We start from the raw sequence: 288,358 nt of genomic DNA, 5'->3' as shown, positions 1-288,358 counted from the left end.
TTGGTGATGCTAGCACATAAGGATGGGGAGGGGAACGAAACCAGTGTTTCTAGGTGAGGAAACTGCAAAGTAGCCAGTGGGATATGGGGGGCAATTTTATAAAATCCTTTTTTGCAGTCTCCAAGATCGACTGGAATCCTTTGGTTATAATGATAGTGCACATTCACAGCTCTCTTACTGGTTTCAAACACAGACACACATTAACAGGAACGCAGCTAGCTAGAGAGATATAGAGACAGCATCGTCAGCCATTGGTGAGTGCTTTATGGCTTACAAAGCACCTCCAGATATACAGGCTCATTTCATGTTGGCATTGCGACCAATTTGGTGCTTCAGCAGTGTCAGTTAAATGAATAAACAAACATCATTGGCTGAAAAGTAGGTATCTTTATTCATATTTTACAAATGAGGAAATTGAGATATTAGGTGATGTGCCTGCAGTCATGCAGATGCAATAAGGTCATCTGACTCTGAATCTGGTGACCTTTCCATTACATCAATGCATGCTCTCATTGACACCTTTGTCACTGCATCACAGAAGCAGACTTGTTATGCTACAAAGAGGCTTAGGCCTCCTGTCTATTCCATGCTCTTCTTTGTCTATAAAGGAAAAGGGGCCCAAAGGAGTTTAGAGTAAAATTCTATGTGGAAACACGATCTCTTCCTCTAAAGAGACTTGGATTTTATCTTCTTATCTCTTCTCCAGAGATCATACAATTTATGATGTTCAAAAGATCAGAGATGTACAAAAAGTTCCTAGGAAGATGCAAAGGTATTCAAGAAATGGAAATGTGAGGTGGCTGTAACAGAGAAAGAGATCTTTGTTGGTTATGTTTGTAACAGCTGCCGTAACAAATTCTAAAATGTTAGAGGTTTAACATCATCAAATGTCCTCATTCGCGGGACAGTCCTGCGCAGATGTTCCTCATTAGTTAGGGTGGGTGGATGCTCTGTGCCATCACTCAGGTGTCCAGGTGAATGCAGGGGCTGCCATCCTCGACATGTGGTTTCTCAGCGCAGGTCATGCTGGGCAAGCAAAAGGGAGAAGAGAATGGGATTGAATAGCAGAGTTCTTTATGGGCCAGGCCTGCGGCACATCATTACTTTCCACAGGTCATTGTTAGAATGCAGCCATGTGGCTTATCTGATGCAAAGGAGCCTGGGAAACGTAGCTGTGTTTACGAGGAGAAGAGGAAACGCTGGCGACCAGCCAGCAATCTCAGCCACAGGATCCAAAGGCAGGATGGTCATTACGGGGAAGTGACAACCTCCTCAGGTTGAAAAAATTCCCATAGGTCTGTCCTTTAGATGGAGTTCTCAGAAGATCTTGATTCCAAACTATAGCTTTGACAGGAAGGGTGAGTGCATGGAGAAAGGAACGTCCAAATTATGTTCACCTTTACTACCAAAATGATGAAGATTTTCCTGGTCAGCTAAGCTAGAAGTCATTGTTTTCTCCCCTGGACTCCCACATTACTCCATTTCTTCACCTCCCATGCACTCTTCAGCCTTGATAATCAGGCTCCCACCTTTTCTTTTCTTCCCTCCGTAACCTCTGAAGTAGAGAGTGATTTCTGGGGCTGTACAATTTGGTTCCACATCATTCCACCTTTACTTACGTGTGGCTGTGGGCAGGTGACCTAGCTTCTCCCTATCTCAATTTCTTCAACTACAAAACAGAACCCACTTGCTAGGACTGTTGTGAGTGTAAATTGAGAGGGTATGTGTGGAGGACTTAGAACAATGGTTGGTATCTAGTAAGCATTAGATATTAGCATTAGTTATTAGCATTTTGATGTTGTAGACATGTTTCTGAAAACTCTTCCCTTGCTTTCCATGACATGGCCCTCTCATACGGCTTTTTCTTCTTCTTCTCAATCTCTCGTAGGCTCTCATTTCACCACTGATAACTCAATTTAGAGTTCTAAGAATGTACTTTTCTAAGTCTTCATCTCTTCCTCGTACACCCTGGGAGAGCTCATCCACTCACATGGCTCCATCCGCAATCCGCACGGAGACGACTCTAGAACTATATCTCAGCACAGTTATTGTCTCTCAAATCCAAGTTTGAAACCAGGTGCCAAACAGGTGTTCCTATTCAGAGATTTCACAGCCATGAATAACTCAACATGTTCAGAATGGAATCCATAATCTTTGTCTTCATCACTGGGCTCCTCTGCCTAAACTTCTGGGCTGGAGTGGTGGCATCACGATGTGCTCTACTCCCCAAACTAGAAACATGGGCCTCCAGTCTTTCATTCCTAATATTCACATTGTAACTGTAGAGGACAGCAGAATTACTTTTTCTTTTCCAAAATATTTCCTACCTTTTTTACTGCTCCCATCTCTGTAGAACCTCTTCCTCTACAGGACCTCCCCCTCCATGGCAGGAACATATTCCAACTTCACTGGCTGCAGCCTTTGCCATGTGAATTGCTTTGGCCAGTGGAACGTGAGAACCAGGGTAATATTCGCAATGTCTGAGTAGAAGCTTGAAGAACCACTGTTTTGTTTTCCTTCTGCCATGAGAATGAAATGTCCCAAATAGGGGCTGATCCCTGAGCCTGGGTGCTTGAATAGAGAAGACTCATAGAGCAGAGCTGCAGCTGTCCTGCAGCTGACATGTAATATGAATGAGAAATAAACCTTTATCATCATAAGCCATGAGAATGTTATGGTCATTTCTTATTGAAGTATAGCCAAACTACGTGCTGTTTGGGGTTGGGTAATGAGCAACTAATTATTACTGGAGGACGGAAAGATGGCAACCCATGTTATATGAAGGTAAAATAATACAATACTCAGGGGTAAAAAATGTCATCTGTGATTACTTGGAAGTATGGGAGTTTGGGAAACGGAGTAATGCTGCTATGCCTTGGTTCTACTGGCTGCATTTGACAAGAACGAGCAGAGCTTGAAAATGAACTAGCAGGTTGACAAGCAAAATCAAAAGGGCATATTTAAGCCTCCAAATTGCAGGACTTAGGGAAAATGAAAGCATTTGTCACCTACGCTGATAAAACACAAAACCGGGAAGGCAAACCTGAGTGACAAAATCGAACTGAAACTTCCTTTCTTACAACACTACAACTTGTATGATTACTGAATGGTTATTTTGTAGCCATGCTTACTGGGCAATTGCTTTCTTTTAAATTTTAAAATTAAATAATTAAAAAAATTTTATTGCAGTATAATTGAAGGGCGGTTGCTTTTGACCAACCATCTCCTTTCTCTTTTATTTCTTTTTTATTTCTTTATAAATTTTTATTTGAAAATAGAATTCTGCCCTTAGATATTCTTGATAATCTGTTTTATTCATAAATGGTAGGGATTCTAACATGACTTACTTATTTATCCAACACATGTTAATTAAGCACTTGCTATGAGTGAGGCATTGTGTTAGGGAATCAGGATGCATTAATGAACAAAATACAAAAACTTCTGTTGTTATAAAGCTTGCAACCTGGGGTAGGTGAAAGGCTAATGAAATTTAGCAAAAAGAAAATAGACTTTGGGAATTGGTGGACGAGTAGGAGGGGTGGTTAGATTGGAGCTGACTAAAGAGGCAACAGCATCTGCTGACACTTTTCAAGAAATTTAAAACATGGGAGTAGAAAGGTATTAACATTATGAAGGTGTTGGGGTACTGGGTGATTGAGGCTTTTTGTTTCTTGATTGTTTGGTTCATTTGTTTTAAAGATGGGAGATAATAAAACATATATATATATATTTATTTATTTATTTATTTTAGTGCTCAAGGAATAATCTACAGAGGAGGAGAGATGGGAGATGCAAGAAAAAAAGGGGTAACTGAGGAAGCTTTGCCATTTACTTCACAGTATGTCGTTGGGCAAACCATTTCCATTCTGAGTCTTGGCTTCCCTATTTTTAAAATAAGGAGGTTGGACTAGCTCAGTGGTTTTCAAACCATATTCAGGGTTTTGCAACCATTTAATTTGAGTTTTATTTTAAAGTACATTTCTATTCAATTTTAAGAATTGCAATAACAAAAAATTATATTCCCCCAAATTCTGTATGTTAAAGTCTGTCAATCCTTCTACATATGTGGCCAGGTTACCTTTTTTTGTGAAGATCTTGGAATACAGTGTCTTCTGACATTTGAAATTGTAAAATTAAGTTTCCTGATTCCATAAAAAAAACCCACAAAAAACTGTTACACTACTTATTTCTGTGAGAAATGATGTTCTCAACAGCAGCAAACCAGATGCTGAGGCAGGTATAAGACTCTTAACTATCATTCATAATCCCAAATTTCAATATTTTGGATTTATCAAATCAGTCTTTTCATTCTAACTTGTTGACTTTATAAACGATAAATGTTAAAATTAGGACTATTTCTTGCTTGCTGTTTAAATAAATTTATACTAGTGAAATACTGTTAAAACCTAATTTATATGCTGGAGTTCTACGTATGATTTCATTAACAAAATATTTAAAGTTTGAAAGCTGTGGAATAGGATAATCTCTAAAATTCCTTTAAGCTCCATCAAATCTACAATTTTGTTGACCTAACAACATAACCCGGATTTATAGGATAACTGCCAACTTCCCACTTTACTTTGTACTTGGAGCAAGTTTTTGAAGCAAGAAGAAGATGGAAAAAAATGGCTGAGTGTGGAGGAGGGAAAATTCGGCTGCACTTACTTGAAACCAACACAGCCCTTCTAGAGAATACACTAAAGAACCAGTGGCCAGCTTTAATTACCATTTCCTATAGTGAATTAGGAAATGGATTCCTCTTAGTGGGCCGTATCTGTCTCTTGTAAAGAACTCTAATTCAGATGGTCACATGGAAATAAAATGGCATCCAGGGGCTGTTTTGAACTGTACCAAACTAAATTCTACCGTTATCAAACCCAAGCCCTAAATTTCAAACTGTCAGTGTATAAATATATGCTTTTTGTTTCCTTTGAATTTGCATAAACTCTAGTAATTTTTTTTTTTTTGGTTGATAACAGTGTTTGTGTTAAAATCACACCTTCTTTTGATTTCTTGCATGCATATAGGCTTTCTCCTGCTTGTGGACATAAGTGCTTTTATCTCACTCTGCAATCAGTCACAAGCCAGGGTGGAGGCAGGGAATGTTTGGTACAATATTTCCTATATAAACAGTTTCGCTGTAAAAGGAACAATATGGCTCTAATTTTGATGTATGATCAGTTTAGAAATGTGCAAACGCATTTGAATATACATCCTGTACATGACAACAGCAATGTGAAATTGATACACAAAAAGATTTTTTTTTGGCTCTAGTGATTTCCCTAGCCCTCCCCCAACCAGATAATATCAGCTTCATTTGTAAGCTTTTAAGTGAAAATGCCTGCTTTGATAGCTTTCCCAAATTGATAAAAATATATGCAGTCAAATAGAATTTCTTTTAATGGTCAAGTTGTCCCCTGGCATACACACTCTATCTTAGTCTGAATACAAATAAAAGCAGCCCAAATTGAAGAGGATTTAAAATTTTCCAATGTAGCTCGAAGTAAAATTGGAAGTGGCAGTGGTAGAGACACAGCTCAGGGATATTCCAGATGTATTTGTTCTGTGTGAGAAAAAAGCACTGGGTTATTAGGTCCTATTTGACTGGGCCAGGTGGGAGGAGCAGCTTTTTCCCTCTGGCTGGTCACAAGCGGCCCAGGTGCGGGTTAGCCTTGACCCGGCAGCCCAGTGGTGGTAGTGGTGCCTTGGCTCTTCGCTCTCTTTCCCACAGTACAACTCTGGGGTTGAACAATAGCAACTCAGTGAATGCAGTTGTAACTTGGCCACTGGAAGTTTCTATTATTGAACAGTGATCCTTTCTTAAAAGGTACAAGTATCACCATAATCCTACCACCTAATTACAGTACTATTTACTGTGAATTTACTAAAGACCAGAATTTACGGATACCAGCTAAACCAACCTCTGAAGTTGATACTATTATTAATATCCCTATTTTTCTGAAACGGAAACTAAGGCTTAGAGACACTATGTAATTTAGCTAAGACAATATATTTAGGAAGTGGCCTAGCTGGGATTAAAGCCCAGTTTAAGAGCTAATGTTCTTAATTTCAAACTGTATCTCAGCCCTAATGCATGAAAATTATTTTTCCATGTTTTTGTCTTTGTACATACATATGCATAAATTTTCTTATGTGAAATTAGAGGGAACACACACACAGACACTGTAATACAGCAAATTGAAATATTGGAATATTTGAAATATTTTAAAATTATCTTAAGAATTTTTTGCTATTGCTTGTATAGTCTCCATTACTATGATTTTGTCATTTCTAATGGCTGCAAAGTTCATATTAAAAGTGTATTTACTGTGTGATTTCAAACTCTATGGCAGGCATTTCGTTACTACGTACACTAGGTATTTTGTTCTTCCCCCACCAAAAAAGGAAATTATTAGATGTATGCATCATCATCTCCATTTTACAGATATGGAAGTTGAGGGTCATCGGATTTGAGTAACTTACCCAAGATCACGCATCTGGTCAGGGTCTGGGCTGACTCCATAACCTGGCTCTTTTCACGATCCCATAGTTGACTTCAGAAACTAGCTAATCAGAAATCAGAAGTTAACAGATCAAAATGTCCAACACTTGGGGCATGGATAGGTATCATATCCTTTGTGGGCAAGAAATTTACTATGTTGATAGCAGCTGAATGTAAAAATGAGCACTGATTTTCTTCCCGATGAAAGAAAGCTTATCCTGTGGACTACAATGATAGGATCTGTGCTTGGGTGGGTGATCTAGTGGATCACAATGGATTTGGGCAGATCTATCCAGGCCCAGCAATCTGTCAAGCAGTATAAGTTTACAGGGTCTGGGTGTCAGGTCTCCTGGGGTCTGCTCTGGGGAGAGAAGGCCATGAGACGGGGAAGGAGGCCGCTTCATTTGCAGTGTGTGTGTGCGTGTGTGCGCACGCACACACGGATGGGAAGTCCCCATCGCCACCAGACACAACTTGGAGATTCTTTTTCTACAAATGCCAAGTACTAGCCATCTTTTTCTCATCCCTTCCCCTTTCCAGTTTCTTCTCTATCTTAAGGCAGGCGTCTTCATCAGGGCAGGCTATTAGAAGAAAAATACCACAGATTGGGCAGTTTAAATAGCAAAAATTTATTTCTCACAGTTCTGGAGGCTGAGAAGTTCAAGATCAAGGGGCTGGTAGATTCGGTGTCTGGTGGGAGCCTGCTACCTGCTTCATAGACAGACAGCTGGTCCTCATCTGGCAGAGAGCAGAAAGCCAGAGCAAGCTCTCCTGTCTCTTCTTCCAAGGGCACTAATCTCATCCATGAGAGCTCCACACTCACGACCCAATTATCTCCCAAAGGCTCCACCTCCTACACCATCACATGGGGCATTAGGATTTCAACATGTGGCTCTGGGGAGGGGGAACACATTTAGTCCACAACAGCAGGGTTTCCCACCATGTGCTGCGGCAATGACTGATGGTATACCTGAGGTAATTTTTAGGGATGCCCAGGTGAAACATTGAAAAAATTTTAATCGTCATGTACTTAATTTATATATATTTGAAAATATATATAGAAGCACATTAAACAGTGACTTCAACCAGTATTATTGCTGAGGATGAATCTAAATTAAAATAAAAAAGTGAATCATTTAAAGAAAAATGTTAGAAAAAAAAATATGGGTGGTACTAGGATGTGCAAGAATCCTGAAGGTGGTTGATGAGGGAGGGAAGTTTGGGGCAATACTGCTTAAAACATGTTACCTCCTTCCCTCTCTTCTCATGCTGCACTGCGGGCCTAGTCTGTTACTCCAGCACTATGCTTTCGTGATCTTTCTGGCTGGAACCCCGTCTCTCTTGCCCTTTGAATCCACCACTCCTCTGCCTCAGCACCTGGCGCAGTGCTCAGCACAGAGTAGGAAGTTCAGCTGGGACCCTCAGTCTCTCTGCTTGTCACATGTCTGTCCAGCAGCTCAACCTCTGGCCAGCCCCTGGGCTCTATCTTCCAGCAGCAAGTTCTGAGATTCAGGGCTCTCGAAGTCTGATCTTCTGCTAAGAGAAGGGAACAAGGGACAGAAATAGAACAAGATATCTTGAACACAGATAAAAGGCTTTTTGATATTTGCATGAGATATGCTTCTTAAAGAGGAACTATTTTTATAGTATTATCTATAAGACATTATAGGCAAAAATTAATTTTCTAAGTCTTTATAGTTAAAACAGTCTGTGCACAGAAGGAATTTAAATTCCTCTTTTAATAAAAAACCATGCATTGTCCTGCAGGCAAGGGGCTAGGCTGTTTTTTTTTTTAAATGTGATTATTTTGTGATTTCTGATACCAGGAGAAATTTGTAAAATGCTATAAAGACTGCTGCGCTTACCTCACTGCATTCCACACTGTGTCCATGCTTCTTCATAAAGGATTATTTGGGGGGCGGGGAAAATGGCAGAAATATTACAATATAGCAATTCAATAAAGCATTGTAAAACCATAAACTACAGCAAGGATAGGAACTAAAGCTTTTTAGGTGGAGGAATTAAAAATAGGCAAGGCAGGATGAACTGCCTGAGCTAAATGAACAGGAGGCCAATAATTGAGCTTAGAACTAAGGGTTGAACCAAAGGCATTTGAAGTGTTAATTTATTAAATAACCCTTTGCTTTCATGGCTTACAATAAAAAATATTTGTGGTCAGGAAAGTTAGGAGACAGGAAGTTGAAGTCTTCTAAACCCATTTCTATGCTTGGAATGAAACCAAACCTTTATCCAATCATAAACCTTACATGTTTATGTGCCCGGGAATGGAGAGGGGGAGAGAGGGGAGCAGCATTTGATTTAAGGAACCTCTTTTCGCCCTGGGTTTCGGTCCTAGCGGGGTGTCCTCACGCAGCTTGGAGGAGACGGCTGTCTCCCCTGCCTCTCCCCTGCCTCGGTCCACAGCACCCACCCCCTGAGCTGGTGGGCACGTACTGGCTCAGTTTCCCCGCTTTGGTGAAAACTGACAGGGAAGTAGGGAACGGCTTAATGATCACAGCTGAACTGGATCTTTATGAAAAGGATCCTTTCCATCCTAGAAATCTGAGCCACTGAAAATAGTTTCGATCCAAGAGGGTGACTACCCAACTGTCCACACAGGCCGGCTCGAAAGGAGACTGGGTCAGACGACTTAACATTACCTGTCTTGCACACGATGCCTTGAAAACAGAGGGCTTGAGAGCAAGCCATTGCCCTCAGGCTCTTTTTACCGGTGCGGCATCCTGGTCTAGTCTCCGTGAAAAATATGATGGGAGATACCCTTGAGGGCCAGGACAAAAATATGAATTTCTTACACGGCTGGATATTTCTAATATCTTTATTTGATGGATGAAGAAACCGAGACCTTAGGTAGTAAAATGATTTGCTGCGGTGTGTATCCACTGAGGAAGGAGACTCTCTGAGTCCTCGTTGAGAGCAGAGTGATTTTGAGAAAGTGATTTAACCTCTCGAAACCTCAGTTTCCCCATCCTTAAAGTGGGGTTAACGATAGTTTGCACTTCCATGGATTGTTTATAAATATCTGAGTTTTCAATTCCCAGTCCAGGGCTGAATGTGGTATAATTCTGCCTTCTTCACAAGGTGCTACCTCTTTTTCCAAAGCTTAGAAAAGGAGTGTTTATAGGTTTGGCATGATCTGCTCACTCTTCACCCAGTGGCCTGGGGCCAGGTTGGCCAGAGGTGATACAGGAATAAAAGGGGAGAGTTAAGGAACTTAAATCTGCAAAGTGAGTAGTCTGTATCAGGTACGTTACATGCATCATCTTATTTATTTTCTGAAAAAACAAAAAGAACATTTAGGAGATGGGGCTTATGATTCTCATTCTCAGTTAGAGATACTGAACTTCCAATAGGTTATGTGATATAACTGAGGCGGCATAGTCGGGGCACACCAGGTCCCAAACCAGGCTGCTCTTGTCTCCAAGGTCTAGGCTTTTCCACCTGTAGTGCATCACCTTTGGTGGCAGAATGGAGGTGCTGGTGGTGGAGGGAGAGAAGGTGCAAGAGGGGACCAGGAGGGAGTACCCGTGGGCATCAGGCACTGCCCCAGTGGCCTGAGACTTCGTCTCCATTAGCTACCAAGAAAGGTACCTTGTGAGTCAGATCTCCTGACATACACGGATCATTTGGATTCCACGTTCAGGTCCTGGGGGCGACGCCCTGGAGGCTACAGGGAGTCTATACACATGTGGGGATTTACGGAGCACCACTTGGAGGCCTGGGTTAGATGTTTTATGAACACGGCTCTATTTAGCTCTCACACTGGCCCAGTGAGGTAGGCATATGGCAAATTGACATTTAGACGTTAAGTGGCTTGCAGTGCCAAGATTCAAGGTGGTGCTTCAGTTAATTCATCCCATTACCTCCAGACAGTGTGAGGGAAGAGCTCGTGGTGGGAATGATACAGCACAGTGCTCAGGAGGTCATGTTGCGAGTTTGGTCTTTTGGGCGAACTGGACTGGCCTAGAGGGAAACTCCTTTTAATGCTTATAGGCGTCTTCTCCCTTTTGCTGGAACACAGCACATCAGCCATGGACCAGGGGACATTTAAGAGACTGGGGAGGTTTGGGCAGGACTTGGTGACAGTCGCCATGGCTGTGTAGCGAGGGGGCTTTGGAATCAGTCATTCCTGGCTTGAGTCCTGACCTCTGCCTAAATCTGCATGCTGGGTGTGATTTACTTAGTGGTTCTAAGCCTGTATCCTCTATGGTAAACGGTAATCATGATAATACTCATTTACCTCATGGGGTTGTTTTAAAGATTAAATGAGAACTTGTTCGTAAGGAAGTAGCAAACTAGGGGCAGGATGTAGCCCATGGGTGGAACACCTTGCCAGGTGTTCAAAAATGTTTTAAGTCATTGCCAACTGAAAAAAATTTTGAGATATCACCAAAATATCTATCTATGTATCTATCTATCATCTATGTTCATCATTTCCTTCCCCAAATATGAAATTCATGATGCAAAGATTTCTATGGAAATTCAGAAGATCTGGCAGCAAAGGACCCTTGTTCCCACGAGGTAACAATGAAATCGAGGTGAACAGCAGCCACTACCTTAGAAAGAACAGGTATTTTCTGGTTTTCCTCAACGGACTGCACGCCCTACAGTCTGCTTTGCTCATCTGGTCCCTGCGGACTTCACAGTATAGAAGCTGGCAGATAGCAGCAGTGTTGTGCCTGGTGGAGAGGGACATACAGAAAGCAGCAGAGTCAGGATTTGAACCCTGGCAGTCTGACCCCAGGGCCAGCAGGATCACTCACTTTGTGCTACGGCCTCACTATTCAAATGTGGTCCACAGACCAGAGTCCAGCATCACCTGGAGCTGTGAGGCAGGCAGTGTCTTGCCACCGCACCCCCACCCCCCACCCCGCCCCGCCCCGCCCCACCGCTAAAGCTACTGAATCCGAATCTGCATTTTAATGAGCTCCCTGTGTGACTCATATGCACGTGCAAGTTTGAGAAACGCTGCTCTGTAGTTCTTATTATTGACTGAACATTCGGACATTCAGCTTTATAGGTAAAGGCCACTATGTAGTAAATGGAACACGGGCCTGGGAATTGAGAATGGAATTCAGGTATATTTGCCTTGTGACTTTGATCAAGTCTACTCTGGGCCTCATCATCTTTCTCTGTAAAATGAAAGGACGGAGCAATATTTATATTCTGCATTTCACAGAAACGCTTCTGAACGGTATGGCTTCTGGTCAAGTGCCTCCAATACAGTGCTGGATGCTGAGGCTACACAGTCCGATGAGGTCTAGGCAGCTCAGGCCTGCCCTCTGGGGCCCCTCTGTTCGGTCCACCAGAGAGACAAACAAATTAACAATTAAAGCACAAGCCCAGGTCGTACCTGATGCTAATACTCTGTGATACCCAAACAGCATCTAAGATGCACTAAATGGTCCCCAGCGTCATGACCCAGGTAAAAGAGTCTGCACGTGTGTCAGAGCAACTCCCCAGCACAAGACACACACTCAGTGAAGAAATGGGCCAGCCGTGTTTATAGCTCGGTGGCTGGGTGCAGCTCCCGGGGGAAAAACGTATGTTGGACCAACACTCAGTAAAGAATGTAGATCCTACAGACCTTTATTTATTAACATTTCTCCTGAGGGGAGAATGCTTTTTAATTTCATTAAAAAAAAAAAAAAGACCTCTGAGCTAGCACTGAATTATAGATACTGCTAATTTGGTTCAATTATTTTGCTCATTATGGGCAAAAACACAAGTGACATTACAGACCCAGGACTGAGGAATCAGGTCCCAGATTACTCTTGTGAAAATACAAGTGGGATTTAAAAATGTATCAAATAACTAGCTGTCACACCTGATTAATACCACCCAATCTAAGAGAAGCGGCTGTTCTATCTTCTAAAACGTCATTAAAATATCAAAAATAAAGAGTTCACGTAATTAAAGAAACATTATTTTGTTCACACAGCCTGAAAAAATGTGATTAGGCAGCAGTTCTGAAATGGAGATACGCAATCAGGTAGGCGTGTGTATACCAACTCAGAGCTGATACTGCTGGTTGTGTAAAATGTTGCCTCGTGATGGGCTGCGTTAGGGCAGACGCTGGGGAAAGAAAGAGATGGAGGTGGGGACGCATGGTTCATTTGCTCTGAAGTCGCAAGGGTGGAGTTTTTTGTTTCAAAGCCAAAATAGCCCTGTTTTATCAAATAAGCTATCTGGGTTACATTTCCTGTCAGCAAAGCGACAGGATCTGCATTGACGCTTGGGTTCCAAATAAGACTGATTTAGTTATTCTGTCACTAAACACAAGCTAAATTTCCATTCAACAAAAACAAGAATAATTGGTTTGGTTTCAGAAAGACAAGCAATCATTTTTCATTAGCATGTGCGGGAATGAAGCATGCTGTTGGTCGCTAATGCATGTGCACAATGATGCCAGGGGATGGACACGCAAACAACACTTAGCAATCATTTTCTGGGAAATACTTTTCTTAAAGTTAGGGGCTCTGTATATAACTCTGTATATAACTCTCTTAACCCACATATCTCTGTTGGTTTAGGTCACTGGGCAAAAATAAGTTCCTATTTGTTGTGTCTTGTTCAAGGTAGGCACTCAATAAATGCTGGCTGAATTAATTTGCAGGCGTATGAGTAGAAACTGGTGTGAGGAAACACCGTTTTCTTGGAGTTCATGGGCTGTACAATTTAGCCTTGAAATAGAGGGTGACAAGATATACTGATGCTTCATAATTGAAGGCCTGGTTGGAGTGTGCAGCCAGCCTTGTCCAGGTAATGAATTTCTGGAGAGAAGGCACTGAGATTTTTCTTGGTCCTTGAGTTTTCTGGCACTGGTCAATAAGCAGCTATTTTTGGTATGTGAGTGAGACATTTCATGAGGAATATTCACTCAAGCAGTGTGTCTACCCAATGCCAAAGCAAATGGTTGAAAAGTGAAAACTCAGTCAGTCACATGACTGATTTGATCCTGGTTGCACTGATTTCACAAGTGGTTTGTAGGAGTCTGCAAATCCCAGACAGGATCTGTGATGGTGGCCAGGCATTGATTGGTGGCTCCCTAAACAGGAATAAGAAATATTCCACCCAGCCCTAGCTCCAGAGGGAAGGTCAAATCTTGACAGTGCCTAAAGGGAGCTGGAACTCAAGTTAGGGCAGTACTTGGACAATGGAAACCCAGCCCACTGGACTAGTGGTCTCCAAAGAGGGATGTGGGAAGGAAATATTAGAACTCTTCATATTAAGTTTTGGTCTCATTCTTTTTGCTTTCTGGTTGTATATATGTGTGTGTGTGTGTCTGTGTGTACTTTCAACTACACATATCTGAAAGTGCAGCAAGTATAAAATTTACAAACAAGTAAATATACATTTATTAGGGACGCATCAAGAGTTTTTCTAATAATGGAGTGAAACAACAGAAACAGTTTAGAGGTACTGTACTTGGTCAAGCCCCGTGAGGGCAGGGGTGATTACAGTTTTATTTATCTCTGTATACTCTGTTTCCAGCACCACACACAGAAGGCATTTTTTACACCATAAGCTCCCTGAAAGCAGGCTCTCTCGTTGTTGCTTTATATCATTCCCCAAGAACCTGAGTCCTCAGAATTTAATAGGTGGTCAAAAAAAAAATTTTTTAAGTGAATACCTGCAAGATAAGTCAATTGTCCCCATAGAAGATTTTATCAAGTTTTTCTTAAACAGTTGAGGATCTCTACCCTGTGAGATCTTTGGAGGCATTTTGCATATTTTGAATGATCTATTTGTCCAAACACCTGAAACAGAGAGTAAAAAAATGCTGTTGTTTTTTTTTACATATGATCTGCATGTTGTCAGCATTCCCTTTCTCTTTAAACTGTAAACCAGATTTATTTTTAGGCAATCCTGATTGATCGATGCCCAGATTTAAATTATGGCACTAATTTACTTTTGACATTAAGATTCTTCACTTTGAAGAAGAAGGAGCACCATAAAATCCCTTTGAATAAAGAATATATATCTATACAATAAAGTCTGACTAATAAAAAGTAAATAAGTACTCACATTTTCAGGAATATTCTTCTGTATTGTGTGAGGCAGACCTTCAGAGTTCTCTAGTGTAATAGTATACCTTGATTGGAGAGAGAAGCAGAAAGACTCACAGAGATCACTTAAAATCTCATGGTACGGTTTAGAGACTTGTGCATGCGTGTGTTGGTGTGTATTTCCCCTTATCCACATTGTTAACAGGTTTTAATCTCATGACTACTGAGAACAGCAAAGTATAGAGTTAGGAAATCCCAAATTCTAATCTTAGCTGTGCTGTTTATTAGCTATAATTTGCCTAAAGTAATATTATGGAGTCTTAATTTACAGTAATTATTTCCAATAATACCTCCTTAATAGGCATATGGATTAAGACTCTCTTAGTTTGTAAAAAAAAGGAGTTGATTTGCTCATGTGAGTGACAAGTCCAGATCAGTGGCTTCAAGCCCAGGTGTGTCTGCAGCTTCTCCAACGTCACGACGCATGTCTCCCCTCTCTTAGCTCTGCCTTCCTCTTCCTTGGCATCGTTGGGAGGCTCAGGTGGGCAAATGGTTGTAGTGGTTCTGGCAGTACATTTCCTGGGGAAGAGAATGTACATCTATCTTAGCATCCCAGCTACGTTTTTCTTTGCCTCTCATTGGCTCATTTGGCCATGTGCTCATCTCTGAAGCAACTGCTGTGTCTTGGGCAATGTGAGATGGCTTCAGTCTTGGTGAGATGCCCATTCACTGCTATGTGCTATTAGCAGCCCTTACTCCACCCAAATCACTTGGTCTTGGTGTAAGGGGTGGGTGGCTCTACAAAGAATAACTGGAGTAAGGTTATGAGATGAAAGAAGAATGAATGCTAGTAGGAGGCAAAATACCGACTGTCTACCATGGCCAGTTTGTGGGAAGGTCAAATGAGGTCACATATGTAAAATGCATAGCATGTAGACAATCAGTAAATGATCACAAGTGGATGATCAGATGAAGTCAATCTCAAGAAATGAGACTCCGAAGCAGGACAGGTTTGAGATCAAGCACACAAGGAACCTTACTCACCTGGAATAAATTAGTTGAGTGCACTAAACAGGGGGGAGAGGTGGGAGGGCCTGACCTGGAGGGGGAGAAGACAGAGGGCAAGAAGGAAGGAGTTAAGGCAGCAAGACTAAGGGACTGCTCAGATGTATGGAATTAGGGATAGGGAAACAAGTCAAGTGTATGACAAATATTGGGGTGCACGTGAACCTGTTCCTTTAGCAACAAAGTTAAGAGGAAAAGAAAACAAGTGAAACTGGCTAGTGCCATCAAAAAGGGAATGGCTGACTATACAATGTTGCTTCCATATGGCAGGCTAAACTTACTCTGAAGAAGCAAACATAATATTTTGATAAATATTTAATGGTTGGGAACACGCTCCTGATATAGGAAGTGAAAAAAGCAGGCTATAAGACAGAAGAGCATTATTGATCCCCATGTATGTAGAGTTAGTTATGGAAACATTTGTATTATATAGTTCCAGATGACTTATCGCACAGTGTTAACCATGTTTATCTTTGAACTGAGGGAGTGTTTTCCATTTTTAAAAACAACAAATTTGTAATACTTTTCAAAATTAGAGGGAAATAAATGGTACATTATAAAAGAAAACCAAAACATCTGTTTCTGATAGACATTGACCTTCTGGGGAAGACGTTCCCAGTGAAGATGAGCAACTGGGCTGGGGGCTTGGATCAGAGCGTCAGGAAGGAGCGTCCACTTCTGGTCTAAGACACTGGTGGGTGAGAACGGTCATTCATACCACGGCTTTTGAAGACGGGCCACTGGGAAAGACTAATGCCTGACGTATCTAGCCCACTGAAGCCTGATGTCCGCCACTTGCTTTTGGTTAAGCAAGAAGCTCCCAAATACTCAAAGGCCCCGAAGTCAAAGGACGTGGATGTGAAGCTTCGTTCACTCTGTGGTTTACAAGCAGTGGGACTGCGGGAAAATCACTTATCTTCTCCAAACCTCAGTTTCCTCATTTCTAGAACGGGGTGAATACCACCTGCCCTGCCTAACTCATGAGGTTGCTGCAGGATTCAGGAGATGATGTGAAAGGGCTTCCTTAAGGGTAAAATGTTGTCCACCTCTGAGCTACCTTTACCTCTGTCTTGTGACATTTTACATAGCTCAGTACCACTTTCTCTCCCCAAGATGGTCTCCTACCCATGGTGGGTACTCGTAAGCTCATTTCATGTAAATAAGTTTACAAATAAATCTATGAATGCACTCACCCACATCCCTCACTCACTCCCCACACCAATATTGACAGAGTGTATCACATATTCCTACTGAGAAGCATGGAAAACTGTGTTTTTCTTCTTTCCCCCAGTGATACCTGCTGGCCTACAACTCACATTTGGTTTAATGCACCAGAGATTATAAAATTCAAAAGGTCACGTGACGGCAAACAAAAAGAGGCACCTTTAGATGAGCTTTGTTTCTCCTCAAGTTCTCCCCATCTCAGTAAATGTCACCATCACCCACTCAGTTTCTCAGAACCTTGAGGTCTTTCTTGTCTCTTCAATCTTCCTTCACACTTTACATCCAACCCATCAGCATTGGCTCTCCATCCTGAATCTGACCACTTTTTCTCATCTCCGCTAGTTCTGCCCAAGTTCAAACCATTATCGTCTCTTTCCTAGAACACTGGGTTAACCTCCTAAGAGTTTTCTCAATTCTATTTTTAATCCCTGACAGTCTGCTATCACACAGCAGCCAGAGTGATGTTTAGAAAAACATTCCCCTCTCAGAACCCTCTACTGACTGTACCTCAGGATAACCAAGTATGGATGAGAAAGTTTCTCTTTATAAAAGTATTTCTTTTACTAAATAAAGAAGCAATGATAGGATTAGAAAAGTACCACTTAAAAACTCTTTAGTGAAAAAACATATCTAGGTAACAATCATCAATGGCTGCTAAGATCAGACAAAAAAGAGACAACCTTACATCATGTGTGGATGTACATACTACCACCTATGAAGTTTTCCTCCCAAAATATTAAACCTGAATCAAATTTAGCTTCTACAGCTCACTGCCAATTTATAAGAAATACAAGGGATAGAGGTACACGTTACATGACACAACGAGAAAGCGTTTAGCAGACAATGGGAAATGCTACAGGACAAATAACGTGGCTACTTCAGTAAATAAATAAGCAAGGGTGGAAGAAAGAGGGGGACAAACTTGCACCTGTTTGTCCAGGACTTTCCTGGTTTTAGTACTCAAAGTCTAGCATCCTGGAAACCCCCCCAGTCCTACGCAAACTGGGATGTTTGCTCACCCTCTGCACTGGTGGAGGGAGTGGGGGTGAAGGACCCTAGAGATTAAGAGTCTTATGAGACAGATATATGGACTTTATATGGATCTTACTTAAATGAAAATCGTGGAGGGAGAAACTTGATGAATATTTGATGATATTAAGGAATTATTTTTGTGTTTTAGGTATGATTATGATATTATGATCATGCTTTGTTTTTTTAAAAAAGAGCTATCTTTTAGAGATATATGCTGAAACATTTATATATAAAATGACATGATACCTAGGATTTCTTTTTGTATAATATCGGGGTTTGGGACATAGGTTTATATGGAATTAGGCCATCTGAGTTCACGATTGTTACAGCTGGGTAATGAGAATATGGGGATTTTTTAGGCTCTTTTCTCTAGTTTTGTAAATGTTTGAAATTTTTTATAATGAGACATCAACATGCAAACCAGCAAACCCAAAATCCCCTCCAATGGCTTCCCTCCACATTCAGAAGACAGGTCGCACTCTCTCGCGTGACGGTCAGAGCTCTGAGTGGTCCGACTCCTTCATCCTCTCCCTCACACACTCCCCTCCCCCTCACACACTCCCCTCCCCCAACACTGGCCCTCCAGACTTGTTCCCTGTAGCCTTTGGTGTTGGCTCTTCTCTTTGTCTACGGCTCCTCCCCAGAGTTCACCTCCTACATGCCTTTGCTCAATTCCTACTTCTTCCCTGGGCAGTCGACAGAGGAAAGGAAATTGCCTTTCCCTAATTGTATTAATCATGCCTTTTATTTTCTGTATTTTAAAATGCCTTTGATATGCCGGCCAACCAACCCGAGTCAGATCCCCACCCACCTCCTTTTTGTCAAGTTCCTATCCTCTCAGACACTATCCCCTGCCCTAAGTCACCCAGGGCCAGGTAGTAGAGCACCCCTATAGGCCAGAGCCCACCAAAATTATTCAAACTATGCAACCCCAAAACTGCTCAGTTGCTTATCCTGCCTCACACGTTCCTTCCCGCTAAAATCACAAAGAAGTCTTTTGCCACTTTTTCCCCTTGCTGCGTCTGCCTCCTGACTGAGGCTGGAGCTTCTCTGCGTGGCCTTCCATGGCGTGGTGTGCCCCTTCCTCTTGGAAACTGTGAGTGGCAAACTACCTTTTCAATGACAACCATATCCTGATTTGTTGGCCTCACCATACCTGAATAATAACAAAATCCTGGGTACATCGCAAATACCAACCCCTGTCCTCTTTCTCCTTACTCTGCTTTACTCTTCTCTAGAGCATGTATCACTTCCCAAAAGCATTACTAGATGTTTATTTATTTATTATTTATCTCTGTAGGTACTTGAGAGTAGAAACCTAGGCTGTTCTGTTAATCCCTTGATCCCCAGAACCTAGAATGGTACCTGTTCCATAGTATTTACTCAGTAAATATTTGTGAGGCAAATAAGTAAGAGAAGAAACCCCATTTGCTGCTTAAGTAAATGGAGGTTTGGGAAGGGGGAGAATGCTTTGCAGGGAGTTTGAGGCACTTCCCCCTTAATGAATATCATGGATGTTTTTCTTTTTCCAAGTGTCAGGACAGAGAAGGTATGATCTCTGATTGACGGCACTTGACGCAGAGCAGACCTTGACCTCGGGAGATAGCAAACCTTTAAGTTTTTAAGTTCTGAATCCCAGTTTCAGTACTTACTAGCTATATAACTACTTTTCTCATATTGAAAGTGGAAATATAATTGAGAATGAGGGAGTTAAGGCCAGGAAAGTTCTTGACAGAGGGCCTCGCACATGGTAGGTGCTTAATGGGTGGTAGTTTTTATTACTAGGAATGTTATCTGCTACCCTGCTTGTTCTCTTCTTTTTTTGTTTTGTTTTTTTTTTAGTTTTTTTTGTTTTGTTTTGTTTTTTGTTGTTTTGTGTTTTTTTTTTGTTTTGTTTTTTGTTTTTGTTTTTTGTTCTCTTCTTGGGTCATAAAAAAAAAAAAAGTAGGAAAACGACTTCAGGAAAAGGCAGGCCTAGCAATTCTCTTTATTGGTCAGAACACAATTGGAATATGGTCTCCTTAATCTATTTGTTGACGTGGATCCAGGGCAGGGCCTTCTGGATGGCAGGCAGTCTAGAAACCGTATCACGTGAGAGAGATGGTGGACATATTGGGAGGGCTCAGCCCCCCCAAAATAAGACCTCAAGGAGATATTACAGATGACTTTTAGCAGATGATATATGATCGTGTAGAAGAGATATATTTTGGGGAGATCCTCCAAGGGGAGGCCAGGGCTCATAACTTACCTGAGCTCACACCTGGAGCTGCCCTGTTACAGAAGGGGCAGCCTCCAGCAGACTGCAGCTCTCTGAGGCAGGGTCACGTCTGTCTGAACCTCTACTGCACCCCCAGGGTCCAACATTGATCCCTGTTATAATGGCACTGAATGAGTATTTGTCTCATAAAGGAGTGAAGCAGACACTGGACAACCACTTAATGATTCCAAGGTCTTTTGCAACCCAGCCGTAACTTTCTGTGGTTCTACCCCAACCCAGCCAGCTTTAGATTATGTTCAACTCTCTAGCTCTCAGTTAATGTCCTGTTTTAGCTCATCATATTTTTTTGTTAAAAGAATCCGATAAATATGGGTTTCTCTTAGATAAACATCACTAACAATGTACTCCTATGCATTGTCTTCAAACTACAAACACAGAGATACCTCTTAAATTGTCTACTGATATTTGGGATTCATGAGGCTTTGTCTCACATAAGTAATTGTCAAGGAACAAATGGAAATACAAGCCTGTCAGAACTGCAAGGGATTTATATGGTCATTAGTTTAGCTTCATATGATACTTGAATCCCTTCTATAATATCCCTGCCAAGTGGGTGTTCAGTCTGTGTTTGAACATCTTTAGTGATGGGAAATGCACCTCCCTTGAAAAGAGGTATAGCACTGGGTTTGAGGCCATGGACTTTGAGGTAATCCAGACCCTAGGTTCAAATCCCAGTGCCATACTTACTAGCTCTGTGTCCTTTGGAAGTTATTTGGGCCTTTGTTTTCTCATTTGTGAAGCATGAAAATAATGTTGCCTATGTCACAGAGTGATTGTGAACTTTAAGTGAGATATAAAATGGTTGCGACGTTGCTTGGCACATGGCAAACACCCAATAAATGGTAGTTCTTTTGTTTTTTGAGGCAGAACTATTTATTAGATTGACTATACGAAAAATTTCCCTTCTATAGGTGAAGTTTGTCTTCCTTCTTCTGGAAGGTCAAATAGGTGTACAGTCTAACGCCATCTTTAACTGACTGATAGTGGCTTTCTGGAGACCAATGCTTAAAATACTGTAAGGCTTTCTCCAATAGGAAAGAAAGACAAGATGACTTAGTGATGCCAGCCACGGTGCAAGAATTGGGAAATGTTGGAGGGGGAGAGGTAGAGATTTTGTGAGTGAAAACATTTGGGCAGTTCACGGGACAGGTCTGTCTTTCTTCCCCCTTGGAATCCTACAGAATGTTTCTGTTCTCTCACGTCCCAACTCTTCTCATCCCATGAGCCCTGCACCCAATACTTACATTTTTCCTGTTCTGTTGCTGACTGGCTGTTCTCACATAAGTGATGCCCTTCTTACTTAGAGAGCAGAAACAAGTGCCAAGAAGCTGTCAGAAAGCCCTTGCTTTTTAACCAGTTCATCAAAGTCAACAATGACTTACTGAAAGCACAATATGAATAAGGAGAGGCCTGGTCTCACTTTTTGATGTAACAGAGTGACAATTAAACTTTGAATAAGGAAACATAAAGCTCTAGAACAAGACTCAAGCACTGAAACACAGAAACCTGCAGGCCTTCTGGTGTGGAGGCCAACAGCTCTACTTGCTTCAATGGCCCTCAAGGGCTTCATTATGTGATATCAGAGAACAATAACTGACACACAGAAGGTTGCCTAAGTCATCAGGAAAACAATACATTATAATCATTGTACTCTGTTTGAGGAAGCAGGGAAGTCTACAATGCTCTTTACAAAGGTTATCAACAATTAATTAAAATAAGGAAATACTATTGCTGAAAAGAAGCTTCTGAAAATTTTATTATGTGAAATACCCCATTCTCTGAAGATACTGCATAATTATACGTGTTTTAACACCAACCACATTTAGATGGCATGTAGCATTTAAAAGCAGAAACTATTCAGTGCTGTAGAGATATTATAAATTAGACAGGAAATAAATATTGGGGGAAATAAAAAGTTCATTAGGAGAGATAGTAGATATTGATTTTATTTTCTTTCTACAAGCATTTACCAAGTGCTTTTCATAAGCCAAACGCTGTACTGGGTCCCAGGGGTGCTAATGGAATGAGATGTGGTCACTTGCTCAGAGAGTTCTTAGTCTAGCAGGAGAGACCAACATGTTAAAAATAACTGTAGCACAAATGAAGGAAAATAACTCTGCCCAGCAAAGGATGACAGGTATGGCAGGGAAAGCTAAAAGGAGACATAATACTTGAGTAGCGTATTGAAGGATAAGCAGGAATTTGCTATTTTCCAGATGTGCAAAGGGGAAGGCATCCCCAGAAATCACAGTTTTTTCTGTTGTTTAGCATCACCCTCAGCCATATCATCATAAAAGGAATAAAGACCCTGAAGAGTTTTGCTGGGAAAAAAATGGTATTGGGGAATGCTTATAGGAAGGAAGGAAATATTGGAAGTGAGTCTGAACCAAAAGGACAGAGAAAACCTAAAAATGTTTAAATACAAGAAAAGGCTAGAGAGGAAGCTGAATTTACATGGTGGAGTAAAGTATGTGTGTAGACCAAGTCAGGAGAACCACATTTTAGTGTGGTTCTAGCCCTGACCACTACGCTCTGATCTTGGATATGAGCTTTACAATATGCTGCAAGTCAGGGCCACCTAACTGCTTCTTCAGGCTTTTCATAAGGGGCTGAACCAGCTTGCAATTGAGTTCCTTCCACATCCCAAATGCCCCAATGACCTATAAGACTCGAGAGCTTGGACAGAGACAGCACCTGGAACACAGTAGGTGCTCCAGTAAATTCAAAGGAATGACTTACACGGCCTTTAAGAGTTGGAGGCAACTTGTGCAGTCTTGTGAAAAGAATTGGAATGGCATTAGACAAATGTCTGATTTTGCGAGTGGCTGGTATTCTATAAACGGACTGGGGTTTGGAACTCAGAGGTGACTGGCAATGAGATGATGACACTAATGATAAGGCAAAAGGGAAATATCTGAGGATTTACTGACCTAGGAATGGCAATAAGGAAGAGATCAAATATCGGTAGGAATGTCAACATTTGCGAACGTAAGGGGACTTAAGGAAGCGGCTTAACCTGCAGTACAGTGTTTAATTCTCTGTACTGACACTGTGGTCCTCATCCATGTCCTTGGGGGGTTGGGCTAGATTGGCCTCATATGGGACGATCAAGGGCTCTGTACACATTCAAGGAGGATGAGGAACCACATATCCACCTTGTCCTGCAGAAAATTTACAGGACTTAGAGGGGAAGCGGGAGGCAGGCTATCATGCGCCTAATGGAGAGCATTAAACTTAACGCCAGCCACTAGCCCTTCCTACGCTTCTGATTATGTTTTACATTCTTCTTAACAATTTCTGCAACACCTTGGTAAGAACCTCATTTGACTGGTCCATGGGGATCGGCGGCAATGTGTCACGGGGAGAGTCCCAGGAAACCAGCAACGATTTACGGATTTACAGTTTCGCAACACCACGCAGCACCCCATCCTCGGAAGCTCCCGCAGTTTTGAGAGGCAACAATTTTGTCAGGAATGGGTTCCCAGAGACCTGAGCAGAAAGAAGCCGTGGTACAGAAAGGTACCTCAGTGCAAGGAAAGGGGTGCCTTGAGGAACTGCTCATCTTACTATCATCACAGAGGCTGTGAGGGCATAGAAGTTAAATAAGGGTGCAAATACCAAGGTGAAAGTGAGTAACAATTACCCTCGAGCGTGACGCTTTCCCATAAGTACCTGTAATGAGTTTATGAAGAAGGAATTTGATTAATTCATGTCAAGCTCTTTGATAAACGATATTGTCTCAACTGGTGCTAATAACGTAGGGTTTTTTTTTGCGGGGGGTGTTATATTGAAAACCAAAAAAGAGTTAAAACTACTCATATTGTCACCACTTTCTATTGTCACCACTTTCTATTAACAATAATATGAAATTAAAAATGATGTTTCCATTCCACTTACCAAAAATAACGTCTCCACATTTTGCAGTGCATCTTTTCTGAGCTGTCCCTCTTCTCTCTCTCTCATTTCAACCAGTGCCTTACTCGTGGACATGTGTTTATTTATAAAAATTCTGTTGTAAACATTGCTGCAACAAAAATCCATGTGTATGATATGTATGCTTTCATTTCTGTGGGCTGGTTCCTAAAAAAGGAATTATGAAGTCAAAGGCTATGCACATTAAAAACTTTACTTTCCAAAAGGAGCTGGGTCAGTTAAATGCTCAATACCAGTATGTGAGAGCATCTATTTTTGCTACCTCTGGCACCACTTAAACAGTAACTCTCAAATTTTTCCATTTTTGCTGAATTGAAGGCTGAAAACCAGTACCTCGTTAGCGATTCAGTTTGTAATTCTCTGACAGCTAGAAGGTTGAACACTTTTCTGTGTTTATTGTACATCTGTATTTTCTTTTCTTCTAATTGCCTATTCAAATATTTTGCTCATATTTCTAGTATTTGTATTTTGAATTACTTTTTAGGAACTCATTCTATGTTCCATATTAACCCTTTATGAATTTTTTCTTCCAAAGACAAGTGACTTTCAAAGAAATGTTTAAGTAGCAAAACCTCTTATTCAAAGGAACTCTCATGCCAAAGCTCAATAAAAGCAATGAAGTGGGGCTGCAGAAAGTGGTCTTTGAATACTATTGCTCACCAAAAATAAACGAGAGTTCTCTGGAAAACCGGTTAGTTCCAGATCTGGGGCAGAAAAGAAGCACCTAGGACATCTTGACATACTAGAGAAAATTTATCAAAGACTACAAATGTCCAAGAGCCAATCTGAGTCAGCTCCCACTGGACAAAGATGTGAAAATGTGAGAATCAAGAAGGACATTAACTGCAATGAATTAAAACGCATCAAATTGTTCGAATCCACGGGTTTATAAATATACTTTAAAAAGTTTTGATTGGGGCTTCCCTGGTGGCGCAGTGGTTGAGAGTCCGCCTGCTGGTGCAGGGGATGAGGGTTTGTGCCCCGGTCCGGGAGGATCCCGCGTGCCGTGGAGCGGCTGGGCCCGTGAGCCGTGGTCGCTGGGCCTGCGCGTCCGGAGCCTGTGCTCTGCAACGGGAGAGCCCACAACAGTGAGAGGCCCGCGTACCGCAAAAAAAAAAAAAAAAAGTTTTGATTGGGGGGCTTCCCTAGTGGCTCAGTGGTTGAGAATCTGCCTGTCAATGCAGGGGACACGGGTTCAGGCCCTGGTCTGGGAAGCTCCCACATGACGTGGAGCAACTAGGCCCGCTCGCCACAACTACTGAGCCTGCGCGTCTGCAGCCTGTGCTCCACAACGAGAGGCCGCAACAGTGAGAGGCCCGCGCACCGCGATGAAGAGCAGCCCCCGCTCGCCACAACTAGAGAAAGCCCTCGCACAGAAACGAAGACCCAACACAGCCAAAAATAAATAAATAAATAAATAAATAAATATTAAAGGCAAAGAAAGGGAAATTGTAGATAGAGTAAGGATCTAGTTTTTGTTAAAAAAAAAAGTTTTGATTGGTGCAAAGAAACCAACTAATTTTGAAAACTGATAAAGAAATCAATCATTCATCCTGCCTCTCCTGTACCTCAGGGTAACCAGAAAACTGATGACAAGGGTTCAGCTGACAAAGTTATCAAGATTAGAATATTACCAACTGAATAAGGAATCTAACGCAATGATTCTGATGAATTCTCTTAGCGGTTCACAAATCTTTCATGAACCCCTAATGAAATAGTGATCGAGGCAATGACCATGCATGGCCGCTAACATCACAGAGAGCTCAATATCAACCAGATATTAAACACCTCCCGATAAACCTCTGAAATACTCTTGCCAAAAAAATCAAAACTAACTCTGAACAAAACTCTCACTATAATGACCACATTACAGGAAACACAGGGGACAGAGGAGGAACATGTAAAATGATACCGTGGGGAATGCAATCAGCAAAATCCAGACTGTATAGAATAAAAGCCATGGTCACTGCAGCAAATTTCAAGACCAAAAGGAGATGAAGAGGGAGAGGGAGAAAGGAAATGATGCTTTAGAGCAAAAGACACTGAAGCGACATATCAACTAATTTCAATATATGGACCTTATTTTGATCCTGATTTGAATGAATACACTTAAAAATATGAGACAGTTGGGGGAATGCCAACACTGACTGTAAATTTAATGATATTACAAAATTAATGGTAGCTTTTTAGGTAGGATCATGGTATGTTGTTATTTTTTAAAAAGACTATCTGCATCTTAGAGATACCCACTGACAATATTTACCCATGAAATGATATGTTGTCTGGGATTTGCTTCAAAATTATCTGGGCGATGAGGGTGAAAGTGAGTATGAAAGAAAACTGGCCATGAATTGACAATTGTTGAAGCAAGGTGAGAGGTATATGGGGGTTCATTATACTACTCTCTCCACTTTCACATGTGCTTTAACATTTCTATAATAATAGCATGGCTGTGCTGTTAAAAGAGAGCTGGGGTGTGCAAGGCTCCCCTGTCTCAGTCCTCACCCTCGCACGCACTGAGACACCTGGAAAATCTCTGAGGCGCCACTAGGACAGAGCTCCCAGAGAGCAGGGAATTTCGTTCCTTTTCATCCCTGAAGAATCCTCAGTGTTTACAACAGTGCCTGGCACACAGTAGGTCCTCTGCATTTTGTGGCATGGAAGAACACTTCTAATGTGACGGATACTAGGCTAGTTTCATCAGACTCTCTGGGGGCACATGTTACATCCCAGAGGCCTGGCCAGAAGCCTCCGAGACTTTGTGCACCTCGGGCCCATTTGCCGTCTAGAGACTATGGTTGCAAAGGAATAAGCTCGTGGCTTAGCTACAAAACTAGAATGCCAGAGAGCTGTTTCACATCGCGAGCTCAGGGCCTCAGCAGCCCCGTGGCCCACGTGGCAAGGCTAGCCTAGCCCACCAGGTCCGCAGGGGTCTCCACATCGGCAGCCACCTGGGGGGTACGTTAAAAATACAGGTACCTGAGCCTCACCTTCAGAAATGCAGATTCCTCTGTGCAGGCATAGGACGCAGGCAGGCGATTACAAAACAAGACCCCGCAGGTGATTCTCAGGACTATAAGTACCGTCATCCACATAATCTCCTCCGCCCCTTCTCGGCCACGGCCCTCGGAGCCATGGTCCAATAACAACACTCCTACAGGGTCTCCCTCTTGGCAGGAGGCTGAGTGGCCTCGTCCCCTGGACACTGAGAAGTGTACTGTGCACACACGGATGGCGTCGCAGGCCCCTCACCATCCTCCTCCTGGCTTCTCAGCTCAGCTCAGTATTTGTTTTCTGAAGTTGAAACATTTTGCTTTTATGGGGCCGTCACTCCATATTCTCAGTAGGCAGCCCTCCGGCCCTAGAGCCGAATTGTCCCGCTTCTTTGTTTTTAACTAGCATTTTAAACTAGTTTCTGGAAGTGGGGCTCCCTGCGGCTGCAGTTCCTCTCTGGCCTAGTGCTGCCAACTGATACTCTCCCTGCAAGTTGCCGCGGAGATAAAGAGTCCTCCTTGGCTGCGAAGTCTGGCTGATGCTTTCCCGGCCTCAACCGACTTTTGCTTTCCTATTCTATAACCTTATTGATTAATCAAAACTATTGCTCACAGCTGCTGCTTAATGGATGATGGCTCTGAAGTTTTTCTGAATACAATTATTTATTGCTTTATTGATGTGCTACTTATTACTCTGTTAAGTACCATAGGGTGTTTAATTATGTGAAAGGGAAGTGCAAAGGCAGCTGCTGAAAGCTGGAGTTAAAGAAGCCCGATACCTGAGTTTCTGACAATGTGTCATAAAACAGCTTTAAAACACATGCACACACAAAGGACAAACCCCATTCCAAAGTTTAATGAGCTTGGAAGCAGAATGGGCTTGGGGAACTGCCCTGCCACTTTGTGGTCTGATATTAGCCACAGCACAAAGCAATGAAATCTCGACGCTTAAAATGAAAAGACGACTTTTTTTGGTGGGGGGAGGCTTTCATGCCTTTTCTATTTACTGCTGGTGATTGAAGTGGAACCTGTGCTAAAGGACACAGCGAGAAGGGTAGCCGAGAGAACTGAAAGACGGCTTCTGTTAAAATGGGGTAGGGGCCCTACATGCCCACAGGTTCCATGAAATGGAACCTTTTTGGTCTGTAGTCAACTCCTGCCATTCCCCTGGCAGCCCTATCACCCCAGGAGAAGTTTTTGAAAGAAATGCAAGGAGTGGACTGTTGGAACACGTACGGCATTTTGCATCTTGTCCTGTCCCTGACAACAGGGTGAATTCCCTGGCATGGTGTCAATGAGTTTAATGCCTCAGAGACCTTGGTGAAGCGGGATTTGTGCCATGTTTGAGTAAACTGCTTACTGCTAAGTCTGAGCCCTGACCTCACAAATAAGGAGAAAGTTCAATAATTTAATTCTTTAGGTTGGAGGTTTTCAAGTTATACTCTGAGTCATCCTAGGATTCCTTATTTCAAAGACGGGCAACCTCACTTACCATGTGCTAAGCTGAGGCAGCAAGACCTTTGGGCATAACATCTGGGTTGGGGACCTGGTGGACAGCCTCTCTGGATCCCAGCACCTCTTCCCTCCTCCTGCAAGCCCAGGTCTTCCCCACTTACAGATACCTCTGCCCTAGGAATGTCGCCCATTGTGGGAAGGCTCCACAGTTTTGATTTAGGGAGGGGAAAATACCTTTCTTCTTCTAGTCCCCTGGAAAATCAGGAACATACCATAAATTAATATCTCGGGAAACGATTGTGTCACAGAGACATGTATGGATGCCAAATAAATAATTTGTACGATGGGTTGCGCTGTGTCACAAAGAGCTCTCAGCCCGGAGCAAGAAAGTGTTGAAATCATACTTCTGCCACTTTTCAGCTGAATAACTGTGGAACAGCCACTTAATTTCTCTGAAACTTGCTTCCTTATTAACAAAATGGAAAAAACGAAAGGTACACACAAGCTTGTGGTAGGTATTAGTTGAGACGTAATAGATGTAAAAAACCCAGTCTCGTCCCTGATACATGGTGAAATGAGCAAATATTAATGTTCATTTTTTCCTGATAATACATGTAACATTTGTTTTTAGATAAGAAAAAATAGAGACCACATTTTGGCTTTTAATGTATTCCTTCTTAGAATTTTTTCCTATGTTGAATATCATAGAGATTGTATACTCCTAAAGTAAGGTTAAGTAACAGTTCAGGATTATAACCTTGTGTATAAAATACAATGTTTTTTGAAAGTATTATAAACATGTATTTACTAAAAGTTTTAAAAAATATTTATGAAATTGGGATCATATATTGTATGCAATTGTATATCCTACTTTTTAAATACAATTACATCATGACAGGCTCATTTGGGGAAGATATGTCTTGTTTTGGAACTTAAACTCTGTTCTCAAGAATTCCCAGGAACTAAGTTTGCTCAAGTACATTTAGAAAAAAAAGTTGTTTACAATACTTAAAAGCCCATATCTGTCCTATGTAATAGAGAATGTCTAAATGAAAAAGGATACTTTTTCATCACCAGGATCCAAGACTCCAGAGATAGCACAGCACTGGGGATGAATGTATCAGTCCTAGAATCAGGCAGTCAGGATTTGAATCGTTCTTCCACTTACTAGGTTTCACTTGACCTTGGAAAAGCTCTTCAACCTCTCTGAGCTTCAGTTTTCACATCTGTAAAAGGGGAAGCTAATGGCACATAACCTAGAAGGATGCTGAGGAACAGAGGATATGACCTAGATGAGGCATTTAGCCCAGTGCCTGGCACAGAGTAAGTGCTCAGTAAATGAACAGTATGCTAGCAATTATTATTTTAGTCTTAGATTCTCTTCAGGTGAGCTCACTGAGATGCAATGAAGGGAACTAATCACAAATAGGACTAACTACTTAAACTTATTCTTGTTGATTTGGCCGAATTCTTGTGGAAGGCTTAGCAATACCACAAGGTAAGAGAGCAGTGGAGAGTGGTAGTCATGACCTGGTCTTCTCTTGTAAAGTATGTTCATGATTCAGATGCTCAGTCCAGTGACTGTCAATGCTTTGTTGTAAAATATTTCTCCTCAGGATACTAAAAGTTAAAAAATACATATTACCAATTGGATTTTATTTTGCTTTTCTCTATTATAGTTATATTTTGAATGGTATCAAAATATTATGATGTCACAGAAAGTCAGTTTTATACAGCGGTTTAAAACCCTCTCTTTGGCACCAGGAGACCCGGGCTACAGTTTTCCATAACATGGGCACATATCAAAGTCTCAGTTTCATCAACTGTGAAGCAGGGATAATAAAAGGGCACTCATCTTTGTATCTGCTATCATCCCTGGCACATAATTAGTGCTCAGACATGCTGACGGAGTCATCCCCAGGCTAAGTTTTAGGCACCTGTCTCCTGGTGTGGTGTGCAGGAGACTCACCTTGCCTGCTCTTTCTAGACAGGCCCACTCTGATCCCTGGCTACATGACTTCATTGGTTCAACGGTTCCAGGATAAATTCTACTCTTGGTTCATCTAGAATCTTTATAAACACGCCACCCTGAACATGAGTCTACAAGATGCACTTGGGCATGTCTCTGCTGGACACTCTCATGCCCACCCTGACTGCTCGGCCAAGCACTGATGAGTCAAACCCAATTTCCTCTACGTGTAGCTCCTATAAGTCTCCAGACCATTTCATAATCTACAACCTAATCCAAACATAAATCAGATTTGGGGGCATTTGGAGAAATGGAGAGGCACTCCCCTGAACTAGAAGGATGATTTGTAATTTCAAAATCCTTTCCTGCTCAGAAATGAGATGACATACATAAAAAGGCTGTGTAAACAGTAAAGGGCTCAGTAAGTAAGACAGTCCTCTTATGATATCCTCTTAGGACCTCACTCTCTGGGGAATGAGCAGCAGGAAATTTTTGTCTCCACTTTCAAGATGGGGAAGTGCTGCACCAGGGAGGCTAAATGACTTGCTTGAAGGTCTATGAATAGTTGGTGGCACAAGTGGGATTTGCAGTCAGAGAACTGACTCATTATAGTAGCACTGAGTACTTACCATGTGTCAATTACTGTACCCAGCCTTCTATCACTTACTTCTCCAGTTTTATATCATTTAATACTATGAAATAGGCATTTTATAAATGGAGCAATGGAGACTCAGAGAAGTAATTTGCTCAAGCTTTTACAATTAGAAAGTGATAGAAGTGATATTTAAACTTTTGTCTGTCTGATACCAAGCCTGAGCCCATATTGTATAGCTTCCAAAGAAAAGTTTAAACTCTTCAGTGTTAAATAGTGCAAAAACCATATATGTGGAGCTTTAAAAAAAATTCACTAACTGATGTCTTACTCTGTCCTTCCTTTCTTCATTCAACAAATACTAATTAAGCCCCTATGATGATAGCCACTATACTGGACACAACAAAGAACTGCAGTTAAACTTCTCAGACGTTATTGCTGAATATTTAGACACTCCACCAAAGGGCCTCTTAGGGTCCTGTCCATAGTCCCTCACTCTGATGACATTAGAGCATGTCGGCCTGCTTTCCAATTCCCAGCTTCTGCATTTTTTTTTTTTGCTTGAGAGCTTCCTTTGGCCACCAAAACCTGCTTTGCCTGCCTACGTAGTCAGCTGCAAGTGCCCTGGAATTAATGCCTCTCAGGAACAACCTCATCCAAAGACTGATGGCAGATGGTGTATAAATACCCCAGCTCCATCTCTCCGGTGGGATAATTCTGAGATGGGTGTTCTACACTGGCAGAACTCCCAGAGTTTTTTCCATGGAGATTAAACTCCAGGTGCCGACTTGTAGCTGCCGTGTTAATACATCTCGCATCAGCTGGCCTCCCCATCCTGTCTTGTTTTCCTTCTCCCTATTTGGTGTTTCTTTTGCCTCCCAAATCAGCTTCTTGCATTCAAATCCTTGTCTCAGGGTCTACTTTTGAGGCAACCCAAAAGAAGACAGGGCTTCTAAGGGTTCTTGTGTTCGTTCTATCATGACTGGATGTTTTGAAGATAGGCAGCCACATTTAAATTGTCTTAAGAGTTAACTCTTGATCTAGTAGTGGTTTAACTCATTTTTACCACTCAGCCTCCCCATAACTTACATGGGATTATTGAGAGCTGTCACCTACGATATCCTAGACACTTAGTAGATATTAAAAAGAAAAGCAAAGTACCAAACTTTCTCCTGAGAGAAAACATTCTTACCTTGAAGGAATTTACTTTGTGAACCCCCCTGGGGCAAAGGATACTTAGAGAACAAGTACTTGAATACGGTATTATTTTCCTTTCCCTGAATCTTACTGTTTCAAAGGAAGGGTTTATTGCTCTTGTTGAGAAGGGAGTACGTCCACACTCATGCTGGGTTTTAGTAAGCTTTACCCGACAAATCTGAATGCGTAAACCTGGGAGCCATCCTTATCTCCTTAGAGGGCATTTTCATTTTGTGGCCCAACAAAAATTTATTGAACCTTTATGGGGTTGAGCCTCAGGCTAAGCAAAATGGAATATACACAAACACACAAAATGGATAAAAGGCACAGTTCCATCTAAGGATCATAGGTCTGGGAACAGCAATGGAAATGCCCCACCCCCGCCCTTCAGGGCTCATTTGGGTGGTAATACATTGCATCCTGGAGAACAATCAGAAAATCAAATTGCCTTGGTAAATTTGCTTGATTTAAAAAATATAATCTCAGGGGGGGAAATAGCCTGTCTACGGAGACAAATGGTTACCAATCTTAAAATAGTTTTTCCTTTATTTTTACCCAGCCAACAAACATTCTCTTTTAGAGTCTTAACCTAATTTCCCAGAGTTGCCTGGCCTATCTTTCTCCTTTAATTTTAATGTTCTACTCAAGTCTTCAAGGTCTCAGTTAGTTAATGTTTAATGCGCTCCACGACCGGTGTTTGATGTTTACACTTTATTGTAAACTAAATTTGTACAGCAAATTAAAAGTGTGCGGGTCGTTGGCAAGCCGCGTTGAGGTATGTGTTGCTCAGAAGCCATCCCCCCTTGTTCAATACTGCATGCCCCAAATAGTTTCAATTAACCATTCTCCTTTCCTGGCAATATCTGCAGTTCTCTGCATTGCTTTGGGGGAGCTATTACTTCCTAGATTTACAAATGTCACAGCCTCATACCCTTCTACTTCCAGAAAGCAAGTCACAGCAGACAGCTCCACTTCCACGTGAAGTGAGAGTGTCAGCAACAGGTAACCTATTAAACCAGATTGACCAAAGACCATAAAAACGTGCACATGACAGGGAGCAGGGCAAGCTGGGAGGGGAGGATTCATGGCGGGGGCGGGGAGGGGGTGGAGGGAGTTAGAATTGAAGAGTTGGTATTTTTGTTAAAACAAAAACACACGTATTCAAAGAAGTCATACAAGTGTGATAACACACAGATTAGGTGAAGACCCATTACTACAATCACCTGAAGAAATGTTATTATTTCTCTTACCCATGGGTTTAATTTCAGTCTCTTTTTTGAACAAACTGAATGAGCAGTGTGGTATCGCACGATGGACAGGGTTGGGGAAACCAAAGCTTGGGTTCTGCATCCAGCTAGCTCAGGTCTCCTGTTGTGATGTTGTCTTTAACTTTGCTGGCATCGTCCACACCAGAACAGAGTTGGTTATGACGGCTGGAGTGTCTTCCAGTTCAGGTATTTTGGGATATGATCCCATCTTTAGTCCCATTTTGGCTCATAAAATGCCTGGGGAGTGGGACCAGGGGCTTACACCACCAATCTTCTTAAAGGACACAAGTTTCACAAATAACTGTCCAATAGACAACAACTTTAATTTTCTTCAAAGAGTGCCTTGATGGTGGCTGGCTATTAGCAATTTTTTTCTCCATCTTGTTAAGCCAATATTGTCTTTCAGCTTTGCTGAGAGACGCCAGTTTTGACACAGTGTGAGAAGATGTTAAGACAGTTCTGGGATATAATCAGTAGATGAAAATGAGGAATCTCCAAAATGCAGGGTCATTGATGGACTTGGGGGCTCAGGTTTCCCAGGGGGTCAGATTTCCTCTGTCCCCTCAAGGCTACAGAGAGAGTCAGGCCAGGTCCAGAGTGATAGCTGCTTTCCTGGTGCGTCAGCAGTGACTGAACACTAATGTGTTTAACAGTGGGACTTATTTTTAATCTACTGTATTAGGAGCACAAATTTAATCAAGAACAAAATGTTACCAATGTTGGTTTTTTGTTCCTGCTTTTGCATATATCCTTAACACTGTTTTGCATTCCCTTGTGCTACAAAGCTCTCCATCTGACATCTGACTTATTTCATAACATTAGTTTTTTTTTTTTTTAAGTGCAAATATATGTGGAGAAAAAAGAGAAACAAGGAGCTGAATTTCCACTCATGCAGCCCCCCTGCTTAAAGAAATCACTGCAGTACAGATTTTAACAATTAACATTCCTGCAGTGGATGTCGTTATGGATGGAGCTAATAAATGTTTTCAAACACTCCTCGGCTCAAATACACGTTCAGCTTATTTTCTGTCATTTGATGGCATGGGTGGGTTGAGACATTCCTCTAAGCATTTTTTTTTTTTTCCTCCAAGTCAGAGAAAGAGATCTTATCTCCCTACGCACCTTAACTCACCCCCTTCCTCTGCCCTCCCTGCTCAGTGCCTACTTTACTGAAACCTGACTTGCAGGTCAGCAGGCTGGTAACAGATTATTTTACTCTGTGAGGGGCACCAAGCATTTTGGCCAGGAAACATGAGAACCCTGTTATAATATTACCGTTTTTCTAAATTAAATATTAGGAAAAATTAAACCAAATTGTGGCACAAAGTGCAATGGAAAATATTTCTCTTCCAAACACTCCTCTGTGATAAATGCCTGTGTAAGTGAAAGCACAATAAATATGCACTACATTAAAAACCTAGATTATTCAGGTTTTAAGACTTATAGCTAAAAGCGGTTTAATGTTTCATGCCTAATAATAGATTACTCCTATCACATTTCTAACCTTTATTTCTCCTAGCTTTGAAGTCCAGCCATATAAAGGTTGTTTGTAGAACCACACGAAAGTTAAAGCAAATATTACTTAGAATGATTCATACCAGCAAGAATTTGCAATGAAGGCAGAGACTTTTTTTTTTTTTTTGGTGTGTATGTGTGCCTGAATCAAAGGAAATGAAATGTTTGTAATATTTTTTGGTTGATAAATTTATTAAAACATTTTAGAGGCTTGTAGTAGAGACACAGCTGACATAAACAGACTGACTGGAAACAGATTATATTCTGCTCTGTGGGGGAGGTGGAATTTAAAGGGGGAAAAATTCCCTGGATTTCAAAAATTGCCACCAGGTCACGGCAATACTTAATTAACTGAAGACATTAAGGGAAGGCTATAACATAGATGCTAAAAAAAAAAGGGGGTGGGGGGAGCAGTCAAGTTCATTTAATCCTCTGTTCTTGCTTACAGATTAGCCTTTCAGAAGGAGCAATCTGATTTTTTTTTTTGAAGGATCCATTTACCTTCCAGAGCTTTTCATAGCAAAACATTTTGCATGGTTGCAAAAGAAATTAATTTGTTGCCAGTTGCTCCATACTGGCAGGAATTCTGAATAAAGAATGTAAGCAATCTATCTTTGTTTGCAAGATATAATTAATCTGGCAGTTAAAATTCTTTGGAAACATTCTGATGACTTATGTGGAAAAGTAGCACAGCATTTTCAAAGAAAACTCAGAACTGTATGCAAGGGAAGATAAAAGATATATGAAGTGTTTGTTCTAAGCGATACTATTCATTTAAAGATCATAATGTAACCCCACCCTAGCAATTATTGTGAAAAACAAGACAAATCTCTGTCTATAGCTTTCTGACACAGTCTTGATTTGAGAAACAAAATAAGCACATTACTGTTATAGCCTAATAGACTGCAAGCTGTTTTATTAGAGTCAGCTGAATCCTGTTTTGCATAAAGAAGAACTCTGTTTGCTATCAAGAACACATTTACATTAATATGACTTTGACAAAGTAAAATAAAATCGCATTAAGATGATGTAAGTAGATAAGACAATGAAATCTCTGTGAGAGAGTTTTGGCATACACTAATTACAGTCAAGTCCCTGCAGGAAAAGAACATATTTTTACACCAACTATCCATGTGTTTGAAAATGTAGAGAGCCCAAAATGCAATCCTTGGTTTAGGTATTTCCTGAATACATTGTGTTTCTGAGGTAGATTTTTTTTTTTTTTTTTTAAAGGAGACTGCCTGATAAATAACACTTTCATTTACTATAATACAAGCAAGTTTCTTTCTGAATACCAGCCTGTAATCATCCTGATTATTTTAAGGGACTTTCCAATATAGGGCAGCTGAAAACAAGGTTTTAGATTACATGGTAATTTAGGAATGCATGAAAAGCTAAGCAGTTACCATAATAGGGTTCTGGATAAACTTCATGGTTTTTAGAGCAAAACATAACATATGTTTTGTGATTTGTTTCAATGATTTTTCTATATATATATATTTTTTTTTGTTCAGGTTCTATCAAAATATTTGGAGGCCTCATCTTGCGTACAGCATTTTTATAACCTTATTTTGAAAACTTTGATGTCTCTCTTTTTAGTTCAGTCATGAAAAGAAAGGCAATGATGGATGATGATAATGCTGTGGATTTTATGACTAATCAGCTCTTGGCAGCGGCCATATTTCTTCCGTAGCGGAACTTTAATATTCCTTTGGCCTTGTTATAGGCTTAAAAAAATCTTTTTGGAACTGTGCTACACCAGCTACTTATTAAGTATTACCAAACAGTTACTGCACAAAAGTTAGCACTCCGATTTAAAACCTGACAAAATGAAGCAATCGGGAAAGAGTACTTCTTCCGGGCTCCTCACAAATTGTGGGTGCCTTGCCATTGTGTTTTGCTCCAAGTTTTAAAGGCAAGAATGTGGAGAAAAACTACCCACATGGTAGAAAATTTGAGAGGGAAGAAAGTCTCACAGGGGTGAGATGGGCTACCATCTGCATTTCCTCTCCTCAAAGTGTCTTTGTGACTATGCAATTTTTATGAGGAGCCTGACTTTCTGCCTGGAATCTTTGATGTATTGTTCTTGAAGTTGCAACAACAAACACCAGGTGTCTCCACTTAGCTGAGCTAAATGTTCTGCAAAGGAAGGCCGCTTTGCCAGGAAAAGTTGAAGCAGCCTTCCTTTCCCTAGTGCTCTCAGCTGCTGCCTGATGAGCCCAGAGGGGCTGGCTAGGGGTTGGGGGGTGGGGGGAGTTCGTTTTTGGCTGAGGGTGCAGGTAGAGCCTACTTACTCAGGTCACGTCTGTAAGGGAGCCAGAATTTTGTGTGGAAGTCACGAAGACCAGCACCCCTGGTACGAGGGGCAGGGAGTCCAGTGAACCAGGTGGCGGTGGCCCAGGGCGCATTCTTGGTCTACTTTGACAGGGACTCGCCACCCTGGAAGGCAAGAGACCAGTACTAGGTGGATGGGAGCCTTCTTCTTGTGGCAGGGCCTGCTCCATGGGGACTTTTTCTTTGGAGACAACTAGACTGAAGACCCAGCAGCTGATGTGTTGGCTTCTTCTACCAATGGATGGTGCTTCGATCACAACTTCCAAGTTGTTATTTCCATAAACATATATTCATTTCTTCAACAAATAACCGTTTAATCTCTAGTGTGTGCCAGGTACTGTCTGAGCAGTGAAAAAAACTAGACAAAACCTGCTCTCTCATAGAGCTTGAATGAAGATATGACCCTTCCATTTGATGCCAAGGGTAACAATTGAGGCCAGCGTTTTCCAAAATGTGTTTCATGACATTCCAAATATGGTTATTGTGCTGAGAAAAGATTTCGTATCTCATTACACTGCTGGGCAAGCAGGTGTCTAGATGAAAACTTCTTAGTAGCCTTTATATACTAATTTGCATCGTCTCTTTAGAATTTATTTTTATTTTTGGCTGCGTTGGGTCTGTTGCTGCGTGCAGGCTTTCTCTAGTTGCGGCGAGCAAGGCCTACTCTTCTTTGCGGTGCATGGGCTTCTCTTTGAGGTGGCTTCTCTTGTTGTGGAGCACGAGCTCTAGGCGCACGGGCTCAGCAGTTGTGGCTCACAGGCACTAGAGCGCAGGCTCAGTAGTTGTGGCACATGGGCTTAGTTGCTCCATGGCTTGTGGGATCTTCCCGGACCAGGGATTGAACCTGTGTGCCCTGCATTGGCAGGCCGATTCTTAACCACTGTGCCACCAGGGAAGCCCTGCATTGTTTCTTTCCAAGAGATGTCCTATTTCTTAAATGTATTTGGCTAAGGAATCTTCTTTTTTTTCCAACCTAGATATTACCCTAGATAGAAGTGAATATTCTGAGGAACATACTTCAGGGAAAATTGTTTTGAGTGGTGGACACTCAGAATCTTTCTCCTTCCTGAGGCAGACATGAGGTTAGACTGGAATGTGGAAGGAGGCACAAAACCCAGAACTTGAAGGCCACCTGTCTGAGGAAGGAGAGCTCTGCCCCAGAGAATGTGACTGCAGAAGAAGTACTGATCTCATTACAGAGGAAAGGTCTGTTCCCCATCTGGTTCTGAGTAGCCTTCAAATGACATGGGGAGAAGGGGAAGCTAAGCTGTGGGTTCTGGTCCCAGCTCTGCCTCTAAGCTGCTGTGTAATCTTGAGTATTTTGCCCACCCTTTTTGATCTTAATTTCTCATTCCTAATAATCAGCCCTGAAGCTGTATTAAGTCATTTAAACATCAAAACAACTTTATGAGGTAGGTCATGTTACTACCTCTATTTTATAGGTAAGGAATCTGATTAACAGATACTTTAAGAAACTCATCCAAGGTCACACAGCTAGAAGGTGATGGTGCCAAGAATATTAAATGACAGTCTTGGAGCAGATGGTCCCTTCTTCAAGATCTAACATTCTGATTTTACAAGAGTAATTTTTGCTTTGTCTTGTATCTATTGTGACTGGGCAGTCAATCCTCTAAGTGAAAATCATTCATCTGTCAACAGATTTATTGAGTATATACTCTGTGCCAGAATTAGCCAAGGGCCTGGGGAACCCACAGGGAACAAGGCAAAGTCCCTGCCCTCAGGACCTTACAGTCTAGTGGGGATGGGGGTGGGCACAAGTAAATAGGCAGTCCATCTATGTAACAAAAATATTAATTATCACTAACGCTTCTATATTGAGTCTTATTATTAAAATATTATGGCAGACTGTTCAAAAAAGACAAAAGGTAGAAGCAACCCAAATGCCCATCAACTGATGAATGAAATAAACAAAATGTGGTATATTCACACAATGGAATAATATGCAGCCATAAAAAGAAATGAAAAATTGATATATGCTACAACATGGATGAACCCCAAAACATCATGTTACGTGAAAGAAGCCAGATACCAAGGCCACATATTATATGATTCAATTTATACAAAATGCCCAGAAGAGGCAAACCCATAGAGAGAGAAAACAGATTAAGTGCTTGCCAGGACCTAAAGGAAGGGGAGAATGGGGAGTGACTACTTGATGGGGACAGAGTTTCTTTTTGTAGTGATGAAATATTCCGTGATGTTGCACAGCAGTGTAAATGTAATAAACGTCACTAATGGTAAATTTTATGCTACGTGCATTTTACCGCAATAAAAAAATAGTGATGATAGATAAGGCCAGACTTATTGTTCCCATTTCAAGTTAATAAATTCCTATTCATCACCTGCGCTAAGACAAAATGGGCTCAGCACCGTTGTGGATGTAAAGGCGAATAAGATGTAGTCCATGTCCTGACAGATTTTAGGACCTACTTACTGGAATGACAGAAGATCAACAATGAATTGTAATGAGGCACAATTACATCAGCATCACAGTGGCAGAACAGGCAAAATGATGACGAATACTTGGGAGAAGGAAACAATTCATCACCAAGGCACCGAAGACACCATCAACGTAAGCCTGTCACAAAACCAAAAGAACCTTCTGTGTCACAATGGTGACATAAAACAGTGGTTGGCACACAGCCACACAGCTGTCATAGGCCACGATGGCCAAGAAGTAGCAGGCAATGGAACCAAAGAAGGTGAAGAGCAAGAAACAAGCAACACAGTGAGAGCAGGATAACGCTTCCCTGTGCTCCAGCAACACGGCCACCATCTGAGGCACAGTGACTGACAGGTGGCAGGTGTCCATGAAAGAGAGGTGACTCGGGGAGGGAAAAAAAGAAACAATTCATTTTCAACTGAGGTCACTGGAAAATCCTCATGGAGGAAGTGGTGGTTCATGTGTCTTGAAGGTTGAACAGCAATTCAGCAGATGGAGAGGAGGAAGCCAACGGAGAGGATAAGTAACTTGCTGGATGTCACACAGCAGTGATGGAGCAAAAACTGCATCATAGGCTCCTCACCCTAGTTGAATATACTGTACATTCGGTCTTCCTTATTTGTGGATTGTGAATTTGCAAATTTTCCTACTCATTAAGATTTATTTGTAACTCCAGACCAAAAGTTGGGGCATTTTCGCAGGCTTTCGTGGACCTGTGCAGGGTGGTGAAAAATTCGAGTCACTGGACAGGCATGTGCCCAGCTGAGGTCAAACAAGGTGGTGCTCTGCCTTCCTGTTTCCTCTCATGCTGTAAACAAGTGTCCTTTTCACAGTGTGTTAAGTGCCATGTTTTCACATTTTGGTGCTTTTTGGTGGATGATTTCACTGTGTAAAAATGTCCCCAAGCATTGTGCTAAGGTGCTCACTAGACAAGTGTTCCTAAGTGCAAAAAGGCTGTCATGTGCCTTTATGTGCCTTGTGTTAGATAAGCTTTGTTCAGCCTTGAGTTTCAGTGCTGTTGCCTGTGAGTTTGATGTTAATGAATCAACAACATATATTAAATAAGGTGTCTTCAGACAAACCTATAAAAGTAGGTTGTAGGGACTTCCCTGGCGGTCCAATGGTTAAGACTTCGCCTTCCAATGCAGGGGGTGTGGGTTCGATCCCTGGTCATGGAGCTAAGATCCCACATGCCTCGGGGCCAAAACCCAAAACATAAAACAGAAGCAGTATTGTAACAAATTCAATAAAGGCTTTAAAAATGGTCCATGAAAAAATAAACTTTAATTTTTAAAAAATTAAAAATAAGTAGGCTGTATATTGATAAGTAGAAGAAAATGTTGTGATCAGAGGCTCACAGAAACCTAACCCCTAAGAGCAATGGCTCAGTATTCACTAATTCAGTGTTGGCGGCAACTTTATTGAACACAAGACTGCAAAAAACGAGAACTGATGGTACTTATTATTGTCTATTCCCAGGTTTCAAATTGGACCATTCCTGCTCTACTCATCACTCACCATCAACTGCCTCCCCCTGGCTAAACACACACACATACACAGGTGTGCATGTAGGCAGGCATGTGCACACACACAGCAACACACTCACATGTGTGCGTGCACACACACACACACACACACACACACACACAGGCTTCTCCCCAGAGCTGCTTACATCATTTTTAGAATTCAGAGCAATACGAAAATGCAAGGTCTCTTGTTCAATCATTATGAAGAACTGAAAGCGGCAGGAACAGAGCACTGAACCAACTGCTGGGGTCTGAGCACACACTGCACACCTGCGAGGGTGGCCCTCCTTCTCCCTCCACCTAATCCTCACTTCCATGTGTGTTTCTTTTTTCTCTGGGACAAAAAAAATCTGATCACTGTTCACCCTACATCACTTGAGATAAGTTTACCAAGCCATTTGCGCTTACCAAATGTCTGCAGGGAAGAGGGTAATAGTCTCTGAGACACACAGTCTGTGATGACTTGATGGCTGAAGGGCTGGCTTGGGCTTTGGCCTCCTGGAGTCGAGGGACTTGCAGAGGATTTCATTTTCTCACCGACAACCAGCCAAAGCCACGTGGGCTTGCGTGTCAGAGCATAACAGAGCTGCAGGGCTCCACCTGGCCTCTCACCCATCCCCTGGGCCACGTTCCCTGCAAGAAGTCTCCTTAATGAGTTGATACATCCCAGTTTAGCCTGCCTGAGGTTCCTGGACATTGCTTGGGTCTTGGCAGCCTCTCTCAGGCGGCCTCCGTTCAAGGACTGCGGACTCTCCAGTTAGATGTCCAGACTTCCAGGACAGAAGCAGGGGGAGGGTGGCCGCTGCACTCCTGAAGTGGATTTGCTTGGCTCCGAGCTTGCTCTTTACAAAAGCTGTGGCTTAAGTCTTCAGTGAGGAAAGAAAGGGACAGGGAGAGGAGACATTCCAAAGCAACTCAGCGAAGGCAGATCCCTGGGCTGCAAAACTTCATCTGGGCTTTCCTCAACCCTGCTCTCCCACTGACCCGGCGGGAGTGAGGTGAAGTCCGGAGAGCCTCCTTGCAGGCTGGTGAGGAAGGGGGCTGGGCTTCCTTCTGGAGGGGGCGGACCCAGCCAGGTGAGCCGGGCTCACTGATCGCGACCTGCCGTCCGCAGCTGTCTTCGCTTCTCTCGCTGTGCGGCCACACATCACAGGGCCTTCAGAATCATTTTCTTCCAGAAAACCTTCTGAGCCTCAGGCAGGGAGGAGCCTGTATTAGTTTGCTAGGGCTGCCCTAACAAAGTGGCAGAGACTGGGTGGCTTAAGCAATAGAAATTTATTGTTCCACAGTCCTGGAGTCCGGAAGTCCAAGATCAGGTTGTTGGCAGATGTGATTCCTGCTGAGGGCTTTGAGCGAGAACCTGTTCCACGCCTCTCTCTTTGCTTCTAGTAGTTTTCTGGCCACTTCTGGTGTCCCTTGGCTTGTGGATGCATCTATGCCTTCATCTTCACATGGTGTTTTTTCCCTGTGTCTCTGGTTCCAAATTTGCCCCTTTTTATAAAAGTACTTATAAGGCCCACCCTTCTCCAGTGTGATCTCCTCCTAACTAATTACATCTGCAATGACCCTGTTTCTAAATAAGGTCATATAAGGTATTGGGGGTCCAGACTCCAATGTATGAATTTTGGGGGACTCAATTCAATCCAGAGCAGAGGCTTGGTGGGAGTGTAGAACAGAGGTGGGATTTAGCAAGGTGATGCTAGCAGAGATGGGCCAGACCAGTGGAGAAGGGGAAAAGGTGGGGCTTGAAGTTTCACAGGTACTGTGGAGCCAGACTGTGGGCTGTTTTAAAAGCCAGGCAGAGTGAATTGAGACTTGGTGTAGATGGCAAGTGGGAGCCACCTTAGACTCTTTGAGCTGGGCTGTAATACTGTTAAAATGGCATTTTAGGACAATGGCTCAGGCAGTGGTGTAGAGGATGGACTGCAGAGTACGTCAGAGGCAGGGGGACTAACTGGCGTCAAGGATAACAGTGGGAGAGGAGTGGAAAGGCTGTGAGAGTTTTTAAAGGAAAGGAAGATGGTAGGCTTTGATTAATTAACTGGGTTCAGAAGATGGGAGCGTTGATGATAGGGACCTGAGAGGATGGTGAAGTTGAGAAGGGAAAGGTGTGCACACAGGTGTGCATGAAAGCAGCGGTCCCCAACCTTTCTGGCACCAGGGACCGGTTTCGTGGAAGACAATTTTTCCACAGCCAGGGTTGGGGGATTGTTCAGGCAGTAATGTGAGCGATGAGGAGCCAAAGATGAAGCTTCGCTGGCTCACCTCCTGCTGTGCGGCTCAGTTCCTAACAGGCCATGGACGGGTACTGGTCTGTGGACCAGGGGTTGGGGACCCCTGCATGAAAGCAAATGCTTAGATGAAAATCTTAGCTTGGGATGTCTTGCATTTGAAATGATGTTTAGTATCTGAGAGGACATGTGCTCTATTCAGAGGTCAGCAAACTTTTCCTGTAAAGGGCCAGAAGTAAATATTTTAGTCTTTGTGGGCCAACTGCTCTGTTGTAACTACTCAAGTCTGCTGTTTTATCAGGAGAGCAGCCGTAGGCAATATGTAAATGATGGGTGTGGCTTTACTCCAATAAACCTTTACAAAAAGAACGAGCAGCAAGCTGGATTTGGTTTAAGAGCTGTAGTTTGCCAACTTCTGCTCTAGATAATTGGATATGTGATACAACCATTTGTTAAAAGGAGAGAGAGCATATATGCCCTTTAAAGGCTGATTTTGTTTTGTCTTTCGGAATGATGAATGTTCAATATTCAGTGGAAATTTATGCTATCAACTGAAACCTATTTATTTATTCACGCATGCAACATTTTATCGAGAACCAGCGAGGTGCAAAGTATGTTCACATATTATTATGACAATCTCTCTCCACTGGCAACTTTGTGAGCTGGGCGACTCTTATTCCCATTTTACAAATGAGGAAACTGAGGAACCCCTCATAGGGCAATTTGGAGCTGTTAAACTTTCTTTCTTACAAGGAAGTTTAATCAATCTCTGGGTGGAGGCCTTCTACTCAAGGCAAGAATATTGCCTAGGCCTGCGAGTTTGCACGAGACAATGACAAATTTAACATTTGCTTACATGTTGTCGAAGTTTTAGATTTGCTTTCAATTAACAGTCTTCAGGATACTTGGACTCCGTGTTCTTGCTACAGAGGAAGGTCTGGAAATTGAGTGTTATCTACAACCTGTCAAGATCCTGGAAGGGAAAAAGACTGAGGGAAGATAATTTAAGGCTCGTGTGATTTGCCTTTTTCTCTAGATTACCTACTTTTTTTCCTTTGATCAAGTTGACTGCTGAGTCACTCACAGAATCTACCTCGTATAATTCCAGACATCATCTGGATCTCTTTGCTAGATGTGCTACAAAAAAATTGCGTAAATTTTGCTCCTGACTTAGCTGAGAATTGTTATTGAAAATATTGTTTATTACATTCCTCCATCTATTGCTTCCTACGAGAAAATTACCTCAGAATCTGACATAAGAAAAATCGTCTTCTGAGAAAATATGATTCTGCTCCTCAGCTAAAGAGAACCCTGCAACTAACTGTGCTTCCCTTTATGACTGGGTTTCCAGGAAGCTCAGAGTGCGTTTAAAATGCAAAGACAACAACTATTGTCACTTACTTCCAAACGTTTTCAAGGCTGTATCTCCTTTTGCTACTATTTTATTAACTTTATTTTTCCTCCCATAAGCTGTTTCAAATACTCCTTGGAGTGAGGTAAGTGTTAAAAAAAATTTTTTTAATTGAATTGATTCAGAATCAAAGTAGAGTCTTTCAGCCACTCAAAATAATAACCTAAGTTCCATTAGACTCAGGAAAAAATGTTGAAAAAGACTTTATGATTAAGGACAGATATTTGCTTTGGTAACTCTTCGAGGATGCATGTGTTTGCTCTATGATGACCAGTGACTGCACGTCTGCTAAGTGACTTACTGCTCCTCAATAAGTCTCACTCTTCTAGCAAGACTCTAAGCATCTGGGTGTCAGGAGCTATATGCAGGCTTGGTCCTGTGTCTGTGCCGAGTATATCAGTATCTATGCATAGATATATTCATTGAGTTATACAAACTACATTATTTCAAATGTATTTAAGGTAGTTACAAAGATGAATACAAGAAAAAGATGAAATAAATTTAAACTAAATAAAAAACAGTTGTACACAGAGGGGAAAAAATAATTAAGACTAGAAACATGAGAAGGTGCACAGATAGGCAGGTAGGTAGGTAGAAGGTAGGCACCTGTTTAATGAAACCCCAGCATCCATCTGCCTGCAGGGAGCACATTTGGTTTTTGCACAAACACAAATTGCCTTGGAAACTGAAGCAAATGGAATAAAAGTGCGAAGAAATCTCTTTGTCTTAAATTTAACCCATGCATAATGGAAACAAAGCACGTACTGATTGGGTGTTAAAAGTCAGTTGCTGAGTCACTGATCTATAAAGGTGCTTACTGGATGTGGTAAATGGAAATTCCTCCAGTCCAAAAGGGCAGTATGGAAGTTCAGTAGATTTGCCACAATGGAACAAGAAGAAGAGAGATCTCCTTTCAGAAGGATCGTGTTTCACTGGGAAAAAGTTTTGGCTCCTGATGGCTGACCGTGGCTCCCACAGAATGGGGAGCCTCTCCGACAGCAAAGCAGAGAGTAGCAGGGAAAGTAAAAAACAAGAACGAAGCAGGTTGACACTGTTGGTGGGAATGTAAATTGATACAGCCACTAGGGAGAACAGTATGGAGGTTCCTTAAAAAACTAAAAATAGAACTACCATACGATGCAGCAATCCCACTACTGGGCATACACCCTGGGAAAACCATAATCAGAAAGAGTCATGTACCACAATGTTCACTGCAGCTCTACTTAACAATAGCCAGGTCATGGAAGCAACCTAAGTGTCTATCGACAGATGAATGGATAAAGAAGACGTGGCACAAATATACAATAGAATATTAGCCATAAAAAGAAATGAAATTGAGTTATTTGTAGTGAGATGGATGGACCTAGAGTCTGTCATACAGAGTGAAGTATGTCAGAAAGAGAAAAACAAATACCGTATGCTAACACATATATATGGAATCTAAAAAAAAAAAAAAAAAAAGGTCCTGAAGAACCTAGGGGCAGGACAGGAATAAAGACACAGATGTAGAGAATGGACTTGAGTACACAGGGAGGGGGAAGGGTAAGCTGGGACGAAGTGAGAGAGTAGCACTGACATATATGTTACCAAATGTAAAACAGATAGCTAGTGGGAAGCAGCTACATCGCACAGGGAGATCAGCTCGGTGCTCTGTGACCACCTAGAGGGGTGGGATAGGGAGGGTGGGAGGGAGACACAAGAGGGAAGAGATATGGGGATATACGTACGCATATAGCTGATTTACTTTGTTATACAGCAGAAACTAACACAACATTGTAAAGCAATTATACTCCAGTAAAGATGTTAAAAAAAAAAAAATGAAGCAGATTGAGGGAATTCAGCAAACAGCACTTCTTATGAAATTAGTGAGTAATAAGACAACAGAGGACCCATTCCTCTTTATGGGAAATATTCTCTGGTGAGCTCTTCAAATGGAAAATTCTCAAATACTGTAAAGCACTGATATGAAAGATTTATGTTGCGAGAAGCCAGAACAGATAGCAGAAGAAATTTGAAACTATGAAGGCTGGCAGTCCTGCCATTAATACTTCATTCATTTAACAAATATTTATAGAGTCATTACCATGTACCAGATACTATGCCAATCACTTGAGGGAATGGGGGCAAGGGAGAAAATAATGAGTAATTCATCTTATCTGTCTTTCAGAAGCATACGTCCTAATGGGGGAGCTGGCATAAAAGAAATCTTATTAATGCATTAAAGGTATTTATTGAGCACTTACTATGTTCCAAGTCTAGTGCCAGGTGAGGTATACAGTGCAATGAACTAAAATGAACACAATCTGTTGTGAAATATTAAGTTAGAAATCTGTAACTCAGAAGGTTTTTGTTGTTGTTGTTGTTTTGTCTCAACAGAGGATTAACACAAAGACCACAGAGAACCGAAGGGATTAAATGGAATTAGACAGGGTCCAAGTAAATATGTAATAAAGCAATAGGAAGAGAAACAGGCCAGAACTTAGAGATTTGTTTTCTTTCTTGAGCTATTTCTTGGTATACTTATTACGAATAACTATTCAATTTTCCATAAAGGATAAGGTTTTCTTAGTTCTGAAGACTGAGATTGTTGGCTACCTAAAATAGTGATCTCACACCTTATCTATTGGCAGAGCCTGGATGAATGATATGAATCTCCAGGAGAAGAGAATCTAGAGATAGAAGATATATAGAGTATGTTGCCAAACCTTCTGTCCCATGTCCAAGGCAGACATTACTAATAGATCACAGCACTTTTCCCTGCTATGCCAGGTGATCAGGGGTCGTCTTGGCACATAAGGATGAAGTTTTTTTGCCCTCTGAATGCCCTTGGCCCTTGGGATCTGCCCCAACCCTTCACACTATGAGAAACAACTGAATACTTCGACTTTCTTTTGCGCTCGCGCTCGCGCGCTCTCTCTCTCTCTCCCCCCTCCCTCCCTCCCTCCCTCCCTCTCTCTCTCTCTCTCTCTCTCACACCCACACACTATACTATGTGCTTACATACATATTTTATTTAATCCTCACAGTAATCCATTAGGTAGGTGCTATTATTGTCTCCTGAATCTAACTTGCCTGAGGTCCCACCAGTAGTAAGTAGTGGAAACTGGATTCAAATACTCCCAGGAAGTAGGGCTGTTCTTCTCAATGGAAACTTCACTCTCTTATATCTAAACCTGAAGGCATCATCTGTATTTCCAAGAGAAAGGATAGATTTGGATGACTCCTCAAGCTCACATTCCATCTTCTTAATCAGACAGAGGAAGAAACAAGATGTGGCAGTCCAAGTGTCTGTACCTGCATCCAACCCCCAACCCAACCTCCAATGTCTGTGACCATGACACGGAGGCATGATATAGAATAGCTGGCCTGGAGGAAAGGGATTAAGTGCTTGGAACACTAATTTCTTTTTCTTTTTCCAGGGATGTTAATTAGCTGATCTGAATTCCATTTCTCATTCTGCCCTGTACTCATTTTTTTGGTAAAACAGACAAGAGGACAAGGTAGGCACTAGAAAAGAGAAGCAAGAGACATGGACTTAGAGTATCCCCAAATCAGGAGTTGACTCTTAAGGGAAAAACCTCATTTTCTGAGCAAATATTCACAGAACTAAGGTGCAGATTGAATGAGAAGAATAGGAAATAAAACAATAATACTATTTATTGAGCTCTCACTATGTGGTAGATACTTTAAGTGCTTTTCATGGGTTAAAAACTTTGTATAACCTATAAGGTTGATATTATTTTTTTCTCTTTTATAGTGGGGGAAAGTGAGGATCAGAGAACTTAAGACACTTGCCTAAGATGCCACAGCTATAAATGGTCAACCCAGGAGCCAAACCATGGTTTCTTAACCCCTAAGGCTCTTAATTTAGTACATCTGACCTACGTGAAAATGGTTTAAACCATCAAGCACCAAACCCCAAATTTACCATGAAGCTAATGAAGCTTAAGCTTCAGGGGTCCTTTCTAAGACCCTGGGAAAGGCCCCAGGAGTTTTTAATTCATAATTTTATATTCACTTACTTAAAGAGGCTGCCCTCAAATACATAAGCTTTGGGCCCCACAAAACCTGAATCTGCATGGAAAGCACCATATCATTCTAGACTAGATCATCACATCATCCTTCCATTCTTATCTCCCACCAGCCCACAGAAAATCTAGTAGAGCCTTATCTTCTTTTGGGTATTATTCATCATCCAATTCCCAGTGTTTTCTTTTTCTGAAATCTCATTTTTTTAGACATCAAGTTGTGTTGGGTGCCGACAGCTTCCAGCCACTCAATAAAAAGTATTAATCTTTTCTCTAGCATCTCACATATGACATTGCCAATGGTGTGTGTGGAACTCCTTGTGAGAACAAGGGCCAGTCTTCTAATTATAGTAAATGTAGTCAAGGAAAAGGGCCCAGATTTTAAACAAACATCCATGAATTCAGCATTTGCATGTCACGCTCTGAAATCACCTTTTTCTGAGTCACGGATTATCTATTTAGATCAAGCCACGAAAAGCACCGTGTTTTGTTCGTTTGGGGCCTTAGGGAAGGGTAAAAGAATTCTAGTTAACTAGCTTAAGACATGCTGTACTCTTCAAAGTAAAACATCTTGGTAAATCATTGATAGTTCTTGAGTGACTACACGTTTAGGACAAGAATATATTCCTGCTGAGTGAACTACATTTCCAGAACTGCGACTATGCAGAATGTACAATTACTGGAAGATTCAGTGAGCACTGGAGAACACTGAACTACTGTAAAACTTAATTTGGAAGCTAATTTGGACCATGTGCTTCTTGGGACAAGACTTATAAAAATATTTATTTCTTACTATGCATGATAACAAACCCAGGTATGTGTAAGGGAGAATTAGTTTAGACAAGAGCAATGTTACTAACAACCTGTGTGACCTCACACAGTGGTGGTGGTGATGATGACAACGATAAAAGTTAGCATGACTGATTATTCACTATGTCAGGTATTGTGCTGAGCGCCTAACATCCTTTATCCCATTTAATCCCCACATCTCTATCGCTGTCATCATTTTCCAGATGAGGACACTGAGACCCAGAAAGGTCAAGTGGCTTGTCAAGGTCATTTGGTAAGTTGTGGACCTGGGATTTGAGCAAGGTCTGTCTTATAGCAGAACCCAAGCTCTTATCTGCTCTTCATGCTACTTTGCCTTTTGGGGTTCAGTTTTCCAATGTGCAAAATGAGGGGCTTGGCCTCCCTAATCTCTGCTGTTTCTTCTAGCTCTAAAGCTCGAGGATGCTATGATTTCAAGCTGTAATCCTCTGGCAGCAAAAGAGTACTTGTTTTTTTTTTACTAATATGTTTGTTTTTCAAATTGATCTCTACCAGCTCAGGGTAATTAAAACCCCACAGCTCTTACATTCGCCAAATAAACACAGGCGTGCACATTCAGCAACCCTCATAGCACCGCACATGGCACCTAAGATAAAAACCAGGTGTATGCTGGAAAGTAGCAAGCTGTGCGAACGGAGGAATAAATGTGTACGCACCCCAGCCCAATGTACTGGAAGTTTCTGCTTACTACTGACAGCACCAAGTGCTGACCTGATCCAGGACTCCCAGCCAGCTCAGAACTTCTGTTGGTAAAGAGCACTTTATATTCATGTTAACTCTGCAGGGGAGTGGTGGGTTTAGAAATGCAGAATATCATTCAGCAGCTTGCAATCCAGGTAACCATTTATTATGACCAGAGTAACAGAATTAACAATATGAGAAAATGCTCGGCTTTTCCACATTAAGATACTATCATGGCAGAGCTCTTGGTGCACAACCTTAGTTACCATGGGAATCGTGATGTAGATTCTGAGTTCCTGTCATCTCTGGATTGAGAGTGTTTATTTACCTTTTGTGTGAGGTTATGTTCCTGAATGGAGGCAGGAACAGAACAGGATTTCCTGTAAGGAGCGTGGAGGATGGTTCTCTTAGTACAGTCTATTAGGACAAGGGAGAGGACCCTCTGTCCATTTCATAAGGAGTTACTAAGTACTTCCTTTTCTGGCTTACCCCTTGGCACTATTAAGATAAAGTATGTTAAGCCTTGCCCTCAGGAGCTCGAGGCATGGGTGAGAAGATGTGCATAAAAATCTCTTTGTATGCTTACACGGTACACACTTCTTTCTCTATCTTGTCTTACATTCACAAAGAAGATGGCATTGAATCTAGGACTTAAAGGAGAATAATTTGAACATATAGACGTTGGGATGAGAGTGGAGCAAATGAAAAGGTAGGGGGAGGGGTTAGGTGAGGCAAGATAAGGAACAGACTGGGCCTAGGACAAGCCTGTCTGTACCTTTCTACTGTAGCATCATTATAGCCGTCATCGTGTTATTACTTGCTGACTGTCTCCCCCAACTGGAGTGTAAGCTCCTTGAAAGCAGGGGCCAGGAACGAGGTCTGTTTTATTCACTGACACATATTTAGTGCCTTTGACCCTGTATGATAATTAGAAGGGGCTCAGTAGATATGTGTCCCAGATAGAGAGGAAGGCAAGTTTGTAATGGGACTGGCCCAGAGTGGAGGCATATGCAGAACCTTGGGATCAAAGACATGTAGTAATTCAGTTGTCCAGACCACCAGACAAGCCTTTTTAAAAAGTCAGAGCCTTGCTTTGGCATGGTCATAATGCTGGCTAGGCAGAGAGCAAGAATTAAGAAAAAAAAGAAAACAAGCAGACATTAAGACTAGGAACAGGGATCAGAATGGGGGGCAACTGAATTCAAATATGTGCCAACCATGAGCCAAGTATTATGGAGGTCAAGATGAACTTCAACAGTGTTTCAAAGGAAGGAAGATTATGTCTTTTAGGTAAATAATAGCTTCACAGAACAGGCAATGTTTCAAGTAGAACTTGAATAATGGGTGGGATTTTTTTCTAGAATGGAAATGGAGAGAAGGGCATTCCAAAAAAGTAAAAATTAGAGCTGAGGAGATACCATTTATGAAGAATCAAACTGTGCGTCAAGTGTTTAATATGTGCTTTACTTAAATCATCTTATTTATTCTTTGCAGAACCAAATAGGATAAGATTAAAGCTGAGGAAACTGATGTTCTCAGTAGAGCTGTGACTTGAATGTCTTTCTGACTTAAATCTGGTAAATGATAATCATAATAGGTAACATTTAGTGAGCTATCTTCTTCCTTACCCTTTTGGGAAACCCCATCTTTGATAAGTCAGGCCAAGCATCACTTCCCTGATAATTTTACCTGCAAACCTCTGCACTGAGTGCTCTGTAGATATCTGAATTATAGTAGTTATCTCACTGTATTGCAACTGTCCAATGACATCTAATTAAAACACAGGAGATCAAGAACTTGATGAGGAGAGGGCCTGGATGTATCAATATCTGCCACCGGGTATAGACAAGCTCCAGGTGGCACTTCTTTGTGTAACCAAATTTTGAATTCATCATCAGGTGAGCAGAGTCTAAAATAAATGGCTGTGTCCTAGCTGCAAGGGAGGCTGGTAAAGTGAGCTTCTGGCATCAATTTTGTGGTGAGATGGACCAAGAAGGTGGAGAATCTCCCAACATACATGTGGTGTTCAGATGAGCTAAACATTCAAAAAGAAATACAGAAGTCTACCAGAGAAGGCAAAGTTGTTAAACCATTCCCTGAAGCACCTTTGAATTAAAAAAATTAACCCTGGTTTGGGTATGAGTTATGGATAAAGAAAGAATGGGAGAAAGGACAGAAGAATGACCATCCTCATCAAGACCCAGGTGAGTGGAACTGATGGGGGCAGCAGATTGCAGTTTACCTCCCGAGCTCTGTGTGTGCATCACTGGTGGGACACAAGTGATTTTACGGGTTTATGAATGCCCTTAAAATTTTTTAAATAGTTATTTATTGTAATGTATATCAGACAAAATAATTAGCACTTCAAAGCTGTGAGTTCACAGATGTTATTGCTTAGAAAAAATGGTTAAGTTAGGTTCAGTTTAAAAGGAACAATTCAACATTAAAAGCATTAGGAAAGAATACAGTAAGTGGCATAGAGCTGTGGCGTGATTTCTGAAGGTAGCAGAGGAACTGCTGGAGTCTGGGAAAGCTCCTACACAGAGGTAGGAGAACAGGGCTTCACTCAATGCCTACCTGTCTTTATCTCAATGGGCCTCAACCTCATACTTTAAAGGGGTATGAAAACCCCTGAAACCAGGGCCAAGACAAGACTACTTGTGGTGTCTTCAATTGGTTTGCCATGCTTGCCAAGATGGTGTGTGAATTTTGGAGAATCTAATCTATTCATCTTCCCTAGTCAGCCATGTCTGGGAAATGTCGGACCCCCAAGTTATCCATCTTTAAATGTGGATCTGCGTCTGAGTGGCCTTTGGGGGAGGGATCTTCATGGGTGGGTGTATTTTTGCATTTGATAAATGACTTAAACTCAAATTTTGATTTGCTCTAGCTATGGGTCTGCTCCCTGGCTCAGCGTGGCATCCTCCAGCTTTCCCATCCATAAATCCTTCCCTTGAGTTCCTGGCCACTCACGTTCAGGCTGTGAGCTGACTGACTTGTGCACAGGCCCAGAGTTCAGCTGTCAGTCTAGCTCACCATAGGTCCATGGTGGAGGTAGAAACAAAGACCCTGAGAGTGGACATAAGTCTGCTTATGGAAGTTCAGCTCTCAGGAAATTGCATTAATTTTTTATATGTCTCCTCCTACAAATCATTTAGTAATTTATTCTTCGGGATTTTTATGTTTCAGTAAGACCTGCTACTTCAGGAAGCAAAGGAAGAAAGAAATGTAGACAAGAAGAACAATGTGGATGGGTACTGCAGAGCACTTGGCATTGGTTAAAATGCTGGGGTAGCTTCAGAGTGGGGAGACTGGCTGAAAACGAAGTCATAGCAGTGAGGATGGCCTAGACTCACTGTGCTGAGCATTTGTGAAATATGGTAGCTGAAGTTTTCTCATACTTGTATCTGTATATAAGAGAAACCTGGATAGTTGCCTTAAAGGTAGGATCTATTTAGATACTACATTTGGATTGCACTGGCTTTTGACCCTACTAGTTAAGCTGGGTCAACTCTTAAAGAAAGTGGGGCTAAAGATTATACCCTTAGTAAGTCAGTAATAATTGTATGGTTGATGGTATTACTGCTAACCAAATATTCCATTTTCCTCGTGGTACCTTTTCTGCAGGGCAGTCATACATTTCTACTTGGAAATATGCGAGGGGCCGTATGACGCTTTAGCCAATGAAACATGGGCCAAAATGATGTATAACTCCTAGGCAAAAGCTTTAAGAGCCAGCAGTGTTTTTTCTCTCTTTTTCCTCTGCCCCAGTAGTCAGCAATGTTCCAGCTTGGGTCCCAGAGAAAAAATGACTTGGAGAAAAGACACAGCAGACCTTCAATAGATAGTGAATTCAAGAAATAAATCCTTGTTACTGTAAATCACTGAGATTTTTTGGTGTTGTCTGTTAATGGCAGTACATTCTAGCCCGTCCTGGCTGATGAATTAGTAATGATAATAACCTCAGCAATAAGAAAATTGCCCTATTTGAGAACATACTAAGAGTCAAACCCCATGCTAAGCATTTACATACTCTATCTCTTTTAAGTTGGTAACAACCTTGTAAGGGAGATATATTTCCTCAATTTACAGATGAGGAAGTTCAAATTCAAGCAGGTTGAAGAGGTTTCTTATGGGTGCACCACGAGTGTGTGATCAGGATTTGATCTGACCCTTGCTCTTAGCTGCTTCACTTTACTGTACAAACAGATCCCAGTAACTGTTGTTAGGCTATCGTCCCATGTAAGGGCCAAGGCTTCAGATTCTCAGATCCCTTGGATATGGGTCCCTGTAGGCAAAAAACTTACAAAAGCAAGGCATGGTCTCCCATAATCTGGGGGACAAAATATGAAAATGTAGCTGATCTATTATCATTTATGAAAACATTATTTATAATATAAGAGAAGACAAGAGTCATATATACAATGATTTCTCATTATAAAACAATGACCTACACCTATAGAAATAACCCAATAATTGTATTACACTAACTTGATAGTATGTTGGAAGTTATACAAAGAGCATAAATATTTATCACCAAAAGAAAATGCCACTGTATAAGCAAACGTGGGGGGAATATTTAATACATAAACATTACATATGTATGTTTACAAAAATTTTAAATTATATATTGATATATAATATATATTTATAAACATACATATATGTGTACATACCCGTATCTATATCTAATCTCCTTTAGAAATAATGGTCTGGATGATTCATATTTGAACCACAACATGCATATGCCTTAAAGCCTTGTTATTAGATAATTATAGGCCAAAAATACTCTTGGTACAAGTATGCACCATTACACACAGTAGGGTTCAACAAAGAACTGACAACAAACTAAATTAATAATGATACAACAAAAACACAGTCATTTGTAATTAAATAACAAGAATAGCAGCAATTTCAAAACCACAACCAACCCACCCACGACAACATGGATAATACACTGACAACAAAGGATCCTTCCCGACACTTGTGGGAATTCCAGCTGAGTGAACGTGAGCTTGTGCTGGAGCTTGCAATGCTGGCAAGCTTTGTGTGGGAGCCAGAATTGTTAGCAGAGCAATGAATTAGCGGCCTCAATAAACTTATAATGTGCTAACGTGAATTTATGAAGACTAAAATTTAGTGACCCCTAATGTCTGTGAATTAAATCAGGATCAGTTTTCATCCACTGAAATGGCAGCCAATCCATGGGTCTCACTGGTCGTAGTTTGATAATCACTGTTCTAAAATGTCTGGTGAACCAGAGTGCCCAACTTTTCCTACTGAGACCCTCTCTTTGGACAGATCTTCTGGCAAATACCTCTGTACTTGAGATCCCAGGCACTAGGCATCTGCTTCCTACACATTTTCAAAAAGGTCTTTGGGGACCTACTGCTCCCCTCTGAGAAGGCATTTGTTTTGCCAGGTGCCTTAGTACAGAGAGAGAAGTGCCTTGTATCGAGGGCTTGCATGGTTCACCCTGACCCAGTGGTTAGCATCACGTTTCCTAAGGCTGGGACGATGCCAGCCCATTCGTGGACCAATAGAACAGCACGACCAACCTGCTTCACAGATACAGGGCCAAGAGAGGAAAGGGCGCTTCAGAACCTGGTGGAGAAATGCTTTTTGGATCCTTAGCTGGGACAGCCTGGCTAAAAGCCTTTCTGTGACTTTTCCCCAGGGCCCCTGTCTGGACGACTATCCAGGTAATTTTGCTGGCCTCCCTCTCTATTCCCTCACCCCCAGTCTTGCACCCCCTTGACCCCAAGCAGAGGTGAGGGTAATGGGTGACCTGGTTCGTGTTCCAACGAACACTAAACAACTGAAGATCTCATTTTCTAAGGTTCTAGATTGATCATTCTCAGTCTGAATCCTGCTGGTACAGCTGCCTGTGTATTTTCTCATCATATATATTACTACTTAGGATACTCTGTGTTATGTGTTGAATCGTGTCCCCCAGAACAAATATATTGAAGCCCTAACTCCCCAGGACCTCAGGTTGTGATCTTATTTGGAGATAGGGTCTTTACAGAGGTGATCATGTTAAATGAGGTCACTAGGATAGGCTCTAGTCCAATACAACTGATGTACTTATACAAGGAGGAAGTTTGCACCTGGAGACAGACATGCACAGAGAGAAGACTACTGAAGACACAGGGAGGGTGCCACCTACAAGTCAAGGAATGCCTGAGGCCACCGGACGCCAGGGGACAGGCAAGGAGCAGATTCCCTCTCATACCCCTAGGAAGGAATTGACCCCGACAGTACCTTGATTTGGAACTTTTAGCCTCCAGAACTGTGAGACAATACATTTCTGTTGGTTAAGCCACCCAGTTACAGCAGCCCCAGGAAACTAATACACCACGTAACTCTGGCAGTGGTATTAATTCAATAAAATTTAATTCAATTCAACAAGTGCTTGTAAATGAATTCAGGCAGAGGTGGTGATATCTGATAATGGCTTAATGTGTTTCTCCCTCCTCAAGCTCTCCAAGTCTCCTCTTCCCCTCTGGGACCTACACTCCACTTATTCTCCCATCCTCTCACTGTCCCTAAATCCCCTCCGTGTCCTCAGTTCACTCTACCAGCTTAGAATCCCTGGCCATCATTAGAAGCATTTTCTTGCATTCCATCAGCTACCTGACCCTCTCTCCCCTCATTATTCTTCTGGAAAACCTCAACCTTGATTAAATCCCACTCTGCCTCTACCCATACAATTAAATGTGGCCAAGAAAAACACACATGTTGAACAATAACAATTTTTTAAAAAAGCTTTTTTAAAAAAATTAATTTATTTTATTTTATTTAGCTTTGGCTGTGTTGGGTCTTCACTGCTGTGCGTGGGCTTTCTCTAGTTGCGGTGAGCAGGGGCTACTCTTCATGGCGGTGCACGGGCTTCTCATTGCAGTGGCTTCTCTTGTTGCGGAGCACGGGCTCTAGGCGTGCGGGCTTCAGTAGTTGTGGCTCGCGGGCTCTAGAGTGCAGGCTCAGTAGTTGTGGCGCACGGGCTTAGTTGCTCCGCAGCATGTGGGATCTTCCCAGACCAGGGGTTGAACCCGTGTCCCCTGCATTGGCAGGCAGATTCTTAACCACTGTGCCACCAGGGAAGCCCGAACAATAACACTTTAATTAATAGCCACTAACCTGAACTACCTGGTCTAGTCCTTCCCTCCCTCTACAAAGGATTATTTAACTTCTTCTCCCTCCTCAAAATTCTGGTATTCCCTCCTCCCCTCTTCCACTCTTCACTCTCAGCAAATGACCCTGCTGCTTGTTTCACAGTGAAGCAATGAAAAGAAGACGTCTAAACACTCCAATTTCCATGTCTACCTGAACCTGTGCTAGTGCCCTGACTAGCCTCCTTGAACTGTGGATGGGCCGTCCACACACCTGTCTAAGGCTGGCCCCTCCTCCTGGGCGCCAGACCGCAGCTCTTCTCCCTGCCATTGCCTTCTTCTCTCCCTGCATCCTCAGTGTTCCCTGTTTACTCATCTACCAGATATTTCCCATCAGCATACAAACATACTGTGAGTTTTCACATTTTTTAAAAAAGAACCTCTCCTGACACATACTTCTTCCAGCTGCCTCTCCATTTCTCAGATCTTATTTACAGAAAAGCCAGCTGAACAAATTGTCTTTAGGTTTTTCTCCAATTTCTGTCCTTTCATTCTCTCTTGAAGTCACTCCAATCAGTTTTTTTGCCCCAGCACTCCACCAAGACTAATCCTGTGAAGGTCCAAAGACCTCCAAGCTGGTAAGTCCATCGGTCAATTCTCAGTCCTCATCATACGTGAGTTATCAGAAGTACCTGTTACAATGATTACTTCCTTCTCGTTGAAATATTATCTTTCTTTGGCTCCCAGACTCCTTAATCACCTGCTTTTTTCCCTATCTCCATAGCCATTCCTTCTCCATGTCCTCTGATGCTTTCTCCTCATTTCCCAAATGTCTAAATATTGGCACATCCCAGGACTCAGTCCTTGGAATTCTTATCTTCTACATCTGCTCTCATTCTCTAGGTGATACCATTCCATCTCATGGTTCAAATATCTAAATGTTGGGGCTTCCCTGGTGGCGCGGTGGTTGAGAGTCCGCCTGCCGATGCAGGGGACACGGGTTCGTGCCCCGGTCTGGGAAGATCCCACATGCCACGGAGTGGCTAGGCCCGTGAGCCATGGCCACTGAGCCTGCGCGTCCGGAGCCTGTGCTCCACAACGGGAGAGGCCACAACAGTAAGAGGCCCGCGTACCGCAAAAAAAAAAAAAAAAAAAATCTAAATGTTGATCATCCTGACTTAATTTTCAGTTTCTCTTTCTCCCCTGAATGCCAGACTGAGATGCCCACTCAACACTTCCACCTAGATGTCTAATAGGGTCTCAAGTTTAACATAACCAAAACTAACTTGTAACTTCTTCTTCCAGCAACTCCCCCTTCACAGTACATGGCAACTCCCCCATCAGTTGCTCATTCCCCAAAACTGACATTCAACCAAATTCATATTTCATATTTAGTCTATCAGAAATAAAGGATATTGCCTCTTCCTTTAGGAAATGTCAATGACTTCTCCCACGTTTACCATTCACTCTTTGGTTCAAGCCACCATCATCTCATACTTGGTTTTTGCAATAACCTTCAAATTGATTTCGATGTTTCTGCCCTTGTCACTATACAGTTCTACCCAAGCAGCCCTGATGATAGACTGAACTTACTTTTATAAGAGTCTACTTGAGATATTATTCACATACTGTATTTAAAGTGTATAATCTAATGTTTTTTAGTATATTTACAGAGTTGTGCACCTGTCAGCACAATAAACTTTGGAACATTTTCACTGCCCCCAAAAGAAACCCCATGCCCATTAATAATCACTTCTGATTTCATCCTAACTTCCCCTGCCAACCCCCCATCCTTAAGCAAATGCTAATCTAGTTTCTGTTTCTATAGATTTGCCTATTTTGGACATTTCATATAAACAGAATCATACAATACGTGACCCTTTGTAACTGGGTTCTTTCACTTAATGTGTTCAGGGTTCATCCACGTTGTAGCATGTATCAGTATTTCATTGCTTTTTTTTTTACCAAATAATGTTCTGTTATGTAGATATATTACATTTTGTTCATTTATTCATCAGTTAATGGGCACTTGTGTTGTTTCCACTTTTGATTATGAGTAATGCTGCTGTGAACATTTGTGCACAATGCTCATAATGGACAGAACACTTTCATTTCTCTTGGGTATATAAGGAGGAGCAGAATTGCTGAGTCATACGGCAACTCTATGTTTAACCTTTTGAGGAACTGCCAGAGTGTTTTCCAAAGCGACTGCATCATTTTACATTCCTACCAGCAATGTATGAGGTTCCAATTTTTCCACATCTTTGACAACACTTGTTATTATCTGACATTTTGTTTATAGCCATCCTAGTGAGTGTGAAGTGATTTCTCATTATATAAACTGTTCCTTTCAAAATGTAAGTAAAATTATGTCACTCCCCTTTTCTAAGTGCCCCGATGGCACATCACTCATAGTATCAATAAAATCCAAAGTCCTTACAATGGCTTTTAAGGTCCTAGTATAAGGCCCTGATTTGCTCCCCACCCTTCCCAGCCCAACTCTTTTACCTGCCTCTTTGCCTTTTTCTCTTTCTGCTCATTTTGGCCACATAGCCTTTGTAGTTACTGTTCCCTCTGCCTAGAGCATGTTTCCTTCAGATACCCACCTGGCTTGTTCCCTCACCTGCTCTGGGTCTCTGTTCAATTGCCACCTTGTCAGTGAGGTCCTCCCTGAGCACCATTAACTCAGATCCCTCCCTCACACCTCTCCCTTACACACCACAGCCAGCAAATGCAAGTACTGGGGGAGGGAGACCTTTAAGTAGGTACCCCAAGCCACATGAATTCAGCAGTCTATACCTCCTGATAAGGTCTACACCACCTAGGGCCCTGACAGACTTGCTACTTAAAAAAAATTTTGTTTTTAAATTTTAGGTCTCAGATCTCTTTTTTAAAAAACTTTATTTACCTTTTTTGGTTGTGCTGTGCAGCTTGTGGGACTGTAGTTCCCTGACCAGGGATTGAAACCGGGCCCTCAGCAGTGAGAGCACAGAGTCCTAACCACTGGACCTCCAGGGAATTCCCCTTAAAATTTTTTTTAATGTGGGTTTTTTTTTTTTTTTTGCTATGAATTTTTTTGTTCTTTCAGGATAAAGGAACATGAGGTGGAGTGCAAGCGGCTATTGGGTAGGCCATTAACATATAACCTATAACACTGCCAGAGGAGAGTCAGCATTAGAGATTTGGCTCCATTTATTTCCTGTGGCCCCAAAGATGGTGACTTGTTGCTATCTGGAATAACAGAAGATGAAAGACATGTGCGTGCGTATGTATGTGTGGGGTACCCATAAGCCCTGTCACTAAGTTGCTGTGTGACTCTGGGTAAATCACTTAACCTTCCTGGGTATATTTTCCCTATTTGTAAAACAAGGGGGGTTGGACTACATGATCTTTGATGTCCCCTCTAGCTCTGACATTCTATATTCTGTCATTCTTTTCACCTAATGAGATACTAACTCTGGCTTGGTTTTAGGCCTTGAGGTCCTGGGAACTGGCAGCTATCAGCAAAAGATCTCCAAATGCAATCTGAACCCAGTGGAGCTTAATGTATTTTTGTATCTGGGTTTCAGGAGATCAAGCTTTGAGTTGGCAATATGGGGAATTCAGTTACTATTTTTGACAAGCCGTTGGATTTATTGAATGATACATTGCATCTGGCAGCATTACTGATGAAGCAGGGAACAAGGACAGAGTTAAGAATTTCAAAATAGTTGAAGGGCTTTAAAAGATTGACCCTAATGAGGACAGTAGCTTCTTTTAAGAACCACAGGGTTTGCCTTGCAAAACTCTCATTATGTAGCATGAGCTGCTTAAAGACAGAGAGGGAGGTGGTATGAGGGGAAAAGGGTTAGGAGGGGAGACTGTGGGAGGGACAGGGCTCAGGTGGGCGAGGCAGGGGGCCTGTTACTCTTGCTCTTAATAGGTTAGTTGATTTCTTATTCGCATGTGTCTGTTGGGAGGGGAGGAGAGTGATGTTCATGAAATTGTGAGGGTAGGAAAGGTTGGGGGTGGTTGGTCTCTATGTTGCTTGTAGAAATAAAAGATGTCACTCCTGTAAAACAAAAGACCTATTAAGAACAAGTAAGGATGAGAGCTAATTTGCACTAGTGTGATGACACATTCTAAAACTGGCTTTCCCTGTGATAGCCTCACCCTGTGTGATTGATTGACATGCCCTAGGGCCACCTCTACAGAGGAGTTCCATAGAGGACCAGGTTAGGGATGGATGGGGCTGGAGCCTAAACTCCTGGATGAGATCCCTGCCCCTAGCCTGGTAAGAGGCAGAAAGGATGAAGGGCATTGGAAAAACTAGTGACACAGTCTGAAACTTCTGCCTCAGTAGCGGAGTGTCCTCAGAGTCTGCTGATGCTATGTGCTCCTAGGACGTCTGTACGTAAGAGTCACTGGGGCTACATTGTCTTGTGATTCTCTGTACACGGCTCTGAGCGTGCAATCATATCCTGGGGATGCAAGAAGGGACCTTTTAGTCCAGAGGGGGCCTGCAGGCTTCATGTTGACTATCAACATTGATTCATTAGTAGTGATTTCCTGGAACACTTTGTTGAGAAGGACTCTAAGTTTCTTATCTAGGCTCAGGAGAAGAGAGCACCTTCACGGATTAGCAATGTCTCCAATGAGTGAGAAGGGTCAAGGGTGTGCAAGCTATGTATTCGCCTGATTTTAGAGAGAAAGTTGAGGTTACAAGAGGAAGTGACCTGCCGATGTCACACAGCTCGCTAGGCAGCTGGGAAGAAACCCAGGTCTCCTTTCTCTGATTCCTAAAGTAATGACACCTTGCCACGCTGGGAGCTACTTTCAAAGGGCCTCTGTTCCAGAGGATATTCACAAAGTGTGTAGAGAAACCTGAAGCTGGGAATGACTGGCATGTGACAACACACAAACACCCCACTTTGAGTCACATCATAAACTTTCTTTTGCTTTTGTTTCAGCAGGGATGGAAATAACACCTATCTGCTTTAATTGTCTGTGAAAGCTGCACTACGACAGAGGCCATGGAAACACTCTTCTTGGAGCTATGAACCTTTTTAAAGGAAAGTTCATTATTCTACAGAGACACATCAAGTATTCATATTTCTTTCAAATATTTCCCCTCATAACTTAGGATTTGGACCTTTTATCCTTTGGAATTCTCAGTACCTGTTTTCCTCCCAAAGGTGAAGTTGCTAACCTAGCCTTACTGAAGGTTTTCATTTTATTACGAGGGTTTGTGTCTAATGGGCTCTATAGGGGCTATGGATCCCTGGTTCCTGCCCCCTTGATGCTGGCAGTATAGGCTGCTCTTCAGGAATTGCCTTTGGTGGAAGGGAGCTGTCTTGTCCATGGTATGTCCCCACTCCAAGGACAGTCTGTACTCAGGGACTGTCTGTACAGGGGTGCAAGAGAAATCCTGAAGGGCTACGCCAGCTCTAGTTCTTCCCATGGGATCAGCGGAGGCCTCTATTGCAACTGCATCCGTGGAACATCTCCCTAAGCTCAATTCTACATTCCCCACCTTCTTAGAGGCACTGTTCCTGAGAGCACACCCCAACAAACATCCTGGGTGCAAATCTCTGTCTCAGAGCTTATGTTACAGCGAATACCACCCAAGACAGACTGGATTTTGAGGGTGTTGAACCACCGGATGGAATAAAAAGCTGAATAAGGGAGAGTTTACTGAAATGAGAACACTTTCCCCGGACACAGGATTTAACACACTGGCAAGGACTCCTGGGGACAGTGCTAGGATGGCGTTTGGAACCTTGGAGAATGCCCACACCAAATGAAGTAGAAATGTCAGAAATGCCCAGGCAGATGGTAGAAGAAGTGATGGGAGGGCTCAGAGAAATGAGTCTGCTGGAATGGATATACTACATAAGGCCAGAAAACCCAATTAGCTGACGATTTTCCATGGAAGGGTCAGGCGAACACTCTTTTACCCAAGCAGTAAGGAATGTGCTTGTGAGGTAAGCACAGGCATCACTGAGAAGTTCAGTGGTGTTAGCCCTCTGTAGCCAGGACTGACAGTAAGAGATGCTGTTACAGAACTGGGCTCCCTAGTAGTAACAAGGAGGCCACGTGGTGATGCTTAACACCAGGAGCGAGGCAGGTGCAGTTACTGTAAAGAGTAGAAAGATCAGAGCGGCCACTGGGAGATCTGGCTTGCAGAGAGCTTCGGAGACATTAAATAGAATATGGTGTTCTTTGGACGTATGGATACGAGGGGGTGAAGGGGGGGTGGGATGAACTGGGAGATTGGGATTGACATATATACACTACTATGCATGAAATGGATAACTAATGAGAACCAACTGTACAGCACAGGGAACTCTACTCAATGCTCTGTGGTGACCTAATGGGAAGGAAATTTTAAAAAGAGGGGATATATGTATACATGTAACTGATTCACTCTGCTGTACAGCAGAAACTAATAAAACATTATAAAGCAACTACACTCCAATAAAAGTTAATTAAGAAAAAGAATATGGTGTTCTTGTAAGTCAACTACACTTCAGTTAAAAAAAAAGAATATGGTGTTCTTTAGGGACAAGATAGACAGGGAACCAACAGGGTATTACTTAATTTATACAATAAAAGAAATAAAGGATAGATGGAGAGGAAGCGGAAGGCAGCCACCACAGGGGAAAAAAAAAGGTCATGATTCTTTACCTACTTTCTTGACTTGATCTGGTTCTTAGACCTGAAGCCCACTGACTAAAGGAGAGGTCTGGTCTCCTTGAGGAAGAAGCCTATGACATCACGGTAAGATTATGCAGTACTAATTCTTTCAGTTCTTTGAGGGTACACTGAGGTAAGGGGATGGCCCAGGCATTTTGAGGAATGTTGGACCTAAGGGTTGGAACTGATGCTGATGGCCAGGGTCACAAAACATCATCTTGGTCTCCTTATTAGAGTGAGAGAGTTTGGGAGGCAAGTAATAAATGGAATCCTATTTCTGTCTGGTTCATAGCGGGTCCAGTGGCTCTACCCAGTGGTCATTTCCCTGGACCTTGACTATAGAAGGCTTGACTTCCGGACTCCTACTGCCGCGGACCTCGAGCACTGGCTCAGGTGGAGTTCACAGGCCAGCGCTGCCTAAGTTTATACCACTGGCTGATGGAAGTACATGGCCACATTTTCATTCCCAACACTGAAAACGACCCAAACTCCTCTTAGGTGAATCGTGTTGCACTTCGCCTGGTAGTTTGTGCCAGCGTGTTTGCTGAATACTTGAGCAAGTGCTGGGCTTCTATTTACTGCATGATTTAACTAGGTTTTACTGGTTGGGTTGAACTCCAAGAATCAAAGTAAATAACAAGGTCCATTAGGTCTTCTTTTGTAGGTTTGTTCACTGCTATAGCCACATGCATTCTGCATTTCTGACGGAGGGGGTTGATCCCACATAGGATGCTAGGAGAGTCACTGCTTGGCTAATATTGGGAATTTGGCCTTTTCTAATGTGGATGTGTATGAAATATTCTTATCCAACAGTTTATTTTGCTCCTCCTTTTTCCTCTGGCAATATATTATCAGCTTCTCCTTTGCTCTTGGTTTCAGGAAAGGTTATATGTTGTTTCAATCGTATGTGTACATAATGCCCATTAGTACTAATGGGATGTAGTCTTTCATCGGGACATAATTGCCAGTAGTATGCAAATCAGCACATTCGTTCTTCTTCAGCTTTTGCTGAAGGCTCCGTTCTTGGGCAACATATGGTCTCTAGTCACCTCCTCACTCTGCTCTAAAAATTTTCCATTACATATCTTAATCATCAATTTTTTTTTGCCCTCTGCTTAAGAAATGAATTAAGGCAGGAAAAATTGAGATGACAACCAATTTTAGATTGAAAAGAACCTCTTCTCCTTACTGCCAAAACCCACTGTTGTATTTTTACATTTCTCTTTCTCTCTCTCTTTTTTTTTTTTACGTCACCAATTAGCGCCTCAAAGTGATTTTTGCGTCTGGCATGCATGGAGTGTGAACTATAAAAATTCTAGCTTCAAAGCTTCTTTTGCTCTATTCTGTGGAAAAAAATTCCCTTTAACAAGAAATTGCTCAGGCACAAGGGATAATAGTTTAAGATGCATCACTAACAGCATTTGTCCAGACAAAGTAATTTTAGAAAATGTGTGGTTCTGATAAAAGTCAATTTGATGAATACCCAGAAAGAAGAAATAATGAAAGAGCACCTACTGTGTGTCAGGCGCCATGTTTGCCTTGTATCATTTAGTTTCCTTAGTAGACAAGGCAACTAAAGTAATTTGCCCAAGTTCATTCATTCATTTGACCATGCATTCTTTTATCAAAAAATTATTTAATGAGCACTGGTTTTTTGTACGCATTGTGCCAGGCACTTAGGATAGCACGCTGAATGTGAAACAGGTGATCCCTGCCTTTGTGGGGCTTGCCATATAATTAGGAGGACAGAAAAAATATAACCAAAGAAATAAATCAATGAAAAATAAATAGTGGTAAGTGCTCCAAAGGCAATAAATAGGGGGTTAAGAGAGAGAGAAGAACTGGTGGTGCAGGGCGGGTGGAACTTCCTTGACCTTGGATGGCGCAATGCAAGTAGGGACCAGAGCCTTGATTCAAACCCAAGTTAGTCTGGCCCCAAAGCTGTTCCTTCCATTACGTCTGTATCAACTGGGCAACTCCCTTCTGAGTTTTCATCATGACTATGATGGCTAACATTTCCTGAGTCCCTACTACGCGCCAGGCCCTATTCAATTTTATGTGTTTCTTTAGCTACCTCATGAAGTAGGAGTCGTTTTCCCCCCATTTTGCAGATGAGGAACCTGAGACACAAGAGAAGTTTGAGACTTGCCCCAGGTGACACAGTACAGTTTCTCTTCAGCCCCCAGTGTGCATGTCCCTAGCAGCGAGATTTTATAGCTGATCTTTCTTCCCAGAGCCTGAGGGGTTGTGCTCTCCTTGGGAACAGAGGCTTAGGTAATGTGGATGGGCTGATGGGACATTCTGTCTTTCTCTATCTCTGAAAAAGGAGTAGGAGAAGGAGGAGGATAAAACATCCATGACTGGACCCTGGGAGTCAAGAATAACAGGGATTTTGAATGGTGTTTTACTTCTTTAAAAATATCACATGTCTTTCAGATTTAAAAAGTGATCTGTGCTCATTATAGGCAATTTGGGAAAAAGAAAGGATAGAGAAACATAAAGACAAGAATAAAAATCACTTATAGTTCTATCACCCAGAAAGTACAGTATTTTTTCAATATATAATAACAAAGGTAACTGACACTTTCATAGCACTTATGATGTGCCAGGTGTATTTCCACATAACTTACATTGTGTTAACTGATTTAATCATCACAGTAACCCTACGTGGAAGGTACTATTATTATCACTATATTATAGACAAGGAAAGTGAAGCAAAAAATGGTTAAGTAACATTCTTAAGACCACAAAATCAAACCCACCCAGGCAGCCTGGCTCTGGAGACCACACTACCCATCATCCTGCTATTCCCTCTCGCTATAAAAAGAGATGTATATATTCTTTTATAAACCTGGGATCACATTTTACATACAATTTTAGATTCTGCTTTTTAAGTGAACATTATTTCATGGGCATTTTTCCATATCCTTACATGTTCTTCAAAATATTTTTAACGGCCGTATGGATATATTTTATATAACCACCTCCCACTGTTACACACTTGTTTCCATCTTTTTTGTAATTATAAAAAAATGACGCAGTGAATGTCTGTATACATAAACCTTTGATCTGCTTTCTGATTATTTCCTCAGGACAGATTCCTGAAAGAGAATGACTTGGTCAGAATTTTTGGCATTTCTTCAAACCTATGGTGGTTATTAAAGAAGGTGTTCAGACGTGTGGCACATATTTAAATAACAAAAACTCAGGAAAGGTAGAGATCTGTGTGGGCTGAGCAAAACCAAAAACAATCAGGGAAGACTTCCTTAAGGAGGTGGGCGGAGCCCGAGCCAGTCGCGGACAATGAGAGGCCGGAGCCTGAGCAGGCAGAGCTTCTCTAAGGCTCTGGGCATCGACCTTCTGGAAGTCTTGGGCAGGGTCAAGGTGAGAGAAGGTTTCACAGAGCAGGGTCTTAAAGGATGAAAGGAATTCCCAAGGGCAGACAAGGGCTGTGAGGAGAGGAAGTAAGTGGGTCTTTTAGGCAGTGGGAAGAATATAGGCAGGTCCAGAGATGTGAGAGAACATGAAGGGCTTTTAGTTGATGCAGGAAAGATGTGGGAGATGAGCTGAGAAGAGGTAGGCAGGGCCTACATCATGAAAGAGGTTCGTACATCACACTAAGGAAGACTGCTTTTCTTATGTAGGCAACAGAGTTGTTGAAGAGTTTGAGCTTAAAAAGAGATGTGGTCACGTTTTCCTTTTTGATAGCACTGTGGTGCCAGGCAGTAGGTGGGACGGAAGCGGGTAAGGGCAGGGGAAGACCTGCTTGGGAGGATGTTTGGGGACCCCAACACAGTCTTGATTCCAGTAGCTTTGCCCACAGGGGGGACCGTGGCCCTATCTGTCATTCTTCATGCCTTGCCAACAGGAGGACAGAGCGAATATAAACACTGACATGGAAATGAAAAAGCTGCAGAAACAAAGAGCACAAACACTTCCTCTATGTTGTTGAGAGTTAACATCCACAAGAATATGCACGTACGTCAGAGCAGAAAATAATGAGGCAGTGTACGTCCTTAAACGGATTCAGCCCATCACTGCTGGGGCCCCAGCAGAAGGGGGGGCCTGTTGGGGGGCTCCTTCCATCGTCAGCATTGGCTGCTCCTTGCCAAGCAGACAGGTCACTCAGTGCTTTCTTCCAGGCAATTATTTTCAGGATGACTGGAGATTTCGATCAACCAATCAAGCTTTTATAGAAGCCACTTGCCTTGATTATGTCCGCGATCTTTAACTCAGGGAGAGATTTTCTTCAGTATGGCTTGACAGCCTCAGCTTTTCAATTAATTTCTCTCTCCCCACTTTCTGCATCTTGCTTTTGCTTTCAGCTGGGGAACTGTAGTGTTCATAGGCTCGCATGAACTTCCCATGCAGTTGTGTGTGTGTTTTAAAGGCATCTGAAGCCTCTTTCTGGCCTCCTCTCAATGAGGAATGTCCCACGAAAGAGCAGAAAGCTGACTGGACAGGAAGAACCGAGAAGATGTACGGATGGTTGTAGGGGTTTCTGATTCCTGGATTTAGGACCAGCCCCAAGGGTTTTTAGAATCAGTGTTTTCAAAAGCAGGAGGTGTATATCTGCTCCAAAACACATTGATGAATATTTTGAATTTTAATGGACACACGTCTATTTCAGTGTGATTTATTTCATGGAAATGATCGCCTTTCTTTTAAAATAAAATTATTTGCATAATATATTAAGTGACTTAAATAAGAATGTTAGGTAAATATTGGTTCAGCTGTTATGTGGAAGTTGGCAAATCTCTTGAAGGTGGCGCCTGAACGCCTTAATATTAGGAGACACTGGAATGAATTTTGGGATCAGAGCGACATGGATAAAATTCAAGCTCTAACTCTTTGTAAACGTGTGCCAGTGGGAAAATTACTTAATATCTCTGCACCTGTTTTTTTAATCTGTGAAATGGGCATATAAAACCACCTTTCAGCATTGTTGTGGGGTTTAGAGATTCATTTGTTCATTCATGTCTTTATTCAGTCATTAAGTATCTATTAAGTGTTGGCTAAGTGCCTCTCACTGTCTGGGCACAGGGAATACAGCAGTGAACCAAGGTCTCTGACTGCATGGAGCTCCCATTCTACTGGGGGGTGGACCCAGGCACCAAATGCATAGATCTATATGGAAGAAACTCAAATGCTAAGAAAAATATAGCCGATAAGGGGGAGGTTAGAGCAAAACTTCTGAGACACGAATGTGTCAGGTGTGTCTGAGGAAAAGCAAGGCGGTCACTGTGTGGTGGAAGTGGATGGAGGGAGAGGGAAAAAGGAGGAAATGATTGGAACAGGAAGTCAGATGCTGGGGTAGAGAGTGCCTAGTAGGGTACAGTAAACACCTTGGGTTTTATTTTAACTGTGACAGGATGAGGAGTGATCAGTACATTGTATATATTCATAATGACCAGTTCAATTAATATTTGAATACTGACTGACCTAGTAAATCTGGTTACCTAGTTACGAGTCCATGTTACCTAGTAACATGTGTCCAGCACTACATTAGCCTCCCAGGTTTTGGCAATACCTTAAAGATAAGCTGCACAGATGGGTTCAAATTCTTGTTAGAGAAACAGAAGTCTAATTAATACCTAATATTCATCATGTACTTGCTATGTGCCAGGCATATTTACAAGTGTTTTCTTTTAATGCAGTAGCTCATGTAATCCTTACAAAAGTGTATAATCAGTTATTATCCCCATTTTGCAGATGAGGAAGCTGGGGGCACAGCTTACCACCTCTCACCTCTGAAAAAAAGGAGAATGAAATAAATGTGCTCCCTTTGAGGTTCAAAGTGCAGAGCGCACGCAACAAGGAGAACGCAGCCATGGGATTCGCTCTGGAGGGACGCTGCCACCCACTCTCTGTGACGGCGGCCACACTGCCTCTGCTCCTTGTGCTTCCGTTTCCTCATCCCTGAAATGGGGTCAGGAGGGGCATCCCTCCCATAGGATAGTCCTGAGGATAACAGTGTCTGGGAAATGCTTTTGCACAGAGCCTGGCACTTGACAAATCTCTCAAGTCTTAGCGATACACCCACAGAGGTTAGGAAAATGTGTCATGAACTGGCCGTCCTGGCCCTGGGCCTTGAGGGCAGAGTGGCAGGAAGCAAAGGTAGATACGTTAATTTTGGGTTGACAGAGAACCTCTCAGGAAATTAAACAGTGTTGAAAGCTCATGGTATGGCTGGATGGATGGTGGGTGAGAGTGTAGTGGACAGTTCTTTTAATTCTGTTAACCTGTGACATTGAGGAGACCTTGACGGCCATCCTAAGCACAGGGAACTGCTTTTTTTTTTAGAGAGGCCCTGGGAAGCTTTGATCCTTTGAGCGCTGGGAGCCTGTGATCTGACCTGTGCTTTTCACAGACGTGCCCAGCAGCCACACGAGAAGAATACCATGGTCCGGATGACCCAGCACAGGAAAGGGTGGACAGGGGAGGTGAGGGACAGAGACAGAGCAGAGGTGGAATCTACAGGGCTTCAAGCCTGATTGCACGAACTCCTTGGAGCTACACACAAGAGAAATCCAGATTCGCCCATCCCGGCCTCTTTCTGTCCTCAAGGGATGAGTCTACTTAGAGTTCCTTAGTTTTCCCATCTGTTAAGTGGGAAAAATAAAGCCAGAATCTCATGGCTCCCAATGGGATACAATCACATGTTACGTTACCATCGAGAATCCTGTGGAAATGCAGACTTGTTTCACTCCTCCTGCTAATAAAAAACTGTCTTCCTACCAGAAGACAGTACCAACAAACTTGCATCTTCTGAGTATCGGAAAGCACTGGTAGGGGTTTGAGCTATTCGCTCACTTATGATCTGAGATTATTCTAAAAAGACTTTGCAGCTTAGGCTAATTGTGTAACTGGGATGTTTCCAGATGAAATTCGACTTGTATTTTTTAAAAAATGCTTTGAAGAACTGGTTGCCATGGTGCTGTTCTGCTGACAAGATCCTTCACTCGCTCTCACTAAGCAACAGTAATGGGCTTCTGTTTATTCCAAGTTTCAGGTGACCCCACCTGAACATCTCCAAGGAAGCAAGGTAGGAACTGGAAGGAATTAGTGAAGTCCTTCCCTCGTTCTCCTTGATGGGGGTGCATCTCAGCGGACAAGGAGATTTGTCATTGCAGGGGTGGGAGGGCCTAGGAGAGACCCAGCTGGCGGGGAGGGACTTCCCTGACCCCTCTGCCGTGGGCACCTGGGAGTTGGGGAAAGAAACCTCGTACATCTGCTACAATATAAACTGGACGGATGCTTCGGGATAAGAGCACTAAACCCCTCATATTTGTGGGCAAATCGTTGTTAGCAGAGAGAACTGTCGTTAAGAAATAACATGGTCTTAAAAATTAATATTTATGTTTTTATAGTATTACTGTTCTAAATTGGAGAAAGCCTTTGTTCTAACTCAATTTTCCAACCTACTGGACAATCATTCTTACCCGTCGTCCTTCAGCTTCTTGTACCGAGTGTTTGTTATAAGAATGTGAAACATCTTCCCCAGATGCAGTATTTTTGGCTTCATTAAAAGTTTTTCTAGTTCCTCTTCAGTCATGTCAATATTTACCTTGGACAATGCTTTGTATCCTTTTGTTTATAATTCCAGAATTCTCCAAGACAAACTGATTATTCATGACCCTCTGGCTTGCTTTACAATTTAAACATACCTTATGCTGAAGTTTTAAGAGCTTGAGTCCCCCAAACTATTTCCTCTACTTCTCATAGATTCAGAACTTGTAACCTTCCATACTCACTTCACGCCCCGTATTTTCTTTTCCTTTCGGGGATCTTCCAAGCACTTCTGTTTTGTTGAGTATACTCTTGGAACATGAGCGAGTGAACTTTTTCTTCCCTTCCTTTTACGGTCCCCAGATCCCTCCATCCTGCCAAGGAAGCTTTTAGAACATGGCATTGTACCCACCTTCCTTGAACACGCCCATTGTTTCCCCAAAAGCCACACTCTTCCGCTTGTTGAATTTCTGGTTGCTGATACAGAGAACATGTGACCCCATCTTTGTTGTCTAAAGACTTTCATTTAAACCCCTCAATTACTAAAAGGAGGCCCCAGTGGTCAATATGACACCATAAAGCTACAGCACATTTTTCTTGAGAAACCCACTTATATAGAGCCAGTCCTCTTTCCTTAATTGCTCAGCATTTTGTGATTCTGTGTTTCCTTCAGTACTCTACATGTGGCTTACAGTCATAGAGGATTTAAAATTTACACAGTATTTCACATTCATTATTACATCTGATCCTCCTAACAATTTTGTGAGAAAGACCCAGAAGTGACCTTCCTGAGATCACAAAGTGATTTGAGTAAACCACAGTTTTTGCCTTCGAGGATATTTATATTAATAAATGATTTGCTTTTATGTAAGTCTTTCTGTTCCTGTGGAACACTGTACTTTTTCTTGATTTGGGGACATTGCACGTGCTGTTTCTTTTGCTTGAACTACGCAACTTCTCCCTTTGACCAGCTAAACTCCTACCCCTTTTTCAAATGTCAGCTTCAAGTTCTACTTCCTCTAGAAGCATTCCCTGGTCCCCCAAGTCTGGGCTAGGATTTCTTCCTTTGTGTGCCCACAACACCCTTAAAAATACATAAATAAGTTTATCATACTTAAAAATACATAAATACACATAAGTAAGTTTATCACACTGTCTGCACCTAATGAACACTTGACCAGCATTCACTTGTTACTGTCACTCCCCTTCGCCTCTCCTGCTTGCCACTGTATCCCCACTGCCTAGCTCTGGGATGGTGCTCTATAAACAGTGGTTAAATAAACGAATGATGCCTATTGTGTTTTCTGGTTGGTATAGCTTTGGATCCTTGAGTTCAAGAACAGAAAGGGCTCCAAGAAGGTCCAGGGAATTTGAGGTATTTCCAAGTTCATTCCTTGTAACACCATCTGAATGTTGATAGCTAATGTGGCTATCTGTTGTTTGTCCTACAAGACGCCCTTTTCCCTTACTTTGTCTTTACCTTTTCCTTTTGGGGAAGTGTCCCTTTTCCCAGTTTTGGTTAGTGTTATTCAGGTGGGGCTGCCCAATCTTGGGATCAGGAGTAGGCCTAATAAACACAGTCTATCCCAGGGTCCAATGACTCAACCCAGGTTGGTAACTGTGACTTTTTCTTTTTTTTTGCGGTACGCGGGTCTCTCACTGCTGTGGCCTCTCCCGTTGTGGAGCACAGGCTCCGGACGCGCAGGCTCAGCGGCCATGGCTCACGGGCCCAGCCGCTCCGCGGCATGTGGGATCTTCCCAGACCGGGGCACGAACCCGCGTCCCCTGCATCGGCAGGTGGACTCTCAACCACTGCGCCACCGGGGAAGCCCGGTAACTGTGACTTTTGCTGAAACTCTTAATTAAGAGAGGGTCTTGTTTTCCTCTGACGGTTGCAAGCAATAGAAACAAGCATAGAGCCTCTGATTCTTTGGGAGTTTGTGGAGAGATCAAAGAAGCCATCACAGAACAACCAGAGTCAAGCGGTGGTGACGGACAGTGAAGGCTGATGAAGACATCAATGAATGCCTGCACTCAGCAGTATCCGATCCTGTGAATTTCCAAATTGATGAACTGCAGATTTCCCTTTTGGCTGCAACTAGCTTGAGTTACATTTTGGTCAGTCATGAACAACTGACAGAGTTCTGACTAATTCAACGGAAAACAAAACACCAAGGTATTTTAATTACTGACATTAGTGCTTTTTGTTCCTTTGTGGCTTGGCCTTACGCTTTCACTTCACTCTTTAAAAGAGAAAAACAGTCTTCTGCCTGGCCCCCAGTGTTGGGCCGCACCCCGCAGGCCTGCAAGACTGAAGAGAGAGCCCGGAATCAGCAGCAGAGACATCAGTGGTTCACTGGATGGGGGATCTAACCCGTCTGAAGCAAGGTCCTGGAGTGACTTCCCACTATTTGCAGCAGCGAGTGGGCAGGACACGGTGCCAGTCTTCACTTCCAGGGGGGAGGATACCAGTTATAGGAGGAATTGACATCAGGTTGGCTCATGGGTTACCAGGGAAACTAGCAGAGAGGCACGCCCCTTACCACCCCTTTGTTAAGTTATCAGGTGGAGATGTTCTGATCTAAAGGTTAGAACAAGCACTAGCTGTGGTACGGGTAAGGATGTACGACAGTCAGTGATGTGAGAAGGTGTAGGTGAAGCAGGCACTGGTCTAGCAGGGGATGTACAGAGAGCAAGAGAACAGCCATCATGGGTGGCCTGATCATATACTCCACCCCTACGTACCCTGCACGACCCTTACAATCTTGTCCCTCCCCTCTTCCTCAGTATCCCTGGGGTCAGGTATGTAAAGGGGCACTGTAACCAGATACCACGATACAATACAGACACCAGCAGCTAAAGTGTACCAAGAGTAAGATACCTGGTATGCTAAGAACAGTCATTCGCCAGAATGTGGGCAAATTTTGGAGCTAAGCACTTACGGGGTCAATGGAGAGGGAGTCAATGGCAGAAGCATCCTGTCCAGTTATTAGGAAAGTAAGGCCACCCCTAGTTTTCACAAACCCAGAGCCACCCCTATGGGGAGGGGAAGGCCCTGGCTCTACAAGAAACATTCTGATGGCCTAGCCAGGAGTCAGCAGTCAGAGTACAGGTCTGCCTCCCCATGTTATGTTGAGTAACATCAGGGGTGGACCCATTAGGTCTTTTCAAACAGAAAACAGTTAATCCCACTAGTCAGACTTGCATGTCCAGAAACCAGCCTATTCTATTCCACAGAGCATACCCAGGGGGCCTCATGGGAAGTCAGTTGTACAGTAACATTTACCGACAGGAGCCCTTCTGACGTACTGGCATGTGGGACAAAAAGATGGTGAGAGTCTTTTCCCGCCTTTCTCAGTCATCCCCACATAGTCACATTAGCTGGTTCTATTTTTCATGGAAGTCCAGAGAAGGATGACAATGGCAGCTCACTGTAGACCCAGCAATTAAGACTCATTTTGCAATGAGGCCATGGTTGCTTCCCAGTCCTTGAAGAGGTTTTCTCCACTCAGACTAGGGATGCAATGTAACACGTCTAACAAGCACAACACAGGGGAGGTAATGACAATTAAGCAAAATGCAAGCAGTACCTGCATTCTGAGATAATACCACACTTGCCTGTGGTTTTTGTCCTGGTCTACAATACATTTCAGAAAACTCAAGTTTTCAGTAATATACAAACGTATCCAAAATCACATCTACAATGGCCACCTAGTTTTACCTTGAATGTCTGAACCACAGCTACTCCATTTTGACTTTCAAATGCATTCCCCTCCACAATGGCCAAAGCAGATGTACAATGCATGTTCAACAGGTCAAACAACAGGCCACTCTGGTCAGTTTAAGTTAAACCTTGTACAAGCCATAATGACTTTCCCATACCTCCATATGTGAAGATTTTTCCATCTTTTCCCCTTTGGATTGCAAATCTTTCAACAGACAAAAGTATATGTCCTTCAAAGCCAGGGTGAACACTGCCTGCCTGTCCTCGTCCAGATCATGTCCCTCGGTGCCAGGCCTCCTTTATATTTGCCTAGTTATCCATGTTTGGGGAAAACTGATCAGATACTGTGAACAAGTTCAGAGGTATGCTGATGGGGTAACACTTTAGAGGCTATACATTTTATCAGTTGTACTGAATTGTTACACAAGCATTGTACATGTGCTTGTGGCAGCAGACTTAAAGCAAGCAGTGATACATCATGAGTAGTTACCCTCCGTGACAACTTCACTAGAAAATGTTCTCTTCCTCTTGAATATTCAGGGCAAAAGTTTGGCTAACACATTAACTTTTTATAAATGTAGACCTCTCAATTAATAGGACTAGAATTTAACATCTGTTGAAGCATAATATTTTTTCCCTCTAAATTACCCTCACCTCCATCAAACATAGCCAAATCAAGACTAATTTGTTTGCAAAATAAGTCTGGTCAAGTGACCACATAGGCTCCTCCAAACCGGCTGTGGTCGCATTCCTCAAAAGGAGTCTCAGACTGAATTCCCAAAAAGCCTCTCAAGGCCAGGACAGCCATGCCAAAGGCCTGCCATCAGATTCTGCCTAGGTGGACTTCTCTCTTCTAGAGATCCCCCAAATATCGAGATTCCTGCACTTGCGGGAAACAGTCTTTCCCATTCACCTGATAAGGCTGCTCAGAACCCAAGAGTTTCCAATTTCTGGAGGGATCAGGCAGAGAGAAAAGAAAAATGTTTCAATCCTGTAAGTCATAACTAACTTGAGGGGAAGGGCTTTTCTATATCTGGAAAACACAGATCAAAACCAGTAATATTCTAGCCAAAAACCATAAAAATTATAACCATATTCATCAGTTTACTCAGTAATCAATCCTTTTGTTAACTTTTTATGAAGCCATCAGGTTCTCCCCTAAGATTCTTTCATTTTGTACCCAGTTCAGTGATACGATATGAAATTTATCAGAGATCTGTACTTGTCAGAAGGTCCTTCCTATGAATCTTTTTGAAGATGAAGCACTTTTGCAAAAGCATCAGAGTACAACTGTCTGTGAATGATAAACGACCTAAAAAGGCACAGTTAAACACCTAATTACAATGTAATTGATAAAGAAACTTGGTTACAATAACTAGAATTATGACCGATTATAATCGTCATCCTTAAAAACCTTAAATCTCTGGTAAAAACCAAGAAGCAAGTAATTGCGAACTGTCATATCAGCATTTCCTGACTGGAAAACTTACGCTTTCTTCTTCTTCTTCTAAGAAGGCAAAGGCAAGTAAACTTAGACCCACCCAGCAATTAATGTTCCAATATTTCACCCTATTTGAAATGACCCAGATCGTCAATGAATTCTCTTCATTTAATTTAGTTTAGTTTCAAGTTACCAAAATCTGGAGAGACTATTACAGATAGACATTCCCCAAACATTAGTATTCCTATAGAGTTTAAAAATGCCTCTCTCTTTTTTTCTTCACTCTCAGGGATCAGATGATTAAAGTTCCTGAGAGCCCAGGTACATCTCAAATGCACAAGAAGAGAAATACCAATTCCTTCTGGAAGCTAGCTTCCTCTAACTGCATGCGCAAAATCCAGTTTTAGAATGTTAAAGGATTCCCATCTTGGCCATTTTCAGGGATTTTTTTTTTTTCAGTTTAAACGAATAACAGTAATAGGTAATAATACAAATCATTCACATGCCTCACTTTCAGAGGAACAAGAATCAGCATTCAAGTTAACCTCCGCCTCAGCTGTTACCTCAGCGTCTGTGGCCTTTCTTAATACGAAAAGCAACGGCCAGCCCACAGCTGCGGCCACTGCCCCAAGGTCTCACCTCATTTTCCCACTGTAATGGCGGCCAACATCTCCACCACAGCCTCAGGGCCGTCCGTGAGTTCTCCGCACTCTCCTGGTGGTCCCCACTCCTCAAGGACAGACACCACGGGGCACCACATACTAGGGGCGGCCACCCCAGGATCTGCCCTGCAACGTTCAGGCCCCACGTGTTAGCGGAGGCCCTGCACCTTCCCACTCCCGCCCTCACTTCCCGGCATCTCGGCGCTCGCGGGAGTTTCCTCCGTCTCCGGGCCGCAGGCCTGCAAGCCCTGTACGCGCCCAGCCTTGAGACCGAAGAGAGAGCCCGGAGTCAGCGACACAAACAGTCGTGGTTTCATGGGTGCGTGGGGGGAGCTCACCCGTCTGAAGCAAGGTCCCGGAGCGACGACACCCCGTGTGGGGCAGACGGCAGGGAGGACGTGCCGCCATCTTTGCTCCCGGTGCGGGGTGGGAGGGGGGAACACCGGTTACAGGGGGAACTGACATCAGATTGGCTCATTGGTTACCAGGGAAACTGGCGGGGGGCGGCGTGCACGCCCCTCGTCACACCTTTGATAAGTTACAGGTGGAGATGTTTTGCTCTGTAGATGAGAACAGTCTCTAGCTGGGGGTGAGGCAAGTACATAGGAAGGTCAGTCATGGGAGCAGGTGTAGGTGAAGCAGGCACTGGTGGAGCAGAGGATGTACAGAGAGCAAGAGAAGAGTCATCTTGAGTGGCCTGACCATACACCCAGTTAACCTGAAAATTCAATTAAATGGCCTCTTCCAAACAGTACAGTTCATTGAAGTCTAACTATGCACGCTCTTGGAAAGGCCAAACTAGAGGAACCTGACATTTGGAGAAGAGTATTTTGCATTGAAATAGAAACTGAAATAGGAATGTATTTTTACTTGGTTGTTTGATACCATTTTACTGATAGGACGTTTGGGGAGAAGGGTTTAAGGGGGCAAACAAATACCTAGTTTTTGGTTTATTATCAGTGAACATTATTTTCCCCAATTCTTACCTTGTTGCTTTATTTACAAACCATAATATATTTTTGCTTTGGAACTTCATCGCTGCTTTCTCTCTTGCTTACCTAGAAGCACTTAGGATATTTAAGGGTTGCAGCCACTGAGATGAGTGTTGATTTCTGCATTTGAGGGATTTTCTATAACTTTATCCCAGAATTAATGAGGACAACAAACAGCTGTGTCGATAAACCCATTCTGCTTGGTGACACACTCTTGCCAGAGCAACTGGCAGATGGTCTGTCTTGCAGAGGATTGCAGCGGAAAGGGAAAAATGCTGTTAGGAGAGTGGGTCCTACATATGTGAAGCCTCCTCCATTTTTCTCCTCGAATTTAGCGTCTTGCTTCCTAATGTTTTTCTCCACTCTAAATTAGGTGGGCAGCCTCTCTTTGCCATGTATATCTTTCCACCTGGTTCCACTTCTCTTTCAATTCCAACATTTTTATTTCTTGGCACTGAAAACTTTGCCCAAACTACTCTTGGGTGAGTGTCTGGGGGTGCTATTCCATAAGAAGCCTACAGCTTGATTCAATCTCCTGATAAAATTACAAACGGAAAAACAGCAAAGTGAATAAAAGGAGAGAAGAGGTGCTAACTTAGTGACCAAGGCAATCTTGTCACAGTGGTGTTATCCTGACCGCTGTGAACCTGGGTGCAGAGCACGTGCCTGTGCTGAGATGCGCCTGGTGCTGTTTTGTCTTTGATTTTTATTACCATGTCTTGCATGCAGTTACCAGTTGGATATCTTGTGCTCCTCTTGGAACATGTTAACCTATGTTCTAGGCCTTGGAGTGTAAGAAACCTACTTGCGAGTGTCTGGAAATCCAGGTATTGTATTTTGTTTGTTTTAAAATGTCCTTGAAAGAAAGGAATAGAACCTTCCATCTGCTTCTAAGAAGAAGAAAATAGCCCATTTCCCCAAATGCCTGTTGGAGAGCTAATAGCCCTAGAAACCGGTGTGGGTACTCTATGGATATTCAGTTATTTCAGCTCAGAATTTTGTCTTTGAGTTGTTCGACATCCTCTATTTCGAGCTCTTTCTTGGACATTAATTATCAACCATTCTTTTTTAAGCTGTAGATAGTTTACCCAACCCTAAGAGACGCTTCCTTTTTTCCCCTCAGCTTTATTGAGATATAACTGACAGATAAAATTGTAAATATCTAAGATGTACAATGTGATGGTTTGAATGTGTATACATTGTGAAATGATTACCAAAGTCAAGTTAATTAGCACATCCATCATCACACATAAGTTACCGTGTGTGTGTGTGTGTGTGTGTGTGTGTGTGTGTGTGTGGTGAGAACACTTAAGATCTACTCTCTTAGCAAATTTCAAGTATCAATACAGTATTGTTAACTATAGTCACCATGCTGTGTCTTAGATCCCCACAACTTACTCATAACTGACCAACATTTCCCCATTTCCCTGATCCCTGGTAACCACCATTCTATTGATTCTATAAGTTCGACTTTTTTGGATTCTACATATAAGTGAGATCATATTTGTCTTTGTGTCTGATTTCACTTAACATAATGTTCTCCAGTTTCATCCATGTTGTCACAAACGGCAGAATTTCCTTCCTTTTTATGGTTGAATAATATTTCATTATCTATCTATCTATGTCACATTTTCTTTATCCACTTGTCCATTGATGGACACTCAGGCTGTTTCCATATCTCAGCTATTGTGAATATTGTTGCAATGAACATGGGAGTGCAGATATCTCTCTGAGATACTGATTTTATTTCTTTTTGATATATACCCAGAATGGGATTGCTTGATTAAAAAAGACTTTATTCTAGGAATTGTTTTTGATGGTCTCAGGATGGAAAACTACTCAAATCAAAAGGCTCTGAGATACTGAAGCCACTTTTGTAACTGGCTCCCAGAGAATGTTCTTGAAATGCTAACCCCATAGGGAAAGTGTGTACTTTGCTGGTAGGGGAACAAGCCTTAAGGGAGATTGTCAGGGTTTCCTTACACACCAAAGACACTTGAACTATGTGACACAGAGTGTCTCTTCCAGTTCTGATATTATCCAGGAATGTGAGAGTTCCTTTTTCTACAACCTCCCTTCCAGGTGGAAGACATCTAGCTTTTGCCTGAGTGTCTTCCACGATAGAGAGCTCACTCCCTGAGCAAAGCATTCTTTGGGGTTTCTGTAATTGTGAAGGTTATCTCTCCACTCCCTGGAACTTCCATGGAGCCTCTCTTCGGAGCAGCAGGGACCCATCAAATCTCTCTTCACATTACAGTTCTTCAGTGCTGTCCTATCTTCTTTGAGTCATTCTTTGGGGGGCTGTCCTATCTTCTTTGAGTCATTCTTTGGGGGGCTAAACATCTCTATGGTGTTAACTGTTGTCCAGACATTTTATCATCTTGACCACTCTTGTCTGTAGAAACTCTAACTAGTCAGGGTCTATACTAGAAAACAACGTGAAGAACTGAGGGTGTTCAGGTGATGGAATTGCGTATCCACGCTGACAGGGATATGGTATCCTAGATGTGGTCTAACCAGTGCAGAGCGGGCTGGGGCTAAGGAATCCCCTTCTGGAAGCTTTTCACGTTCTTGTTTATAGGAGAAACATCTGCCTCTAAATGCCAAAGTAATCCCGGCTCACGGGCAGTACCTAAGATTTGATATTTGCTGGGATATACAAAGAACCATGTAAAGTCAAATTTATTCAAAATCCAAACCGTGATTTCTAAACTGATACCATCCTCTTGACTTTGCTGTTTCTGAGTGGGAGCCAAACTCTTCCATGCATCTCTGACTTCCTTTTCTCCACCATCTTCCTCCAAATAGTTACTTCTTCCCCATAGCGCATCCTGTTCTTCCGGGCCCCAGTTCCTTTCCCAAGTGCAATCCACCTTCCAGCCGATACTAGGAGTGTGCAGAACATAGGGCATTCCTGTACTAGTCTATACCATCAGACCTTCTTCAGGTTGCGACAAAACAACTGGCTCTTTGGCAGTGCTAATCTGCATTTTCTTAAGACATGTATGCAAGGGGGAAAAGGTGCATGTGACAAGAAGAAGATGCAGAACAAAATTATCCATCTTCTTAAAGGGCCTCATGTTGAAAAGGCCACAAGAGGAACACATTCTCAAACTGAGTAATCACCTACAAATAGTTAAAACAAAAGTTCCTCCAGCCACGACTGCACCTAGAGGAGTGGGGCAGAGGTTCTGATTGAGAACTTTGATTTCCCACAGATTGTTTGAGTCTTAAATGAAATTTGGAAAGGTTCCCTGACATCAAAGGCTGCTCCTTTTGGCTAATCGATTAAGTATGCTGTGCCTGTCCTCCCCCGAGCCCCCCAAGACTGGGAACATATGTCAGATTCTCCCTTTGCCAGTAATTTGGAGGCTTATGATAATAAAACATCCTTTTTCTATGCAAAGGAAAGGGTGGTCCTGGGGAATGTTAAGGCAGCAGAGAAGAGCAATGATTGACTCCTGCCTGAAAAAATATACAAAGCCTGATCAATCCCTATCTGAATATCATCTGCATAATTTGAAAAGAACACACTGAAGAGAATAGGACCAACCTCACTGTCTTGCTCACATATACATCTGGAACAGCTGCCAGGGCCTCTCGGAGTTGATTTTGTTCAGTTCGGCAGCTCTCACTTGAAACCCAGGCAGAAAATGAAAGTGAGCAAATTTACCTCTGGCATTCAAAGAAATGCTTTTGGTCAAAGAGAGTATTTCTGACCATGACTCATTTTCAAAAGAAGCATTGAATTCGCTTTGTCATATTTGCCTGGATTGGGCTCAATCGGCCCTTTTATGATTTTTAAAATATCCTATATAGCCGGGATGGCATTTATTAGGCTTCAGCTATTCAATATTGCATTTCAATGTATGAAAGTCACTGTTCAATTGACTATTGAGTTTTCTAAGGAAGTAAACCTACAGAAAAGAAATTTGCAAGAATCTAAAATAAATGAGCTTGAGGAAGATCAAAATGCCCTTTTGGCTGTTTCAAAGATCAAAAGATCTCTCTTTTATAGAAATCAGGAGTGGTTTGAATAGCCTCTTTCCTCAGCCGCAAAGCCCCGTTTTTTCACTATCATTGATAGCTTGGGACGGCACCATATTGGTATGAGAAGACCTGGGGAGGTGGGAAGATGGTTTCAATCCCCCAAAAGCACCCAGGACGTTTGTGTCTGGAATAGCAGGTTTTTCATTTAATTTAGTCTCGAGCCCAGTAGAGAGAGAAAATGAAAATCCGTCCTCAGTTCCTTCAGGTGGAGGGGTAGCTTTGAAGGACATGAGAGGGTCTCTTGATAATTGTTTTTAAAGCCTGTGAGTATCTTTGTCTCTGTTTCTCAGAGAGGCTGGATTATATTGGATTATATATCAGGAGGTTATCTTTGGGTTCACACTACCCTCAGTTCTGCAAAACCTTAGGAAGTTGTGTAATCTCCCCACGTCTCTATTGCTTCATGTGTTAAGTGGGGATAATAATATGCACTTCATTGACTTAAGCTCCTTCCTACCTCGGGGCCTTTGCTCATGCTATTTCTTCAACCTAACTTGTGCTCAGCCTCCAGGATTCAGCAGGAATGGCTTTTCTTCTGGGAAGCATTCCATGAACACCCAGACCAAGTTATAGCACCTCTTTTTCTCCTATCATACAGTGTGCTATGGTTTTCCTTTGTTGCAGTTGCCTTAACTGTAACGGAGAACATTCTGTGTGAGTACTGGTGTCATATATCTGGCTCCCTCTATAAGGGGTAGGGAACCTAGCTTATTCACCCATGTCTACAACTAAAACAGAAACACAAACGAAACGTTTGTTGAGTGAATGAAATTAATGGAGATAACGTGATCAAGAAATGGCAATTCCTACTATTCCCCTGTACTGTGAGCTCCTGGGGGCCAGGGTGAGCCTTGCCTCTCCACAGTGTTGAGGTGGAGCCTTGACAGAGTAGCTGATCCGGGAACGTCTGTGGACGTGCAGACAGACATCATCGATCATCTCTCCAGCCAACTGCGTACTTCACCTGCCTGTTTCTTTGTCTTCTCTCTGAGAGCATGTTATTGGAACCCTTGTTCATCTGCTTATGATGCAGGTTTTCTCTTTCCTGGGATGATTCTTCTGATTTCACAGAGAGCTCCCTAGGAGAGGTCTGCAGTGAGAGGCAAGAAACTGGGCAATGACCCAGGTGTGTCCAGCACTGGTTAAAGTGTTGAGTGGGGGTTGGGAGGAGCTGGAGAAATCAGCCCAGTGAGGCTTACAAGTTATATCATATATATATATATATGTTTAAAAGCTTTTAACTTTTAAACATCACCACCACCGTTATCATCTCCATCACCATTAAGAGCTATTTTTTCTCTACAGTATAAAAAAACCGTTGCCTCCTTCTGCAGGAAAAAAAAAAAAAAATTCCCGTCAACACTAGAAGCCATTTATGGTTGGAAATTCACCATTAGGATCTTTTTCCTTGGGTTAAGGCAAATACCCATAAGAAGTTATTTTATTAGTTATTAACTACTTATGGTAAATTAGTTTATCAACTCATTTAGTCTGTGAAGATGGTGGTGGGGGAGCAAGCATTAAGGGATTGGGTTGCTTACGTAGGCAGGAAGTGTCTCGGCCAGAGTTTAGTTGTAGATAATAGAATTCAGTCTAGCTATTCTTTTTAAAGCAAAAATGGATTTCATGCAAGAAATGAGGAGCTTACAAAAATCCCTAGAAAGGCTGGAGGAGGAGGCTTTCAGCAGAATTTCCAGGAGTCACACCCTAGAACAACACCTCAGAACTGACCCACTGAGGCAGCTGCTGCCTCTGCCGTGATCAAGCTGGTGAAGAAGGAAGTCACCTCGACAACTGCTGGCTCTTGCACCTCACCGCATCTACCCCAACCTGCACCAACAAAGCAACCCTTGACTTGCCTCTCAGTAGTCACAGTGCTAGGGTGTGGACCCACATGTCTCCTCCCTGTGCTGGCTAGCAGAAAGGGTAGGTGCAGCCTCCACCTCGACACTTACTTTCAGCTTCAGAATGTCCTGGGGGAGTGTCTGCTTGGCTGAAGTCAGGTTTCATGTCAAACCTAAGCTGCAGAGCACCCTGGGAAATGGGACCATTTAGCTTGTCAGCTTCTGCAGGGCCAAACAGTGGCTCTTAAGGGGTTGGAATGGATGAGGGTGAGCCAGCCTACAGGCTACATGGTGGGGGTGCAGGAGAGCATTTCTGAGAGAAAGGGAAAAGGGGCCCAAAACAACCTCGACTGACCTTGACGCTTTGCTTAGAGCTGGTCCTGGTTATTCAGAGGAGGCATTTTAGGTATGCCACATCAGGGACACATTGGAGTTTTCTTTGGGTGGTGGTTCTGAGGTCTGCATGTTGACCTATTTATTTTCTTGAGTAAATAAATAGCCTCCTTCTTCTATGCCCCTGACATTTATGGGGGGTGTTTTAGTTCCTTCCTTACCAGAAGAGGAAAGGTGTTCAGACTCATTTGCAGCTGGGTGGCCTTTCTTCAGGCTGGTGTCCACTGGACTGAGAAAACACTTTCACTACAGTTGTTGAAAAGAGAAGCTTTAGATGCACCCCAGGAATAGGTGGCACTTCTACCTTCCAGGTAAATCGCTATTTCTCTGATGAGGAGACTCCAAATGAGGTCTCAAAGTTGTTCACTTTTGGATGGATCATGGAAACCTCCCTGGGTTTTGGAAGCAGGCAGTCAGTGGCGCTATCCTGCCATCTTCTTTTGAACATTCAATCCAGCAAACACCTTAAGCTTTAATAAACATCTTCTCTTTTAATAGCATTGACTCCAAGCTAATAAGGCAACTAGCGCATCAAGTGAACGTAAATTTCTCATTAACAATTTATGTAACTTTGTTGAAGAGAGCAATTCCAACTTCTGCTAACTGAGTTTGTAACAAAAAAGAGGGATCCATTTTACTACCACCCTCAGGACCTTAATCACACTCCGGGAAAGGTAAAGTGACTCTCATTAGCAGACTAAGAGCTAAAATCCAGGATGGGATAGAAGGTTCCAGAACACAGTAAGAGCCCAAAAACTTCAACAGGATTATAAAGCAGAGGCACAGACTGGCATTTCACAGTGTTTTGAATTTTATTGGCCAGAGGAAGAGCCCTTTGACTTGAAGCTAAAGCCGTGCGTAAGACTTTGAAGATGCTGGCTTTAGGATGTGGGTGATGTGTTCAATTCTCCCTCTGTACTTAAGATCTTTCTGTGGAATGTGGCACCACGTGCTGGGTAGACCTGTAAGAGGACTTACCCTTTTCAGCTGATCCAAAGCTTTTCCCTCTGGCTGCAGGAGGCGGCTGTAATTTAGGAGTTTCATAACGAAGGGCTGAGCGAGACTTCCTAAAGTGACAGCCCTGTGGGCAGAAGAACATGTGGCGTGTCTGTGATCGGCCACACGTGATTGCATTTGAAGGGATTTAATAATTCTTCTTGAAATTCTCAGCTTTTCCCTCAGACATTCCTCTGGAAGCCTGATTAAATGCGTATTATTTCTTCTTAAGTGGTTTTACAGGTTGCTTATTTTGGGTTTATGAGCATCAACACATTTTAAAAGGTATTAGTGGGCTCTGCTGCTGGATACTTGTTCTCTAAATCATTAAGTTCACTATCAGCCTCAGATAATAAGAAATCTTTCAAATGTCACTTTTTTTTTTTCTTCTTGCGCATTCATTCAGGCAACAAGTATTTTTTAAACATCTTCTGTGTGCTAAGTTCTAGAAATACTCCAGTGAACAAGACTGGCGAGGTCTTGCTCTCACTACAGTGTAGAAATTTAAATAAAAAGTTTGGTAAAGTCTATATTGTTGTGAAATCAGGAGGAATGAATTTGAATTTGAATTAGTCTTCCTTTCCCATTCAATAAAAATCAAGGGCAAATGGAGAGACACAAACAGGTTATGGTTCCTCTGTGTTCTGTTGGTGTGTGGTAACATTTAAAGTTGGAAGATGAGGTGAGTGGGGGGGGGAACTACTACTTTTCTTCTTGTCACCTTCTCTCAAGGTACCTGTTCCATAGAATTTGAAATTGTCCAACTGTTCTAAGTCTGTACCTCCAAAAGAGAAAATGTGCTGGCAGAAATCCTTTCACTGCCTGTTTGGGGAGACACATCTTCGCTACTACAGTGTATATAAAATCTCTGTGTCCCGTTATCAGGGCTGGGGTGCAAGGCGCTGGGACCGAGGGGGAGTGGGTAAAGGGACTGTGATTAAGTGAATCATTTAAATCATGATGGAGAAGAGACTCAAAAGGCAAGAACTAGGTAACTGGAACTATCTGGAAAGGTGAGGCAAACAACGGCAATAAGTGCTAGTCACAAGGTCAGGAACAAGTAGGTCAAGGTGAGGGCTCGGAATGGAGGCTGTGAGACATGTTGGGCTGCAGGATATTGTTTTTCTATTTATGTGAAGCCATGTTGTCAAGTGTCACGGGTAAGGCCTTGTCAGCTTAAAAGCCCTTGTTGGGGCCACGCACACAGAGCTCACCAGAAGTGGTGAGCTGTGCAGCAGCAGGAAGGCTGGCCTCAGAACAGCCTGTTCACTTCTCCCGTGGCTTGGGGGAAAGCTGGATGAAGAAGGATGTGGGAGAAGAGCCAAGGATGCCACCACCTTCTCAGGAGAAAACAGTGGTTAACCGAAAACAAGGAGTTCAGCAGTGTCCCTAAAGCTGAGACTTTACACAGTACTTTCCCACCCATCTCACCTGTTCCTCCCGGCGGCCCCGGATGCAGACGGGTGGCTGGAGGGAGGACGGTTCTTCTCACTTGACGGATGATGAAACTGAAACCAGCGAGAGCAAGTGAGTTTAACGTCACATGACTGTGTAGGGTCAGACTGAGAGCTTGAGTCCAGAGCTCCTCATTTTAGCTGCAATTCTCTTTCCAGTACAATTTACATAGTATTCAAATGCTATGTAAAAATAAGCAATAATGAAGCACAGCATTATAAACGTATTGACTCCCTGAAGCCTGCGGCTGTTAAGCCAGGTCTCTGTGATTCCTTTGGAGACTTTGGCAATCCCCCTGGCCACCGTCTCCTTTTTCATCTTTCTGGACTTGATTGGCACTGGAGGAAATGTGTCACTGAGCTGCTCCCCTCAACATACAGACTGGCATTCTATCTACAGCCTCAGTCCTATGGGTAATTACGATCGTGGAGTACCAGCAAACGTTTATTCAGTAAGATTTCACTCATTTGCTTATTCGATTGCTGAATTATCTTCCAGGAGTAAATCAGAAGGTTTTACCATTCTATTTGCTTACTTTAGTTGGGAAATCTGAGGGAAATGAGTCCAATTCACTCTTTACATTTCTAATTAAAACTTGTTACATTTCAAGCTTTTTGACAGGAAAAAAAAGACAAGAAACATTGTGTAGAAGGCAGCTTTGAGAAGACACAATCCATGTGGTTGCTTGAGCAGGAAGGGTTAAAAAAGGCAACAACAAAAAATCTGCTTGATTTTGCTGCTTAAAAAAAACAACAACTTAAACCATCCTCCAAATGTAGCTTAATCCATTTTCAGACTCTATACATTATGCATCAAGATTCTGTACAAAAGGAATTTGAGAGGAGCATTTGCATGAAACCACTTCAGTGGATTAAATTTGTAGTTCAGCATATTAGACTCGAAAAGTATACAAGACATTTTTGAGCCCTGCCTCTTTCCTTATGTGCAAAGTTCCTACTTCAGGTAAGTAACTTTTTAAGAACGGGTGGATTCCAGCAGCTGTCTTGAAAAAAAAAATTAAGAAAGGATTGGGTCTTCTTTCCACTTAGCTTAGCAATGGCTACAGAATCTTGAAGAACATAAAGCATAATTGAGAAGGTTGATGTAAGCAGTTCTGCAGTTCCTGAGGTTCTTTCAGGCTAACGTGAAGTGACGTTCCCAATAAAAGGAGCTCATACAGGTACCTCTGCAATGACTGAAAATGCTCCCAGCTTCTGTACAAGACGGACTTGCCACTATGGTTGAACAACTGGATGGAAACCTCAGAATCCGTCATCCAGATGTCTTCACCTAGTGGAAGTCAAACATCATTGACACCACATCTGGATGTTTGGAGGGCTACTGCAATTATTATTTTGTTAAGTAATCGATCATTGGGATCTTGGAAACATAGTATCTATTTTCTCTTACCCCAGAGTACATGTGTCACCGGAGGAACATACTTTAATGGAGGAAAAGTCTGGAGCATTCAAAAAGCAACCCATTTCTGGGCTGTGAAAGATGGGAGGTCCTAGGTTGACAGGCAGTGTCTGACCCCAAGGCATCATTACCTTGGGCTGTCCAAACCATGGGCTGTGCAAACAATCTAAAGAGTATCTGAGAGTTTCTATGGGAACTTTTATTTTTTTAAGTGCTGAAAAGTTTCTAGTGGCATGGCTGGTTGCCTGGGCTACAGTGTTGTGTTGACAGCTCTGGTCTTTTTCCTGACAGCTGAAGATTAGGACAGTGACCAATGAGAGCGTGGAGTTCTCCTCTGAACTTTCTGTCAGACTGGTGATTCATTTTGAGATCTACATTTTATGAATGCTGTGAATTCAATGCAATGTAGCTGTTGAGGTGTCTACATTCAAATTGGATTCCATTAACTTTATGGTGTGATTAAATGTCTGAATCATACGGACTCTGGGTTGAACTTATGTGCCTTCTGAAAGCACTTTACAAGATTGGCACCTTCAATGAGTGTAATCTGATGCATGGGATTGGGAGAACAAAACCTGAAAAGATATCAGCTCAAATATAACAAGGATCTAACCACCCAAATTTGAGAGTAGAGGTGGATGCTCACTCTCAGACTCACTCTCAGATATGCAGAGTGGAGCGCTATTAAGCATGGATATTTTTTCCTTCAGAATACTCGATTTTTGACATTAGAAGGGACTTGGTGGTCTGCCATTAGGGTGTTTTTCAAACTTTAAGGTACCTAAGCATTAACTGGGGTGCTTGTTAAGAATCCCAATTTCCAAGTCCTGCCTTCTGATTGTGAAGGGCTGGAGTGGGGTGCAGGAATTATGGACCTCCTTGGGAGAAACTGACTTAATTCTCTTACATCTGGAGAAGTGATGTGGCTCACCTATGGCCTGGACCGCAGCTATTGGTAAGAGAGCAAGACCCAGAACTAGATCTCTTTACATTTTCTTCAGGGATCTTTTATCAGCTACTTAGTTCACACTCATCAAGATCGATATTTATGAAGTGGAAATTGTCAAGTTTGAAAGCCACATGTACCATGTTAGAAAAAGTAGAGAAAAATATGGAGTGGCAGAGAGAGAGTGAGTGAATGAGTGAGTGGCATATTGCTTGCCATTTACCAAAAATGAATTTTGATATCTAAAAACTTAAGGTACTCCTGAGGTGTTAAATGGGAGCTGCGCAATGCTTCTTCATGTATTTGAATCAATTTTAGGCAGTTCCTGACATAGTCATGTATAAAATACTTTCATTTCTGCATTTCTCTTTATGGATTTCTTTGGCTTCAAATACCCTACAAATATATAGCATTTGGAAATTCCAGAATTGATGAAATTAAAAACTTTTTCATTTGTACTTATTCTTTAATTTTTTAAATTTGTGAATTATTTTTTCAGATTCCTTCTAACTTCCTATTGCATTGTTAGCATTTTTTGTATTGATTTTTAAGAGCTGTTTATATATTAAAGTTATTAACTTCATATCTGTCCCACATCTTGCTGAAAGTATTTTTCTCAGTTTTTTGTTTTATTGTTATTTACAGTAAATTTTCTTTTACATGAAGTTCAGAATTCTTCTGTAGTTAAAATTATTCTTCTTGCCTGTTCTTGTCTTTGTAATGTTATTTCATTTATTTGTTAAGCCCTCTGTATCACGAGATCAGGAAAAGAGTCACTCATACTTTCCTCTAGTTATTTTGTAGTTTTAATATTTGCATTTTTTTTTTTTTTTTTTGGCAGTACGCGGGCCTCTCACTGCTGTGGCCTCTCCCGTTGCAGAGCACAGGCTCCGGACGCGCAGGCTCAGCGGTCATGGCTCACGGGCCCAGCCGCTCCGCGGCATGTGGGATCTTCCTGGACCACGGCACGAACCCGTGTCCCCTGCATCGGCAGGCGGACTCTCAACCACTGTGCCACCAGGGAAGCCCAATATTTGCATTTAATGCTTTAACTTGTTGGTCTACTCTGTGAAATGTAACATATGAAACACAAACATATAACATATAAACATTTTTCCTTAAATAATTAATTGTCCCAGCATCATTTCTTATAGATTCCTTTACTTTCCCATTGGTTTACCAAGTATATCATAAGTACCCTTTATTGTACACTGAGATACTGTGCTAATTATTTTTAATGAATTTTAAATTTTAATGAATGTAGATTTCATTTGATCCTTACAATAAAATTCTTGTATAGTTATTTTTATTTACATTTTACAGATGAGTGAACTGAGGCTTAGATAGCTAATAATGCTTGTCTACAAAAGGCAGATCTGAGAGGGGAATCTCAGGATTTAAGTGCCTCCAAATTCATAGACTCAGCCGCCCAAATAAATTTCGCCATAAGACAGATTCTGAGTATTATGGCTCTTTGGGGGTTCTTTATTCTGTTTTACTAATTTGGCTGCTAATTTTGCACTAATATCATACTTGAAAGTATTTTAGCTTTGTAACGTTTTTAAATCAGAAAGCCATCTCCCCTCGTTACTGTTTCAGTATTCATGTTGACTGCAGACTAGCATTAGTAAATACAAATCCTAAGATTTTCCAATGGAACTACACTTAAAATGACATCTTTATAGTATTTAAATTTTGTATCAAGCAAAATGCCCATTCGGACAGTTTTATATTTTTCTTCACGTGGGTCCTTTACATTTCCTATTTTCACCTTAAATATTTTGTATGTTTGTTACTACTGTAAGAGATTTTTTCCCTATTATATTTTCTAACCATTATTAATTTGTAAAAAATCTATTTTTAATCTTTATTTTTTAATCGGACTTCTTATTTTTTTAGAATAGATTTTCTCATGAGTTTTCAATGTATATAATCTTATAATCTACAAATAATAATTATTTTAGCTTTGTGTTAATTATACTTTTTTTTTTTTTTTTGCAGTACGCGGGCCTCTCACTGTTGTGGCCTCTCCCGTTGTGGAGCACAGGCTCCGGACGCGCAGGCTCAGCGGCCATGTCTCACGGCCCCAGCTGCTCCGCTGCATGTGGGATCTTCCCGGACCGGGGCACGAACCTGTGTCCCCTGCATCGGCAGGCGGACTCTCAACCACTGCGCCACCAGGGGAGCCCATTAATTATACTTTTAACTTCCTTATGTTGTCTTACTGCAGGGGTAGGAAAAGCAAAATACCAGTGGTGAAAACAGCCAGCCTGTGTTGTCTACTTGCCTTCTCCTCTTCCTTCTACAAAACATTCATGAAGCTCCTCCTCTGTGCCAGGCACTGTGCTAGATCTTGCAGATAGAGCACAGAACAAGAGAAAAACAGCTCCTGCCCTCCTCGAGGCACAGCCTGGGCAGGGAGACAAACATTCAACAGGTAAATTATAGGACTAATTCATTAATTCCAACCCTTATCTCACTTTTGACTCTAATGGAAATGCATCTGGCATTTCAATCTAAGCCAGGTTGAGATCTTCTTTAACCTGCTGTGTTCTTCTAAGGCTAGTTTGTAGTTTTTTAAAGTCAGGGATGTCCCTGGAATTTTAAGAAAAGGCTTCTCAACGTTGCCTTTTTTTTTTTTTTAACCTATTGTCCATCCATCCATTTTATAAGCAATAAACCCAAGGCTCAGATGGGTAATGCAGCACGCCCAACATCCTGCAGTTTTTGTGACAGAATCTTCCGTGGAATCCACCTTCTAAGAAGTCATCTCAGTGCCATCAGGGCGATGGGTCTATTCACCCAAAGCTAGGCACCAGTGTATCCAACTCAGATTGGGAGTTTTTTCAGAGTAGGAGCCCTTTCTGGGAAGCGTTCTGGGCTTCCCTGGGTCCAAACGGTACCCGATGCCTTCTAATGGTTGCTGCTGTAAAGACTCCCTACCAGAGAGGGCAGGGAAAATGGGTAACCAGGCTTCCAGTGGGTTGGTCCAGAAGCTGGCAAAAGGGCAATGACACTGAAAGGCTAGGGTGCAGCATCAACCTCTCAGAAGTGATGTGTACTTCTTGTTAGTTAAAAAAGTTAATCGAGGGCTTCCCTGGTGGCGCAGTGGTTGAGAGTCCGCCTGCCGATGCAGGGGACACGGGTTCGTGCCCCGTTCGGGGAAGATCCCACATGCCCCGGAGCGGCTGGGCCCATGAGCCATGGCCGCTGAGCCTGCGCGTCCGGAGCCTGTGCTCCGTGACGGGAGAGGCCACAGCAGTGAGAGGTCCGCGTACAGCAAAAAAAAAAAAAAAAAAAAAAAAGTTAATCGAGAATTTATGGAAAATACAGAAAAAATTTTAAAAATCACCTGCAAACTTACCATCAACATTTAACTCCCATTTTATTCAAATGCTTTATCTTTGCATATCATTTTTTCCTATAAAACACATACCATATTTAATGATAGATTTTCCTTCTAAATAATGAACAAGTTCCCACGCCTGTAATTGCATCATCTTTTTGTTTGTTTTGTCTCCGCAGTTTAGCCCTGGCCCTTGAGTTTTGCTTTGCAGTGCTCTGGGGATTCATCTGTCTATTCATTTTGAAATGGTTCTAACAAATAAAGGAACCTATGAGGACACCTTGAATAAAGACACTTAACTGAATCTAAAATGGTCACACTTGCTTGAATGAATGATGACCTTGTCATCAAAATTTCAGCAGAAAGGAAATGGTACTAATAATTCAATATGAGTCTAGCACCTTAAGAGATGAATAGATTTGCTTTCAAAAATTTCCAGCTAATTTTCATAGACATGTTGGAATGCAGTAGCTCCTTCTGTGGCAAACATTTAAAAAACCACACCCACACATAGAGACAATAATCTGCACCAGTAGCACAGTCTTTGAAAAAGAAGAAAAAAATACCTTTTGTCTATCTACCTACCTATCTATCCACCTAAATTTGGAATTGAAGAATGCTGAGAATGCTAGGACATTCCAAGGTATAAAACGTTATGGGGGCTTCCCTGGTGGTGCAGTGGTTGAGAATCCGCCTGCCAATGCTGGGGACATGGGTTCGAGCCCTGGTCTGGGAAGATCCCACATGCCGTGAAGCCTGCGCTCTAGAGCCCGCAAACCACAACTACTGGGCCTGCGCGCCTAGAGCCCGTGCTCTGCAACGGGAGAAGCCCCCGCAATGAGAAGCCTGCGCACCGCAGCGAAGAGTAGCCCCCACTAGCTGCAACTAGGGAAAGTCCACGCACAGCAACAAAGACCCAACACAGCCCAAAATAAATAAAAATACAATAAATAAATTTAAAAAAATATTTAACCCGCCCCCCCAAAAAAAAAGTTACAGAGGAAAGATTATTTGGTGGAGTAGAAATGGCAGTGACCTGTCCCAAAACCATTCTTTTTTTCCCTCTTGAAGGGAATCCCAATTTTTTTGTTTTGTTTTGTTTTGTTTAAGATGTTGGGGGTAGGAGTTTTTATTAATTTATTTATTTTTGCTGTGTTGGGTCTTCGTTTCTGTGAGAGGGCTTTCTCTAGTTGTGGCAAGCGGGGGCCACTCTTCATCGCGGTGCGCGGGCCTCTCACTATCGCGGCCTCTCTTATTGCGGAGCACAGGCTCCAGACGCGCAGGCTCAGTAGTTGGGGCTCACGGGCCTATTTGCCACGCGGCATGTGGGATCCTCCCAGACCAGGGCTCGAGCCCGTATCCCCTGCATTCAGGCAGATTCTCAACCATTGCGCCACCAGGGAAGCCCGGGAATTCCCATTTTGTTCAGCTGTTGGCTGACCGTGTGTTTCAGGGCCACTCCCCCCGCCCCAGTTGGTGCATCCTGACTCCCCTAAGTCAATCCTGATCATTCTACTTCCCTTACTAGTGTTTGGTTTAGGATTGATCATGTGATACAACTCTGGCCAGATGGACACAGGAGAAACTCTACTGGCAGGCTTTGGGAAAAGTTTTTCTTCTTGTTAAAATGAAATGTAAGAGAAGAAAAAATTTCTGAGGATGTAATTGTCATCCTGGGATTAGGAGGGGACAACTCAGGACAAAAGCCAAGGTGCTGAAGGGGACACCACAGACAGAAATGATCTGGGTCCTCGATGATGTCACTGAGGCTCCCTGCCTCTGAACTTCTTTTTTGTAAGATTATGTAGTGTATCTTTATAATTTTTTGAGCCATTTTGAGTTTAGGATTTTACTGACTTGTAGCCAAAAGCATCCTAACTGACGCAGGTGGTCACCAACAGCAAGTAAACAACTGGTGACTGAACATGTTGAAGGGAGGGAAAAAATAAGCTCTATTTCCAAATCTGTGATCTGACTGTGCTGTTTATCTTAACCTATGGACTGCAAACTACCCAAATCAGAAATAATACTTCTGAAATAAATATTAGTCTTTAGAACTGGATATAGTTAACATCAAGTAGCCAACATATCAATGTTTGCTCTAGTAGGGGCCTTAGCCAGGTTCTAGAGTAGGCATCTAGTAAATAACTTTTAGTGAATCAAGGAGTATTTCAGCTGAGGAAATAACCTTGGCCTAAGGGAAAAACTATTAGCAAATTAACAGTCTAAAGTCTTGTTTATACTTATTATATTAGAGAAATCCCAAGCCATCCATAGACATTTAAAAAATTAAAGTAGGAAGTATTGAAGGTGTGGCGTCTCGTGGGAGTTTCCTGAGCATGTAGTTCATCATACTTGTGAGGCTCAGTCAATTATTTCATAGAATGTCAGTTTAGGAGGGACTGTGGGCTTATATAAGCTAAGAAGTAATTACTTTATGCAATAAAACTATAAGCAGGCCCCTAGTTAATGAATTCGCTGGTTGTTCTCCCAGTTTACAGACATTGACCCACATGAGACACGCTACATACGCATAAACACAGAGAGACATATTCATTGAGTTAATGAGGGCAGGCATAATTGCAGCAACAGACAGACCCAAGAGTGAAGTCACTCTCAGAAATGGAAGTTGCTTGCCCCCTCATATGACAGTCTGGGCATGTGATATGAGTTGGTAAGGGTCACCTGTCATGTGGCCCTTCAGGAACCCAGGCAGACAGCTGCTCTATCACCTTTGAGTCATCGCTCTCCTTGCTGCCATCCAGCCAGCAGAGAGGGAGGGGAGACAACGTGGAAGAGGTATGGTCTGGTCCTGAGCCATACCCTTCAAGCAGCACCTTTCACTTGTACTCACATTCCGCTGGCTGGAACCTGGTCCCACAGTCACACCTCACTGCAAAGGGATCTGGAAAATGGAGATCAGCCTTTTGCTTAGCAATAATAGGAGAATGGGTTTGCTGGACCGCTTCTGACATGTGTGGTGTCACGGAAAGAGGACCAGGGACCTCGTCCTCCCTGGTCCCTTCTCCCCACTGCAGTTAGAGTCCTCTTTGCATAGTTTAAAGGTGCTTGTCCATCACCAGCCACCTGCAAGTCTCTGCTGAAAACTCTTCAATAACTTACTGTATTCAGGATAAAGACAAAACTCTTTATCCTGACATACAGGCTCTGCATAATCTAATACCCTTAACCTATTCGTTTTCAACTTTGGAAAATGCTCCTTCTCCCTTTCAAGGCTCTAGCCACACAGGCCCCCTTTCACATCCTCTGTTTCCCATGTTGTCTTTTTTCTTAACATCTTTACTGCAGTATAATTGCTTTACAATGGTGTGTTAGTTTCTGCTGTATAACAAAGTGAACCAGTTATACATATACATATATCCCCATATCTCCTCCCTCTTGCGTCTCCCTCCCTCCCACCTTCCCTATCCCACCCCTCTAGGTGGTCCACAAAGCACCGAGCTGATCTCCCCGTGCTATGCGGCTGCTTCCCACTAGCTATCTATTTTACGTTTGGTAGTGTATATATGTCCATGCCACTATCTCACTTCGTCCCAGCTTACCCTCCCCCCTCCCCATATCCTCAAGTCCATTCTCTAGTAGGTCTCTGTCTTTATTCCCGTCTTATCCCTGGGTTCTTCATGACCTTTTTCTTTTTTTTTCTTAGATTCCATATATATGTGTTAGCATACGGTATTTGTCTTTCTCTTTCTGACTTACTTCACTCTGTATGACAGACTCTAGGTCCATCCACCTCACTACAACTATCTCAATTTTGTTTCTTTTTATGGCTGAGTAATATTCCATTGTATATATGTGCCACATCTTCTTTATCCATCCATCCGATGATGGACACTTAGGTTGCTTCCATGTCCTGGTTATTGTAAATAGAGCTGCAATGAACATTTTGGTACACGACTCTTTTTTTTTTTTTTTGTGGTACGCGGGCCTCTCACTGTTGTGGTCTCTCCCGTTGCAGAGCACAGGCTCCGGACGCACAGGCTCAGCGGCCATGGCTCACGGGCCCAGCCGCTCCGCTGCATGTGGGATCTTCCCAGACCGGGCACGAACCCGTGTCCCGGCATCGGCAGGCGGACTCTCAACCACTGCGCCACCAGGGAAGCCCTACATGACTCTTTTTGAATTATGGTTTTCTCAGGGTATATGCCCAGTAGTGGGATTGCTGGGTCGTATGGTAGTTCTATTTTTAGTTTTTTAAGGAACCTCCATACTGTTCCCCATAGTGGCTGTATCAATTTATATTCCCACCAACAGTGCAAGAGTGTTCCCTTTTCTCCACACCCTCTCCAGCGTTTATTGTTTCTAGATTTTTTGATGATGGCCATTCTGACCGGTGTGAAGATGGGCAGAAGACCTAAATAGACATTTCTCCAAAGAAGATATACAGATGGCCAACAAACACATGAAAGAATGCTCAACATCATTTAATCATTAGAGAAATGCAAATCAAAACTACAATGAGATACCATCCCATGTTCTCTTTTCATAGGGATTTTGCACTTGCTGTTCCCTTTGCCTAAAAACTCTTTCCTCCCTTCTTTGCCTAATTAGCACCTACTCACCCTTTAAATGTGACTCTCCCGGGGGAACTTTCCTGATTTGTTCAAATTCCTCTAAATCAGCTCTCATTGTGGAGTATAACTCCCTGCCCGACAGCACCCATTACAGTTATTCTTTTAAAATTGTTTGTGTGATTGATTAAAATCCACCTCTTCCACTGGATTATAAACTCCATGAGGTCAGCGGTTATGTCTGTTTCTTACCCACAAAAGATACTCAGTAAATATTTGTTGAATATAAGCATACTTAGTTTCTTACCCACAAAAGATACTCAGTAAATATGTGTTGAATATAAGCATACTTGAATTAATGAATGAATGAATGAAGAACTGATATCTTGGGCCCTGCCAAAAATTAGCCATGTCATCACAGAGGTTTTTACTATTTGGGGCCTTAGTTTCTTCACCTGGAAAGGACTGAACTAGATGATGTTTAAAACTTTCGTCGCCATGGTCCTATGGTCCGACTATTTTAAAATTGAATCCTGTGGGTCGTTATGGGTGTTCAATCACTCAGCTATGTTTCCTAAGCAGATGTTACAAGTTCTGGATCTGGCAAGTAGAGTAGAAACATATTTTATTCTTTCGTCCTGAATTTTTAATTATTACAAATTCAGTGCAAACTTTAACTTTATCCTAATCCTTGAAGTCCAATCACAGCTGAAAGGGGATTGGATAACGTTAATAAAAAATAAGAGAATCAATGGTTATACAGAAAAAGATAATGAAATAAAATCCATAAATATTTTGGTAGTCATTGTGGGATTAAGTCCCGTATGGGACTGGAAGATGAGTACTATGTTACTTTTATTCTGTTTGAATTTGGGCCTTGGTTTTATGAAGGTCATGTTTTGACGGTGACTGAACATAAATGTTCACTGGTATAAGAACAAGGGCTGGTTTTTCCTCCTTTTGATTTTGAGATTGGTATTCAATGAAAATATTAATATCTAGGCTATTTAACCCTTTCTAGATGATAGGATGACAGGTGACCATTACCAAGCTTGATTTCAAGTTGCTGGATAGCCTCAATTCCATGAACTCCATGAAGTCAAGGACCTTATCTGTCTTATTTCATCCCAGTACCTAGAAGGTGCCCTGAATAAATAACAGGTTAAATTAAAAAAAAAAAAAAAAGAAGCAAACACCAAAATGACCATTGGAGACATCTGCACTCAACATTCCCTGAAGCTAAAAATTAAAACACACAAAACTCTGGCAGCTCTGACAAAAAAGTGATGAACTGATCTCCACTGAGGGTACTTCCACGAACGAGAGAGGGACCCTAAACGCAAAATAAATTTTTAGTATTCTCTCTTAGTTTTGAAATTTGAATTCCAACAAGATGGTATTATTATGATTTAGATTCCTTTTTGCTTAGGAAACCTAAATTCATAGGTGTTTTGGCTGCTGCAAAGAGGTCCTGACTTCTCTTATTTAACAAATCAATCTCCAGGAAAAAATAAGACTTTGATGTCCAGAAGAGGGCCGGCTTCCTGAGACTCTGAAACTTGAGATGTCACAAGTATTTCTCCTCTACAACTGTTGGGAAAAGGAGCACGTTTCTTCTCTAGGGGAACTGAAGCATAATGAAATGCAATCTAAGAACATGCAAACTTATTATCTAGCAGGATGGTTGAATGGTTCTAATCAAATGGAGTAGAGAAATAGGGGCTTTATATTTGGATTTTGGAAAAATGACTCCGCAGCTATATTTAGGTACAACGGTGCCTGCAGGTACCTGAAATAGTGGCAGTCTGTGGCTTGTCTGTAACACAGTGAATATATTTTCTCTTTGAAACTTTTCATGGGGGTGAGTAAAAAATCACCCCAAATTATTCCTGCAAATGGAAAGAAGCGATCTCACTGTGGATGATAAGAGAAAGGTTGCTACTTGTCTAAGTGAGAGGCTGGGGATGGTTTTTCAGCGGGCTCCTCAGAGGGCTGCCTTTGTGCCAAAGACTGCTTAGGGTAGGCGGACCCTGTGACTTTAAAAAAGCCCAAAATTTTCTTTATTTCTCCCACTCTTAGAAATTGCTAAAAAGTGGAGCTATAGCTTTTATGAGAATACTCTCTCTTCCATGTCTCCAATGTATAGAAGTCCTGGCACCATGGAGATGACCTTTTTAAAAATACTAATCTGACGTCACTTGCTACTTAAAACTTATCAACAAGTTCCCACTGCTTTTAGGTTAAAGGTAAAAATCTGTAATGTGGGCTACAGGTCCCCAAGAGAGCTCTGGCTGTGACCAATCGTTCAGCCTCACTCTGTGTCCCAGGGACTTTGCACATGCTTCCTTCTCTGCCTGAAATCCATCTTCCTCCACCTTCTTCTGTCTAGTTAAATTCTACCTATCCCTGAGATCACAGCCCAAGTGGCAAAACTCATAGGAAGCTTACCTGACTTCCCAGACTAGATCAAGCTCCTTTGTTCAATACTCTTATAATTCCCTGAAGCTTGTCTTTATCACAGGTAGTATTAGCTGTTTCCCTCTCCTAGATTATTAGGGCAGAGACCATGTCTGTTTGGCTCACTACTAAAATGCCCTGGCACGTGGTAGGTACTCAATGAATATACAGCACACAAATGAACGAATGAATGGATCTGGGTTATACATTCCATCCCTGCATAAATTTTCTAAATATTTAATATGCTTACAATACAAACAAGTTTGTTACCTTATTATAACTAAAAACAAAAAGAAAGGTCAGTTTTCACTTTGTTTCATATCGACTGTGAGATAGCTAGATGAAGGTAAAGGTAAAGTATATGGGTTTTGTCATCACACAGGCCTAAGTTCAAAACCTGGTTCTACCACTTTACTTGCTGTGTAATCATGGGAAAGTTACTTAATTTTTTTCTATGTTCCAGTTTCCTCATCTGTAAAATAGGTCAGACCTGGATTTCAAGCCCTGATCCATCTATCAATTATCAATTGTGCAATTTGGTTCAAGTTAATAATCTCTCAATAAATAAATTTTTTAAAAAAGTGACTTCCCTGGTGGTGCAGTGGTTAACAATCCGCCTGCCAATGCAGGGGACACGGGTTCGACCCTTGGTCGGGGAATATCCCACATGCTGTGGAGCAACCAAGCCCGTGCGCCACAACTACTAAGCCTGTGCTCTGGAGTCCGTGAGCCACAACTACTGAGCCCTCATGCCACAACTACTGAAGCCCGCGTGCCGAGAGCCCGTGCTCCGCAAAAAGAGAAGCCACTGCAATGAGAAGCCCGTGCACTGCAACGAAGAGTAACCCCCACTCACCGCAACTAGAGAAAAGCCCGTGCGCAGCAGTGAAGACTCAATGCAGCCAAAAAAAAAAAAAAAAAAAAAAAAAAAAAATCTCTCTGAGCTTCAGGCTCCTTAACTATAAAATGAGGCCAATAATATCTATCTGTTTATCTCTTAGGGTTATTAGGGGGATTAATACACATACACACATATATATGTATATATTTAAATCTGCTTATAAACATATGGAAGGTGCTCAGTCCTTGTGGAGTAGAACAATAAAAGCAAATTAAAACAATAGTTTGACAGTATTTTCTATCAGAATACTAAAAAATTGGCCGATGCATCTGTTAGTAATGATGTAGAGAAAGAGTTATCATATGCTGTTGGTAAAATATCCTTGGAAAGCACTCTGACAATCTATCAAAACTGGAAACACAACTAAATCTGACCTAGAAATTTCCCTCTCTAGGAATTCATCCTTTAGGTATAATCATACATGTTCACACAGATTGTGATAGCAAGGTACTGAAAACAATAAAATGTTCATAGATAGAACTAGTTAAAAAGTTATGGAATTGCTAAAATAAAATACTGTATGGTCGTAAAAAGTACTGATAGAGAATTATCTTAAGATATGTTGTTTGACGAAAAAAGCAATGTAAAGAACAATTCAAATTGTGTTTTTTAAAAAAAAGACCCCTCTATACAAGCATCCAATTGTTTAAATGGGCAAAAAATTATTTACATGGGCAAACACTTTCCTACGGTCTTATGGTCTTACTGGAAGCTGTGGTTGCCTCATGGGAAGAGAAATGAAGGTACCTAGCTAGGGTGAAATTTATTTTTTTATTTTTTGGCTGCGTTGGGTCTTCGTTGCTGCTCTAGTTGCGGCGAGCTGGGGCTACTCCTCCTTGCGGTGCACGGGCTTCTCATTGCGGTGGCTTCTCCTGTTGCGGAGCACGGGCTCTAGGCGCGCGGGCTTCAGTAGTTGTGGCACGTGGACTCAGTAGTTGTGGCTCACGGGCTCTAGAGCACAGGCTCAGTAGTTGTGGCACACGGGCTTAGTTGCTCTGCGGCATGTGGGATCTTCCCGGCCCAGGGCTTGAACCCGTGTCCCCCTGCATCGGCAGGTGGATTCTTAACCACTGCGCCACGAGGGAAGCCCTGAAATGTATTTTTCAACGTCTACACTTTTTTCTTTTTTTGGTAACGGAGTGCACATATTCCTTTATCAACAAAATTAATTTAAAGAGCAGAGACTGTGAATTAGCTACTGCCACTACAATTGCTCTTTCTCCTATCATTATTAGATGTTACAGCTAGGCTGCCTCAGGGATCCCTGGGCTGCTCCAACATGAAAGATGTAAGAAAACAGGGTGGCAAAGTAGTTACCATGGGAGGATGTATCAATCCACAGGTTCCAGTGGAGAGACAGAGATGGCTGGGAATTCTGGCAAAGAGGCTGATCCAATAACTGGACAGTGGGTATTAGGGATGGGCAGTGGTTTTTGGGTTATCCTAGGAGGTAAACAGAAACCAAACCTTAGAACAAACATCCTTTAAAACGAATTTATTGAGTTCTCATGACTACCTCAAAAATAAGTATTATCCTCATTTAATAGATGAGCAAGTAGAGGGTGAGCAGCCTGTCCAAAGTCACACACAAGTCAGGTGACGCTACCTGGAAGTCTTACTCCAGAGGCAGGCTTTCGGCACGCTTATAGGATATTGTCTTTGTGCAGCTTTTAGGGACCTTACTGCTATTTGTTATTCAGTTTTAAACTCTTGGTACCCTTGCTCAATATAAGAATTCTTTATTGGAAATGGAGGTCCACTCTGTGCCAACGATTGCATTTGAAGCTGTGTTTGGTGATTTCAAGAAGCTCCTTTATTCCCTATTTGTGGGTTCTCTAGTTTCGCCTCTATTTTCTCTGGAACGAGACTGCCTGCCGAAATCAAGACTTGTGAGCCCTCCTAGTGATCTCCTATGGCCGTCAGCATTTTCAGTTAGGAAGGACAGCTCAAGGAAGAAACATATCGGCGCATCTCCCGGCTTTCCAGACTCGGAACTTCATGAACAGTAAACACGGTTTCATCTTAAGGACTTCTCTTACTTTGATGATCAGTGTAGTTAAAAAAATATCACACGCTGCCAGATCTGTCTCGGCCCCAGATGAATACATTTTGGGCAAATCCCTTCGGTACAGATAGAGTAAGTGGGTAAGGTTATAGGACAAGGCCAGAGCACAGACAGAACATATTTGACCAAGTGCCACCCAGATGCAAATACATCTGGTTCCAGTATAAACTGGAAACTTCTTGGAAGAATGGTGCCCTCCTAGCAAGGCTCTACACTCTACAATACTCAGAAGTCTCAGAAATTGGGAAAGGGCCAAGGTAGTAGTTAATTTAGTTTGTCCAACTAGGGACAATCAGTCAGCAAATGGATATTTTCTTTTGAAATTATATTTTAATAAAGGTATTTAAAGGCTTGAGATGTTTTCAATCATTCTACTGCAATATAATGGTTAATTTTAAGAGCTCTGTGAGTTTGATTTGTATTTAAGATTTTTACAATCTATATATAGGTTGGTCTTTAATAACCATTTATACATTGCTTCTTTTTATATAGGTCATGTATTCTCCTGGGAGAGTAACAAGATTAGAAATAACAAATACAGTACAGAATAAAGTGCTTCAAACTGCATTATATAATTTCATAAAATTGGTTTCACACTGAAACATTTAAATAAGAAAACCAACTGATTTAAGGAGGAAAAAAACCCCTAGTATATGCATTTGAATTGCTATTGTTTAGCAAGTTTTATCCTCAGCAGTGTGGTGGTGGTCTATGTTCATAAAGCTTCAGCAACGTGGCAGTTCATTTGGGTCAGTGTGGATAAAATTATTATGTTTTTTCTTTATTTTAAAAAGTTGTGAAGATGATTAACATTTACTAGTCAAAATGTCAAAGGAGTATTGTAAAAGTCATTGTATTTTTATATATAATTCTCCAAACTCTTATATACAAAATGTTCTTATTGCACACAGTGTAATAAATTCAGAGGCTGTTATGGGACAGGAGGTAGCAAGATTGGGGCCAATACTTTTCTAATTAGTTAGGATAATAAAAATTGGGGCTTGCTTTTCCTCTCCCAGCTAAATGAAGGCGATCTGGTGCTCTAGAGAGTCTATTATTCTGGCTGGTTTTGTTTGTTTCTGTGAAGTTTAGCATCACTCTCCTTGTTTGGAGCCCTCAGGCCTTTTTCAATTTTTCTGTTCGTGCATTAAAGGCCTCTTCCTGTATTTGCAGCTTTTCGTTTATCTTGGTCTGTGAAGACAGTCATAAAAACGTGGTTAGGATGGAGCTATCTTTCGCTGCACATTGTCTTTGTGGTTTTGACATACTATAGTGCCTAAAGACAGACATTACCCCTCACACACCTTCCTGTTTTGCAGACATAGCCGTGTTTCAGCCTGTAGTGATGTGATAACACTTTACCACATTTCTCTGCACATTCCCAATGTATAGCATGTCTGCTATGAACAGGAAGTGGTATTTGGACAGCCATTTTTCACATAGCCTTGTGTTAGAAGATAGGCTAATTTATCTGCATTTTCAGACAGACTTTACCAATAAGCACCGAATCAGAATAACTGCTCTAGGCTCAGTTATTGCAGTGTTGTTGGTACTGCCACCCCTTTGCAATGGATGTTTTTGTTTCCTGCGTAATACATTCTAAATGAGATCCCAGAAACCTTCTGTTGTGAAATAACAACACAAATAATTTCACAATTAGAATGATTCTCATAATTAAAGAGTATTCTTCACACATATAACTCCTGGAATTATGCCACTTTGTGGTACAGTTTTGGTAGAAAAAAGTAAGCAGTTGCTGACAGGTTTTAGTGTTTGCAGTGGCTGTGATAGCATTTAGCTTCTGGCAGAGATATTCTGTGGACTAACATTGCTACCTGCATAATTCCAAAAATATTTTCACAGTATCTGAACATGTGTAGCCCTGGAAATGCCTTCCTTTTTTCATGATGGGCTATAAAACTATGTATAGAGAAACCAGTGGTGGGGCATGGTAAAACTGGTGTTTTTGTTGAGGTGATTTAAAATAGTTAACAAGTGTATGAGGAGTAGTTCATACACATAAATGTTAGTAAGTAATTTGAAGTTTAAAATATTAATATCTATAACCTAATTTGAGGACATCAGGGTAACTGTATTTTGAGAAATGTACTATTTTAATTTATATAGAAGAAATTTAAAAAATCAAATACTGTTTTTGGTCCAGATGTAACTTCATTCTTATTTCTTTATTTATAAATGTAATTATAATAGGTAGTTTTCAAAGGTCCACCTGATTGCCTTATCTGATGAGATTTTCAGTTCAGAGTTGCTATTTCTTTTTTTGCGGTACACGGGCCTCTCACTGTTGTGGCCTCTCCCGTTGCGGAGCACAGGCTCCGGACGCGCAGGCTCAGTGGCCATGGCTCACGGGCCCAGCCGCTCCGCGGCATGTGGGATCTTCCTGGACCGGGGCACGAACCCATGTCCCCTGCATCGGCAGGCGGACTCTCAACCACTGCGCCACCAGGGAAGCCCAGAGTTGCTATTTCTGAAAAGATCACACTGGTGTCAATAATTCTGGGTTCTCGTGTGAATATCGATCTTTTTTGGCTCAAGTTTGATTATCAAGCCCTGGGGTCAAGTCTGGCCTCTAGCTTCTCATCTTTTCCTTTCTTGGTGGCTGGGTGAAGGAGGCAATGAGGGATGAACATGGTCCTCCGGGTAACAAAAGAACTGTCATATTTCAGGGGCCACTAATCCCCGCAGGCATAAAATTGGAAGAGCTGAAAGGAGCCAGGGTCTAGAAGTGTGGAGACCTAGGGATTAGTTTAGCTCTGTGGCCTTGGGAAAGCCACTCAACCACCTTTAGTTCTTATCTGAAAAGTTAAGTAGTTTAAAATTAAGTATGTTAAATTTCATGTATGTTAGCTTTTAAATTCATAATTCCAACTCCTAATTTTGTGATATATTCACCGACGTTATACTACTTCATTAATAGGATGTTGTGATATGTTTTAAAAATAGATTACTTCTGCTTCTTTAAGGCATGCATATATTAGACCATACAGGGAATGAAATGGTTTGAAGAAATGATCTTGTTACAATTCCAAAGGATCGGGAAGCACTGCTCTAACTAGACAATTGACTCTCCCCTCTTTCAATTAATGTATTCTATATCCACCAATAATCTCATTTCTTTTCAACTAAGAACAGATGTATTATCATCTTCCAGCTTCTGTTTCACTGTCTCATCAAGGTTTTCACATTAACCTGGAGGTCTTTCTGGTATTTCACTGAGACAGAATTCACCGACACAAGTGTGTGCTCTGGGGAAAAGGCTCCTGAAGGTCAGGTGCACACCTGCTAGAGCTGACAGAGGGACATGTCTCAGATCTCTAGACCATGGTGATAGGGCGCTAGATGACAAGACTCCCCGTCTGGTCAAGAACAGGTTGTCATTGGTCTATGGTGTCTCCGTGTTAATCCTCAGAACACTGCTGACCAGACATGCTATCCTACAACCCCCAGGATAGGGTATGGTTCTACTTCCTTTTAGGAAAGAATGGAAAATCCATGACCTGAGTTCAATACCCTTTCAGTGATCACTCCTTGAGGTGATTTCCCACTCAGCTTTTCTAACCTGGAAATTCAAGTTGACCTAAAAATACCTACGGTCCCAAGATGGCAAACTTCCCTCAAGGTTTTCACATTATTTTGCTTAGACAGGGCCAACAGCCAACATTTAATGAAAGAATTTAGTGCTAGCATTCATATTTCTCTGAAATATAATTCTTTAAATATATTAAGGTTTGCTCCATTGGGTATAATTTTTATTACACAACTCAGGGCCAAACTAATTTCATTTTGAATGTATCTTTAAAATTAAAATACCTAAACTATATAAGCTTAAAATGTTTGCTCTATTCAGTATAATTTTAATTAACATCTCAGGGCCAAGATAACTTCATTCTTAATAAATTTCTAAAATTATAAAGTGAGTCAATGGGAAAGTAAGTAGATTAACATAAAAAATTTAAGGATTCACACTATTGTCAGAAATTTCTGAACTACAGAAAGTGAAATATGCCTGTAACCATGCTGGAGGAGAAGCTCTGAAAAAACTGTACTTAAAACATGAATTCTCTACTGCCTTTTCCTACAAAAATTATAATAAGAGTATGATTTTTAAATAAAGAAGGAGAAAAAACTATTGGAAAATTTAAAACATTTTACAAATAATAATTCATTAAATGTTCCTACAGCAAGTCAGTGTCTTCAAAAGGTTTATATACGCTGACCACTGACAAGTGGCTACCTTTGAACAGCGATGAGATAGTTTTAAGAGCCAGGAACACTGGAAGGAGGTTTTAGAAGTGGAAAATAACTTACCCATCTAAAACAGGGGGAGAAATTTAGGTAAGCAGAGCGCAATTACCCGACTTGGAATTTGACCAAGACACAAGAGTAAACACTGAAAAAGTGCCACACCACTGGAGTATTAAAAACCAAAGTAGTCTGGTCGTGATATTAGACGTTATGTGGTTTCTGTGGATAACACTGGAATTAGAACTAGAACGCAGTTCACAGCTCCCAATCAGCGCCTTTCATCAGTTTCTGACCCTGGAAACCCTGGACAAATGACAATCTTTCTGTGTCTCTAAGTTTTCAATTTATTTATCAGGTAAGTGCCTGCCTAATTCGCATGGAGTTTACTAGGACTTTTGAGAGAAAATATATAAAGGGGTTTGCTATCTTGAAACACTGTATCAATTCACATCACCATGCAATTTTATTGAAAAATTGGCAATAATTTGGCCCAGGCTAATGTCCACGAATCTACTTAACGTGGAAATGATCAAGGCACCTGAAAGATCTGTGTCCCTCACCTCTGGTCCAAGTTCTTTCTATGCCTAATTACATTTAGATGAGCCAGCTAATGGACTTCCAAGCTCAGTAAAGATGGCTGCAGGCCAGTGGGACAATAACACACACATATAGTAATCATATTCTTTCTGCTATAGAGAGTAGTGATATAAATGCTGCAGGCTTTAATTTAAAAAATTTTTTTCAATGAATAGTTAAAAACATACTGCTCACTACATGGAACATGGCCTTGGTAAAGATGTTTTCAATTTTGGGGGGCTGCAAACAATTCTATTACTGTCTAGTAGTCCTTCGGTGATAATTTCAGAGCCGCAGGATCACAAAGGAGCCCAGGGCCATGATTATACATAAACTATATTTAGATGAAATGTTATCAAATCTAAAAAGGAGATATGTTCTGAACTTAGTTTAGTTCAACTGCATTCTGCCCTTCTACACAGTAACCAGTTATTACATTCATAGGGTTGTTAACAATAAAGCTTTGTGTAAAATGTGTCCTTTCACTATTTCTGGTAAACACTAAACACCCCTTATTAAGCCGAGGACTTTGGCTGGTTCTGTTGGCACCGAATCATTAAATATTCATGTAAATAGCACATTAACATTTGACGATCAAACAACTAACAAGGTATGCTATTGCCAAGCTAATCTTTTGCTCCTTCTAAATTAGTTGTTAATACAGTGTGCTTTTATATATAGTCTCATGTCCAGAAAACAACTAAATCTTTCCCTGAGATGCATTCATATTTTAAACATGCAGTATGTCGTCCTACTGATTCATTGTTATTGCCACAAGAAATTATAAATCCTCTCAAAATATGGAAATCACTCATTTAATCATTTTGCCTAGAAAATGATGCACGCCTTTGTGTTGAGGTAGAAATGTTTTGTTTGTTTGTTTTCGGATGGGGAAAATACATTAAGCGTAAAACTTAGCCAACTGATTCATCATTGGCAGTTGCTACTGAGATGGCTGTTGCCATCACCATTTTCATGCAGCCATTGGTGTCAGTGATAACACCATTAATATACATAGCCATTAGCTCTTAGTGGTATGTGAAAAGGAGCAAACCATCTGAGAAGGAGTTCAAAGATATGAAAGCCTCTCTGGAGGTATTCGGTGAAAGGTCTTAGCTAAGAATTATGGTCTGAGCTTTCGTGTTTACTATTTAGAAATGTTCTCCCATTACTCTTGCATGAGCAACTGCTTACAGTGTGACTGGGCATGAAGTCTTTATCATGTTATTTTTTGGGTCTCAATGCTGAATGATCTGTAAACTGACAATGCACCATGCTAGGTGCTGTTGGTGAATTTATTTTGTGATCTTACTGAGTCTCAGATGACTCAACTGAGAGTTACGTGGAGATGTTATATTGAACTCCTCCATCATCAGCGTCACTCTCGCTGGCAGAACGTGGGTAGTGTTTATAGACATTAAGGTTGAGGTTGGCTAATTAACCAGTAATAAAGTAAGTGAGCACACCATCAAGGCTGAGTACCTGAATGCTGATTAAAATGTCATCTGTGACTTGACCCAGCACCAATTTTATATCTTCAATGGTGAAACCAGCTAATGGATCAGTCTCTGAAGTATCAGCTTCTGGCTGGGACTCTTCAGGGCCTTGTTCTTGATTCAACCCCTAGAATATTAAAAGCAAACAACACTCAAGTGATTTCTGCAGCCTTTACTGATAGCAAAGGCTTCTCTCGGGTAGTTTTCTATCAGAAATGATGTCAATCTGGAAGGATTTTGATTTGACGTTTTCCTGCATTTTCATTATTCATGAGCATCATGACAAATCAAGTACTGCTGCTTTTACCTACTCTGGGGAAAATGAAGGTGGAGATCGGGGAAGATGGAGTAGAAGTCATTAAAATTGCTGAGCCACCCTCAGCTGGCCCACTTGTGAATCAACGCCAGAAGAAATATTTATATTTACCTAGGAAAAATCAGAGGGAAAGAAGATAGAAGAGCATTTTGTTCTTTCTCTCCTATCCTCTAGAGAATATAATGCTCAGATAGGGTGAATTAAGAGACACAAGGAAATGTACCTTCATTTCCATATCCAGTATTGGAGGTGGCTCTATGAATGTTGAGTAAATATCAAATGAGATTCCTTCTTCTAGAGGATCAGGGAAAGCGTGACCTGCAGGCTTCACAACCTCTATCACTTGCTAGTGGGGAAGAGAAGAGCTGTATTATGACAAAGTCTTTGGTGAGTAACCACAATTTCAGGCAATATTTATAAAGTTCCAAGTCTATTGTTTTTTAAGTGCCGTTGCCTCTGAATTCTTGACGCCGCCGACCTCTTAGCTCTCTAGTGCTTTTTGTGCTCTGTACCTGATAACTTGTGTTTTACTTTCCCCCACTGTCTAATTTTTCTGTACCATGGAGTTTAGAACTTCATTTTGTACTGCCTTGATCTTGAGTTGTTTCATGGGTCAGTGTCCCCTTCCTCCTGTCTACCAGCTCTCCGGAGGTCGAGACCATGTTTTAGATCCTCTGTGCATCTTCTCCAGTTCTGGCAGAGGGTTTCGTGCTTAAAACACTCAATAACAGCCTAATGGTGATTGATATTACTCAGTAGAGCACAGCTGTTCTTGGAGACAATGGTGAAGTGGCCAAGAGAACCTGGTGACGAGGACAATAAAGGCTCTCAAGGTTAAGGTACATAGCCAGCATACAGTAAATCAGAGAGGAGATTTGCAAAGTCAAGCAGAAACACCTAGGGCAAGGCAAGACGCCACTGTGAGCATTTTAATAATTCTGTGGCAAGAGTGCCAACCAGAGGAAGAGTGACAGGTGGTCAACAGTGGAAATGAAACGAGTTAAAGAAGTCACCTTATACGGTGTCCATCTCACCATGACTTGGGGGAGAGAGCGGAGATGAGGGTACTGATGGCATTAAACATCTGATGCATCTAAACGGTTCCTCTTGCTCTGATTTCATGTTTAAAGGCAACATTCCAATCGTAATCTGTGCCTTCCCATCTCAGATGATCTATAGACACACCCAGTTGAGTGCTCTGATCTTCATGCCTGTTACATTCCTCACTGGAAATCAATAAATCCATGTTCTAGTTTATTTAGTGAGGTCTCCAGAGCTTGTTTTTGTGGCCCTAAGATGAAGCTACCCACTGTATGCTGACAGTCTTTAAGCCTACAAGTTTTAAGACAAAAATCTAGAAATGTGTAAACTCACCAAATAATTAGCATCCCATGGGGCCTGGAAACACCCTGAAATCATCACATTCATTTCTAACTTCTCTACAATATTTCAAATAAACTTACATGTTATAATACTTCATCTTTTACATATTAATATTTTTGATTTAGATAGGTTTTAGAATGAACTGGAGGCTAAGTTATTGCTTGGTCATAGCAATGTATTTTGCCTTGAATTCATATTACTAATTTTAATTTGATTTTATAGGAAGTTGCGCTTAGTATAAATATATAGAAGGACTGAAGTGTCGTAACTTTACAGTCAAGGCAATTTGGAAATCAAGAGATTTAATGATTGTCTTAAGGTCAAATAATTACTTGGTGACAGGGATGGAAGTTAAACCCTGGTGTGCTGACTTTGTGGCCGATGCAGTTTTCGGTAAACTGTAATATGTTATCATGTTGTCACATTTGTGGCAACTAACTAACATTCGTTAGTTTCCCAATACTAACTGATATTATTAAGCACTTAATCTTTACTCTATTAGGTGACATCATTCCAGATTGTCTATCTTAAGTTGACTAAATGTTAATCGAAATAGAAGATCAAAAACAATATGAGAACAATCCTTTTCTCTCTTCACTTTCATAAGATACTGTTTTTTTTCTGAAATGGGACATACAAGCATTTTCATCTTCCCACAAAATTATTTGTACCATTTTTTCACCACACTTCTTTTTTACCCTCCTGCATCTTATATTGCTCTTCATTTTACCAAGCTAGAAAAATGAAACGGCTAAATATATTTTAAATCCTCTGAAATATTATAGGTAAAATAAATAAGGTGTGTGTGTGTGTGTCTGTGTGTGTCTGCATGTGTGTGTATGTGTGTCTGCGTGTGTATGTGTGTGTGTGTCTCTGTGTCTCTGTGTGTGTGTCTGTGTGTGTGTCTGTGTGTCTGTGTGTATGTGTGTGTGTCTCTGTGTCTCTGTGTGTGTGTCTCTGTGTGTCGGTGTGTGTGTCTGTGTGTGTGTGTCGGTGTGTGTGTGTGTGTGTCGGTGTCTGTGTCTGTGTGTATGTGTGTCTCGGTGTCTCTGTGTCTCTGTGTGTGTGTGTGTCTGTGTGTGTGTGTATGTATGTGTGTGTGTCTCTGTGTCTGTGTGTGTCTGTGTCTGTGTGTATGTATGTGTGTGTGTCTCTGTGTCTGTGTGTGTCTGTGTGTGTGTCTCTGTGTGTCGGGGTGTGTGTCGGTGTGTGTGTGTGTCTCTGTGTGTCGGGGTGTGTGTGTCTGTGTGTGTGTGTGTGTGTGTGTGTGTCGGTGTGTGTCGGTGTGTCTCTGTGTGTGTGTGTGTCTGTGTGTGTGGTGTGTGTGTGTGTGTACTCCTCAGCTCCACATCACCCCTTCTTTGGTGGAGTGAAGCTCCTATTTATCCCAAGAACCTGAAGCTCTGACTGAGAGTTGGGCTTTTCTTTCCCTTGAATTTTACGAGTGTAGCTCATACAGCTATTCATTTGATTTAATTCATGCACAAAAACTGGCAGTGAGAATTTCTTTACTTCAGGGTGTTTTGCATAATATCAATGAACCAAACCACAGCTACATTTTTCTCTTTCACAAAGCGTTACATTTGGCTACGTTAGTAAGATACCATAAGGGAAAGGAATGTCCCAATTTCAGATAAGGGTAAATATAAAGTCATTTCATTAGCAGTAAGAAGGTACACTGTCAAACACATAGTTTGAAATAAACATAGTGCCCAGAAGCATCATAGTGATTTTTTCCCCCATTAAGTAGCCTTTTTAAAAAACAAGTTGAAGGAAAATTAGAATCAATAATTGTGGTGAGAGCACAGAGCCAGCAAATATGTTTAAATGAAACCGTCTGATGCAATACTTTCTTTAAAAAATACAATTAGGCCTTTGTATTTTTTTTTAACAAAACCTCATGTTTTACAACATCACTGGTTCTGTAATAAGATCTATTTAAAACAGAAAGACATGGTCAGCTTTATTAAGTTAGATTTTCTGAAAGAACGTTATAATTTCCTCAAGTCTATGAATAGTTGAAGCAAATTAAATAAAGCTAGTTTTATAACTATTTTATACATTCCTGTAGAACTGTAATTGTCTCATATTTTTTCCTCAAAAGTATAATATGTTACCTCTTAAATCTTTAAAATAAAAACAGAAAAAGGATCAAGTATGTTTATTAAAAAAACACTATTTGGGACTCTGATTTAGCAACCCCCTCTTTTAGTCTATAAGAGAATAGCACCCATAATCTTCAGATCAGAAAACAAAGAGAAAGACTTTAAGTGACTTGCCTGAGGCCTAATGCTGAGATTAAAAATCAGGAGTTTCTGATTATACACGTACATCATTTGGCCAAATGATTGGTTTTGCTTGACTTTCAAATACCTCCTAAATATTACTTTGAATGTAAAGCAATAAATGTGTTTCTCTTGCCATTTTTGAGCGCTTGCACACAAATGGATATAATAAAAACAATCATGTTGTTCCATGTGAATGCCATTTATATTTTTTCTGATAATGAGCAGACCATTTGAACTAAGGTGAGTACATTAAAAGCTCTAATAAAGAAGAGAATAGATTTCTAAACAGAATAATGAACTGTTAAGTGAACGTACAATAAATAACATCTACAGATGTGGTCGCTAGAAATTAGTTTTGCATAACTTACCAATATACATTTCCCCCAGATGTTATCTGTTACATGAAAATTAAGTTAGTTATAGTGTTCATTAAGTGCACATTGCATTAGTGTTATTTAAGATGGTTTATAATCTGAGTTTAGTTGCATTGTGCCATGGTATTTAAAGAATATCAAGTAAATGGCTTTTTGGCATAATTTAATACTCATAAGTACAAAATTTCATCACCAAACATTATGTAGCTTTAAAAACATCCAAGATCTTTACTTACAAACCAAATGAAATCACTAGAGCTCTTTTAAGAATTTATATATTCAGTATGAAATGGACATTTACCATGGGAATAAATGATAGGAATTTTGAACCTCCTGGAACTAAGGACAGGGTCAGTTTAGGTCTGAAAAATACTTATAAGAATTAGAATCTGCTTCTAGATCTTATTGTATCTGAGAAGAAGTATAAAGATTTTATCTGAAAATTGTGTTACTGCATGTTTTCTTTTTCTACTTTATGTGTTAACATTGGTAGCATTAACTGTAGTTTATTGTTTTTGTTTGTTGTTTTCTTATTCTTTTTATTGTTATTTATGATTGTTTTTCTTTGAAAAAAGTGTAGGTGATTTGTGGGTACTGTTTGTATCACTGAAACCTATGATTAAGATGGCAATTACCAACTTATTAAATTTAGTTATTAGGTTATTCAAAATATTAAAAATGCCATTGAGATGACAACTTTTTACTGTTTTGAATGGTAAAAAAAAAAAGATAAATCTGTTAAACTCTTTTTGGGCTATAGACACATAAAAAACTGGTATGCTTCAAAAAGACACTTATTTGGAATTGTCAGATGATGACTTCATATATAAATCAAAACTTACTACAAACTGTCAAAGTTTCAGGAAGAAAACTTTATGGCAAACTTCTCCCAATACTAACTAAGGAAAAAAAAGCACAAAACTTCCTGTAATGTTTTAACTATTTTCTCTCCTTGAAAAAAAGGCACTACTCATTTGCAAGTCTAATTAAGAAGTACTGTGTCATTTTGGAACATTTTAACACAAATTGTAACCCACTGCCCACAATATACTACACATAAAGTAACAACACATGAATGTCACCTGCAAAATGCAATCAACTCTGGTAATGTCATACTGAAGCCATAAATTTAAAATCAAAAGAGGAAATTCAAAAGCTGAGATTATCAGAGAAACTAAAATTAATCCATTTCTAAAGTGTTTTTCTTTTGTGTTCAGGCCATTTCAAACTTCTTAACATACCCTATAAATGTAGAAGATCAATTCTGCTACAAGAGTCCTCGTCCCCCTTTGCCTTTTTGACCTGGAAATAAATTCGCAAATGCAGCACATTAATTTTCTTTCCTATGCTTAATATGCAGTATTTACGTTTTGAAAGGTTCAAAATGTTGCCAGGCTTCTGCAGGGTATGAATAGACATCTAATAGCAACTTCTATTTTTTTTCACAGCATACTGGTAGTTTGAACATTTATAACTTAGTAGAGCTCTGAGACCATCAGATTCACAAGCTAATCACCTAGACAGTGAACCGTAACACAGTACAACAAGTGAGGACAGGAAATGAAGACTACCCCGTCCAGCTGAAGCTGCAAAGACGAATTTAAGTTGGCGGGCCCCAGTAAACCAATTTGCAATCTGGCTAGGGCACTCCAGTTAACACCTTGTGCCCATTTTATTTGTATCTCTTGATTTGATCTTGTTTAACATGGGCTTGATATTTTTTCTAAAAAAGTTAGATAGTTAAACTGATTCCAGAGTATTTAAGACATCTTTAGTATTTCTAAGTGTACTTCTGCATAAGAAAACACTATAATTTGAAAAGAAACACTATAATTTGAAAAGAAATCGAGTACTCCTATCTTAATGACCTCAGACAACAAAATCCTCTCTAATGAATTTGAAAAAGGGTACCTTCTTGTAATGTAAATACAATTTAACAGGAAAAGATGCTTTGATCTGGCTCTGGTGCAAACACTTCGTGAGAGCTAGAACAGTACTTCAAATGCCCAGATTTTCTAAAGACGGCAATAATGTGGAAGATAGACCACTGAATGATAGGCTTTAGACTTGGCTCTATTCCTAATTGTGTGATGCTAAGAAATCCCTAGGCCTCAGTTTATTTATCTGTAAAAGGAAGGTAATGATAATCGCTAGCCGGGTACTTCATCGAATTGTTTCAGGGTACAAATTAGATAATGTGGGTAAAAATGTTGGGAGTTCTTCAAAGGGAAAGTATTATTAAACCCAAAGGTGTATTATTATTATCATTTATAATTACTGTTATTATTGAAAGGATCATCTTTCTAATGCCAGCACTGGAAGACAGATTAGATAGAGTAGCCATGCTGGGGATACTGGTTCATGCTATTTCTATATTTAATTGTTAACATCGCCCAAGCAATCCAATTAACTCAGAAGAATTTGTCAATGAGGACACATCATCACCCTGTTTCCATATAGTCTCAATTTTTAAACTCTCAAACATATATCCAATGCCCTTTGATTTAACCAATTCCTCGGATCCAAACAACTTCTCCTTTGGGACTAGCATGACATAATTAGGTAGTTAGGTGGCCTGGTCAGGACTCCTGCAAACCACCTCATTTAGAAAAGGAGAGTGTTTATGCCCAACTTCCAAAATTAGAAAACCTGCTTCTCCCCTCCCCCACAATTTATCACTCTTTTTATCTTTTGTTTTTCAGCATCCAATGTGGCCTGTGGTTTCCCAGATTGAGTTCAATTCAAATATGATTTCCTTTAACAAATTTCGTCAAAAGCAAAGTTAGGGCAAACATTCAACATGTCTTTCTTGTGAAAACTGAAATACCAGAGCTCTTACAACTACTAAGTTCAACATTGTACTTAGTTTCGATTCTTGAATTGACCTTATCTTGCAACTTCCTCAGGGTGAGAGACTGAAAATACAGTTGGTTCCACTAAAAACAGTTAGAAAATAACTAATTCTTTTCAAAAATATCTTCTAGAAGCCACTCAGGGTATATTTGTTTAGCTTACTAAGTTATACTCTAAAAGGCATATCCTTGAACTCAGAATAAAGTATTTCAAACAGTTCTGATCATGGGTGAATTTTTGTTTGGTTTCATCTAGGGTGTTCTATTTAAATTTGAGGTTTTTAGTATTTAAAATTGAGGAAATACTCTAAATTATCTCTTGTTTTAAGAATTGGGAAATTAGGTATCAGAATAATGAGTTATGCAATTATCTTTGTGGAGAGCCTATTTTGAAATATAAATTTAAAATTTTGATTTTATAAATGTTGCATTTTAAATACATCTTATGGTAGCTTATATGAAGATTAAGCTATTTCATGGCTTTTATACTTGATAATACTCTTTTTGAACAAGTACCTGTAATTTGCAGAAATTATAAGAGACTACAAATCATAATGGTTAGAAGAGAAACTCCAGTGGAAGAACCCTAAGTCCTTGGTTCTTGTCCTTCTCTTTTCATGGACTTCCTGTTATTTTCCCAATTTAAGTTATCTGAGTAAAATGAAGTTGAAACTATTTGGATAAAGGTATACATGTAATTTACTTAACTTCAAAGGATATGGATTGAACTGCACTTCAGCCCTGAAGACATCAGTTGAAAGAAAAAGAAATCTTAAAACTATATTGAAATTTATTTCATTTAGAAATATAAAGCTTTTTTGGCCTAAACTAGAATGTTTGTAAGTGCTATGAAATATTTAGAGAAGTCAACATAATATTATTATTCCTGACCTCTTAGACCCAAGATGTCTATTTTAAGTAATCTGACATTAAAAATGTGCTGACAAATATAGATTAAAAAACAACACAGGAAGTTGTAAATCAGTTGGTAAGCCTTAGCATCAAGGAAATAGGAGACCACGAAAATATACTCATTTACTTTAGCCAACCTCAACCTTAATTTTTAACTAAAGAAAATTTGCAGAAGGCATAATGTTTATATTTTGGATATTTTATTCATAGTTTGTATGTTTCCTTTTTCTCCAGTGGGCTCATAAATTATTACAAGGAAACATGTTGTCACAGCTATAAATATTTCCCTCTCTGCTTAGCTTCCGCCACCTCCCTCCCCCCTCCTTTTTAAAATCTACACTAACTGATTCTGCAACTTTGGTCAGCAGGGCAGGATTTTCTTGCTTCAGAGGAAACTGCTGTTGATTACACTTATGTGCTCGGCATTCTACAAACAGGGCTCTTTTCAGGAAGCACCTAAGCCCTTCCTTCCATGCAGGGCAGCCCTTGTTGTGTACACAGGGGTGTCATTGTTTCAGTGACCTAAGAAGAGGCATGTCTTCCCCTGCAAAGAACAGCTCTAGGTACCCTAAAGTTCTGAGGCTTTTCATGGAATCTGAATTCTTGGAAATTAACTACGAAACTGACTTTGTGGACAATGGCATACATGGCAATAGAATTTTATCAAAAAAGATCTTTCACCTATAAGCTGTAAATCATGCTAGTTTAGTTAAAAACAAACAAACTGAAATAACAGCAACTCTGAAAATTTTAGGTGGTATCTGTATTCCAGAGTTGAATGTTTTAGAAATCTGGATTTTTTTTTTTCTGCTTAAATGTGTAGTCAGAGTCCTAGACTGGCTCTGTAGAGAGTACGTCTGAGATGTGGTTTCTTTATTTGTAAAATTAGGGGGTTGGACTAGGTCATCTCTAGTCTAGTTACAGATGTTCTATCCTATGTTACTATATTTCAAGTGGTTTTTTCCCTATTTATACAAGACTCACAGTCGCCAGCCTATACAGAACCCCAGGTTCAGTATTTTTATGTCATGATGTAGAAGAGTATCTGGATTACACACTCAGTACTTACTGGAATCTTAGACAGGCTGAAGCTTGTCCATCTATTTCTACTTAATTATCTTCTCCAAACCCGTTCCTCCTCCATTTGCTTTATCTCTCAGCTTCTTGGTTACCAGACTCAAAATCTTGAGGTTGCCTTCCGTTGTTAACTCTCCCTTGTCCCTAACATTAAATCAGTCACAAAACGTGTTGGGGGCACCTCCGTGATGTCTGCCAGACCTGCTCCCTTCTTTTTCATGACAATGCCCATTGGGTAGGCTTTGGCTCCAAGTTCTTGCCTTAGAGATCTTGAGCTCCAGCCACACTGGGCTACTTGGCTTGTGCCTGGCATACAGTGGGTGCTCAATCAATATTTATTATAAGAAAAAAAAAAAGCATAGATGGAGGTGCTTTCCCAGCCAGGGTCTTGCCTGTGTTACCTCCTCTGCTGGGAGGGCATTGCTCCCTCGTCCCTGTCAGCTGATAGTCCATCTGCGTTTCCAGTCCAGCTCATTCACCTCAGTGACCTTTTTCTTGCGCTTCAGAGTATTTGCTTGTTCTTCTTATGGTACCTGTTACATTGTGCCCTGAATTACAGCCGTGGATGAGTGATCTCCCATCACTTCGTAGAAACTTCCTGAGGGCACGGACCATGTCTTACTGATCATGAGACCCCAGATCAGGTCTTTGTAGGCAGGAAGCATTCATTAGGTGTTGAGTCTTTCGTTAGGGTAACCATTCATTTAAAAATGTTCAGGGCTGCCAGTCTGATCAGCTCTGATTCAGTTTAAAAAGTTTGTCCTGAAAAATGATACCACTTGGAGAAGCAAACCTGATGGTTTACTGTTGCATCAGGGCAATGCCTGTATTTCTCTGTTGATGAATGGAGCCCGAGGGTGTTTGATTAGCACAATGCCAAACACCTAAACGGCCTTTCACAGACTTGACTGTATTGCTTAAACTGACTAATAGTTGCCTTATAGACAAAGAGCAGTTTAAAATTCTGAAGAATTCCTCAGAGCTACCGCTCCCCCCGTGTAGTTCCTGATGGCAGTAACACCAGACAATTGTTAGACTTTCTGAGTTGCTTGACTCCAGGGGCCATGATTCACATTGCTCTCCATGGGTTGCCTGCCAGCACCCTCGACCCCCAAAACAATGTGAATGATACCCATTGGACTTGTGGCCGTGCTGGCCACCAGAAGATGCACATTGATGAAGAAAAAAAGCAGCTCTCGTTCATAGGGAACTTGCTCTGAGCTTGGCATTGGGCTAATTAGAAAGCACATCACAAATATTAGGTCCTTCAATTCACAGTACGCTGTGAAGAGAGGTTTTATTGATCTCATGTTTTGGTGAAGAACCTAAAGTTCAAAGAGGTTAAGTAACTTGGTCAAGGTCACATAGTTAGAGAATGTGGAATTCCCTCAGAACTTGAACCCAGATCTATTTGACTCCAAAGTCCATGTACCCAATCCTTAGGGGCAAGTGAAACCTCACTTATGGTTCTTTATGGATTCCCCCAAAATGTTTCTCTCCAGTTTATAAGTGAGGAAATAGAAGTTCAGAAAAGTAAAATGATATATGCATACTAGAAAGCATAAGCATCTGAAAGCATAAGTTCTCAGGGAATTTCAGAAAGAGAATTTGTTCACTGGCTCCTCACAGCACCACAGCACATTGTTCCAAAATAAGCTAACAAAAGTAAGGCATGGAGGATTGAACTTTTTTTTTTTAAAGATGGCAAGATATAAAAAGCATTTGGTTTATAAAGAAATCTGAGAACATGCTTAATTCATCTGAGTAAATAGGAAAGTCTAGGAGCATCAGTTTGCTTTTGGTGACTAAAACTGCATGTTCCTGATCAAATAGCGATTTGTCCTATTTGTTGTAATTGTAATTACTGTTTTCATTGGAATCACAGTTGTTTTTTTTCTTCTAGGAACAGGCACGCAGAAAAACAACCAATAACCTAGATAGTTAAAAAACACATTGAGAAATGGGTATGGCTGTGTGAACAAATCTCTTGTGATTATTCTTCCACTGTGTGCTGTAATGTACTTTAAATCCATTTCCATATTTCTAATTAACACTTAGCTCCGAAAAACTTTCTGGAGGCCATTTACATGACAAATGGGGGAAAAAACAAATTTGCTTTATCAGAAAATTGACTATAGACTATTTTGGTGGCTTTTATTATTTTTACATTTTAATGATTAAAATTAAATATAGCCCAGTGACTCACGACAGAAGACAGTGAAATAATTTTCATGACTGATATAATTTTAAAGTCAACCTGGGTGAATAAGATATTAGGTCTGTTGTGGACGACTTTCATTGTCCGTCCTGCGGCTCTAGTTTCTGATCAGTTCCAACCATTTCATAAAAAGAATTAGACAGCTGTGCCGAGTTACTTTTCTAGCACAAGGCCATGGTGCTTTGGCTTTATCTCAACAGCTGTCCTATAGGGACTATATAGTGCTGCTTCTGTCCTGCGGATTTTAGGCCCCTATTTCCATAGTTTGAATCTTTCATTTCTTTGAGTGAGAAACAGAGAATGCACAAATATTATTTTAAAATTCTTTGCACCAAAAAAACCTATGTCGTCTGCTACACTGAAACACTGTCATTGTCACAAGCAAAAGGCATAACTGCAGCTCTCTGAGGATGCTTATTCATCCATGGTCCCCCAGCAAGGGCCGCTGTCCTCATCTAGAACATGGGGGTAACAATAGTTACCCACTGCATGGGTTTTAGTGAGGATTAAATCAATGTGGGTAAAGCACCTACACAGTGCCTGGCATGTCGGAAGAGCTTAAAAGTGTGAAGCTTGTTTTTAGTTTTAGATTTTCATGTCACATACTTAAGTCTACAATAAACAAAGCCTAAACAAAGCTCTTTGAGGGTAGGGACTTGGTCTGTTTTGTTCCCTACTAGACTGCCTGGCAGGTGACTGATACACAGTGGGAAAGTAATAAATATTTATTGAATAATTGAAGGTAGGAAATCACTGTGGTCTCATATGGTCAGTAAATCATTCTATTACTATTTCCCCCTGTTATGTAGTCTATTGACATAGAGGGTGCCAAAGTTTATGAAACGTTTTCTGTATCTCTCCCCTGCCCTCCCACTATGACCTATAACTCAGGCTGTTCCTCACCTGGGTGTCCAGCCTGGCTCCTTGACTTTACATTTCCCTGCAGTGCTAATGGTTAGATCCTTCCAGGGGGTGTCCATGGAATTATGCAAAATGAATAGATTGTGGCAGTAAGACCAGAATACTAGGATGAGTGTAGCGTGTTCCCTGACGAGGCAATTATTCAGGCCAGGAAAACCCTTGAAGGATCGTTCTGGTTTTCACACTTGTATGAACACAGCCTTGGTACGAGGGGTTGCTAATGAAGCCGGAGAATCTGGCCCAGCATGTTAATTTACTCGATCCAGGGAACTTCTGGGTATTTATAAATGAACTCTGTACACTAGGCAACTGATATTTAGATGAGAAAATCAGAAAACAGCACGTGCTGTAATATAGTGCTTCAATAGGTTGTGATATAAATCGACTTTAACAAAGCTAACATCATTTAAGTAATCAAAAACAAGCAAGGACAATGAGCTACTGTTTCAAAATTCTGCTAAGAAACCAGAACTAACCCCTTTCAAATAATAAAGGTACATTGCAAAACTAAGTCATAGTATTAATTAGGTTAGTCTAATTAAATTATTCAATCTACAACTAGGCCTTAACAGATTCAGGATTGGAGTATCATTGGAAACATCAGCCCATTGATTATCATCATTGCCCTGGGAGAAGATGAAGGTTTGACCTCTGAAGGATTTGGAGTTCAAGGCATGTTCTGAAGAACACATAGAGTATCAAAATGTTATGAAAAGACATATTCTATTTCTGTAGCTTCTGTGTTGTTTTTTCTTTTAAATTTTATTTATTTATTTTTGGGCTGCGTTGGGTCTTTGTTGCTGCGCGCGGGCTTTCTCTAGTTGCGGTGAGCGGGCTTCTCATCTAGGTGGCTTCTCTTGTTGTGGAGCACGGGCTCTAGGCGCACGGGCTTCAGTAGTTGTGGCACACGAGCTCAGTAGTTGTGGCATGTGGGCTCAGTAGTTGTGGCTTGCGGGCTCTAGAGTGCAGGCTCAGTAGTTGTGGCACACGGGCCTAGTTGCTCCACGGCATGTGGGATCTTCCCAGACCAGAGCTTGAACCCGTGTTCTGTGCATTGGCAGGCAGATTCTTAACCACTGTGCCACCAGAGAAGTCCCTGTAGCTTCTGTTTGTATTTGAAAATTTTATTCTCGTTCAGCTCAGCAGTGATGGTAAATACTAAGAAATGACTGGGAAGATAATCTTTTACAGTAATTCTTTATTCCAAAAAACACCATTTTCCTTACAATTTATTGGTTTGTTTACTTGCTTATTGGTAAATAATTGGATACAGAAATATAGGATTGTAACTAACTTATTCCTTTGTCAGATCAATTTTCCTATTGGTATATCATAAGACATTTTATTATTTTAACGAGAATTTAAAAGAAGTGTTTGCTGTTATATCTCTGAACTTCACCATCTCACTAGCATCTGTCAGATTTAATCAACTACAGGACTACCTTATAAAGATTACCTTATCAGAAAAAGTGTCATCTTGTGAGCTTAGGTGTGAGAATTGCAAAATAAAGCTGAGCTACACTAACAACTGCTGTGCTAATTTATTGTAAATTATGTTTTTTTGTTTGCAGAGATAAGACATGAGAAGTGTTTCTATTTAAATTCATTTCCTATTATTTTAACATAAATACCAAACAGCTCAACAACAAAAAAAGTGAGAACATAGAATATTCCTTAAATAGGCTCTGGTGACAGTGAAATTTATTTTCTAAGCTATCGGTACCAGTCATGTCACACTGTTCTAGGTGCAGAATCAGGCAGCACAATTAAGACAAAACATGGATGCTTCGAATGCTAAATGGAAACTGCCGATTGTCATGTGAAGAGTGATGATTTATAGGATATGAACTGGAAATAACTGCATAGCAAGCTGGTCTACAACAAAGCTTTAATTCACTGGGCTGACACTGTAAACTCATAATGTGTCGACCTGGCACCAGCTATGATAGATTACGGCTGCTCAGAACGCACAAGCATGTCCCTTTAATGAGCATTCTGGGAATCGTAGTTCAGATGACCCCAGTAAAAACAGCTATAATGGTTTTAACCAAGCTGGTTCTCTAAGAAACGAAAAAATCATGATGAGTCATTATATTATTAAAATTCAGAACTAGTTGGCAATGAATCACATGAAGTTATCACCTTTAAATCATCAGAGTATAAATTGGGTCCTATAAAGTACCATGAGTCTCAACGTATTTTTAACAAGATGAACCTCTTATATAAGCAAGATTTTATTATTATATTTATCATTATTATTATTAAAACTCGAGTGGAATTTAGTGCTCATAAAAGTGAAGGGCTAATGCTGCTAGCTTGAGCCAGAAAGAGTATAGGCCTGTATTTGTAGACTGCTTTATGTAGCCCTGCCAGTAAATTTCGACCATTCTTGTTCTTATGAGTCAATGCCAAACATGGGAATTTGTATGATTCTTAAAAAAATGTATTAGCGGATAGGCATGTGGTAAGAGGGCCCCAAATCTATTTTTTTTAACCTAAACTGGAAGTTGAACTCTAGTCTCGAGAACTAGTTGTAGGTCAACCCAACTATTTCATACTCCCGACCCCTTTAAAAAAAAAAATACATTGGATCTTTCAAAGAAATAGAGTGGAAATACCATTTAAGAGAAAAGTAAAAAGCCATTTTGCTGGCTTTGCTCTGATTTTCCGCTAGTAAGCTTCATGCTGTACCAGATCACATTTAAAAGAAGCTTTGCTTCTTGTGTAAGATTTAGATTTCAGTTCAATTCCCTTGATCTGGGTGCATTCCATCCAGGCAGCCCCATCACAGGCAGGGTTTCTGCTCTCACAGGAGTCAGTCTGAAGGTGGAGTTGGAAGGCAGGGGGTACAAACACCTGTACAATCCATTATAATGATATGTGAAAATGGCTACAGTTAGGTTAGAAGAGAAGACTATTGGGTTAGTCACACTTTATTTACCTGACGACAGAATGACTGAATGATGTGCCGGTTAGGGAATAAGCCAGAGAGACAAGAGCAGAGAAGGGAAGGGCATGGTGGAGTATGTAGGTGGACACCATGTCAGCTAGCTACTCTTCGTAATAATCACCCAGAGGCAGAGGAGTAAGTGGCATTAAACCACCTTCGTATGAAAACATGTGAAAATAAACTTGGCTCTTGAAGAAATTGAGCATAATTGCTAATTACTGATAAAGACTACTTTAATAATAAAGAAGAACAGGACAAACACTGTTGTTGGTTGATGGTTATTTTTGCTTAAAATGTTTACAGTTGGAGGGACACAAATAGACCTCTGGTCACAGATTATGAAAAACACATTTGATAGCTAAATATAAAAAAATCCAAACATTAATAACTACTGACATTTATGTAGCCCTTTCCTCCCAAAGCCCTGGACAAACATTACTGACTATATACATACACAAGAATAGCACTGAAATACTGCTACTCTTGCAAGTGCCTAGATACTAATCCAAGACAAAAGTAGCAAATGGCTGATCTACTTAAATATAGGTCTGCAGAATATAGGTGTGCATTTAGAAATAAAAACTCAGACCACAGCACCTCCCTTCCAAAATGTTTACCATATTTTATTTCAACTTTATTGAATTATTGGGCTTTTCAAGCTCCATTCTCTTAGTAAGACACTAAGGTTTTGTATTTATTCTTAGATGCTGGTTTATGATTGTTGTACGGCAGCGATTACCAGGGCTAATGGCGCCTCCTTTCTGAGGACATCAGTTCTGACTCCTCAGTGCCTCCTAGCGTGAGGAGGGCTGATAGGCCAGTGCAACACAGGAGTGCCTCCTACGGAAGGGCGAGTTTTGTTTCACCACGAACCAAGATTGTTATTAGTTATCTGAGAAGAACTACCTGGCTCAAACAAGTTTCATTTATGAAACATTAGATTAAATGAACTGGTGCTGGGCTGCTTGGTGACACTGATTTAAAAGATGCCATGTTTGTTGTTAATTACTTGAACAAAGTGTAAATTACACAGCAATAATCATTTTTAAAGACCAGAAAAGAAAACGTTTAATGTACACTCTTAGGGCTCTTACCGTAAAATATTATTTTATTGCATCCTCAATTTGATTGCATTCTGGCAATGACAGAAATATAATTTAAATTTCTTGATGTTTCCTTTAACGATGTTATATTTTGGAAATTTTCGATTCAGGGATTATTACAAATCACTTGCTTTAAACTTTAACATTCCTTTCTCCTCTATAAATCCTATATATCTTCAAAAGTTCAGCTAAACTCCCAGGTCCTCCTTAAAACTTTCATAATTTTTTCAGCAAGTAAGGCACTCTATGTTTTTAAAACTCTTAATTATACAATCATTTTCAGTGTGCCTTTACTGAGTATGCACTATAAACCAGCACTGTCTAAGCCCTGGGTATTCAGGGGTGATCATCAAATATTCCTCTACTTTCAAGGAGGTCACAATCTAGAGTGTGTGTGGGGGGTCTTGGTAGGGATGACACACAAGAAAATTGCTAGAAGTATATGTAGGGTGTTCTAGAAATAGAGAGGAAAGACAGCTACTTCATTCTGGTTGGAGGCAAGAGAGGAAGAGATTCAGGGAAACTGTAAAGGGGAGATGGTACCTGTATTAAGTTTTGAACGATAAATAGGAGTCAGCATGCAGATGCGGTTGACACAGAGAGAGAATCCCATACAGAAAGACACACAGACATACAGACAGGGAAAGTGCATGTTCAAAAGCGAAGAGAGTAGGAGAGCATTACAGGACAGGAGATGCACGTGGTGTTGGAGAAAGTTGGGGTCAAGGAGGCCTAGGTTTAGTTCCAGCTCGCACGTTTAAGTCATTTAATTTCCTATAAGCCTTAGGTTTTCCATCTGTCACATGGGGCAAGTAACCTTCTGACTGACAATCATCCAATTGGTAGAGCCCATTTTCTTGGGGATTTTGTGGGAACATATATCAGAGTCGAAAACGAGAACAATGGAAATAAGAGTTATCACGTTAAAGTCTAACAATGACAAAATGAAATTTTGAGGGGTGCTAATGTTTTAAATATTTAAATGTTGTAAAGGTTTTAAATTTAAAATGTGATTTATAGTCTTTTAGAGTAAATCATGTCTAGACGCAAGTGTATATTTGTCTTTTGCTATAGCTACACTGAAATGATGCAGAAAAAAATAAAAAAGAAATCAAGGGATTTATTTTCCATATGTCCAAATAATATCCAGCAATTTTTAAAACAAGCTTAGCAAAAGTTAGAACAATGTATTTCCCTCATCATTTGCTGAGAGGAAGGCTGCTTGATTAATGTAATTAAAGGGTTGCTTGTAACTCAAGACTCAATTAAAAAAATAAATTTGGCCTTATTACTTTACTTCCAACTGGTGGTTTTCCTAGTGTGAGTTTTGAGCTAAAATCTGTGGCTGCTTGTTCATGACACATGAATTGTTTTAGCACATCCTTTCCCCTGCTGTGCATATGATTAAGAAAGCAGAGGTTAAATAGTGCAGCAAAGAATTGGGTAAATTCATTCTATTTTTGCTCACAGTGCCTTTTCGTCCCCCTCCCCCTATTTGGGACTGGAAGAGTTCAGAAACCTATTATCTCCTCCTGAAATTATTTAAGATGTGTTCTTAGGCTGAAAATGTAACTTCTCTCTATTAACGTTTTCTAGTACACTGATTTTGTGATGGCTGTGCTGTAGATATGATCTGTATTGGCAAGAAAACCAAATGCAAGTGCATCCTAGCATTTACTGAGTGCACATGTATGCTAGGCACTGTGATAAGCATTTTGCATACATTGTTCTATTTTTACTTGTGATAATCCTATGAGGTAAGGATAATCATTCTCATTTTCAGATGAGGAACAAGAGGCTCTGAGAGGTTATGCTATTGTTCAAAGAGCCCACAATTAGCAGGTGACAGAACTAAGGTGCTAACCCTGGTCTATTTCATTCTAAACCTGGGTTCTTACGGATTTGCATTTTTTTTGGTAGGTAGAGCTTGATTTAAAGGATTTAAAAATAGCTCTGGTAAAGCATCTTGCATATAGTTGGTGCAACACATGTTAAATTCAGTTGAGTGAAAATTTTATGCTCAGGAGGGCAAAGCAGAGTCAGTTGTTGCCCTCTTTGAATTTATAGTCTAATGTGGGCATGACTACAATATAAGGCATGAACAGCATGGAAAGGCAGTGTAGTACAGTGAGGAAATCAGGACAGACTCAGCGTGTCTGAAAGAGCTCCATATTTCCTCCCTTAAACCTGTTCCTTACCAGGCTTCCAGGTAATGGTGCTAATATCCACCCAACTGTTCAAATCAGAATCGGGGGGGGGGGCGGGGGGCCGGGTGCACAGCATCCTTGGTTCCTCCCTTTCCCTCACCTTTACATCCAACGCTTCAGCCACTCCTGCCAGATCTGCTCTGAAATATATTTGGAATCTACTTCTCCCTACCCTTCCTGCCACCACCCTTTCCAAGCCACCCAGACGAGAGCCATCATCTTCTCATTCGTCTCCCTTCTCTGCCTACCCAGTCAGAACCAGGTACAAGGAGAAGCCAGAGCAGGCTTTGTGGAGCCTGAAGTTAAATTATGAAAAAAATCGTGTATACAAGTGAATGTATAGAAATCACACAAGTGAATACATAGAATGATTAAGGAACTAACAACAAATTAGATATATTAAAAAGCTGACCAATTCCACAAGTATCACAGAATTTTAAAATAAGTTAAAAATTGTCAACTGCTTGACCTATATCTATAATACATTTCACTTTATTTCTTGGGCTTCATACTCCAACCAGCTCTTCATATAACAAACATTTTGTCATATTATTTTCCACTAGAAAGATTATTTAGTCTTTCCTCTAGCTTGGTTAATAGAAATTGTTATTATTATTGATATAGTTTAGAAAAATTTCAGCTTCACAACTCATTATTGGTAATATCATGTGCATTTTAGGATTCATGTCAAATTTCAAAAGACCCGTGGCAAGTTTCCTCCATATAGGAACTGTAAGACTTAAGGTTCTTTTCAGGTTCTCTTAGGCAGCAAACAATTTAAAATAATCTTATTCCTTAGAAAGATGGCACTCATTAACCAATTTGTGTCAATGTCTCCACTGTAGAGTAATATTATACACTTGATGTTATCTTCAATGATATTAGTATTTTTTGTAAAAAGGCAAGAAATTAAAATCTTTTTACAACGTGTTCAAGTGATTCATTCCTCTTCACTAACTGGACTATCAAGCAATCTAGCCTATTCATTGCTTCTATTTAAAAGAGAAGTAGATAAACTGAACATCAAAATTAAAAACTTTTGTGCTTCTTATTGAATTACTACTTTTGCTATGATCTGAATTTGGGGGGGTTACAATTTACTCACTGGTGTCAGAATAATTTCTATTGATTTAATTTCTCCTCTGCATTGCTCTTATTTCATATTCTACTATATTTTGAATTTTTCTCAGTTCTTTAATAAATCAATTTAAAAATGACAAAAGAAGGTTCTCTGAATATAAGTCCGAATCAGAAGTTGTAATTTCTCAATTGTTGAACTAAAACATTCCAAAAGTCTGCCCAAATTACAGTTAAAATGATATATTCAAAATTTGTTGAATAAAATGTTTGCATTTCATTTGCACTTGGGTTTTTATTCCAAGTCTTCAAAAATATATTTGCGTTCTTAAAATGTCATTTAACTCCTATTACAAGACTTAAATAACTTTTTACATAGCTGATGACTATTAGAATTTTCCATAGACTAGCTTCTTCCTCCATACATTTCAAACCTGGTTTCTCCACCACTACTCACACATGTCCAGGACCTGGCCCTAAAGGACACACTCACATCACAATATGACCTTGTAGCATGACGCAACCTTGTATCATGATGTCACACTGGGTGGTAGAAGCCACACTTGCACTAAGATGGCTAGATAAAGACTATTATATAAGAGTTCTCTCTCCCAATTCAATCTACTTTCTAATGTACTTGTCTAGCCATAAATCTCCAACTGTCTGTAGGAAGTTTATATTTTGTCATTCTAGTATCACATTAAATTTAATGTATTTAACACTAAACTCGTCACCACAACCCTTAGTATCATTATGAAAATTGTCTGTTCTAATTATGTCAATGGCACAATTACTGTGCTTTCTTTTTTTGAATTTCATCATGCTTTTAATGCACACTGACAATTTTTTAAATTTGGAAGGCAGGAAAAGTTTTTACAACTGAATAATTATTAGTGAACATTTATTTTTATATGAAGGTAATACACAATCATTAAAGATATTAGTTTTAAATCTAAAAGCAATCATTAAAGGGTTTGTTATGAAACATTTACATTTGTTTAGATTTGGCAGTTATGTCAGAAGAAAATACTTCTATTTGTGGCTTTTGAGAATAAAGCTACATCTTTTAATTTCAAAAACTAAGTATTCTCTCAATAGTGTAAATAATCAAACTTTTATCAGGCACCTCCTTAACTTCTAGAAAATTTGTAATCTGTGAAAAAAAAAACCCAAAAAAGACATAAAAAAGAAACACTAACATAAAAAGTTGTAAAATTTTTAAAATAAAAAAGGAACATATATGGTATTTTCCCATATACTGGGAAAAGGTAACATATTTGGACAGAGTGAAGCATAAAATAGAGAAATTAGCATCTCAGTTCAAGTAGGAAAAACTTTTGAAAAGTCACCTTGGTAGATTTGTGAAAGGGGATTTAAAAAGATGGAGCTGGGATTTCTTGGTGATTCAAGAACTACGTTTTCTTTCATAGCAGCCTGGTGGAACCAAGGTGGGTAAGGTTGGGATATAGTGTCCATTGCTTTCAAAAAGGAAGCTGCTCAACAAATGGAGCTGGGACACAGGGACATCCACATGCAAAAGGATTAAGTTAGACCTCTAACACCTCATGCCATACACAAAAATTAACCCAAATGGATCAAAGACCCAAATGTAAGAGTTTTATAAAACTACAGAATTCTTAGAAGAAAACAGAGGTATAAAACTTCATGATCTTGATTTAGGCAATGATTTCTTAGATATGACACTAAAAGGACAAGCAACCAAAAGAAAAAAAATAGATAAACTGAACTTCATCAAAATTAAAAACTCTTGTGCCTCAAAGGGCACCATCAATGAAGTGAAAAGACAACCCACAGAATGGGAGAAACGATTTGCAAATCATATATCTGATAAAAATCCTGTATCTAGGGACCTCCTTGGTGGTCCAGTGGTTAAGACTCCGCACTCCCAATGCAGGGGGCCTGGGTTCGATCCCTGGTCAGGGAACTAGATCCCGCATGCTGCCACTAAGAGCCTGCACGCCGCAACTAAAGATCCTGAACGGGGCAATGAAAATCTCGCGTGCCACAACTAAGATACGGTGCAGCCAAATAAATAAATAAATAGATTAAAAAAAAACCCACACTGTATCTAGACTATGTAAAGAACTTTTACAATTCAACAATAAAAAGACAAATAGCCCAATTTTTCTAATGGGCAAAAGATGTGAATAATTTCTCCAAAGAAGAGATATATATAGGAGGTATACATCGAAGCACCAAGTAAAAATGGGATATTCTAGAACTGCTGGTCAGGGGACTTTGTCACCCTTTTCACTAAAGGGTTAGATTTTCAGCAGCCAAAGGCAGCCATTCCAAAGTGAATGTGATAGAACATAAAGAGGTGAACTGAAATGATTCACTTTGCAGTTTGAACAGCAGTGTTTCACAGGAAGGGAAAAAAGATCAACCTTGTATTTTTCTGACCACATAAAGGCTTCTTCTCTTTGTAATAAAGTAGAAAAGCTCTCTTCCAAAAAGAATATACAACTGGCTAAAAAGCACATGAAGAAAAGATGCTCAACATCATTAGCCATCAAGCAAATGCAAATCAAAACCACAATGAGATACACTTCATACCTACTAGGATGGCTATAATAAAAAATACAGACAATAACAAGTGTTGGTTAGGATGTGGAGAAAATGGAACCCTCATGCAATGCTGGTAGGAATGTACAGTTGACCTTTGAACAAGACAGGGGTAATGGGCACTGACGCTTCATGCAGTCAAAAATTCACATATAATTTACAGTTGGCCCTCCATATTGGCACAATTACTTTTATATTCTTTTGTTCAAATCTGTACAAGTTTTGATTCATCTTAACTTCTTAGTTTTTCATATCCAAATTTTCATCAACTTCTATGTTAAATTTTCTTTATAGTATTTCTTACATATGTCCATTCCTTTCCACTTCCATTTCTATATCCTAGTCCTATATTTTTTTTAACATTTCTCAATTTCCTACTTTAGCTTTCTGTTCCCCAATCACTTTTCATTTCGCGATGTTGTGTATAACATTGCCAAGTTACTTTGCTCAAAATACTGCTTTTATCAATTGCTTTTTATAACATTTAGATCATAGTTCTTACCAAAGATGGAATAAAAAAAGAGTTCAAATTTCTGAAAAATTAAAGGTACTTTTATATCTATCAAATATTAATTTGGATGAATTGAGTGGAAAGCCATTCTGAATTTGACAGCTGTCTGATTTATAGCATATTTTCTAAATAGAACTTTACTTCCAAGTCATAGCAGTTCTCAGCCTCTCAACCAGGATTTCCGGAGAATTTAGCCCTCATGCCCAAGGCATCTACTGTTTATAATGAATTAACTTCTCTCCTGTGCATCTAGACTCTTACTAACTATGTACCATCCTTGAGAAAATTAATAATCATTTAAATAATTTTCTGTAGGACTTTGTTCTCTTGCAGAACCCCTGTTAAAAAGACTGCTGCATTAACTGAAATAAACTGTTAATAAAATGTTACAAGTAGAGATTCTGGATCTACCTTAATAACTTAGGGAAAAAACCACTTCATTTATAATTAGCAATGTCCATTTGCATATAAACAGTAAAAGCTGCCAAATTCAAACCCTGTCCTACTTAAGAGAACAGAGGCTGTTTATAAACAGCCTCCATGTAATATTGTCTACATTACGTGTCTTTGTTCTTTTATAGACTAAACTTTTACTATTAGTAGACCAGGTTGATGTGTCTGAAATTCTAAATTATTTGGGTTTCGATTAATGAGGCTTTTAACTGAATATAATCTGCAAGAAGTTTCAAACTGCTACAACATATACTGTCCAGTATAATTGTTAGGTAATATAATGTATACTCCAAAAATCTGCACGTTAGAATTATATGAAAAATACAAGTATTTTGAAAAGAGAAACTATAAAAAACATTTTGATTCTGGAGCTATCATTAAAAATGTTTTAAATCTAATTTAATTTAATTTAATTTTCAAAATGAAAAGTGGATAATATTTGCTTGTTAACACTGTAAAGTAGTGACATTGGTGTACTGGGATAGCATTTAGCTGTTAACGTGACAGAAAACCCAAAATTCAGCAGCTTTAACAAGATAGTATTTTATCTCGTCTTCTCATAAAAGTCCAGAAGTAAGCAAAAGAAAGCTGCTACTTTGACTCTGCTTTGTATGAAGTCTTTTGGGGTCTGGGCTCTTTCTAGCTTGTTGCTCCTCTACGCTGGCCTCCATTCCCGAGATTACCTCATGGTCCAAAATGGTTGCTCCATGTGAAGCCATCCCTTTCATATTCTACCCAGAAAAATAGGAGTAGGGCAAAAAAGAAGGGTACACTCCTTCCTTTTAAGGACAATTCCGTTAAGATCCACACTTTACTTCTTCTTACATCTCATCAGCCAAAACTCTTGTGGCCAAGTTTACTTACGCATTTACTGGAAAGGAGGCTGGGAAATGAAGTCTATCCTAGTCAACTATGTGCCCAGCTAAAAACCTTCTGTTAAGGGAAAAAGGGAAGAATGGATGTTGGGAGACAATTCAGAGACTCTACCATATATACTAAATTCTTATCTCTCTGGGGGAGGAGAGGGTAGAATCTATGCCAGCAAATTACACCCAGCTGGGCAGACAAAGTTTAATCAGCTGGTTTTCAACCATGCTTGTACATCAAAATCACCATGGAACTTTTAAGAACTAGAGATGCCAAGTCCTATCTAGACTTACTTGAACTAGAATTATGGCGGGGGGTAGGTGGTGGATCAAAAGTTAATTTTTAAAAGCACTATAGGTAATTCAGGTACACGGTCAGGTTTGGATAGGGTTCCCTTGGTGGGATATCTGAACCACATTATTTCAGAACTAAGAGAAGGGACTATAGGAAAGATTGACTCAGAACTGTTGGCATCTCCTCACATATTCCTTTCATCCATCATTTATCTGACTTCGTTACCTATTCTTGTCTTCCTTGACTTTCACCAAGCCTTCAGAGCAGTTTTGCCACAGCTCACATGGTAGAGAGGGGAATAGGAATTTATGACTTAAAAAAAAAGTTTCCTGCAGGGAACTTAGGTGACAGACAATGACAACATTCATAGCTATGAAGTGAACTACTTGAAGGCAAGGCCTTCATCTTTTTCAGGAGGACCTCCAGGGCCTACGCCATGATGGAAGCTCCAGAAATGTTGTTGCTTGTTAGTGGAACTCCCTATATTTCTGACCTTGGAAAATCACATTTTTCTCCTGGATTCTCTTTAGGACATAGAAGAATGCTCACCACAGAAGGACGCTCAGTACTAACATGCTTCAACTAAAAATTTAAGGTTACTTTTAGGGTTAGGTTGAGTTTCTTAAGTATGGTTCGAATCTCACCTGGTCTCACTAGTGAAACTATTTTTACTAAAGGAAACAAATGCCATCCTCCACTCTGATCCACGTTATCTCATCTCATTTTTGTTTTTATTTTAAGATTTTGTCCAACACTTCTAGTTTGGATGAGCTTACTCATAATCTCTTTGATCATGGCTATTGCTTCAGAAAGAGCTCCCTTTACTTCTCTAGTTATGAATGTTGCCAGTTGCCTGATAGTCTGTAATTACAGATGTTTAAACTTTGAAAAACCAGTGTTTTTCCTTTTCCATTTGCAGGAAACAGATTTAAAGAGATTTATGTAAGGAGACAAAAATCCATTGCATTTGTTGTTGACATAAAATGCTGCAGATAGCTTTCTGGCTTTTGTCTCAACTCTTTTTAGTGTTTTTTTTTTTTTTTTTTTCTCTCCTACTTCTTCAGAAAAGTTTTAATTAGGTTGTTTAATTTCCCATTAAAGAAGTAAGGTGTGTTTTGAGTAGTGAGCAGGCATTAGCAAATGAAAAAGGTTGGGTAGTAAAGCAGTAGGCCACCAGAGGGAAAGACTAAATATCAATACAACAGGGACTACGGGACACCTAAATCCACTGATCTGAGACTTTTGTACTTGAACTTGATTATAAATGTGGACCAAGAGTAAAAAGGTCTTGGGATATATATATATTCTATTTTATTTTATTTACACACACACACATATATATGCATGTGCATGCCACATATGGTAATTAAGTTATGTTACTGTACTCCTGAAATTAAGAGTAAAAGAAAGTTTAGAGCTGAGAGGAAAAACAAACCAAATTATTTTGAAATAAATACCTAATATGTGACATTAATTTACCCTCAGAAAAAAGTTTAAATCTTAAACTGGGGAAAAAAAACCTTGAGTTAAAAAAAAAGTCACCTCTTGCACAGTTTTTTGATATATATAAATGAGTGTACATTCTAAACTTTTATTGTCAATTTTTCTGTTGTAATTTTAAAATATTATAGTCTTTATGCTTCTAACAATGAAACTTTTTCATGACATAAATCTGAGAATGTCTTAGCTGAAAAATTTATCTTTCTAGTTAAGGATATGATTATTCTCTTTCCCCTTTATTATTTAATTATTTAAGGAAAAGTCAAGGAAAGAAATCCATTTCAATAAAATAATGAAGAAATATAGATTAAAAAGCTGCCATTCCTCAATTTGTATTTTGAACTGCAAATCTTCTGAACTGTGAATGCTTTTATATTTTAAAAGTAATTTAACATCTAGTTACAAATGAAAAAAAATGACCAAACGATATCAAACTTCAGTAATTTGAATGCAACGATTTTGTCACTTATTTTGAAAATCATTCTCATCAGCACAAAAATAAAGTTTTAATGAAACCTCCACAGGAGGGCACTATAGTGTGACTCTGGTATAAACTGTAACTACAGCAACCCATTCTATCATTATCTGACCCTTGATTAAACACCTAAAATAGTGAGTCCTTCTCCTGAATTAGAAAATTCTACTTTTCAAAACTCAAGATAGGTAGATTTCACATGTGGCAAATTTTTTTCTTGGTTAAAGAAAAAAAGAGTATAGGTAATTTAATCTTTCTTTTGTGGCATACATTCAACATAAAATCTTATCATAAAATACAGCAAAATTGGTAAGATGCATGGTCTGGACGAACCTAAATCTAGAGAGGTTAAAATTATATTATATTGTAACAACTGGAATATTTTAGAACTATCAGGCTAAGCAATCAAAACCAAAAGACACTACAATAGATAAATGCATCTACTACTTATTAGTGGTATGTATTTATAAATACTATATGTAAATGATATATAAAATTGGTGTTACTTAAAAATGGTATACATTGCTTATAATGGTATGTCTAGCTAACTAGACAGTAGATAGGTAAATCTTAGCAAATGTAGAAATAGAATCAAAACATAAATACCAAAGCATTTCCACACTGGTTCACCTCATCCCAGTAAGGATCTGCAAATGTTCGCTGTAATGATAAAGATGGAGATTTGGTCCAAATTAAGATTTTTAGAATGCCTCTGGTCCTAAATTTCAATTTCACTAGTGTATTTTCAAGTTGTTCTCCAGGAGATGACAATACCCTGATATTTTACTAGAGTTAAATCAATATAAAAGTAATTGTAATCTTGACAATTGCCAAGTGTCTTTGTGGGCCTTGCCTTATTATTCTGAGGACTAACAGAATGCTGTACAAGTCCAAGAAAGCTTTATTGAATGGAAAGTTTCATTAAATTTAAAGAGCAACAAGAGCAGTGGTTATAGATGTAGTTCTATAACTTTACATAACAAATCTGTTTCCTTTAAAGAAATTACTTGTTTCATTACAGTTCTGCCAAAAAATGGCATTTAGATAAATCCTAATAATGAAGGGAAAGACTGGTAGAAAGCTGCAGTGATGAAAATCCCCGTATCGATGGGCTTAACTTTTGGGTGGTACATGTCCCTCTTTATAGTCTAATACGGAGAGCTGCAGTGTTCTGGGAATTTATAAATTGTTGAAGTGATGTAACCACAGTACGAGCCTTGACAGTTTTCTGAATCTGCATTCTATATTAGAAATGGATGGATGGCATCATATTTTCATACAAACGCAAAGCACTTACTTAAAACAGAGGAGTTTGCCAAACTTTTTATGGTTCACACCTGGGTTGAATAATTAAATTTGTTGGTAATTAAAATGCTAGTTCATCACTCCCCTGGGGACTCAAGGCAGACTGTTTTAATTTAAATATCTTTTCTTCTAGCTCATACTTACAGATTCTTTAGCCAATAAAGAATTCAGACAGTAGATTTAAAAGTAATAAAAAAATCAGAAAGTAAGGCTTGGATAATCAGTTTGCACATAATAAAAATTACTTTTATATATTACTCTTAAGTAAAATTGGCAAATTATATAGTCAGATACTTAAATAATAGAATCATATAAGATCAAGGTTTTCCTTTGCTTTTTTTTTTTTTTTTTTTTTTTGCGGTATGTGGGCCTCTCACTGTTGTGGCCTCTCCCGTCGTGGAGCACAGGCTCCGGATGCGCAGGCTCAGCGGCCATGGCTCACGGGCCCAGCCGCTCCGCGGCATGTGGGATCCTCCTGGACCGGGGCACGAACCCGTGTCCCCTGCATCGGCAGGCGGACTCTCAACCACTGCGCCACCAGGGAAGCCCCTCCTTTGCTTTTTAAATCTGGAATCTAGCTAACCAGAACACAACTTACTGGATTTTTTGAAACTTCCATTTAAAATTTATTTCCAGCTTTACTGAGGTATACTTTTAAATACCAAAAATTGCATATATTTAATGAATACATTCTGATGAATTTTGACATATGCAAACACCTGTTATACCATCACTACAATCGAGGTAATAAACATATCCATCACCTCCAAAAGATTTCTTGTGTCTCCCTTGCTTCTTTTATTTATTTATTTATTTTTGTGGTAGCAAGATTTAGCATGAGCTCTATCCTCTTAACAAGTTTTAAGTGTACAATACCATACTGCTAACTATAGGCACTATGTTGCACAGCAGATCTCCAGAATTTACTCATCTTGCACACCTGAAACATATCCATTGAACAACTCCCCACCTACCTCTCCCTTCATCCCTGGCAACTACCATTCTGTTCTCTCTCTGAGTCTATTTTATATACCTTATATAAGTGGAATCATTCAGTATTTGTCCTTCTGTGACTGGCTTATTTCACTTAGCATAATGTCCTCCAGGTCCATCCATATGTTGTTGCAAATGGTAAGATTTCCTTCTTTTTAAAGGCTGAATAATATTCCATTATATGTCTATACCACATTCCCGTTACCCATTCATTTGTTGATGTACATTTGGGTGGTTTCCATACATTGGCTATTGTGAATAATGCTACAATAAATATGGGAGTGCAGATATCTTGTTGAAATCCTGATTTCAATTCTTTTGGCTATATAATCAGAAGTGGGATTCCTGGGTCATATGGTAGTTCTATTTAAAAATTTTTGGAGGAACGTCCTTATTATCTGCTAAAGTGGCTGTGCCGTTTAACATTCCCACCAGCAGTATATAAAAGTTTCAATTTCTTCACATAAATAAATCTTGTTATTAAATTTTTAATAATAACCTTCCTAACAGGTGTGAGGTGACAGCTCAACGTGGTTTTGGTTTGCATTTCTCTGATGATTAGTGATGTTGAGCATCTTTCATATACCTGCTGTCCATTTGTATGTCTTCTTTGGAGAAATATCTGTTCAGGTTCCTTGCCCACTTTTAAATCAGGTTGTTTTTTTTTTTTCTATTTATAGGAGTTTCTTATATTGTAATTAACCCTTTATCAGATATATGATTTGCAAATATTTCCTCCCATTCCATAGGTTGCCTTTTCACTCTGTTTTGTTTCCTTTGCTGTGCAGAAGCTTTTCAGTTTCATGTAGTCCCACTTGTCTATTTTTGCTTTTTTGTCTGTGCTTTTGGCATCATAGCCATGAAGTCACTGCCAGGATCAGTATCATTTCCCCTATGTTTTCTTGTAAGACTTTTACAGTTTCAGGTATTACATTTAGTCTTTAATCCACTTTGAGTTGATTTTTGTGTATGGTATAAGATAGGGGTCCAATTTCACCCATTTGCTTGTAAATATCCAGTTTTCCCAACACCATTTGTTGAGACTATCCATTCTCAGTTGTGTATTCTTGGCACCCTTGTTGAAGATCGGTTGCCCATAAATGTGTGGGATTGTTTCAGTTGTAGTCAAATGACTTTACGTTAGTAACTTGAAAAAATGCAACTTCTGGGATCTATGTTAGGGGTGGGCCAAGTTTCTATTGACTTTTCCATTTCTTTCTCTTTCTCCTCCCTCCCTCCTCTTCATCTTTCCTCACTTTCTTTTTCATTTTTTATTTTTACCAAAGTCAGGAAGAGGTACTAATAAGATTTTTTCACAAAATCTAACGTCAAAAAAAAAAAAAAGAAGCAAATTTTGGTTAACCAGAATGCTTCATTTCTTAAGTACTAATCAAAATTTTCCTGCGAAAATCAATTTAATTTCCAACTTTGACTCCAACAAAAATCAGTATTTTGAGGGTGACTGATGTTTCTATCTTAAAACAAGAATAATCAGAAGGGGAAATAAGACATTAAGTGAGTACTAGAAACCTCTACAATACAACAGGGAAAAGAGGAAGATAATGAGAAATTTATAACCCTGGATTTTATATGGGTTTCATCCTTAAGTGAATGAAATGACACACTGTGCTTCCTTGGGCAGAATTATGTAACAAAACCCAAAGAAAAGGGAGCCAGAACATGTGGAAGCAGATTCTCCTAATGGCCCACATCAACATTCTCAGTGTTTCCATGATTCGGACATTAAGATTTTTAAAATATTACATAGAACTTTGATCAAAATTGCTGTTTTACTTTATTTTTGAAGTAACTTCCAATTTTCACATAAGTTATAAAAATAATCCATAGAGTTCCTGTAGAACCACTGATAAAACCATCTGATTAAGCTGCAGACCAATGCTGCATTTCTCATCAGACTTCAATATGCTTTTAGGCACAATGACACTTTCCTATATAGCCAAAGAAAAGCTATTAAAATTAACTTTGATCTAATATTGCCATATAATCCCCAGACTGCAATAGAGTTTTGCCAGTTATCCTAATAATGTCATTTGTAGGTCCAGGATCCAATCCAGAAGCATGTTTTGTATTTAAGTGTTTCTTTAGTCTCTTGCAGTTTATAATAGAGTTCCTCAGCCTTTTCTTATTTTTCTTGAACTTGGACATTTTTGAAGAGCCTAGAACAGTAACTTTTAAGAATATTTTTCTTTTTCTTTTTAAATCTTATTTATTTAATTTGGCTGTGTTGGGTCTCCGGTGCTGCGCGTGGGTTTTCTCTAGTTGCGGCGAGCGGGGGCTGCTTTTCGTTGCGGGGTGCGGTCTTCTCATTGTGGTAGCTTCTCTTGTTGGGGAGCACGGGCTCTAGGCACACGGGCTTCAGTAGTTGTAGCATGTGGGCTCAGTAGTTGTGGTTCGCGGGCTCTAGAGCGCAGGCTCAGTAGTTGTGGCGCATGCGCTTAGTTGCTCTGAGGCATGTGGGATCTTCCCGGACCAGGGCTCAAACCCGTGTCTCCTGCATAGGCAGGTGGATTCTTAACCACTGTGCTACCGGAGAAGCCCCAAGAATATTTTTCTGATGTTCCTCATGATTTATGCATTTTTGACAGGAGTGCACCAGAACTGATGTTATATTCTTCTCATTACAGCATATCAGGAGGCAACAATGTTAATTTGCATTCTTTTAACATTAATGTTTATTATTTGGATGAGATAGTATCAGTTAAATTTCTCTGCTTTGAAGTTAATTATTCAGCATGTTGTGCTTATTTAATAAACAATTAGTAACAATTTTTATGGGAAGATACACTGAGACTATATATTCAGTTCCTTATCAAACTTACACCTTCAGTTTGAGCATTCTTTGTTCACTCACACCTAAATCAATTATTATTATTGTGATGATAGCTACCAAATAGTAATATTCTAATTTCATTATTCCTTTTGATTTATGAGTTGTCATTCCACTGATGTGTCCTATTTCCCCTCATACGTTTATTTTAAAAATTCATGCATTTATGACAGTAATGCTTCATGGATATGTATTTTACTCAAATAGTTACAGTCCATAACTATCAGGGTTATTTTGATGTTCAAATTAGCTAGCAGACCATTCATTACTATCATAATTTATTTTTATGTTCCATTTGGCTAGCAGGTGACCCTTCAAGCTTGATCCTGTGTCCTTTGGACAAGGTCCCATCACTCATTGTATACTTCTTTGCTCTCTAGCACAATAACACGTCCCAGAACCACCGAATTTTTTCCTTCCCCATACCCAAGTCAGACGTTTCTCTGTGGAGCCTAGTTTCTTTTGTTGGGCAAAATGGGATTTAGAAACCAAGAGCTGATTGCTTACTGTGCTCATTGTCACTAAGGTATCACTGCTCTGGGTCCTCTCAGCAGACAACATTAGAAAAAAAAATTACATTACATTACACTATATTATTCTATATCTGTCTATCTCTCTAGCTAGCTAGCTATCCATCCATCCACCTATCTTAAAACCCATTAGTTCACACTGATAACTCCAACACCATGTGGCTTACTGTAGTCTTCCCCCTTTCTACTTATATACCTTCCTCTCCTATAGTGACAAAGCCCATTGTTCTTGATATATTTACTTATATTCTCCATGTCTTCCCCCACATGTAACCAATTTTCAAAGCTGTGTCAGTCAAAAATTCAACCCTAGATATATGCTGCCCTCCCTCTCTCCTCTTGCTCCCAGCCAGGCCCTAAGGAGGGGAATGGGAAGTAGACGAAGAAGAAGGAAGGAGGAGGTTAACAATCTTGGCTCTGGCCATCACAGTCCTCTATACTGAACTGAAACCTAGACCCTGGATAGACACACTATCTCTCCAGTCCCCTGCTGGGTGCGCTGGCCGAAGGTTAGCTTCGTCAAAAACTTCTGAAAATCCAAATTCTGAAGTAATCTTTTGGAGTCTCTTCTATATTAATTCAAATGATCAGGTTAGCTATATAAGCATATAGAAGAAAGTAATATTGTTGTATTCCCTTTATATTTTATAAAATGAATAAAAATATTATAGATTATTCTTTCTTTTTAATTGACAAGGGGATATCTAATAAATTCACTTATGAGGGTAGCCTTTTTTTTTTGCCCAGAAATCTGCAATCACCTGGTGACATTAAGTGCTGCTTTGTGAATACTGACAGGCCAATTGATACACTGGCAGATCCATCTCCTACTTCCGTATTTCAAGAAAGATATTTTTATTACCAAACATTTGAGAACTGATATGCCAATTGTTAAAGGTCTTGTAATATAAACATGAATAAGAGCTAAGTTTGTGTGTTTAAAACAACAAAAATAGAAAGAAAAATTTCAACAACACATTACAAGGCTTCCAGAGCTGAAAGGATCTAAAGAAATCAGAAAAACACAATACCCATATCTTCAGACGCATTCAAAAGCATGTTGAAACAAAGGAAGGTTGAAAAATGGTTTTAGTCCTATGACATTACAGTCTAAAAACATTGAGTGTGTGTGACCCACAGATTTTAAGGCTCTAGAAATAAAATTTAAGACCAATTCTGTAACAGATGCTAATGTAAATGATGCTTACAGGCATTGATAAAACACTCTGCCTTCCTTCCACTAACATATTCCATAATTATACTGTGATTTAAATAGTTTATATATAGAGAGATGAATGTGGAACAGGAGAAAAGTATTCATACATTAGCATTCAGAGTAAGTAATTCAAACATCTAATTGTTCCAGCTCAAGGAATATTTAAAAATATTACCAGTTAGGTGTTCAAAATTATTTTGGTTTATTTTTTATTGAGTCATGCTGATCATTTACAAAATTAGAAAATGTTCTTGATCATCATAGATGCACATTAGAGAAAATACAGGAAAGGAACAGAATGACACACACAATTATCAGGAAAACATTTCTGCTTTTCTTTCATCCCAGATATACTCAAAAATCATTTTTTTAAAAAACTGAGCTTGTGCTATTTGAAGAGAGTTATGGATGAAAACAGACATTTCTAGTTTTTTTTTTTTTTTTGCTGGAGAGAAATGCTGTGTGTAAGGGGTTTGATTGTACATTCTTTGAACTCTAGAGCTCTTTTAGGTGCATTTTAATTAACTTGAAACAGTTTAAATCTCTTTCTTCAATATTCTGAGAACACCAATGAAAATCATAACTATTGTAAAAATTATTCTTGAGATTTATGCAATGGCCAATTTATACATCTTTCCCTTTTTAACTAGTGTAGAAACAAACCAAAACGGAGTCACTTATGTCAAGGACAAAATGGAGTCAGTCAACACAGGCGCAAAAATGAATCTTAACCTAACCTCACAGCTCTTCTTAGAAATTAGCAAAGGACACAAGCCTATACCCAAATACCAAGTCTGTTCATGCCATCTCTGGATTTTCTTGTTTCCTAACTCAGCTACCCTGATCCAAATAAGAAGACCACTAGGCAACAAATCAGCTGAAAAAGCCAAATAACTTATGTATTTTTCCCATAAAAATTCCTTAGTCTGTGAGCAACTCAGAACTCACTGTTCCTGTGGCCTTGAGTTTCCTGGCTTGCAGGTTGAAAACCCTGCAATAAACTCATCTTTCTGCTTTGTTTTATTCAGCATGCAGAGTTTGGTTTTTGAAACCAGAATGATTTGAAAATTTAGGATCTTTGAAAATTCCAGTTTTATTAGTATTGGTATAAATATTATGGTTTTAAAAAAACAGTTGCGTAAGTCCAACTGGTTCAACTGAATAAATGTTTGCTGAGTATTTCCCTATGTTAAGAACTGTAGGAAAGTCAGTTAAATAAGTAAATGTCCTAACTTCATGGAGTGTATAATCTAACAGAAGGTAATAACTTAAAAATCTAATTTTAATTTATACAAGTGTCATAATGTGATGTGAGAGTTTAAAGGAAGTCATCCAATTCTGGGCAATCATACATGATTTCGTGAATAATAGTATTTTCTAAATATTGTAAGTAACATGGTCCCTGTCATAGTAATTTCCTCACCAATGAAAATGATTTTACTGCTTTTTGATCATAAAAATAAACAGAATCATCTTAAAAGAGATCAAGCAATATGAAATAGTAAAAACATTTTTAAAAAACTAAAATCACCAAAATCCCATAAACTATTAATATTTAGATAAACATTTTCCCAGATACTTTTCTATGTAATCAAATACGTACATAAAATAAAGCCATATCTTTTATATTGCTACATTTAATATTATACATGTGTATTCTATTTATTTTAAGAAATAGGATGATATGATATAGATATTTTGTAATCTTTCCTTGTCAATCTCATGTGAAAATTCATGAGCTCACCTTTTTTAATGGGTATGTAGTCTTAAATTGGATGGATGTGGCTTCCCTGGTGGTGCAGTGGTTGAGATTCCGCCTGCCAATGCAGGGGACATGGGTTCGAGCCCTGGTCTGGGAAGATCCCACATGCCGCGGAGCAACTAAGCCCATGCGCCACAACTACTGAGCCTGCGCTCTACAGCCCGCGAGCCACAACTACTGACCTTGCCTGCCACAACTACTGAAGCCCGCGTGCCTAGAACCCGCACACCACAACAAGAGAAGCCACCACAGTGAGAAGCCTGCGCACCACAACAAAGAGTGGCCCCCACTCGCCACAACTAGAGAAAGCCTGCACGCAGCAATGAAGACCAAATGCAGCCAAAAATAAATAAATAAATAAATTTATTAAAAAAAAATTGGATGGATGTACCAGTATGTGCTTAATCAATGCTTATTCAGGGACACGATTTTCCAATTTTCATGATTATAAAAAGCAACACTAGGAGGCAAATCCTCATAGATACATCTCTGCCCACACTGAATTATCTTCTTGGGATAAAGCCATAAAATTAGAATTACCGGGTCAAAGGGTATGTATTCTAAAATTTTGATACATTTTAACAAATTGCACTCTCGCAGAGTAGCAGTTTAGATTTCTGCAGTTTCTCACACATAGATAGGCTAACTCTCAGCATTGCCAATCCAATAAAGAGAGGATGGTATCACATTATCTTGTCTGTATTTCTTTCATTATTAGTGAACCTCAATATATTTTTCATATATTTAGTGGCCATTTTGTTTCCTCTTTTATAAAATGCTGTTTGTGTCATTTATTTTACTGTTGGGATGTTTTTCTTATTGATTTATGGGATCCTTTGTTTAACATTTGTTAAAAATAACATTTCTTTTTGAAAAAAATTTCAAACTTGTTTTTGGTGTTACCTTTCTGTTAAAATGTAATTTTGATGTTTTATAATTATCAATATTTTTCTTCATGATTTATGTGACATGCTCAGAAAGGCCTCCCCATCCAAAATTGTAAACAAAATTAGAAACGAGTTTGCTCATATTTGCATCTAGTTCTAGTATGGTTTAAGTTTTTAACTTTATATATTTTATTTATCTGGCATTTTCTTTGATGGAAGGAATAAGCTGGTGATGCGTATTTTTCCATTTTCTATATTTCAATCATTCACTTGAATGCCATCTTTATCATATATTAAAATCCTATATCTGCTCACAGCTCTTTCTAAACTCTTGGTTGTGTTACACTGATCTGTTGGCCTTTCTCAGATCCTCCATCATTGTTCTGGTAGGATACGTTTCTCCTCATTAACATCATAATTTTATTCTTCCAACTGGAAGGATAATTTTGTTATATTCTCTCTTGTCAGTCTACATAGCTCACCATAAGGGCACCCAGCCACAAATTTTAATAGGATTTTGAGTGGCATTGCATTGCATTTAAACATTAAGAGCTTGAATTTTCACAATATTGAGTATTTCTATGAAAGAAGAAAGTATGTTTCTTCTTTTGTTCAAGGCTTCCTTTACGTTCTTCAATAATTTATAGTTTATGCATTTGGATTTATCATATTCTTTTGACTTTTTTCATGGCTATCTAAAACTTGTCTTATTTTTGTGATGGAGTTTTTATTCCAATCCATTTTCTAATTATATTGTTTAAACGTAAAAATGCTATTGACTTTTATATTTTAATTTTTACTTGTCACCATACAGAATGCTACTTTTTTCTTGTTTTCAATTGATTCTCTTGGATTTTTCAGATAAATAGTTATACAATTTGCAGCCAATCATACTTTTGCCTTCTGATTTCCAATATTAATACTTCTTGGACTGAATTATGCCTCCCCCTGCCAAATTCATATGTTGAAGGTCTAAACCCCAATGAGACTGAGCTTGGAGTAAGAAATTAAGGTTAAATGAGGTAATAAGCATGGGGCCCTCTTCCTATAGCATTAGTGTCCATATCAGAAGAGACACTAGAGCACTCCCTCTCCTTCTCTGCCATGTGAGGACACAGAGAGAAGGTGGCTGTCTGCAGGCCAGGAAGAGAGCTCTTAACAAAAAGTGAGCATCCTGGCACTCTGATCTTGGACTTCTAGCCTCCAGAACTGAGAGAAAATAAACTTCTATTGTTTAAGCCATGTGGAATTTTGTTATTGCAGCCCAAGCAGAATAATATACTTCTTATTTCATTCCCTTATTAGATTGGCTATAAGCCATAAAAATGGTAAATAATAGCAGGAGCCCTCATTTAAAAATTTTTTTTTATTGAAATATAGTTGATTAACAGTGTTGTGTTAGTTTCCAGTGTACAGCAAAGTGATTCATATATACATTCTTTTTGAGATTCTTTTCCATTATAGGTTATTATAAGATATTGAGTATAGTTCCCTGTGCTATATAGTGAGTCCTTGTTTGTTATCTATTTTATATATAGTAGTACGTATACTTTAATTTCATACTCCTAATTTATTCCCCCACCACCACCCAGGAACCCTCATCTTGTCACTATTTTTAATGGGAACTCTTGCAGTATTTTTTATCTTAGCTTTTGGTTTGGGAAATGCGTGCTTTAAAAATATTAGGTATCCTTCTACTCCTATTTTAATAACAGGTCCTATTAATAATATGTGTGAATATTAAATTTTATCAAATGCTTTTTAATATTTATCAAGAAGATAACATTTTTTCTTCTTGTCTATTAAGTGATGACGTGTCAAAGGACCATCCTTGCATTCCTGTAATAACTCTATTTGATCACAGTGTGTTATTCTTTTAAAGTATCACTGAATTCTACTTGATCAAATTTTACTTAGGTAACTTGCACCAATATTCATGAGTGAATTGATTTGTAGTTTTCTCTTTTAGATTACTTTTGACAAGATTTGGAATCATTATTTGCCTTCATAAAAAATATGAGCAGACTTTCTTCTTTCTCTACCCCTAGAAGAGTTTAAATACATGTCAACCTCTATCCCTTGAAGGTTAAAAAAATTTCATCTCTGAAGACTTCTGTTTTTAGTTTTCACCTTATAGTTATTAGTTGGTTTAGGCTTTCAATATTATCTTTTGTCTAATTTGATAATTTTTTCTTCCCTTTCAACCACATTTCTCTGTAGTGATCTATGGTTATTCCTGCTTTCGAATTCATATTTACTTTTGTATTGGTGCTTTAGTCCTTTATGTTTTTAAAATTTAGGCTACCTAGTATTTTACCTAGTAAAGAGCAATTATTAATTCTACTGCTTTTCTTTTGAAGATTCATTAATTTCTGCTTTTATTTTATTTTAAATAAATAAATTTATTTATTTTATTTATTTATTTTTGGCTGTGTTGGGTCTTCATTGCTACACACGGGCTTTCTCTAAGTTGCATCGAGAGGGTGCAACTCTTTGTTGCAGTGTGCAGGCTTCTCAATGCAGTGCTTCTCTTCTCGTGGAGCATGGGCTCTAGGCGCGTGGGCTTCACTAGCTGTGGCACGTGGGCTAAATAGTTGTGGCTCACGGGCTTTGCTGCTCTGCGGCATGTGGGATCTTCCTGGACCTGGGCTTGAACCCTTGCCCCCTGCATTAGCAGGCGGATTCTTAACCACTGCTCCACTGGGGAAGCCCTGCTTTTATCTTAATTAATGATTTTCTTCTGATTGTTTTGCTGTTACTGTTGTTTATTTCCTAAACCCTTGAGTAGAATGCTTTATTAATCTCTTTTGATTTTTTAATTGTTTCATATTAAAACAACTTTAAGATCCTGTGTAGAGCTTTGGTTGTGTCCCACAGGTTTGGCAATTAGTATTTGGATTGTTATTTTTCTAGCAGTTTTGGTTTAGATTTAATCTTTGATTAGAATCATTCCAGAGAATTTCAACATTTGCAAACAGCTACTGTATTGTTTCTTTGTACATTTGTTTTTCATTCCTAATTTTAATGCATTATTGTCAGACAGTGTATTATGTACTATTTCTAATATAGAAATTTGTTGAGGTTTTCTTTGGGACTAAAATATTACCTTTAAAATTTTTGGTGATTTCTTAAATTAATATCTTTTCTGTAGACAAGAAATATAAAGAAATGAAGATTAAATATAAATATAATTTGTGTCAGTGTGTATGTACATGTTAATGCCCACCAGAGGTTCTCCGCCATTTAAGAACTAAACAACCAAGTAGACAGAATGACCCAGCCAGTTGACATCAACTAGCTTTTACCATCGATCTTCTCAGTGCCGGCATGATGGGCACATGGCTGGCCATTTTGACCTTATGTGTCAGGATCTGATGGATAATTCTCACTCTAGAGCTCTCTGATGGGTTGTCTGAAGTTTTGGAGCTCACTGTCTGCCTTGTTTTTCAGTGCCTTTCTCGGTCCAATCCTGCTTCATCTTCTTTCCCTTCACAGGTGTTGATTCCCTAATAAAGATTTTGCACTCAAACTATCTCAGAACAATTACGGGGATACCCATATTGTGACCATGAACTCTTAATTCCTTAATTTTCTGCATCCAGTTGGATTTGGGCAAATGGAGCCACAAGCAGGATGTAAGAGAGAGGGCAAGGAGGAAAGAGAAGTCAGGGTATTTACTGCCCCATTCCCTATTGCTTTGTTATGGTTCTGGACTGCACTGTGCTTCCTTAAGACTTCAGCTCCAACTTTGTGGCTGCCCTTCCATGATTTCACTTCTCATTTCTAGTGACACCTTGCCCTTACCTTTCCTTGTCAGCCTTAGGGCTAGTATACTAGTGAGAAAGGATGAATTTGCTGCCGTCAAAAACTTACTCCCAAACCTCAGTGACTTACAACTACAATGGTTAATTATTGTTAATTATTGGTTGTGGTGCTGCTTCCTGATGTTCACTCTGGGATTCCGGTGATGGAGAAGCACAAACTGGCTTTAAGAGCTTCTTCCCATCTGTTTCATGACATTTCAGCTCATATTTTATTGGCTCAGACAGGTAATGGCCAAGTCTAATTTCAATGAAACAGGGAAGTATAAGCCTCCCCAGGTAGAAACAGAAATGGGTGAACAGTATTACAATCTGCCAAAGGTATTAATAATGCCTTCCCTGCTGTTGATTGTTAATAGGTGCTCACCAGGCTGTGGAGATTCTCATCCCTATGTAAATAGATCTTTAAGTTTTTTGCAGGTGTTGTCTGTTTCATGCCCAGAATTCTGATAAATACTGTGGTGTTCACTGAGTCTTTTACCACTATTTCTGAAACTTCAACATAAGGTAGTTTTCCTTTCAGGAATAATAAAAATTACATTGTTTTATACTTTATTAATTAGTAATTTGGCCTTAATTTTATGCTCAACTGAATTCAATACTCACCAACCATCTTTCATCCTGTGACTTTGCCATTTGCCATTTCCGTAGTTTTTATTTGGATGATCCTCTATATCAGCTGGATTTTGTTGACAAATGGATTTTTCAAAAATGTTACCTGGACACCTGGGACATACGCTTCCTCAAACTTTGTATGTTTGAGCTGATTTCGTATTGTCTGGATGTTTGAATACCAGTTTGACTGAGTGTGCAATTCTAGAGTCAAATCTCTTTTCTCCCAAAACTCCATTGACATTATTCTACATTCCTTGGCATCTAAAACTGCTAAGGAGAATTATTAAGTCTGCGTTTGTTGGTTTCTACCTCTTCCTTTATTGGTGACTTATTTTTACTGCTTGAATGCTTTAAACTTGAAGTTCAATAACTTTACATGGAGACGTCTTGGGGTTTGTCATTCTTTACCTTTTCCTTCTAGGACATTGACACCTTTTGTTCTTCACCTTGCAGGACATTTGGTCCTGTCTAGAACATCCATAAGACATTTGGTCCATGCCTAAAGGTCCTTGAAATTTGATCTTATCCAAACATCCATGAGCATATTTGGTCCATGCCAAATGATCTGGACTAATTTCCTGTCTTCCTTCACTCCAGAAATGTTATTTCAACTTATCTTTAAATAATTTTTTTATTCCATTCATTCTGATATTTTCTTCAGATGTAGCAGTCCTATGTACCTCAGATCTCCATTGCATCTCTTGTAATTCTTGTCTCTGTGTCCTTTCCCTCACATTTCTAGTGTGATTTTCTAAAGCTGGCTTTTGATGTCATGGATTGGTTTTTCTACAGTGTCATTTCTACTCTTCACTATTTCTAAATATTTTCCAGTTTTTCAGTGTCATCATTTTTTTCCCTCTTTAGAATATCTGTTTCCTTTTCATTCTGTTTTATGTCTTTAAATGACACGTGTTTCCTTAATCTGGGGGGAAGGGAGAACAAAGCATTAAGTTTAAACTTTTTTCTTTAGGGTAAATCTTCTTCATCTATCTTTACTGGGTCTATTTTTTTTCATTCCTTTTTCCCTCCCTCTCTTCCCTGTCTTCTTTCTTTCTTATCTACCTCTCCTCCTTCCCTCCACCTCCTCCTTCTCTTCCTTTATTCTGATTTTTTTTGGTTGTTATTGTTAATTATAGATCCATTTTTTAAAAACTGCTTACTTATTTTTGATTGAGGGAATTTCTGTCTGATGCCCATTAATGTCCCCTCAAATCAGTAACTGGAAACTAAGGAGCAAATCACAAAACAGGATAAACTCCTAACACGGAGAAGCATCCTCCAGTTCAGGAGTTTAAGAAAAAGCTAGAGAAAAACATGGGAGGAAGGGTCTCATACCCTACAGCTTAATGTTTGCCCTAAGATAGCAACGCTTTTGATTAAAAGGACAAGTCAGAGATAACAGCCTGCTGCTTGAAGAAGCCATTTCCCAGCTACTGCCAATCTTGCTTATCATAGAACCTATGCTAAGTATTTTCTGGCTTTTCAAAGCTAACAACAACAAAAAAGTAGGAATCTTTAGGTTTTCTGTCATATGTCACCTACAACTCTGTTCTGTGTTCATAAACTAGAGATTTTAGGCTAGGCTCTCAGTATCCTTTCTCAATGTGGTCTAAATAGAATTGTACCTAATAGTTGTTTGGTGGCATTATAGTTTTCTGTTTAGGCCTAACCTTTTTAAATTTAAGTTGGAAATCAAAGAAAGGAATTCTGTAAACATGCCTATATGTCATTACCTTTCCAAGAAGTCCATTATAACTTTTGTAATTTGTTTTATTAAGACCCAGGAAAGCAAAGATCAGACTTAATGTTTGGTTTAAGATACAGGAAGTCAGGGCTTTATTAATACTTCCTGAAACTCTGAGGCACTTAGAAGTAAATTATATATTGGAATTATTTTGCTCCATTAGTAAGTGTATCCAAAAGGTAATTTATTTAACCTAATGACTTTCTGTAAAATTAACAAAGTGTTTTCAAAGCATATTTATGAAATGAAAAGTAACTGATGAAAGTTTTTCATTGGCAGTTTTGCTGGACTTTTTATTATGAATTGGAAATCAATTTCTCAGCACCCAGAAGATATAGGCATTGGGTAGAAATTAACATGTTTTGTGAGAAATGTATCAGAGTAATCAAATTTATTTCCATGACAGAGTGACAGCTGTTAGGTCTCATGAAATAACACCTGTATTTAATACTTTTCATTAGATAAACTTACAGGAGCTTTTCACAATGAACTGGTAAATATTTTGCTTTAAACTTACTTTTTTGAACTTTTTCCAGTGAACTGTCTACTTCATGAACTGACATGACCAACTTGATTCCCCACTTCGGAAATTAAAACACATGCACACACATACACATATATGCACACATACATAAACGCAAATTCTGACCTTTGCTTCATGTTTAAATAATAATCTCTTTACGGAACACCATGCTATTTTTATAACTTTCTTTAAACAAACCGAGGTTACTTTCACAAATAATTTGTAACTGTTTTAATTTAAACTTTGTTGATTGTTTTCCAGTGAATTGACTACTTTTTGGACTGAAATGAACAGCAGGCTTAGTTGCTGTGACACTGTGTAGCCCTAATCTGCCTCATGACCCTGACTTTGGAAACTAAAACACCTACACACATCATCGTGTTCATGGACACAAATACACACCCAAACTCTGACGTTTGCTTTATGTCAAAAATAATAATCTCTTTATGGAAAAATCATGCTGAATTTATGGCAAACAAGTAAGAAGATTTCATTCCAACTGTGCTTCGGGAAGAATTTTCCTATGTTAAAACTCAGTAAAGTTCCTTTCAGTTCATTAAATACTCTCACAGTCAAGTTTGAAAATGGCTTCAAGTTGCTTATTGCACCAAGCTTGAACCACACAGACTAGCATCCATTTAGAGACTGCCATAATCTAGTCTACCTTACCCATTAAATTGTATTTTCCAACACTCTCCAATATGTAGCTTTGCTCAAGATGAATAGTCTCTTCCCTGTTATCTGGTTAAAAATGTAACAATTATCTTGCTTCCATGACCTTGTTCATACTGTTACTAATTTCCACTTTCTCAAATCTGGAATGTTCTTTGCTATCCTTTCTAAATTCTGCCCTTCTTGTAGGTCCACCTCAATTCCCAACTCCTCAAACAAAATTTTATTTTGCTGTTATATTTCACAGTGATTCCTCTCTTTCCTGACATTTTAATTTATTTTTAAACTAAAGCCTTCCTTTTAATTTCCTAAATATTTAGTTTTATCTTTTCAAATAGACTGTATATTCTCTGATGTCATGTACCATATTACACTTTTTTTTATTTTTCAGCAGTCATAAAGAGCATAGCACTGAACACATAATACTTTTTGGCTGTCAAACAAAGGTATCAGTAATGTGTTTACTTTTTTCTAATTATAATAGTAGACTATTACCTCTAGGTAGAACACAATTTTTTAAAACTAAATTATTGGGACTTCCCTGGTGGTGCAGTGGGTAAGAATCTGCCTGCCAATGCAGGGGACATGGGTTTGAGCCCTGGTCCAGGAAGATCCCACATGCCATGGAGCAACTAAGCCCGTGTGCCACAACTACTGAGCCTGTGCTCTAGAGCCTGCAAGCCACAATTACTGGGTCCACATGCCACAACTACTGAAGCCTGTGCGCCTAGAGCCCATGCTCCGCAACAAGAGAAGCCACCACAATGAGAAGCCCACACACCACAACGAAGAGTAGCCCCCACTTGCTGCAACTAGAGAAAGCCCGTGCACAGCAACAAAGACCCAACGCAGCCAAAAATAAATAAATAAATTTATTTAAAAAAAACCCAAATTATTGTCAGGCTTTGCTTCTCCTCTATGGGTGGTTAAAGGGTTTAACATTATATTAAAAACTATTCTAAGGTAATTTGAAACCCTGGAAGTTCCAATAAGTCAGAAAATGGATGATTTTGTTTTCAAAAATTAGAATTAATGAGATAGATCATACTCCATATAAAAATGGGAAATGTAGATTCTAATCTGGGAGGAAAGATGCCCTTTTTTTTTTTCTAAAGTCATTTCCTGAGTATGTTCTTAGAGTCTGGCTTTCCTAATCATGTAGCCAACTTATGTCAGAATTTCAGAAGTCTTGGAACTGTTCGGGGTTATACAGGTTACATTTTCTTTTTCTGCCTCTTTGGTTTCCTTTGTTCTTCATTCCTTGGTTATTTCTTCCTTTTCTTCAAAACACTGTAGGACAGTTAGGAGGATAAAGTTCTCAGAGCTGTGCCTGGCATATAGTTAAGAGCTGCGTAAGCTTTAGCCATTGCGTTATGTGTTATTTTCTTTTGTTTCTTTTATTATGACATCCCCTGCCCCCCAGCCTGTCACCAACATGAGCCTGGTAAAATATATACAAACATTACGTAGTGTCATTTTGCCTATTTGTATTTTAAAAATATAATTAAGGATAAGGAAGAAAGAGGCAAGCCAAATGCCCTCAGAAGTACCTAATATCGGCCTATTAGAAAGTTTAAATTTTATTCTAATCTTCCTCAATAAATGATTACTAATTATGTCACATGTGTAAAGCAATGTGGGGGAGGCACATATTATTCAGCAATAGATGCTGGTTATTTTCTACAATATGAATTTCTTCTTTAAGCAACTAGAAATAATGTTATTTAAAATGTAGAGGAGATAAGACTTACATAAATAATTCAAGGTTTAAAGTTAAAAGTGCCCCAAGAAAGGTACAGATAAAATGAGAGTTCATCTGTTTTATCTGGGGGAAATGGAAGAACTATTTTCAGTTTAGGGGGTTAATAATTCATAAAAGAGAGAGGATTTGAAATGAACTTTGATGACAGAGCTAGTTTTGGACAAGCATACATTTGAGGGAGGTGGGAAGATGTGATGGGTTATGGATGGCTGCAAATCCTCTGTCACTCGCTGCATTGAGAGGTGGAGTTTACTTCCCCTCCCTTTGGAATCCTAGCTGGTCCTGTGATTGCTTTCCTGAATGCGACATGGTCGAAGTGACACTGCCAGTTCTGAGCCTAACCTCCAAGAGGACTGGGCACTTCCGCTTCCTTCTTCTTGCAACCCTCACTTTTGGGATCCAAGGACCCTTCAGTGAGCCCAGCTAGCTACATGAGAGACTATGTGTAGAGACCATGTGGAGACAGGTCAGCTTCCAGCAGTTTGCATTTTCCTGATGACTAATAAAGATGGACATATCTTTTCATTTGGATATCTTGTTTTGTGAAGTGTATGTTCAAAATTTTGCCCATTTTTTCCTATTTCCTCATATCTTACTGATTTGTAGTTCTTTATCTATTTGTGAATATGTCCTTTATCACATACATTTTATGACAAATATTCTCTCCCAATCTAAAGTTTTATCCTTTAAATTGTGTCTTTTGTTGAATACAATTCCTTAATATTAATGTAGTACAGTTTATCAACATTTTCTTTTATGTTATTATTTTTTGTGACCTGTTTAAGGCCATGATGATATATTTTTGTTTTCTTCTATAAGCTTAAATGTTTTACCTTCATGTTCAGATCTACAATTCACTTGGAGTTGACCTTTGTTTATATTGTGAGCTAAGGGTCCAGATTCGTTATTTTTCTTTTTTTAAAAATTATTTTTGGCTGTGTTGGGTCTTCGTTGCTGTGTACAGGCTTTCTCTAGTTGTGGTGAACGGGGGCTACTCTTTGTTGCGGTGTGCACGCTTTTCATTGCGGTGGCTTCTCTTGTTGTGGAGCATGGGCTCTAGGAACACAGGCTTCAGTAATTGCGGTGTGCAGGCTCAGTAGTTGTGGTGTGTGGGCTCTAGAGCACAGGCTCAGTAGTTGTGGCACACTCAGTAGTTGTGAGCAACTGCTCAGCTGTCGAGCTAAGTTGTGAGCTTGCGCTCAGTAATTGCTCCGTGGCATGTGGGATCTTCCCGGACCAGGGCTCAAACCCATGTCTCCTGCATTGGCAGGCATATTCTTAACCACTGCGCCACCAGGGAAGTCCTATTTTTCTTATGGAATATACACTTCACCCAGCATCACTTATTGAAAAGACCAAGTTTCCCCCTCTGCACTGTATTGCCATCTTTGTCAAAAAGCAAATGACCTTGTAAGTATGGTTCCCTCCTTGTACTTTTTAATTCTCTTCTAGTGGTCTATTTGTCCATCATTAAGTCAAACACAAGTTGTTTTAATTACTGTAGATTTATAAATCTTGAAACATTGAAACATGGTAGTATAAACCCTTCAATTTTGTTCTTCAAGATTGTTTCAGTTCTTTTTTCCTTTTGAGATTCTTTATACATTTTAGAATCAGATTATCAATTATATGTACAAAACCTGCTGGAACCCTTAATGAGATCACCTTGAATATGTAGATAAATTTGGAGAGAACTGATATCTCTATTATATCCAGTCCATGGCCATTGTATATTCCTCCATTTGTTTACATATTCTTTTAATTTCATTCAATAATGTTTTGCAGTCTTCTATGTATATATGCTTTACAAACTTCCAGTTTGATATCTCATGCTTTTTGATGCTATTATAAATGTTGTCATTTTACTAAGTTTTATTTCCTAATTATTTCTTGATGATATACAGAAAAACATATTTTGTATATTGGTCACATGTCCATTGATTTACAAAATTATTTTATAAGTTGCAATAATTCTTCTGTAGATTCTACATATACAACTGGGTCATCAAATGTGAAAATAAGAGTTTTAAATCTTACTTTCCTATTTCTATACCCTCAACTTTTTCCTGCCTTATTGCACTGGCTAGGATTGGCAGCATATCCTGAATAGAAGTAATGAGAGGAGACATCCTTATTCCCATTCTCAGGAGGAAAGGTTTCAATATTTGACCATTAATTATGATGATTATGAGCATTAATTCTTCTATTCCAGATTTGTTAACAGATTTTATAATGACTGGGTGTCAGATTTATGAAATGATTGTTCTGCTTCCAATGAGAAGATCATGATTGCCCTCCTCTAGTTTAATGTGGTAAATTTCACTGATTCTCAAATATTAAACAAACCTTGCATTCTTGAAATAAACAACTTGCTCATTGTGTACTATCTTTTCATATATCATTGGATTTGATTTGTTAACAACTTACTTAGAATTTTTGTGTGTATGTTCATAAGGGAGACACATCAAGAATTTTCCTTTCTTGTAATGTCCTTGTTAGGTTTAAGTATGTTGATCTTTTTCTGAACTCAGAAAGTTCATATAAGATTAGTTTTATTTCTTTCTTAAACATGAAGATACCTGGCCTTGGAAATGTCCCTGTGGAAACTATTTTAAGTTAATTACAAAAATATTTTAATTAAATTCAATTTCTTTGATATAGAGCTATTAGAATTTTCCAAATTTTGTCATTTTATCTAGTATGAAAATTTAGGTTTAATGTTGCTTATATTGTCTTATTATCTTTTTAATGTCTATATGATCTTCAGAGATGCTCAATTTATTACTGACATTGTATTTTGTGCCATCTCTCTCTCTTTTATTTTTCTTAGTATTGCTAGGAGATTATCAATTTTATTAGTTTTTCTAAAGAATTACCTCATAGATTTCTTAATTTTCTCTACTGGTTGTATATTTTCTATTTCATTAATTTCTGCTCTTAGTTTTTTTATTTCCTTGCTTATCCTTCCTTTGAGTGTAATTTGGTATTTAAAATTTTTATTTCTTTAACTTGGTCTCTGGCTCAGCCGTCTGGGAGCCTTCTGCAAGCATCCATAAAACAGTGACAGCTAACTTGTAAAGTATGTAAAATTTCAGTCCTTTAACAGATCTTGACAATACTATTCCCTTATTATGCTTTCAATATTTGTAGAAATTTTAGTGATGTAACCTCTATTATTGTTGATATTGGTAGTTTTGTCTTCTCTTTTTTCTCTGCTCAGTCTTGATACAGATTTATCAATTTTTATTGACCTTTTAAATAACAGCTCAGCCTTTTTTGTTTTGTTTTGTTTTATTGGTTTCTGTTCCTGATTACTGGTTTTCTTCTGTTTCTTTTATGCTTAATCTTCTCTTCTTTGCTAGTTCCTTAAGGTGGAAGTTGAGGTCAGAGATGTAGGACTTTTTGTTTAATGCTGTAAATCTCCCTGTAAATACTGCTTTAGCTCTATCCTACAAATTTTGATTTTGTTTTCATTTTCATTTCATTCAAAATACTTTTAAAATTCCTTTTTGATTTTTCCTTGATCCATGGGTTATACTGAGAACTGTGTTACTGAGTTTATACATATTTGGATATTTCTCTTACTGATTTCTAATTTAATTCAATTATAATCAGAAGACATATTTTGTATAATTTGAATCCTTTGAAATTAGTAAGACTTGTTTATAGTCCAGAAATGGACTACCTTGTAAAGATTCTTTGTAGTTTTTTTTTTTTTTTTGCGGTACGTGGGCCTCTCCCTGTTGTGGCCTCTCTCGTTGCAGAGCACAGGCTCCGGATGCGCAGGCTCAGTGGCCATGGCTCATGGGCCCAGCCGCTCTGTGGAATGTGGGATCTTCCCAGACCGGGGCACGAACCCGTGTCCCCTGCATCGGCAGGCAGACTCTCAACCACTGTGCCACCAGGGAAGCCCTCTTTGTGTACTTTTAAAAGAAATGTTTTCTGTGTTCAATTATGTCAAGCTATTTCATAATATTGTTCAAGTCTTCTATATTTTTACCAACTTAGTTTTCTTGGTGTTGAAATCTCTCACTATAATTGTGAATTTATGTTTCTCCTTATAGGTCCATTCGTTTTTGTTTCATGTATCTTTTGTTAATAAATTTTAAATTAAAAAATTTTTTAATTTATTTATTTTTGGCTGTGTTGGGTCTTTGTTGCTGTGTGTAGGTTTTCTCTAGTTGAGGAGAATGGGGGTTACACGCAGTGAGTGTGCTTCTAATTGCAGTGGCTTCTCTTGTTGTGGAGCACGGGCTCTGGGTGTGCAGGTTTTAGTAGTTGTGGCTCGCAGGCTCAGTAGTTGTGGCGCATGGGCTTAGTTGCTCCGCGGCACGTGGGATCTTCCGGGATCTTCCTGGACCAGGGATCGAACCCGAGTCCCCTGCATTGGCAGGTGGATTCTTAACCAACTGCGCCACCAGGGAAGTCCCTGTTTCATGTATTTTGAATCCCTATTAGGCACATAAATATTTAGGATTGTCTGTCCTCTTGAATTGACTTCTGTATCATTATGAAATGATCTTCTTTCTCACTGGTCAATTCCTTGCTCTGACCTCTGTTTTATCGGATATTTACAAAGCCATTCCTCCTTGCTTTTCATTATTTTTAGCATGGTATATATAGTTTCCATCTTTTTACTTTTAACCTATACGTGTCTTTATATTCAAGGTGTGTTTCTTGTAGGCATCATATAGTTGGCAATTTTATGATCTTTGCCTTTTATTTGGGTTGTTACATTTAGTGTGATAATTCATATAGTTAGGTTTACATTTCCATTTAATGTGAAAACTGATATTGTTTAGATCTACCATCTTGCTATTTGTTTCTATTTGTCCTGTAATTCCTTTGTTCTCTTTTTCTCCTTTTTCTGTCTTCTTTTGGATTAATTGAGTATATTTTTATTTCATTTCATCGCCTCTGCTTGCTTATTAGCTATAATTTTTTGGTGTGTTTTTGGCAGTTGATTTAGTGTTTAACAGTACACACCCTTAATCCAGTCTACCCTAAGTGATACTGTACCACTTCATGTACAGAAACTTAGAGCAATATATACTTCCGTCTCTCCCTTCTTGGCCTTTGTGCTATTGTTGTCATATACTCTAGTTTCTTTATATGCTATAAATCCAAGAATACATTGTTTTTATTTTTTCTCAAAACAGTCAAATGTTTAAAATTTTTTAAAATTATTGTATATTGACTCACATATTTACCCTTCCAGTGCTTTCATTCCTTTGCATAAATCCAGATTTCCATTTGGTATCATTTCCCTCTGCCTGAAAGACTCCCCTTAACATTTCTTTTAATGAAGGTCTGCTCATGATGGATTTTTAAGCTTTTGTATATCTGGAAAATATTTATTTCACCAGCAGTTTTGAAAGATATCTTCACTGGATATAGAAGTTTAGGTTGATAGTTTATTTTCTTTTAGTGCTTCACTACCTTCTGGTTTGCAATGTTTCCAAGGAGAACTCTGTTCTCATTCTTACTTTTGTTCCTCTGTGAGAAACAAAGATAATATGTTTTTATTCTCTGACTGCTTTTAAAAAGATTTCTCTTTATCACTAATTTTTAGCAATTTGATGTATCATAGATTAATTTTCTTTATGTGCCTTGTGTTTGAAGTTTGCTGAGTTTCTTGGATCTGTGAGTTTATAGTTTTCAGGAAATTTGGATAAAAATTTGCAACTATTTCTTCAAATACTTTCCCTCCTCCTCCCTTTCTCTTTCTAGGAATCCAATTACACATATACTGGGCCTCCTGAAGTTATCCCACAGCTCACTGACTTGCTTTATCTTCCTCCAGACAAGTATAGAGTAGGAGCAGAACACCTCAATCCAATTATGGACTAGAAAATCATGGGTCTGGTTTTCAAACATTGTGAGGCTAAGTGTACCTTTAATTCATCCTCACTCCTAGGATATAAGGCTAGGTGTACCTTTAATTCACACTCCACTTCAGGATCCCAACTGACCAGGACCCTTCCCTCTCTTGGTTTCTGAACTTTAATTTGTTATGCTCTCAGCAACATAAGACTCTAAAAGCTCTGCTATGTTCTATGGATGCTCTCTGCACAGCACTTGAGTCATTTTTCCTGCCACAGCTCAAGAATTAGCATATACCTGGAGTGGATGGCTGTCATAGAATGTTAGGCTCATTTCTATACACCTACCTTCTTCCTTTGATCTTTATCTCCTAATCCTGGCACCCGTGGCATGCCCATACTCTAATTTTTGTTTTCTTAGTCTTATGAACTTGCCAAAAGTTCTACTGGCTTCTTTGCTTCTTAGGGACTGCTCTCTGCCTGCTTCTCAACTTCTTGCCTTGTGCTTCCTAAAACAAATGCCCCAGGAGACAAGCAGCACACATACTTGGGCTTACTTCAAAAATACTGGGTTCACTTCTCTCTGGGATCATGGCCTCTTAAGTCTTGACTGCCTTGGAAGATCTCCAAAGCCTTCAAATGGATTTTTAAAAATTTATCCACTTTTTTATTTGTTCCTGATTACAGCATGATCTGTTACAAGATACTCCATCAGAGCTAGAAGCAGATATGCCAAAATGATTATTTTTTGATGAAGTATTTTTTACATTGGAAAGATACATAATTATTTGTAAAATTTATGCTTTATTGTTTAATGCCCCCAAAGAACATATTTCCACTGTTTTGAAAAGTGAGAATATTTTTGAGTTTACTTTATATTCAGGGAATATCAAAAGCATCACAACTGCTTTTAGGATCCAAACTGTGTTCAACAGAAACTTAGGGTTTCTCTAGTTAACTATAAGAGCTCCTTAAAGAAGCTATTGTAATAAAGTCTCTATCATCTCTTTCTCTATATCTATGTCTACACACACACACTCACACACACACACAAATTCAGCATCTCAAGCCTCCAGGCACAATGCTGTATTAGGAACTGGAAATCTGTGGCACAAAACAAAAGGTTTCCATTGACTATATACACAAAAAACTCACTGGAAAATTTATTTAAAATAGTAATTAAGTGAGTTTCTTCCTGTTTTTGGTGAATAAATGCATTACATTCTTAAATCATTCTGTCTTCATTTTGAGGTAACAAAAATTTAAATGTACAAATTATGTAAAATGCTTATTTTATGAAGTCACTCATGCTTTAATTCACCTCCTTCACCCTTTAATTCATTTTATCATTTTGAAATGGCAAGTGGAGCTTATGTTACCACAAACATTTCCTCTAATCTGAAAAATGTGTTTTCTGAAAAGCCACTCGACGCAAATAAGCCTCTAAGTAAAGCTTCTTTTTCTAAATCAGTTTACATTAGCTATATTTTAGATAGTGATACAGTGCTGGAGCCCTAAGAAAAATGAGAGAAATAGCATTCAGTTTTGTTAATTATATATATTTTTTCTCTTTTTGAAGGGAAGAAAGGAAGTCAGGCCAATAGTGATTTAAATGACTTTAAAACAAATTTTTCCTTTTTTGTCTTTTGTTTTTAGTGGTTTATTAGTTGTCAGACTCCCTCTAGGTATGTAAAATGAATTTGTTGAAAGGCATTGATTAGTGTATTTGTGAATGTGTGTAAAGGCACTATGCATTTACTGTGAAAATTTAAGTAAGTTTTTATGGTTATGGCATAAAGCTAATAAAGCAATCCATATATTTTAGCCATGTTTTAATTAAAGGTGACTATCTTAAACTGAATTAATTCCAAATGTCTGGCCTTATTTTAACTTAATGGCTCTATGTCTAAGCAATAATCTAATTTTAAGCTTTTTGTTTATTCCAAGTAAAGTCAAACAATATGTGCATTTGTTAAGAATAATCTTTGGGCCACACTTGAGTTGATGTATCCCATTAGAAATGATTTGGGGAGTCTCTTTTGAATAACCTCTCTAAACTGTCTCTCCTTATGATTTGTAGAAATAAAAGGGATAAAATTAACTATCTCTTCTATTCAAAATTAACTGTTGAAGGTTAAATATTTTCCACATCTATCCATTTTGGATTTATTAAAATAAGGTTCAGAAGTATGGCTTCTTCCAAATTCTTAGAGCATTTTAACCATAAAAGGCTTAAAAATATTTTGCAAACTCATGGGCAGTAATGTGATATTCAGGTTTTTTTAAGGAATGAATGGGGTATAAGCTTTCAAAATTAGAACTTCATGTGTGATCCACCATAGAAAACATTATTTCAGTGCTTATAATGTGCCAGACACTTGAGATACAAAGAGGGAAATAAAATGTATGTAGTACCTCCTATTTTCCAGATATTTTGTTATCTAATTTTTTTCTTACAGTACTCCTACGAGAATAAGAGGTGTTATCTAATTTTACAGATGAGGAACCCACAGCTCAGTAGAGCTAAGTAGTTTGTCCATGGTTCTAAAGGCAGCAGATGGAGACTGAATTTAAACATAGGTAAAGAAATGGAAAGGAAGATAAATAATAAACTGACCACTTCCATTTCATTTTCAAAAGAACACACTTATTCATTCAACTGCTCACATGGCTGGTGTCTGGTGTATGTCTGTCTATACGTTGAGCACTGGGGATTTATATAATGAGACAAGTAGACATACATCCTAAACTTAAGTGGTCTGCAATACAGTATGAGATATGAAGTTATAAGAGCTATGAGAGAGGAAAGTCCAAAGTGCTTGAACCCAGGAGAAGGTAAACTTAGTTAGCTTGCTAGCTGAGGCACTGTCCTCTATTTTGCTAATCCTCACAACTAAAGGAGGCAGATATTATTTCCCTCATTTTGTAGATGAAGAAATTGAGCTGCATAGAGATTAAGAGACTTGTCAATGATAACCCAACCTGAAAGTGGGGAGGGCTTACCTTTGAACCAAGCTTATGTATCAGCTTCTGTTTCTACCTTGTGCCAAACTTGAAATAAGACCCAGTACTTTTTTTGTATCAATTAAACAGAGAACATTCATTAAAGCGTTAGTAACCAGTATAGATTTTACTAGAGATTTCTTTAAAAAGGGGGTTCCGTTGCAGCACTCTTTTCTCCCTAATATTATTAAAAATTCATTTAGTGGTTAAGAAAGTATAAACGTGTCATAGGAACAGCAAGTGCGATCTACATACCAAACATGGTTCCCAGCCTCTTACGCCCCTGCTCAGAAGTCAGCCTACAGAGAACCACCACCATCGGGTGACCAGTGATGGTAGTGACCCCTCACCTATGCATTTCTTAATGCCTTGATGAAGAGTGTATGTCCTCTGGACACTCCCAGGGGTAATGGATAGCAAGTGGCTAAACAGGTTGTACATTATTTCATCACCCTGAACTATCTGAATTCTTCCCCTACATTATAGCATGGAAGTTCCAGCACATCATTCTAACTGACTGTGGGCCACCACTGAATTCATCATCGGTTAGCCAGCCCAGCAGACTAATAAACCACTCCTCGGCATTCAAGTCATACTCTCGAGTCCTGAATCCTGAGTGAATATATCAATACATTCATCCTGCTCAACCTCTACTGTTCCATCCTTTGTTCCATTCTCTTAAAGTCAACTCAACCATGTTCCTCCGTGTTGCATCCCTATTTCCTCCAACTCCTGCCCAATAAGTTATCTGGACAGTAAGTTATCACACACATATGTGGACAGTCAGTTCAGAATCCCATTTTGAGGGTCTGTTTCCTGAGGCCACTCTTGTTATCGATTACTATACAGTCAGGGTTCTATGAGAAAATGGCATGCTTGGTAATTGAGGAGGGCTTAAAAAGGGGGTTATTTACAAAAAAGCAGGCTGGCTTGGGGGAAAGTGACAAGGATGGTTTGGCGCTCTAACTGTTCTCATCCTGGGGCCAAGTGGGGAAGGCAGGGAACAGTTCCCAGAGTACAGAGGGAAGAGCTGTATAGACAGGACAGGAACTCTAACCTTCTGTAAAGGCCACACCCAACATGCAGTGACCCAACAGGGAGGGAGCTGGGAGTCAGACCACCTCAGCCTCTCTCCTCCCACCCATGTCCCTGTACTGGCCCAGCTAGAAGTCAGAGGGTAAGGAGCCTGTTGATGATTTCCAAAAATGTTGGTTTTCTGAGGCACAGAGTGGGGTAGAAAAGGGCAGAAAATGTATCTGGGGGGGCAAACAGAAAACATCTAAGCACTAGGCCAAATATTTAATGCAGGATTATTTAGATAACTAGATAACTGATAATGTTGAATAGGTGACTGCACTCATTTTGTGAAAACAGAACCATTAAATATTCAGAACTTCAGCCAGAGTTTACCTCAAGGAACATTTCAAGTTTTGAAAAATTTACATTTATATCTGAGTTATGTTCGCTTAATGATCACATTACTTCAAAACATTAATTATTTAACAAAGAATAATGAAGTACTTTCACTTCTCTTTTCTCAGTATTGGTTGTAACTTAATATACAGTACAGCATCCATTTTCATAAACTATATAAGCTGAAGATACATATTTGGTTAGCAGTATTTATCATATAAAAAAGAACATCATGGCGTTCCTGGATAGAAAGCATAAAGAATTCGAAAGGATTGTAAAAGTGATGACTAATTTAAAATAACTTTGTTGTGATATTATTTCTATTATCTTTTGTGTGTGTGTGTGTGTTTGGAAGGTAATAAACTTAAACTGTGTCCTATTTTGTTTGTGTTTTTATTGCTTGAACTTTTGTGGGTAATCAATATTATGACATGCTGCATAACTTAAAAGTGGTCTAAAGTGTCTCTTTCATTCAAGGCTTTCTTTGGTGCCCCTAGGGATTAAATCAAAGCCTTTGCAGAAGTTTGGGACACTCTTTAAGCATGTGGACCTTAGTCCTCAGGTTTCATATCTCTAAGACATGGTTAAAATGTTGCCTCCATCCTATAGTTGTTGTGAAGATTGTTGACTTAAAGTTCTCAGACAGTTCCTGGCATATAGTAAATGCTCGACTAACTTAACTTCCCTCCCCTCTACCCTTTTGCCTAGTTAACTCCTGCTATCCCCAGGTCTCCACCCCAAAAGATAACTAGCTTAGAGGAGCCTCCTGTGATCCACTAATCCTCAGATTAGAGAGCACTCTCTAATCTCCTTTTTTACAATAATCTGTATTTTTCCTTTATAGTACTTGGCTTGTAATTATATGCCTGTGAGTTTATTAAATTAATGTCCATTTTTCTTGCTAGACTGTTTAGCATTATGAGCAATTGTGTTTATTTTGCTAACCAATGCCACATATTGGTAGTAAAAGTAATATTTGTAAACAAACAAACAAACAGTAAGTTCCCAGAGTACTTAATGTGGTAGGTGCACTGCACTTGTTTAATAAATATCTTGATTATTAAAGGCAACAATGGACAACAACCTGAAGATTACAGGCAACATCTACAACTGGAAATGCATTTAGAAGGCAGTGATCTTGAGCCTATAATTTGTTCCTTAGGGCAAAGTACTTGATAAGCTTAAACTGCACAGCAGCTTTGCCCACTGGAGCTGAAATGCATAACTAGTCCTGTTGCTGAAGCCAAAGAGCACATTGAGTCCAATATCTCCTGGTGAAGTTATATAGTTATCAGTAGTAAGCTTTGCTTATAAAAGGCTTAGCTTCACACACTTAAACACGTCTGTCTATAATGCTAGTCTGAACTGTTAAAAAAATACTGTTTCTCAAATAATTTTTGTTTGCACACATCAAAACAAATTAAAATTTGGTTACACTATGAACAGACATTGAGTAAGCACCTATTATGAACAGGAGCAGCCTGACACAGGGGAGGAAAAATGAAAGATGAAGAAGTGAGCACTTGGAGGGTGACTGAAATAAGGGGCCAAAGAGAGAGTGTTCAGCTACTGTGGTGAGTGGGAAATGTATAAGTTATCTGTTGCTAGGTAACAAATTACCCCAAATTTGGGGGCTCAAGAAAACAAACAGAATAACCTCATTCTGTGAGTCAGGAGCCTTGGAGTGGCTTGGCTGAGCGGTTCTGGCTCAGGGTTGCTCTCCACGCTGCAGTCCGGCTGCAGTCGTATCAAGGCCACCTGGGGGAGGATCCTCTTCCTGGCTCATTCTGTGGCTGGTGGCAGGCCCTGGGTCTTCGCCCATGAGCCACTTGAGTGTCCTCATGACACAGCAGCTGGCCTCCCCCAAACAAGCCTCATGGAGACAAGACAGAAGCCACAGTTCTCTAACAGCCTCATCTTGGAAGTGACATCCCATCACTTCTGCCATATTCCATTCTCTGTGAGTCACTAAGTCCAGCCAACATTCAGGGGGAGGGGAATTAAGCTCCATCTCTAGAGAGGAAAAGATTTAAAGAATCTGTGCCCTCACCGTGCGGCATGCGGGATCTTAGCTCCCCGACCAGGGATCGAACCCATGCCCTCTGCACTGGAAGCGCGGAGTCCTAACCACTGGACCGCCAGTGAATTCCCTGTGCACGTAGTTTTAAAAGCAACAGCAGAAACTTGGAGGGATACAGGAATATACTGATCTCTTCGTGACGCCTTACGGATAATGTCGGGGCTGACCTTTTAAAGAAAGCTAAAGATATAGAGTCACCATTTCCCTCAAGCTCCTAGGAATCAACTGCGAGTTTATGTGTATGTATGCGTGGGTATGAGTGTGTGTCAAAAGGCACGGGCAGGCCTCAAGGCAACCCAGCTATAGTCAGATGACATATATACTAACATTTCAAGGCACAACGCCTCAGTGTCAAATCCCAACAGTGGTTTACAGGAGGGAGAATTCAGCATTGCCTATGGAAGTCAGGGATGGCTTCACAGAAGAAACGGGAGTTGTTCCAGATTATAAATATTAATATGTGATATTTATTTAATATATTTTTTGCTTTTTGTTAAGGAAAAGATAATTTAAGTCAGATTTCCATTGTTTAAGTGGAGCACAATTATCTGTATTCACTTGCTAGCTGCATGTGTCATTTTTTTCCCATTTAAAATACTTGATCTCTTTAGCTGAAAGCCTAATTATTTAAGCTACTGTGTATTGAATAAGGACAGAAAAACATTCTCTGAATAATGGAGAGTCTACTGTTGGTTCTTCCTCCTTTTAAAGTGTGTGTGTGTGTGTGTGTGTGTGTGTGTGTGTGTGTGTGTGTGTATCTGCCCACAAGGACTGGCACATTTATATGATCCTGTGTGTACTGGGCATGCAAATCCTTAAGTAAAGGAAAGTAGGTTGCTGCCCCAAAATAATTCTTATTAGTCCAAAAGCCAAGCTCTGGGAGGTATGAAACTCCATATTCATCACTTAAACTTGCCATGTTTGCTGTGGTCATTAGTGCTTCAAGCAAAGAGAAGAAATAAGCAACTAAAAAATCACAGAAAACAAAAAGCCCACTCTACTTCATCTACCCTTATATTATTTCCTTGATCAAGCACAGAGCTAGTTTGCCACAGAAAACTTCGGGTTTTTTTCCCTCTTCACTCCTGTAGTGTCAGTGGTGCTGATGCAGCTGCATAATTTGCATAGAAAGTTGCTTGATTCTGTAGTCAGAATACCAATAAGGTGGCCTCTTTCTAAGCATGTTTATTCTCTCTTGATTGACTCTTCACTTGCATGCTTTTCTGCACAATGCATACTTACTTGCATATTCTCAGCCATCTGTCAAACACTCATCAAGCCTTAAGGCTGGCCTTGTAATCAAACTTGAACACTCAGAAAACGTTGCCATGTGGCCCAATATTATAGAACTGTGACCAAAATCTTCTTTTTAAGAAAATAATCAATAAAAATATATCATCTTACAGTCTTGGTTGACTTACATTTGATTACATACATTTATTAACAGTTAAGTCTGCATTCACCAAGATAGGGCTAGCTCTATATTTATAGTAAATGACTTCCTAGTTATAAACAACTGCAGTTTTCTATCCACACCAACTGTAGCAGTCCAACATGATTTTCAGTCTGTAGAATGGAATCTATTTTGTCATTCTATTAGATATGCTACCCAGAATAAGACAGGCTTATCATAATTTGGGACTTTACCACCAAGAAGAATATTTAGAAGTATACTTATGGGAAGAATAGGACAAAATAGTTTAAATTCGAATTGTCCTAGAAAAATCTAGGATAGATGGTCACATACCCATAGATGATCTGGCTCAATCTCACATTTAATACTTTAAACAACTTTACAAAATATCTTTCAAAAATCATATAGTTAAATTTAGAATATATTTAATGAAGATATAATTTATTACCTCTCAATTCATTCAATAAAATTTATTAAGTGCCTTTTGTTTGCCAGGACCTGCGCTAAAGTTGGTAGTATAAAAGTGAGGAAGGGCTTCCCTGGTGGCACAGAGGTTGGGAGTCCGCCTGCCGATGTAGGGGACACGGGTTCGTGCCCCGGTCTGGGAAGATCCCACATGCCGCAGAGCGGCTGGGCCCGTGAGCCATGGCCGCTGAGCCTGCGCGTCCGGAGCCTGTGCTCCGCAACGGGAGAGACCCGCGTACCGCAAAAAAAAAAAAAAAAAAAAAAAGTGAGGAAGACATGGGCCCTGTGCTCCCACACCTTATCCCTTCCATTTCTGGGTATGGCATTCATTATTGAGAAAGTGACTGCATATACCTACACAAGATCTTCCCCCAGAAGAGCTAGCCAATGGTCTTTTGTCTGCATCTGGAAGTTATGCAGACAAGACACATCTTTTTTTTTTTTTTTATCCTGTCAGACTGCTAGATTTGAAGACAGCTATTATATCTTCTCTGAGTGTTTTCTTCTTCAGAGACCTCTGGTCCTAGAAAATCCAGGTTATTTTCCACTGAACACATTTTGATTTGAATATGTCCCTTTTCAAATGTGCATTACTGAACCTTATATAGTCTATTTTAGACATGTCTGCACATCTTAGAGAAGATTGAAAAGATGACTTTTTCTTTAAACCAGAAGCTTGGATTTTTAATGGGTTCTGCTAAGTATGTAATCACAGAATAGAGACATATTGATTTTTCTTAGACTCCATTCATCCCCTCACTTCTTGCCATCTATTGGCTAGGTAAGTATCTTAAATTATAGAGTAAATCCCTATAGCTAGAGTCTTTGTTTTCTAGGTCTTATTGTGATGACCTTGGACATTTTGGTGATTTATATAACTCACGAATAATAAGATGCTCATCCTATGTAACAATTAAATCTTCATTTGCAGTAGAACCTTTTGCTTTAGGGAAAAAGAACACTGCCTAATTACACAAACATGAAATGCATCTCTTCCAAACAGAACAGACATTTTCATAATGTTATGCAATCTTTTAAAGTTAAATAAGCAAGAAAAAAGAAATAATGCTGAATAAGGAAAATAAAGGGAAATGGAATAAAACTTTGCTAATTTAAGTCTTTACCGTTAGACAACAGCTGCGTGTTATAATACATGCTGATTGTAAACAATAAATTCAGGACATATAGACAAGTGTAAAGGGCAAACAAAGATTATCTGGTACACTATCAACATCAAATGACTACTGCTAACAATTTGATGTATGTCCTTCAGGATCTGTTGTCTATATATACCTACATAGATATGGATATAAAATTATAAATTGCAATCACAATAGACACATTTAGTATCCTGTTTTTTTCACTTCCTTAACATAGTGTGAATAACTTTCCATCATGAGTATAATACTGTATGAGTACTTTTAATGATTACACAGTTATATTATATAGAGACCCCACAAATTTTGAACACTTCCTTCTAATAGACCTTTAGGTATTTCACAGTTTGAGGGTTTTTTTTTTTTTTTTTCCCCTATCATAAAAAACCCCCTGCACTGATAGTGCTGTCCATCGTCTGGTTATCTTCTTGGAATAAACTCAAAGAAGTATAACTGTTGGCTCAAAAGGTAAACATATTTTAAAATTTGATATACCTTGCCAAAGTGCTCTCTGGAAAGTTTACAAATTTACACTCCTACCATCAGCATATGTGAGTGCCAGTTTACCACACTCTTAAGACAAGGTGTTATCATTTTAATTTTTGAGAATCCGATAATTTTTGTTTAATTTGCATTTCTTTGAGTTCTACAAAGGGTGAAATCTGTATAAGTTTATTGGCTATATATATTTTTTCTCTTCTAAATATGCTTTGTTATTTCTTCCATTAGTATGGTTACCTTTTTCTCATTGCTTTGTAAGAAATCATTACATACAATATTAACACTCTTATGCCTTTCCTCCACTCATGCTGTAAATTTTATTTTTAGAGTGTGTTTGATTTTTGTCTATGGTGTTCCCCTCCCTTCCTTCTTTTCTCTTCATTCTTTAAAAGACGTGTCCCTCAAACAGCTATGAAGGAATAATAGATTTGGGTTGGCAGAAAAAATGTTGAAGAGCATTTTAGGCAGCAGGAAAAGCTTACTTCAAGGCAAAAGTAAGTAGAAAACCTGTATGAAAAGACCAACCTAGCTCAATCAGAGAACTGGTCACAGAGGAACTGAGATTAATGTTAGTGGGCCAACAGGTGGAAAGACTTGAGTGACAGGTTTAAGAGTTTAGGTGCCATGTGATCTGTGATGGAAACCATCTTTAAATTATGCTCCTGCCATTTATCAATTATTTTACTAGAGACAGATTCCTTGAATTTCTCTTAAAAGATTTATATTTAGGGAGGGATGATTATTTTTCTGTGCTTTGGAGAAAGAGGACTAGAAGTCTGATAAATTGTATACTCATGCAACAACCATTTGCTTTAAATGATAGATTCTCAAGTCAGGCACACATGCCAGGCAGAGCAGATAGAGTTATTTTAACACAACAATTTCTGATTGATCTTCTTTAGCAACACCCAATGTGAGCAGGTCAAACTACAAATTACGTCCTGTATGATTTTCCCTTCTAGCAGTTTGCTAATAGGATCATCCAACAACAACAAAAAAAGCCTTTCTCAAGATTAAAAACATCATCTGGATAAGTTTAGATTATTTTGATAGGTACATCTCAAGGGTAAACTAAAGAGAAAAATATCTTTATAGCTATGCTTCAGTTGACTTACTCCGTTCCAAAATACGATCAGACACGCAAACGTTGTTTTTGCTTTTTTTTTCCTTCAGAGGGTGAGTGTTTACATAAGCCTCATATTTTGTTTATTCAGGACACCATAACTTTATAGTTTAAAGAAAGAAAATAACATTTATATTTCTATCTGGTTATCTTTCCCCCCAAAAGCTAACATTTTTAAAGTACAGTATCATTAACACCCATAATCTGTGTGGGTTTTGAAATAATGAAGAAAAAAGTGTTTTCTTTATTTTGTTTTTGCTTTAGGAATAAGTGCTCAGAACATAAAATTATATACAATTGACATTCACTGATTTTTAGAGACGTTTGAATTTTCTATATTTGCTGAGGTTAAGTGGTATTATTTTGGGTTATGAAAGGCTGCCAAAATATGACTCTAGGCAAGGTAACCACTTAGGTATATTTATCATTCTCTTTAAATATCTTTCTAAGTATGCCATATCTATAATAATCAGATTCTGCTACAGTACCACTTGTGAAAACAGGGACTCCACCAATGGCTGTGCCAGCTGTGTAATGCACAACTCCATTAATCACACAGACCACGATGTGAACGGTGCCCCCTGGAGTTGTGCAAAGGGGGATTGTATGAAAATGTCCATGTTATAAGGCAAAAGTCTAAAACGTTAAGTATTTTGGCCTAAACAGTTAGAGATAAAATTACATCTATTACATTTTTAAATTAGGAAAACTATTAAAGCAGACTTACTCTTATGAAGTTTTTTATATTCAAACACAAATATGTATATGTGTGTGTGTGTCTGTTTAAATACCTATATATAATATAACCTTTGAAAGTACAAGTGATCCAAGATTTGATGTGTTGTCACTTCGGTGAAATTAAACTGAATAAATATTTTTTAAATGTGCTATTTATACATAATTCATGATATCAATTTTATTTTCTTAGGGAAAATTTGGGATGTTATAGCACAATACCAGATTTTTAATCTATAAATGACTTTTCAGCTAAACCAAGTTTATACTTAAAATTAAAATATGGCAGCAACACATTCGTGAAGTAATTTTATGGATCGAGAGTTCACCTACTTTTTTTCTATTCAGTCTTTAATTTTGTAAACACCCAGATGATAACTCTCTATCTGTCAATATATTAGTATGGAAGCATGTTTATATGCCTGCACTTAATTTACAAAATGTGCCTCATGACTTCTCAGGAATGAACTAGGGAACAATTTTATTATTGTACAAGTAATGCAATGTGGATGAAGACATCCACACTGTAGAAGATTAACATAAATCTGAAATAATACAGAATAAAATGTCCATCTTCATATCTTATCCAACTCCTACTTTTTCACTCACTTGCCCAAAGGTATGTCATGTTAAAGATTAATTCAAATCCTTCTAGCCCTTTGAGTCTTTACTATCATTTACTTTTTAAAAAAAAATTATTTATTTAATTTATTTATTTTTGGCTGCATTGGGTCTTTTGTTGCTGCACACGGGCTTTCTCTAGTTGTGGTTAGCAGGGGCTACTATTCGGTGCGGTGTGTGGGCTTCTCATTGTGGTGGCTTCTCTTGTTGTGGAGCACAGGGTCTAGACATGCAGGCTTCAGTAGTTGCAGCATGTGGGCTCAGTAGTTGTGGCTAGCGGGCTCTATAGTGCAGGCTCAGTAGTTGTGGCACACGAGCTTAGGTGCTCTGCGGCATGTGGGATCTTCCCAGACCAGGGCTCAAACCCGTGTCCCCTGCATTGGCAGGCAGATTCTCAACCACTGTGCCACCAGGGAAGCCCTTTCCTATCATTTAAATGCATAGGCATGTCTATTTATTTTCATGTTTATCTGCATTTAAAAATAAATGGAAACACTATTCATATTGTTCTACTTCTATACTTTTTTCACTAAACATATGTTTGAGATCTTAAGATAACCATACCTCAGGATCTATTGGATTCCTTCTAAAGACTGGATAGTTTTCTATAGTGTGATTATACTTCATTTTATTTAACCATTCCCCTTCTTATTCACTTTCTGAAATTATTAGCTGTTATAAACCATGCTTTGATGAATATCCATGAATAAAAAGCTTTATATGAGTATGTCCAAACAGATGATTCATATAAGTAGATTTGGGGAGACAAAGGATATTCCCATTTGATTTTGCTAATCTGCTCTCCAAAATGGCTTTATAAATTTAACTTCTCATCAACCTCTCACCATAGGGTTGTGTTTTCTTGCATCTTCATTAATACTGGCAGTTAATCAATCTTTTTGTTATGAGCCAATATTATAGTTGAAAAATAGCTTTTCTTTTCTGTAGTTCCTTGATAAATAGTAAGGTTAATTATCTTTATTTATGTTCATCTGTAATATTTATGGTCTGTTCAAATTCTTTGCCATGTTTCTGTTGTCTTGTTTGTCTCTTACTTATTCTCTAAGAACTATTTGTATGTAAAATAATTTTGACCTTTATACATTAGTTTGCAAAAATCTTCTCCAAGTTCTGTTTTTTAAAAATAAATTTATTTATTTATTTATGGCTGCATTGGGTCTTCGTTGCTGTGTGCGGGCTTTCTCTAGTTGCAGAGAGTATGGGATACTCTTCGCTGTGGTGCATCGGCTTCTCATTGCGGGTCCTTCCCTTGTTGCGGAGCAGGGGCTCTAGGCTCACGGGCTTCAGTAGTTGTGGCACGCAGGCTCAGTAGTTGTGCCTCGTGGGCTCTAGAGCACAGGCTCAGTAGTTGTGGCCCACGGGCTTAGTTGGTCCGCGGCACGTGGGATCTTCCCAGACCAGGGCTTGAACCCGTGTCTCCAGCATTGGCAGGTGGATTCTTAACCACTGCACCACCAGGGGTGTCCCCCAAGATCCTTTTTATTTTTTTTTTAATATTTATTTATTTGGCTGTGTTGGGTCTTACCTGAGGCATGTGGGATCTTTCATTGCAACGCGCGGGCTCTTCATTGAGGCGTGTGGGCTTCTCTCTAGTTGTGGTGCGTGGGCTTAGTTTCCCCACAGCATGTGGGACCTTCGTTCCCCGACCAGGGATCGAACCTGAGTCCCCTGCGTTGGGAAGCAGATTGTTAACCACTGGACCACCAGGGAAGTCCCTCCAAGTTCCTTTTTAAAAACATTTTTCTTCATAGTATCTTTATTAAGCCGTTAGAAAAATTTAGGCAGCCAATCATATGACTAAATTTAATCTCAAAATTAAAAAAAATTTCCTCCATATTTTCTCATGTTTTTACATGAGAAGTTTTAAATTTAGCACTTTAAACCAATGGATTTTATTATTCCATTTTCCTCCTCTACTAGCTTAGCATTTATTATTTATGCAATGCTTACCCTAGAGATTACAATATACATCCTTAACTTATTAAATGTTTATAAATCAGTACTTTTACTTTTCTCAAAAAAATGACAGAAACAAAATACATTAACCCATTTACCTTACCTTCCTTTCAATTTATAAGGTATTATCATTGTTTATTTTAATTCTCTGTGTATTTTAAACCACATAAAAATTTTTAAATTCATTTTACTGAAGTATAGATGATTTACAATGTGCTAATTTCTACTGTACAGTGAAGTGATTTACTTATAAATATATATACATTCTTTTTCATATTCTTTTCCACTATGGTTTATCACAGGATATTGAATATAGTTCCCTGTGATATACAGTAGGAACCTGTCATTTATCCATTTTCTCTATAATATTGGGTTGGCCAAAAAGTTCATTTGGGTTCTTCTGTAAACTTTTACAGAAAAACCTGAGTGAACTTTTTGGCCAACCCAATAGTTTGGATCTGCTAATCCCAAACTCCCAATCCTTCCCTCCCACATCCCATTCCCCCTTGGCAACCACAAGTCTATTCTTTATGTCTGTGTGTTTCTGTTCTGTAGATAAGTTCATTTGTGTCATATTTTAGATTCCACATGTGATATCATATGTTGTCTTTCTCTTTCTGACTTACTTCTCTTAGCATGATAATCTCCAGGTCCATCCATGTTGCTGCAAATGGCATTATTTCATTCTTTTTAATGGCTGGGTATTAGGCCATTGTATATGCGTACCACATCTTTATCCATTCACCTGTCAATGGACACGTAGGATGCTTCCATGTCTTGGCTATAGTAAACAGTGCCGCAATGAACACTGAGGTGCATCTATCTTTTTGAACCATGTTTTTCTCTGGATGTATGCCCAGGAGTAGGATTGCTGGATCATATGGTAGCTCTATTTTTTAGTTTCTTAAGGAACCTCCATACTGTTCTCCTTGGTGGCTATACCAATTTACATTCCCACCAACAGTGTATACGGATTCCCTTTTCTCCACACCCTATCCAGCACTTACTGTTTGTAGATTTTTGATGATGACCATTCTCACTGGTGTGGGATGATATCTCACTGTAGTTTAGATTTGCATTTCTCTAATAATAGCAATGTTGAGCATCTTTTCATTTGCCTCTTGGCCATCTGTATGCCTTCTTTGGAGAAATGTCTTTTTAGGTCTTCTGCCCATTTTTTGATTGCATTGTTGGTTTTTCTGATATTGAGCCACATGAGCTGTTGGTAAATTTTGGAGACTAATTCCTTGTCGGTTGCGTTGTTTGCAAATATTTTCTCCCATTCTGCAGGTTGTCTTTTCGTTTTGTTTATGGTTTCCTTTGCTGTGCAAAATCTTTTGAGCTTAATTAGGTCCCATTTGTTTATTTTTCTTTTCATTTCCATTACTCTAGGAGATGGATTGAAAAAGATATTGCTGTGATTTATGTCAAAGATGTTCTGCCTATGTTTTCCTCTAAGAGTTTTATACTATCTGGGCTTACATTTCGATCTTTAATCCATTTTGAGTTTATTTTTGTGTATGGTGTTAAAGAATGTTCTAATTTCCGTTTTTACATGTAGCTGTTCAGTTTTCCCAGCACCATTTATTGAAGAGACTGTCTTTCCTCCATTGGATAATCTTGCCTCCTTTGTCATAGACTAATTGACCATAGGTACATGAGTTTATTTCTGCACTTTCTATCCTGTTCCATTGATCTATATTTCTGTCTTTGTGCCAGTACCATACTGTTTTGATGTCTGTAGCTTTGTAGTATAGTCTGAAGTCAGGGAGTCTGATTCCTCCACCTCCATTTTTCTTTCTCAGGATTGCTTTGGCTACTTGTGATCACTTGTGTTTCTATATAAATTTTAGTATTTTTTGTTCTAGTTCTGTGAAAAATGCCATAGGTAACTTGATAGGGATTGGACTGAATCTGTAGATTGCCTTGGGTAGTATAGTCATCTGGACAATATTGATTCTTCCAGTCCAAGAACATGGTATATCTTTCCATCTGTTTGTGTTATCTTCGATTTCTTTCATCAACGTCTTATAGTTTTCAGAGTACAGGTCTTTTGTCTCCTTACACAGGTTTATTCCTAGGTATTTTATTCTTTTTGATGTGATGGTAAATGGGATTGTTTCTTTAATTTCTCTTTCTGATATTTTGTTGTTAGTGTATAGAAATGCAACAGATTTCTGTGTGTTAATTTTGTATCCTGAAACTTTACTGAATTCATTGATGAGCTCTAGTAGTTTTCTGGTGGCATCTTTAGGATTCTCTATGTATAGTATCATGTCATCTGCAAACAGTGACAGTTTTACTTCTTCTTTTCCTATTTGTGCTACTTTTATTTCTTTTTCTTCTCTGATTGCTGTGGCTAGGACTTCCAAAACTATGTTGAATAATAGTGGCGAGAGTGGACATCCTTGTCTTGTTCCCGATCCTAGAGGAAATGCTTTCAATTTTTCACCATTCAGAATGATGTTTGTTGTGGGTTTGTCGCATATGGCCTTTATTATGTTGAGGTAGGTTCCCTCTATGCCCACTTTCTGGAGAGTTTTTATAACATAAAATTATATTCAACATCATAAATGGGTGTTGAATTTTGTCAAAAGGTTTTTTCTGCATCTATTGAGATGATCATATGGTTTTTAAGACAACCTCTTTTATTGATCATTTAGACCACTGACATTAAAAGTGATTATTGATAGAGTTGGATTAATATGTACCATATTTGTTTCTGTTTTCCATTTGTTGCCTTTGTTCTTTGTTCCTATTTTTGTCTTCCACTCTTTTCCTGCCTTTCTGGTTGTAATTTTTCTTTCCATTTCTTACCATATCACATATATAGTTACTCTTTCAGTGCCTTCTCTAGAGCAATATCCATTTATAGCTAATCCAAGTCCAATTTCAAATAACACTATACTGTTTCATGGGTAGTGTGAGGACCTTATAATAACAAAATAAACCTATTTTCTCCCTGTTGTCCCTTGTATCAGTGATGAAATTTATGTCACTTGTCGATAAGCATATATATATATAATCAAATACATTATTGCTATTATTATTTAAACTAACTTCTGTTAGATAAATTAATAATAAGAAAAATAAAAGTTTTTATTTTACCTTCACTTATTCCCTCTTTGATGCACTTCCTTACTTTATGCACACCCAAGTTTCTGACCTGTATTATTTTACCTCTCTCTAAACAACTTCTTTTAACATTTGTTGCAAGGGAGGTCTACTGGCAATAAATTCCCTCAAGTTTTGTTTGTTTGAGAAAGTCTTTATTTCTCTTTCACCTTTGAAGGAAAATTTCACAGGGTACGGAATTCTAGGTTGGTAGTTTTTTTTCTCTCAACACTTAACATTTCCCTCCACACATTTCTTGCTTGTATGGTTTTACAGAAGAAGTTGGAATAATTCTTATATTGTTTCCTCTTTGCGTTGAGTTTGTTTTGCCCTCCTAACTTCTTTCAGGATTTTTCTTTATCTTTGATTTTATATAATTAAAAAATGATATGCCTAGTTGTAATTTTTTTTTTTTTGCATTTATCATCTTTGGTGTTCTCTGGGCTCCCAGGATGTAAGAAAATTAATTTGGGAAATTTTTAATTCATTATCATTTCAAATATTTCCTCTGATCCTTTCTCTCCTTCTACTCTGGTATTCCCACTGTATGTATGTTATACCTTTTGTAGTTGTCCCACAGACCTTGGATAGTCTGTTCTGTTTTTTTTCTTTTTCAGTGTTTGTTCTCTTTGGTTTTTGGTTTGAGTATTCTTTTGATAATATCCTCTAGCTCAGAGATTCTTTCCTTAGCTGTTTCCAGTCTACTAATAAGCCCATCAAAGATATTCTTCATTTCTTTTACAGCATTTTAGCATGAACTATATAATCAGCCAAACATTGAAGAAGGAGATCAGTAAGAAGGCATTGCCATAGCAGATACCAAGAAATTCTATAATAGTATAGTAATTAAAGCAGGGTGATATTCTGACAGGAATTGGCAAATAAATCAATGGGATCACTGGTCAAAATGAGTCAAATTGAGCATTAAGAATAGTGATTAAAATGAATCAAAACAAAACAAAACAAAACACAATAAAATCTATTTTAGTTTCCTATTCCTGCTATAGCAAATTACCACAAACAGTGGCTTAAATCAGTACATATTTATTTTATAGTTCTGGGAGTCAGAAGTCCTCAACTTAATGTGTTGACAGGGATGCATTCATTCTAGAGGCTCTACTGAAGAATCTGTAGAGAATCTGTTTCCTTGTCTTATCCAGCTCCTAGAGGGCATCTGAATTCCTTGGCTCCTTGCCTCTTCCTCCATCTTCAAATCTCTCTCCTTTTAACTGACTCTGACTCTCCCTTCTCCCTTCTCCTCTTAGAAGGAACATTATTCAGTCTACCACAATCACTTTTGGAGGATACTGAAAACCCAACTTATTATTTTGAAAACTATTAGAGAAAGGAGGAGAATCAAGAACTTATCCTGTCTTTTCTATATAACACGTATCTCACTTTAATCAAATAATTGAAGAGTGTAAGTTTCTGCTTATAGAAATATCCAGCTCATGAATGAAAAATGAATGACAAAATATAAAAAGAGAGAGAGAGAAAACCAGACATTACCTCCTAATAAAATTGTACAAAACCACCTACAAATCATTCTTGCTAAACATTTGAACTGAAATCTAGTCAGTCTTCCAACATTAACTACCCATGTACTGGAAATATGGAAGATACAGGGACATCTTTAGGATACCACAGAAATGCAATTAGCAAACAAGACTGTGGGAAATTCTATAGCATAGAAGATTTGGCGTCTTCAACAAATAAAGTGCAAGGAAATAGAAAAAAATACAAATAATGAACCTATAAATTAAAAATAACTTAATCTAATTGCAATGTATGTATCTTATTTGCATGCTACTAAAACATACAAACAAACAAGTATGTAAATAAACCAAAACACAGACACAAACCAGTTATAATCAGGGGCTTTTGAACACTGACTGTGTATTTGATGATCTTATAGAGTTACTTCAATTCAATACATTTTAGAGTCATACATTAAAATACTTAACAATTATGGATATAAGTTCATAACTGTTGAAGCTAGATAATGGATATATGAGAGTTAATATTATTCCTTCTACTTTGTATATGATTGAAACGTTCTGCAATAAAAAAATTTGTTTTAAAGAATTACTTGGTAAAATGCTACAAAAATCATGGCATTTTGATTGTGATTATACTGAGTTTACCAATTAGAGTGACATGACATCTTCATAAAATTGAGTCTCCTCAACTGGGAACAAATTTGCTCTCCATTTATTAATGATTTAAATTTTTTTATTTTTACTAAAACTGCTTAATTTTCTTTGCATCATTCTTGCACATTTTGTTAGATTCATTCCTAAACATTTTATGATTTTCATTATTACCAATGTAATCCTTTTCTAACAGGTTAATACTAAAATACAGGGCAATATTTTCTTCATGTTGGTTTCTTATCATACCACCTGCAAACAATGGCAGCTTTGTATCTTGTTTTTCAATACCTTTCTTTTTCTTCTACTTTTGACTTCTTTTTTGTTTTATCACATTGGCTAGGAACTAAAAATCCAATGTTGGGTAAAAGTAATCAGGCTTGTCTTGTTCCTTGTGGGTATTTTAACGTTTTCATTAAGATATTTTAGTGAGATTTTAATTTTTGGTATATTCTATGAGTTAGGAGTATAATTCTATATTACTGACTAACCAAAGTTTTTTTAAAATGAGAAATGGATGTTTATCAAATGCTTGACCATATTTATTGAGATGATCACTTGGTTTTTTCTTCCCCTAATCTGATAATGTACTGAATTATATTAATAGATAACCCAGTGTTAAACCATCCTTCCATATCTGGAATAAACACTATTTGAACATCTGATCCTTTGCTATATTTCACTTCCTAATATTTTATTTAAGATTATTGCATCTATTTTCATAACTGAGGTTGCCTATGAATTGTATTATTCTTTTCCATTTTTCCTTATAATTATCAATTTACAGAGTAGATTCAAAACTTTCTCAGGATTATACTAACTTCAGAGGAGGAGTTGAAAGCTTTCCAACTCTATGCTTTATAATAATTTATATAAAAGGGAATTATCTACTCCTCGAAATTTTGGTAGAACTAGCCTGTAAAACCTTCCACATCTGATGCCATTTTTACATGTAGATTTTTCAATGTCTTACATGGTTATCATTCTATTAAGGTTTTCTACACTCTCTCAAGTAAATTTATAGTTTCTCAAGTAAAATTTACACTTCCCTGAATACTGTTTTTTTCTAGATTTTCAAGCCTATCAACATAAAATTGATACTTTAGTAAAAGTTTTCAAATCTCATTTTTAATAAACAAGATCTCTATCAGTTCATTTATCAAGAAAACAATAAACTTTCAAACTTTTCTGAGAATATTAGAGTTTAGGCTTTCTACCATTTGCTCTGTCAACTCTGTTCCTTAGCCATTGTTTGATCTGTCCATAGAGTTTCACACCTTTCTTATGATTGTTTTTCAAAGTTTTAAAAATTATTTATTTATTTTTCATTGGATGACTTGAATAATATTTATTATTTTATACAGCAGGTTCTTATTAGTCATTAATTTTATACACATCAGTGTATACATGTCAATCCCAATCGCCCAATTCATCACACCATGACCCCCACCACCCCACCGCTTTCCCTCCTTGGTGTCCATACATTTGTTCTCTACATCTGTGTCTCAATTTCTGCCCTGCAAACGAGTTCATCTGTACCATATTTCTAGGTGCCACATATGTGCGTTAATATATGATATTTGTTTTTCTCTTTCTGACTTACTTCACTCTGTATGTCAGTCTCTAGATTGATCCACGTCTCTACAAATGACCCAATTTCGTTCCCTTTTATGGCTGAGTAATATTTCATTGTATATAGGTGCCACCTCTTCTTTATGCATTCGTCTGTCGATGGACATTTAGGTTGCTTCCATGATTTGGCTATTGTAAATAGTGCTGCAATGAACATTGGGGTGCATGTGTTTTTTTGAATTATGGTTTTCTCTGGGTATATGCCCAGTAGTGGGATTGCTGGATCATATGGTAATTCTATTTTTAGATTTTTAAGGAACCTCCATACTGTTCTCCATAGTGGATGTATCAATATACATTCCCACCAACAGTGCAAGAGGGTTCCCTTTTCTCCAGCCCCTCTCAAGCATTTGTTGTTTGTAGATTTTCTGATGATGCCCATTCTGACTGGTGTGAGGTGATACCTCATTGTAGTATTCATTTGCATTTCTCTAATAATTAGTGATGTTGAGTGGCTTTTCATGTGCTTCCTGGCCATCTGTATGTCTCCTTTGGAGAAATGTCTATTTAGGTCTTCTGCCATTTCTGGATTGGGTTGTTTGTTTTTTTAATATTGAGCTGCATGAGCTGTTTATACATTTGGGAGATTAATCCTTTGTCCATTGATTTGTTTGCAACTATTTTCTCCCATTCTGACGGTTGTCTTTTTGTCTTGTTTCCTTTGCTGTGCAAAAGCTTTGAAGTTTCATTAGGTCCCATTTGTTTATTTTTGTTTTTATTTCCATTACTCTAGGAGGTGGATCAAAAAAGACCTTGCTGTGATTTATGTCAAAAAGTGTTCTTCCTATGTTTCCCTCTAAGAGTTTTATAGTGTCCGGTCTTACATTTAGGTCTCTAATCCATTTTGAGTTTATTTTTGTGTATGGTGTTAGGGAGTGCTCTAATTTCATTCTTTTACATGTAGCTGTCCAGTTTTTCCAGCACCACTTATTGAAGAGACTGTCTTTTCTCCATTGTATATCCTTGCCTCCTTTTTCATAGATTAGTTGACCATAGGTGTGTGGGTTTATTTCTGGGCTTTCTATTTTGTTCCATTGATCTATGTTTCTGTTTTTGTGCCAGTACCATACTGTCTTGATTACTGTAGCTTTGTAGTATAGTCTGAAGTCAGGGAGTCTGATTCCTCCTGCTCCATTTTTTTCCCTCAAGACTGCTTTGGCTATTCTGGGTCTTTTGTGTCTCCATACAAATTTGAAGATTTTTTGTTCTAGTTCTGTAAAAAAGGCCATTGGTAATTTGATAGGGATTGCATTTAATCTGTAGATTGCTTTGGGTAGTATAGTCATTTTCACAATATTGATTCTTTCAGTCCAAGAACATGGTATATCTCTCCATCTGTTGGTATCATCTTTAATTTCTTTCATCAGTGTCTTATAATTTTCTGCATACAGGTCTTTTGTCACCCTAGGTAGGTTTATTCCTAGGTATTTTATTCTTTATGTTGCAGTGGTAAATGGGAGTGTTTCCTTAATTTCTCTTTCAGATTTTTCATCATTAGTGTATAGGAATGCAAGAGATTTCTGTGCATTAATTTTGTATCCGGCAACTTTACCAAATTCATTGATGAGCTCTAGTGGTTTTCTGGTGGCATCTTTAGGATTCTCTATGTATAGTATCATGTCATCTGCAAACAGTGACAGTTTTACTTCTTCTTTTCCAATTTGTGCTACTTTTATTTCTTTTTCTTCTCTGATTGCTGTGGCTGGACTTACAAAAGTATGTTGAATAATAGTGGCAAGAGTGGACATCCTTGTCTTGTTCCCAATCTTAGAGGAAATGCTTTCAATTTTTCACCATTGAGAATGATGTTTGCTGTGGGTTTGTTGTACATGGCCTTTATTATGTTGAGGTAGGTTCCCTCTATGCCCACTTTCTGGAGAGTTTTTATCATACATGGGTGTTGAATTTTGTCAAAAGCTTTTTCTGCATCTATTGAGATGATCATATGGTTTTTATTCTTCAATTGTTAACATGGTATATCACATTGATTGATTTGCGTATATTAAGAATCCTTGCATCCCTGGGATAAATCCCACTTAGTCATGGTGTATGATCCTTTTAATGTGTTGTTGGACTCTGTTTGCTAGTATTTTGTTGAGGATTTTTGCATCTATATTCATCACTGATATTGGTTTGTAATTTTCTTTTTTTGTAGTATCTTTGTCTGGTTTTGGTACCAGGGTGATGGTGGCCTCACAGAATGAGTTTGGGAGTGTTACTTCCTCTGCAATTTTTTGGAAGAATTTGAGAAGGATCATTGTTAGCTCTTCTCTGTTTGATAGAATTCACCTGTGAATCCATCTAGTCCTGGACTTTTGATGTTGGAAGATTTTTTTTTTTTTTTTTTTTTTTTTTTTTTTTTTGTGGTGCGCGGGCCTCTCACTGTTGTGGCCTCTCCTGCTGCAGAGCACAGGCTCCGGACGCTCAGGCCCAGTGGCCATGGCTCACGGGCCCAGCTGCTCCATGGCATGTTGGATCCCCCCAGACCGGGGCACGAACCCGTGTCCCCTGCATCAGCAGGTGGACTCTCAACCACTGCACCACCAGGGAAGCCCTGTTGGAAGATTTTAAATCACAGTTTCAATTTCATTGCTTGTGATTGTTCTGTTCATATTTTCTATTTCTTCCTGGTTCAGTCTTGGGAGGTTATACCTTTCTAAGAATTTGTCCATTTCTTCCAGGTTGTCCATTTTATTGGCACACAGTTGCCTCTAGTAGTCTCTTAGGATGCTATGTATTTCTGTGGTGTCTGTTGTAACTTCTCCTTTTTCATTTCTAATTTTATTGATTTGAGTCCTCTCCCTCTTTTTCTTGATGAGTCTGGCTAATGGTTTATCAATTTTCTTTATATTCTCAAAGAACCAGCTTTTAGTTTTATTGATCTTTGCTATTGTTTTTTTTTTGTTTCTATTTCATTTATTTCTGCTCTGATCTTTATGATTTCTTTCCTGCTGCTAACTTTGGTTTTTGATTGTCCTTTCTCTAGTTCCTTTAGGTGTAAGGTTAGATTGTTTATTTGAGATTTTTCTTGTTTCTTGAGGTAGGCTTGTATAGCTATAAACTTCCCTCTTAGAACTGCTTTTGCTGCATCCCATAGGTTTTGGATCGTATTGTTTTCATTGTCATTTGTCTCTAGGTATTGATTTCCTCTTTGATTTCTTCAGTGATCTCTTGGTTATTTAGCAACGTATTGTTTAGCTTCCACGTGTTTGTGTGTTTTACGTTTTTTTCCCTGTAATTCATTTCTAATCTCATAGCATTGTGGTCAGAAAAGATGCTTCATATGATTTCAATTTTCTTAAATTTATTGAGTCTTGATTTGTGACCCAAGATGTGATCTATCCTGGAGAATGTTCTGTGTGCACTTGAGAAGAAAGTGTAATCTGCTGTTTTTGTATGGAATGTCCTATAAATATCAATTAAATCTATCTGGTCTATTGTGTCATTTAAAGCTTCTGTTTCCTTATTTATTTTCATTTTGGATGATCTGTCCATTGGTGTAAGTGAGGTGTTAACGTTCCCCAGTATTATTGTGTTACTGTCGATTTCCTCTTTTAGAGCTGTTAGCAGTTGCCTTATGTATTGAGGTGCTCCTATGTTGGGTGCATATACATTTATAATTGTTATATCTTCTTCTTGGATTGATCCCCTGATCATTACATAGTGTCCTTCCTTGTCTCTTGTAACATTCTTTAAAGTCTATTTTATCTGATATGAATATTGCTACTCCAGCTTTCTTTTGATTTCCATTTGCATGGAATATCTTTTTCCATCCCCTCACTTTCAGTCTGAATGTGTCCCTAGGTCTGAAGTGGGTCTCTTGTAGACAGCATATATATGGGTCTTGTTTTCGTATCCATTCAGCAAGCCTGTGTCTTTTGGTTAGAGCATTTAATCCATTCACGTTTAAGGTAATTATCGATATGTATGTTCCTATTACCATTTTCTTAATTGTTTTGGGTTTGTTTTTCTGGGTCCTTTTCTTCCCTTGTGTTTCCCACTTAGAGAAGTTCCTTTATCATTTGTTGTAGAGCTGGTTTGATGGTGCTGAATTCTCTTAGCTGTTGCTTGTTGGTAAAGCTTTTGATTTCTCCATCGAATCTGAATGAGATCCTTGCCAGGTGGAGTAATCTTGGTTCTTCTCTTTCATCACTTTAAATATATCATGCCACTCCCTTCTGGCTTGTAGAGTTTCTGCTGAGAAATCAGCTGTTAACCTTATAGGAGTTCCCTTGTATGTTATTTCTCGTTTTTCCCTTGCTGCTTTTAATAATTTTTTTGTCTTTAATTTTTGCCAAATTGATTGCTATGTGTCTTGGCGTGTTTCTCCTTGGGTTTCTCCTGTATGGGACTCTCTGCGCTTCCTGGAGTTGGGTTGCTTTTTCTCTTCCCATGTTAGGGAAATTTTCGACTATAATCTCTTCAAATATTTTCTCTGGTCCTTTCTCTCTCTCTTCTCCTTCTGGGACCCCTATAATGTGAATGTTGTAGCATTTAATATTGTCCCAGAGGTCTCTTAGGCTGTCTTCATTTCTTTTCATTCTTTTTTCTTTATTCTGTTCTGCAGCAGTGAATTCCACCATTCTGTCTTCCAGGTCACTTATCCGTTCTTCTGCCTCAGTTATTCTGCTATTGATTCCTTCTAGTATAGTTTTCATTTCAGTTATTGTATTGTTCATCTCTGTTTGTTTGTTCTTTAATTCTTCTAGGTCTTTGTTAAACATTTCTTCCATCTTCTCGATCTTTGCCTCCATTCTTTTCCCAAGGTCCTGGATCATCTTCACTATTATTATTCTCAATTCTTTTTCTGGAAGGTTGCCTATCTCCACTTCATTTAGCTGTTTTTCTGGGGTTTTATCTTGTTCCTTCATCTGGTACATAGCCCTCTGCCTTTTCCTCTTGTCTATCTTTCTTTGAATGTGGTTTTTGTTCCACAGGCTGCAGGACTGTAGTTCTTCTTGCTTCTGCTGTCTGCCCTCTGGTGGATGAGGTTATCTAAGAGGCTTATGCAAGTTTCCTGATGGGAGCGACTGGTGGTGTGTAGAGCTGACTGTTGCTCTGGTGGGCAGAGCTCAGTAAAACTTTAATCTGCTTGACTGCTGATGGGTGGTTGGGTTCCCTCCCTGTTGGTTGTTTGGCCTGAGGCAACCCAACACCGGAGCCTACCTGGGCTCTTTGGTGGGGCTAATGGCGGACTCTGGGAGGGCTCATGCCAAGGAGTACTTCCCAGAACTTCTGCTGCCAGTGTCCTTGTCCCCATGGTGAGCCACAGCCACCCGCCTACCCCGCCTCTGCAGGAGACCCTCCAACACTAGCAGGTAGGTCTGCTTCAGTCTCCCCTGGGGTCACTGCTCCTTCCCCTGGGTCCCAATGCACACATTACTTTGTGTGTGCCCTCCAAGAGTGGAGTCTCTGTTTTCCCCAGTTCTGTTGAAGTCCTGCAATCAAATCCCAGTAGCCTTCAAAGTCTGATTCTCTAGGAATTCCTCCTCCCATTGCTGGACTCCCAGGTTGGGAAGCCTGATGTGGGTCTCAGAACCTTCACTCCAGTGGGTGACCTTCTGTGGTATAAGTGTTCGCCAGTTTGTGAGTCACCCACCCAGCAGTTATGGGACTTGATTTTACTGTGATTGTGCCCCTCCTACCGTCTCACTGTGGCTTCTCCTTTGTCCTTGGACGTGGGGTATCTTTTTTGGTGAGTTCCAATGTCTTCCTGTCGATGATTGTCCAGCAGCTAGTTGTGATCCTGGTGCTCTTGCAAGAGGGAGTGAGAGCACATCCTTCTACTCTGCCATCTTGGTTCCAATCCCCCTAAAAATTATTTTTAATAAATTAAAAATTATTTTTAATAAATTTATTTATTTTATTTATTTTTGGCTGCATTGGCTCTTCATTGCTGCTCATGAGCTTTTCTCTAGCTGCAGTGAGCAGGGGCTACTCTTTGTTGGGGTGTGCAGGCTTCTCATTGTGGTGGCTTCTCTTGTTGTGGAGCACAGGCTCTAGGCATGCGGCTTCAGTAGTTGGCACGTGGGCTCAGTAGTTGCAGCACACAGGTTCTAGAGTGCAGGCTCAGTAGTTGTGGCACATGGGCTTAGTTGCTCTGCGGCATGTGGGATCTTCCCAGACCAGGGATCGAATCTGTGTCCCCTGCATTGGCAGGCGGATTTTCAACCACTGCGCCACCAGGGAATCCCTCTCTTATGATTTTATTTTCCTCAACTGCTTGTTGATTTATCTTTACATTAGATGATCCTGGTTCATTTGTCTGTGGATGTTTGTTTGCCATAGCTTGCCTCTAGAGACTGTAGGGGAGCCGTAAAGAATGATGGTAGTTAGGTGTGCCAGTAGCTTATATTCAGGGTGTATTCACTGTCCCTTCTGAACATCAGCGGCCACTCTAGATCTGCCCTTCTCTTTGGCATCAATGTCCACAATAGTTTCTTTAGCTCTGGAGCAAATGTCATGGAGTCCCAGTGCTCTATGTAAGCAGCAGAAGGTAAACGGACTAAATGGTGCAGTTGCTCTACTTGCTTTCATTATTTTCCCCCTAAAGCTTCTCCCATTTCTGTATCAATTGAGGATGCCTAAATAAATGCAGCATTAACTCTGTAGCATCTTCTCAGTACATATGGGGCTGTAGTTTCATCTAATCAGTAATCAATAATTTTAGATGTCATAAAAGCTCTTATCTACAGCATTATGAATTTTGAAAATTTTGGTCTTTTATGGGATTTTAGATGGAAGAGGAGTTGTACATGTGTGCTTAGTTCACTCTTTTGATAAAATCACTATTCCCTTTTGCAAAAGTTCTTCCTGCTGCTTTTGGGGACCTATTCATCCTCTGTCACCCATTCAATACAGTCAACTTGGGTCTTCTAATAACATTACTCCTCTGGCCATAGTGACTAATTGAGAGTGGATGCATGACACAAGCACAGACAATAATACTGGGAGAAAGAATGTCTCTTTCTTTTGGAGTTGCTAAACTGGAGCTGCCTCTTTCATGTCTACCACCAGCTGAAGGAAGCCTGTCTGCAGTAGAAGGGAACAAGGCCCTTCAGAAAAAAGAAATGAAAAAAGTCTAGGAGAGATGAGAGACTGAACCACTTGCATGCATACACACACCCACATGTATTACATACACACTCAATAACACTGTTGACTACTTAGATCCAGTTGGCTTTAGTCCAGCTTTCATCCCCTGCATTTACCAATTAGTGATCTAATAATATACCCCCCACTTTTTAATTAATTATTTTGAGAGGAATTCCTTTCACTTGCACCAAAAATATAAAATGCACTTCTGGCTAACTCATCACAACCTTTAGATTTCCTCTTAGATTTCACTTGTTACTGGAAACCACCCTATTTTGTAATCATCTCTCTCCTCTCATTTGACAATAAACTCCTTGAGGACAAGAATCATTGCTCGTCACTGTGTACCCCTAGAACTTAGCACAGGCCTAGAGCACAACAGGAACTGGATAACATATGTGGAATAATGAATATGTAATTGTTAAAGCTGCATCATCTCATTTTAGTAGATGCCTGGCAGTAGATACATGGTTAGAACCATGACTTAGGGTATCTGCTATGAGTTTTTTGACCATCATCATTGCTAATGTCCAATAGCGTTCTTTGTGTGCAAGTATTCACTGCGTCTTCTAGTTTTCAGGTAATAAAAGCAAAGGACATAGCAGTTTCCAGGTTTCTGGGTGGGTCCTTAAGGCCAAAGAAAAAATATATTCCTTAAGGAGATTCTGGTTCCCTTACAGTTCTTAAGTCTGTGGATCTGTGGTCTAATTGCATTGTCAAAACAATAGATTTGGAGAGCTCCTGGCTTGGGTGCTTAAAAGGGAATCCTCATCTCTATAAATAAAATAAGTGTCACACAGTACTTCATCCACTAAGATGGCTACAACTACAGGTATCTGCTGCCTTCGTTTTCTGCTCCATTCTGTCATTATTCTAGTTCATTCTAGTTGTTTACTGCCTTTTTCAATGTATATTGTGAACAACACTATTATATGCGAACGGTTGAATGAACTACAACACATGCTGCTTACAGAACTATACCTATTAGATTTCTAGATTATGAAAAATCTCAGGTCAAGAATAATGACTTACCGAAAATATGCCTCTAAGGTGTAACATGAAATATCTTGTAAAAGGTGAGTAGAAATTGCTAGAAACAATTGTTAAATTCAAAAATACAAATTCAATTTTCTATAAACTAAAACCCAAGAAAAGTATGAATATGATTTATGTTCTCTATTAGTAATTAGAATTAATATTTAGCCATTATTCTTAGAAGCAATTTACATGTTTTCTTAAAATCATCTATCCACAACTAAGAAAGAAACTAAATTTCGTCAGTGTTATCTACCTTGAATGCTTGCCTGAGATTTATATTTGGAACATTTATATGGCTGTTGTATGGCCCTTGTTTGGTTCCAGAGCCCTGAGGTCAGTATGAATAACTACATTAGTGGGGCAAGCCTCTGCTTCCTCTATGAAAGGTTGTTAATTTAAAAAATGGTATTTGCACCAAAGGTTATCAGACACTTCTAAAATGTCACAAAATATTGTAGTATAACACTTGCTTTGGTTAATCCTTTAAAATTCTATGAACGGGTTAATTCCTTAAGACCCAATATCCCTTCCTTAAGGACTTTTTTTTAATAGCTCTGGTCAGCTTGGGAAAAATACAAAAGACAATAGAAAATAAATGAGCCAATCTTTGTCTGCTTTCTCCATTTTATCTTTCCATAAGCATAAATGTCACCTAAATATAACCTTACAATGGAGAAGAAAGGCACGATTGTGTAATTAACAAAGGGAAAAGGGAGTTCTTTATGAAACTTTTTTTCTTGATGATTCTAAATGTCTGCATATGCTGCTATTGAAGCCACTATCATTTTCCCAAAGTTTTGCTGAATAGATGAGATAGGATTGTATTCCTAACAGATAATTACTGCAATGCTGTCACACTGTATGATGTAATTCTGACATGGAAACTTTGTCAGTGAAACTTCATCAAGTGACACCTAATTTAAGCTACAGTATGAGGAGACTGCAAAGGAGAAACTTTAAGGAAAGTCAAAAGCAAAAAGGGTTCCTTGTTTTCCTTCAGCTCATTTAAAAGGCCAGCATTAGAACAAGTACCCAAGTGGAGACTGAGACACAGTGACTGAGGTGTTTAATGAAGTAAGCAATTTATAAAGTGCAGAATAACAATACTAGGGAAGACAGAACATTTGGCACATTCCATCTGGTTCTTAATATCAGGGAAATTATAAAGATAATGTAAATATCCCCTTATTCACTTTATTTATTTTTTAATAAATTTATTTTATTATTTATTTTTGGCTGCGTTGGGTCTTTGTTGCTGCACGCGGGTTTTCTCTCATTGCGGCAAGCGGGGGCTACTCTTTGTTGCAGTGTGCGGGCTTCTCATTGCGGTGGCTTCTCTTGTTGTGCAGCATGGGCTCTAGGTGTGTGGATTTCAGTAGTTGTGGCCCACGTGCTTCAGTAGTTGTGCCTTGCGGGCTCTAGAGTGCAGGCTCAGTAGTTGTGGCGCACAGGCTTAGTTGCTCCGTGGCATGAGGGATCTTCCCGGACCAGGACTTGAACCCGTGTCCCCTGCATTGGCAGGCAGATTCTTAACCACTGCACCACCATGGAAGTCCCATCCCTTATTCACTTTATGTCTGACCATGGCCATTCCCATCTCCTATATTTCTAGGCAGTACAGCCTCCTCAAGCAGTTGAGAATCTAAGGAGTACTTCTGATGGCATCTTTAGCCTCCTTAAGATGTTCTCTTACCCAGGATTCATTTCTAGTAAATACATATATGTGATTATATGTAAGGCTGTGCAAAAGTATCTTTAAGTAGACCATTTCTTGTAGAACTGCTATTATATGCACTGTCACTGAATCACTTATGTCATATTACGAGGGGTTACTATGTCCTGCATTATACTATATGCCCTGTAGAAAAATAGCACACGATCCTTGCCTTCAAGGAAATTACAGTTGGATTATGTAAACTATATCAATCCACAGGAAACAATTAGGAAACCATAAACATGGTACAGATTTACATGCTTATTGGTGTGCTCAGAGTAGCCAGTATTCAGCAGAAAGAGATCAATTGGAATAAAATAATAGAACATGATTAAAGAGTTTGTCTAAGCCCTTCCTTTGAGATGTGATGCAATTAAGGAAGGTCTGCTTCATTGAGGAAGTGGGATTTGAATTAGGCCTTAAACAATGAGTATACTGAAAATAAATATGAAATTAGAAGAGATTTAACAGAATTAATTTATCTCACTTTTCCTGAGTTTATTTGTATGAAGACGTACATACTCTATCCAACTGAGCTTTGTCAAATAATCCATAAATACATAAAGTATACATGATTAACAATACCTTTAATGCCAAAAGACAGCTTACTTTCTTAATCCAAAGCTCACTCTATGTAATTATTCTTTTTGCAAACTACTAGTTGGTTATATTAACACTTGAGTAATCTTGACAAGAAGCTGCTTTCAGCTGTTAAAGACCCAGATGCTGATCAGCATGCATTAAGTGATTCAGCCTAATTGGTTCCATCTAGATAAATTACTTACCTCAGTTCCTATCACAATTTCTTCCCTGGCAGAGAAGAACAGAAACTCATACAGCTTGTAGTGTTGAAATAAGCTGAAATACAAAATAAATGTGGAAAGCTGATAAGTTTATTTCAGGAAAAAAGAGCAAATATGTAAGAATATTTATTACAGGAAAGTTGTTTGAATTGACCAAGCTAAAGATATTAAACACTAATATGAAGTTAACCACCTCCTTTACTCCAAAATAAGTTGCCCAGAAATGCTAAGCAATTAAAGGTTTATTTTTTTTGAGACACTGACAATATAACATAGTACCTAAATTAATATCAGTAAACTAATCTGTGATGAGTGGATAGGTTTGGGGTAGATTTCATCTTGACTTTTCCTGGCTCACAACCAAATATTGCACTGCCTCTAAATAACACCAAACTTCACATTCTTTTTCGTGTTTTGTTCCAAACTGGAGTCAATTTCCTCTCATATGAATAGCACTGAATTCTATAGGCTACTTCCATATCAATTACTTCTCACATTCTCAAACTGTTTCAAGATTAAGGTAATTTCTGATAACACCTGAAGAATGATGCAACATTAACTGAAATACTTTTTAGATGAATGATTTTCTTGAAGAATATTCCATTACACATCAAAGAGAAGAATTAATTTGAGAAAGATAATTTCTTTAGTTCCTACCCGAAAGACTAAATGGTCAGTGTATAAAAACTATAAAGAGCTAAAAGAGCTTAAAAATATATAGTTCAAGTAAGATTAAAGATCTCAGCAATGTGTTACTGAGAGTTAAAAATTTACTGAAGGGTTGACTTCTAATATCCTGTTTGTGATAATATTTGAATTTTTCTAATTCTCTTCCTGCTGGTTGGGAAAATTAATAGACTCATAATACAGCAAAATGCTGAAGAACAAAAAATTGTCTTAGTGGTTTCTCTTTCACTCTGGTGCCTTTTGCTATTTAAGAAAATTGATTTTAATATAACTGAGAAATTAACATTTGCAAAATGTAGCTACAGAGCATGTATAATAATGGCTTCTCCTGAATGCTGTAATGGATCAAAGTTTCAATTCATTTGAAATCAACGAAGAAATCCTCAGGCAGCTGGGTCTCTCTGAGTTATATTAGCAGTTGATCTCACTACTAACACAATCCATTAAACTGATGGGTGTACAGACTCAGTCATGGTTTGTTTTGTTTTGTTTTGTTTTTGACTACATTCAAATTAGTCATCAACATACAGAAAACTAGCTTAGGTTTTGACATTACTTTGATCTGTTGGCTAGAAAATACAACAAGATTAGTGAAGTTTGATGATTCAATGAAGCAAAATAAATTCAAACTCTCCTTCCCTTACATTGGTTACCTAGAGAAAGCTTCAAGGTTAAAACTATTACATTATCAGTAACTGACTTTGAGTAGAAAAATTAAGGAGTGTAGAATATTTTGGAAACAGCTTGGCTTCTTCTCAGTTAACTAGTCTAAAACTTTCCTTTCCCCATCTTGTGTCACACAACGAAGTCAATTCATAAATCTTCCTTCCTGCAATTTCATAATCTTTCCACGTTATTCTCCTTATTGCATACAGTTATTAGATTATCCCATACCAAAAAAGAAATTCACTTCTTACAATGAAAATAAAATGCATGACTTGGATGCAGTGGCCATAGATACAGGGTTGGGCAAGGCCAGGACTACAGTGAGACATATAAGGGGAGGGGGGGGCCACCAAAGGGAGGCACTTGCTCAGGGGCAGGTCAAGTCATACCACCATTGCTTTGCTCTGGTCCCCACCAACAGCTGGGGTTCTCTCACATTACCAGGGAGCTATTAAATGGCCTCACATGGGAACAAAGTGACACTTCTGTTATGGGAGTGTATTTTTTCCCTCTTCCTTTGGACTCCCAGCTGACTCAAGCCCCTAGACTATTTTTGTCAAGCATCTTGTCTTGGTCCTAAATCAAAGGGAGACTACTCAGAATGAAAATGGTCAAGACGTCTGGCTCCAGGCCAGGAAGGACATTTGTGTGAAGAGGTGTTTTTTTTTCTTTTTCCGGTACGCGGGCCTCTCACTGTTGTGGCCTCTCCCGTTGCGGAGCAGAGGCTCCGGACGGGCAGGCTCAGCGGCCATGGCTCACGGGCCCAGCGGCTCCGCAGCATGTGGGATCTTCCCGGACCGGGGCACGAACCCGTGTCCCCTGCATCGGCAGGCGGACTCTCAACCACTGCGCCACCAGGGAAGCCCCTGAAGAGGTGTTTTAGAAGTGTTTTCTTATATTGAGTATATGTCTGTGCACTTTACCTTCACCTGATTTCCAGGGAATACATAGAATATACAATGACAGAAATGTCCTTGAACCAGATACATGTCTAAATGACGTCTTATATTAAAAAGCTATGTATATGTTGCGTAAGTAGATTACTCAGTAGCAATGCTGGGGAGGAATTCTGGTATTCATTTTTTCAATTCACAGACACATCATGGAATATACAGTGTAGACTCTATTAAGAGCAACAAATGAAATTTCAATTTTTTTAAGCTTTATTTATTTATTTTTTAAATTTTTGGCCACGCAGCATGTGGGATCTTAGTTCCCTGACCAGGGATCTAACCCATACCCCCTGCATTGGAAGCATGGAGTCTTAACCACTGGATTGCCAGGGAAGTCCCCGAAATTTCAATTTTATTGTCAGTTAAGTTTCATGTGCTATAGGTCACATTCCAAAACGTGCACTCCCAAAACTGACTAGGGCTTTCACTGGTTGATTAAACTTAATTATTAGGTTAAACTGAAAAACGGTTATACTTTTTTTTGATAACTGAGCTAGCTTCATATTTAGAAAACTTCTTTGCAGTCATTAAAATGAAAAGTATTATATGATTTAATTGACATTAAACTTGCATTTGTGGACACGAGACATTCTGAACAGGTGTTGCAGAAAAGCACATTTCTCTTGACACAACTTCAGAATCAATTCCAGATATCCTACTTACCAACTGATATTTTAATTTCTGTGACAGAGACACTTAAAACATGTAATTTCTTTGAAATCACAATATAAAGATTAAACAGCATAAAAGCTAGTTCTGATTTACTTTATTTGACTAAACTTTCAAATATTACTTTTTTTTTTTGGAGAAGTAAGACTAGGTATTTTTGGTGTGTGAAGTTACCCTGGTTAGGGTCAAAAGGTGACTAACACTGACATCCCCTCTTCACTTAACCATTTTCTGAATGTCAATAAAATGTCAAGAAATACGCTGATGAACATTTGTCCAGAAAGATGATATGAAAGAGAAAAGAGCTGCCATCTTTCACCATCTAGAAAGTGCATGGGTTTTGGTGCTGTGGTTAACTATCAGTCCTGGTGCCCACTATGAAACTCTTGGGTTGAGAGCTCAGCTGAAAAATGTATTCTGCTAGAGAGACCTGGAAGGCTCAAATGGAGAGAGAAGGGAAAGAAGGATGCTCTACAAATGTGCAGAGAATTCCCCCTGCCCAGTGATTTCCAAACTCTGATGGGCAGAAATACCTTGGGGAACAAGTTCTCCTCCAGCTCTGGGTTTCCACTCCCTTCCCTCCCCGCCACACAAGGATCTCCCTTTAATTGATATGAAGACTACTGTGGCTTTTAGTGAGAGACACACATTAGGAGGTATACTGTAACATTAAGAAGTCATATTATATCAAATGCTATTACATAAAAATATATCATACACCATTATTAATTCATGCCAGAAACCAGTATATAAACCTTATCATATTAAACACATTAGTTTTTTAAAAACTTCCAGGCTACAACCAGGATCCTTGCCAAGCAAATCATGAGCATGTCTAGACCATCATACAGCACCATTTATTTTAGAATTGTAAAACTTAAAGTTGGAAAGTACTGCAGTATATAGTAACAGAGGAACAAAGAAATTCTGCAGAAACTTTTAGTTAGGCAAAAGAAAGATTTTTTACCAACTCTTGTTTAAATATTTGCTAACTTAAAAAATGTCCCTTGGGAGAGATGCAAAACTCTAATGCAGACCTTGTGACAGATCATATAAAAAGACAGATTTCTTAGTTCAACAATGAAGAATCACTGTAAGAAAAATACTTTCCCTCCATCCACCATCATTTTCGAAGCACAAAGAAAGACTTAATGAATTTAATTGGTCAATACTACAAATATTTCAGGGTATATAATAAATTTGAGGAAGTATGTATATAAATCTCTTCAATTTCTAATATAAAGCATTTAAAATAAACGTTTAAATGGAAATGTTACTCTTTAAAATGTAAAATTTTAAGGTCAAGGTCAACTACCTGTAGTATAGTCTATTGCAATCAAATCTGAATAATCTGAAAGAGTCATTTGATTAATAAGAACAGTATTATTTAGAGATTCAGAGAAAAAAATTCTTAGCCAAGAATTATAGATCTAAATGAAATTATGCTTATCAAACATAAACTTCTTTTTAAGAATGCAAGGAAAGCCAAAATGTTCAATGTCCTGGTTTTTATTTATTGGATGGATGATTTGAATATTATCTAATTATCAGTTGGGTTAATTACTGCAAAAATTTTGTAAATGTCTAACTTCATTAAAAATTGAATTAGCTTCTATTTAATAGACATTTTCTAGAAAACATAAAGTGAAAACTAAATGCTACTGAAAAAAGTCCATACCTGACTTTCAAGTAATCAACAATAGCATTGGCTTGTTTTACATCAAAGATATTCCATTCCTCATTTTTTTGTGAATGGGATGGTCCTATTTCAGCCATAACTTCTCTGAGCCATTTTATGCTGTCTTCTATGGACATATGCAGTGCTGAAATAAAACCCAAAGACGTCTAAAGCATTATTTTCATAGATGTTTTGGCAACAAAATAACCCAAGACGTCCTTAATGTGTAACAATTCCATTTTTCAGTATTTGTGAGGACAAATGGTAAAACTATTGCTGTTTGTTTATGCTAATAATTACATTTTATGTAAGAGAACAGGAGCTTACACACCCAACAATTGTAAATTACCGTAATGCTATACAATCGTCTAAAGAGTTTGTTTCCATTTTAAGATGCAAAAAAAAAAAAAAGAACCCTCAATCTATCTAAAGATTACTTTAGAATGGAAAGGAAAAATTTTTTATAATCTTAGATTAAGAGTATAGATAGAAACGACACAAGGTTGGTTGGGTTAGCTGGTAAGGAAGGCCTACAAAGTAGACTCAGCCACTGTAGACAGCAGAACCAAACCCAGAGCTGAAAATGTAAATGAACAGAGTCAACTAACGCTCGGCTTTAGTTGATTGTTACCATGTGGGAATTTGGGCCGGAAGATTTTCAGTGGATGCCAGAAATATGGATTTTTATGTAAAAATCAAGATTTTTTTTTCTTTTCCAAGCTACAGACATAACTTATGTAAGCTGTTTCTCAAATGTATGCCTGATGGTGGTGGTGAGAGCCAGATGACAGTGCAAAAAGAGTGACACTGACACCACTTTGCCACCATTACCAAAAATAAACAAGTCAATGATTGTGGTCTATTCTCTCGCAATTAAAAGCAAACAAACAACAAAGCAAAACTATCTTCTAAGGCATCTGTCTAGTTGAAAAAGAAGTAAATAAGTGTCAAAAGCCTTGGACTTAAATTTTATAATGTGTATAATACAAACATTAACCTCCATCTTCTTATTTTTACTTGTGGCAGACAAATATTATTTACAATACACACACAGCTCCCTGCATCCTGAGGAGAATCCAGGTAACTGGAGTGTCCAAACTGTCCTTTGCTGACAAGTGAAGGGTGTATGGACACGAGACCGAACAGCATGGAGGTGGAGAGTTGAAAGGCTCTAGCAAAAACAAGGTTGGATTGGTTGCTTGGAGGGGGTGATTGTCAGCTGGTGGCCAGGATGAGGGCCTGGGGGAGAACTGTGCTGAACAATGTGAATCCCACCTTCTCAATCCCAACCAAACTTCTGTCTCTCTTAGGAGACCATTAGTAAACTTTCCAAGTCTTGTTAATGGGGTGGCTTTTTCAGGGAAGTAGAAGGCGAGAGTGCAGAGGAGTTATGAGAACACAGGCTGATTGTCAGAACCAATTATTTCTGGGTTACATAGCTTCTCTTTCTGGGATATAAGTGCTAGGTCCCCAAATTACTAATAAAATGACAGTAAAGTAATTTAAAATTTTGGAAGACACTATAAACACCAACTTGTAATTTGTTTAGTCTAGATTCTTTTCTATGTGTAGGAATTAGAAAAGCATAAAACTATATAACAATTAAAATCTGGTTTAATGAATGACAATTAGTCCAATTCTCATGGCCTCCTTCCAGATCCTGTTTTATGTCTGTCAGATACATAGAATTATTACTGGATAACTAGGCTTTCCTGTATCATTCTAAGTGGAGTTCAATTATTACTGAACATTTCTTTTTCTTTTTTTAAAATTTATTTTTTAATTTATTTATTTTTGGCTGCGTTGGGTCTTCGTTGCTGCGCGCAGGCTTTCTCTAGTTGCGGCGAGCAGGGGCTACTCGGTTGCGGTGCACGTGCTTCTCATTGTGGTGGCTTCTCTTGTTGCGGAGCACGGGCTCTAGGCACACTGGCTTCAGCAATTGTGGCTCTCAGGCTCTAGAGCTCAGGCTCAGTAGTTGTGGCACACGGACTTAGTTGCTCTGTGGCGTGAGGGATCTTCCCGGACCAGGGACTGAACCTGTGTCCCCTGAATTGGCAGGTGGATTCTTAACCACTGCGCCACCAGGGAAGTCCCTATTTCTTTTTCTATGATAAATTTCTTTTGAAAATAGTAAGAGTAATTTCAGAAATGAAAAATCTGTTGGATAAAAGCAATTAAGAAATGAATGGATTAAAATCTGAATCATTTTATTAATAAAACGGTATTAATTAGAAATGCAGAGAAAAAATTTAGATGATTCTAATTCTAGATGTGATTATACTTAACAAGCACAAAAATAAATTTATATTACTATTTCCTTATGTTAAAATATAACTGACTCTTTAAAACTGTTTTTCTATGTCTAATGTCTTTCTACAGATAATGGCTTTAAAAATTAGGAAAGTTATCATTTCACTTATCTAACTGAAATGTTTGCCCTTTTAAAAATCACATTTAGTGATGTGATTAAAATATGAAAGACTAAACCAATTAAATACTAAGGGCTGTTAGAAATAAAATTTATCCTTGAAAATTTAGGGTAATGAAAGAACATACTATACTTATAATTAGCTGGAAGATTTAGATTGGTACCTCATAACTGCCATTTACTACCTAGGTAATCTGAGTTTCATTTTTCTTATCTGTGAATGAGAATAATACCAATTCTCAAAATAATAGTGCTATTGTGAAGATCAAATAAGGAATGCATGGGAAACTCCTGGTAAACTGAAAAGATACATATACATTACATGTATATAGTGCTTTCTAGAATTTAGCCCAAAGCCAGGCACATCTCACGTGGTCAGGAGGATGGGCTCTCGCTCTCTGGGGTTCAGATTTAACCTCTCTGAATCTCATATATTCTTCTCATTTTTAAAATGAGGAGAATAATGGGACTATCTTATAAGACTGTGCATGAATTAAGTGCAAAAGTATTTGGAAAGCAAATGGCACTGTGAGTGACACAAGTTAATCCTGTATAAATGTTAATTATTATTATCATTATCATCATCATCATTCCTGTGTGGAGGAAAAACAATTCAACTTCATAGAACTAAAAAGCATTCTATGGTTATTTACCACATTCATGTTATATAGAGGACAATCAATCTTGGCCCATCGACCTAGATAGAGGCCAAATACCCAGTCTAATACTCTACATCCTGTCCTTGGTCAGGCCCTGGAAAAACTGAAACTCAAAACGTATATTATTAAGGGACTTCGCTGGCGGTCCAGTGGTTAAGACTTCGCCTTCCAATGCAGGGGGTGCAGGTTCGATCCCTGATCAGGGAGCTAAGATCCCACACGCCTGGAGGCCAAAAAATCAAAACATAAAACAGAAAGCAATATTGTAACAAACTCAATAAAGACTTTAAAAATGGTCCACATCAAAAAAAAAATCTTAAAAAAAATACACATATACTGTTAAGATAACTGTACAAATTCTACGTTCCATAATCTTTTAGTTTGATCTACTTTGATTCCAGGTGGGTTGTCTGCAGAATATCTTGTGGATAATGTAGCACAATCTGAGACAAGGGATAGATCAGAAACCGAGTCAGTATAAAGTAACAGTCCCCACACTAGAATTTTATTAGTAACCGTCGGCCACACTACAGCTCACAGCACAAACTGTGCTCTTCGGTGCTTTTTCTCTGAAGATGTTGCCGGATGGGATGGGAGTGCTCACTATGTGCTCAGGACTCCACCACCTCTTAGTTTAAGTATAAACATACTTCATCTCCTTCCCTGGCACACTTGGCTAAGATTACATTCTTTCCTGATGGTAACTATAACCTTGTTAGCTTGCAAGGTTTGAGAGGATTTTTTTTTTTTTCTGCCAGAAGGAAAACTAGATCCCTTGCTTTTTTCCGGTTAGGTTTTACGTACGTACTTTCGCTCTCTCATAGTTTATGAGTACTTGGATGGATCATGCTCAAGTTTTAAAAATTCATTTTTGAACTGATATCAACAATATAAAGTTTCACATAAAAGAAATATTCATAAGTTATGTTATGGAAAACGTTTAAAATGGAAATCTCTTGTCAAACTTGTAATGTGAGATCCATGAAATTTTTCTACTTTCCTTTATTCTGTTTCTAGTTTGTGAATTCTCAGCTCAGAGGTTGCAAAGCTTAAGACTGTTCATGTCATGTATTTCTTTTTACAATTCATAGATGACATATTCACATGGTTCAAAAAATATATGTGAAGGTGTATTGTGAGAAGCCTTCCTCTAGTCCTGTTGCCCATGTGCCCAGTTCCTACACCCTTTGCACAGAAAATTTTATTAGCTTTTTCTGTATTCTTCCAGCATTTCTTTGTATATATAACAAATAAAGACATAGATAAATACTAATCCTGTCTGTTTTATAAACAAAAGAATACAATTCTGCACCTTACTCTACTCAGTAACAACATATGATACCTAGAAAACCTTCCTCATTCTTTCCTTTTTTACCACTGCACAGTATTCCAATTTAGGGATAGGCTACTCCCTACAGGTAAAGTTTTAATTTTGGAGTAGTTTTAGATTTACAGAAAAGTTGCAAGAATATCACAGAGACTCCCCATATACCTCATACACAGTTTCCCCCATTGTTAATATAGCTATGGTACATTTGACACACCTAATGAGCAAATAGTGATATATTATTATTTAAGTTCACCCTTTGGATTTCTTTAGCTTTTTTTTTTTTTTTTTTTTTTTGTGGTACACGGGCCTCTCACTGCTGTGGCCTCTCCCGTTGCAGAGCACAGGCTCCGGACGCGCAGGCTCAGCGGCCATGGCTCACGGGCCCAGCCGCTCCGCGGCACGTGGGATCTTCCTGGACCGGGGCACGAACCCGTGTCCCCTGCATTGGCAGGCGGACTCTCAACCACTGCGCCACCAGAGAAGCCCTTTCCTTGTTTTTAAAGGCTTTGACAGTTTTGAGAAGTACTGGTCAGATATTTTGTAGTATGTTCTTAAATTTGGGTTTATCTGATACTTCTGTCATGATTAGACAGGGGTTAAATGTTTTGGACAGGAAGACTACAGTGCCATTCTCATCACATTATATCTAGGGTATTGTTATTTAACCTGGCTCATCACTAGTGGTGTTAGCCTTAGTCACCTGGCTGAGGTTGTATCTGTCAGGCTTCTCTACTATAAAGTTACTATTTTCCCCCCTTTCCATACTGTCCGCTTTGGAAGGAGGTTTGCAGCCCTCACTTAAGGGGTGGCGAATGGTGTTCAACTTGTTGTGGGTGAAGTATCTGCATAAATTATTGGGAATTTTACATGGGAGATTTGTCTCTTTTACCCCAGTTAATTATTTATTCAGTCATTAATTTCCATCAGTATGGATTCATGGATGTTAATTTTATACTTTGGATTATAATTCAATACTATGTTATTTCATTCAAATTATTTTAACTTTGGGCACTGGGAGCTTTTTCAGTTGGCTTCTCTAACTCTTTGACATACCCCCATCATTCTTGACAAACCCCCATCAGTGTTTTTTTGGCACTTTCTTTTGGCCACTACAAGAAACCCCCTGGCTCACCTTTTATGTTCCCTGCTCTAGGTCTACAATCAGCCATTTTTCTAAAGAGTCCTGGTTCCTTTTCTTGGAGAATGAAATTATAAACCAAGAACTGGGTCCTGGGTGGTATGCTCACTGCCACTGGATGTCATTGCTTTTTGGCCCTCTTTGTGAACAGATCTAAGAAGTATGTGTATATATGTGTTTACACTTAACTATACAACTATTCATCTGTATATCTATTAAGTTAAACAAGAATTCACACTGATGTTTTCAGTTTATGTGTCTAATCTTTTGCTTTTTCAAACATTACTGCAAGTAATGACTTTACATACATGTCAGGTTACACGTGTGCCAGTGGATATATAGGATAAATTCCCAAAAGTTGGATTGCTAGGAAGAGACAATACATTTGTCAAAGAGACAATACATTTGTAAATTTGATAGACAGCTGCTAACCTACATTCCACAAGGGGGTTTTTACTTCCATTAGACATATAGAGAATACTTGTTTTCTTACAGCTTTAACAGCTGAGAATGCTACCAACATTTTACAGTTTTGTCAATTTGATATATGACAAATGACATTTCTGTATAGTTTTAATTAACATTTTTCTTATTATCCTTAAGGCTGAACTGTTCATTTGTTTAAGAATCATTTGTATTTCTTTAGTCATATCCTTGGCATACTCTTCTATTGCACTATTGGTCTTTTTCTTCTTGCTTCTGCATGCTCTTTTTATATTACAGAACGTAATTGTTTGTTGATGTCTGAGATGCAATGCTTTTCCCAGTTTCTAATTCTTATTTTATTTTGATTCTGGTATTTTTTCATTGCAGACTTCTGGCTTTCATATATCAAATTTAACTATCTTTGTCTTTACAGCTTCAGAATTTTGAAGCATAATTATAAAGGTCTTCCCCATCCAAGGCTATAAATAACTTAACCCATGTTTTTCTCTAACATTTTTATGGCTCCACTTATTTTACATTTAAGGGTTTGATCCATTTGGATGTATTCTGGTTTATAAACAAAGACAGGTTTGAATCCAATTTCATTTTATTTTTTTCTTGATGGATACCCAGTCGTCCCAGTATTATTTATTGAATAATTATCTTTTCACCACAGATCTGAAATGCCATTTTACCAAATACTGAATTCCAGTGATTGGGTCAACTGCTTAGCTTTCTGTTGTGTTCCTTTGGTCTATTTAGTGATTCACCACTGTGTCCAAATACTTGAGATTTTATAACACTACTACTAGTACTACTACTACTAAGATACGCTAAAGCTTGTTACACTTTTAAAAGACAGTTTTTCTGGCTATTTCTATTTTTTTATTTTCCACATTTTTTGTGTTAGAATCACCTTGCCTAGTAACCCACCTCTAGGCTAAAACATTAACAAAAAACTGTTGGCATTTTTATTGGCATATTCATATTATAAATTAACTTGGTGAGATTTAGCATTTTTATGATGTTAGGTCTTTCAAAGAACATTGTAAGTTTTTTCCAAATGTTAAAAACTTCCGGGCTTCCCTGGTGGCGCAGTGGTTGAGAGTCCGCCTGCCGACGCAGGGGACGCGGGTTCGTGCCCCGGTCCGGTAGGATCCCACATGCCATGGAGCGACTGGGCCCGTGAGCCATGGCCGCTGAGCCTGCACGTCCGGAGCCTGTGCTCCGCAATGGGAGAGGCCACAAGAGTGAGAGGCCCGCGTACCGCAAAAAACAAAAAACTTCCTTTGTGGCTTTAAAATTCTTTGAAGTTTTCTTCATATAGGGCTTGCACATTACTTTTTTAAAAGTATATTCTGCATAGTTTCTATTTCTTGTTAGAGCATATATATTTTCTTTCACTAAATCTTTTATCTTTGTTTTCATACATAAATATTATTAAAAATTATACAGTGAAATTGACTTTTCCTTTTGGTGTATAGTTCTATGAACTTAAACCCTTGTAAAGATCATGTAACCACCACTACAATTGTGATACAGAACAGTTACATCACCTCAAAAAACTCCCTCATGCTATCCTTTTATGTACGCTTCTCACCCCAGCCTCTGGCAAACACTGATTTGTTCTCCACTGCTATAGTTGTGTCTTGTTGAGGATTTCCCATAAATGTAATGATACAGTATACAATCTTTTGAGACTGACTTCAACTCAGTATGATGCTACTGAGACGGATCCAAATTATCGTATCATGGTTCAATCAGTTTTATTGCTGAGTAGTGCTCCATTGTATGGATATACCATAGTTTGTTTACCTGTTCATCTATTGATAGACATTCAGTTTTGAGCACTTATGAATAGAGCTGCTAGACAACATTCGTGCACAGGCTTTTGGGTGAACATATGTTTTTCTTTCTTTAGAGTAATGCCTAGGAGTGGGATGGATGGGATATAATTTTATAAGATGCTGCCAACTATTGTCCAGAGTGGCTGTGCCACTTTGCATTTCCACAAGCAAAGCATAAGAGTTCTAGGTGCTCTGTGTCTTTGTCAGCATTTGGTATTGCCAGTATTTTTTAGTTTAGCCATTCTAATAGTTGTGTAGTGGTTTCATAGTGGTGTTTTTCTTTTCTTTGAACATCTTCCTTTTTTTATTTTTTATACAGAAGCTTCTTATTAGTTATCTATTTTATACATATTAGTCACAGTGGTTTTATTTTATATTTCCCTAATGACAAATGATGTTGAACAACTTTTAAGGAGTTTATTTGCTATCCTTATATCTTCTTTGGTGAAGGGTTTGTTCAAATTCTTTGCCCATTTTTAAAATAAGATAAACTTTATTTTGGAAAAGATTTATATTTATAGAAAAATTACAAAAATAGTATTGAGAATTCCTGCACACTCCACACAGTTTCTCTTATTTTTGACATCTAACATTATCATGGTACCTTTATTTACGACTAATAAACCAATTTTATATATTACAATTAACTAAAGCCCATATTTTATTCAATTTCCTTAATTTTTACTAAGTGTCCTTTTTCTATTCCAGGATCACATCCAGGATACCACATTACACTTGGTAGTCATGTCTCCTGAGGTTCCCCTAGATTGATAGTTTCTCTGACTTTTCTTGTTTTTGATAACCTTATCAGTTTGAAAAGGACTGGTCAAATATTTTGTACAATGTTCCTCAATTTGGGTTTGTCTGATGGTTAAACATAAGTTATGGGTTTTCATGGCTTTGTCCATTTTTAATAGGGTTGTTTGTTTTCTTATTGTTGAGTTTTGAGAGTTCTTTATATATTACAACTACAAGTCCTTTTTCAGATATGTGATTTGCAAATATATTTTTCCCTGTCTGTAGCTTGTCTTTTCATTCTTTTAACAATGATGTTCATAAAACAAAAATTTTAAAATTTGATGAAATCCAATTTTTTTTATGGGTCATGTTTTGGGGTTCACTTCTAACAACTTCTTGATAACCCAAGGTCATGAAGATTTTCTCCTATGTTTTCTTCTAAAAGATTTATAGTTTATATTTTAAATGTATATCTGAGCCATTTAGATTTAATTGTATCAAGTGAAAGTTCAGGTTGAAGTGTATTTTTTTCAAAATAGATGAGCAGTTGTTCCAACAACATTTATTGAAAAGGCTACCTGGTTCCACTGAATTGCTTTTGCATATTTATAAAAAAAAATCAGATGACCATTTTTGTGTGAGTCTATTTCTGAATTCTGTCTTCTGTTCCATCAATTTATGTGTTCATCTCTTCACTAATTCCACACTGACTTCATTACTGTAACTTTATAGTAATTCTTAAATTGAGTGGTAAGACGGATGCAGCTTTACTCTTATTTTTCAAAAATTTTTTAGCTGTTTTAGGTCCTTAGCCTTTCCATATAAATTTAAAAAATCAACGAGTATGTCTAGAAAAAATCCTGCTGGGATTTGGATTGATACTGCATTAAATCTACAGATCAATTTAGAAGACATCTTTTTTTTTTTTTTTTTTTGCGGTACGCGGGCCTCTCACTGTTGTGACCTCAGACTGCTGTGGCCTCTCACTGTTGTGACCTCAGACTGCTGTGGCCTCTCACTGTTGTGACAGGCTGTGGACGCGCAGGCTCAGTGGCCATGGCTCACAGGCCCAGCCGCTCCACGGCATGTGGGATCTTCCCGGACCGGGGCACGAACCCGTGTCCCCTGAATCAGCAGGCAGACTCTCAACCACTGCGCCAACAGGGAAGCCCTAGAAGACATCTTTACCATGTGGAGACTTCTAATCCAAGGACACAGTATGTTTTTTCATTTGTTTAGGTTTTATTTCTTTTATCATCATTTTAGCATATAGATTGCGTACATTTTGTTAGATTTATACTCAAGTACTTCTATTATGTTTTGAGTTATTGTAAATGATATTATCTGTTAAAATTTTGGTAACCAATGTACATTGCTAGCATACTGAAATACAACTGACTTGTGTGTTTTGACCTTATTCCTGCAAATTTGCTAAACTCATTAGTTCTAGGAATTGTTTTGATTCTGTGTAATTTTGTATATAGAGCAACATTTCATCTAAGAACAGGGACTGCTTGATTCCTTCCTTTCCAATCTGCATGTGTCTTATTTCTTTTTCTCACCATACTGCACTTATTGCTAAGACTCCTATTCTTATGTTGAATAGGAGTGGTAAGAGAAGACATTCTTACCTTGACCCCGATCTTATGGGGAAAGAATCTGGTCTTTCTACCACTAAGTATGATGGTGGCTTTTTTGTAGATGTCTTTTATGAGGCTGACAAATATCACTTCTTTTCTTAATTTTCTGACTTTAAAAACATACTGAATGGATGTTGTATTTAGTCAAATGCTTTCTCTGCATGTATTTACATGATCATGTGTTTTTTTCTTCTTTCAACTATTTACATTGATCAGATTTTCAATACTGAACCAGCATTGAATTTCTGGGATAAAGCCCAACTGGTCATGCATATTATTCCTTTTATAAATTGCCTGAGTCATTTTGATGACATTTTGTTGGGAATGTTTTTTATGTTCATCAGGGATATTGCTCTGTAATTTCTTCTCCTTCTCCTATACCTACTACGCCACCTTTCCTCTACTTTTTCTTTTCCTTCTCTTTCTTCTCCCTCTCCCTCACCTCTCCTTCTTCTCTCCTTCTCTTTGTCAGGTTTTGGTATGAAGATAATTTTAGCCTCATAAAATGAGTTAGGAAGAGTTCTTTCCTCCACTATTTCTGGAAGAGGTTATGTATAATTGGTGGTATTTCTTCATTAAATGTTTAATAGAATTTTCCATTGAAAACATCTGGGACTGAAGAAGTTTTTCCAAAAGTTTTTAGCAACAAACTCAATTTCTTAAATCATTATGGGAATATCAGGTTGTCTATTTCATCTTGGGTGAGTTTTGTTAGTTTGTGGTTTTTGAGAATTGGTCAGTTCCTTTTTGTTTTCTAATGTATGTCTATAATTAGCATTCTCTTAATATTCTGTAAATGTCTGCAGGATCTTTAGTGATACCCTTTTTTAATATCTGATAATGATAACCTGTGCCTTCTATCTTTTTTCTTAGTTTTGCTTCTTGTTTATCAACTTTACTGGTTGTTTCAAAGATCCTGATTTTTGTTTCATTGATTTTTCTCCATTGGTTTTCCATTTTCAATTTCATTGATTTCTGTTTGTTATTTCTTTCTTTTCTGCTTGATCCATGTTCTTTTTTTCTGGCTTCCTAAAGTTTAAGCTTATTCATTTTAGACTGCATTCTTTTCTAATATAAGCATTTACTGATAGAAACTTCCCTCTTATCATCGGCTCAACTGCATCTCACAAATTTTCATGTTTTATTATCATTCACTTAAAAATCTTTTCTAATATCTGTTGAGACTTTCTCTTTGACTCATGGACTGTTAAGAACTGTGCTGTTCAATATCCAAGTGTTCAGAGATTTTCCTGACATATTTCTATTATTAATTTCTTGCTTAATTCCATTATGGTCAGAAAATATATTTGTATAATTTCAATTACTTTATTTTATTTACTTATTTTTAAACATCTTTATTGGAGTATTATAACTGCTTTACAATGGTGTGTTAGTGTCTGCTTTATAACAAAGTGAATCAGTTATACATATACATATGTCCCCATATCTCTTTCCTCTTGCATCTCCTTCCCTCCCACCCTCCCTATCCCACCCCTCTAGATGGTCACAAAGCACCGAGCTGATCTCCCTGTGCTATGCGGCTGCTTCCCACTAGCTATCTATTTTACGTTTGGTAGTGTGTATATGTCCATGTCACTCTCTCACTTTGTCCCAGCTTACCCTTCCCTCTCCCCGTATCCTCAAGTCCATTCTCTAGTAGGTCTGTGTCTTTATTCCCGTCTTGCCCCTAGGTTCTTCGTGAACATTTTTTTTTTATAAGATTCCATATATATATGTGTTAGCATACAGTATTTATTTTCCTCTTTCTGACTTACTTCACTCCTATCTAAGGAGACAAAAGACCTGTATGCAGAAAATTATAAGACACTGATGAAAGAAATTAAAGATGATACAAATAGATGGAGAGATACCATGTTCTTGGATTGGAAGAATAAACATTGTGAAAATGACTCTACTACCCAAAGCAATCTACAGATTCAATGCAATCCCTATCAAACTACCACTGGCATTTTTTCACAGAACTAGAACAAAAAATTTCAGTTTGTATGGAAACACAGAAGAGCCAAATAGCCAAAGCAATCTTGAGAAAGAAAAATGGAGCTGGAGGAATCAGGCTCCCTGACTTCAGACTATACTACAAAGCTACAGTAATCAAGACAGCATGGTACTGGCACAAAAACAGAAATAGAGATAAATGAAACAGGATAGAAAGCCCAGAGATAAACCCACACACATATGGTCACATTATCTTTGATAAAGGAGGCAAGAATATACAGTGGAGAAAAGACAGCCTCTTCCATAAGTGGTGCTGGGAAAACTGGGCAGTTACATGTAAAAGAATGAAATTAGAACACTCCCTAACACCATACACAAAAATAAACTCAAAATGGATTAAAGACCTAAATGTAAGGGCAGACACTATAAAACTCTTAGAGGAAAACATAGGCAGAACACTCTATGACATAAATCACAGCGAGATCCTTTTTGACCCACCTCCTAGAGAAATGGAAATAAAACCAAAAATAAACAGATGGGACATAATGAAACTTAAAAGCTTTTGCACAGCAAAGGAAACCATAAACAAGACAAAGAGACAACACTCAGAATGGGAGAAAATATTTGCAAATGAAGCAACTGACAAAGGATTAATCTCCAAAATTTACAAGCAGCTCATGCAGCTCAATATCAAAAAAGCAAACAACCCAATCCAAAAATGGGCAGAAGACCTAAATAGACATTTCTCCAAAGAAGATGTACAGATTGTCAACAAACACATGAAAGAATGCTCAGCATCATTAATCATTAGAGAAATGCAAATCAAAACTACAGTGATGTATCACCTCACACCAATCAGAATGGCCATCATCAAAAAACCTACAAACAATAAATGCTGGAGAGGGTGTAGAGAAAAGGGAACCCTCTTGCACTGTTGGTGGGAATGTAAATTGATACAGCCACTATGGAGAATAGTATGGAGTTTCCTTAAAAAACTAAAAATAGAACCACCATACGACCCAGCAATCCCACTACTGGGCATATACCCTGAGAAAACCATAATTGAAAAAGAGTCATGTACCAAAATGTTCATTGCAGCTCTATTTACAATAGCCAGGACATGGAAGCAACTTAAGTGTCCATCAACAGATGAATGGATAAAGAAGATGTGGCACATATATACAATGGAGTATTACTCAGCCATAAAAAGAAATGAAATTGAGTTATTTGTAGTGAGGTGGAGGGACCTAGAGTCTGTCATACAGAGTGAAGTAAGTCAATTACTTTAAATTTAAGGTTGTTTTATGACCCAGGATACAGTCTACCTTGGTGAATGTTCCATACACACTTGAAAAGAATGACTGTTCTATTGTTTGGGGGTGTACTGTTCTCTGAATGTCAATTAGATCCAGTCAGTTGATGTTGTTTTTCTTTTGGTTTACCCTGTTTGTGGCCTAGTCAGCATCGTGAATTTATAGGCTTATGTCTTTTGCTAAATTTGGGAAGTTTTCATCCATTGCTTCTTCAAATGTTTGTTTAGCACTGTAGTCTTTCTCCTTTTGGGACTCTGATGATATGTATATTAGAACTTCCATTGTCCCACAGGTCCCTGAGGTTTTGTTCATTTGCTTGCCAGTCTTTTTTTCTCTGTATTGTGCAGATTGGATAATTTCTATTGTTCTATCTTCAAGTTCACTGATTTCTCCATTCTGCTATTGATTGCATCCAGCAAGATTTAAATTTTGGTCACTGTATAATTTGGTTCTAAAATTTTAATGTTTCTTCTTTATACCTTCCATTTCTTTCATGATTCTTTATATTTTAACATTTGTTTCAACAATATGCATAACTTTTCATTTAAGTTCTTTTATAATAGCTATTTTGAAGTCTTTGCCGTATAATCTCCATATCTACTTCATCTTATTGTTGGCAATAATAATATTATTATTTTCCATGCAAGTTGATATTGACATTGTTCTCTGCCCAGTAATTTCGGCAACAGTGTTAAAAGAATATGTTTCGAGACATGTAGTACTCAAAGATTCTACAAATATTTGTGTATGAGGAAAAAAACAGCCAAAATCTGTCTTTTTGATGATATACTAAGAATTCTTTTTTGGAAGGTTGTAGTTCAACAACTGAAACTGAAACAATGTTATATTATTTATCAGGTCTCTTAATAAAATATGTATTTTTAATTGTAATACTGGAAAAGACTGAATTCTCAGGACTAACTACCTGAGACTTCAGTTTTTGTGGTTTTTTTTTTTTTTTTTTTTTTTGTGGTACATGGGCCTCTCACTGTTGTGGCCTCTCCCATTGCGGAGCACGGGCGCCGGATGCGCAGGCTCAGCGGCCATGGCTCACGGGCCTAGCCGTTCCGCGGCATGTGGGATCTTCCCGGACAGGGGCACAAACCTGTGTCCCCTGCATCGGCAGGCGGACTCTCAACCACTGCGCCACCAGGGAAGCCCTTGTGTTAGTTTTATGCTATGTTCTTATGTGCAGGATAATTTGAAATCAGTCAGTTAATATCATACAATTTTTTTCATTATCAATTATAATTATTTTTTTCTTCTATTGGTACTGTTATTTATGTTTAACATGGCACCCATAGCTAAGTAAAAGCAAAGATGAAATTCTCCTATTTGTAGAGAAGGAAAATAGTGATTTCTTCTCCTCACATACAAGAACCACCAATTCTTCCCTTGTTATGGGTGATGAGGAGCAGGTGATGTGGAGCAGAAGTGGCTTCTCTACTAATTTTGCTAGCTCACTTAATATTTCCCCTGCATCCATATAGTTAGAAACTGATACATAGAACAGAATAAGCTTTTTGTGACCAAAAGCCATGCATAAATTTTACTAGGATGATGGTGACAATTCTTCAGGGGTGACAAGGTCTTCTACCTGCCCAAATTTAAAAAAAAGAAACTAAAAACAAGCAAACAACCAAAAAGAAAAGAAGAGACAAAAAGGAAGGAAGGAAGGAGGAAGGAAGAAAGGAAGGAAGGAAGGAAGGAAGGGAGGAAGGGAGGAAGGGAGGGAAGGAAGGAGGGAGGGAGGAAGGAAGCAAGGAAGCTGTCTCCCATAGACACAAGCATGTCTTTCAACTGAGTCAGAAACACCTTTACGTTTATTGTGCTCAAGGTCTTTTGATTATATACTCTAAGATTGAAGTTCTAGTTCTTCTACTTCCCGGCTATGCAACTTTGTTCTCTGGACTGCTTGCTCAACTCTGAAATAGTGATTACAATACCTCCCCTGCAGGAGTTGCTCTGCATTCCATAATGTATGTTAAAGATTAGAACCAAACATACTGCCTAGTGCAGACTCGGCAATAAATAAACGATAGATTTCTTTCTCTTCCTCCTTCCAAGTAGCAAGTCTGTTTATTCTCAAACAAAAGTCATCACATTTTAAATTGCTCCAAGGAAGAATTTCCAAATTTCCTGTAGTAACTCATTTCAATTTTATGTAAGAAAAAAAGTCACAAAATATAAGTGTATGTGAATAATGTCTATTTCATGGGGTTTTGATATTGACCAAAGTACCTCCTCTTAACAGTAATCCTGAGATACCCCAATAATAATTACAGGTAAGATGAGATGAAAACAGCTCAAAAAATGAAAAAATATCTAGATAAATCTGAGCTACTTGACATTTTGGGGATGGATGGCACTAATAAGATTTCAAAATGAAAGTAACATATTTGGCAAATTAATTACTATGAGAACTTTAGCCTTGTTAAGTATTATTTGAAGCTTTATAACTTAATGAAGATATGAACTATATTTTTGCTAAAAAACAATAAAATTAGGAACTTTTGCTGAAGAACATTAATTTAGACAGAAGATTAATTTAGACAGTGGACTAAATTTTTGTTTCTTAAAAAAAGAAAAAATAATGTACTCACTTTTAAGATTATGAAGTAACATATCCAGTAAAGTCATAAATTTTGAATACTGAATAATAGAAAAGTCCATTCCTCTTGCCCACAAAAATCCAGATACATAATAATCTAGTAGACTGGCTTCCTTTAAACAGGTTTGAAGATTTCTGAAATTCAGAAACTTTTCCAGTTTCCTGTAACAAAAAGAAAAATCCAGATATTAAAATTGATTAAATAATGAACAGTTCCTTTTCTAAGTTTTGAAAACAGGTATTTTTCTTGAATGAAAATTCTGTAATGCTCATAATCTGAAAATACCCATGGTTATATCAAAAGCTGAAGTCAAAAATGGCATTCAAAAGAGAAACAGAGAGAGAACGAGAGAGCGAGCTCTCTAATACAACCCCATTAGTATTTTATTCTGAATTATATTCTTTTGACTCCCTAAATTTACTTACTTTTCACTCTACTGATTTCTGCTACCTAATGTTGCTAAGGAAAAGTCTGAGGCCTGCCTGATAATTTTCCTCTAGGTGACTTTCTTTATCCCAGAGATGAGGTAATACATGAAGTTTTATTCTATTAAAATATTTAAATCAAAGACCAACTCTTATTGGTCTTCTTTCTCTACTTCTTCTAAATCTTTTTCTCCTCCCCTCTCTCTTCATTTTATCTTTGAAGTATAGTAACTTTTCGTTTTCCTTTTCCCTCAAATTCAATGTGTTTTTCCATGTATACAATCAAGTTTCTTTTATTTCTGACAATGGTCTGGAACTAGATTGTTAAATATTCATTCTGCTTTCTTTTTTAAAGAATTCCAATTATGTATATTTTACTCATTTTTTTCTATAACTGTAATTTTCTCTTTGAACTTCAAAAAAATTTTAAGTCAATTTCCTTTTCATTTTGTATGCTTTTCTTGTTACTGTCTTCTATGTCTCTTGTGTTTTCAGCAGTGTTAATTCTCCCTTGGGCTGCTTATAACTTTCACCTCTGCAAGATCTCTCCTTTTCTACTTCTTTAAAAAATGTTTCATCAACTTTCCTTATCTCTACCTTGAATTTTTGTATCTGTCTTATGCTCTTGTGATTGCTTCGTAAGTGTTCTTAACTCATGGTAAATATTTGATCATTTTTTGTTTGTTCGTGGCCATATTCTTCTGGTGTATTTTCTTTGCCTGCCATTTCTTTTTTCTATTCTTCAATTTTTTTCTTGCAGTGTCTTTGTATGTAACCTCCTTGCTTAATGCTCAAACCTGGCCATATTACAAGATGTTTTCTATATGATATAATTTTGTCAATTATTCTAATTTTTATTCTTTTTTCAGTTAGTGGGGAAAAGGGAAAAAGTAGAATAGGTTCTCTTCACTATCACATAAACAATCTATTTCTTGTAAACATGGGAAGTATCTGCTCTAAGACTGTGTATTCTGGTCTTGCTATTGCAAACAAGGGTTCTTGAAACGGCACTTCAGGGTTTTCTCCTCACCTGGGAGAATAAGTATATTTTTAAGCTTATTCTCAGATCTTCCACTATGTACATCCTCCTTGTAATTTCTCCTGCACTTCTGCTTGATCTACAGTGTTTCTGGTGGGCATCCTCACAGTTTGTGGTCTGTGCTTTCAGCATCTCCTTGTTAGTAGAAATGGAATTGGTATTTCCTAGATGCTTATATGTGATTTCTCAGGGAATGTCTGTATGTGTGTATGTGTGTTTGTGTGTGTGTGTGTGTGACAACTTTATACTGCCATTTACAAAAAAAGAGTCCTTATTATTTACAATACTGAAATAAATTACACAATCAGAATAATGAATACAGCAAGATTAAACAAGTCTGGGAATAAATAAAGCTGATGTTGCGTTTAACTCACTCTCTAACATACATTTCATTTACAGTAGTATCTGCGTAGACCCCAACACCCAAAGTGAGATCTGAGTCTTTTCAGCCAGTCATGCTTCTCATCTCCCTTCTCATAATGCCATATAATGCCTTTCAGTATATGGCATTCTCTATAATAATTATTGATCTACAGTGACCACTCTCCTAAATTGTTCTAGTTAATTCATAACTAACGGTAAGGGTCATTTTCTTCTGTGGAACAAAAATCAGAAGAGTTAAGTAAGTAGCTTTGGCTGCTGCTGGCAGTTATTTTATAACCATAAGAAAAATCAGTCCTAAGACTAAGCCTTACTTCTTGATACTATTGAGGACTTGAGTCAACCAACCCTGGAGTCAATCTATCTCTGAATGTCCCGTTATGTGATATTTTACATACATGTGTGTGTGTGTGTGTGTGTGTGTGTAAATGTGTGTATACTTTATTTTTAGGTCAATATGATCAGTTTTTTATGTTACATGCAATTAAAAGCATCCCAACTGATACATTTTGTCAAGCACACAAATCAAATGGTAGATGCAGAAATGAATGGGGAGGCAATCTGGGGAAGAAGGTTACCTCACTAGCCAGGCATCTTCCATTTGCACTGGATATCAGTCAGCAAGATTTATTTTCCAATGTTTAATGTATAATACCATTTATTCTTAAGTAAAAGTCAGTAGGAAAATGTCTATAGTAATAAAAACTTGTGGTATTTTAATGGAATCAACAAATAGGCCAATGGAACAGAAAGCCCAGAAACAGACCCAATATATATGGGAATTGGTATATGACAGAGGTAGTATTTCAAATCAGTGAGGGAAGTATGAATTCTTCAAAAATGATGCTGGCAGCATTGACTATCCACATAGAAAATAAAATACTACCTCACCCAATACATGGATTAACTAAAACAACCCCATTAGTATTTTATTCTGAATTATATTCTTTTGACTCCCTAAATTTACCTACTTTTCACTCTACTGATTTCTGCTACCTAATGTTGCTAAGGAAAAGTCTGAAGCCTGCCTGATAATTTTCCTCTAGGTGACTTTCTTTATCCCAGAGATGAGGTAATATATGCAGTTTTATTCTATTAAAATATTTAAATCAAAGCTTTTTTGGGGCAATTTACAATAAGAGTATATTTGTTTGATACACAGTTTTGAACAGCAACTTTTCTTATTTTATCTTCTATCAAACTTTTATTTTATGAAGTTTCAAGTATTTTTTTCTTATACACTAAGTTAGATGTATACTCTAGCATCTTCCAATTGCTTTAATATGCATTTTGAATGTTTTCTTAAATTTGTTTTCCATTACTGCCTTGATTTTCAGCAAGATAAGTCGTATATTGGATTTATTCTTTACCTTAGTTTCTTGCCTTAGTGTTAAAAGCTTCTTAATTTACATATTTTATAACCTCTTCTTTTATCTCGTTTTATGAAATCAATGCCCTCTTTAATCATCAGCTTTTGCCTAACATTTTCTTCTGTTTACAGAAGTTAGTCTTCCTTCTAAGTGTATTCTTCATCTGCATGTTATTGTTTTAATTAAATATCTGACCTGAATAGTGGCATGTGTTCTTTGCTTTACGTTTTTATTTTTTCAATGTTTAACTATATACTAATAGACAATTGCCTAAGAATAATATGGTGAAGTCTCTTTAAGTTTCCTCCACCTTCGCTCTCTTTCCCTAATGTCCCCTCCATCACTTTCCATAGTACCATTTGAATCTTAACCTTCAACCTGAACTGCAGGCTAAATATTTAACATTTCTGTTCTTCATTCAGTTATTTCACTCCAAAGGAAACTAAGCAGGGAGGCATTAGGAGCAAGACACTGCTGTGGTTTGAATGCAAAGTTTCCATGCATTTTACTGGTAAATCTGTAAGCTTTTCCTCTGGGAATAAAGGGAGATGGAAAAGGGGAGAGGGGAGAAATGGCCACAGATGTAGCGTGAGAGAATGTAAGGAAAGAGAAAGATGCTTAATAGTGATTTAGGAAGTTTTGCTATAGTGATAGGTGATGTAACTACCTACTTTGTCTCACCAAGAATTTCAGTAAAAATATTACATTATTCTTGCCTGCTCTTGAAATTGGAGTGCCTTTTATTTTTTAAATATGATGACATGCAGAAATAAGCCTTAAGGCAAGAGCTGAACAGCTCATGGAAACCAATTATAGAGAGGTTATTAAAAGATCTCTCCACCTTACTTCTGTGTTTAAATAGTTATTTTCAATTTAGTCCCTATCCTTTTTTCAAAAGGGATTTGGGTGGATCTGTAAATAAAATCAGGGTTACATTAAAACATGAATCATAGATAGTAGTTAGGAAATGTTGAGAAATGTACCCAGACATTTAACTTTGCTTGAAGTGTATTCCAGAAATATATTTTAATGATACTTTAATGTTTCATTTGGTTGGTTGCTTTTATGCAACAAAATTTTTAAAGGTAGGGAAATGTGCTAATGTCCCATAATTTATTTTAGTAGGTTTATCACTTCGTAGACTGTATGATTTTGGCATACTTTTGCCACTTGGTGACGTGATACCTCAATTATATTTCTGTCATTTTGAAAGATGTATAATCCCCATTTATAATAATGCTATTTTATATGGAAAATGAATGACTGGCTACAAATAATTCAGGATTACTGTTACAAAAATCATGTAAAAAACCTCAAGAAAATTACTTTTCAAAGAAATGGCTCCTGACATAAAACTGTTGTCATTTATCCAAAATCGATGCCCTAAAATTTGAGATTACTTCAGATGAATTCTATTAATGAGATGGTCATAGGCACATCCTAAAAGAATGACCTTTTAGGTCAACCTGCTGTTAAACCTGGTTGTTTCTATACAGCAGCTAACTTCTGTATCACCCTCTGTATCATTTACTTTCTTCTAGACCTCACCTCTTACAGATTAAAAATACTTTTAGAATTTAGATATTTAACAAAAAAGAGAGCCAGTAATTGAAAAAGAGAAAAAGATTGTCACAAAAGATGGTCATACACAGTACAACTTAAGATGTGATGAGAAATACACAAGTCTAAAAAGCGTTTGCAATAAATTTTATTTAATATAACATCTTGTATTTATTATTTAATAAAAATAAATTATAAACTATATTAAATATATGTCATTTACATTGTATTAATCTACTATCTGCCTAGTTTGTTTCTGTTTTTGTTTTTTTTTGCGGTACGCGGGCCTCTCACTGCTGTGGCTTCTCCCATTGCGGAGCACAGGCTCCGGACGCGCAGGCTCAGCGGCCACGGCTCATGGGCCAAACTGCTCCGCGGCATGTGGGATCTTCCCAGACCGGGGCACGAACCCGTGTCCCCTGCATCGACAGGCAGACTCTCAAACACTGCGCCACCAGGGAAGCCCCCTGCCTAGTTTTAAATACCTATTTTTTACATTTCAATGACCAACATTTGGGGTTACCTAGAAATCGAAGATAATAGTTACTTGAAGCTTAATCAGTGATATTAATACAATAAATGCATTTTTCTAATCAATTCTGACACTAAAAAATAAGAATTCCCAATGAGCATTCATTTCTATAAATATGGTAACATCACCATAAAATTCTTAAACCTGTGAAATTTTTAATTGAGTAATACTTCTAGAAATGCAGATAGTAAGTAGTATGACCAAATCACAGATCACCAGGATTTCTAGCAGGATTTGAAGGCAGTGGAGGTGAAGAGCATTTCAGGAAAAGGCCTGTCAGTGTCATTTGCCTGCTCTTAATATGCCTTCCCTTCTCAAATCTCTCTTCCAGCAAGTACATCTGTCATATATTTCCTTCTCAGCAGTAAATCACCTCTATTCCATAATATTTGTAAGATTTGCAAATGATAACCACTGACAAAGTCATTTTCCATTTGCCCATTATGGTCGACAATGCCCGGCTTACATCTAGATGACTGGACCACAGAAGTCTTACCCTGGAACGTTACAGTCCAGAACATCATCACATTGTCCCCACACTCCACACATTATAACCGATCAGGCTTCCATTATTAGAGTGAGATAATTTTTAAAATGAATGATTACTAAAAACATCTTTTCAGAATTTGTGTGGTGGATATATCTGAGTATATATTAGAGTTCTAAGTAAATGATCTACTGTAGAAATCAATGGCCTTAAGAATAGGATGTACGTATATTAGAACTGATACCTATAAATTCAGTTATATTCACATATTTAAGCAAAATGTATGAGATTAGAATACTTAGCATAGCTTCATATCCAATAAAAATCACAGATGGATGGCTAATATTCAGGATTTCCAAAATTATAAAATGTATTCACTATTAATATTACAGAAAATACATCTTACTCTTGTCATGATGAGACAGAAGACCTAAAGGTTCTTGTGCATACTGACAGTTTTACAAATGAAAGAGAAAAGAAGATGGCATATGCTAATGGCTGCTTTTAACAATAAATCCCTATTCTCTGTTAAGATTAGCAAGTTGGTTGAAATCCATTTCTCCCATAAAGAAGACTGCTGAGCAGTGGAAACAAGTCAGTTGTTTGAGAATTTTTGTGTTCCACAGTCCGGATATATATATCTGTGCAAAATATAATAACAAATATTTTGGAAATAGGTTTAAAATGTGTAATAACATATCATGACCATTTATAGATGCAGAACTAGAACTGTTCCATATTTGGTTGTAATATTGAAGTACTTACTGTTGAACTCCATCTATATCCTCTGCTAGCATTTCGGTGATCTGGGCAACTGAAAGAAAATCTGGACACAGAATCCCTTCATGCTCCTGGAATTCAGTATCTTTCTACGAAAAAAAAATGTGGAATAAGTTATTTCAATCACGTTTCACATATTAATCCCAATGATACCAAAATTTGTTCTTACTTTTGTCTCACTGCTATCAGGAAAAAATTTAAAAACAACAGTCTCCTAGATAATCTCTTTACCTTTCTGTCTTTAAGTAATGGTACCTCTCTTCTGAAAAGCTGAATCGTTAGTCAACCTGTCTTTTGTGCATATTTAAAACTGGGTGAGGTGATGGTTTTCAATTAACAAACATTTTTGAATATCTATATATTCCTCATTGAACTTGGGGCACAAGAGGAGGCAAAGACAAGTAAGAAAGACTTGTTATCCTCAAGAAGCTTAACATCTTGTGGAAGGGACAAACTAAAAGTGACTTTAAAACAAGAAAACAGAATAAGTGAGCCATAATAAAGATGCCATTCAGTCTAAAGGAAGGAAGGGACAACAAGGACAGCAACAGGACAAGGAAAGTCTACAGAGAGAAATAGCCTTTGTGAGACTGAGCATGGATAATGTCCTAGGTGAAGCGACTCAGCAACACCAAGGTGATAAAGACAGGACAGTTGGGTACCGGTTCTGTAAATATAAAGTAGTTCACAGTGGTGCCTAGGGCACACACAGGGGACTAGTTGGACCTAAGTGGAAGGTGGGCATTGGAAATATATCACAGGAGATCTTAAATAATTTAATAAAGATTTACTGAGTGATTACAATACACAAGATACTGCACAAGGCACCATACATATTTTAGACCATGGCTGGTTGAAGAATGACAGGCTGAAGAGTTTGTTCTTTACAGGCAATAAGGGACCGTGAAGTTTTTGAGCAATGAAATGACAAAACTATGCTTTAATGAAGGGTACTCTGTAGCAGGGTGAAGGACAAAAAGGAAGAGTTAAATGAAAAGGTTGTTAGAACAGTTCAGGAATGAGGCATTGGGCTGCACTGGGCTCCCAGCAGTGTGCAGAACAGAAAGGGATAAATACAACATATTACATTTGGGGGACTAAAGGAGGGAAGAATGAATGGAGAGTCTGAGTTTCTGAAATAGGTGACTAGAAGAAAAAGGTGTTGATACTCAGGGCCTCCAACATCACATATGCCACCTTTGTGTGAACTAGACGAAGGCATCCTCTCTGGGTGGAGGAAGTACTAAAGGCTTAAGGCTGATGCAGCCCTGCACCCAAGTGCACCACTTGTGAACAGAGTGTAGTTTCAGCTCCTGCTCAACCCTCAGCTGAGTCCTTTTGTTCAGAGTACAATCTGTAAAAGCATATGTGACACTCTTATCACATCAACACAAATAAGAGTTTTGGAAGATGATGCTAGTTTTAAGAAGGCAAGATGATGAATTTGGTTTCAGTGGTTGAATTTTAGGTGAAATATACATAGAAGAAAGAAATGTTTAGAGGTTAATTAGAAATGCTAGAGTCAAGAAAGGTCAAGTTTACGGATGTTGGTTTAGGAGTCACTACAAGTATGAGAATGGATGAAACTGCCCAAAGCTAGAGCATGAAGAGAAGAGCTGTGAATGGGGGATGGAAAAGAAGACTGAAAAAGAGATAAGACACCAGTAGCTCCATGAAAATAAAGGATTGTGAGATTTACGCCAGCCAGAATGGCCATGATTAAAAAGTCTACAAATAACAAGTGCTGGAGAGGGTGTGGAGAAAAGGGAACCCTCCTCCACTGTTGGTGGGAATGTAAATTGGTGCAGCCACTATGGAAAACAGTATGGAGGGCCCTCAAAAAACTAAAAACAGAGTTGCCATATGACCCAGCAACACCACTCCTGGGCATATACTCAGAAAAAAATATAATTCAAAAAGATACATACACCCCTATGTTCACAGCAGCACTATTCACAAAAGCCAAGACATAGAAACAACCTAATGTCCACTGACAGATGAATAGATAAAGAAGATGTGGTGTGTGTGTGCGCGCGCGCGTGCGTGTGCTGGACTATTACTCAGCCATAAAAAAGAATGAAATAATACCATTTGCAGCAACATGGATAGACCTAAAGATTATCATACTAAGTAAAGTCAGAAAGAGAAAGACAAATACCATATGATAACACTTATATGTGGAATCTAAAATATGACACAAATCAACATATCTATGAAACAAAAAGAGACTCACAGATATACAGAACAGACTTGTGGTTGCCAAGGGGGAAGAGGGGTAGGGAGAAAAGAACTGGGAGTTTGGGATTAGTAGAGGCAAACTATTATACACAGGATGGATAAACAGCAAGGTCCTATTGTATAGCACAGGGAACTATATTCAATATCTTGTGACAAACCATAATGGAAAAGAATATGAAAAAGAATATATATATGTATAACTGAGTCACTTTTCTGTACAGAATTAACACAACATTGTAAATCAACTATACTTCAACAAAATTTAAATAAATAAATAAATACATTTTAAAAAGGATTGTGAGATTTGGGGGAGAGATGGGGCAAATGTTTTTAATTCAACAGTTATTTAGTTTTCCATGTGAATAAGCTCCAATAAGTAAGAGTAGGAAACATTTTGCTATAGTTAACAAGATCACATCCCAAACTTGCCTTATTTCAAGAACAGAAAAATCCCAAAGCTAATACTCATTGGTAATGAAAATCAGTTTAACGTTTGTAATTTAATATTAGGTTATTATATTTTTATTTTTAAAAATCCAACTTAGAAATAAAATATGCTATTTTATTAGTTATCTTTTCATAATCTTAGAGTTGGCAAATTAACCTAAAGTAGGTCATACTATTAGATTATAAATTTAGTATGAAACAATATTTGAGTATCTAATATAATACCTTGCACCTAGTAGGCACTCAGACACTTGTAAATCAAATTAAATGCACTCAGTTTTTAGACAGAATAGTATTTTAGTCCATAATGTATGGCTATATATTTGTTTAAATATTTGTTAGTTACATGTATTTTTTTTTTAAATTATTAGCAGTAAAGTATAATTATTACTACTGTTAATCCCATTAGATTGTAAATTCCTCAGGGACAGTCATTCAATCTTTTACTTCTTTTTAGAATTCTGCAGGTCCTAGTTAGGTCAACACAGGTTGTTTATCAACTGTCTGAATTCATCTCCATCCTGTGATGACACTGTTAGATGATGGAGCATGATAAAAAGCAGGACCTGGATTTGGAGATCTCATGATGGTTTGAATATTGATGAATTCTGTGACTTACAGCAAGGCATTTGAACGTAAATTTGGATTCATGTTAAAAAATCATTCTGATATGTTTTACTACATACAAGATTGCTATCATTATTCATAATGAATAAAGATATATATGAAAGGTACATTATACAGACATTCAGATCAATTGTATTAGATTTGAAAATTTTCTGAACAGGAGAAAATAGGTCACACAAGCACTGAAAGAGAATACAATAATCTTAATCTTTTGTACAATAATAATTCTAGCTAAGGTGCCTAATATTAGTGCCTCATTTTTTACTAAAACTTGATAGCTTAAGATAATCATCTTGTAGGAGGGTTTGCCTCTGGTTTTTTGTTTTCTTTTGTCTTAAATTGAATTCCTGGACCTATTTTAAACGAGAGCTTTTCTTTTGTTTGTTTATATACTGCCATGTACCTAGAAAGGATATAAGGTGGTTAAAAATCTTTAATCTTTTGATACATACATTCTGATTTGAAAAATTAAAGATACAATGGAAAATTCATGAATAGGTTAATAAAAATGTAAATATGTAATTATCACTTTCTCTGTAAAATTACATCTCTGACTAGGAAAATACGTAAGCTAAACTGCACTGTAACTCATTTTATTCCACCACCTGCTGGATTTTAGCTGTTATTCCAGAAGCATTAAAATTGTAAGCCTGATATTTTCAGATAACTTCTTCTCTGAATTTTTTTTCTCTAATGTCACCTCAACTTTCCACATTTGTACATATGTCTTTCTTCTAGAATTTAAGCCTTTGGGGGCACCTTTGTATCCATCAGTGGTATGTCTTACAAGACTCTTAATAAATGTCCACTAAAAAAAGATAGCACAGATGCCTAAGAGGTGTTTCACAGTCTTAGAGAACAGAGAATGGTCTACAATTTCCACACTTTGAAAGGCTTTCTTCAAGCCTGAAAATAAATGAACTAAGAAGCAGCGCTGTGTTGAGCCATGTTGGAGCCTGAGGCAAAAAGGAAAAATCAGTAATAGTGATGCTGTCTTTATTTAAAATTTAGATCTATTATGGATTTTTTGCATTAATTTTGGTTTTTAAAATATTACATTAAAATATAGTTTCTCTTGACTACTGAATTTTTTGGCACCCCTCACTCACCTCACTATAGTCCTGGACACCATAAGGAGCCAATTTAAGACAAAAAGTAGATGAAAGAAGGATAAATAAAAGCAAGAGCTAGTTCTTTAAAATAATGAATAAAACTGGCAAATCTTGGGCAAATGCGATTAAAGAAAAAATAAATACATGCCACATTAAATGGAAATACATTTGAAAATTACAAGGAAATGGGTGATTTCCTAGGAATATATACGTTATCAAATTTGACCAAGGGTAAGGGAAGAAATGGACCTGACCAAACATGAACTAAACTGGAAGTCTACTTTTTAAAAGGTCACCATGTCCAGACAGTTTACACTTGAAGTTCTACTGAACAATCAAGAACACATAAATTCTGTTAGTCTAATAAGTATAGACCATAGATAATTCATTTTTTAGAAGCCAGCACAGGCTATACACAAAAACCTGAATTAGCACAGAAAGGAAATTATAAGTCAAAATCATTAATAAATTCAGATGCAAAAATTCTAGTTAAAATAATACCTTAGAACACTGAATCCAGCATTGTACTAAAAGAATAATAAGCTATCATTATGAGCAAATAAGGTTAATTTCAGAAATGCAAGGACAGATTATCATTAATAAGTCTCATATACTTAAGACAAATTAAATGATAAAATAATATGATTATAAAAATAAATAATAAACAGGCATTTGTAAGAATTCAGCAGCAAAACTCTCAGTAAAATATGAATTAAAAAAAGAAAAGTTAGGGACTTTCCTGTTGGTCCAGTGGTTAAGAATCCTCTTTAGGGCTTCCCTGGTGGCGCAGTGGTTAAGAGTCCGCCTGCCGATGCAGGGGACACGGGTTTGTGCCCGGGTCCGGGAAGATCCCACATGCCACGGAGCGGCTGGGCCAGTGAGCCATGGCTGCTGAGCCTGCGCGTCCGGAGCCTGTGCTCCGCAACGGAAGAGGCCATAGCAGTGAGAGGCCCGTGTACCGCAAAAAAAAAAAAAAAAAAGAAAAAAAAAGAAAATAATCCTCTTTACAAGGCAGGGGATGCTGGTTCAATCTCTAGTTGGGGAACCAAGATCCCACATGCCACGGGGCAACTAAGCCCACGTGCCACAACAAAAGATCCTGTGCCCACAACTAAGACCCGACACAGCCAAAAAATAAAAATAATATTAAAAAAAAAAGAATAGCTAAACATAAAAAAGATTATACGCCAAAACATTATACTGAATGAAGAAACACTGATGTATTCTTATGAAAACCAGGAACGAAAAAGGGATTCTGGCTAGTAACATTATTGTAATTAAACTCACTATAGTGGGTCTAATAATATAATAAGAAAATGAGATATGTGGCTTAAATATTAGAAATGAGGACATTATAAAATCTTTACTTGAAGATTACATGGCTGCACACCTAAGAAACATGACATTGTACTAACATGGTTTGAGCTAATAAGAAACTTCTAAGATGGTTACATATAACATAAACATACAAAGGCTAACTGCTCTCCTCTGTATTAGAAACTAATTATAAATGTAAATGGCATTAAAATTGATTAAACTGGATTAAAAATATAATAAGAAAGGTATAGTACCTAAAGAAATTATAAACTTTATCAAAGTTTAATAACAAGATTTGATAAAAGAGATTTATTAGAAACCTTCGAATTAAAAAAAATTATGCCTCCCTGGGGGCGCAGTGGTTAGGCATCCACCTGCCAATGCAAGGAACACGGGTTCGAGCCCTGGTCCAGGAATATCCCACATGCCACAGAGCAACTAAGTCCGTGCGCCACAATTATTGAGCCTGCGCTCTAGAGCCCGCGAGCCACAACTACTGAAGCCCGTGCGCCTAGAGCCGGTGCTCCGCAACAAGAGAAGCCACCACAATGAGAAGCCTGCGCACAGCAACGAAGACCCAATGTAGCCAACAATAAAATAAATAAAAGTAAAAAAAATTAAATCCTTCCCACATTACGAGTATAATGCAATGACAATCTCAAATCTCAACTGTATCATTCTGTATCATTTTGTAACTATCGAAATCATTTTTTCAAGTTCTTATGGAAGAATACATACATTTTGAAAAAGAAAAATAGTGAGAGGGACCTTTCCAAATCAGACATTAAAGTTAAATATAAAGTAGTTTGGCAGTAACACAAGAATGGACAAACCAGTCAGTGTAAAAAAATAGAGAATGGAAACTCAAAAATATACCTACATGTATAAATTTATACATATACATATATAAATGTTGGATTCTCTATTCTATTCCACTGACTCTTCAGCCATTCTTGTGCCCATTCATGTATATATGTAATGTGATAGCGGCAGTCAGTCCATTCTCCATGGGAAGAGAGTATGGCTTATTTATAGTAAATGAAACTGGCATAATTGATGGTTCATGTCTAGAAGAAAACAAAATTAGATCCTCATTTCAAATACACAGTACATCCATCAAAAATTAATTTTAGCTGTGTTAAAGACCTAACTTTAGTAAAATAAAACTTTAAATATTAGAAAAAAATTGAAGATGATTTGTGCAACCTGAAAGGGAGGATGGAGTGGGGAGAAGAAGCAGGAAATAAGAATAAGATAGGAAACCCAAAGACTAATGGTAAGATGAAAGACAAACCCAAATGTTTGTCAATACCTCCACGCCCAAGGCCAATATTTCCAGAGGTTCTAAGTGTCTCATAAATAATGATACTGTATATTCACATTTTAAGGAATATTAGCACTGTTTTTTCAACAATATTTTGAGCAACTTTTTGGCAACCTCCCATAGCCCTGCACAGGTTGATCTACACCATGTGCTGTAAATGGCTTCAATAAATACCTCATGAATGACATTGCAACTGCAGGAAACTGGTCATCTTGGTGCCCAAGTTGAGCCCCAAGTGTTTCTCTCTAACCTGCCAATGACGGGGCGGGGGCTATTTTCAAGGTCTGTAGGGACCGCCTAATGTCGAGAGAATTGTCTATGGCCTCCCCCAAACACACTGAGGCTTTTACCACAGGTGATATCACCTTTCCACTCAGGATTATGTAAGTGTCCCCTTGTCCTGAGGAAGTCCCAAAGGCATTGAATAAATGTCATCTGTTAGGGGATTTGTTAACACTAAGGGAAATTATTCAAAAGAAGCAATTGGGAAATAATCATTTACATTTTCTTTTAGGTCTCTGATATGAGTTGAAGTATAGTCCTTTTACATATAATACTTAAATGATTACATGTCCCAAATAGTATTTTTGAAGATATTAAGAAAGTCAGCTTATGAACAAACTATCGATAAAAGACTGATGATTGAATTCTAAGTATTCATTTACAAACTCACTTATAAATTAACTTAGAATTTATAAACTCCTTTCAGTTACAGATATATACGTAGGAAATATTTTCAGACTGTCGTCATTTCTCTGGTCTTGTGCATTTAAATAGATATCTCCCAAATGTTTAGTCTTACCTTTTAGAAGGAGGCATTTACTCCCATGTTACTAAAGAAACTGGATTGTTGAATTCAGATAGTTGGCAAAAAAAAGTTTAAGCAATATTACATAAGAAATATTTTCCTGAACCCGCATCTCATGTCTGCTTGTTCAAGGTATCTTATAGAGCAGATTTTGAGCTATGATAACTACATTCCTGGCATATGTCAGACCCTCTCTAATTTCAATTAGTTAAGCTATATTTTTACTGAGTGCCTACTATACGACTGGGATAATTTGCTGTTTTTATTTTAGGTACTGAGAACAAACAACAAACGGGAAACCTCAGACTATTGGAAGCTTATGCTTTATTTCCAATAGACTTGGCAAGAAAAGAAATATTTCACTACTGCTTGGCTCAGATGACTGGATGGTGCACTGGCTAAGTCAATTTGGATAAAGAATTATTAAGAAATAATACTATAAGGGACTAGGTCTTGGGGGATCAATTCAGTAAACAATCTGACCTGAGAAGAACCTTTCAGTACCTAACTGAAAAGATGTAGCCTTGGGAACAGACACACCGAGAGAGATTTTTGCTGTCTTTTCTATCTAACCCCTGAAACCCACAGCGGGCACAAATGGGTGGCAGGCAGGACTTATTCTAATGAATGACATAACACTAGGGATCAACTGTCTACTCCATGAATTACAGGAACTCTGCTTTCATTAGAATGGAAAATGGAGTTTTGACCATGCAGTGTGTTAATCTTAGTAAATGAGCACAGTTAAGTGAGTCCAAATTCCAACTTGATTTGTTCGGTTTGTTACTAAAAGACTATTGATTGTCATGGGGAATACTTTCTTCTCCAAGAAGTTTACAAAAGTGCCCACTGACAGGGTTAAGATGGCAGACAATCACCTAACGTCTATATGTATTCGTTTGACTCGTCCATTATAAAAAGTGATTATTTTTTTCCTGGAACATGGCACTTCTTCTCATCTTTTAATAAAAGAAAAATTATGGGGTTATTTTTTTCGAAGTGCAGGCTCATTAACCCCAAATTATCAGTCTTTCTTACAAAGGACATTATCTACATGGGAAGCTATATATGTGGGTGTACACTGACAACTGTCCATTCTCATAAGTAAGTTTTTGTATATATTTAAATAACACAATTTAATTGGGAAATTTCCTATGCCACTTTTGAAACTATATTACTTACATTAGAGATCACATGGGAGTAACTGGGTTAGTAACCAGTTTATCACATTAAAATGTATTTTTAATGTATGCTAATTTCAAAAGGCTCATAGGAGAATCCGCATGCTTTAGTGGTCTGCACACAGTATTGGGAAGAATGGCTTGGGAATGACTTGCACATCTCTGGGCAAGGCACTGAATTCACTGGCTCTGTGTTTCTTCATTTATAAAACTGCAGCTAATACATATCTTCTGTACAAAAAAAATGTTATTTACACAAATAAGGAAGTTGAGCCTAGCAATGTTAATTATAACATTATTCACCTTCAGAGTCTTAAAAAAACAGAAGAAAAAACTTCTTAGGACAACATGACTGACTCAAGTATGTGAAGGTTTAAACATTTTTTAGTAATATCTGGCATATATTCTTAATTAAAATCTCAGGATACAAAGCTTGTGAGTAACTCAAGTTACCTAGAACCCATTTATTACTGAGAACTGGTGTTCGGAGGGGCCTGAGGAAAAATCTTTATTTTACACAGGAAACCACTGGAGGCCCAAGGACGTTAAATACTTTTCCTAAAAACAAGGGGCTGATGAGCAACTAAGTCATAACCGGAAGGTCGATTTTCCAGGCGTTCCTCCTTTGTCCCATCTCCTATTATGTATTTATTATTTAGAGAAACAGCAAAATAATAAGGGAAACACTGGCCTTCAAATATTAATCTACCCACTACCAATGAAGAGTAATTATTCCACGACAGCTTTTGAGCAACAGGAACTGTGATCATCTGAAGTGAATTAGTAGTAATTTCCAAAAGAGTCGGGCCCATTCAAGATTGCCAGAATTCCCTTTCAAGTGCTGAGAATCGGGGAAAAGGGCGTACTTGTGAGGCCTTTGGGGCAACGAATGAACCGTCCAACGGAAGGATTTCTAGTTTACACTCGAGAGCACGAGGCGCGTCGAGCGGCAGGGCTCGGGGAGCGCGGGCGGGTGGCTCCGGGACCCCCTCTCACTCCCCCGGAGCCCGCGCCGCCCGGGACCCGCTCCCAAAGCCTCCGACACTCGGGTCCGCGCACCCAACCCCCGGCGGGAGGCGCCTCCCCGGGACCAGCCTCGGCCGCGGGCAGGGGGCGGGCGCTCGGGGGTCGCGGGTACCGGGCAGGGACGGCGTACCTCCGACTCGGGCGTGGTTCCCGCCGGAGTCATCCCCGCGGGGGTCGTCCCCCCGGGAGTCGTCCCCACAGACGCCGCCATGATCCAGCCGCCGCACAGCGGCCCCTCGTCGCCGGGGCAACCGGGGCGGGGCCGGGGTCGCTGGGCTGGGGAAGTGAGCACCACGCACAGCGGCTTCCGGTCCGGAACCGCGTCCCCAGCTGGGAGAGGGCTGGGACCCGGTGGCGTTGGGAGCGGGAGACCCGGGTCCGGCCGCTGCGGGGCGCTCTGCCGGGAAGGCCCGGAGCGGTGCCTTGAATCACCGAGTAGAGACAGACTCGTTCCTTTTAGTAAGAGAGAAAAAAAAGAAAAAAAAAAGGCAATTTAAACGAACTAGTGTACGTGGAAGTGACCACTGCGAACACATAGCAAGTTCTCAATAAGTATTAAAGTGAGATATATTATTGGAATTGACACTTGATTGATATTTGATATTAAGGAATTGTTATTTTAAAGTGTTAGGAGGTTATTGTCATGTTTACAAGGAAAAACCGTCTTTATCTTCTAGAGGCAACATGCTGAAAGATTTAGTGATGATGAAATGGTAAAATGCCAGCGATTTACTGCAAAATCATGAGGGGTAGATGGATAGTGAGTGGAGGTATAGTGGAAGAATCAATACTGGGTACATGGAGGGGGTGTGGTCATTATACTATTATTTGTACTTTATATATATTTGAAGTTTTCCGTAATAAAAACATTGAAAAACAATACATTTAGTAATAGTATCAGTAGTCTTCTCTGGATGATAGTACCTTCTTTGATAATGAAATGTGCTTTGCTTATATTAACCTGTGTGGGAGTTGCTATGCAGGAAGCTTACTGCAAAAAATCAGACATTATTTAAATGCTTCACTTTCGCCTTCTGTAAAATGAGATAATGACAGTGTCCGCCTCATTGCATTCCTGTGAGGATTTAACATGTTAATATATGGGAATGTTTAGAATAGTATCTGGTACCTGTAGTCAGATATTATTAGGATTAGTATTAGCTTGTACGTTTCTCTTGACTTTAGTCCATCCTGTACAACACCTGCCAAAATAATATTTCCATCATGGACTTCTTACATTTGCCCACTGCCTTTCAAACCAAATTGAACACTTTAGCTTTATATAACCTCATGATAATTGTGCCTTTCCTTGTCTTACTGTTAAGATTTTGCACACAATTTGTACTAACTGGTGTTTATGAATTGTCTCTACTTTTGTATATGTTTGATTAGTCTTTTAAGTGGACTGTGGAGTCCTCCTTCCCTTGATATTTTCATGCGTAAAGAAACTGGTTTAGCTCCTAGTACAGAATATTCACTCAGCAATGAGTTTATGATTTCTAACACTGTTTAAAAAGGACTATGTTAGACTTCCTCAGTTAGTGAAAATACAGTCAATTTTTAGTGATTGCCAGAGTTAATACTTAAGTGCTGCCACCTTACAAACTCATTACAATGCTTAATTATTTGATTTTTTTCCTTCTGATCACTACTTCAAAGAAATGGAAAACAACGGGTCATCTTCTGCTAAGTAAGAACCCTTCACATTCTTTAAATTTAGCCTTTGGTACATTGCTGAGGCATTTATTGCTCTAAACTGTAGTTCTAGTTTTCTCAAATGTCTGATTTATTTTCCTGGCTTTTAATTGTTCTGCCATTTCTTTGACAGTTTTTATGTTTTCTTCACCCCTTTTTGGTTTTGGACCCTGGAGCTAGATGGAGGACTCCATTAAAGATGGAATCAATTCTAACAGTGACAGGAGGGTTACCCCAGGGAGGGGGGAATTGTTTTGTAGGAATTTCAATTTTACTGTATTTAATATCATAATTTATTGGAGAAGTCAGTTTTGAGGAGGTAATTTAATTTTACGGGGCACAATTTTTTTGCCCAGTAAGGAGTGGTGTTGAAAACCCATTAGCCTTAAGGTTACTTTTAATTTGCACAAGTTGAAGCTGATTTTAGCTTCTCACTTCTTTTGTACGGAGGTGCCAACAAGAAAGACACATCTCAGTAGGTGATATGCTTTCTTACATGGAAAGGTCAGCTAAGTCTTCCTTCTCAAGTCTCTTTTGAAGATAAAGGCTTCTCACCGAAGCCTGAAAATTCCATTCCTTATCTTGGTTTATTGTTTTAAGGCTAGCAGAGAAAAGGAAACATATGGGTCTGGTAGTTTACAATTATTTTCTTTTAAAAGACCTCTGACTTTTAGCACATCACAGTGAAATATGGGGTAGCTTGATACGATTATTTGCTCAATTGGATTGGCCCTTGTTCTAATGAAAGTACTCCAATCTACACATCTATAAACCTATGAGTAGCAGATTTTACAAATGGAATCAGACTTTCTTGAAGAGGGATATTTTCATAATTTTACCAATTGAGGTATTGGATGTTTAAAATAAACCATACCAGAGAAACATTTAGGAAAGGGCTAGATAATTTTATAATGGGTATTGATGGTCTGGTGTGGCAACATAAGAAAATGAAAACCGATGGTGAGATTTCAGCTGTCTTCTTAGGGTAGGGAAACGTTTCTACTCCACTCATGATTTATGTGTTACTGGCTCATTTTAAGTATAAGTGAAGTTCTTTAACAATAAATGAAATAATGTCACTAATGAGATTAATGACATAGTAGTAGTTCTAACACTGTGATTCCTGAGGTCTTCAATCTATTAGGTGACACCCGTGATAGTCTAAGAGGATCAGGCTGGAAAAATTCCAATTTGAAATAGTACTGAGAGACCACAAAACTGTGGAGGTGGAATTTAGATAACACTCTGTATTCAAGCCTTCAGATACATTTGTTAGTTGTAGAAAGAAAAACTATAAGAAGCATTTTAATTTGTGAATAATCGCCTTCACTCTTTGTTACATATTTAATTTTTAGCCAAGAAAGTATTCCAATTGCTAATCAATTTTGAAATATATTTCATTTTCTTAACCTTTACATAATTCTCAAATCTTTTCTTCTCATTTCAATCAAGTGCCTTAATCTGTTTAAGATATATTTGAGAACATTTTAAAGTCTCACCTTAATAAAGCACTTTTAGGAGATGGCATAGTAAACCTACTGCAGTAGAATGCATTCTATGACTGACTATTATTGGTGGCGGGGAGGGGAATGTAATGATTTTCAATTAACAGTTGGTATGATTTTGACCTTGTTCGTGTAATACTGTGTCCTGTCTTCAAAACTCTATACTCTCCCATGGTGGGCATATCTGTTATTCTTTCTTTCTCCCGTTATTCCCTTTACAATGGATCCTTAGGCCCTTCAGATGAAAATTCTGTCTTTTTCCCAAATCAGAAAATACTCTTTTCCTAACCCAGAGCCCTTTTTTTTTTTTTTTTTTTGGCGGTATGCGGGCCTCTCACCGCTGTGGCCTCTCCCGCCACAGAGCACAGGCTCCGGACGCGCAGGCTCAGCGGCCATGGCTCACGGGCCCAGCCGCCCCGCGGCACGCAGGACCCTCCCGGACCGGGGCACGAACCCGCGTCCCCTGCATCGGCAGGCGGATCCCCAGCCACTGCGCCACCAGGGAAGCCCCCCAGAGCCCTCTTTAAGTCAGTTTTGTAACTTGTTCCTTTTCTTCCTGATAATCTTTAAAAAAAAAAAAAGGGTCTCTTACTCATCACCTCTCCTTAACCACTCCATGCCCTGCAATTGGTCTCTCACCTCCTTTGCTCTCCTAAAGCTCTCATCTCAAGGGCTGCCCCTGGGTCCTGTCTTCCTTGCTGTGTGGACATTCTCTGTTTGTCCCTAATGTCCACTTCCTGCCTTCTCCACTTGACCTTGTACCCTGGAAGGCTGACCCATCAGCTGGATTTGCCAAGTTCCTCACCCTCAGACTTGTGATTGGGTTTGGCCAGTGGGAACACCATCAGATTAATGGTAGGAAAGTGAGGTCAGGGTCATTTATTCTCCCTGTTTCTTTCCTGCAGGATTACAAGTTGAGAGTGCCCGAGTTCCTACACCAAAGGACTCGATGGCTGCTGCTGGCCCCTCAGCCCCTCCATCCCCTCTTCAGGCCTAGGGGTAGTGACGGCTGCCCCCTGCTGCTGAGCCCCGGGCTGCTTCCCCATCCCTTGTTGGTTTCCCTGATGTCTGCCGTCGAGTTTATACATAGCTCCGTTACCAAAATTCCCTCAGTTCCCACCTTTGTGCCATCTGTTTCCTGTTGGTACCTTGGCTGACATCAGCAAAAATTAACTCCAAAACATTTAATGTGGAAGACTAAGCCTGGCTTGATCAACACCACTGCTGTCCTCCACTTAGTTGTTGTGCAATGAGCAGTACTGTCTGTAAGTGACCTTGAGCAATTACCCAGGTAAGACTGTATCTCACTGCCATCCATTCTGCATGTGGAGGAACTGATGGTTTGCCTCAGGACTCACAGCCAACAGGGGGGATTAGAACTCCCCATGGGTCCTGTGCTATCCATGTCCTGGGCAGCTGTCTGTCCCAGGCTTGACAAGACTTCTTTAAAACTTGCCCTATAAAAAAGGCAGAACAACAGATCACCTGGGCCCCGCCATCCCTCTCCATGGATGATGAGGAAGTGTGGGGGAGGAGCAGTGCCTTCCTCTTCGCTTCTTGTTGATCCTTCAAGGTTTGACCTTTCCCAGTGAAACCTCCCCTGTGCCCTGTGGTGTTGGGGAATTCACCTGGAAACCGGGAGGGACACGCCTGGCAGGGGAGCATGCTTGTGACAATGCATGTCATTCACAGATTCACTTCTCCCTGCATGTGTAGATTTATAATTTGCACATTAATTATTTTCATTTAAAAATTGTTCTTTATTGTAGCATTTACGTTAGTATTTTTACCACTCCTTTTACACCTCAGGGAACTACTTTTGAGTCCTTGATCCATATTTATGGACTAGTAGTTTAACGCAAAACACAAGTTAACAAACCTAAGCAACGATACACACCTTAAGTGAAAATGCTTCCCCTGAAAAAAACTGCACCGTTTCCAGAACGTTCATCCAGGCAAATGGATGCAAATTCCTGAAGTGCAAGCAGAATCTTTAAACACATGATTTGAGTTAGTCATAAACAATTTTTGTGAAACTCAGAATTTATCCAACGTTTTACATTTGTGAAATATGTATGATCAAGACAGTTTCACTGATTATTTTTTCCTCCTAAGACTGCCTAAAAGTGACCGGGTGCCATTTAATTAATGGCGGGGGCTCCATTGCACTTTGAAGATATTTTTGAGAAAATTTATCCTGGGGGTTCTGGGAAGGGCCTTGGCTGAGCAAGTATTGCCCCCTTCTCTGCGCTGCCTCCCGCCCCACTCTACTTTTAAATATAGCAAGTCTAATTTTACCTGTTTTACATAATAGCTTTCTTGTGAATTTAGGATTTTGAGCTTTAAAAAGTTTGAAAGCCATTAGGTAATCTCTAAGGAAACTTCATCTCTGAAAATTCTAGTACAATATAATTTCCCAAAGCATTTATAGGCTGAAATGATCACTTTGGCAAACACACAGCATTACTGTTATTAAACATTTCTGATGTATATGCGTGTTTATGGTTCTAGGGAAGGAAAATAACATTCATTATCTCATTTAATCATCAGAATCCACTGTCATGGTATTCCACATAGCATTGCTTTTGATCGAGGAACAGTGGAATGGCCTTTTGAAGACTCAGTTACTTTGCAGGCCTGGGGCAAGGTTATCCAGATGGTTGTACATGCTCTGAATCAGCATCCAATATATGGTATTGTTTCTCCCACAGTCAGGATTCATGGGTCCAGGAATCAAGGAGTGGAAATGGGAGTGGCACAACTATTACCTTAATGACCCACTGGCAAAATTTTGCTTCCTGTTCCCATGTCCTTATGCTCTGTTAGCCTAGAGGTCTTAGTTCCAGAGGGAGGAATGCGTCTAGGAGGAGACACAACAATGATTCCATTGAACTGGATGTTAAGACGGCCATCGAGCCACTTTGAACCCCATACTTCTGAATCAACAGGCAAAGATGGGACTTACAGGGTTGGCTGGAGTGATTGGCCCTGACTACCAAGGGGAAATTGGGCTACTACTCCACCACGGAGGTAAAGAAGAGTATATCTTGTATATAGGAGACCCCTTAGGGCCTCTGTTAGTATTACCAGGCCCTGTGATTAAGGTCAATAGAAAACTACCAAAACCCAATCCAGGCAGGACTACTAATGGCCCAGACCCTTCAGGAATGAAGGTTTAGGTCACCCCACCAGATAAGAAACCATGACCAGCTGAAGTGCTTGCTGAAGGCAAAAAGAATATGCAACAGGTGGTGGAAGAAGGTAGTTATAAATGCTACCACCACTGATGAGTTACAGAAACAAAGATTATAATTGTCATGAGTATTTTCTACTTACTTAATTATGAATGTGTTTGTGTGTGTGTGTGTTTTCTTTCCTCTCTTATTCCCTAATGTAATATAAGGTGTATTGACTTTATATCACAGTATTTATGTATTATTAATTTTACATCACAGTTTTCAAGTTACAGGATATCAAGAAGACTAAACAGAAAAAACAAAAAGACAAAAACTCTCTGTCTGCTCAAAAATTCCATTTTAATGAGGTACTAAACCTAGATTCCATTTCAAGACATAAGAACCCACTAATTAGTATATTGGAAGGCTTTTTGTCTATGCAAATTTGAGAACTTAAGATCTGCAAAGAGCCTGATATTATATGTGATGTTTCTTTGACTGGAAATCATATCCTACTGGTTGATGGTTAATAGTTTATTAGAAAGTGATAAGTGCTATGGGGAAGAACAGAGCAGCTTGAAGGGAGATCAGAAGTGTGGGGTTGGGAGAATCTGTGCATATTGAAATTTCAAGTAGAATTGTCAGGATAGGCCTTGGAAAGAGAGGACAACTGAGCAAGCTTATCATCACCATTATCATATCTAGCATTCTGGCTAACTGCTTTCTGTGCATTTCTTATTTAACTTTCATAACAGATATAGTCACTGAAGCTTCAAGAAGTTAATTATTTACCCCGTGTAACATAGCTATTTAGTGGAGTCTATGGAATTTAAATTCAGGACTATCTGATCAAGGGCCACGTTGTGCATCCTGTACTGTGTCTCAAAGCAGTGGTTTCCTAACTGTATTTGGAGGTTGCAGTGACATTTGATTTCACATTCGTTTTTCAAAGCATCTATTGTTAGCCATATCTTTAAAACTGGGTTTAAACCATGTACTCAAATATATAATAATTCACATGTTGACATATTGGAGGGTCTCAACCTATTAAACGAAGGGTTAGGTACTTTTTGCACACGTGCAAATGTTTTCCCACTTCTGTGCATATATTTGAACATTGTACAAATGTTTCATTGTCTAGGAATGTTTAAATTTTGCATGATTAAGAAAATTCAGGTGTTAGCAGGCCTGTTCAACATAAAATTGTAAAAGAGTTCGTGTAGCACAAGGTAGGATCGGGAATGTCTGCTGATTGTGTGCTCTTATCATAGTGGAATCATTGACAACTCATTGAAAAAAAGAACAAATAACATGTTTATATAATGTCATATGAATGGTAATTCTAGCACCATTGGTTAGGTTCAGATGCTTTTTTGCCTGACTTATAATTGAGATATATATATAATTGCTTTTATTTTAAGCTCTGAATTACTTAATCAAAGAATATCCTGAGACTACAGGGAAGCTTTTTCTTTATTTTAATCTACCATCTGCAATTACTTAATGTAGGTCAAGTTTTTAAATTAATATTATGAAGCCAAGTCAGAATATTGGAATAAATTCAATATTGAGACTGACATGGCTGGAATAGTCTCATTATGTTAGTTTTTATAGTTAGAAACAAATATATGTTATACTAAGTAAATATGTTTATAGTTATAATAAATGCATGTTAAAATAGACTAAATACCATACATTTATATAAATAATATAATACTTTCATCTATTTACATATTGAAGCTTAATTTTTAAAAATTCAGTAGGAGGGGGTATAGGTTGAAATCTATTGATATAAACATGGAAGTAGTTTCTATAGTGACAATTACCTAGGGAATTAGGAAATAACGTAGACTGTGCCCATAGTTGCCCTAAATGAAACTAGGAAATACTGCTCCATTTTTAAATATAAATATTCCAATAAACAATGTGTTTTCTCTCATTTATTTTAATCTATATAATCGTGACATCAAGGAAACAGAATAGTATAAAAACCTTCATGATTTCATTACTCAGTCGTTGACTTTAGGTGACTGAACTTGGAAGGAGGTGATTGCTGGGGTGTTGGTGGTAAAGGGACAATTCACTTGAGTTTGAGATTGCCACTGCTGTGCCTACAGGTCTCCAAACTTTACCCCTGACCCCTCAACTCACTTGGGGACTTACACCTAAAGTTCACCTTCTTATGTAGGCAGAATGTAAGTTGTTTTCTGCGAGGAATATGAGAGGTGGGCATTCATAATATTTATTTCCATGAGTATTACTTTAGCCACTAGAGAAAATTATCTTCAGTGGTTGATTAATATGTTGAAACTAGCTACATTTATATGGAAGCCATGTCTTCATGTGGAAAGACTGAGAAAAAATATTAACCCAAAATTTGTATTGAATTAGTGGAATTATTGAAATGGATTGAGGTAATAAGAAAAACAAAAATGCCCCAACTAGAAAAATAGACAAGGGTGTGTACTGGCACATCTTAAAAGAAGAAACATTAATGAAAAGAAACACATGAAAAAGGTTCAACCTCAATAAAGAGAAAAGAAATGCAAGTTAAAACAATCAAAGTATCTCTTGCCAATCAAAATTCACAAATTCTCAGGTACTTCTTGTGGGCCTGTGAATTAATAGAGTTTCTGGAAGTTCATATGACAATATGCATAAAGATTCGCATACTCCTTGACCTGGAAATTACATTTTTAGAAATGTGTCCTATGGACATAATCATAAATATCTGAAAAACTCATCTGTAATTTTTGGTATAACATTGTTTATAATCGTGGGGTTGGGGAGAGAAATAAAATAATGTCAAATAATGGGGCAAAGCTAAATTGTTAGATCCATAAAATGAAATTCTATATGGTTATGAAGTATCATGTTTGAGAAATTGTTCATGATTAATAAAAAGAAAGCACAGCACAAAGATATACACAGCATGATACTCATTTATGTATCTGTCTGTATACATATACTAATATATATGTATAATACATATAGTATGTATTATATACACATTTAGTAAATAACTGGAGGAATGTTCACTAAAATAGGTGGTGTCTTTGTGTGATTTGTCTTTTTTTTGCTTATTTGTACTTTGCAAATTTTCCATAATAAAGAGGCATTATTTTTTACTTTTTAATGGAAAATTTCATATTTACACAACAGTACAGAGAACAGTATAATGAACCTCCGTGTATCTATCACTCCATTTCAACAACTATCAACCAAAGTTTAAAAAAAAATTTTTTTTTGAAGTTCAATTACCCACAAACCATTGTACCCAAAGCTCCTGGAGCTACTTACTGTGATTCTTCATGGAGGATTTCTCATATCTTCCCTCGAAAAATATTTTGTTTCCACTGCCCAAACCCTGTTTCTAAAACATTGGCTTAGTCACCAAAAATCTTTGTTAGAGAAAGCTCAAAGCATTTCAGTGTTGTTAATGAAAATAATCGATAATGTGATTTTTAATTTTTTTACCCAAGTAAAAGCCAAATCTCTGTTTCTGGCAGTTTATCACTGTTTCTCTGAATATATAAACAAGAAGCTTATGAAAAATGAGATCCAAAAGGCGACGTGGCTGGTTGTGTGAGGTCCTTGCATCTCTTTCTTCATTTAGTTTAGGGATTAGGCAGAATTTGGTAAAGCATATTTAAGTTAAAGGGTCCATACACTCTGCAATCAGTTTTGGGGAGCACTTTCATTCTTGAATTCAGAATCTGAAATACAGAACGTGCTGTGCAAGCAGATGTTGATAAGCAGATTTTAGGAGAAGTTAAGAGCCAGCCATGTCTGCTCCAAAGGATTATGTGCTTCCATGCAAAAAACAGATTCCCACGAGTTTAAATATTTTCCCCACTGAAGAATGAACGACCCAAAGAGGTGCAAAAAACACCATCTAGTGTGTTTATAGCTAAAAACCTCTCTTCCAGACTCCTGTTTTTGTATCAGCTTTAAAGGCACATTTTCACACTGTATGTTAGTGGGAGTGTGTGCATTTTGATGGTCTAACCCCTCTGGTGAACTTTCAATGTGTGCTATTTTTTAAATCCTAGATAACTTACTTTTGGAAAGTGGAAAATTGTTTATTTCTTTTATTTCCATAAGGCCCAATACTATGCTTCCAATGCACTCAGTAGAGCTGGACCATAAAAATAATAAATGTGTGACAACATGAATATAAACATAATAAATGTCATGCTTTCACGTGGCAAATTGTCAATATGTATTGACATTTGTTCTTATGGCATCTATTAAGGCCACACCATATTTATTAACTCTGGGTTGATTACACTGCTCCATTAACTTGGTAATTTCATTTTAGTTTGAGGGATTTTAGCTGCTGAATTAGTTTAAATTTTATGCACAAGCCCAGAAGTCCTTGGGCAGTGAACACATTTCATATATATAAAATAAATAATTAATGAAGAAAAGTTGTTTTGGAGAAGCAGAAAACAACAGAATCAGGATCAGATAACTTTTTAATAACACAAACTGAGAGACTGCTCATTGAGATTACAGTCACAAACTGTGTCAGGTATGTTCATAGGCTTTTTAGTAAAATACTTCAGAGTAGAAATACTTATATCAGAGGGAAACATTACTTCAGTAAGAAAACAAGATATTGAGCCCACCTGGCCAGTGTGAGCAATAAAGGAAGATGCATATAAGGCACAAGGCTGAGTAAATCTGTTTCTGAACTGATTTTAAACATGATATTGCAGAAATTTCATAAGAAACATGTTCCCCTTCTGATAAATCCCACAAAAGTTGCCAAAAAGACTAGTTAAGAGAGAATATATTGGCTGAAGTCTTTGTAACTGAGCAGGACCCTAAGGGACTTTCCTGGGGTAGACCCCTCCCCCATATCCTCTGCTTTAGCTCCTCTCTGAAGTACCTAGATAATAGCATCTGATGCACATCTCCTGAGTTGTTTTACAGGTACTAAAACCCCTACCAAATGGAGGGAATTAACTACTTAATGACCACGAGCTCCATAGCCCCAGACCTGCTGGGATCCCGAGGACTGATAACGTTAACACCTGTGACACCGCCCTGTTACCGCTCCATCAACCAATCAGAGAGTTGCGCACGAGCTGATCACGTACCCTGGCTGTTCCGCCCCCAGCTTGCCTTTAAAAGTGACTTGTTGGAGGAGTTCGGGCTTTTCGAGCATTAGCTGTCTCGGACTCTTAGTCCTGCAAGAAGCGCTGCACTTTGCTTCACTACAACCCGGGGACAGTAGATTGGTTTTACTGCGCACAGGCGAGCGGACCCAAGTTTGGTTTGGTAATAATTTTGGTACCCAAAGTGGGCCACGGTCCCGAGTGGATGTCTCCCCTTGGCACATTGACCCTGACTAGTGGTGGCTCCCAGGACCTGTCCAGCAGCTACCTAAGCATCTTTTCCTCAGGAATGGTCCCCAGCTCTTGCTGCCACATTGGCGTCCTTGGCCCACAGAGCTTCTGTGGTGAAGAAAACAAGGCACTCGCATTGGCCGCTTGAGACGTCTTTGGTGAGTAATGGTACTCGCGTGTGATGACACCACGGTATCCTTCCCTATTGCATTGCCCTCGCCTACGGCAGAGCATTGGTTGGGATTTTCCCTTTTGGACAGTCATTTTGGCTTCATCTCCGATGGGACATTAGTTGGGGTTCTCCCTTTTAGATAAAGCATGGTCACACGGCTGCATCTCTGACTGCCGGAGCATTGGTTGTACCTCCCCCCTCCCCTACACTGGTAACCACTAGTTTGTTCTCTATATCTGTGAGTCTGCTTCTTTTTTGTTATATTCACTAGTTTGTTGTATTTTTCAGATTCCACATATAAGTGGTATAGTATTTGTCTTTCTCTGTCTGACATTTCACCTAGCATAATGCCCTCCAAGTCCATCTATGTTGCTGCAAATGGCAAAATTTCATTTTTTTATGGCTAATACTCCATTGTATATATATATACACCACATCTTTATCCATTCATCTGTTGATGGATGCTTAGATTGCTTCCATATCTTGGCTATTGTAAATACTGCTGTGAATATAGGTGCATGTATCTTTTCGAATTAACGTTTTTGTTTTTTTTGGATACATACTGCTGGGTCATCTGGTAGTTCTATTTTTAGTTTTTGAGAAATCTCCATACTGTTCTCCACAGTGATTGCACCAATTTACATTCCCACCAACAGTGTAGGAGGGTTCCCTTTTCTCCACACCTTCTCCAGCATTTATTGTTTGTAGACTTGTTAGTGATGGCCACTCTGACAGGTGTGAGGTGATACCTCATTGTGGTTTTAATTTGCATTTCCCTGATGATTAGTGATGCTCAGCATCTTTTCATGTGCCTGTTGCCCATCTGCATTTTCTCTTTGGAAAAATGTCTATTCAGTTCTTCTGCCCATTTTTTAACCAGGTGGTTAGTTTCTTTTGATGTTGACTTGTATGAGCTATTTATATATGTTGGATATGAATCCCTTATTGGTCATATCATTAGCAAATATTTTCTCCCATTCAGTAGGTTGTCTTTTCATTTTGTCAGTGGTTTCCTTTGCTGTGCAAAAGCTTTTTTTAATTAGGTCCTATTTGTCTATTTTGCTTTTATTTCTTTTAGGAAATGGACCCAAAAAATACTGCTGTGATTTATGTCAAAGAGTGTTCTGCCTATGTTTTCCTCTAGGAGTTTTATAGTATCCAGTCTTACATTTAGTCTTTAATCTATTTTGAATTTATTTTGTATGTGGTGTTACAGAATGTTCTAATTTCATTTTTTTTATATGTAGCTGTCCAGTTTTCCCAGCACCATTTATTGAAGAGACTGTCTTTCCTCCACTGTATAGTCTTGCCTCCTTTTCATAGATTAATTGACCATAAGTGTGTGTATGGGTTTATTTCTGGGTTCTGTATCTTGTTCCATTGGTATATGTGTCTGTTTTTTGATGACTGCAGCTTTGTAGTATAGTCTGAAGTCAGGGAGTGTGATTCTTCCAGCTCTGTTCTTAAGATTCTTTTGGCTATTCAGGGTCTTTTGTGTTTCCATACAAATTTTAATATTATTCTAGTTCTGTGGAAAATGCCATTGATATTTTGATAGGGATTGCATTGAATCTACAGATTGCCTTGGGTAGTATGGTCATTTCAACATTGATTCTTGTAATCCAAAAACACAGTATATGTTCCCATCTGTTTGTGTCTTTAATTTTACCAGTGTCTTATAGTTTTCAGAGTACAGGTCTTTTGCCTCTTTAGGTAAGTTTATTTCCTAGGTATTTTGTTCTTTCTGAGGCAGTGGTAAATGGGATTTTTTCCTCAATTTCTCTTTCTTATACTTTGTTGTTAATGTATAGAAATGCAACAGATTTCTGTATGTTAATTTTGTATCCTACAACTACTGAATTCATTGATGAGTTCTAGTAGTTTTCTGGTGGCATCTTTAGGACTTTGTACGTGTAGTATCAAATCTATCTCAGATATGTCTTATTTTTATTGTACCTAGGTTTACTGAAAGTCATTAAGTTCATAGTATGTCTTTTACAGAGTTTGTCAGCAGAAGAAAAAAGAAAAGGTATGATTTTCATAAGGTATAAAATAAAGGTAAATACGAGTTTGCAGGTGAACTCTTAGAAATAATTATGTTTTGGGTATGTCTGTCTAAAAGACTTTCTCTAGATTTTTGGCAACTTATGTTTTACTAAGTTAAATGATGAAAATTTATTGAACATCTAGGTCATTTCAAATAGAGGTTATGAAATATGTTCATACATTCCCACTGCAAAGTACAGGTATGAGTTCACAATTGCTTGCTTCTTGGTATTTGCTAGAGATTAAGGTTTTTAGGGGTTAAAATTATATGTAATTAAAGCAGCTAAAATAATAAGGGAAACATTTCAGTATGCCAGGTGTGAAAACACATTTTTGTCAAAGGGAAAAAAAAGGTAATTTTATGCTACAGTTATTTGTTTCTGGATAAAAAAATAAGGGACCAACTAATATGGATACAGGAAGTTATGGAAGGTTTGTAGAAACAGAGCCCTGAAAAAGGAGTTTTGTGCATGGTCGGGCTGGGATTAGATTAAATTTAATGAGGTAAATGGATTTTGTTATTAGAAGTAGGCTGGTGTAGGATTAGATTTGGTTCCTCTCTGTTAAAAGAAATTTTCTTAGAATGCTGCTTTTGATAACAGATTATGTGAACTTTTGAAGTGATCTATATTTGCTTTTGAAATCTTTTGTCATTTTGGTTAAATGAATAAATATTCAGTACTTTATGATATTTGACCAAGTGTTTTGAAAATTTTTGATATTTCCGACAAACTGGTTGTGTATTAAATACACCTTGTACATCTGCTTTGGCCACTGAGGAGGGGAATGGATTTAAAAGTCAAAATGAAGTAACTATGGTTCAGACATCCAAGATAAAACTAGGTGGCCATTGTGCACCCGATTTCAGACACATTCGTGTATTGCTGAGAACTTGAATTTTCCAAACTGTATCAGATTAAAGGACATCACTAGCTGTTCGCAAAACAATATATGCTGGCAGCTGCCAACTGCAACCTTATTGTCTGAAGGTCTCCTTTTGTAATCATGGAACCTTTCTCTTACTTTAGGAATAGTAGTGATAAACAAGACAGCTCAAGCTATAGTCTCCCAGCAGAAGGCACTAGATTCTTTAGATATATGCTAATACCCCTGGAGAAATTGAAAACCAAATAAATAGAATAATTCAAAAGGCTACTTGGTTATAAGATATTTGTAGAGAAGACCTGCATCATAACTTATTGTCCTGGTTGCCATCTGGAATAGAAAGATTCCTTTGGGAAATACTGCAAGGGTGCATTTTGATCATTATCCTAATTGTAATATGTCTACTAATTCTCAAATGTCTGTCTGGGTGCTATGACAAAGCCATCAAAAACAGAGGTAATATTTTCATAATACAAAATATTGATACTAAGCTTGGGACTCAAGAATTCTTTGGAATGAAAGTCAATGATTTTCACTCCTGTAATCCTGAAAAATTGACTTTGCCCCAGTTCAGTAGGAAGGATCTAGAGAGATCGTTTCCTCTCTTCCCTCAGGATTAAGAAGTAGCAAAGGGCTTCCCTGGTGGCGCAGTGGTTGAGAGTCCGCCTGCCGATGCAGGGGACACGGGATCGTGCCCTGGTCCGGGAAGATTCCACATGCCGCTAAGCGGCTGGGCCCCTGAGCCACGGCCGCTGAACCTGCGCGTCCGGAGCCTGTCCCTATGGCGCCTTCCGGGGACAGACCCCTCCCCCATATCCTCTGCTTTAGCTTCTCTCTGAAGTACTTAGATAATAGTACCTGATGTACCTTTCCTGAGTTGTTTTACAGATGCTAAAACCCCCACCAAATGGAAGGAATTAACTACTTGATGACCATAACCCCTAGACCTACTAGAATCTAAGGATTGATATTGTTAACCCCTGTGACAACACCCTGTTACCTCACCATCAACCAGTCAGAGAATTGGGCATGAGCTGATCACATACTCTGGGACTCTCCTCCCTCAACTTGCCTTTAAAAATGCTTTGCTGAAACCCCATCAGGAGTTCGGGCTTTTTGAGCATTAGCTGTCCTGGACTCCTAGTCTGGGGCCCTGCAATGAACGCTGCACTTTCCTTCACCACAACCTGGGGTCAGTAGTTTGACTTTACTGCACGCAGGTGAGCGGACCCAGGTTTTGGTTCTGTAACAGCTTCTTTAGCTTGTAGTCAGTCTCACCTGTATAATATACAGAATAGTAGTCTGTGTTATTTTAGCTACTATCTATTAACAAGTCATAGGCTACACTTGAGTCTGACCTTTCAGTTCTCACTCACTAATTTGTTTAATTTATTGTCCTCTCTGAAGGCACTTAGAACATCCAAAAAAAAATGTTTTAAAAGCCTTAAATGAGTAAACACATGTTCTACTTATCATTTTGTCAGACTGAACAAAGTTCTTTGGATGTGCTCAACAGCTCCTGGATGGAGACAAACATGATCAGTTAAATAAATGAACAATTTCATTGGGCTCAGAAAGTTTCAGCAGAAGCTATTAATTTTTATGAGCATTAACTGACAAAAATCTATGTATTTGACATAACCTATGTGTCTGTAGGACACTCCCCCCCCCCCCCGCCGTTAACATCAGGAACAGAGAATCGTGCAATTCAGATAAAAATTGTGACATATGGCAGAGTCTTTACAATGGTGGGAAGATAGGCCAAAAATTATGTTTGTAAATTTCTGAAATGATTTCCAGAAACGCATTACAGGCTAAGTGCTTTATACGGTATGTATTGTTAGCAGGTGTTGTGAGTACTGTATTTCTTACAATGCTGACATTCTACTCGTTTCTACTCTTTAAGGGAACAAGCAGAATAATTGGAGTTCCTTTGAGAATGATTGGTTAGTTATTTTGGACCTTTATAGGGAGTAAATGGTAAATAAGAGCTGAGTTTTTGGACATTCGTATCTATTGGTTGAGCAGATTATACTGTAAATTTTAAAAAGGAAGGGCAATTTAGGCAATGATACTAACAGCTGCACAGTTATTGTGTAATAGTGGCCCACCTGGGCTGAATTGTGAATTGTAAAACAAAGCTGAATGCTTTCAGTTCCGTGATGTATTATGCTACAAGGGAAGTTCTCAGCTAAGCAACGTGTAGAGCTACTGTCAGACCATCCCTCTGCCAAATTACTAGTACACTGAAAAATGCCTACAGTGCTATCAGTTGGTGAGATCATCACAGCCTGCTTCTCTTAATGTTTCCATCATTCCTGATCCCGATTTTACATCTCAGTAAATTATTTGTGGTAGTAAAGTGTTTTCTCCTCCTTCATTATATTAATTGTTGGTAGATGGTCTATTAATTAAAAAAACCTATTCAGCTCTTTGAAATTGAAAACACATGAAGTCTTCTCCCACCTTCATCAGGAACAGTGTAATAGGTAAACAATATTTAGGCAGTGAATTACATGCTATGATTTATATATGTAATGTGCGATTATTTTAAACATAGAGGAGTGTTCTTATGGGTAAAACTCAGCAAAAGTAAGCCTTCTTGCACTTAAAAATTTACTGCCATATATTATGATTGATCACCTTTCTGTAACTTAAAGAAAAAGAAAAATTTTTCTACATCTCCATCAGGGCCCCAACTCTATTTCTGTAATTTTCCTCTATACTTTCTAGTGAGAAAGAATGGAGAATAATGGAGGCTCTAGAAACATGAGCTTTTAGAAAAAGGAGTTGAGACATTAGGAAACCATGTGGTCTTGCTGTGAATCATCTCTAATAGGAGCCAAAGAAAAGTTGGGCATTATATCAAGCATTGTTTTCTTTCCAGGTTTTGCTAAATCTGGCTAAGTTTTACAAACACTTCAGGGGAAGTTCAGAGTTCTGCATCTTATTCCTAGATCTTTCATATGACCCCGAGAAGTCACTTAAGTTTACAGACTTGTTTGAGATGGATTTTAAGCCACCTTTCAACATACATCATTAAAGAAAAGGGTTCATTTGGGTGGTTTCTCTTCACACATACTCAGAAAAAAGCATGGAAACTCTTCTTCTATTTTGATGCAAAGAGTCATTCAGATTTTTAATAAAGCCAAATGGCTGCCTGGGTAAATCTGTTAATCAGTTTTTCTCTTTGCTTGTTTTCTTTTAGTAATGTGGTTTCCATTAGACATTTCAATTCTGTTTCATTGCTGGTAAGCATCTGTTTTAAAATACAGTTAAAAATTGGTACTCTTGGTCCGATTCCAAGGGGCAAAATCAGCAGGAATAAGTAATCCCACAGCCTTAAGAAGAAACTTCTAAAGCATGAAAAAAAGTAATAAGTACTAAACTTTGAATAAAAGAGCCATAAATGAGTCTGGAAGCCTCATTTACATTGTAATGTGCATACCAGAATGATGTCATTATCAATTAGTGTGAGTATTTTCTAACAGCCACCTATTCCGAATATGCAGTCGTTTCGTTTACGGTTATGATTGTGGTGTGTGTGTTGGTATCAGACAGCAATGTCCATGGAAAGTATTGATAGTAATACAGAAAAAATTTATGCCAACTGTGAATCAGTCCTACTTCATTTGATGTTATTTATTGATACGAGGTAGATAGAATACCTCAATCTATGCGAATTCAATAGAATAATAAAATCTGGCTGTAATATAATCTTTCTACTGTACGAGTTAAAGCAACAAATATATATATAGTCAATTTCATCACAATTTAGCTTTGTTTCTTTTGGAATGCTATAGTTATTGTCAGGACTCATTTCATTCTCTCTGTTTTCATGTCTCAGTCTCTGTTTACATTAGATTTTTTTTTTGGCTGTGTTGGATCTTTGCTGCTGTGTGCAGGCTTTCTGTAGTTGCAGCGAGCAGGGGCTACTCTTTGTTGTGGTGCACAGGCTTCTCATTGCGATGGCTTCTCTTGTTGCGGCGCATGGGCTCCAGGTGCGTGGACTCAGTAGTTGTGGTGCACGGGCTTGGTAGCTCCGATGCATGTGGGATCTTCCCAGACCAGGGCTCGAACCCGTGTCCCCTGCATTGGCAGGCGGATTCTTAACCACTGCGCCACCAGGGAAGTCCCTCTCTGTTTAGATTTTTGTTTTAAGATTCCCTGTGCACTGATAAGTGAAGTTGTGTCTGAGGTGTGAGGTGAGACTAACCTCTTGAGTTTAGGGTTTGTTTTTTAAAACTCTGGCATTTTGGGATAATATAGGGCAGTTTGAATGGACACTGTTGTTCTGAGTAAAGTGATCTTGATGAGATGCCATGCTTCTTAGACACACTTTCTTGGTTTTAGGCTTTTAAAATTTCATTTAATTTGTTTCTACTTCTTTCTGTATATTATGAAATATTCCATAGCTTCCATAGCTTTTATTATTTTTGGAGCTATGATGATTATTATTGTTAACCCTTTCTGCTTTGCTGCATTTCTGTATATTAACCCAATGATTAGGAATATTTTTTAAATTTATGATCTCAGAACATAAATACTTAATATGACTGAGACTCATCAGTGACAGATATCCAGGTAACTGATATCTTTGTGACAAGTATTTCTCAATAATATTGTTTAAAAATATAAAAGGGTTACCTGGGTAATGTATACCTTGTTTAAAAAAAAAAGACTTAAAATGATGCTTGGTGTACCTGTGCAATAAAGGAAAAATAGTAAATAAAACAAAACAGTAACAATAAAAAAAAAAACCCCGTTTCTAGACTCTGTTCTAATGAAGTATTTTTACTGGCAAGGCTGGTTTTTCTCAGGACAGTGGTATATATACGGTCCTCTAGACTCTCAGGCTAAGGTTTCTGGGCTTTGCTCTAATCACGCTGCAATTTGGTGAGCTGTATAATGTTCTGTGCCTCCGTTAATCACACAGTGGAAAGAATCAGCTGACTGAATCATTTGCTTTATTACGACTCCAGAAAAGTACTGCCAGTTACTCCAGTAACTGCCTCGTGGGAACTTTGTCAGAGGGAGTATTCTGGAGGCAGACGTGTTGTGAACACCTCCCTTCAATTCCTGTAAGTGGCACCAAGACATTCCTGTTACAATTCAGTTAAAAAACATGACCCTTCGGATAAGCTTTCCTAGTGGAAGTTGTTTATGCTGCATTTAATATCTTCATGGTGTTATCATGCTAAGGTGCCAGGGTGGTAATTGAATGGCATGATGTACGTGAGTGCTTTGGTACAGTGCCTGGTAGATGATGAGAACTTTGCACATGCTAAGTATCCAGCGATGATGCTGGCTATTGACCATGTTCACATCACACATGAAGTTTCAAATGGGCATCCACCTAAATGGCTGTTTTTGAAAGCTTAGCTGTGCCCCTCCTTTCTTTTTTTCCAGCGCACAAACGTGTATCCTTAAAAAAGGGCATAAAACTCTTTCCCTTCATCTCATCGTCTCTCACTGTTTCCTAGACTTTGCTCCATTAGGTGTCACTTCGGTCTCTCTTGCCCACCATCCTCTTTTCTGCGATCTGTAAACACTCTAAAGTCCCCTCCAAATCCTGTCCATAAAACATAATACTTTCCTTGATCTAAGTGCCTCTTTAAGCAGTTGACTTAGTTTGATTCTTTCCTTCATAGCCAAACTTCTTTAAAAAGGCATCTACTTGATGTCATCTCCCAACTCCCTATATAATTTGAAAAGCAGCAAGTGGTGTGCCAGAACAAATACAGAGTGGCGTGTCCAGCAAATCTGGGACCAATTGCACATCAAGTGTTAATCAGAAAAAGAAGATGCTGTCCGTCAAAGTCAGCCTCCCAGGATCTAAATTGTGAGCACAGGTTGTAAGAAATAGTCTTACATACTGTGGGGATGCCAAGAGAGGCAACGGGTGGTTGCTTTCCCCAAGCTGCTTATGAACTAGTTGTGGAGAGGACCACACACGTAGAAAGGTAACAGAATGAAAGGGAGGGCCCTTGGTTAGGAGGGGAGGTGATGGCAAGATCAGAGCTGGCTCTAAGGGGTGGGTCAAACGTGGGAAGGTTGAGGAGATTCAGCTCCAGGTGAGGAAATGCTACGTAAATATGGTTAGTGATGGGAAAAGATCAAATACGTTTGGTAGACAGAGATGAACAATCTGTCTAGGAAAGAAAATTCTTGTGGGAGAGTGGTGCAAGTCAATGCAAGAATGTTAATATGCACTTTCTTCAGTAAATATGTTCCTGGAAAGTGGGAGGAAAGAAGGACTAATGTAGCTAGTTCTTTTAGAAGTAATGACAGGTGGCTCTCTCATCAATGCATGAATGCTGGAGGACCAAGTTCTCGTAGTTCCAGTCTGACCTTAGTGTGAACGAGGCCATTGCCTTCATTCTTTTGGGCTTTAGATGATCTGTCAGTGGCTATGTAAGTAATTAACTGGCAGTTGCCACTCAATGTACTAATAGTGAACGTGCAGTGCTACATTTGTTACAGAATTCTGGGTCTCTTGAATGTTATTTTGATATTTGAATGCTATTCATGTGAACCCAATTTTTACTATGGACTATTTCAATAAATATCTGTGTTATGTGGTACTCCGTGGGGGCAAATTTAGCGAGGAATTACACCAAATTTATAAATTACTAGAGAGGTCTGACAGGTCCCGCATCATTTTCAAATTCTGCCAAGTTCATTAAATTGATAAAAATAGAGCCATAAATGGGTTCAATTAGCCTAACTTTCCCAGGATGTAACTTACTCTTCAAAGCTACATATCAGATTTTACATGGCTGGAGGTTCATTTAATAAATGACTTCTTCTGTGCACTAGATAGGACCCAAGAGACTTGAAATTGTTCATGTGGCTTCTAGTCATCCACTGACTTCCTGTGCTTATTTATTGCTCTATGGCAATATTTTATTGATATACTATATGTCAGTTTGTCAGTTTGGGTCACTCTGTGTAATGCTGCAAAATATTCCTGATTTTTTTTTTTTACCTTCTGAAAGCCTGTGTTCCTCTAAAGAGCTTCTGTGTAATACCCATCCATTAGTAATTTTGAGAGTTGATGGAGGAGGGGGCTACAGCTCTGGGGGTGGAAGATGTAGACAGGTTTGCTGGTTTAATGCACACTGGTAGGTGTCTGAGGAAGATGGAGTCTTATTATTGAAAACCTTAGACCAGGTCTTAATTTAGTGACTTGATATTAGTGTTTCATCCAAAACATCATCATCAAAGGGACACTGTGACATATTTATCCAACTCTGATCCTTTGAAAGGGGTCAGTCAGGGTAGAATTTCCATTTAACATCTGAATTTGACCTAGAGCTCTTGAGCCAATTTGGAAAACAGTGTATTAAGGCAAAAATAATGAGACTTAACATAGAATACTCGTCTTCTTCCTGATTTTCCTATTGGAAACTCAAAATCATGAAGTTATTGGCAGGAAAATGCCCAGTGTTATAAGTAACATATTTTAAAGATCTACATAATGTAATATAACGGAATGAGCCAGCAGTTGATAAGAAAAATCAGAGCTAGACCAAACAGTGTTATATACATGGAAGCCCGTCTTATTTTTCTTGATTCTATTATAACATGGACTAATTTTCTGGGGATTGAAATTGTTTAACCATGGTGCAGAGTCCTTATAATGAAGTTATATGAGGAATATCTACTTAATTATAACTCAAAATAGATGAGTTTACTTCCATATTTAAAGAGTAAAAATGCAGTTTCTCTGAAATCTTCCTCTGATGAGGCTTACCAGATTTTATGAGCTGGAAGGGAATTTAAGAATTTTTCAGTTTACCAGGCCATTTGCAAGTTGAGGAATCTGAAACCCAGAGGTAATTGAATTACTCAGCTTCTTACAACTAGGCCGTACCTCTTCTTGGAAGCACACTGCCACTCGTTTCAGGGTATGGGATTCTGAAAATTCTCTGAGATTCTACAGGTCCATTATTGTGCTAGGGTATCATTTGATTCTTTGATTTTTTTTTCTTCTTGTGAGTGAGGCATATATTTCTAATAGGGATGCAAACTATTGGGTGGGTCAAAAGTTTCATTTTTTTTTCTGTAACATGGCTCTAGTAGCACTTAGGTGTCTTTAACTTCATTCGAAACCATTTTGTTAGATTGTACGTGACAGCTGTCATATCAGTATGCATTTAAAAGAAGACATCAAAGTTGGTGAATTTTTGTGTAGCCATTTTAATATTGGAGATGGAAGAGAGAAAGCAACATTTCGGCATATCATGGTTTATTATTTCAAGAAAGGTAAAAACACAACTGAAACACAAAAAAAGATTTGTGCAGTGTACGGAGAAGGTGCTGTGACTGATCGAACGTGTCAAAAGTGGTTTGTGTAGTTTCGTGTTGGAGATTTCTCACTGGACGATGCTCCACGGTTGGGTAGACCAGTTGAAGTTGATAGCGATCAAATCGAAACAATAATTGAGAACAATCAACGTTATACCACAAAGGAGGTAGCTGACATACTTAAAATATCCAAATCAAGCGCTGAAAATCATTTGCACCAGCCTCGTTATGTTAATTGCTTTGATGTTTGGGTTCCGTGTAAGTTAAGCGAAAAAAAATCTTCTTGACCGTATTTCCGCATGCGATTCTCTACTGAAATGTAATGAAAAACGTTGCGTTTTTAAAACAAATTGTGACAGGTGATGAAAAGTGGATACTGTACAACAATGTGGAATGGAAGAGATCATGGGGCAAGCAAAATGAACCACCACCAACCACACCAAGGGCCAGTCTTCGTCCAAAGAAAGTGTTGTTGTGTATATGGTGGGATTGGAAGGGAGTCCTCTATTATGAGCTCCTTCCAGAAAACCAAAGAATTCCAACAAGTACTTCTCCCAATTAGACCAACTGAAAGCAGCACTCGTTGAAGTGTCCAGAATTAGTCAACAGAAAATGTATAATCTTCCATCAGGATAACGTAAGACCGCATGTTCCTTTGATGATGAGGCAAAAACTGTTACAGCTTAGCTGGGAAGTTCTGATTTATCTTCCGTATTCACCAGACATTGCACCTTCGGATTTCTATTTATTTCAGTCTTTACAAAATTCTCTTAGTGGAAAAAATTTCAGTTCCCTGGAAGACTGTGAAAGGCACCTGGAACAGTTTTTTGCTCAAAAAGTTAAAAAGTTTTGGGAAGATGGAATTATGAAGTTGCCTGAAAAATGGCAGAAGGTAGTGGAACAAAAGGGTGAATATATTGTTCAATAATGTTCTTGGTGAAAATGAAAACTATGTCTTTTATTTTTACTTAAACCTAAGGCACTTTTTGGCCCACCCAGTACTTGTAAGCAGTAACTCTGTTAATTACTGAAGGCTACTGGAGTTTGGATACATGACGGATTCAGAGCATGAGCTTTGCTGTCTAGCAGACATGTGTTCAAGTCCTGACTCTGCCACTGACTTGGTGACATTTGACTAGTACCTTAACCTAAGCCTGTTTCCTCATAAGAAAAACAGCTTTTGTTTATTTATTGAACATATTGAGGTGTCAGTGAATATTGATCCCATTATTTATCATTCAATAAATGCTTCTTGGTCAGTTGAATCTAGGAAAGATATCTGAGGCTATATGACTACCTCTAAAAATATTTCTTACTCTATATCATTGAAAAAGTGATACCAATAGTATTTAGAGACAAAATTTGTGAACCTGTTCAACTGTGTTGCTTGTTTGTAGCTTTCTAGGTTTCTAGACTTCATGACCTCATCTGTATCATGGAGGAAAAAACAATTCAAAAGGTATCTTACTGACTTGCTAGTGAGTCAAAAGTAGGTTAGAGTTCAAGCGACGTTTGATTCAGAAATTAAACAGTGTTATCAAAGATTCCGTTTTCTTTCTGACTGTCCTCTCTGCCTGCCAAAGTGTCTGCTTCAACCAAGAAACCCTCAGCTTTGGGGAACCAAAAGCTTCCTAATTCACATTAAGCAATAAAAGAGAGATCTCCCTGGTAGTTCTCAAAGAAGAGGGTGGAAACTTAATTCTTCAGAAATTCTCAGCAAAGACTTGTGTTTCATTGACACTTGCTGGGCTCGGGTTATTATGTCAGAGATTAGACATGCTGAGTGGTTGTAGCCAGTCAGCACCATGTCTGGTGTTGGGGATGAGTCAGCTTCTTATCAGAAAATGTTGCTGGGCTGAGGAGAGGAGAATATTCGAAAGGAAATTAGAGTCTAGTTACTAAGAGAAGAAGACAGTGGATAATGGGAAGAAGGCCAACATGTTTACTACATCTCCCCAAGGTAGTGGTATGTCCCAAGTTTGAGATAGACTGTTAGATGTAACCACAGTTCTTTATATATCATCAAGTTCTTTGCTTTTGTACAGATAAATAATAGTTACAGATATAAGCACGTCAGCTTGGAGATATTTAAAGAATTACACTTATTTCTGTTCAAATTTTCTCAATCTCCTCCCAAAGCAGTGACCTATGGAAGAGTTTACTATCGCTGGTTGGACAGGAGGTCTACGTTAATTATATTAAATATAGCACATTGCAGAATCTCTGGAGGGTGGTGTTTGAAACTTTGAAGCCAAAGACAAATAATTTGCATTATTTTGTACTGAAATGTAACTGAATTTCTTCTATAGAAAAAATTCGGTTTAAGTTCTTTTCTGTATCAAGGAATTTTATGCTCTCAATTCTGACATCCTCTAAACACTGTGGATCACACTGCAGGAGTGTCTGAGGATACACCATGTATCTAAGCTGCAGGAGACTAAAAATAATTATGGCTCCAAAGTCATTTGCATCCTCATGGGGAATATACAGCTCACTCATAGGAAAAATAATCATAGAACCAAATGATGCCAAGTACAACAAAATGCTACAACCAGATAATCTCAGAGAACTTTCAGAATAAGGAATTTGACTTATTTTGAACTTCATGGTTTTTAAGTGCACCAAGGTCTCAGGATAGTGACTGAGTAGCTTAGAAGAAGGCAGTACTATGGGAAGTCTGTTAGGGCTTGGAATCATGAATTCTTTGAGAATCAGATGAAAACTACAAATGCTCACACCAGAAAAATGGTCCTCCATCCAAAATTTCATGTATAATTTTGGGGGTTCATGGACTCCCTAAAGCTCATTTTTAGTTTTTTATTAAAAAATTTTTTTATTGACATATAGTTGATTTACAACGTTGTGTTAGTTTCAGGTATACAGCAAAGTGAATCAGTTATATCTAAACCTCATTTTTAGACTCAAGCATATATATACACCATTTTTAAAAGAATACAAAAACTAAACCCTACTTCCTTGAATTTCAGAATTTAATATCTAGTTTCATAGAGGCATAGCTTTAGAGATTTGAAAGAACTGGGTTCACTATTCTTCAAAATATATTTCTAGGAGCTCAGTCATTAAGGCCTAAGAACATGTGAAGGAGTAAGAAATTTGGAGGATGAATGGATTCTTCCAATGCCCTGCACATAGTAGGTACAATGAATCTTGTGTAAAGTAATGAAAAATCAGTCTTAGAATTCTGCTGATGTGGCAGCTCAATTCCAATGTCATAAAGGTGATGTTAGGTGAATACTTATTAAAATAATTCTCCTTTATTTTGTCATAAATTATTTCCTTACTATCTAATTTTTAGGCTTCTAAGTAGGATTTTTAAAAACTTGTGTGTTCATTAATAAAGACAAAATAAAGCACCTGGCTACTTTCCTTCCATTGCTTGCCTTTCTAACTTCAGTGAAATGTTTTTCAAAATAATATTGTGTTGATGGGTGTATTCCAGTCGTTCCATGAAGAATGTTCTTTACATTTTGCGTTTTCAGGGCTGTTTAATTCTGTCTTTTGATTTTTATAATCTCTAATAAGCTGTTTTCTAAAATCAGCATTCTCGCTGGAGATGATCCAGCATGTCGACTCAAATCACTGAAAAAACACGATTGGTCCTAACACTGAGCAAAACTATGTGGAAAACTTGTAATGATTTATATACATTTTCACACTTATTATGATTCAGATATGGACTGTGGCCCAGAAAAGATGTGGATGTATTTTGATAGTCCCTGTAATTAGCTCAGCAATGTTTCTCTAAGTTATGATTTCATGCTGACTATTAGAAGTTGCACATTGTTGAGATGCCACATGCAAAGAAGGTATGGTATTATATGGCAATAATTAAAAACGCTATAAAGTAAATTAAACAGGATTTCAAATCGAGAAAGCATAAAGTAAATGTGGCATAAATACAATTGAGAAGGAAAATATCTAGTCTTAAGTTTTAGGTAAAATTCTAAGCACATAGTCCAATTTAATTTTGACCAAGCACAGCAAAACTAGAGTACTGATGGGGAAACAGAGAATGTGGACTTTACTCCTTCATTATGGGCATCAGTATGGAGATGAAGGAAACATGTCCTGGCCTAAATGTTATACTACTGATGTCTTTTCTGCTAGCATGTGTGACAGGCTAGACTGGCTATATAATTGGTGGGACCCAGTGCAGAAGGAAAATGCAGGACTTCTTGATCAATATTCATTTGAAAAAAAACAAACAAACAATCAAGATGGCAACAGCAGTGCATTATACCAAGCACGGGGTCCTGTGCAGCTGCTAGCCCTGGTGATGGGACAAGAAGGGAGTTGTAGAGATTCTTCTGAATCCTGTCTGTCCGAGTCCCAGCTCTTCCTGGGTTCTGAGGCCATGCTCAGACCCCCAGGAAAATAGCCAGCGCTCTGTTTGGTGCAAGTTTTGAAGGCGATTGAGGTGACAAGAGCTGTTCATTCCCGAAATCATCCTCTAGATAGGTTGTGAGGATTAATGAATTAATATCAGAAATTGCTAGAGGGCAAATCTTCACTTGCCTAAAAGAGCATAAAATTTTTATTTTGCCTTTTATGCTTTCTGACAATCCCTTCAGTCTGCCACTAGGCTTTTAGTGGAGCGTGTGGAGAATGTAGGACAAGATGATGAATCTTACTCAAGGGCATCTTGAGAGCTTTGTGAACTTAATGCAATAATGTAGGTCTTGGGCCCTGTGTCATGGAATAAATGAAGACAGCCAGAACTTCAGATAAAAGAGGCTAGAGCTCATCGGTTGTTACTATTTAGGAGGCAGATTATAACAATGAGTCTTTTTATATATTAAAATCCCTTTTATCATTGCACAGCTACCTAATTTTATTTTGAGCAACCACAAAGTTATAGAGATGCCCTATTGAGTGTTTAAGGCCATATATTCTTTTCAACACTGCATAGAGAATACACATTGGCCCCTTTAAAAAAAAAACCAAAAACCAAAACGCCAGATGGTACAACTGGTAACTGGGAAAAGCCCCAGGTGATAGCTGTTGGAAGAGCTAGGACAGAAACAAAAGTTGCAACACGCTTTGTTTTCTCCACACACTTCAGAGCCCAGCGGGCGGGTTCCTGCCCCATTGCCACAGCCAGGCCCCTCGGTCACTTTAAGAGACACTTGAGGACATCTGCTCTTCCAAATCACTAGAAGAAAGGTGCTCATGGGGCATTTAACACTTGGACTCCAACCCCTGAGCTAAAAAATATAGGAGACTAAAAGAGAAAATAGCCAGAGGTAGCCAAGGTGAAAAAAGAGGGAGTGGGAACCAGAGCAGCAACAGCTGAAGATGGCAGCCACGTTCAGCATTTACACTTGGAAGGTCTCTCTCTTTGCTCACCCTCCGCTTTGCTGTATTTCAGTTAGTGAGTAGAAGTTAGGTGTTGGGGATGGAGTGACTCAGTTCCTGCCTTCACGGAGCTTTCCAACTGGCAGTGAATATAAGGTAACGAAAAAGGCAGAAAATGACTGAGAACAGAAGGGAGATGAGGAAGGAAAGAGGGAGATTAGAAAAGTTAATGCAGCGAGGCTGTCGGGGGGCAGACCCTGAGGGCTGGGATAGGGAAAATGGGCAGAATGGAAAGGAATAGAGGCTGCATGAGGGAAGACTGTTACAACACCTATCGTGTGCCTGAATGGAACTGAAAACTTTCCATAGATTTGTCTCCTGCAAGCTTCACGTTACCTCTGTGAGCCCAAATGCGATCAGCTTCATTTAGAAAAGATAATAACACACACACACATACATGAGACATGATTAAGCTCTGAAGAACAACTAAACAAAAAGATTATGGCACCCCTTCCTAGATATAATTCAACTAAACAAAAAGATCCCTTCCTAGATATAATTCAAAGTAAAATAAAACATCACACAATATTCACATATATGCTAGAGTTAAGGTAGATTATCTTCAGATTTTCTTATGGCTAAATCTTGGGTAAATTACTTGAAGGTGGACTTGTACCACATTTGAGTGGCTCTTGTTCTGCTGTGCCTTAATTAGCAATACATGGTCAGCACTGTGTCCAAGGTGACAGAGCCAGTAAGTGGCAGAGAACAGATTCAAATTTAGGTGTGTCTGACGCCAATGCCCAGGCTTTTGATAATGTGGCTTTCCCAGTGAGCCATGCTCAAGGTTTATCCTAGTCCTGGGGGTGTGTTCTCTGAGTGGGAACCTGCTTATCACTAGGAGAGGCCCTTTAGGAGGAGACAGAATTTCTATGTAGAGGCAAAAGGCTACCTAGGACGCTCTGAAACTGTCACAGGTTTTTAAGCAGCATAAACCTTCCCTACATCTATGGTATATTGTTAAATGAGAGAAGCACATTGCAGAGAAATGTTCATAGCATAATCCCAAATTTTCCCTAACAAAATGCTCTTATATCTATGTTTATAGATGTTACATGTTTGTATAGGTACCTTGGGTACTGGAGGGAGATTAAAAAAAAAAAAGGGCAGAACATCAAGTCGTTCCTAGTATAACGTGAAGGGAACACGGGTAGTAACACAGTTCATTCTATAACATTATCGAAAATATGGGATCAGTGAATGTGTCCATGGACAAGGTCATCAGGTCACACGTTCAAAGACAACACCGATTTGTTTCGTTGATGGGGCTGTGGGTAGTTTTGGTCTAGAATTCCTTCCTTTTGCTCTTTTAGTTTTTGCTTTAAGGTAAAATAATGAAAAAAGGATTTCCCTGGATCTGCATGGACTTAGCTGTACCTATATGTGTACAGCCAACAATGACACATCTTCTGGTCACACAGGTCCCTCCCCAAGGCCTCTCAGCTCCCTCTGTGCTTCTGGATGGGAAACAACCCATTCTGTTTCCCTGAACCCCCCTACACAGTAAATAGTTTAAAAAAAAAGTGGAGGGTACCCCCGGGGGCTTGGGGAAGGGCAGTGTGCCCACCCTCTTAAAAGGGGGGCAGCTGCTTTGGAGACTGTTGTGTTGCAGGATGGTGAGCCCAGTATTTTTAAATCTTCCAGTTCTTCTAGAAAACCGCAAAATTCAGGTTTGTATGTGAACACTATTTTTAATGATTGGCATGAAATCACATCTGCAAAGACGCTATGCAAGTCACAATAGATGCATTTGCAGTCACATGTCATTTTGCCTTGAAGGGGAAAGGGTCTCGCTCAGTATTTTGACAAGAGCTCAGGAAAGTTCAGGCATATGGCTGTTGGGTGGAACACAACACTGTGTGGGTGCGGTGGCGGGTGCGGTGGTGGGTGCGGTGGCGGGTGTGGTGGCAGGGTGTGATGCTTAGGATGGGGAACTGAGCGTCCAGAGAACCACAGTCACACATTGGAGAAGAAGGGTGGCTGTGGTCCCCTCAGAAGCCATTGATGATAACTCTTGCTGATTTCTAAGTTTTGCTGAGTGTCTGTCTTTTCCCAGCTATTTATTCTCTCTTAGATCAATTGTTAAAATTGAACTGTGGAGCTCCAACACTGAGAGGTTGCTCCAATAAGTGGTGAAGACATTCTCTCTCCAATCCTAACCGCATACACACATACACTCCACACATCTGAAACTTGGAGTACTGTTTTGCTCTTTTTATTACTTGAGAGTTGGGCATGGGATTGAACTAAAGTAAAATATTACAGTGCGTCAATGCATGTTCTGAATTCCAGCATAATTCAAACACCTCCCACTAAGATTTGTCGTTCTGCCTCTAGGCAGGACTGTTCTTAAAGTGTTCTTGACATATGAACACCTGTGGTATTCATTAAGCTCTCCTGGAAATAAGATCTCCTTTAAAATACTCAGAAAGTATCTCTGAAAGAACGGAGTTCTGTATCTCCATCAAAAAGGTGAAGGTATAGCCTCCACTCTGCTCTATCTGAAAGGGTAAGAAAAGTAGGTTAGCATGTAAGGAGTGAAGTTAGTTCCGTGCCAGCAAGTATTCAAGAGGTAGCTTACTTTGCTCAGGACTTACATCAGCAGATCCCTCCTCCCCGCTCTGTGTTTTCAGAAAAGGGGCACAAGAATTCTGGAATAGCATATCCTATTAATTTTTAAACACTGCTGGAAACTACGGCTTTAAAACATTGGAGTATTAAGAATTGTTCCATACCCGAAACAGATGATCGCATTTTAGAGAGTGCTTCTTCACCATCACAACATTCTTTTGCAAGGAGCTGGCTAAACGGGAGTAAAGTTTTTTCTTCATTGCAAGTCTGTCTCTTCTGCTCTGGTTCAAGCCAATAACTCATTTTATGCAGCCACAGACCAAGAATTATGAAATTTCGGAGACATGACTGGAAATAGCATTTTCTCCATGATCCCAAAGACACATTTCTTGATAACACAGTGATTACTATATCCCTAAATGGGTATTTCTGGTACATTGTCTGTCTAGCAGGCATATATTCCCACCTATTTGTCTGGGTAATTTCTGGCTCCAAAGGAACATATGGGCCATATTCACAACTTCTAACCATTTTCAGTGTTTATCTTTATTCCATCAAATTTCTTCAGAGTTTTTTTTTTTTTTCCCCATTTCCCTTCTGTCTCTTTATTCTCCATTTTTCTTGCATGTGCTGACTAGTGGTAATTCGTTTTTGTAAAGCTCCACTTTGAAAGTTGGTGGGGTAGGCAAGCTCAGAACTAAGAAAATGGCAAATCCGCAGGCTGACGTTTTTGTCCTTGCTCTGTCATTATTTAACATTTACAATTTGTGTTAAGTCACTTAGCACACTCATGCTTTCCATTCCTCACTTACCGAATGCAATGAAGGCAGTTTCCTCCTACCAGCTTAGCAAAAATATAATGGCAATGAATAATGCACGTGAATTACTCTGAGAGTCTTTGGAAAAACCTGGGTTCTTGACCCGACTCTGCCAACAGCACTATTTGCAGCCTGTGCAAGTCACTTTGACTGTTCTTTGCTTTGGTTTCTCCATCTGAACAATCTGAGTAATACTTTTCTTCCGCTACCTATTTCCCAGAGATGCCTGGGTCTCAAAAGGCAACTGTGGTACTTTGAAAAGACAAACACTACTAAGAATTTAAGACAGTGTGGCCTAGCTTCTGGAATAGAAATAGTATTGAGCGCTGTGGCTATCAGTGCCCTACGGGGTGAAGGCACTTGGGCTTTGTGTTAATTACATGCTTTCATAATCTTTTCACTGTTAATGCAATGTGGGTATAATTATCTCTATTTTTACCTTTACATCAGGAAACTAAGACTTGCTACGTGAGAAACTAATTTATAGTCACCAAAGTAATAAGAGACAAAACCTAGTTTGTGAGTCTTTGAGTATTTTTTTACCTTAAAAAATGATGGCTATTCATTTATAGTCATTGTTACTCATCTATATTCATGTTTGCACAATTAGCTTTTGTTATAAAAGTTTGGGAATACATAGTAATTTGATCTAAACTACTGAATGTCACCTGGTCATGCATCAAAGAAGATGTTAATTTCAGAAATGGCTTTAGGGCCAAAAAAGGAGCCGAGTATGGCTTTTAATGAGGGTTTAAATATAAATGTCACAGGGAGTGCAGGTTGTATCTAATCTATCAGGACAGAAAGCAGATCATTGATTGCTGGGGGCCAGGCTTAGTTGGGGGTTAGCTTGGAAAAGGCACAAGGGAACCTTGGAGGTGATGGCAGTGTTCTGTCTTAATTGTGGGGCTGGTTACAAGGTACATGCATTTATCAAAACTCACTCTCTACACTTAAAAGGGGCACATTTTACTATAGATAAAGTATGTCTCAATAGATTTGACTTTTTGAAATACAGGTACCATCATCTACCTGCTGTCTGATTGGGCAAGTTACTTAACTGATCTCAGTCTCATGTTCCTTCTGTGAAAGTAGAGATACTAGTTGTGCCCACCTCCAATAAGATAATCTGTACAAAGAGCTTACCGTTGTACTTGTCCAGAGTAAGCACTCAACGCACGCTTATTCAAAAAAATATGTGCCAGACAGTGTTCTTCTAGGTGTTGATGACTTGAGAAGGGTGACCCTTTCCCTGAGTGGTCAACAAAGAATGCTGTGAGGAAGTGTCGTTTAAAATGACACCTAGGGACTTCCCTTTGGTGCAGTGGTTAAGATTCCATGCTCCCAACGCAGGGGGCCCGGGTTCGATCCCTGGTCAGGGAACTAGATCCCACATGCATGCCACAACTAAGAGTTAGCATTGCCGCAACTAAGAGTTAGCATGCCACAACTAAGGAGCCCGCCTGCCACAACTAAGCCCACGTCCCACAACTAAGGAGCTGGTGGGCCACAACTAAGGAGCCCACCTACTGCAACTAAGACCCAGCACAACCAAATGAATAAATTAATAAGTACTTAAAAAATAATAATAAAAAAATTTAATGGCACCTAGATAATGTCAAGGAAATAGCCCTGGGAAGGTTTGGAGTCAAGTGTTCCAGGCACAGAGGACAGAATGTGCAAAGGACCCAAAGTGGAAGAGGAGTTCCGTCGGAGGAACCAAAGGCTGGGGGAGATGATTAAGATGTGACCTTGGAAAGCTCAACGGCAGAGCAACGTGTCTTCCCTATGGGAAGAGCGTGGAGGAAATGAAGTGCGGGATGAAGCGTTCTGATTCACATTTAAAACAATTTCTCTGACTTATGTGTAAAGTCTGGATTCTCAAGGGGCAAGAGAAGCTACAGGGACACAAGGTGAGACATAGTGGTGCTTGGACTAGGATGGTAGGAATTAGAGATGATGAAACATGGTCAGATGTGGGATCTATTTTGTAGCAGAGAAAACAGAACTGCCAACAGTTTGGATGTGGCAAGGGACAGAGAAATCGTTTTTTGGCTTCAGCAGCTAGGTGTTACTTGCTGGCTTGACATTTACTGATATTTAGTTACAATTATAATATTTTTTCTGAGAAGCCATTTGGTGAGGTGTTAGGTGTTATAGCATAAAGGGTTTCTGGGGTGACTACTGATATTAAAGTGTTTGTGTACTAAGTGCTAGTTTGGGGTCAAGTTCTTGGCTTTACGTCTTAACTGTCTATTAGGTAATTAAATGGTTGTGCTGGAATCATTTCTGAAATCAGAATGGCATTTGTGCCTGTGTGTGTGAATGTCTGTGCGTGTGTAATGTGTTCTTGAGGCTGCCAAGTCCTGCTGGCATGAGTGACATTCAAGGACAGAGCCGGTCTCGAAGTTGCCTCTTGCGCCACCCTTCACTGTGTATGGTCCTTGTGGAGCTAAGGCTTTGCCCAGCTGTGGTTCCCTCATTACTGTTTTGTGTTTCTAAAACAACGAGCATTCTGGTAGTCTTCCTCAGGATCTCTGGAGTGGCAAGTGGGAAAATGTCCTGGAGACTTTTATAGCTTCTTTTCACAGTTGCGAATTCAAAAGCTGAAGCTTCATTTTATCACTTTGGTGGAAAGGTTCGGAGTCAACATCACATTAGTTGATTAGTGGAGTGTTCTCTTCCACCCTCACTTCCTTCCTTCCTGGCTCTTCTCTCTGCCTCCCTCCTCTTGCTTGTGTTTCTTCCTCTAGGAACTCCTGGAAGTTTCACTCAGTGTGTGTGAAGGACTAATCTGTGATCAGTCAATGAACCACATTCCCCAGTGTGTCACCTGACAACCTTTAATGCAATATTGCCCTCTGCTGAGCACACACTACCTGCCAGTGCTTTATAGGAGTTCTCTCTCTTAATCCTTCCAGCAAGCTCTCTTGTACAAACTTGGAAAGCTCTTTTATTTTCCACTTCTAATGGTTGAGTACACAGGTTCAGAGAATAAAGTCATTTGCCTAAGGCCACACAGCTACTAAGTGACAGAATTGGAACTTTAACTCAGGTAGGTCTGGCTCCAGATTCCAAATTTATAACTACTCAGCTATGGGGCCTCAATCTATCTAACATTTGAGTATGGGATGTTGCAGCAAGATTCCCCAGAATCTTGACTGGTTACTAAATCAACCACTGTAATGCTAACGGAGAAGCTTAGAGAACAGTCTCACAAATATGGCGGCTGCTGTCTTAATTAATGGCCAGATTTTCTGTGTTACTTATGTAGAAGGATCTGTTATGTGTTAGGCCTTCCACCAAGGCAGAGAAGATAGGATCACCTTTATTTTCAAACTCAAAGTTCCCTGTTTTTCTGCTGACTAGTACCTTTTGTAAAAGTACACCTTTAACGCATTGGTATTAATTCAGTAAAAAAAAAAAACTGTCCATATGTTATGAACCCTGAAGTTTTACATTGCCCAAATCTGTCAGATTGAATATTTTTAATACTTATTGTTGTTATATGAGGGAAGTCAGATACATGGTGTTCAGCAAGTAAGTTCAAACTGAGGCATTGCTGATTGACAAAAGCACAAAAGACTATTTTTCAGATTCACATTGCTTTAAGTTCTGGCCAGAGCTATTTGTGAAAGGAAACAACTACACACACACGCACACACACACACATTTCTGCCCTACTTTTGAAGGATGAAATATTTGGTTTAAATAGATAATTAAACCCTGAAAGCTGGCAGTAGAACCAGTCCAAACAAAATCTGCAATTCTTCCGTGGCTACTTGGAAACTTTACTTGTTGAAAATGAGGGGCCCCCAGATTATTCACCCTTCTATGACAATTTGCTATTCAGAGACTACGTCTCTATGTGACTCAGATGTACTTCATTCAAGTAATGGAGAAAAAAAATCTGAATCACAGATTGCTAACAAAGCAATGCAGATGAATCTATTAAAGTATATCTCCTCGCTCTTTTGTTTTTGACTTCCAGTTGGCACTTTTTTTGCCTCTCAGCTTTGAAACTTGAGAATAAAACGCCTCTGGAAACAAAGCAAAGAGAGCTGAAGTGTGTGTGTTACACAGAATACTGAGAGCGATCTCTGTGTCATGCACAGCTACAGCTGTCACCGATTTTTCATCTACGGTGAGGTCAGCCAGACAAAAAGACCCAAGACAACACATTCAGTAGCATCTTTGTTCTCAGCTCAGTCTAAAAGAGGTAACTTTCAGTGACTTCCAATTATGGTCATAGTGATTTTTCAACACATCATTGGTTTGAATATTAATTGTTGGTCAGATGGAGGAGTTCTTTCAAGCTCATCAAATAAAATAAATGTAGCTTTCATTAAAGGTGGTAACCCCAAAGCTCCAGAGATAAATGACTTCACGTTCTACACTGAACACTGATTGGTTTACCTCCAAGTTGTTTTGTGGGGATAAGGATTAGTTAGGAATTCAAAGTGATTTTCAGTCATAAAGTACCTATTCGGTATTCAGTGTTTCATTATATAAATTATTATTGAGACCCTTTGGTCTACCCTTTCTTGTCTTCCTTGTAGCTTTCCCCATCCCTTCTACAACAAATGGCTGGATGACATGAATCCTCTACTTATTAGTTATCTAAGGAACAGTTAATGAGGTTTAGAGATTGTTCAACTGTTGATATCCATCTCCTAATTATTTGTGGCTACTAAAATGTAAATTTTTGCTCAGTTTCCTTTCTATTAATATTACCATAATACAAGCTAAGTAAAAAATTAGGGAGCTTCTAATCTTTGTCTTCAAATTTTGAGTTTTCAAAGACATGATTTGGAGAGAAACTTCCTTTATCTTGAAGCATTTTACATAATAAGAATATATATATATATATATATGGTGAGTAAACAAAATGGAGAATACCAGCTTAATTTTTTCCAGTAGATGATTTTTTTTTTTAATGTTGAACTTCAGCTTGCATGGAACTTAGTATCCCCTCCATTTTCCTCCTAAAAGATTGTTTTATATTCTGTCTGCTACCAGAGTATTTGATTTTATAAAAAGTTCTAAGGGAAGAAATTGCACAGCATCCTACCAAGGCCAGTGCAAAACAGTATTTTCCTTGTGTTACTATTTACCTTTCTCTCTCTATTACTCGTGTGGTTATGTACGAAATGGAAAGAGGTAACACAACCCTTCACAGACCTCAAAATCTATAATTAAGACTGTATCTGACAAGAGGGTTTTTTTTTTTTAACTGACAAATAAATGTCACTTTTAAAAGGAATGTAACAGGAAGAGTGATAAAATTAGGCAAAAGGGCAAAAATTGTTCCCTCTCTCCTTCATGGCAGAATATAGGAGTTTTTTGGGTTTTGTTTGATAAGTACTTACAATGACTACACTGTTGACTTGGCGTGCAGATCAAAAGACTGACAGATTTAATTCATGTTTCTGTGCTATACAAACAATGACACGTACGAGCCAATCTGTGCTCCTTTCAGCAAGTAATTGAAGGTAGTGCAAACACAGATTTTAAAGGATCAGTGGTGCCCCCCTGAACTATTTGACAAAAAGAGATCCGACGGTGCTTATCCTTTTTCCTGTTTCACTGGGATTCCGCTTTGCCTGGCCTCTGCCCTGCCCCTGCTCTCTTGGAATTAATAGTGACTGGTAGTCTCGGCATTGTATCAACAGAAATAGACACACAAGCATTCTATATTAACTTGCTTGTCTGCTGCTGGGGGAAGAGATAAACTCTCAAAGGGCACAAGAATAATCTGAAGACGTTTGGAAGTTAACCACAAGAAATCAATGTTTGCATAAGCTTCCATTACACAGGCAGCTTTGCTTTGTAATGTGGGGATGGTCTGGGTAATAAGGTAGTAAATTCATCCACACGTGTCTAAAGGATGACCTTGCAGGATTTTGACATGACATTTTCTGTGGATCTAGCTTGGCTTGAAACTACAGGCAGCATTTTTCTTCAGTAATTTGTGTACTTGATGTATTTCTTTTTTCAAATTGCATGGTGCCAGCAATTTGGTTTTTAAATACAATAGTCTTTTGAAAAGTACTGAAGAAAATGAATAGAAAATCACCAGCATCGTAGCAAATTATCCTAGGTCAACACATAATGCCTTCATTTTCCAGGTGTCTCAATTTAGGCAGCTCCTTTGGGCAGTCTTGTCTAAGGATGCTTATAAGTATTCCAAGTTTAACAATACATTTTCTGTTGTGTGTTACCGTAGGCTAACATCACTGTATGTGTATCTTCCACATTAAGGTTCTCAAAGAAATGGATTTAAAACAATGTACCCAGAGGCAGTGCTTTTGCTCAAATGTTTCCAATGAATTCTTTGTTCAGAATCCATGGCTTTACTTTCGGATCATGGATAATTTCTCACGATTCTGCATCAATTATAAAACTGTAATTGTTTTACACTAAATGGTTTTGAAATGTAATTTCCAGGTTTTAAATGCCCAGAGTTTAAACACTTGGAAGTTGTCTATGCCATAATTATTAACTGACAAATTGTTTGAAGAATATAGGGTCTTTCTTATGACTGTCTTAAAAAGAGTTGCCTAAATAATGCTGGCTCCTTGTAGAAAAAAATCAGAAGTTTCAAATAAGCAAAAGCAACAGAATGTATCTATAATATTTTCATGCCAGAATAATTATTATCATTTGGATTCTATTCAAACTTTAAAAAAATAATAGTACGTTCATTCTTTTAGGAAGTAAATATATATGTTTAATTTTTTCTCCCACAGAGTTGTACAGAGCGCTTTGTTTGATAAGTATTTTTCTGCAGTGGGTTTCTTCTGTGGATTTATTATAATCTAGCATTTTTGAGTAGGAAGGTATGCCTGTTTGTTACAACACAAGTTAGGAAATGATTAAGTAGTATTACCAGAATTACATGGGCTGCTTAGTGGCAGAAATAGAAACTGACAAAGAGAAGTGATTGCTAAAAATTTCAACACAAAGGTGAAATATTTGAAAACTATGGATGTGAAGGATAGCAAAAGAAACGTAGTTGGAGAAAAGGCTTAAGAGAAATTTGATATCTGTCTTTTTATTTGAATGGTTGCCATATCAAATGCTTCATGAGTGCTGTCTTGGTTTGGGCTGCTGTAACAAATACCAGAGACTGTGCGGCTTAAACAACAGACATTTATTTCTCACAGTTCTGGAATCTGGGATTCGGAGACCAGAGTGCAAGCATGGTGGGGTTCTTGGTGAAGGCCCTCTTCCTGGTTCACAGAAGACCAGCTCCTTGTATCCTCATCTGGTAGAGAGAAAGGAAGCAAGATTGCCCCTGTCTCTTCTTATAAGGGCACTAATTTCATCATGAAGGCTCCACCCTCATGACCTAATTACCTCCCAAAGACCCCACCTCCAAATAGCATCACACTGGGGATTAAAGTTTCAACATGTGAATTTTGAGGGACACAAACATCCAGTTGATAGCAAGTGCTGTAGAATAAAAGAAAAAGAAAACTAGGCTACAAGGTGGAGATGACCACACAGGAAGCTTGGAAGCCTATTGAAAAGGAAGAAGGAATCAGCAACTAGAAATATTCAACAGTGGGATCAGTTATGTTTCCAGTACTGAACCCCCCATCATTGAAGGTGACCAAGGGGACACCGAATGGCTATTGGTCAGGGATGCTAGAGAAGGGTTGGCTGCATGGGGAGAAATGTTAGACTATGTGAGAAGCCCCTTCCTTCTGCAGGACCATATTTCCTTTATTCCACGCAATCCCAAGGGCCCAACTCTATATGGATAATGTTGTATGCACACATCATGCAGAAACTTAAGTGACATCTGAATAAAAGCTAAGAGTAGAAACAAAATCATTTGTGGTTTGTACAGCTGTTTGGTTAAAATTTCCAATTATCAGAATATCAGCAGCTCTTTTGCTATGCCAGATAGAAGGTGTATTTTAATTCTAGAAACAGAAGCTCTGGAAGCTTAAAAACCACAACCCTGGAGTTGTCAGGGTTTTGACATCGGTGATGTGGATTCCGTATCCCACCTCAGGAAAGGAAGCCACGAGGAAGCCTAAGGAAACAGGGGATGATGTGTAACATACTTGATTAACTGAAGTGTGTTCCTTTCTTTCTGTGCAGAGTCTAATCAGTCTGTATATGAAAGCATTGCATAATACAGTCTAGAAGCAAGCAAACATAAATCATCATTTTGGCAACAAACCAACCCGAGAGGGAAGGAAGCACAGAGATAATTCTTAGGTAGTAGAATAATAGCATAACCCAAGAGGACTTTATGTTATTCCAGAGACAGAACGGGGTTGAGCATTGTTTCTAAATACCGCAGTACCTGCAAAGGTGAGATGATCGTTATAAATCTGGATGTTACAAAGAGAAGAAAAGAGCTGTAACTTGAGGCAGATGCTCCAATTAGCAAGATATCCATTTCCAAATCATCATGTTTTCAAATAAATTCTGACATGCAATTTCAGAACATTGGAAAATAACACGAAACCAGCCCAAGTAGAAACAGGAAGTAAATCGTGGCAGAGCTGTATGCCCTCAGCATATTACTAGTAATTCATTCCACTGCTGAGAAGGGGGAGAGGGGAGGGGTACTGGTAAACAGAATGATTTTAAAAACCAGCCTTGAACTTGAGATGGTTTTTCCCAAACTTGGAGTTACAAATCGAAACTGGCTAAGTCAGAAAAAAGTCCTCTGATTTCTAAAGCAGAGAGTTCAACCAGATAGTTTAAATTGATCTATAAGGACCCTCATGTTCCGAAGTATCAAATGCAGCTGAAAAGTCTTATGAGCTTAATTTTACCCTCTGGTACAGGGCACACATCATTATGCATCTCAGAAAATCTATACTGTTCCTACGCGCAGACATAAAAATCTGTTTTCTTTTCAGTAAGTCCATTCATGCTATCCATTTGGGACCCATGTAGGCCCATAAAAATATTAACCCCACTTCCACCCTTTCCAACCCCTCAAACACATAAGCCAGTTTTTCGGAGAGAAAGAGGACATGGTGATGCATATATGGACTTCAAAAAGCTGCTCTCTCGATGAAGAAGGGGAAAGAGAGGAGCAGGCCGGTGTGTTTCAAAAGATGATCCTATGTAAGAATCAGCTGTTTTGTTTCCTATGAAAGCAGTTTTCTAGAATCATCCCAGTCCTGGGAAAGAAGACTCTGTAGGGGTTGGTCCTGCATTTTCAATAATCTCCCTAGGATTTTAGCTCATTATCTTTCGAGTATTGTTTAAGTGGAAGTGTGAGGGTTCCCTTCTCCAGCATCTTCCATAGCCTCTAGAATTTGTGGGTGCTGTGAAATCAGTATTAAGGAGTGAGTGCTGGGAGTAGAAGACATCCAAGGGAGATGAGATGAGGAAGAAAAACATGAAGAATGACAAGTCTGAAGATCAAATCATTTAAAGTCTGAACGTCTGGGAACTGACTAACATATGACATATGTAGACACAAGCTATTGAAATCAAAAGCAACGGTTTGGGGATAGAGTGAGGGAAGGATATAAAATGGCTGTGTTCTTAAGCTGTCATTTATGTCAGCCTATTGCTTGTCACTGAAAATAAGCTGAGGATCCCCTTTGTATAACAGAGCAATGAATCTTAGAAATTATTACAAGCATGTTTAAGTGCCATTTGAAACTCAGCTGAAGCTTTTCTGTTTGAGTTCAGTTTATACAGCTGTTCCCAATGTGATACTAACAATGATGTTTGTGCCAGACAATATTCAAAGCCTTTTAGATGTATTATCTCAATTAATCTTTTCCACACTTCTCTGAGGTTGATGCTATTAATCTTCCTGTTTTACAGATGAGGACATTGAGGCCCAGAGAAGTTAAATTATTTTGCACAAGGTTTCAGTTACTCAACAGCAGAACCAGGCTTTAAACACAGAATATTGACTTCAGAGCCTGTGCTTTAAACCAGGATGTTGTTTGGCCTCAAACTTTGGGACCACATTATATACCAGAGGTCAGCAAACTTTTTCTGTAAAAGGCCAGATAGTAAATATTTTAGGCTTTGTGGGCCATACAGTCTCTGCCATTACAGCATGAAAGTCATAGACAAACCATAAATCAGTGGGCATGGTTGGGTTCCAACAAAACTTTATTTACAGAAAACAGATGGCAGGCTGTGGTTTGCTGTTCTATTGTATTTTTTTAAAATATCCTCTCCTTCATGGTGATGTAAAAGAACTACAAGTTACTATTTTTAAGGGAAGGCTTCTGTGAACAAAAACTTTATTTTCTCTCTTCCAGTGTATTTAAAAAGTTCTGCCCCTTCTTACTGCCAAGAGGCAAAAGGGCACATACTTAGAAGAGACTTCCAGAAGTTATGAGTTTGCTTTGAAGTGTTCACACTGTCTCACCTAGTTGTTCCTGTGATCAGAAACGTGGACAGCCCACTGGGCTCCAGGGGTGAGAATTTGCAGAAGGGAAACAGATTTGGTCCTTGGAGAATATAACTCACCTGGGAGAAGGTCACACCTGTGATCGAAGCTTCTTTACCTCCCTATTTTAATCTAAAGGGGTGTCCACACCAGACAAAAATCAGTGGTTCTGAGGACTAAACTGTTGTGCTATGAGATTTTTTTTTTTGCTTTGCTTGCACATATTCCAACTGAACATTTCTTGAGAATACTTGCTTTATATTTCATCAAAACGAGGAGACCTTTCTAGTCTAAATTCTTTCAGATGGCTTGTTAATGAGCGAGGTGCAAATAATAAATATTATCAGTAGTGGCTTTCGGAAGTTCTGTAAACTCTCTAGAATTTGGTCTCTCTCCAACTGTGAAGTGGGACTGTGACAGCTGCCATACTCCATGGAACTGAGAAGTTAAATAAACAAGTAGATACCCAAAAGCCTTGGTAAGTTCAGAGGGCTAAACAACTCTTGTTGGTAAGGGTACTGTTTAAATTGTTTGGAGTCAGGTAATGATACTCCCTACGTGTATACATGGACTTGGTGAGCGGATGCAGCAAAGTAGGATTCTAAGTATAAAATAGCACAGGACAGTATTGTCAACAGTTCATATTGTTCATTAGAGTCATCGTAGAACAGTCTGGAACTGTTGGAGGGTGAATCTATATGCGCTGTAAAAGCGGAGTGAAGACCCTCGGGCACACCGTGAGGAAATATGGCAAGAGTGGATGTTGGCTTTGAATCCACATGCCTCACAGTGAGAACTGCCACTTTCTTATGCAAACAGTTATCCATGTTTTTTAAGAAAAGATGTAGTAGTAGTAGTATGTTGTCATCCTAACGAAACTGGAAGAAGTTGAGCTGTCCTCCCATGAAACGAGTTGGCAGAGAGAATGATCCCTTTCCCTTGCTTTTTGCAATCTTTGTTTTTGGAAACGGTTAGCATTTATGTGGACAATGGCATGGATTTTTCTAGTGATCAGCAACTACTTGGTGGTACTGGGGAGATTGACAGCCACATAAAGAAAACAACCAGTTGAGATCTATGTAGCTCCTCGAGGTGTCCACAAATTAGGTTCCTAGTTAAGCAGCTTGAAGAATATATACGCATATGAGTTTCGAGCTTTCTTTTTTTTTTTTTTTTTGAAGGAGCTTGGATTGATGAAGGTGAAATAAGTATAATCAGGAATAACACAAAAGGCGGTATCACCAAGGTTGTTCAGTAACAAACCCCCTTAAAGTTTCTGAATCATCGAAAATGTCTGATTTTTATTATAAATACTCCCTATTTATTGAGCACTTGCTCTGTCAGTAACTGTGATAATGGCATTACGCAAACTATTTCACTTATCTAACTCCATCTTTGTGAAGTAGGCGATTTTATTTTCCACATCTTTACAGATGAAGAAAATGGCCAAAGGCACACAGCTCGTAAGTGGGATTTCAACTCAGATCTGTCTGATGCCAAAACCCATAGTACTTAATCACTAGTTAGGAAAAAATAGAGGGATAACTGAGGACTGTGCTTGGTTTATATGGAATTGTAACTAAGGAAATAGAGCTCATGTGTAACTTGGATGGTATAATTAAAGGAGAGGGGAAGACAGCATTTTTCTTTTCTCGGACAAGGAACACAAGAGGTCACGGTGAAGGCACTTTCCTAGCTAAGGTCCGCAAACCAGTGTAAATGTCTCCTCCTCAGACCTTCTTTCGCCGCTCTATGGAAAGGAGTACCTGCACACTCTTTTTTCTCTCCGCATTCTGTTGATCCTGTCACGTGACCTGTCCGATTTTGAAATTTTTCATTTACATACATTTTGTTCCACATTTCTTTTGCTCATTACACTGTGAACTCCATGAGGCCTGATTCCCAGTCCACCCCAGCATCTCCCATAGTGCCAGACACACAGTGAGCTCACAAAATCCAATAGTAATGCTAACCTTGACTGAGCACTTGCTGTGGGTTAGGCACCCTTCCAAACACTTTACACTTATTATCTCATTTAACCCTCACCGTGACTCTCTGCTCACATTAGGCTCAGAGGGAGGTGGCTGGCTCTTTTCATTCTCCATCCTGCAGCTCCACTGCCTGCCATTTAAATGTGTTTTCTTCGCCAGGTCCACCACAGAACTGTTATTTATTTATTCTTGATTGTTTGCTTGTTTATTATATATGTTTATTTTTATCTAATAATAATATCACTCACACACACACGTAACCCGAGGGATTTATCCTTTCTCTTGTGAAGCTGGGCTATTCTTGTTGGACAAATCTCAGATAATAACAGCCATGAAGCGAGACGAAAGTCAATTTTATATACCAGCTAAAAAAGGGAGAAAATGAACTCAGCTTCTGAGAAAGAAAAACATCTAGAAGAGGAATGAATCAAGTCTATTTAATATACATCTACTGGGTTGCTGGTTTATTAATATCCCTGTGGTTGTGAAGAACAGAAGTGAAATTCAAGACCCAGGCTCACCATTAAGTTGACAGTTATTAAAGTTGTGGAGGCCTGGGCATTGAGAGAAAACTTTTGAGCAGACGAGTCCCATGTCCCTTGAGGCTTGCACAGAGCTCTGGACTCACACAGTAGATCAGCTTGCTAGTTAAAAGGGGTGTGCAGGGAACCATGGTGTGTAGCTTGGTAAATATGTGCTGCGGCGACTACCCAACGAACATATGGGGGGAAACAGCTTTGATGACTTACGGCAAATGTTTAATCTTACAATTATCACACAATTACGTGGGAAAATAGGAGCTGAGCAAGATTCTAGGTTAGAAAATCCAGAAGTGATAAGAAGAGAGACACAAATTAGGAAAACATTAGGTAAATGTGAACTAGTTCAAGTCCAGAAGGTGAAATTAATAATAGTCTTGTCCACAGTAAATATTCAATGAACGTTTGTTTTGACTAATTTGATTTCAAGGGTGCTTATGAGAAGAAATGGCCTCCCTCTCCACCCACGTGTCAGTACAAGGCTTTCACTCAAGCAGAAGAAAAGATTAGCTGTTTATTTTTAATCATCCTTGAGAACAAGGCGCATGCAAGAGATTGCTTTATTCGCTTATCTTCCCGCACAATCCCACACTTTGACCATCATAAATCAGTCTCTCTCCCTTCCTCTGTTCTCTGCCCATGGGACCTGTGACTTCCATTCTTAGACACATCTATGCCATATGGGTAAAAGAACAAAGTGAGGAGTCATTTCCTTTATCTGTTTTTATAAACAGCCCAGAAACATGAGACGACAGCATCTAGGGAAGTTTATATAGGAAAATGAATGACGTATTTGAGTGAGGGGCTGAAGCAGGGACCATGACTTAGATTAGAGGTATCACCTCAAGGGAGAGCCTAAAAGGAGGGTCCTGCTGTTAAGAGATAATAATTAGAATTTGTTTAAGATCTAAATTAGTCTGCTTTGCTTTTCACTTAAAGAGAGTCAATTAAGGGCCTGTAAAAGGCATGAGAGTCAAAATCCTCCCATTGAAAATGTTCACTGGTCATTGGTAGATGCTATGCCGAAAGATGCTCCTCATGTTTCTGACATGCTGAGAAGCAAGGAAGCCCTGACACAGGCCACTTAAGAGCTGATCTCTGTCTTCCCAAGATGGAAATCTGGAATGGCTTTTGGAGGAGTTTGATTTATTGGGATGTGCAAGGGACAAGTAGGGTGTAGAGATTTAATTGTTTAATTTGGCTATAGAACAAATAGGAAAGTAGGCAGGTGGTCATAGCTTTTGTAGGACCACAAACCTGAACGTTTGCCCCAAGGCATGTACCACCACGCTGCACCATAGGACAGGTGGAGGAAAGGCACTAGAATAACTCCAAGGAGATCTTTCCAACGGAATCATTTGCCTGCTTTACTTCCTTGTTAGCTGTGATCTCCAGCTATTCCAGGTTATCGAAGATAATTTTCCCTGTCTCTTCTTTTCTCTCTTTCTTTTTCTCACTCTCTCCCTCCAGAAGACTTAGGAGGACTCCGTAATCCTACAGTATACATTCTGTATGCTCCCTTCCATTCCTCCCCCTTGCCTCCCTCCCCCTCTTTTTGGGCTAGCAACTGTGATAAGATTTGTGTATATTTGGCATGTTTAAGCTTTGTAGTGAAATATCTGACTATTTTTGGAAATTGAACAGGGCCTGAAGGATATATAGATATCTAACAAATACCTTGGAAAGGGTCAGAGAAACGTGAGACTAAGCAGATTCATAAATTAGGCATCTGCCAATATTGCAATTCCGTTTTGGTGGACAGTTGTTGGAACAAGAGTGTTTTCTTGAATAGTTGGATCCTTTAGTGGCCTGGAAAGGGAAATCATATTTTTTGGGGTGGGGACAGTAGTTTGCAATTACTTTAGAATCACTCTGTTTCTAATCAGGGAGAAAGGGATTGAGTTTACTTTTATTTTTTTAAAACCCACCCATTAAAATATTATTTCAATGGAACTTCAATTTCTTTCTTTCCTTGGTGGGCAGCAGAAAGGGTTGGGAAATTCTTGCTTGAATTCTGTAATATTTTCTAGAGCATTTGGCAGGGACCTCAGTAATTCAGAAGGTTAGCGTTAAAGGGAACTTGGGAGACCCCACCGAGGGAGAGAGCAGAGGCTCTGAGAGCCTGCATGCCTTGCCCGTGAAAACACGGAGATTCTGGAAAGGCTCTGAGGATGAGAAAAGAGCTGTGTACATTTTCAAGTACTGTGCACATACGAAGTTTGCAGATGGTAACATATATGAAGTAATTTAGACGGGAACTTCTAATGTAGTTCTTTTTTTTTTCCCCAAGTGAAGTATCCAGCCAGGATCTGCTGCTGGATTCACTGCTGGAGTAATTAATTCTTTGGGGGTCATGGGACTTTACAAGAAGTTGATTCAAGCGGTGGGCTCTCATTGCCGAGAAACGGGCCTGTGCCCATGGGCGTGCGCGCGCACACACACACACACATTTTACATGCGTATATGACTTCATGTCCTGTCTGCCTCTGTCAGTGCCCGCACAGCATAGTGGAGTGAGCATGGACTGGTCGACTTGGGTTAAAGTTCTAGTAGCCCTGCTACTTACCAGGGCCATGAGTTTAGGTAAGTTACTTAACATCTTTGAACTTCAGTTAAGTTTCTTCGACTCTAATACAGAGATAACACCCGCCTAATACATCTTGGTATGTGGTGGGCTTATACATTAGGTCCCCAGTAAATGGTAGGAGTAGTAGTTGTTTTCACTATTTTTATCATTACCTTTGTTTTCCACAGCCCTGAGGTTCTGACTTGCTGTATGCCTCAAAAGATTCTGCTGTTGGGGAACTTTGAGTGATGCATGGATAAAAATGGCCCCAGGGAGATTTTCAATTTTTGTCAATTTAGAACAAAGAAAATTTCAGCAAATATTTAAACCCCATCAGTGAATATGTTCCCATCTAATTTGGGAACATTTAATAGCCATAACCACTAAGACTGTTTTTACTGGAAAGGGTAGATAAAAATGCTTAACCGGCTGACAAATGCAGTAAATCTAATTTAACATTTTTAAGACAGAACTCTTGTCTGGGTGATGCCTATCATTGAGACTTTCATGGAGATATAAATTTGTATTATATTTAGGGTAAAACATTATGAAGTCAATCAGGCCCAACATGAAGGGTTATATTGCTGGAGTATTGGACCTTCCTGGCTTTGTCAGTTCCCTTGAATTCAGTGTCATTTCCCCTATTTTGAATATACCCTAGTTTATAGTAACCACTCTTCTTATGGGCCATTTCTGTCTTGTTTTTTCTTTTAAATTGTTTCTTTTCCCAAGGTTCTGATGTTAGTCAGGGTAACATCTAACATAATTTGGATTCCCCTTTTGCATTTGATTTTTAACAATCACATCCAGATGTTGTTTGTATTATAGCCTAATTCTCATCCAATAAGGTTTGGGTATTTCAGAGTATTTTACTATCAAAACTTCTTTCACATTCCTTTCAGATCACAGTGATTTAATTTTCCCATAATCTATTTGGTTCCAACACAGGGTTATAGCACTGAAGGGGACTTCAGAGGTCATTTAGTCCAATCCCCTGTGTTAGAGATGAGGAAACTGAACCCTGGGGAGACTTTGTGACCAATGCTAGTAATACAGCCAGTATTTGGCAAATCTAGGAAGAAACCATGGATCTCATTCCCCCAGGCCACTGCAAGCTTGAATACTACATGGCTGACCACTAAAACATTTTTGAACTTATTAAAAAAAACATTTCTCTTCTTTGTACACTATAGTCTAAGTCCAACCCAGAAAGATGTTCCAAAATTCTAAGAATGACTTCAAATTAAAGCTGTTTTATTGTGACTTTTCTTGAAATACATAACTTTTAAATCAGATCATTATTTGTGTGCTTCTGAATTTGAAACAAACTTGTACTTCTTGAACTTCTGTGTTCTTTGAACATTTTAAGCAAAGAGGTCAGTTTTTAAGCAGTCTTTTCCATTTAAGTAGTTTCCGAATGTAAAGTCTGTAAATGAGGAGAAGTGAAGTCATCCATAGATCATATGTCATTTAGGGGCATGTGTAGCACTTTAATACTTTTCTCACTGGAAAAAGAAAGGTTTAAAATGTAATTCATGTGGAAAGGAAAAACCAAGAACAACTAAACCTTCTGTTAAACAAGACCAAACAGAATGTAATTTAGAAAATGGATACTGTAAATGCTAGTGCATAAAATGCCTCCATTTTAATCACAATCCACTTTTGATTTAACTGGTATTGAAATGAGGAATGCAAAGGCAAGTTTAAAGTTTTTTTTTTTTAATGGGATATCTGCCAACTACTAGTAATTGAGTAATTATTTTCCCCTTAAGACACTCTGGGCTCATTGGAATGTGGCTTAATATAATAATCAGATTCAAAGAAATTCTGATGCCAGTATAGTATGGAATTTGGTCATGATGTTCTTTTCAGTAACATACTAACCCCCCCCCTTTTTTTTTTTTTTTGGCCGTGCCACCGCGAGGCTTGCAGGATCTTAGTTCCCTGACCAGGGATCGACCCCGGGCCCAGGGTGGTGAAAAGTGCTGAGTCCTAACCACTGCACCGCCAGGGAGTTCCCCATACTAACCTTTATTTAGATAAATGTGTTCAAATTCTGTTTAGAGGGATGCACTTCGAATCCTCAGTGGGATGAGAAGAGACTTCCTGTCTGCCACCAGCTCAAAAACTCCTACAAGACTTTTCTATAGGCTTAGAAGACTGTTTTAATCATTCATTATCATCTTCAGTAATAAACTTTTGAGCACCTACCATATAAGGGGTACTGTGCTTGACACTGAGGACAGAAGTTGATTTTATTTAAATAAATGTTATCCTCAAGTGTGTTTAGTAGAACACTAATTTTTGAATAATATAAATGTGGGAATCTATATAAAAACAAACAGTGACAGCTAACATTGAGACATACCATGTGCAAACAGTGTACTAAACACTTCATACTATTATTCATTCCCTATCGTTTCATTTAGTCCTCACAAAAGCTCTAGAAGTAGGTACTATTAGAGTCCCTTTTTCAGGAGGGTCATTGAGGATTCGAAAGGTTAATTAAGGTGTTCCAGGTCCTGTAGGTAACACACGGTGAAGCTGAGCTTTGAATGCCATCTGATTTTAGACCCAGCACTTTTAACCCTGTAACACAATGGTGTGTCTAGAGGGCCTCCACAGTTATTTCCCGTGAAGGATCAGTTTAGTTGATTCTCGGTTTTAATGTGAAAGTTGAATTATTTATATCTGTTCTTGGAATCACCTTGAAGCAAATTTGAACGTACCTAAGATTCAGTATGTTTTAGGTGTATTTTATTACAGCTGAGTGAACTGCAGCATCTAGAACTGTGACAACTCATTTCCAATTCAAGTTCTGTGCTGCTTCTTCAGAAAAGCCTTGAATGCTAAGGGGGTCACCAAAAGATCAGGGAAGCTGAAGGCAAAGGTGTGGTTCCTAGAATAGTACTTCAAGGTCCTCACCCCATGATTGACAGCATAGTTTCTAGCGTGAGGTGATGATGTCATTTCTAGGGGGTTATGGACGTTGAATTTGTCCACCTGTTTGTGCCATGGATGTGCTTTATACTCTGAAGGACTGGAGTGGCTTGGAGCACAGGAGTTGTGAAGCCTGGATCCCTGGCTTGGTCAACCAAAACCACGTACTCCAACATCACAGGTCCTCCTATTGAACACATGGAGTGAGAACTTTAGGAACTGGGTGGGGTTAAAGTTCTGCAATATCCAATATATGATCCAGACCAGGCACCGCTGGTCTGAACTATAGCTTGTTCCAGGCCATACAAAAAATTTTTCAAATAAATGGAAACTTGAGAAATTTGAAAAAATTGAGCTAGTCTGTTATTAGTCTCCTGCCTCTGGATTGAAGGACTGGTTACTAGTGTGAGATCAGGATGCTTGCAAAAAGACAGGTCAGTTATCAACCGTGATAGGCTATATTTTACAGAATGATCTTGTTGTCTCGCCATTTTTATTATCTAGTAAATAGCATGTACACGGGATAATACTTTTGGGATACATAGTGTATCCTCAATTTGGGAGACTCACCTTGTACCTTCACATAGTAAGGATGCTGAAAAGTTTTACAGTCTTCTTCACAGTGTTTCTCAAGCTTATTTGACCATATAATACCATTTTCAGTAACCGTTAACACGGAACTAGTATTCTGTGGAAAACAGCAAGGTTCATATGGGAATAATCATTCTGGTACAAAATATCTCCTTTCCCCATATCTCATTAAGTTCTTTTTTTTCTACTTTTTTTCTGCAAAATAATGAATCCCATATACCTATTGCTTTGATATAACAACGATGTCGATTTTGCCGTATTACTTATTTGGGGGGAGGGGTGATTTAAAGCAAATCCAAGACAACATAATGTTTTATCCTTCTATATTTCAGTATGCTATTATAAACAAATAAGACATTTTTTTTACATATCTATCATGCCATTATCCCCTCGAACAAAATGAACACTACTTCTTTACACGTAATTGATATTCAGATTTTCTAAACTGTTCCCCACGTCTCCTGTATTAAGTGTACAATTTAATAGCTTTTCGTTTATCCATAGAGTTGTGCATCCATTCACCGCAATCAATTTTAGAACATTTTTATCACCCCCTAAAGCAATCCTGCTCTCCTTAGCCATCACCCCCACATCTCCACATCCTCTGCAGCTTTAGGCAACCACTAATTCTGTTTCTGGACAATGTTTTTGGACATTTCATGCACACAGCATCGTGCAATGTGTAGTCCTTTGTCCTGGCTTCTCTCACGCAGCCTAATATTTTCATGTTTCATCCATGTTGTACATGTATTGGTACCTAACTGTTTTTACGGCCAAATAACATTCCACTGTATGGATAGACCACATATTATTCATTTGGGTGGTTTCTTTTTTGTAAAAAAAAATCTAGAGAATAGTACAATGAACCCCCAAGTAGAATCTCATAGTTTATCAACTTCTGACCCATCTAGTTTCATCCATAGTTCAGCATTCCCTTGCCCTCTAGGTTACTTGAAACAAATCCAAGACATCATTGCATCCTTGAGTATTTCAGTTTATGTTTGTAAATGGTAAGTACTCCTTTAAAAAAAAAAAATCACCAGTACCACACCTAAAAAATTAACCATAAAAACCCCACAATTCCTTAATTGCATCAGATATATGATTCACTGATGTCTTAATGTTCACCAAGATGTTTGTCTTCCTATATTAGATTTGATTTACTTAGTGGATATTGAAATTGTCAAAGCCAATTGATTTTTATATAGGAACATTTAATATGTTAGAGGAAAATGCTTCTCTTTCTTTGAAATTGTTCGACATGAAGACTTTGCATGGTGAGAGCTATCATTCACATGTAGAATCTGCCTCCATTTGTTATTCCTGGATCCCCCAAAGGCCCTTCCCCAGATTTAGAGGTCATGAGCATAGAGCTCAGTGAGGTCAGCATGCTGAGATCTGACAGAGACAAGTTGTGCCACGACTCCATAGATTGGGGCAAGGTGATGTTGATCTGCTGTAGAAACGGTGACCTGCCAGCAAGGGATCCTTTCCATACTTCCGGGTCATAGGGTATAGTCTGGGCCGAGGCCATAGCCATGAGGGTAGAAGCTGTACCACTGGCTTGGATCGGGGAAATGAGTGAAAACAAAGGTTCCAAATAGGATACAATCTGCTGTCTTAGGCAAAATATCTAGAACTCATTGATTTTATCAACTTATGTTGATGTTTTTTCTTTCTTACTTCCTTGGAGAAAAATTGTACTATTTGTCATTGAAATTGTAACTTTGTCTTTAAAATGATTTTTAAAGGCCTTTAAAATTACTTGGGCACCTAGAAATTTGTGTTTAACCTATATGAAGAGAGAAACTGCTCTTCTACTCATTCTATTGAATGGCTATGGTTTTTGAGAGTGTATTTTGTCCAGGAATAGAGCAATGAACTTGTAGCGAATTTAGCAAATGTTTTGATGTGTATCTGTGTTACTCAAATTAGTGTTTTCATCCCACAATTTTACATCACGGATGTGTACGGTGTTAAAGTGAATGCTGAGGATGGGAGAAGTATGGCACTGACTGGGCATGAAGTGTCAGCAGCTAATTAATTAGGAGGATTTTGGTCTAGAGCAGTGGTTCTTAAGCATGTGTCCTTAGGTAAATTTTAGGAACACCTGAAACCTTTGAAGTAGCATGTAAAGAATTTGTGTTTGCCTGAACTTAGGTTTTTATGTTTTTGAAGGTTCATAGTTTCAACAGTTTCACTGAGAAGTCTGCAACCCTTCCCCTCTAAGAGGTTACAAACCAGTGATTTGAGAGTTTGACAAGAAGAGCCAGTGAAGTTCTTTGAACATAATGGTTTTTTTCCCCTCATGTGTTCTTACCTGATCAGAAACTTTAAAAGGCCAGGCACAGATCAATATTTGAATGAATGAATGAATGAATGAAGTTAACAAATAGCTGCTTCTCTTATTTTACTCAAGTTTTTGAGACTTTGACCAAACAGTGATTATTCCATTGATTGCTCCATTGAAGACCCCACTAGCACCCTAACTGTTCAGTAAGAGGCATAAATGTAGGGAGAAGACTGTATGTCCCATATGAGACTCAACACGTCCGGAAGTCCCATATCCTTGTAGGCCATCACTAATGTGGAAGTGCCTAAATTAGAAAATTTAAATGATAGCTTTTAGAATTACTTTTAAGGATACAGTTGTGTGGCTCTGTATCTGAGGAAATGCTGGAGATCATTTAAATTCACACAAAAAGATGCGTTTGGCATGCCGGAAACAGCTTGGGTCCATCCATCCACTTTCCATTAACCTTCTTAGAGAGATAAACCCTTACAAGTGAAAAGTATTTTGTGATCTAATGAGCTGTTATTTGGAGAAGCCCAGAATAGAGTCAGATTCTGGTGTTGGCAGTTCCTTGGAGACTGTTATTTGTGTAACTCCATGTTTTATTAATTCTGGTCTCTTGACTCATTAGGAGGAAAGGAATTTTTAGCCCTAAAAACCAAAATGTGATACCATTAAAGGCAGTAGAATATATCAATAGATAATATTAAAAGATTAACACTGGCCATCTTAGGGGATCAACTGGACTTTTCACATTGACACTGAAAATGCATCTGAACCTTAATCCCTTTACCTTTGACTAGTAACAATTGTGCCCAGGGTGTCCAGCTTCTGGATGAAGCTGTTGACCCAGTCACAGGGGTTCTGTGATACACAACACTGTCTTGAGAGAACATGTAACTACAAATTAGAGCAGGAAATGAAGACTATCCTTTCTGTTTCAAACCATAGGGTACTTTCCCTTAACCAGAGTATCAGCATTTAGTCAGAATATTAATGGGACAAGTGACCTAGTGTTCTCAAAGGCCCTTATGGGTGGCAAGACAAATCTACATCTTCTTTGAAAAAGGCAGTCTAAAAACAAGGGAATAATCTTTCTTGAGTGCCTGCCTCAATTTGCATTTTGGAACCAAGAGAAGGAAAATTCATTTAAAATAGATTATCTGATGACAAGGAGTCAGACTTATGAAAAGAATATTTAAGCTTTATACCAATGAAAAGAAGAATAAAATACATTTCTTACCGGAGTATAATCTTTGTGAAATTAAACATGTATAATGATTACACTCCAAACATGTCAAGAAACCCTGTAATAACAATGAGGTCATAAATGGAAAAGTCAGGAAAAACATGATCTCAGCAAAGAGGAGATATATATATATATTCATACACTTTGGGAATTTTCTGCCCTATTAAATTAATTAATTTGTTATATTATTATATAGATAAGTAAGATTAATATTAAGGAAACATTAGTTCCAAGTTACTCCTGAATGAAAACAAGGTAAAGTATTTAAGTATGCCATGAGCGTCACAGATGTCCAGTAGGTATCTTGATGAAAATGATGATAAAATATTGCCTTAATACATTTTAGGGAAATTCAGATTTAGCATTTTCTTTTGCAACTAAATTCAACTCCCTAAAATTCTGTTTTCTGATTATATTTAGATATATCTTCATAAATGTGGCTGCCCAGAGAAAATAAAATAGACACAGAAATCAAGTCAAGTATAGTGCGTTGGAAAAAAACCAGTTGACTAGGAGTTAATCATCCTAGATACTTATTCTTCTTCTACAGTTAGACTAGTGGTGTGACCTTGGGCAGGCAGTTTAATCCCTTTGAACCTGGATCGTGTGAGCTATACGATGAATTGGTTGGACTAGATTTTTAAAGTCTCCTTTTGGTTCTAATAAAAATAAAATTCTAAATTGCTCTGTGAGTTAAATCAACATTGCCAGTCTGGTTAATTCTGGGCCTCCAGCCCCTTTAAAATGGAGAATAGTTTATGTGAATTATACAAAAAATTGATTCATCTCTTCTCCTTTCCACTTTGCCTTTGAACACACAGTTTCAGATTTTTCAACTGTATGGTGGCATTGTGGGCCTATTTATTTTTCCAAAGACCTTTTACTCTGATTATTTGATAAGAAACAATATTTTTTTTCCAAAGGTATTGAGTTATTCCCTTGGTTTGTATTAGGGTAGATAAGTCCTTCGAGTTTTTTTTAATGAGTTTACATTTTCATTCCGTCTCTTTGATTCAAGTTTGAAGGGATTCTATTTTGGCTATTTTATCTCTCTGCCCCTAGGAAAACCAGAGTTTAAGTTATCCCCAAGGTATCACTGGCAGCATTCCACACCATCTGTAATGTATAAATATATACAGTATGTTCAGTATATTCCAACTTAGCTAGCTCTAGTAATTTTATATTATTGGAGTTTTTGAGGAGAAAGGCATTCATTCTCTACTGATTTATTCCTTACTGTTAGTTCTGAACTTTTGATTCAGCTGACAAGTAATCTAATACAGAAACAAAACTCTAAAATTTTTCACAATGAGTTAAGTAACAGAAGGTTCTGGAACCCATTCATTGTCTTTATTGCAGTTGACTGGCTGAATACATTTGAGTACCCTTGGCAGATTCCAGATTTGAATTTAGGAGACTTAAGGCCGGTCAAATCACTCTCAATAAAGGGTGCTTGTCTTTGAATCTCCTCACTTGACAAAGCCTTTTGTTCACCTTCCCAACACAGTATCACATTAGTTTGACTATTTCTTCTCTGTTTAAAAATTCCTCTTTTCTTTTTCTATCACTATAATGAAAGAAAACACACCTTCCTCCCACCAGTGTATGGTTCTAAAAATTTAAATATTGAATATGAATTTTTTTGACTTTCATACATGCACAGACAGCTCCACCTACATGAGAGCTTGTAAATACAGAAATGCTTGGTTGCTCTAGATGACCTCTTGTAAGTTGGAGCTCTTCGGGAAGAAGTATATTGGAGAATGACGTTGTGAAAAACATCAATGATGGTAAGACAGACGAGTTTTAATACCAGCTCTTTCATTACTAGCTATATGACCTTGAGAATGGCTTAACACTTTTTTAGCATCAGTTTTTATCATCTGTAAAATGGGACACCTGTTGTAAAGACTTAACTAATCTGTAGAATATACGGTGCAAAGTAGGCTTTCAATAATTAGAAATTATTATCTTTAAGAACTTCTTATGTTTTTAACTCTTGTGCTTACCTTTGGATAGGACACAGAAAGCTCATAAGACATGACTGTCCTCAAGAGTTTATTACTTATTTGAAGTTTAGAGTTTGCTCAGATATATTGCAACGGATTCATATACCATTCATTCATTCTTTTGCTCACTTATTAACATGTTTATTTAACAAATGCTTGTTAATGCCAAATATTATCCTTAGTGACTGGGGGTAAATCAATGAGCAGAAGTACATAGCTAGAATCTATGAAAATTTACAATTATAACTGACTTTTTTTTCCACCTAGACATAGCACAGTTGGTGTATTAGAGTCGTTGTGAAGACACTCTGGCTTCACGTTGCCTTCATTTAAATCTCAAATCTGTCATGTACTATCTGGTTATTTCTGGGCAAGTTACTTTTAACTGCTATGAGCCAAATGTCTTCATCTGTGATATAAGACATAGCCGTATACACTGTAATGTGAAGATTAAATGGGTTAGTGTACATAAAGTATATAGAATAATTCTTGGCACATAGGAATTACTTTGGACCAATAAAATAGACCATTAAAATGTTAACTTTATTATTATTATTGTTTTTATTATTAGGCACTATTTTCCAGGTATCAGATTCTTAACTTTTCTTTAGGGAACAACCTCTCCATTCTCAGGCTAAGTTTTGGCCTTCATGTGCACTTGTGACTTAAGCTTAATATAATAGCATAGTTCATTTTTCTTAGTCATGGTGACTGGTCAAGTTAGGACAAAAGCAAGTCAATCAAGTTTAATCAAAGTCCTTTCTAGGGCTTTTGAGATTCACGTTCTCTTTTCTATTAGAACTGAACCTGAGTTGATGTAGCCCTATAGATAGAGTTCCTGGTAATCTTCTTGTCGCTATTTGGAGCAGATATCGAAACCACCATGGAACAGGGCAGAACAAGAAGGTGAAGAGAAACCAGACACTAATGATAACATGTAAGCCTCTAGATCAAACAGTAGAAAGACATTACTCCGAACTTTCAGTTTTATGTACCAGCAAATTATAATTTCCCTGTCCCATTTTCTTTTTAGTGTGTGACTGAGTTAGCCAGAGTTGGTTTCTGTTGCTTGCAAGTAAAGAAGCCTAAAACTCAGAAACCAACTCAGTTACTTAGAGGTTGATGCAGATTTATGATTATGAAATCTTTCCTTTATCCCTCCATCAAATATAGTTGTCTCATGCCACTCTATCAGCATTTGCTGAAGTTTCCCTTTTGGGTACAAGCCTGTGATTGTCTTTTCTAGGACTAGAGCATTTTTGGAATCTACCTGAGGTGACCAGAGTATAGTCAGGAGAAATGACAAGGTAAAGAAAGCTGTAGATTAATTCAATTGTGGGTAAACGTTGTCTTTTTGTATCTGGCAAAGAGGAAAATTGAGTAGTACAGACAGGCTTGTTACTGTGTATGTGGCAATGTGTGACGTTTGGCATATTTATTCTACAAAATCTAACCAGATTAAAGAAAAACAATCAATTAGGCTGTGAAATTAAATACATGGTTACAAATTTTAGGAAGTGGTATGAGGGGAAAAGATAGAGTGCAAATATTAGAGCAGATAACCAGAGCATTGTCTCATTCTTTCATGCTTGGGATATGAAAAAGGTCAGCAACTTTTAGGCAGTGGCATGTGACATGCTTAGTCTATGACTGACTTCATTGTTGTCATTATTACTAAAATCACCTGAAATCAGAGCAAAGAAAACCATCACTAATAGTATAGCTGATATTGAGCACTTAAGCATTCTGAGTAAGTACTTGCCACCTAAAATTCACTTGACTTCTCATTCCATGTATGGGGGTGAAACTCAAGAACCCTTCTTAACTTCTCCAAAAGTTCTTGGTGTTGGGGGCCTAGGTTTCTCTGACTCTGATCATTTCCTTCCATTGATTAAAATAAATCTGAGTTTTTTGTTACTGATTTGTCACCTCCCTACACTAGATTCCACTTTGGCTTCTCATCAGAGGACTAATGACACAAAATGCAGTATGTAAAAGATTTGTACAAAAATTGGGTGTGGGTACAGAATGGAGCCAGTACATAACGCAGGGAGCATTTTACATTTGCATTTTTGCATGATAAATGTCTTTATATGGACATACAGCATCTGTGGTCCATTAAAAGTCTCTCAGCTGTTCTTGTTGGCTGTTGTTCCTCCTTCTGCCATGGCCTACAAAC

General features: G+C 38.8%; 1 protein-coding gene across 4 annotated transcripts; it reads right to left on the bottom strand.

Moving 5' to 3' along the window:
- Nucleotides 1-103,956: 103,956 nt before the first annotated feature.
- On the bottom strand, nt 103,957-229,939 carry CABCOCO1 (ciliary associated calcium binding coiled-coil 1). 4 transcript variants are annotated; one of them, XM_082673230.1, is made up of 8 exons: nt 229,834-229,939; nt 219,609-219,712; nt 213,041-213,210; nt 196,963-197,107; nt 192,292-192,364; nt 109,950-110,072; nt 109,397-109,537; nt 103,957-104,263 (listed from the first exon to the last, which is right to left on the bottom strand). In XM_082673230.1, the coding sequence occupies exons 1-8, from the start codon at nt 229,912-229,914 to the stop codon at nt 104,189-104,191; spliced, it is 912 nt and encodes a 303-aa protein (XP_082529356.1). In that variant the 5' UTR covers nt 229,915-229,939; the 3' UTR covers nt 103,957-104,188. The 4 variants fall into 4 exon arrangements, with proteins under 4 accessions (XP_082529356.1, XP_082529357.1, XP_082529359.1 ...); XM_082673231.1 differs by lacking the exon at nt 109,950-110,072; XM_082673233.1 differs by lacking the exons at nt 103,957-104,263; nt 109,397-109,537; nt 109,950-110,072 and adding an exon at nt 110,712-110,952.
- Between the last annotated feature and the right edge of the window lie 58,419 nt (nt 229,940-288,358).

This window comes from Grampus griseus (assembly GCF_964374135.1).
Source record: "Grampus griseus genome assembly, chromosome: 16".
Taxonomy (NCBI): Eukaryota; Metazoa; Chordata; class Mammalia; order Artiodactyla; family Delphinidae; genus Grampus; species Grampus griseus.
This window is presented reverse-complemented; position numbering and strand designations above follow the sequence as displayed.

What these genes read in the sequence shown, in the direction of transcription:
- CABCOCO1 (XM_082673230.1), bottom strand. Translation starts at nt 229,914, where the DNA reads ATGGCGGCGTCTGTGGGGACGACTCCCGGGGGGACGACCCCCGCGGGG. An exon ending in GTTACTTCATAATCTTAAAA is followed by an intron (nt 197,108 to 213,040) that starts GTGAGTACATTA and finishes GTTTTATTTCAG; the next exon opens with CACTGCATATGTCCATAGAA. An exon ending in TACTGGATATGGAAATGAAG is followed by an intron (nt 109,538 to 109,949) that starts GTACATTTCCTT and finishes TTAATATTCTAG; the next exon opens with GGGTTGAATCAAGAACAAGG.